Source organism: Onychostruthus taczanowskii, unplaced genomic scaffold, assembly GCF_017590055.1.
Source record: "Onychostruthus taczanowskii isolate IOZ18803 unplaced genomic scaffold, ASM1759005v1 scaffold2, whole genome shotgun sequence".
Taxonomy (NCBI): Eukaryota; Metazoa; Chordata; class Aves; order Passeriformes; family Passeridae; genus Onychostruthus; species Onychostruthus taczanowskii.
In genome coordinates this window covers 2,932,566-3,176,998 of record NW_024499239.1, presented here as the reverse complement: position 1 = coordinate 3,176,998, position 244,433 = coordinate 2,932,566, and the positions used below count along the sequence as shown (strand labels likewise).

Sequence of the window (244,433 nt, the reverse complement as noted above, 5' to 3'; positions counted from 1 at the left end):
ATGCATTGCTGCACATCCTTGCACTGGCCAGAAGGTCCTGTTCTGCTTGCCTGACATCCAGTATCAACCTGGGATTACCAGCTAACATTACAAGCATCTCTAAGGTGCAAACAACATTTTAAATAACACGGGGGGGGAAACATTGCTTAGATTTTATCTAGTTTGCAACAAGATTGTTCCACTTAAAAATTACGAAGAATATTGTGTTAATTGAAAATACTGTATCATATATTATGTATTAAATTTTACTGATTAAAGCCAGTTTAGAACACCAGTTCAGAAGTACCTGAAAATACTTGTATCACTTGAGGTTTCTCAGCCATGTAGGGAACTGTGTATTTGTGGTGGGTGCATCTTACACATTTTACTTTCTAGGTCTTTCATTTGCCAGATACAGGAGTGAGGAGGATTTTGTCTCTAACTGTTACTTACCTATTAATACTGTTTGTAATTAAGTCAGTGGTTCCCACTGATGCTAATTGGTGTTAATTATTCAGGTTGATTTAGTAAGAAGGAGAAAACTCATGTCCTGCTCTTGATGTCTTCAGTGGTGACTTTTAAATATCCTATTTTGTAAATAAACCCTTTTAAATTGGAATTATTTTTTTAAGAGTTAATGTTCCACTTTATTGAAAACAGTGTATTGAAAACAGAGGCTTCCCTGCTGTTCTCACCTTTGGAGGATCAAAAGCAGCCTTGGCTGTTGTGTGTAGTCCTCAGCTGGGGGGAGTTGCAGGGGGAGTGTGGCAGACATGAAATCGTGATAAAATTCCATACACTCAAGTTGTCTATCTTACTGTCTGCAATTGGGAAACGGGGGAAATCAGCTTTAGAGAAATAATAAAGGAGAACAGCAATCACTGGGGCTGTTTTTCTACAAAACAATGTGAGTAGCATCAGAAGCAGGGGAATCTAGAGATAATAAAAGGGCTGGTGTTTTCAGTTTATTAAAACCTGAATTTCTCAATTAAACACCATAATGTGGGTTTGAGAAATTCTTAGATTTAGTTGGTTTTGGGGTTTTCGTGTCTTACATTATGTCCCTAAAATTTAGGTAATTAAGATAAGTAAATAATTCTAGGATTCAGTTGGGAAGCCAAATTTGTACTTTTTTTCTCACCCTCCATATGAGAAACACTGACATTTTCCTGTGTGATGCTAATTAAAAAAAAAAAAAAAAAAAAAAAAAGATTCAGTCTTCCAACTTAAAATATTTTATACAGAAATTGATGTATATATGGCAGCCTGACCTAGGCAAATGCTGTTACTTCTTAATGAAACCTGCAGATTTTGGGGGGGTTTAGATCATTCCTTGGGAGAGAACGTTATACTTCTTTGTCTTTGCTAGCAGTGTAAGAAACGAGGGGTGTGTGGCTTTGGTGCCTTAAGTAAGCCAGAGGTGCAACTTTATATAAAAAGATATTCCAGTTTCATTTCATCCTCTGACCCTTCATAGGCCACACAAAGATTGCAGTAGCTGCAGCAATATTAATTCCTGGACCTAAAGCCTTACCATCCATGCTGCTTTATAAGTGGTGTGGGGAAGAGAAAGCCTTGATGCTGTGCAAGCACTGATCAGCAATAGCTGAATGGTGTCAGGGGCTGCTGAGCTGCCACAGAGGCCAAGAACCAAGCCATCTATCCCCAGCAGGCTGCAGGGTTATCTCTGACCTAGCAGAGCAGCTGAGCTGGCACAGGGGGCTCCAGCAGATCCCTGCACAGTGGCATCTTATTGTAAAAGCTGCCTGTTGTCATCTTATTGTAAAAGCTCCATACCTTGATGCTTTCTCACAGGCAGATCCTTGCAGTACTGATGCCTTGTTCCTCACAGCACAGTCAACAAACTCTAACTAACCTCTTGACCAGCCAACCTACTCTTTTAAAATACCCACCCTAATTGGATCTAACTGTGGCCTGTTAAGGGCAGGCCTGTTCCTAATTCTTGATAATTAGTGCAGCTGTAACTCCTTAGGGGTGAAATTACCTTCATCGTTATCTCTATTCTCCTACATTCCATCCATCCACACCTGCCCACATTTGGGCTGCAAACATGGCTTGCCCAAGGTAACAATTGCCAGCATACAGTCTTCCATAAGGCTCCCAAGACAACATGGACCTGGATGTTCTTGGAAAGTGTGGCAGAGAGCCCAAAGATGATTAAGGGATTGGAGCATATCTCACATGAGGACAGTCTGAGCAAGCTGGGGCTGTTGAGCCTTGCGAAGAGAAGGTTTGGGGGGGAGCATCTCCATGTATAACAGTGGGTGGGAGTAAAACGTCTCCTCTTGGTTCTATCCGGGGGAGGTACAAGACAATGAGCACAAATTGAAATATGAGTAATTCAACTGAAACATATGATTTTATTTTTTTTCCCATGAGGGTGATCAAACAGTGCAACAGGCTGCCCAGGGAAGTTGTGGAGTCTCCTTCAGAGGTATTCAAAACCCATTTAGGAACAGTCCTGGACAGCTGTAGGTGACCCTGTTTTGAGCAAGGGTTGGTTGGACTAGGCAATTTTCAAAGGGGCAACAATCCTAGGGCTGTGGAAACTTTCCTACAAATCCCCACGTGTGATCAAGTAAATGCTTACCCAGCTGTAGTGAAAATGGCACTTATTATCTAAATTATGATCTTTGACATTTTAAAAATTACAAATATAAAAATAATTGCCATTGTTTTGTCTCAGTACTAGTTGTACCTATGTTAGAAGTTGGTGAGTTTCAGAATTTATCATGGTGGTTGCCTCTCCCACCTGTGTGTGCTGCAAGCTCAACATCATCCAAGCAGAGCTGCCCCAGCAGTGTTGTCAGTGTGTCCTTTACCATTTCAAGGTGATAGCGCAGGAATTAAAGTAGAATGGCATGATGGCAAATGGAGGAGAGGGGAGAAATGAAATTATGTTAGCTTCTTCTCAGTTTAAATCCTCCTGAGCAGGGATGGCTGTATTTTCATGAATACAAACACAGAAATGAGTTTCAGCATGGTTACTCAGCTGTGAGTCAGTCAAGGTCTGCAGGAGCAGATACTGCTCTTCGGGGAGATTTTCACTGAGCTTCCAGTGCAAAGGAGCACGTTGACATCTGAACTGTCTTTATGGAAAGACATGTGTGCATTGCTGGACTATAGCTGTGTCTGCAATCTTTGTCTGTACCCGTTTGCTTTGCATAAATACATAAAGATGTCGAATGGAAGGAAAGGCACTCTCGGCTTGCTGCTGGCTCTTACATGGCCTCTTTGTGCCACCTAGTGGATCTGGGTCTTTTCCAGTGATCATCCTGGAAAGATTCGGGTTTCTCCACAGAAATTCTAGATTTTTAGTATTTCTATAATAAGATACACTAAAATCAAAGTGCAAGACTTGCTAATAAAGCTATGCATGCCATGAAGCCTATTCATCATTTTGCTGCTGAGATCTGTGGTTGCATCACTTTCCAGAAATTGTTGGTTCTTAAGGAAAAAAAGAAACAACAACCCATTTTTACTCATTTCCAGCTCCAGGAAAGTGAAAAATTTGACCTTTGCCAACAAAGGTCTGATGTAATTGAGCAATTTGATCAATTTGAAGGAACTGGCAAAATCTCGATTCACCTCTTTCCTGGTGGCTACTTTTGAAATTTTCTCTCTGTACCATCCAATTCTACCTCTTAAAAACATACAAGTGATGCAGAAAGCAGTAAAGCCAAACACAGCAAAACTCCTGAAACTTTTGGAGGATTGCTACAAAATTCAGCTCTGGTAATCAAGGTGCTTTGTATCTGTATATTTTGGATATAAATCCATATATATATTTATATATATATATAAAATACCTAGTGTTAAAAGTAGCAGTCAATATACCTAACAGCCATCTAAATAGACCTGGTGCATGAGCTTAAACTTCTGAATTATTGGTGAATTATGTAGTGTCACCATCCTATTTGTGAAAAATCTCTTTGCCCAGGATTCTTCTCCTGGAAAGCTGAGAAGCCTCAGAGAAAAATGATAATGATATTTTCTGAGTTGCTTCTCCTGTGTTTTGCTGCTTTGGAATGTGGCAGGTGATTGTTTCATTGGTTGCATGTGAGTTGTTTTTACTTATTGGCCAATCACAGCCAGCTGTGTCGGACTCTCTGAGGAGAGTCATGAGTTTCCATTATCATTCTTTTATAGCCTTCTGTCTGTATCCTTTCTGTATTCTTTAGTATAGCATTCTATCATATCATATCAATCATCATAATATAATAAATTAGCCTTCTAAGAACATGGAGTCAGATTCATTCCTTCCTCCTCCATCCAGGGACCCTGGAAACTACCACACTGTAGACTGTGGCTTTAGCTGTGATGGGACTGAACAGGGAACAGACTGTGCCTCCCAGGGCTTGTATGACTAGTCATTACTAGAAGACTGCAGGTGAAAAGGTGATTTCTAGCAATTAGTGTTTATTTCAGTCATAGACTAGTTTTTCTTACAAATATCACTTGGACGCAGGAATTCACTGAGCAACAGCTCACTAAGGAGTGGGAGAATATCAGTCAATGCCCCCCTAAGCTTATATTCTTCCTTTAAAACCTCTGGTATCAGGCACAGTCAGAGACAAAGGGTAAGTTAGCTCTTTGGTCCAACCCAGCATGGATCTTACCTTTTCCTTTTAAGAATGTCAGAAGGACTACTTCTGACTGGACCAAAAAATTAAGGAGCAGACAAAATCTAAAGCTGCAAGGCCTTTTTCTCCAGGGACCACCTGAATCTGGAGCTGGCTGAAAAAACACCTGTGTCAGTGTTGGAGGATCGTGAATCGTGTGACCAATGTTGGTTCAAAAAGTGGAAAAGCCTGGATAGCACTAAGTACAGCATGTGCTTTTACCACGTTCTCCCTGAGAAACTCAGGAAACAGGTGTCCAGCACTGGTGAAGTCTTGCAGTAGAGAGCTGCACTGGAAGAGTGGGGCCCCAGAAGAGCTGATACAAATACCGGAATAAGGCTATGAGAAAGAAGGGAGGCTGATTTCTGTGCTTCTGTGTTGGAGGACAGTTGGCTTTGGTTTTGTTTCTTGCAGTTTTCCTATTTTTCAGTAAATTAAGGGGATAAGTATTTGCCTAGCTACAGCACGGGCTAGGCGCTGGGTTCAGACTGGGTCTTGCTGCGAGAAGAGAACAAACGGGGGTTCAGAGCGCGGTGCACATGGAGCTGCGGACCTCTCCCCCTGGGGCAGTGCAACGGTGCTGGGTCCCGGTGGATGCGGGTAGACCCAGCTTTACCCCTTCCTTGCCAGCAGCAGGGGCCGAGTGCCGCTCGCTGTGGGATGCGGGCAGGGATGGATGCGGGCCGGGACTCGGGCAGGGATGCGGGCGCGGCGCTGCGGGGCGCCCGTGAGCGGCGCGGCCGCGCTGCCATGGGGCGGCCGCCGCGGGGGCGGCATCCGACGGGCTGGGCGGCACCGCGCCCGCAGCAGCCACCGGCGCTTCCTTCTGGCAGCACGGAGAGGGAGCACAGGTAGGACCCTGCGCCCCACCCCTTCTCCCCCGCCAGGGCCGCTGCGGCGCCGGTAGCGGGAGGGAGCCTCGCCGCAGACCGAGCTCCGCAGCCTCCCGCGGGGCTCCGCATCCCGGCCTCGCCGCTCCGTGCGGGGGTGTCCCTGCCGCTTTGTGCTGCCCGCTCGGTGCTACATGTGCCCTTTGGCTCGGCAACGCCAGTGGCCGGCAGCCCAGGGGCAGGAGGCTGCGCCGGGAGGACGGCCAGAAAACCCCCCCGTAAGTAGTGCCCTGCCGCTGTCGGGCTGCCTTTGTTCGGTGGAAGGTGTAAGGAGGTGTGCGGATGATTTTCGGAAGGTGTCACTTCATTGCTGCCGCGGAATTCAGCGACTGGGCTGGTTCTCTCCGATTCCTTCTGCTTCCCCTTTGTTAGCGGTTTCCCGGGGAGTCCTGCATTGTTTCAGCTTCACTGAAAAAAAGCAGGAGCTGTCAAAGAGATGACTTTGTTCCCTGCGATGCTTCTCTAGAGCAGCATCGCTTTGTTCAAGCTCCCGTGAGCCATTTGTCACACGAGCGCTGCCGTAAGGAGCGGGCAGCGCTCCGCTCCGCGCCGGGCGGCCGGCGGGGCCGCGTCCCTCTCCCTTTGCCTTTCCCAACAGCTGGAGCAGGTAAGCCAGAGGTAATATCGCATGGGAAATCCATCTCCTCGGTTACGCCATCTCCTCAGTTAGAAAACGCCTGCTTCAGCGGCAGAAATGTGTGTAACGCGCATCTTTTCTATGTCACTGAGGGATTTTTAATGAATGACGGTTTGGGGGTTTTTAATTAATCTTGATGGTGTTGCCACTAGTCAGTTACAAATCTGGTTCTCCGCAGCTGTGGTATGCAAAACGTTATTACGCCTCTGCTCTTTTATTTTAAGTGTAAAAATGCCCAGTTAAAACACAGTTCAAGGAGTAAATAGAGAACTGGAAACCACAACTGTGCATCCTGAAAATTTAATATGCCTGACAATAATGGCACTGAAAATGATCTGCTGTTGGGGGATGGGACCATAGAGAAAGGGAAGAGTAATTTGCAACCACAGGCCTAATAATAGATATTCTGTCGATCATAGATACATAGATAATATAATTTGTTATCTTCCCAAACACATTTTCCGTACATACCTTAAACAGTTTTGTATGAAAAGAGCTCTTCCTTAGACTCTGGGTTATTTAAGATAGCTGATAGCAGTAACATGGTTTAACAGATTAAAGATGATAAATTAGAGCCAGAACTGACTTTTATTTGGTATTTAGTAATGCATGCTCAGTAAATTCCCATCACTGAAATAAATCTAATTGCACCTTGCATAGACAATTAAGTCTTGTAACTGTACCAAAACTGTACCATTAATCAATAGGCGTAAATGTTATCATGACTTTCTTCAACAAAGCCATTGATACTGCAGTAGCCAGCAGTTCTGTGTATTATTTACTTTGGGTGGTTTGAATCCAGGTCAGGAATTCATCAAATAGACAAATTCAACTCTTCCTTGGCTGCTATCAGTTTATCAGGTTAGACATTGTGTTTGGGGTTGTATATTTCGTTGCAACAATTAGATTGAATTGAACATTGTGAAGTGTATTGAAATTTTATATGAAAGTTGTAAATTTATTTGTGCTCCAGTTGGATAACTCCAAGAATTACTGTGGAAATATTTGTTGGTAAATATGGTACATAGCAAAGAGGTTGATTATGGTTGGTATTGGGTCTACTTTTCTCCAACAGGAAAATTTGTGTTAGTGCACCCTGTTCCAAAATTAAGGGCCATTTTCAAATACCCACTTGGGCAATCCTGTATTTTAGAGAGAATTGCTTCACACTTACATGCAAATATTATTTTTTATTTATATACTGTATAACAGAATTTTTAAAAGTGCACTGGTAGCAAACGCAGTGGTCTGAAGTATGAAAGGCTTGTTAGATCCTGTGCTAAGCCATTGACTTTTTTCTTTCTTTCCTACACCTCCTCCCCCCTCAAAGTTTGTTCCTTATAGGTCTTATTTTGGTCTGTTGTTTTGTGAGGTTACACAGGTAGTAGCATTTGTGAAATGGAAAGGCTTTTTTTTTTTTTTTAACATACAGTTCCTTGAAACCCTAACAAAATATATTAACTACTAAAAATATTGTTTGGCAATAATATTTCACTTTAAATACAGATACTAAAAAGCAGCTGTTTTGGTTTCACACTTCTGATTACAGCAATAAAAATAGCTTTTGCAGTTTCTTCTGCTTAGGCTCTTAGTCACTCTGAATAGTGTTTTGCCAGGTATCTCAGTCAATGAAAATGGATTTGTCTGTTACTAATGTAGTTTAGAGTTATTTCAATATTCCTGTTATAGAAGTGTCAGGTGAGCTCTTTTTAAGTAAGAAACACATGGCATAATAAGTGTTGAGTGAAATGTGATGATGAATTTATGAATATGAATATATTTGGTTGCTGTTTTAGAATGAAATCTAACACAAACAATTTTTATAGACAGTGTTATCTTGAATGACTATGTTTTGACTTTTAGCCCTCACAAGTCAAGAGACAAGACTTTTTTTCCATATTCTGAATTATTCATATTTGAAAATTGCTGAATCTGATTGTTGAGAGGGATTTTTTTAACCTCCCATAAAATCAATGCAGCCTTTATTCCATAAAGGCCCAAATAAGAGAATCATGGCAAAAATGGAAACCTACTATTGGCATGTTGGGAAAGTCAATGTTTTTGGAATCAACACTCAGGGCAATGTAGTTGCATAATAGCTGCCATCAGCATGATATAAATGTTGAGATGCTCTAAACACCTGCATTTTGACACTGAGCCAATGTGTTTGAACAAGATATAATAAAGTTGTATAAAGTGCACTGTAAAATAGAATTAATTGGTGTTAAGTGGTATGATAGAAGGCAAATTAAATTTACAGGGTTAATTTTAATTACATTACTGCTTCTACTGGAGGGGCCAAATTCTTTTATCTGTTATTTAAATTAGTTAGTGATGAATAAAAATTGTGCTTGTTTCCATGGAGACTCCATGAGTTCTGCCTTTAGGGAACAATCAGTTGTTTTGTAGATCTTACACTTATTTTTTCCCATCATTTCCTGAAGGAACTTTCACTCCTTTTGACTCTCTGCATCACACGACTTCTCTGTTTAGGAACTAAAATACATTTTGTCAGAAGCACACAGCATTTACCCTTGCTTCATATTTAGCATTTTCACTTATATTGGTGAAGCCTTACAAAAAAATAAAATTGACTTAGAACAAGTATTTTTTTTAATTAATGCTGTTCAAGACCTGTGCATCACATGAGCCAAATCACAGCGATTTGGTAATTAAGTTTGGTGGGAAGAAAAATGTAGAGATCTTATTATCCTGGGTAAGTGGCTTACAGTGCTGTTTTGCCACACTTTGAGTGAAGCTGATTCAGATGCCACTACAAATGTGTAAAGTACACCAATACATTTTTAAATATAGTTCAGTTTCCTCTTTATATATGTAGGCTGTGTACCAAATTATGGGAGTAAAAGTTTCATGCCTCTGACAAGGCCATTTAAGAAAATACTGTCATATGCAGATGATTTTAGTTCATGTAACCCACATCCCAATGTTGCTTTGAAATGGCTTATGGTTTTAATGCTAACACATGTGAAAGCTTTATTTTCTTCTCCATTATTGCCTTAAGAAAAACAGTAAGAAAATGATCAAAATAAGCAAAAACTTTCCTCACACTTTAGTGTTTGGGAGTGCAAACTGCTGTGCATTTTGCTGGCATGCTTGACCATCTCTTTCATTACTCAGCATGTTTTGGAAGTCAGCTGTTAGACTTGGGCAGCTTCATAAAGCAGCTCAGTCTAGTGATTTGTGGTAAGGCTTCTGCAGGAGGATGCTGCATGTTAAAGATTATGTTTACTGTTAAGCTGAAATGTGGAGGGAGTGTGATGAAAAGAACTGAAGTGAAATGAACCGTACAAAATTCTGACTTTCATGTTGCTCTTCAAAGAAAGTCGATTTTCTTCAAAGTAACATGCTGTCTTTCTCTGTGGCTTTTAAGAAAGCTGCTTTTGAAACTTCAGCACAGAAAAAAAGAGAAAAAGGTACAATTACAGTGATCTGTGGAACAGTTTGGGCCAGATGACAAAAATAGTGGCAGGAAGCCCTGTGAATCTGTATTATCTTTGGGTGTCTATTGGCAAATATGGGACATAGCTGGATTGAGTGGATTGATCTGCTAACCAAACCAAACTGCCTTCCATGTTGTAGAACCTCTTTTCTGTTGCTTATAACTTTGGCAAATTTTTGCCATGTGCTCTGTAGCTCATCACACGTATATGTGACTCATGTTAATTTTTATTGTAATTAATTAATTAGTTGAGAATTAGACTTGTTGTTTTGCCTTGCTAAGAAATCCTAAGACAGTTCAGAAGCACAATACTGTTCTGGTTTTTAGCTAGGCTCCAGATCCTGCTAAGGCACTGTCCTTTTGTCTGATCTTCCTTTTTACTGTCTTCATGAAAGTCTGCCCAAATTTTCTGTGTAAGTCTACAAAATCCTAGTCTACAAATAAAGTTATAATACTAAGTCTAGAAACTATTGTAGTTTTCATACACTTTTAACACTTTATTTTTCACATACCTGTGAACATTTTAGAAAATAAAATGAGAGATTACATGTTAATTCAACACCCAGCGCTACAGAGTATTTTTAACAGTGACCTCAGTGGCACTTGCTATATATGCAGTAGCAATTGAGGTGGGATTGTGACTATGTTGGAGACAGAATTAAAATTAGGGTTTTCAACAGGACAAAGATGTTGTAGTTATGAACTGTATAAGGAAGGGATTGGGCAGTAACACTTTGGAAGAGCTGTGGTTTATGGTAAATTACCCAAGTTGCTGCTGCAATAGAAACAAACATATGGTTTGGGCAACATCTTGGAAGACACGAGAAATCTTACTCAATTGTAACACCATGTACAGGTAGGCTACACACTTCAACAAAAAAGTGTATGAATTGGAGAGTATCCAGAGGAGAGGAATGAAAATAATGAAAATATTTAGAATATATGGATTACGAATGAATGCTGAAAAGTCTGGAGTTGTTTCAGCTCAAAGAACGAAGGCTGTGATGGTTAACAAGACATGATAACTCTCTAATGTCACAAAGCTGTTGTGAAGCAATGTTGTCCATGCCCAACAAGATGATATGTAGTGGACTCAGCAATAATGAGGTTGAAGCAATAGAGTGGATTACTGAGTTTGAATTTTCATGATTTTAGCATCATTAAACACTGTTTGAGTATTAATCAGGAATGACATAAATATAGTTGAATTCTTTCTGGAGCAGTGCTGTGGAATGGATTACTCTTTGAGGTCTCTTCTAGTCTCCTTGGTCTTCAACATCCATGCACCCTGGTGTTGACCAGATTTGATCAGATTGTACCTCATTTCCGCATCAGTGATGCATGTGGCAGAATTGCCTGTATGTGATGTCTCAAAGTGAACGGGGTTCTGAGCAGAGCAGCTCAGAGCTTGTGCTGTCATCTCTTGATTCGGATCAGCTCTGACATCCACCCCTCTCTCCTTCCATAGTGATTCCTCTGCTGGTGCTTGGGCAAGAAGTGTGAGGTAGGAAAGTACCACGGGATCCTGGGAGGAGCCTGAGACTCAGCTGGCATAGGGAAGAGCAGGTTAGGGGAGCACGGGTACAGATTTCACAAGGAATCTGGCTAGTAGGACAGTACATGAGCATGGGACGTGATGGATGTGAAGGGGAGGTAAGACCTGGGGACAGATGACTGGGACTTGAGAAAGAGTAGGATACAGAGTGAACTGGTAGATGGGAACTTGGGTTACTGGCAGGGACTCCAGTGTACCAGAAGTCTTAACAATTGCAAACTGGGATTGACTTAGTAAGAAGACAACAAAGAGCCAAAGGAGATTAAATTAATGACTAATTAAAGCTATGGGAAAGCTGTGTTGGAGACTATGGGACAGAAGTAACTAAAAACTGGAAGAAAATTGCAGTCTTTCTTCCTAAGATTGTCTTCTGAATCTCAGCATTTGTGTTTTAGGAGACCCATCATAAATGATTTCTGGGTCTTTTCAAATGGAGAATGACCACCTGTTACTCCAGAGATCAGTGCTCGGAATGTAGAGACAATTCTGTACCATACTGGTCTTAAGTGGGTGAGCAAAATAAAAAATGTAAAAGAAGCATTTTTAAATTTATTTTGGTTTTCTTGGGTTTTTTGTTTGTTGTGGTTTTTTTGAGATTGACAAGTGAAAGAAAGGAAGTGCCAGAGCTTCACAGAGCTGTCAGAGTTGTAAGTTGCTAAGAAGAAGAAAAAAGTAAGCTGATTTTTTGTCCTTTCCGGATCCTTTTCCAGGCTTGGTAGATATTTTGCAGTAGCCTACGCTGGCCCATCTGGGGGCTATGACGATGAACAGTGCCATACTGCTCTCAGCCCTGAAGCTCTGGCAGTCATTGCTCCATCCACTGCTCATGTTTGGAGGAAGGACAGACTCCCTCAGCTCATACATGTGGGTTTTGATGTTCTTCCCAACCACCCTGCTCCAACATCCCCTGTTGACAGCGCAAGGGTGGGTTGTACTAAAGAGCCCTGCCGTGTTTTTTCTGGCAAGTAGATTAATCTTTCAGCCACCCACACAGCCTGCTGAACACTGTCACGAGCTGCTGGGATCTGGTAGCCTGATACCAACACCTGATATCTGACAAACTCTGTGCTTCGGGTTATTGTGTTTCCTTGGATAGGAGGCCGGAAAAAAAACAATGTAGGCAAGCTATGGAGCACACAGTGGTTACTTCAGCTGTGAAAGCTCCATTTGGCCCAGGGTTACATCCTCTCATGCACCTGCCTGCTGGAACACCCTTTCCATCAATTAAAGGGTAGCTTCCCAATGCCTTAAAGCTCCCTATTCCTGCCACTTTTCAGGAGCCTTTCCGGACAGAGGCTGCATCAGTAAGAGGCAGATGGGCTGTAAGCCAGAAGGGTCACTGAACTAATTCTTTCTCAGCCCAGGTGTTTTTGTGGGACTATTCTACATTGTCAGAGTGAAAGAGAAGCTGAAGACCCATTTGTGACTCTGACAAGATGTCAAATGCTGTAGTTTGTCAAGCAGAACTGTGACAGTGGCATTAGTTGCTAGACTGCATTTTGCCTCATTTTATCTTCACTGTGCTTATTTACAATTTGCAACTTGTCTGTTTGAGAAATCACCTTTGTAATGACCTGGCCCACTCAGCAGGTTTAGCAGAAGGTAATTTAATTCACTCTGGGTGATACATGGGAGAAAGAACAAAATTCTCAGGGAATTCGACAACAAATTTTTACTTGCAAATTTTAGAACTTTTGGGTAGAATAAAGTACTTGGCAAATTTTAAAACAACATCCAGACAAAGTAAGGCACTTCACAAACTTAGTAAACTTTAACTTGGTGAACTCTAACTTGTCCAGACACAACAAGGCACTAAGGTATTGACTGGAATTTTTTAGTCTGGTTTCCAATGTATTTTGAGAAGAAAGAAAGGTGTATAATCACCACCCTAGGATCCAGTGGATTGTGCCAACTCAGCACACATGTTGCTGTCCTTTTTTCTACTCTGGTCTGCTGGGCCCGCCCCCAGGCCTCAGCTTTAGTGTTTCCTGGATGTGGCTGGCATCATTTTGGGGCTCACCACAGGCCATGAGATCAGGCTGGCATTCTAGACCAGAGGCTGACAAAGGCTCAGTGGGGTTGGGGTGTGGAGCATCGCATCGTTCCACATACACAGAACTCACCCTGTGCCCCCAGCACTTCCCACTGCCCTGTTGGTTTGAGCCAGCCAGTTATTCCTCTGGTCTCCAACAACATTTACCACTGCAGTCAAAGGGTTTTTTGTTGTTTTTTTTTTGCTGAAGGGTTTGTTTGCACATCTGGACTTCTGTAAAGCCTTTGACATGATCCCTCTTGATCCCTCACAACATCTAGACTGGGAAGAGATGGAATTGATGGGGGGGAGTGCTAGATGAATAAGGAATGTGTTGGACCATTTCATCCGGAGTCCTGATGGACATCCGTGACCAGTGGTGACCCTCAGTGGTCCATATGGGAACCAGTGTTATTTATTATCTTCATTGATGATACAGACAATAGGATTGAATGCAGTCTCAGCAAATTTGCAGATGACACCAAGCTTAGTGGTGCTGTTAACCTGACACCTGGAGGATAGGATGCTGTCCAAAGGGATTAGGACATTCCAAGGAGGCCCATGGGTGTCTCACACAATTTAACACGCCCAAGTGCAAGGTGCTGCATCTGGGCCAGCACAACCCCTGGGATCAACACAGGATGAACAGATTCAGAGCAGCCCTGCTGGGAGGGACTTTGGGGTGTTGGTGGGTGAGAGGCTGGACATGACCCAGCCATGGGCCCTCCAAGCCCAGAGAGCCAAATGTGTCCTGGGCTGCATCCAGAGCAGTGTGGGCAGCAGGGGAGGGAGGGGATTCTGTCCCTCTGCTCTATTTTGGTGAGACCCCACCTGGAAGACTACATTCAGCTTTGTGGTCCCCAGCCCAGGAAAGATATGGACCAGATAGAGGAGGGCCACCAAGATGAGTAGAGGGAAGGAGCACCTCTCATACAAGGAAGGCTGAGACAATTGGGATTGTTCATCCTGAAGAGGTGGCTTTGGGGAGACCTAATTTTGGCTTTCCAGCACCTGAAGGAAGTCTACAAGAAAGATGGAGAGGGAGTTCTTACAAGAGCATGTAGTGATAGGAAAAAGGGGAATGGCTTCAAACTGCAAGTAGGTTCAAATTAGATATTAGAAAAAAAATCTTTACTGTGAGGGTGGTGAGGCACCAGAACAGGTTGCCCAGAGGAGTTGTGGATGCTCCATCCCTGGAAGTGTTCAAGGTCAGTTTGGATGGGACTCTGAGCAACCTGGTCTAGTGGAAGGTGCCCCTGCCCATGGCAGAGGGGTTGGAACTAGGTGATCTTTAAGGTCCTTTTCTACCCAAGCCATTCTATGAGTCCCTTATATGTACATGGAGTACACAAATGTGCATATAAGGCTATGTACCTTGAAGAAACTCCAGTTGTTGCTGCAGTGACTTTCCATCTCCATGGATTTTCTGTGTGCCTCTGCATCCCTTGAGCTAACCTGTTCACATGGTCCTAAATTCCATATCCTTCACTTTGTATGTGCCTCAGTTAGAAGTTGTAGCTAATTTTAATCAAATCCAATTAATAGAATTGCTGAACATCATAACTGAAAGCAGTTAACAGCTGCATTTTAAATGTGTCAATAACTACATAGCATTAAGTAGTCTCAAAAAAGCAAGTGTAGGTATTTTAAATTGGACACTAAATATTAGTGACCATGTTTTTGCTGTAATCTCATATATTTATTTTATTTCTTTCAGGTGGGTTAAAAAGATCCTCCTTGCCTCCAGTGTGCTCTGCAGTGTTAACCTTTCCCTTGGAGGAAAGGTCCCTTTTGGCCCCATGTCCAATCTGTCCCACTGATGACTTTTGAACTTTGGGAACCTTTGAGTCTCTGAGATTTGCATTCTTTTGTATTGCTTCTCATTTGTGGCATAGGCACAACTCACCACAGGTGTCTAACCCCATTTCTCGCAGGGACCAGACTCAGTTTTGCCCAGGCACACAACTAAACTGCGTATCACATTTGTCATGTGCATTTGTTCATGCAAAACTTTATTGCCCATGGCAAGAAAAGCCGTACTCTGTGATGTGTGACAGAGTCCCAGCTGTCCAGCAGTAAATCCACAAAAGCCCAACTCCCTGTTATGTATATGCAGTCAGTTCTTTACAGATGGTGCTATGGACTCTGCTGTTGGTTATGATTGTGATTAGTGTGTAGCTTTTACAAATTTTCATTCATTACTTTCATTACATTCACATGTAAACCACTAATGCAAGTTCTCCACATCAGTAGCACTGTTGCCTTTTCCTGTTACATAGCTGTTAGAAGATGTTATTCTTAAGTTTGACCCTGCTTTAGTTAGACAGCTACACTAAGTAGAATAATTTAATATTTGTTTTTGATAGAGAGAAAGATATGTTCCATAAAGATGTGTTCCATTGTAAGTGTTTTTATACTGTAGAACTGTGGCTAGATCTGCATGGCTGGAGCCTGCATGTGGCATTCTGGTGATACAATACTGACTGCAGCAGAAAGGTTTGTGAGGAAATGAATCATTTGGTCTGCAGACCAGAGCATGGCTGCTGCGTCGTAAATCAAGCCTTTGTTTCTGAACAAGAAGAAAAAATGTTGTCTAACTGCCCATTAAGTCAGCTTTAGTTTTTCAGTTCTCTAGCCTGTTAATTCTTATATCATTAATAATAACAATTTAAGTAATGTTTTGAGTGCAATATTGTGTATGTATGCCATTGGATACATTTATGGAGTGCTTTGCCTTTTTTGGGCAGAGCACGCCAAGAAGATATCTTATGTTCTTTATAGACCCTGTAATTCACTTTACGCTTCCTCTAATGCATTTGCTTTATTTGGGCCATGGAATCATAGGATTATTAAAGCTGGAAAGGACCTTGAGTCCAATCTTTGACTGAACACCATGGCCAGTTGACTGGCTTGTCAATAGATTGTGCCACTAAGTGTCACATCCAGGGACAGTGACTCCACTGCCTCCCTGGGCTCCAATCCATTCTAATCCTTGATGAGTGCTTGAGAGAGAGAATTCTTCTTGATGTCCAACCTGGCATGTCTTGAGGCTGTGTCTTTTTATGCTGTCAAAAGGCTTCAAACCTCAGAATGAGTTAGCCAAACAATGAATATTCTTACTTTTTTTGAAAAGCAGTTGATGTTCTAAATACCTAAACTGAGCCATTCAGGATTTTTCTTACAACAAATTGTTAAAATAAGGGTTTGTTGTTTATTTATTTTTTTAAATAGATAACTCTAAGTGAATATGAGGGAAATTGGACTGGATTGCTTAAAAAAAGTATTTCTTAAAGCAACCCCCAAATCTCAATCTTGATTTCTAGTAGGGAGAGAAGAAAATCAAACAAACAAACAAAAAAACTATTGACAAATATCTTTTTTCATATTCATTTCAGCTTTGCAGTGCTGTGTGATTTAGGATAAAATATTGAGTTCATAATTTAAAGCTCTAGAATACTGTAAATTCAGCATTTTCAGACAATGAAGTTGCTTGATTCACAATGAAACTGAAGGAAAATGAGGATAATAGGAGAAACACCTTAGGAAATACTTTGACTTGGCTTTGTTTTTTGTAATTTTGTGAATCATCTTAATTCCCTTCAATTCTCTCTTCTAAATGAACAAATAACTCCCACTCCCCAAGAATTCTGCTTTTTTTTTTTTTTTTAATCTTCAAAAAAGATACAGGTGCAGAAAGAATTCTGGCACTAATAGTAGTTTTGTGAAAGTTGGTCCTACACTTGCTGTTGTAATTACGAGATACTGAATTATAGAAGAATATTTATTAAAATATAACACAGTAAAGGTCTGTGTATATAAATTCACAAGTATGTTGTTGAATGTAATGTAATACATAGTAGAATTAATTTTTATCCCAAATAACAAATTAAGGAAACCACTTAATTCATCATAATTTTATAGACCTGCACTAGCCTGCCTAATCTCATTTCTGCAGTCCTTGTGCAAATATCAGCTTTACAGCACCTGCCTAAAGAGCAACCCCACTGCCCTGCCATCCCAAGTGCCAGTGCTGGGAAAAAGGATTTCAGCAGGGAGAAATACATGCCAGCATGGGAGCAGAAGCAGTGCATGCAAGGTTTCACTGCATGCTCACTGGAGCGGGGCCAGGTTTGCTTGAGGAAAGAGGCAAAAGGAGTGTGTGTTTCTATTACACACTTCAGAAGTGAGGTCTGTGAGGACGTGGTGGAGTCAGCTCGGCCCCTGGGGAGCATGAGTTACTCCTCTATGTACATGTTTATTGTTGTGTCTTGAAGAGCATCAGTGGTTTCACATCTGACTTGATCAGTGGGGAAGGTGGCTGCTGCCAGAATTTAAAGGAATAGACAGCAATACCATCAAATAAACCTACAAGTGGTGGCAGGACAAGGCTGCTTGGGGACTGGTGCTGGGAAGGGCTCTGGCTGTGTTTAATCATTCAGACTGCTGTCTGGTGACCTTCACGTGTGCTGCCTGGTGTGTGTTTGCTTTGGTCTCTGTGCTCCGTGCTGGAGCTCATGCTGAATTCTGCCTCCTCTCCTCGCGCCCGCGGGAACCGCGCTGCCAGCTTTGCTCTTCTCGCAATTAATTGCAGTTACTCACTGCTCTCTTGTCACTTACAAGTTTCAACTCTCTCCTGTGACTTTGAGCTCGGAAGTTTTTGCTAATCTATCAGTCTGCAAACAAAGAGGACATTTGGATACCTGTTTTATGCCCTTTCCTGAGTGCAACTGTGATTTTTTAAAATCCTCATTAATTACATTTGGAGGACCTTGCATTCTTGGTCTCAGTCAGCAGAAAAAAGGCAGCTAGGTCCTTTTTTCTAAACTATCTTATAAAGTTGCAGAAAAGCCTCATTGTTATAATGAGTTATCAAATTTCAATAAGCAAGCTATAGAATGTCAACAAGTAAGCCCTAAACTTGCAATAATTTGTCATATTAAAACTAAACCAAAAATACTTAGTGGTGCTGCATGGTAAGTAATAAGATACATTGATTAGAATAATGTAGTGGTTACCACAATATGGGCAAGAAGAAAACTAATGTCAGATTTTCTTAGAGAGGTAAGGAGCTGAAGACATTAATTTCTTCAGGAAACTTTAATTATTTTTTTTTAGTATCTTGGTACATGGGCATGGGAACCAATCTTCTGTTTCAATAAAAAAGGAGAGCAATTAAAACCTCAATAGCTTTTCCCAGGATTTTCATTGGGTGATTTCAATCAGGAAAATACAGACTGTATATGCTATGTGTTGGCACTTTGTAATCTTCTGTGTCTGGTAACCAAAGGATGTGAATTCTTTTCTTCTTTTACTGTTCAAAGATTGCCCTCAAAAACATTCCAGTGATGTTTACCTTTGATATTTCTGTTAAACGCTGCCAGAGATCCCCTGTGAAGTGGGAAGCAGACACAGATGGCTGCAAACAACTGCAGGTGTTTGGTAGTCAGCTCATGACTTCTGATGAAGGCTTTTAGAACAGGAATGAAATGTCACTGATATGCTGAAATGCTTATATGGTGAATCCATAGGTTTAAGTGACTGCATTTTGTGAGGTTTTTGATTTAGTAGTAGAATGAATATCTTACGGCTTTGAACTTCAGGAAAGTATGGTGTTTTATTCTTTGTTAATTTTACATAAATCTTCTACCAGAGCTGTTACTGGTGTGAAGTTCAGCAGCTTCCATTTGTGGATCCTAGATGTGGGTGACGGTGGCATCAACTTTGTCCTTTCCTTTTACTCCTTGTCAAGAGCTTCATGAACTGGTTAGAGAGATTTTGTGCTTGGACAGAGGTCTGGCTCCTAGGTATTTTTTGCTGGGCTTTTTTAACCATTGCCAAGATCTGGAAGGCTGTTTGATCAGTGATATTAGAATAATGTCAGAAGTAAATAAATTAACTTGCAGCTGCTTTGTGGGTTTAAAAAACAGGGAGGACAACCTCACTTGCACAAGGTGATGTACAAGAAAAAGACTATAAATTTTGTGTGGTCTGTTTGGTCCTTCGTCATTCCCACAGATAAAGAAGTAGGCTGGCTTTTCATTCAGTTGATAGTCATGTAATCTGGTGTGTGTGGTCTGACTGGGGAGAAAGCAGCAGGAAAGCACAGAGACTGGGCTTTAAAACAGCAGTTTTCCACTTCAGGGAATTCTCAAAGGAAGCTCTTGGTCTGTGCTGCTGAATCTGGATCCCCCTGATAAATGACATATTTATTTTACGTATGGGCAAAATGCAGAAGTGCACAATAAATGACAAGACAGCTTTCTTACTTAAGTGGCAACGATTCTGACATAAAAGTATGGAACAGCTTTCTGTCCTTGCACAGACCCCCCACAGTCCTGCTGGCCCAGTGGCTCGGTCCCCAGCTGATGACAAGGCAGTGAAGCGCTGCCGGGTGTGAGGGAATGCCACTGCTGGGATGGCTCTGCCAGTCAGTGCCTTTCATCCTCCCCACAAAATGCTCTGGGAACTTTGTAAAAGATAAAAAGGAGAAGCAGCACTATGATGCACATAGATTCGCTTTATTGTCAGCCAAATATGTTGTCTCCACCTGACTGACCGTGGTACTTTTGCTCTTTTTCTGAACTGCTGTTGTTCTGATAACTTGTCCCTAATTTATTCTTTGCCCTTTTTCTGATGAGGGAATGCCTAAGATCTTGCCAATGTGCTATACATACTGCCTCTTTCTTTAAGTTTTCATAAAATTTAGTCATATTTGACATGGACTTTTCTCAAAAAGTAATTGGTATTCTTGTTTTTCTTTTATCTCCTACAAGCTGCACTAATATTTTGCATCTCCCCTGGGATTCCAGTGTCAAAATATTCAATTTTTTTTTTTTAATTTAGGAAAAGACAAGTAAATATCCCTCATTTTACTTGTAAGATATTCCTTATTTTCTAAATATTTAGAGAACTAATGTTCATCAACAGTCATTAATTCTGCCGTGCAAATATATTCATTAGTGTTTTCTATTTTCAATGTGTACATCTGTTCTGTGCCTGGGGAAATGGGTTGGTCTAAACCCAAATTATTTTCTGATGGAGGAAGCCCTGGGACTGACAGTGAAACTCAGGTTCTTCCTAGTGCTTTAGTGTGTAAATAAACACTGTGCCTCACAGCAGACTTCACAGTAAATAGCAAGGCCAATAGAAATACACATCTGTTTACAAAGGGGATATTTTCTCTTTGGTTTTTTATGCAGCACATCTAGAGGATAGAGGAAGAATGCAAAACTGATTCACAGTATGAAATGAAATGTTTTCACTATGTAAGTTATTTGTTCTTTTGCTTCACGTGAAAACACTTGGAAAGAGAGTGTAATAAAGTAGTGCCTAAGGCAAATCTAACTCGTTGATTATCTCTCTACTGCCTGTGGTTTTGCTCAGCTATTGCTTAATGCATTAATACCGTACTTAATACATTGGCTTTTTAATATTCTAACAAAGTATAGGTTAATACGTGCTAGAATGATTTGACACTTCTAACTGTAGTGCATTGTGATCATAGAATGGTTTGGGTTGAAAGAGACCTTAAGGATCATCCAGTGATCATCCATATCATATGACTATTATATCAGATAGAAGATTGGTAAGGAAGAAGATTTTGCTTTAGGAAAAGAAAAATTTCTCTATAAATTCTAATGTCTACTAGGGAGATATTAGAATATAAAAAGTTCTATGTGTAGAGTATATGTAGAAAATAACACAGAATATGGAGAATAATATTTTTTCATTACAAATTCTAATGTATGTGAAAGGACTACTAAATTCACATCTTAAGATTTCATATGCTGTTAAAAATCCATTCATAAAGCCATTTACAATGAGTTCTTTGCAGATTGTTTTCATATCTGAAGGACATAAAGAGCATTCTCAGGTCACATACGCTATGCAGGACACAGGCTTGGCTTTAGTAGTCTTAGATAATTGTCACAATGAGGTATACTAGACCTGTCCACCAAAGGCACTAGTTATCATTGCTTTCTGCAAATAATTTCCTGATCACCTTCATAATTACTGTGTATCGTAAAAGGCATGGGTGTGTATATATAAAAATATATATACACATCTCTTTATGTGCATCTGTTGCTCAAAGCTTTTTTTCTTTTGTAATATATGAAAATCTTTTCTGACAAGATTCATAAACTTCATTAAAAAATCAAGTAGACTGGACCTAATCAGATTTTACCCCCGTTTTCCCAAAAGTAACAGATGGTTTTTTGCTCTCTGCAGCTTCTTACTACATCTGTCTGTGTTTTAATTATGAACAGTTGAATATAGCAATAGTGTCATGACAGTTATTGTCATAATGAAAAATAAGAAACAATATAGAAATATTTTCCCCCACAATATAAAATATGTTTTCACTGCTAGGAAAGGGAACATGATAATTAAAACTTCCAAGTTATTTGCAGTTTCTTGTAATTAAATGTGAACTCTAGCTGGTCTCCAGGTTGGCAGGGAGTAACTGAGGGAGCTGGGGTTGCTCAGCTTGAAGGAAGGGAGGGTCAGAGGAGACCATTTTTCTCTCTACAAGTGCTTAAAAGGAGAGTGTGGCCAGGTGGGGGTTGGCCTCTGCTCCCAAGTGACTAGAGGATGAGTCCAATAGGACAGAGGAAATGGTTTTTAGCTCCACCAGGGGAAGTTCAGGTTGCACATCGGGAAGAGTTTCTTTTCAGAAAGGGTTTTTAAGCATTGGAATGGACTGCACACAGGGAGGTGACGGAGTCACCATCTGGGGAGGTGTTCCAGAAACAGCTGGATGTGGCACTCAGTGCCATGGTCTACTTGAAAAGGTGGTGACCAGTCCAAGGCTGGACTTGAAAATCCCAGAGGTCTTTTGTTGTCTTAATCGTTCTGTGATTTCTACAGCCTCAGGTTGTGGGCACCGTGCTGAGGAGGAAGCACGCACTGCTGGATTCACAGCTGGCTGGGTTGTGCTGTTCCCAGTTATGAGTGACTTATCTCAAAGGCTATGCAGACATTTTTAGGGTAGCACTCTGTTAATCATCAGAAGTGTTGGATCCATTGAGAAACTACCAGCGAAGGAATTCGGACCTGTCATTCACACTGTCCAATTAAAACACTTCTGATTGAAGATCTTTATTCTGGAGAGGAAATACAGCAAACAAAATGGGCTGCCCTTGTTTACCCAAAAAAGAGAACCTTTCTCTCCTTGTCTGATGCCTGGACAGGGCAGATGAGGCAGTGTGAGGGATGCTTTGTGTCCTGTAGCCAGGCTCTCCAACTTCTGGTCTCAATCTCTCCTCATTTGCTGGTCCTCTTTGAGTTACTGGAGTTGGCTTTGATGCTTGTATGCAGGTTCATATTCATTGAAAAATGGCAGCTTTCCTCTTGTGTGAAGTTTAACCCAGCCAGTTACTTTTAGGAGCATAAAGGTGTATGTCCTTTTTGTCCCAAACCTTGTCTGGACTGAAAGGCACGGACACATCATTGGCAGTCGGGTCTGGTCACATTGTGTGCCCAATTGCTGGAAGGCATGCTCCTCTTCTTGCTTACCTTTGTAAGGCAGTGCTTTCTCTCAGCTGGCAGATCTCCCACTGACATGAGCCTGGGATTAAGGTACTGGAGTAAGGAAGAGAAATTGTGGAGGTTGCTGGCATTTGGCATTGACAAAAGATGTTTCCAATGCATTAGAAAATACAGAATGATATAGAACTCTAGGATGTGCCATATACAGAAGGGCTGGATTCTCCTGTGCTTATGTGTGTGTGGGCACAAAGAGCTGTTTTCTAAATATTACCCTTTTTCCCCACATTATTAATATAACCAGGGAGACTATTTTGATTTGGTTTTTCATCAGTGGGATAGTGGTGGGCTTCTTGGAAAAGCCAAATCTTATTTTTAAAAAAAGGAAAAGTGAAATGGTTATCACATGAAATATGTCTGCTCTTTTAGGCAAGTGGTGCATTTTTTTTCTGCACCTACTAATTGCTAAAGAATAATACTCACCCAGATCTATCTTCTCCTGCTTTAGAAAAAAGCTTTCAGAAAAGTGGGTGAGAGTTTGATCTGAGAAGATATGTTAAAGCTGATTAAATTGAAAGGTATCATGAATATTTTTTATTTCTGTTTTCTTTTATACTTGAAGTTGTTTTGTAACATATCTAGGTTGCATAAAATTTAAACTACATACACTGTTTATCCTATTTTTTCCTTTTCTTGCAGACAAATCTTATCCATGTGTACATTCAAGAAAAGCAATACAAGTGATTTAATGCCCAAGAAAAGCAATACAAGTGATTTAACGTCCAGTAGGGGATGGCAAAGGATTCATGACATTAAGTCAACAGATGAGGAATATCAGGCAGGTCATGACCAAACACTGACAAATGCAGAACCAGATTAGAGTGAAAAGACAGTTTTTGTAGTTTTGGCTTTTATGCACATGTAGCTTTCATCCAAGCAGTTAACAATTGTTCTTCTGCTTGATTACCTGTGAAAATATATGCAGCAACATCTGTACTGCTTCATCTCAACAATTTGATTGCATTGTTTAATGCCTTTGCGCTTCTCAGCCTCTCAAAGTTCACCTGTTGGTGGTGTGCAACTGGAGTTAAACTCCTCTTGAAGACATACATAAAAGCAGAGAGGATCCTGGAGATGTTCTTGTGTCCTAGGCTGTGTGTTTGTATGTGCCTGTGCATGCCCATGTTTAACACGCATGACATATTTGTTCTGGTAGTGTCCAGCCTGCCAGCACGGCCACCAATAGCAGTGAGGCTGGAACTGCACTGGGCCAGACCAGCAAAGCAAGAGCCCTCTCTGGGCAGGACAGGAGAGTGCAAGGCTTGACTCAGAAAATAATTCTGGGCTTGTAGATGGAGTGGGATCTGCTCCTTGCTAGGACTTAGAAGAAGTGATGACTTTGTCCAAGCCATATTTTTAATTTATTGTCTAAAACAAAAGAAGAGGTCTCAGTGATATGTCTGGGAGCAAGAAATCATCTGAGCTATGCTGACCTCAAGCTGACTTTGTCTCTGTGAAGAGGAAGCAAAAAAGAAAGCAACTTCCTAGAAAGTGTTCTCTTGTCTTGCTGAAGGATTAATGAGTTGCCTAAACAAATCTAGATTGAGGCAGAAAACTTGGAGCATCAGCTTTAAGCCTTAAACTCAGAAGAGCATCAGAATTTTTGAAAATTAATCCCTAGCATTCTTAGTAATTTCTGTTCAGAAACTGGCATCTCCTCTTCCTATCTTCATGATAAGCCTGGCATATTTTCCTGCCAATACAGTGTCCTGGCATATGTTAAGGGTCAGTGAGTCTTTGCATTGGATTCTTATTGGTAATAACAGTGATTTATTTATTTTTCACTCAAAGATTTCCTGGTATTGAAAGATTCATTCAAACATATGTGTTTAAGCTTGATTTCTGAAGATCTCCTCCTACTCTGGAGAGGTTTGGAATGGTCCCCAGGATTCAATGGATTAGTGATACTACCTTATATAAAGAGTATGTTTTCACAGATCCTATGTATCCAGCACTGCTGGACTACTGAAACACTCTGCTTTTACTTTTTAATGCCCTAGACAACTATCTGATGTAGGCAATGAATAGGACAAAGGTAAAAAAAGAAAATGGTGCAAGATGACAAAGGAGTCACAGAAGCTGCCTGTTGCAATGAAGAGATTTCAAACTGTGGGGAAAACCAGCAGGTTATACCTGGCATAGTAAGTCATTACTGGTTTTATATGACATTTTTTGTGCTTAAGTGATTTGCTATGCACATTACAGATGAAATGTGACACACTACAGAATTTGGAGTGTGTGTGTAACCCAGCTCTCAAGGGAAGGCTTGCTGTCAAGCAGCCCCATTTGTCCCGTGTGCTTTCCATCCACAGCAATCATTTCAAGTTGGCTCTTTGCAAACCGAGTTAACAAAATGTAATGTCAGAAAACAGTTTTGTTGTTGAAAGCAGCCATTGTGCTGTGCTAGAAAACAGACTAAATCAAGCCATTCTGGGGCACGAAACTGTGCTGCATGACAAGCTATAATCGAAATAAATGCATTCTGTCACCCCAAGGACAGAGTCACAATGCTGCTTGTATGGACTGCAGGCTTGGGTAGCATACAAGTACAGGCATCAAAAATGTGCCGTGTAAAAATGATTTTTTTGTTCTTGGTGGGCAACTAGGTTGTTCAAACCTTTTGTTTGCCTGAGTTTTCTAAAAGGTTATCAGCCTTACTCAACAATTTACCAACATTGTCTGTTTTCTATCCAGATAAATAAGAGATGATTTTTGATGGTTTTTGCTTTTGTAAAATGCTACATTTCAAGTGCAGACTAATAGGCTGGTTTTCCACAAAAGAACTTCAGAAAAAGAAAGCATGCTGTCTGTTTTGCAGTGAACATAGGACCTCAGAATTCAGTAGAAAATGCATGCTTATGTGACAGAAAATAGGGAATGTCCTCATGTCCACTTTGCATAATTGTCACCTTGTATGAAACAGAAGTAATTTATCATGAACCAGATATGTGTTTCTGGACTTTTTCTGGCTTGATTTCAGCATGGTAAATGTTTATGAAGACAGCTTTTCTTCTATCAGGGAAAATCCTTCTAGTAAGTCTTTCTGTGTATTTAAAGAAGTAGGACAGAAATTTGTAGCAGGTTCAGAGACACAAATATTTAGTTAGGTTTTTCTATTCATTTCAGATTTTCTTGTGATTTTTTTAAACTCAGAAAGCAGAAGATATGAACCCATTGTGTGGCTACACTTTTGGTTAAATCAGGAGACTCTTCACCGATAGTTATTTAGAACGTTAAGTTCTAAACTTTATTTTATGCATTTTTTCTTTTCTGCATACTGTGATGTAAAATCTAATTCTATAATTTACATTATACGGGTCAAAAAGTTTGTAGTAACTGCTAAAGAGAAGTGATATGTGAAAGTAAAGAAGGAAATGTAGAGTTACTAGAGGAGATGAAAGAGCGAAAGACTTTGCGTGCGAATTTTTAATATCCTATACAGTTCAGCTCAGTTCCTATATGTGAGTCTTTTTGAAAATGTCATCTCAACATGACACTACGTTCTTTTAAATATGTGTTTTAATCCTGTCTCAGCTGCCATTATTCAGTCCTTATGAAGTTGTTGGTTCCTCACACATTTAAACTCTTTCAGTGATTATTTTAGCCATGAGTCTCCTGCAGCACTCACTCAGGAGTGGAATCTTGCAGGTGCAGATGCAAGGGCTGTGTGGGAAAGAAGAGCATTTTGCTCTGGTGTTTGACTGTGGGAAACATCTCCAGCTTTGACTGGGGAAGAGATGCTGGGGCAGCAAAGCGTGGAGGTACCCTCCTAAACCGCTGCAACATTTAAAAAGCAGAGTGCGCATGGCAGCGATGGTCAAGCCCAGCTGGTTTGCTCCATGGCTGCCTCTGCAGATTTGCAGCTGATGGCAAGGCAATATAGGGTGGCAGGATGTTTTCAGTTAGTGTAACAAGGATGTTCCCTCTTCTTTTCACCAAGGTGATGAACCTCCTTCTGCTGTCTGGGTGGGGAACTTCACTGGGCTGCCCCTCTGTGCTCTCTGACCTGTACCAGCCTGTTGTGAAGGTCTGGGTGGTGCCAGAAGCTGGAAAGGCTGCTGCTGCTGCCAGGAGCACAGACAGCACCGACATGGGCAGGAGGAACGCTCTCTGTGTCTGAGGTACAGCTGGCATAGCTTGGTAATAGAGTGAGGTCCTACTTGCACCGAGTGCAGGGTACACCTTCTAATGAGGAGGTAGCTGGCAGTGATTGTTTCCTTTGTAGATTGGGAAAATCTGATATTTTTGTCATTGCTGTCTAGTCTGCACATCATGATTGAGAACACTGTCAAGGCTCCAGTGGTCTATCTACACTAGTGCTTACAGCTGATGCTTCTGTTTCAGGGCATGAGTGGGTCAGCAACAGTAGATGCCTTTAGGGGGAAAACTAGTTCAAAAAAAGAATATATAGTCAGATTTATTGGAATTTTGTCTTCTAAAAGTTTGCATTTTGTAGATTCTTATACCAGTCTGCTAATACATTTCTCCATTTATATTAAGAATTGCTTAGTGTTTGTTGTTTTAGTCAACATGTGTAAACAAGAAGTGTTCAGAGCACTGAAGCAGCTAATGTAAGAAAAAGAGGTTGTAAAACAAATAAATCTGGATAAAGGGAAAAAAAATCAATGGGTGTGTTTGGGGGGGTCCCTTTAGCTACAAATATATACTGTCTTTTATAATAGACTTCTCTTCACATGAAGCACTATTCACATTATGAATAGCCTTTTCAAAAAAAAAAAAAAAGGCTTCCTGGCATGAGCATCAAGAATTGCTATGGCTGTCAGCATCTGCTCTTTTATTCTCAGAATAATTTTTCCCTCTAACATTAGAGTCCAAAAGGATTTTTAACTATGGCGAGCATTACATTGTAATTTTCCTACTGCAGTCAGTCTGGCAGTAAAATTTCTTTCAATGAAAACATGAAGAAAGCAAGGTTGGTTGTATGAATCCAATGCAACAAACTTCTTCCTCCACAACACTGTTAGCAGAGAAAGTATTCATTTTGTAGAATGACACACAGATTTTATGTAAATAGGGGGCAATTCCTTCAAAACAGATGTTTAATACTTAATGAAATTGTTTTCATTAATCACCCAGAAAAATTATATTTCATTCTAAATAATTGCCTGATTGTGACTGACTTAAAATGCAGAAGTCTATGAGCAACATTTAAAAGAAAAAGCCCTCTTTGTGTGAGCTTTTCAAACAACTGCATACATCATTTGTGCTTTGTTTCTAGCACAGTCTCTGCCAGCATCTGTGAGAGCTTCACCAAGGAAGCATCACTGGGGTCTTTGGAAGATATTCTGGCCAGCTCTGATCCTCTGTAAAGGCTTGTGGTGTTTGGTTGTAACACCCCATGCAAGAGGCAGGTTTTCCAGTTGAAGGCAGCACAGCCCTGAGCAATAAGGTCCAGGATCCATTCAGTAGGATGACCAAGAGCAAGGAGGGAAAAAGCCTGCAGGGTGTAACCAGTGCTATTGGCTGAGGTGGGTGTCCAAACTGAGAGGCACTTCTCCTTCCTCCCCAGTGGTGGGAGGCTGGATCTGTTCCTTGTGTTCCTGGTGAGGCAGGTGAGATGCAGAGTCTGAGATGCCAGCAAGTGAATTTGCTCTAGCCCAGGGAGCGCTTTTGCTGCTGCAAGGAATCTCTGCTGGTGAAGTGATTGTTGGCGGGGCCTCCTGCCCTCCTTTTGGTCTGGTGTGGATTACACCTGCCTCCAGCTTTGTCTCCAAATCATAGATATTTCTGGTGTCTGTCGCCAAGGCATCCTAGCAACTGTGACAAAAATAAAGGTGGGTGAGAGCAAAGCTTTTGCTAGAAAGTGGAAGAATTCAGAGAGGTTATAAAGCCTTGTTCACTGTAATGCTTTCTGTCAGCTGAAATTGCTGAAATTCCAGCAAGCCACGGGCACAGAGCTGCCACTGCCCCAGCAGAGAGGAAGGATGTTGAAATAACCACCCGCAACCTGATGGGAGAGGTAAATTTATATTGTTTTATTAAATAAACTGCATTTCCACAGCATAGTATTTAGTGACACCAGTGGCGGTTCAAAAGACCCTAACAGTTTAAATGTTTAATTGATTTATTATTATTGCTATAATTTCAACATTTATTAGCAGAACAAGTAGATTTTCAGCCTTTCATAGAGGCTGCCTTGTGTACTTTCCTTTAGTCCCAGCTTACTCAGTATTGTGTTAAATTGACATAAAGTGGCACTTCAGGCAGAAGGAGCATTTGATCAGTCTGCCTCTAACTGCTGTTGTTCTGCATATACTTTCTGTTTTGAAGAATGGTAATCCTTTGTATTACACAATCCTCTTTTGAAAAAATAATCCTGCTGTTATGTAAGTGATAAGTAATGTGTCCTTAATATATTATTGTGGGTGGGAATATTTCATCACGAATACTTTTATCCGCATAACTATCAGTGAAACTGAGGGAGAATAACATAAAAATAAGTGTCACACAATGTCATTAGGAAGCCAGTGGTTCAATCAGGCTACAAGAGTCCTTTTCCAGACCACAGGTTTCATTTAGTTTCAGATTTCCTTGCTAAATATTGCTGCATATTGCTGTGCCTCCCTTTCCATAAGCACTGATGTTTTCATCAGAGTTCACATCTCTGCTGTGGAAGAATTTTCAATAAAGTGTTCAGTAAGTTTAATTATTAAGATGCAATATCTGCACTTAGATTATGTCTATTTCCAAATCTGGAACTGTTCTTGAAACAACTTTTTGCTTTTTCTTATGCTTGCAGGATGCTAGGATGTACTAACTCTGGATAACACCATCTGTGCATACAGAGAATTTTTGAATGCGTGATAGAACAACCTCAACAAATCCTTAAAGGAGTATTTTGGGGCTTTTTATCTTGTAAATCAAAGTGTCAGAATTATGCTCTTCCAGCATAGTAAGCCACTGAAAATTTATAAAACTTTAAAACCTGCTTAAAGAAAACAAACATGAAGCAGAGGTATTGTATCTTATCTGTGCTAATCATTCTTCTTGATTCTCCTTTGCCTTTAATTATTGCACTATGTTCTTGCACACACAAACAGTCCCAAGTAGGAAATCCTTTCTTTAAACAAATGCTGTATTGTACTTTTGTCTTTTAGATTAGAAAAAGATTATTTTCTTTTCATTAGGGAAATTTGTGTTTGTAAGAATTATGAAGTCATTACCATCTCATAAAAAGCCATCTCACATCTGGTTTTTCACCCAGATGTGAGATGCCTTTACTAGAGCAATGGTTCCACACCAAAAGAATAAATATATACAGGGTATTATGCTGCATGATTGTATCAGGGTGTTAGTTTCAATTAACAACAGCAAGTGGAAAAGCAGGTATCATTTCTGTCTACACTGTGTAGGACACAGAACAGGTCTGGAAGCTCATGGATTAAGTGATTCAGGGGTGTTCTTAGACTGGATGTATGGGAATCTGTTTATACTTTGAAATGCTTTAGAGTTGCAGTGTTGTTTCCCTTTTCTGAAAGCAGATTCTTGGAACAGTAATGGTTATAAGAAGATCATTTAACTGTCCAGAAAACTATTCAGCTTAGAGATATTATGTTTTTGTTTCTAGAAAATAGAGGATATGAACAAACCAACCTATTGGACCATAATAGAAAGTCCAGATTTGAAAGTTGTTTGCATGCTCACAAACAGTTAATAATGCTTTTTTCTTTTTCAAATGTCTGCCTTTGGTTGAAGAATGAGGACTGAAAGGGGAGATACAGTTTATGCAGCTGACCAAGATGTGCAGTTGGCCTATCCAAATGTCTTCTCTAATGTAATTATGCTATGTTGTTGGGAGACTAACTGAAGACCCTGGAAAATCTCATCTGCAAATCCTGCTTGGTACCAGTCCTTGGATGGTGTCACATTCCTGCTTGCATGATCCAGTTGTGCACTTCTCTGGAAAATCATGCCTGTGATGCCATTCTTCCTATGTTCCTCTTGTTTTCTTTTCCATCCCAGAGCAGGAGGAACCCCCGCCTGCTGCTGCCCTCACTGATAGTAGAGAGACAGGTCCAGGCTGGTACAGCAGCTGTAACCCACAAAGTCCTTCACAAATCTGCAAACACAGCTCTGGGGGACAGAGACCCTTACAGCCAGCCAGTTGCCAGGGTGTACTTTGGACATTGGAGAGATTCTGTGGATTTTATTTGGAGTTGGTAGTTCCAACACCTACTGACAGCCCAGTCTTGGAAAAGTCTGCTCTGGTGATGGTAAGATCTCATAGGTCTTAACATTTCTGTAAATATGTGGTTTTACAGTTTCTTTGTAGGTCAGGTGAACAGGCTGTGGTTTTAGAAATTTGTCTCCTTGGAATGATTCATGGAAGGAAAAAGTCTTAAGATCTCACTTGAAAATACACAGGAGAAAGCAATGCTTGCCTTAGTGGTGTCTTGGACAAGGAAAGGGAAATCCTTTGTGGAACAGAATGACCTGGTGTGGTTGCATATACTTGGGTGTCAGGGGCCAGTAAATCCACTCTGAACTTTTCTTTAGCTCTGACATTCCATGCAGATACTGGAATAAGTTTGTTTGGCTCTTTTTGAGTTTACTTTGATAAAATTTTATTATTTTATCAATGCCTTCCCTCCCATCTACTAACCTAGCTTTTATTTTTAATACCTAGAATAGTTTATTTATTATAGTTTGAATAGCTGTCACTTCTAGAAAGCATCTTCCTGTTGGAAGCAGCACAAGGTCTTTACATGCTTTTTGCCATGAGAAAGCTGTGCCTGGTGGGGCCTTCTGTCTCTGAGAGAACTGAAAATATCCCACACCTTGGGATATAATGTCAGGCTTAATGTGACTGTCTTGCTGGTGGCTATCTGTCATACTTAATATGTGAAGGCCTCCTCTTCCTGTCAGCCATTCAGCTACTGAAATACAGGCCAAAGCAATGGATCCACTCTGTATTTGCCCTTGGCTTTGGATGAGGTGAACTGTCAGATGTTCATCCTTGTTGATTTTGACCCACAGCTGGACATTAATAAGAGGCAGCCTACAAAATGTACCACAATATCTGCAGGTGCCCTTTCCAAATCCCTGTATTTCCAGGGCACACTGTGCTGTTCTTGTTCACAGTTTCTCAGCTTGGTGCATTGCCTCATGTTCTGGGACACTGTGTTGGGAGCAGCATGCTGGGAGTACAGGTCCTCGCAAAAAGCTGTGAGGATCATCCAAACTTGTCCTATAAATTGAAACAGATTTTTCCATTCAAGTGCAAGAGGATATTCTGTGTCCCTGCGCCTCCATTGCTTCTCCTTTTATGGGTTGACCCTGGATGGACACTGGACACGGTGCCCACAAAAGCTGCTCTGTAACTCCCCTCCTCATATGGACAGGGGAGGGAAAATATAAGGCTTGTGGGTCAAGATAAAGGCAGAGAGAGATCACTCACCAGTGACTGTCATGGGCAAAACAGACCTCAACTTTGTGAAACTTAGTTTAATTTATTACCAATCAGATCTGAGTAGGATAGTGAGAAAATAAAACCTAAATGTTAAAACACCTTCCCCTCACCCCTCCATTCTCTACCTCCTTCCCTCCAGAGGCACAGGGGGACACGGAGTGGGGGCTCAGGTCAGTTCATCTCTTGCTAACTCTGCCACTCCTTTGTCTTCAGGAACAGGACTCTTGACACTCCTTATCTCAAATTCCTCAAGCCACACGCTGGATGCCAAAAAGGACTGTAGTGTGTTGCCTTTGGCTGGATGCTATGTGCCCACCATATGACTCTATCAGTCCCTTCCCTTGCAGGACAAGGGAAACGAGAAAGTAAGATGGAAAAAATCTCATGGACAGTTTAATAAAGCAAAGGCCATGTGTGGAAGCAAAGGAACACAAGAGACTTATTCCCTACTTCCCATTCACAGGAGATGTTCAGGCACTTCCCAGGAAGCAGGTCTTCAGTACATGTACTGTTGTCCAAAAGACAAACTTTTTTGTAGATAACAAATGCCTCCAGTCCCTTAGCTTTTACACCTGAGCAGACATCATTTTGTATGGACTGTCCCTTGAGTCAGTTTGGGTCAGCTGTGCACCACCATGGCTGGGGAGTCCAGGAGAGCGTGGTGTGCCACGCCAGCCATGTGCTGGGGAGGAATTGTTGGGGATAGGCATTGCTGGATAGGAATTGAGCTGACCAAAACTCTAGGCAGAGAACAACCTCCTCTTGAGAAGTACTACTTTTCTTAGTCTGGATAGGAAACGCTTGAACTTTCACAGCATCTTCTTCTGAGTTGTTGCTATAAATTCTGTTGTTTTAGTTAAGCTGTCAGGCAGTCCCGGGAGTTAAGTAATTAAATTGCAATTAGCTGTTCAGGTAAACTTTAGTGAGCTTAGTGTTCTTTAATAAAGCTTTCTGATTGGGGGACTTTTACAACTGAAAGGCTGGAGTCAAAAGGCTGGGTTCTCTTCTTTTTGGGGAAGATTTCTTATGTTGGAGGATTGCATCCAAGATCTGTTGTACTTCTGAGCATCTTAGGGGAGAATGTGTCTCTCCATCTGCAATGCTGTCATTCTGTGAGGACAATTAAGGACAATTAAGGACCTGCTTTGCAAAGTTCCAAAATTAGTCTTTAGGGTGTTCTTAAGACCATCTCTTTAAATAAAAGTCAGTGTAGGTTTTGAAGAATTCAGCAGTTAAATATTAATTGTCAAAAAAGACACACCTGGATGTGGAAATTAATTTCTGTTCAGGCTCTGTGTGAAGTGTATTAGGACAACAGCAGTTGACGACAACAAGGTACCACTTCTACTGTGCCAGGTAGAATGGTTAGTGAAATTTTGACTTAGAAACAGCTATTGATTTTGTCTTTCAGACCTCAAAAAAGTGGAGTTTTTTTTTTTTTGTTTTGTTTTGTTTTGTTTTTTTGTTTTTGGAAGGAAAAAGCCAGATGAAATGTGGCAAAAAAATACTCAGTTCAAGCCCTCTGAGAGAGCAGCCATGCAGGTAACAGATTTGGCATTAGATGCGTCTGGGAGATGAAAATGAAAGCTGGGAGTCAGCTCTCTATTACTTGCATAGAACTGACAGAGTTTTAGTCTTTTATTTTCAGCAGATAAAATGTATGAAAGCTTGGAACAGGCAAATGGTACCAACTCAAATAGCTAAGAAAGATATTTTTACCTGTAATTTGTAGTAAACATGAGAATGCATCTGATTTCTAGCCAATAAACATGGAGTTATTATTGCATTAAAGATAGAAAGTTTATCTTTTTATGCTGCAGGTTCCTTCTTCAATTACATTTGCTTAACATAATTTAATAGACAACAAGTTAGTATTTGCACATGAAAACATTTAAGATGTAGAAAGCCTTAATTTAATACTTTCCCCCCCATTAAAAGCTTTTCTAAGCTTTTAGGTTCTCAGTATGTTTTAATTTAAACCACTTGTGGAATCCTTCCCACATCTGTTTGTCAGGATATTTTAAACGATTTTACAAACTATTAGAAATACATAATGTGTCTTTCGACAGTTCTCCTGGTCTGCCTGGAGAGCAGAGGTGAGGACAGTGGTGCTCCCACTAGGTGGGGCAGCACCCTGTCACGTTTTTAGGAACTAGCACACTCATGTTTTCTTCTGGGAGAAAGCACAATTTTCCAAAATCCTGGGGGAACCTGCTGAGAGCCAACCATCTGGAGCAGACTAGCTCAGGAGATACCGCCTCTTATGGCTCCCCTTGGATTATCATCCCAGCAGTTGACACAGGAGCCTGTTCTTGGGAAACAGTGACTTTTTTTGCCTTGATGTTGATGGAATCAAGAGATCCTGCAGAGCTGGAAGCAAAGGAGCACCCCTGTGCTATGGCCCAGCCGACTGCTTGCCCTCCATCAACTCTCTGCTGGGAAGGAGGCGGGACGGGAGCCTGGCAGATGAGCAAGAAGTTGAGGACTGCCACTCAAAGACAGGATTTAAGGGGAGTCCAGGCTATGTGTGTTTGGGAATACTTAGTGCTGAAATGCTTAAAAATATTTAGTCTGAAAATAGTTACAAGTGACTTTTGCTTCTGCTTGTATGTGGGACTATTTCCATAATTCTGGAACTGCTTTTGGAGCGGTAACTGTGCCTTTGACCAGGTCTGTTCGTGCCCGAGTGGCAGTGATGTGCTGTGTCCCTTGGCTGCTGAGTTGCCGTCATGCTGTTGATGCAGGGTGCTGTTCTGAACTTGCCTTGCATCCTGGTAGGAGTAATGAACCAGAACCATAGCTCTGGTTTTTGGGTACCCTCCAATCCTAAAAGTGCAGTGGATATAAAGAACACTAGAACGTGCTGCAGGAACGTTCAGACCTGTGTGTCATGTGTCATTTTTCCTTTCTGTTCCTTTCCTCATTTTCTGGATCTTTCTTTAAGATGTCTCCATTGACTGTCAACAGATGTGCATGAAGGAATTTGTTGCCTTTTTCTACAAGAAATGTGATGATTCAACGATGCAAAGGCCTATGCAGATTGTAGTGTAATTGGTTCTGAAGGTTGTCTGAACCTTGCCTTGTCACAATGCTTGCCCAGTTTCTCATCCTTAAGTTGAACTTAAATATTCCTTCAGTGTCAGATTTTTACTCTTCTAAGAGTTCCTGTTTCAAAACAAACTGATTATAATTCAGAGTACTCTGTCAGCACTGCTAGGAATAAATTTGGCTTTTTTTAATAAGCCAGTGACAATATTTTTTCTTTTGCCTTTAAAAGCTATAATTAAATGTTTCACTTAGCCATTTATTCATGATGATTCTAGTTTATTATCTAATGTTTTTGAATGATATAGCCTATGAAGGGCAAGAGAGTGATAAGAACACTGAATTATTTCTAAACAAATCCTTATTAGAAAAATAAATAATGTAGATGATTCTTTATGTAGTACTGGTTCTGCATGTGGTGTTAGAACAAGAGGGAATGGCTTTGAAGTGAGAGTAGGCTTAGATTGGATATGGGGGAGAAATTCTTTACTGTGAGGGTGGTGAGGCACTGGAATAGGTTGCCCAGAGAAGTTGTGGATGCCCCATTCCTATTCAAGGCCAGGTTGAACAGCTTGGTCCAGAGGAAGATGTCCCTGCCCAGAGGAAAAAAAATGGATTTGAAGATGGCAGCATTTCAAAAATACTTAAATCCTTTCCTTTAAAATCATACTTCTGTCTTTAGGGTCTGGACTTTTTGGGTGGGAGGATGATGGGTTATTGACTTCCAATAAATTACTTTTAATAAATGATTATTCACTGTAAATCATTTCATAGACTACTATTAAAAGTGTAATACAATCCCAAATGGTTAACATTTAACAAACTAATGATCTTCAGTTATGAAAAATAGTGACAGTAGATGGAAGAAAACCTAGAAACTGAGATTTAAGTGAAAAACATGATATGGATGGAATACTGTGCAATACTGTAACAAGAAAAACACTAATTGAAATATGTCCTAATTTTCCTTCCACTCTGTCATTTCAGGCTAGAATTATCAGTATCTTTCTATTAACATGACTGGACCATTACTAAAGGTGTCTCTTGCTTTAAAATTCTGGGAGTATAATGTTTTTCTGGGAAGAATCATAAAATGCCTGAGCAGCTCCCCCTCTCCTCTCTCCCTCAAATTGGTTGTATCTAAATAAGATTCAGGTTCCACTAAAGATACTTTTTTTAATTTCAAAGATGGGGAGAGACATTCTTTGTATTTTCCTCTGGCAGGCAATATTTAGATATCAAAGAGAGTGAAGCATTTGAGTCTTTTTAAATTATTCAGGACTGCCATATATTTTGCATGAGAAAATTTTCTTGTATATCTTGATTAAGCATAGGAAACTGGCCTAATACAGTGTGCATTCATTTGTAGAATTCCTGTTCCTAAGAAATTAGTGTGGTGTGTGTGTGTGCATATATATATATATATATATATATATATATACACATACACACACTTATACTTATTGTGGTTATAAATTAATATAAATTTATTAGTCTAATTTTATTTATATGATGTAATTAATTGAGGGGGGACTGGAAGCCATTATTTTCCATTATTGATTGCAGGATGAATTGTCTAGTATCATAAACATCAGGACCAGGAGCTGGACTAGATCATCCCTTCCAACTCAGCATATTCTCTGATTCTGTATGAAAACTGTCTGCAGAGAAATATGATGTTGTTCAAGTGTAAAACCAGCAGGAAAAATAACTGTTGTTTATTTTAATTAAGAAAATTTTACAGAAGTATCTCTGTTTAACTCTGTTTCAAATTTTTTCCTCATGGAAAACATCTTGAATCAAACTTTCTGTCTTGTTGAGGAAAATTCACTCAGTTTTAATCTTTACCAATGAAGTAAAAATTACAATAAGTGTTTAATCCTAGTGCATAAAAGCCCAAATTCAAAGATATAAAATATGATAATAAAAAACTAATATAATTTGTGTGTTTGTTGATGCCATACAGATGTTCCACATATGCACTTGCTAGGCAGCAGTAGCCATATTCATTATGAGACACCTCACTAATGCCTACATCATGACACTGTAGTAAATATGTTTGGAGTTTTTGACCTGTAATAGGAATAGAAATATTTATTTATTAAAAAAAGAGAAAAGTACTGTAAAGAAAGATTGCTACTCAAGAATCAGCTTCTTTCTTTTTCTCCTTTTTAATGTTTGAGAGAAATTCAGTAGCTCTTTAATGTGCAAAGACCTAATATTTATTTTTTTCTTTTTCTGAAAATTCAGATCTGTTTTTTCAGACATTATCAATGTCAAAAAGGTACACTTGTACAAACGAGCTCTTTCACATTGTGCTTCTGCAATAGGTGTGGACTTCTCTGGCTAAGAGTTTTAGCCTCTTCACTTCCCCCAGAACATGGCTGAAGTATCATTACCTGGTAGGCTTACTAAACTCTGTTATTACCACTCATCATGGGTACACTCTAATGTCTGTCTCCAGAATAAAGCAGAATAAAATAGGTGGCATCCCACTGCTATGAAAAAGAAGGGTTTCATTATGAATCATTCTCAAATCACAAAGTTAAATTTAGAGTCTTTGGATTTCATCAATGTCAGAAATTTAATCCTACTGGTAGAGTGGAAAATAGAATTGATTTGCATCTAAAAATATTCAGAGTAACCTTATTTACAAAGCAATCCAACTTGTGTAGTTATACTTCTAAATGTGTGTGTGTGCCTGATTATATACATCTAAGCAGCTGCTACCTTATTTCTAGCATAAGCAGTAAAATAAATAACCTTTAAATAGTTCACATATTTGGGTAATGAACCACAACTGAACATGGAAATCACAGGTTACTGTCTTTGTCTATTTACTGTGATTCCATAAAGTATTTTTGTGCCACCATGTCTGCCTGACTTTGTCCCAGTGCTGTGGAGATTGCTGTGATAAATTCTCTGGAAATGGTGCCACTGCACGTGAAACCACTGCTCACTTAACCTTTTTGCTATCTAGTTGCAGCATTTTCTCTGTAAATAAAGTAAAGCCAGAATTAAATTAAGTGAAACAACTGCAGGTATTATTCCTTAGCAGGGCATTTCTTGTGAAAATATCACTGCCTTACTTCAGAATATATACTTTTCTTTCACAAACTGTGATTGTTTGGGGAGATGTGTACATTTTAGCAGAGGCATATTACCAGAAATGTGGTACAGCGGTTGTCCAGTTCAGGAAACCTGAATTCCACACATTGCTGACAGTCAATAAGATACTGTATTACACCAGGAAAATAGATTTCTCAGTGTTTTGTCAATACTTTGGACTTGACAAAAACGGAGAAATGTGTGTTTCTTTCCGTTTTCCTTCAGGGGAATAATCCACCATCTCCTGCTATTCAGACACCAGCAAGAAAACTTGCTGCTTTGCCAGTGTTTGTTTCTGTCCACCTTGAATATTTCTTCACAAATTGATTTTGTTGTTTCTGTGGAGAGACAAAAAAAAAAAAATCTCACCCAACCAACACTGTTGTAGCCAGTACAAAATCTGTGCATAGTCCAGAAAAGCAAAATGTTCTCACTAGGACATGTTGGAAGAAATCCTGGATTTATATAAATTAGTGGGCGTTGTGCCACTTACTTCAGTTGGAGCAGGCTTTTTCTCAGCATGTGCCATTTAAAGAATACTGAAAGATTCAGACCGATTTTGGTGGACCAGATGGTTGTGTTTCAACCTCTGATGGTACAAAAGTAATTCATTTAACTTTTTGGCACAAGGGCTGCACCTTTTCAAACTCAAAAATAATGTTTGGAATTAAAACCTGAACTATTATGATAAAACAAGAAAACTGGACTAATATAGCCACATAATGATGCTAAATTGGAAATTATCACACACTTCAGAAAACAACAGCAATTCATAGTGACAGTACCATTTTATTTGCAATTGATGGGAAAATCAAATCAGAAAATTGTTTTATGCCATAACTTCTTTAGTATTTCCAACATTCATTTTAAAAAATTTTTTAAAATATGTGGATTGTGAAATGATCCTGGTTGTTTGACCACAGTTGATTTAGAAAATCAAATTTGGTGCTGATGCAACACATAGGGACTTCAGGTCAGTACTGAGGGATGTTCAGAACACACCTAAACACTCTTTAAAACATTTAACAGCTTTTAATTAGATTACCTTTTCAGCATTTATTTTTAATTTCATTGCTGCAGAAGGGCTGGTATTCTAATCTAATATAATGCACAAGGGTTGTTGATTCTAACTGTAATCTTTTTGTGAAAATAAGACACATGTCCAACACTTGTTTTCAGATTCCTTGTCGAGTGCCAGAAATACAACCTTAGGAAATGACTGTGGGGCTGTCATTGAATTGCTCTTTCCCACAGGAAAAAAGAAAAGGAAGTAATTAATTTAATGCAATTAAACTTAATTAAATTAAATATTTAAAAGTTTTATGTAGTGCTGAAGCACAGAGTGGGTTATAAAGGTGATTTCCAGATGCCCAGGGAAAGAGAGCCCCTTCCCACTTCCATAGAGATGTGCTGCTGAGAGTGCTGGGGTGTCAGAAGTCAGTTTTTCTTCAGGGACTCGCTTCAATAAAATACTTAAAAGGGAAATTGGGTAGTTTCATCAAAAAAACTGCACAGGACTATGTAGAAGACTTCCTATTTAGGTTAGATCTCATACCTTTGATGTTGTTTTGTTAAAATGAATGGAAATGTACTTTCTTTGTGCAAGGACAGACTAGCTTGAAAACAATGTAAAATACGTCCTGTGCTCTGCTCAGTAAGTGAAAATCATAAAGGAACTGAGCTGATAGTGATGTAGATCACTTAACTGGGGCATGCTTAATAAGAAAATCTGCTTAATTGGGCTGTCTTCCAGAGAAGATGTTTAGGCTAAGACCAAATGGAAATGACTGCTGCTAAAAGGAACATTATGAACTACAAGAAAAATTTCATCTAAATGAGGGTGTATTTGGCTAGGGACATTGTATAGCAATAATTAACTGGGTATTTAAACAGATATGAAATATAGGTGTTATTTTTTAAATAGAAATAGACCAATAAAGATTATGCCTTCATGTAACTCTGCCCTTAAAATTTGTGGGGTTATATAAAAGGCATCATAAACCAGTAATGGCCAGCAACTAAATGAATCTAAATATTCCCTGTTTCTGTATTCTTTTCCTGGTCTGCATTCATTTGCTCACAAGGCTACACTCACAGATGATTTTAGACAAGTGACAATCATTGCATCTCTAAATGTGATGCTTTGATCCTTGTTATTATGTCCTAGAATGCCTTAGAGCTTTCATCCAGTTCTGCTCTGGTAGAGGCTTAGCGATTTGTTTCAGCAGCAACAAGCATAAAATAATACAAGTGTCACTTCAAGTCTTGTGTTGGGCTTCTGTTCAGATCTGACACTTTTGATTCAAATTGGGTACTTTTAATCTACATAAATCTGTCTCCTGAGATATATTTTATAAATGCATCTTATAAATGCATTTGTCTTGGTGACAGGTTCCTTTCCATCTTCTTGGGGTACTTGTTTTAAACTGTGCTGTATCCTCTGTGTTGGATATTGAGCGTCTTTTGTGTGTTACAATTTTCCCCAAAGCACTGATGTCTCTCAGCAGCAACATATATCTGCATCTCTAATTTGGGAATGTAATTCTGTGGGCCTCATCCTCATGCTGGGACACAGGATTTTGATGTCTTTCTTATTCTTAATATTTGATTTGGTTCTCATCAAATGTAGTACAGACTTTCAAGAATTAGAGGAGGGCCTGTCTATATGTGTTAGCTGGCCTGAGAGATTTCCTTAGGCAGGCAAACAAAGATCTGTGATCTGTGCCACAGCTGCCTTGGGAAATGCAGAACAGAGGTTCAGTGGAAGAGAGGCTGGGCAGCAGCACTGATGTGCTGTGTTGGTATTGCCTAGACTGTGGTCCTGTTTTGCCACAATGAAGAATTCTACCTGTTCCATGATATCCTCTTAGGTCTGGCTGCAGAAGTGGTGAGATTAGAGACTACATGTCCTTCCTTGAAGGAAAGATTGATTTCTTGTATAAAATTTTAGTATGCTTTTTGACTTTAATATTTTCATTTAAATAACAAACCCCATATTTTCTTGATTTACAGAAGGAAATTACAAAGAAGTAGTGTTAGAGCTAAATTCAGATGCTATTGCTTACCGATATGTCTTAGAGCATGTTTTGGGTGCTTGCAGCTGTGGCCAGGGAGAATCTGCAGCTGTTTGCTACTGACCCTACAGAAAGAAAAGAACACATGGACTGGGTCTGTGCACCAAGAGAAAGGAAACACGCTGGAGGATTTAATGCCCTTTTGCTCCTCTGCTACTCAACAGCCAGATGAGCTGCTTCTTGCACTTGCAGGAACCTAAGGCTCTTGGAGGGAGTGGGAAGCAATGAATGGGAGGACACAGACTGCCAGAGACTGTGTGAGTGCTTCCAGGGCTGTGGCCTTTCCAAGTCCTCCCCTGTGGACCTGGCTCCACTGGATAGCATCATTGTGTGAAGGCAGGATAGGAACAGCTGTGCAGGATCATGTGTTTTCCATGGACTGCCTGGAGAACCACATTTTTACTTCTATTTCAAGGTGGTAAATTACCTATCTTTTAAAATGGTATTTAGGCAGGGTGTCTTTCTAAAGTGTCATGGCTTGAAAGAAAGTAGGAAGTTGGACTTGGTAAGTTAGGGCCTGAGAAAAGATGGTCTGACCTTTCACCCAGAGAAAAGGAGAATGGTGGTAGCATCTACTCCTAAGCAACATCTACTTCTACTAAAATTTGCTTGCTACTCAAATGTTACCCACTTCCAAAAATATTAAGGAAGGTGAAGAGCACATGGGATGACAGTTCAGCTTTGTGACAACAGCTGACCTCGTAGTTTATTTGATTATGTTTTAACTGATATTTCTATTTCCAATTCTGGTTTTCTAACCATAAGAAATGTTAAGACCTGCTTCACTTTGTATGTGAAAAACTCTGTTTTACTTGCTCCTGAGCAGTACTTTCAAGTGAACTGGAGACAGCAATCTCCCAAAACAGAGAACAGCTGATATTCTTCCTAATTGAAGTGTAGGGACGTCAATGACGTCGAAGGACTGAGCTCTGTGAAGTGAGAATGCAAAAACTGGTTTGTGCCCATCACCAAATTTCTAGAAAGAAAAGTATTAGTTAAAGGTTATTGCCTCCAGCCAGTAAAGTCAGGGTCTGGTTTCATCTGGGTGATCTGAAATCTCTAAATGTTTCTGTTGGTTTTTATTTTTTAGGCCAGTGTAGCTGTCAGAGAGTTGTGTTTTCCTGCTCCAAATGTAAGTGGGAGTATGGGAATATGTAATGCAATTAATTACCCAGAGTGGATGACATTTCTTTTCTTTACAGGGCTGAAATAGAAGTCAATTATCACTTTAAAATATCTTGCCTTTCTAGCCTTCAAACAAATAGAGAAGAATATAGAAATTACTTGTGATGACTGTACCCTGTGAAATTCTTTCTCCTGTATGCATTTGCTCTCTTTCGTGTTATTACAGCAAATAACAGAGTGTTATAGGGAGTGCTATACTGGCTTGGTATAGAGCCCCAGGAGATGGGAAAAGTCTGCTTTTGCCTGAGCCAGTTCTGCAGGAGGAGTTAAGAATCCTGTTGCTTAGCCTAGATGGTAATAGAAGAACTGAAAAACTGTCTGAATAAATTACTTGGAGGCCCAAAATAAGTGTCAGAACAAGACTAAACCTTAAATGTTCTACAGTGCAGCAAGTACCTGCAGAATATGAATTGTTTTAGTGTTAAGCACTAAATGGTAGAAGAATAAAGACAGAGAGGTCAACTGCCGAGGGGTTTCTCTTCCTGCTCAGAAAGGTGTTTGGTTGCTGCATACAGAGAAAGTTTTAGCCTTTTGCCTTACTAGAATAGTGTCATCATGAGCCACTGCTTTGCCACTCTTGTAGTTTTTGCCAAGAAAACAACATGTGTTTATTCAATGTAGTTGGGATTAATAGTGGGTTGATTTAGAGTGCTACTCAAATTCCAGCTTTACTAAAGAATGTTTATTACTTGTATTTTCTGACTGGTTCATTTGTTTGTTTTTGGTTTGGTTTTTTTTTTTTTTTTTCAATTTTCATATGTTTTCAATACACAACTTCCATGGTGCTACGTAGAAGTAATTCGGTGTTTTGCCTTCCTTAGCCTTCGAGTTGCAGTCCACTCCTGTGATGGGCAATTATGATATGCATTTCTTTCATGAACTCATCTCACTCTAGTTTTGAAACTGGTTACAAATATTTTGCTGCCATATATTGTGCATTTTTTTCCCACATTCTTACAGTTTTATATTTTGGAGGGGTGTGGGTGGAGGGCAGGAAGTTTTGTGGATTTGACTTTTTTCCCATGACCAGTAGATACGTACTAGCTCTCATTCAAGCTGCCCATTATTTTAAATTAACTTTTCTCTCACAGCTTCTACCTCTCTGATGTGTTTCTAGAAGATCTCTGCTCTGTTTGCTTTAGTTTTATCACTTTGCAGAGTCTGGGGTTTTTGTGCTGTTGTCCCACTGTGTGGTGCAGAACAGACACACACACAAAGATTTTGGCTGGCAGGGAGGTATCCTGTTCCAGAAGCCAAAGCAGCAGCTCTGTGCCTCAGCTGACAAGCCTTCCCCAAAACATATGGTCATGCTAATGTATCTCCTTGTAGGATGGGAGCCCTCATGAGAGCCTTCATGAGAGTCTTCATGTAGGAGACACAGCAGCAGCACAAGGATGTGCTCTCCTAAAAATAATTAGGCTGCTAATGTGAGGATTAGATTTGCTTCCTTTCTTGCTGCCTCACCTTTTAAATGCTTAGATACATCATAGCTAGTAATCCTATCCTGCAACTTAAGGATTAGTGGTGTGGCCAGGTTGGAGTTTCGTAACTGACTCTGGACTGCCACTAACCTGGATGACGTGCTCAGCAGATGTGTTTAGAGCTGGGAGAACATGGCAGTTGAAGTGCCACTAAAATCTGAAGATAAATTCTGTATGTTCTTGCTGCTCATGACAACATATGTCAGCAGAACATCTTAGCTACCACAAGATCACTCTGTTCCCTTCCAAAGCAGTGGCTTGTGCCGCTTGTGTGCTGACACCCACTCAACAAGGAATCTGTTCTCTGGCATTTGATTTTTATTCCTTTCTCTTTTAAAACATAGTGTCTGTCACTTGGGAAGCTGTCCTGTCAATGTCTGTTTCAACACAGATTAACAAATAAAACTCTCTCAACAAAAAGGCCCTGCTTAAATGACAGCTGAAGTTTGATCCAGGGTTTTGGTCCATCCCCAATTTCTGGATGCCAGTTTTTCAATTCCCCCCTGCTTCCCCCCCGCCCCCCCCCCCCCCCCCATCCTTGGGGTGTTTAGCCTCTATCCATAGTAGATATAGCTGAAACATTCCTGTAATTTAACCATAGGGACAGCAGAAATACATCAAATATGCTAACCTCATGATGTTAAGAATCCTGAGATTAAATGAAAATGCATTATTCTTTTAAAGGGTTGTTCATGGTACCAGACATGGGTTCAGCTTGGTTTGCTCAGAGACTTTACAGATACCACAGGTAATGTGCAAAGTGTACTTGCTCAAGAGTGCAAATGAGAATGGAATTGGATGCATGAAAAACAAATAGACCTGCATAACCAGCTCACTGCTGGAAAAATTGCACTGCTTTTTTTAATGTAGGGTTCCCTTACTGCTATTTGCCCAGCTGTGGTATAGCAACCTCGCAGACCTCAAAAGGCTTGAGTAGCCCAGAAAAGTCTGACTTGTTTTTCTCTCTGCAGCACAGTAGATTGCTTTATGTGGAAAAGCACAAATCTCTCACTTCAGAGTTACATGCTGTTATATGAAGACTTACTATGGAAATATTTTTTAAAGAATTTTCAAAAGTGACAGAGCTGCAACAGAGTATTTTAAGGTACTGTTATCAAATGCTAAAGTATACTCTCTGTGTCCAGCAGGCTGTGATGAGGCAGCCAATCAGGACAGTAATGGGCATTTCATTTTCCAAATTGTTTGTGCAGGAGAAAATTGGTAATACTGTGAAACAACAACTGTTTCATTGAAAAGTCTGAACTGCTGATACAGACATTAAAAGGGCTGTGGTTCACTGGATCATGAGCAAAGCATCTCAGAATTGCTAAACATGCTTTACATTCCTTTACTTGCTGTCATCAATGTTCTTTGGCCACAGATACCACCAGAAGCCTATTGCTCAGGGACCTCTATTTAGGAACATTGTTCTACCTTAAAAAAGGAGATATTAGTAAATGACTCAAGATGAAGATCGGTGTGTGAGTACTGACATTTGCTAGGTGTTGGTATAGGAACAGAATAATGTATAAAGAAAAATATTTCACCTAAAATGTATTCTTCTCCCTACTGTCGGCAGAAAGTGGTGTGCAAGTTTTCAATTTTAATGAATCAACCCAATTAGTAGTTTACCAAAAAGCAAAAAATCCTTATCATCATCCTAAGGTGTGACAATCCAGGTGTAAAATTTCTTCTGATATCTTCTGGTCAAGCAGTTAAGTTCAATATTCCTAAAAGACCTTGCTGTTTTTTCTTATTTTTCTGATCTTCAAATTGTTTGGTTTTTGGTGTTAGCCATCAGGTACTTAAAAGTCCTCTCTTAGAGTAACAGATAATTGCATTTATTTTCCTAATATCAAACATTATGTAGATGGTTGAAAATATTGGGTGGAACTCTTGGGAAATGCAGTTTTTGTCCCGCTCTCCCTCCAAAATTCATACTGGTGTGAGACAAGGCTTTAGCTGTATGGTTTTGCAACCTAGAGAATAGATGTTATTCTTCTTTTCTGAGAACTTAAACACTTCATAGCATAGAGATAATCAAAACTTCATCACCTTGATTAAATTTTTTTTTCCTGTTATTCACTGAAATTGAGCCATTAAAGATACCTCTTCTGGTTTTATTTGCATGGTGCTCTGGTAGAATTGCAGCTTGCTGACTAATATGAAATATTTGGTTTTACCCAGGAGGACATCCTGAGTCTTTGGTGATAGTTAATATGGCAGAAGAAAATATAGATGTCCCTAGAAATGGTTTATTGTTGAAATGTTCAGGCTTCTTGTGCAAAATAATGTATTTATAGCATTGAAGGCATCTAAGGTGGCATTCTAGTACCCTTTAAATATTTAATGTTAAAGAGTTAAGTTTGTTGGATTCTGTCTCGATAATGGATCCTTCAGACACCAGAGGGTCAGAGGTTTATTTCCCCTCTACACTTCTGAAGTATAAAAGAGAAATAACAGCTGAAGGCTATCCCCATCAGAAGTCTAGCAACTTCACTACAAGGCAGCAAAGCATTTGGTGGAGGCCAATATCTACCTTGTAATTATATCTAAGTTGTAATAAATTTGAAAAATTTTTTGTGATGTTTTAGCTATTGTTTAGGGGGTTTAGTTGTTTAGATAAGCTAATCTGAAACAAATTTCCTCAACTTTTCTGACCTCAGGAGTTTTGGGACAGTACCTTAGTTCCTTTATACTTAGCCAGATGAACAGCCTGCCCAGCCATGGATTCTTACAACTGGGGACCACAAGAATTTTATCCACATGCTTTGCCTTTTGTGCTGCCTTGACTGCTGTCCTGCCTTCCTGCCTCTGTCATGTTACACATCCCGATCCCCCCAGATCCTGCCAGGTCCTGCCCTTACCATCCAGCATCTCACACTAGCAGTGTTATGCCACAGCAATGGACTTCTCATCCAGAGGAGCCACACAGAGGTGCATAAAGTCCCTGTTCTTACAGGCTGGTCCCTGTCCTCACAGGCAGCTTTCCAGGTGATCTTATCACCTATTAAACAGCATTTTGCAGCAGCTGCCAATGTCACGTCTCAGGAGCTGGGGAGAATTCTTGGCCATGATCTTCTTAGGAAAAGCATGCAATTAAAAGTATGCCAGTGCCTAGTAGTGTTGTAGTGTCACAAATCTTGGTTAACCCTCTGCTAGGCTCCATGGAAGCTGAAAGGAACTGGATCCTCCCTACTTCTGGCACAGCACACAAGTCAGCTTGGCACAAAGGTGTTTTTGTGTCACACAGTGTTATCTCAGATGTGATGGAACAAGGAAGGACCCTCTTCTTGTCCAGGCTGTGTAAGGTTACATCAGGAATGAAGACAGTACGACAGTTGCAGGGAGAACTGACTTTATCATAAGAAAGGTTTAGAGGAACCCACAAATACTCTCTCAACCGTTTACATGATATCTTTTCCACTTCAGTAATTCCAATTACAGGACATGGTAATTTGACAAGCATATGACACACAGTTTAAAACACTTTTAAATGTACCAGCCACATAGGGCTCTCCTTATCTGATCTAGCTCAGTCCAAATCCTTTCTGGGAGCAGCACAACCCACACTGCAGTGCAGTAAGAGAGGCAGGCTGGAAGCTGTTGTGAGAGCAGATGGTTCAGTGGGCCGCAACTGATTTGTAGCTCATGGGAGCATGAAGTATTTATTGCACTCAGGAGCTATTCTTGTTTAAATACCCTTACATATTGTCTTTAAATGCTGCTATTCCTATTTTGTTTCCAGTAAAGAAGATGAACGTGCTTGTGCTAAATCCTTCCCATTGTAAATACATTTGGGGATTTCTGCCTGAAGAGCTGTTTCCAGGTACCCCTGTCATGACAGCTAAAATTAATTCAGGGTGAGGTGACAGAAGTATCTTGCTACTGGCCTAAATAAGGAACATTGATAATATCTCCTTCCTGCCAAGATGAGCTTGTAACCTCTGGAGATGAAGGCAAAAGAAACTCTTGGGAAAAGTTTTGAATGAAAAAGTTAATTACTCTTTCTTAAAATTGAAAATAAGTAGAAATTAAAACACTTATGGAAACAGTTGAATCATAGGTATTTTAGCAAGAGTGTTTTGGGAAAATTCAGCTCAGAAAGCAGAGAAGGGTTCATCTATTATGGGCAGATACAAAACCTTTTACCTTTAATGTCATGTTTCTTGCCCTTGACCTTCCCTTCCCCACCAGTTTTCAGGAGTCAGTTTTCAGAATGAAATAAAGGTCTAAGTTGGGGTGTTTAAAAAAAAGCAAACAACAACAAAAAAAAAAAAAAAAAAAAAAAAAAAAAAAAAAAAAAAAAAAAACCAAAAACAAAAAAAAAACCAAAACCACACAGAAAATAAATACCTATCCTAACATTAGCTCTTCTTAATCTCAGAATGAAGAAGGGCCAGTGCAGAATTTGGTTACTGTAACTGAACTGTCTGAACACTGGGTGCAAGTCTCGAACAAGCTTTGTTTTCCCCTGGAAGTCTGGCTGTTTCTGTCCTGATTGGTCTGTGGTTAATTTAGCATGAACTGTCTTGACAAGAAGGTTTTGTACAACTTTTCTTGTCCTGGTTGACCTTTTCACCCAACCTGTTCTGTCCTGAGGATTATTTTGAACTGTTTCAGAAGACACTGGCTTCTCATGGGGAATTAAATCTGGGCAACAGGGAGGGGTTTCTCCTTTTTTTAAATGCTGGAGAAATGGAAAGTCTACTTGGTCTAGAGTCCAGATTTCAAATGTTGTAAGAGGCATGACATGATATTCACGTCTCCGTCTCTTTCTACTGCCTTCACAAAAGAAATAGCTAAAGCCACATTCCCTTTCCATATCTGGAGATCACAGTTTGTGAACATTCATTTAGGATTTATTAATCCTGCATAGTAATTAGGGTACTGTTTGAGATATTCTCCAGAGAGAACATCAACAGTTGCCTCCTCAAGGCTTTTTTTTTAACGTGTAAGTGAATCTGTGCATGGACTACACTGGAGCAGAGAGATCTCAGCAGAGCTTTCTCCCAATATTGCTTTATGCTCTGGCATTAAGATGTGCTTCCTACACCTTCCAGACGTTTTTCAGACTCTAGTTAATATACAAAATATTTTAATGGTGTTTTGCTACCAAGACCATCGTTAAAATGTTATTCTCATGTAACTGTTCAAGAATAATGATTTTTTGTGAGGACAGCTTTGCAGGCAAACAGTCAGAACAAGCAGATCTGGAAAATGTAATAATTCTCTCTAGAGTGGATTCTGTGAATGAGTGATACATGAGTAGCATGCTGAATAATGAGGAAGAAATGAACACTTTTAAAACAAGTACTCTTGATGCTAGAGCCCTACTTTACTTGGGTCACTGGGGATTTGTGTGATGTAGCTCTGGACTGTACTGTTCCCCCACAGAGATTTTCACTGCCTAGATATAAGGCTCCCTTCTGTTCTTTTCAAACCCAACTCCTGACCTGCACATCCTTGTTGTGTTCCCTTTACTGTGTCCATGAAACAGCTCATCTCTTTTCCACACTCTTCTGTTAAACAGCAGCGCAAGTCCATAATTACATCAGGGTTTTTTCATTTGCTTTGTGTGTCTATGGCTCCTGGTTTGGAGGTAAGGCAGGAAAACATTTTGAAAAGTAGAATGTTCTTGGTTTCCTCTTTAGGCTCCACCCTTCTTGTCCTGTGGCTTTTTGCCATCTCTATGCTGAAGGTTTCCCACCCTTTGGATCATACTCCAGTGAAGGGGAGGCATTGAGTCTGCCAGGTTTGAGGTGAGCAGCTGGTGAGGGAGAAGAGAATGGACTCAGTCAGGGAAGGAAAGATTGAACACTGACACTTGTCAAAATAGGCAAAAATTTGCTTACATTATAAGGACTTAGGTTTAGGACTCACAGCTATTTGCTTCTACATTACTACCCTCAATCACAGTTATTTCATTGAACTCCAGATGGCATCTATAATTTGTGTTTTAGCAAGGAAAAACAATAAAAAATGTCTAACAAGACTAGTCTTAGACAAGAGAAGCTGTTTCTTTAGCTTGCTGACATCTGAGATTTGTTCAGGATTTCATGGATTTACAATTCTAAATCCTACTTGCCCATAGGATCCAAATAGCTGCTTCCAAATTAAAATTCTTTGCAAAGCTACAGTAATTTGGTGAGAAAGCATCTATCACAGCCTGTTATTGTTGAATAGAAGTGATAACACCTCCTTTGCAGTTTCACACATTCCCTTTGTTTGTGTGGTGAACTTTCCAAAATTAGGTGGCTAATTCTGGCAAGGAGACAAAACTTTTTTGGCACAAGGAACTTGAGCTAATCTGGCTGCAACTGAATTCTTTGGAAATATGCAGGTTGCATTTGGAGAGTATTTGACTGCTTCCTTAATGCATTTGGTTACTATAATCCCTTGGGACAAGTCTCCAGGGGCAAGAAAGCTTTCTAAAGCACTTCTTTAAAGTTCTGTCTCCATTAATAACTTCATGCCTAGAGAAGATATTCCATACAACCAGGAGGATGCAATTTATAAATTAAAGACACCTAAGGGAACAGTCTCTCATTCCATTAAAAGCTACAACTGTGAACCTTGCTTATGTGAATATTTTGATTGATTTCTCTTTTATAACAATTTCTGGAAGCATTTGAGAGATTGTTTTTTAGGTTCTTTTTAATCAACAAAAGGCTTAAACTAATCACTCATGCTACTAAGGCATAAATATAGCTCTCACAAATTAACTACTACAATGGACTTGCTCAACCCAGCCCCTACCTGGACATTAATACCTGTGTATACATCTTTGCAGTTCTTCCTCTTCCCTTTTGATACAGGTTGAGTTATTAGTGAAAAAGCTTGTAATTTGTGTACAGATCCTGAGCATATCAGAGAGGGATTTTTTGTGCTGTTATAATTAGCTAGGTCAAGCTCTCAGGGCTACAGGGTGGAGGATAGGATTTGTCACCTGAGGATCTGCCTGTCCCTAATACTCATGCTGAATCACCAATTTTCTTCAAATCAGAAGTCTTGATACGCTCCAGGTTCAACATATGTTTGTGACGTTTTACCTTTGTAAGCTATCAATAATCAATACATCAAAATATCAATACCTGTTTCCACAGGTATACTTAAACCATGGCAGGCTCTCTCCCTGTGAGGAATTATCGAGTATTGAAGATGAATTTATAGCAAAGTGGTCATTCAGTGGTGATTGGCTGAAATAAAACACTTGACCTCTGTAGGAAGAAACTTCACTCATAAAGTCACAGAATGGGTCAGGTTGGAAGGAACCATCACAATGTGTCATGAGGTTCAACACCCCTGCTCAGGCAGGGTCATCCCAGAGCACAGGGCATAGGATTGTGTCGAGACCGTTCCTGAGTATCTCCAGTGATGGAGACTCCACAGCCTCTCTGGATAATCTGTTCCTGTGCTTGGTCACCCACACTGTAAAGAAGCTCTTCCTTTCCTGGTGGGACTTCTTGTGCATCAGTTTCTGCCCACTGCCTCTTTCCTATTGCTTGGCACCACTGAGAAAAGCCTGTATCCCTCCTCTGATACCCTCCCTTCAGACACTTAGAGACACTGATGTGTTCCCTTCTCAGTCATCTCCTTTTGAGGGTGAACTGGCCCAGCTCCCTCAGCCTTTCCTCACAAGAGATGCTCCAATCCCTTACTCATCTTTGCTGCCCTCCACTGGACCTGCTCCAGGAGCTCCGTGTCTCTCCTGCCCTGAGGAGCCTAGAGCTGGGCACAGCACTCCTGATGTGGCCTCACCAGGGCTGAGCAGAGGGGCAGGATCACCTCCCTCAGCCTGCTGGCAATGCTCTTCCCAATGCACCCCAGGACACCACTGGCCTTCCCATCTGCACGGGCACACTGCTGGCTCCTGGACAGTTTGCTGGCCACCAGAACCCCCAGCTCCTTCCCTGGACAGCTGCTTTCCAGCAGGTCAATCCCCAGCCTGTGCTGGTGCATGGGGTCACTCCTCCCCATGTGCAGGAGGAGTGTGCTTCCCTGCACTTGCCTTCCCTGAATTTCCTCTCTGCCCATCTCTCCAGCCTGCTGAGGCCCTTCTGAAGGGCTGCACAGCACTCTGCCATACTGGCTGCTCCTCCCAGTTTGGTGCCATAAGCAAACTTGCTGAGGACATCTCTGCCCCTTCATCCAAGTCATTGATGAATAGCTTGGGGAACACCACTAGTGACAAGCCTTCAACTAGACCCTGTGTGACTGATTAGCTGGCAAGAAAGTTTTGTCTTTGTAATAGAATTGAAAACTCAGTCATTTTCTTGATCAAAATGTAATTCAGTAAAGTGTCCGCTTTTTCTAGGAAATTATTAATTTAATAGCATGAAACAGATGTCTATAGAAATGTACTAAGCTTCTGTACCAGTTACTCTGAGAGCTGTAAAATTTAAGTCTGGCACCCTCTTCCAATTCCTTGTATTCTAGATATTTACCTATTAAAGTGCAACAAAAAAGCCTAAGAAGTCTACAAGGAATATGCTGGTACTTACCTGGAAGAGTTCCATCCCAGCATTTTTGATAAAATAATGTCTTCAGTCACTGTGACATGGTTTGTTGGTTATGTTTGGGTCTTGGATGACAAGAGGTGACATATCATAGCTTTTGGAGTACTCATGAGTATGTCCAGAAGGAAGGTCACATAAGAATTGTGAAATGAATTGCTATAATAAATAGAGAAGTCCCAGATGACTTCAGTGTAGGGAAAATCCTGCTGTCGTTACCTGTGTGATGCTCATTTTGTGAAAAAAGAACTTTCAAGCCTTCTAGATGTGTCTTTTTTTATAATATGGGAAAGGCTAAGTTGGGTAGAGGGAATTGTGATGATTTTGCTTTGCTTGAGCAAGCCAGGAGTGCCTTTCCTGCCCATGACTGTCACACTGAAGCAAACCCACTGGCTCCATTCAAACCAAACCAGAGAAATATTTTTATAATTTTACAGAATGTAGCACAATTTAATGTGGAGTATTTTGACTGCAAAGAAAATTTATGCAGTAGACTATGATGAATGAATACAATTCTGAAATCTTTAGTTTCGACGTGACCCAGGCTATAGCATTTGTCAGTTGGAATGTATAAAGCTTCTAATATAAACTAAGAATTTTACTTTTTTCCTGCTTTATTTCCTTCCTTCCCCCCCCCCCCCCCCCCGTTTTTTCCTTTTTCTACAGTATTATCTGGTTTATTGTACAGTAAGCTGTGGACCAATTTTTCGGCTTTTACTTCCAAGTGGTAAATGGACACACTGAGTGATGCAGGAAAAGCATATTTTTGTTAATTGTGACCAAATCTGTTTTTTAGACTGCTTCTGATGCTATTGAAACTTAGAATTTTTCAGATTTGTTAATTTTTTGTTTCAACCAAAATTTTTTGGTTTTTGTCCCACTCAAGCTAACATTTCATGTATTTTCCAACATTCACTCCTAGCACAGGGAATATTTTTTTTAATATCAAGAGCAGATGGACTTATCAAAGATTTGAAGTTGTATTTGCCTTAGGCATGCATGCTAGACTGGTTATTTAGGCTTCTTGAACCTAGACCAAAGATGGAACAAACTGGAAATATTCGCTTCATGCTTTTATGTAAATTTTCATTCTATTCTGAGATCCTGGCAGCAATATTCTGGGACCAAAATTTCTGGTAGTATTTTGGTACTTCTTGGAAACTGAAACAGAGCATGCAAGATCTTGTGAAAGCTTCTTAGACATTTTATTTAAAAATAGCTGTTGAAAAGAGCATTCCCAATTATAGCCAAATGATTCATCTGCTGGCAGTGGGGTATCAGCACTGGTGTTCTCTCTGCTCACCTGCTTTTGTTGCCATAGCAGATCCCCATGTTCCCTGCTGCTGGTATGTACATGCAGCTTCTGTAGCTGGCATTCAGGTCACTTGTTTGTACTTCCTATAGTCTAACTACTCACATCACCTGGATTTCTTAATTCCTGGTGAGCATCATGGTCATTCTAGCACCACTGAGAAATTATTTATTTATCACTGGGCAATATCTGAAATACTGAAGTGAAAGGAAATCACAAATACCACACCTTCTAAACATCTGGAAAAATGATTTGTAACTGGGTCCTTTTTAGTGCTCAAGATCACTTTCATTTGGCCATATTTAGCTAGCTATCAGAGAAGGGGGAAATTAAGAGAAAAAAAATACAGGGTCAGTGCACTGAAAGTCTTATGAGAGCTGGGATCTCTGGGTTTAAAAGGGCACAAGTAAAAGTGAATCTACACTTGGAATAATTCCTTGGTGGTGAAGAACCTTTTGCTTGTCAATAACAAACTGTGGTGGGTTGACCTCGGCCAGCTGCCCACCCAGCTACTCTCTCGCTCCCTCTTGACAGGAAACAGGGAGAAAATACCACTCCCAATCCAGCCCCTTCTTCCCAGGCTCATCTCATACACAGACACCAAATACACATTTCAAAACACTCAAGTTTTTTTTTTGTCTTGGTACCTAATTACACAAAAATCATCCTGATATAACAACGAAATAAGCATTTGTTGCGCAGCATGCTCTGCAGAATGTGCCCCAGCTATGCAATGGTGGAGCCTGCAACTGGGCTGGTGGTGGGCTTTTCCAGGTCCTCTGAGCTCTACCAGGAGAACCTGCTCCTCCAGAGTAGCTGTGGTCTTGGTTTGTTGTGTTGCTGGAAATGCCTGGTAGACCACACATGTCCATGGAAATACCACAGCAGTCTTTTTTTCCATCTCCTTTCCTCTCCCTTCAGGGCATACTACTTGAATGGGTTTGCTTTCAAATTTCTGCCCATTTTCCTACTCTCAACACCTTCTTACCAAGAGAAAGTGAGCAGATTTAAGTGTCTCTGCTACTGGCAGTTGACATATTTACCTTCTACCATCTCATTGATAGAGGTGCCCTTTAAAGGATGTTGATGAAAAGGATGAGAAACATAAAATTGATCCACAGGCTTGTCACAACTTACTGCTGGGATAACAGTTCCAAAAACATGCTGGATGCTTCTCAAACTCAGAGAAAGACTTACTGCTTATCCAGAAGAGTATGCAAACCATATCATTGGAGTAACAGCAGCCTAGGAAATTAAAAGCATAGGAGAGCTTCCTAATCCATACATCTTTTCACATGGATTGAGAAGGTTTCCAGGTAAGCGAAAATATCTGCAGGAGTGAAACCTTATTCAGTGTCCCAAAAATGCAAAAGACAGACAAATGCTCACTGCTGTTGTGTTGTACTTTCACAGCTACCTCTCATTCACTTCATACATGTTCTGTCTGTCACACTGGAGGTGCTGATGCCACAACCAGCTATACCTGGAAAGGGATATCTGAACTGCTTTAAAATGTCACTGACTTGATAGGATGTCTGGTGTTCACAGCAAACTTAATCCAGGAGATAACTGGTGATTAGAAAAAGCATCCAGTTAGAATCCTTTAAATGCTGTGATATAGATCCTATTAATAAGTTCATATTAAAATAAAGAACTCATTTTACAACTGGTTGCTTTTTAAAAGGTCCTTTACATCTAATGTATACTTCTTTTTGTAAGAATAGCTTCTGCAAAAAATGCATTTTTCAATTTGAAAATAAACAGAGTAAAGATATTCATCTCTTGCTTCACTTTGCTGGGAGACAGAACAATTTAAGTGAAGGAACAGCATGACACCGAATAATAAGCAGCACACATCCATCTTTTCCAGAACTGAAATTGCAGCCCACTACAATTACCAAAAGATAACTTTTGGAATAACTATATAAAATTCTACATGCATTTTCTTGAGATTAAAAAAGATGTAGCAGGAAGGCCTTACAGTTTGGGGAGGAGGTAGAAGATTTTAAAATTATTTTTTCTTTATTCTGTTATTTAATTCAACAAAACCACAAATGTCAAACTGACATTTTTCCAATGTGTTCCAAGATATGTCCCTGAATAGGTGATGTGGGAAAAAAAGACAAAATTTCTAGCAGAGCTGTAATTTCTTTTGAGTAAATATTTGATATTTGGATGGATACTAATTAGTTTTAAGCTGTGTAAAAGGTATCTTGCCCTATTAGCTGTTTTATTTAATTCTGCTGACTAAAGCTGGGGAGTTTTTTTATTTATATTCTGGTAAGATCACATTGTGAGATGCAAGTAAAAAATTCTTTGATGTTTGAAGCTTTCTTTAATGTATTGTAAAAACCTGAAGATTGGTTGTGTGTATATGCCTGAGGGGGTGAATAGATGTATTTTTGCATGCATATATGTTTTATGTTTTACTTATCACTAGCAGTAAAAGGTTTAGGAACTTTGCTGCTGATAAAGGGCAGTTCTCCGTGTCAAGTGGAGAGAGATTAATGTGCTTTCTGGAAAAGTTATATATTTTATTCATGGCAGTGTCATGGAATTGAAAGAAATATTGTTCCATGGTATTTGGTGTGGGTCATTTCAAGAGGAGAGTAAACTAGAGAGTAACAATTTCAGTGATTTTTTTTACCTCCTTTGAGCCTTTTGATTTTGTCACAGTTTTACAGAACTGTTTTTCACAAACACCCATGCAATTTCTCTTTCACTGCATGCAGTACTTTATTAAATGAACACAACAAACATTGAAAATCCTAAGTAAAAAATTATATATCCTTGTATTTCATAGAAGACTGTCAGACTTTAGTACAGCAAATTATTTCCTTTCCTTATCCCTTCCTTTCTCTTGATATTTAGTACATCTTATATTTTATATCTTTAGGATAACCAGAAACAATTAGGGAAACTATTGGTCCTCAGCACTTCATTTTCTACCTTCTCTCTTTTTATATGTGAGGGAAAAATATAGAAGGTTGCAAGCTCTTCAGGAATGGAACTATTGATTAATCACTCAGTGATATTAATCTCATCTAGACAACGCAGCTTTCTGCATATAGATTTCCTGCAGGGAAAGAATGCCAAGTGTCTGTGCAATCTCACTTCTTGATTTCCAGGTAACAGGACTACAAGAGAGGAGAGAAGCACAGACCCTTCTGTGCCCAAGCAATGATACAGCAATATCATTGAGAGAAGCAGATGTGAACTTTATGTGACAACAACTGAAACACCTGTCAGGATGAGATACTGGGCTGCCAGTAACCATCAACCACAGTTTCAGAGGCAAATTGGCATATTAGGACAGACTAGCTGGAAGAAGCTGGAAAAATACAATACTTCAGTTGCTTGTACAGCTAGCTGGAAAGCAAGTTATTACGTGTGCAGTAAAGGTAGCTTAGGGCATTTGCCAGGTGAAATCATTGCAAGCAGCTGGAACAATACTCAGCTGAGTTCTTTTGCTTTGCTAGCACGATGAAGATGCCAGTGCAATGCTCCCCCTGTAATTTCTCTCTACATAGAGTTAAAAGTGCAGCATATCAGTCACAGAACAGCTGGCCCCAAAGAATTGTCCAGCATGGTTTCATTTGGCTAACTTTACCAGACACAACATCTTTTCTGCTCTACCAAAAACCCCTAATTTTTTCCCCCCACAGAAACCTTTCCCTTTGGGTTTTTTTTTTTTTTTCCCCTCAGAGATGATTTTTACAACCTCATTGGGAGCTCTTGCAGTCACTGTCCTGTCTCATTTAAATTCTCTTTAATGAGTGCTGTCCTCTTGAGGACATTAAGATGCCTGTAGTTACTGGAAAAGTTTGGAATAACCAAATTTTTTGTTCTAGGCTCTGCAAAAGTCTCTGTCAAATGCCATACCCTTGATCTCACAAGACTTGGATCTGGTACTTTGGATCTGTGATTTTTATCTCATGTAGCAGCAGCTGTACTCCTGTGCAAGAGTCATTTTCCTTGTCTGACTTCATGCCAGCAGCTGCCCTTTTTTCCTGGCTTTTGCCAGCAGCCTTTGCCTCCTGTATCTTCCATGCGAATGGGCCAGGGAGCCTGTTTGGCTGGAGCAGCTGCAGCCGTAGGTGAAAGGTGAGGGATCTGGGCTGAAAAGACAGAGCCCCAAAAAGCTGGCCTCCTCCTGGCATGGTGTGGGCTGCTGGGAGAGCTGGGTGTTTCTGAGCAGTTTCTGTTTTGTGTTTGGCCCCATCTTCCCCAGGATGGTGCTGCACGCCACAGGTTGGACCTTGGTGGTCTGTATTAACAGCCTTGCATCATTTATCAGCTTAGACACAATTACTATTTTTGTGTTCCTAAAGCTAGCAAGATGTTTTTTACATCTGTTAAATATTTCACTTCAGGCAAGCCTTGGATGAAACAAAGAGATCAGGCAGGGTTCCCACTCTTAATTATTGAACTGTGACCTCATTTGTCCCTAGAAGCTTCTGCTTTTTGCCACCCATGACCTGTAGTGGTTGAGACAAAAACACAAAGCCTGTCAAGAGGAATCTGCAGTGACATCAGGATGGATACTCTTGTGTTTACTGCCTACTGGTGCGTGGCACTGCTGACAAGAAGACTTTCTACCTATACAGAATGTTGGGTTCAAGCTTCTCTGGTTACCCAAAGATGAGGTCACTCTGTTCATTAATGATTTATGATTATACAGTGCCTTTCTTCAGAGAGCTTCCAAAGCAGCTGGCAAGTTTATATCTGCATGAGTGAGTGCCTGAAACAAACTGTTAGTGATTTCTCCACAGACTGAGGACCTAAAAGAAAATTAGCTTTTCTCTATACTCTTGGGTACACGGTAGGGTTAGGCATCATTACTCCATGAGGCATTTGCTGCCTGTGCACTTTGTGATATGACATTCCTCAAACAGGGGTTTCTTAGGCTTTTTCATTCCCTTTTTCTTTTAAGTTCATTTGACTGAATTTTGGGGGGGGGTTTTGTTTTTTTGTTTTTTTTTTTACTTTTTAAAAAACTTTTACTATGGTACAGCAGGATCCTATTCCACAAACAATTTTACAGCCTTATTTAAGTCAGCCTGTAGCACAGAATCCAATTTGTATCAAGTAAAGGGAGTGGAAACTGGTCACATAATATTGCAAATAATTTTTCTACCCATGTCTGAAAATAGTGTGGTTATAGACTCAGGAATGACACATAACCATAGAACAGTGTTTTGAATTACACTTTTAGTAAACAAAAAGTAACAGGATTTTGCCGTCATAAGTTAATCTTGGAGTATTTGGTGACCTGTATTATCATTTAAAGTACTGAAATGAAAGAGGCAACGTTTTTTCCCCCTAAGCATTAGAGGTTATACTTGGCACAATAAACAGAGAAGGAAAATCATAGATCTGGCTAGTGAAATAAAGACATAGTAATAGATGAGGTTTTTGTCTTTCAGAGTGTATTAGGAGCATTTCTAATTGAAGATAGTGGTGGTATTGAGAAAGAACATGATATATTTTTTTTTTAAAAGAACATGATCTATTGTGTTTATTGTTTTTTGAAATAAAAAGCTGTATCTTCTTAAGGAAGTGTTGCATATAAAGTGTGTGAAAAAGAAACCAAGGCACAGGGAGAGCCTGGGTTTCCATTTATTCCTTTATGGCAATTTACACCTAAATTCTGCCAGTCCAAGTGTAACTGACACACAATAAAGTGTACTTTGATTCCCACTTGTGCAAGCTCCCCATGGCTAGGGACAGGTTGAGGTTAGCCAAGCATGATCAGAGAGCAGAATGGGATAGTCTGAGAGAGAAGTTCTCTCTAGCACCCTACAACACAGGCAAAGCTTTAATTTGGTTTAGTTCTTTTTCAGCATCAGTGAAGGTAAAACTGCAGCGTGCCCTGGCCGTGCTGCAGGACTGTGGTGCATTGGTCATTGCAGAGATGCACCCACCTCCCTACTGCAGTGCCATGAAGCTCCCCTAAGCCCAAGAGTGTTGGGGAAGGTGAAACAGGAAAGCCTTATAAATATGATTGCCTGGCAAAAGATTTTCAGAATCTGGAAACTATAAGCGAGCTTGAAATGAAAGCAAGCTTTGAGATACCTTAGTTACTGAACAACTGGAAAACAATGGTATGGCTGGCTGAAGGTAATCCCCTTTTGATTAAACAATACCCTCTGCTTGCAGACAGGTCCAAGGGTCAGAGCAGACCCTACTAGCTTGGCACAAGGGGTCCAAACAGTAGTTTTTAAGGTTTAACATGTAACACAGTATGGTAATGTAATGATTCTTATAGGCTGTATGCTATAGGATTTGTATCTTGTACTAGATTGGTTAGTGAAAATTAGAATATTCAGCACAGAAGATTTATTGTATTGTAACGGGAATTTCGCTCTCATTCCTTGCTCTCTCTCACTCTCTCTCACTCACTCTCTTTGGGGCTCCTCTTTGGGGCCTGCCCCGAGCTGTGGCTGGCAGCTCCCAGCAGGGCCCCTGCACCCAGGCCCTTTGCAATAAACCATGAGTTCCAGACCTGGCTTCAGGGATCTCTCATCTCCATCCATCCCGACCGTCCTACCCACTATCGCTCCCACACAAGAGAGTTTCCCCTTCTCCATGCCTTATCGGCAGGAATATCATGCAGGTCAAACAGCTCCATTTACCCATCTGGATGTCTCCCAGTGTCTTTGATGCAGCTTTGAGGCTGTGCTGGAGAAGGTTAATATAATTAACCTTCCCTGCTGGAGAGAAGAGAGGGAGCGCAGAGGTGAACAGGCCATATAGGGGGTGGTCAGCCCCGCAAAATCTGCATTTTTCATATTAAGATCTGACAGGTTTTTCTAAAAAGACTATTTCTACCCTGTAGTTTGGGAGATCAAAGCTTCCTTTTTATCCAGTCTTTTGCTTGCATTTGGATTTTATCTCTATAACCTTGACTGGATAGATGAGTTTTTAATGGTGTCAGCATGACCCAGAGAAATTACAATGTCAACAGCAATTGTTCTGCAGGTCTGTTAATCCAGTTTCATCCTATTTACTCATGTTGCTGTTTGGCTTGTGATAAATAGGGTTATACTTGAAAAAAAAAAAAAACCAGGAAAGTTTTCAATTATTTGTTTCCTAATCATGGGAATTACTTTCCTGTTTTTTTCCCTTCAATTTCCACAGAATCACAGACTGTCTGAGTTTGCAAGGTACCTCTAGAAGCCATCTGGTCCAACCCACCTGCTCGGGCAGGCTCAGCTAGACCTTGCTGTCTAGGACTCCCTGCCTTTGGGTTTTGAATATCTCTAAAGGATGGAGATTGCACAACCTCTCTGGGCATCTTGTGTCAGTGCTTGGTCACTCTGACAGGTAAAAAGTGTTTCCTGATGTTCAGAGGGACCTCCTGTGCTTCAGTTTCTCCCCATTGCCCCTTGTGCTGTCACTGGATATCACTGGGAAGAGCGAGGTCTTCCTTGCATCCTTCACATCATTCTGCCTTGTTGCCCTTGTGTGTATTGTTCAGACATACAGGCTTGCAGAATACTGCTGGTAGTCAGCTCAGATCTTTTTCAGAGGTTTTTGGTCACTTTTTTCCTTCTTTATTTTCCTTCCTGGGTTTGCAGCTCAGAAAAGGATTCCTTGCAATGCATGGCTGAAAATAACAGTGTAAGGAGATCTGGGAGAATTCTCCACTCCCACCTCTGCCTCTCCTACCTCCATTGAAAACTGGGAGCAGAACATTTCTATTGCTTGTTTTTCCATCAAGCAGCTGTATGAATTAAATTACATTTTGTGATACCCTGGAGTTCTAGGACACAATACATATCAATCGTAATAGGTATGCTAAGTTACCAAAGCTTTTTAATCCCAGAATTCATGTGCTCCTTTTGGAGATATTATTTATTAAACATGATTTTTATATTTTGTCTTATTTGCAGTTCTTTTAATTATTAGTTCTGAATGTTTAGCTTCTTACTTACCTCTCATGAAAACATGTGAGTTTAATTTTGGCTGAGAAGTGAGCACACATTTTACCTACCAAAAGTTTAGGAACTTTTGTCTGCATATAGAGTAAAACCATAATTTGCTACTATATTTGGAGGGATAGATAGGAAAGGTACATTTGATGGTGTCCTGGTAGCCCCTTTTGACTCCTGTATATTTTTGGTTAAGAAATGTGTAACTTGCAGAAACCTAAGAAAGGGTAGCTGGCATATTTTTTTCCCTTTAATGAGTTTTGGTATTTGCAGTGAGAGGATTCATTCCCCCTGAACAGTCCAAACCTCTGATTTTGGGAAGAAAGTAATAATGTAAGTAATAAACTTACTCTGTCATTCTAAAGCTCTGTGTGTATATGTGCACATGCGTGTTTGGGAATTGTGCTACTACAGGGGCTGGAGAGTCAAACCCAAGTTTGGCACCATGATAAAGTGTTAATCTGATCTAATATGATCTCTGGAGTTTATTTTCTCAGATTTGAGCAGTTGTGGATACTGGTGATGCATTACCAAAGACAGCAATCCAAAGTAATGGATTTGTACAATGTGTAACACAGAACAAGCTCAGTATCTGGTCCAGAGAAATTAAGGTTTTAGTGGCCACCAAAGAAGTGCATGATTGTTCTTTTGGTTTGGGGTTTAATTTAAAGCTAAACCTTGATATCAAAATATAGTATAACTTGCTAGTAAAACAGCTTGTAGTACGAACTTCTTTCCTAAGCCTGACCATGCTGAAAGTGTTTTACTGAATTTTACTACTTTTCCTACTGCATATGAGCACCTCTGCTGTGGGGACAGGCTGAGGGAGCTGGGGCTGTTAAGCCTGGAAAAGAGGACACTCGAGGGAGACTTCAGAGCACCTTCCAGAACCCAAAGGGGGTCTGCAAGAGAGCTGGAGAGGGACTTCTCATAAGGGCTTGTAGTGACAGGACAAGGGGGAACGGCTTTAAGATGAAAGAGAGGAGGTTTAGATTGAAAATTGGAAAGAGCCTTCACTGTGTAGGTGGTGAGGCATGGAAAGAAGTTGCCAGAAAAGCTGGATGCCCCATCCCTGGGAGTGTTCACATCCAGGCTGGACGGGGCTCTGAACCACCTGGCCTAGTGGAAGGTGTCTCTGCCCATGCCCATGGCATCGAGTTGGAACTCAATGATCTTTAGGTCTCTTCTGACCCAAGCCATAAACCATATGGTTTTAGGATTCATGGCTAACTACTCACTGTAAGCTTTTATCAGAAAGTAGTCTGGAAAATATGTATGTTTTAGCTGATATTCCACATATTTTAACTGTGTACTAAATGCATTAATTTTAGCTGTTATTAAAATTATTTTGAGGATCGAATTTTGAAATGTGCTAGCCCTGTTTCTAGTGCAGAGCGATCTACCATGTTCTAAAGAAACCATTTAAGTCATAGAGGGTTCTTCTTATTCATGATACGAAACACTGAGTCATAGTTTTCAGTATTTTAATGGGCAGGTATTTCTACACTCTTCTGCTTTTTTCAGGAGTCGCTGTTGGTTTTCTCTGTCTAATGATAATTTTTATTCTTTAAATTGCAAACTTTCTTTGCATTTAGGAAAAATATTCTGTGAGTAATGTTGGTTATATTCACCTGTGATATGCTGAACATATTTCCTTTTGGACTGTTACTCAGTTATCCTGAGAAGATGAAATGTGTTTTTAGAAGAATGGGGACTTAATAAGCAGGGAGAAAAGATCTAGTGGGGTCCTTTAGTCAACCAATATCTGATGGTTTGCCATGCTTAATTGTCTAGCAGTCTTGTGCTGTGTGGTACCATGTGGACTTGGTACAAGAACAGTTATTGTCTGAGATACTGAAAAAAGACCACATGATCAATTTACCACTTGTAACTCTAGCCCTACAGTAGGTGTTTCCAGGGACTTGCTTTATAATGGCCTTTCTCTGTTCTTAAGTTTTGTACTATTATTATGTGTTGAGGTAAAGTATAGATTGTGAAAAGATAAAAAGCACAATGGAGAGGTCTGTGTTCTCAAACAAAATCTGAGGCTACTTTTTATTTCCTGATTTCTGTTCTGCTCAGAATTGCATAGGTCTGGCATCATTGCTTCTATCAAACATTTATTACTGTGAGATACAGTAGTTTTCCCTAAATGTATGCAGAACGTGCATTTGCTTAGCTTTCTGTGTTGTAAATATATATTTCTAATTCTGCATTCAATTTTAGGCTCCATTGAAAAAGGAGAGTATAGAATAATTTCCTGAAATAATCTTTCAGGATCCAAATATTCAATGCTGGCCTGTGTTCAAGAGTTTTCTTTTCACTGATAGGTTTTCCAATCCATCTGTCTTCATGTCTTCCCCTGAGAATTAAAAGAGTGTTAGTAAATAGAAGGAAGGCCTTTTGTTTGTCTACTACTGCCAGGGCATCTCCTTGTATGCATCTTGAGCTTAGTGGTTTGCACTGACTGTGCTTTAAATTTCTTTTTCTTGCACCTTGAACAATGAAGGTCTGTTTTATACCCAGGAGTTCGAAGTGCTCTGAATTCTTATTTTTGAGAACAATAAGCTAATTCAGAAGTTGTCCCATTGCTCCCATGCTTCCAAATCTTACCCAGAAGAAAGAAAACTGCTCTCTATAATGGACTGGTAGATTTGCTCGTTCCCTTGGGATGCAGGCAAGGCACCAGACCTGAAGTCTCTCAGTTACAGCAGGCTCCTTATGGCAGGTGCACTGAACTCTGGTTTCTGTGGTGCCATAGCCACTGCCATAGGTCACTGAGGTGCAGAAAGGGCAGGGAAATGTAAAATTAGCACACTGAGAGATGTTCTCTGCTCTGCCTTTAGCAGCACGATGTCTGCAGGGGAGGGACACGAGAGGCTATGTCAAGCATTTTGGGTGCATGCCGGATTTAAAGCTGTGAACTAACAGAGATCTTTGCACTGGCACTTGATTACTGTGGGATGCTTTCTGGTGACAAAGGAGATGTATTCCTACCTGTTTTGGCAGAACCACATTGACCTGATGCACACCACAAACTTTCCATGCTCAGCCAGTTGCACAAATCTGTTGTCAATGCTGCATCTTGTTCCCAGAACAAAGAGGGTAGTGCTGAGTCTGCATGTGAAAATTAGATTAGAAGATGATGTGCATATGAGATTTTAACACCTGATGTTCCCAGTTACACAAAGCACCAGTTTGAGACCTTCAAATTTTGTCATATGTATTAGGAGTACCTTTCTTTTTTTTTTTTTTTTTTTTTTTTTTTTTTTTTTTTTTTTTTTTTTTTTTTAATAATTGGCATGGCAAGCTCAGGTTGTTTTCATATTGCTTTTTAATCTCTTGTTCACACCTTCAAGACATTCTGAATATTATGACTGGTGCAGAGTCAACTGAGTGCTAATTTCTCATTTCTCATCTTAAACAGACTGCTTTGTTCAGTTGCCTTTGCTAGCAAAAGTACAATTCTAGATAATCTGTCTTGGCAGCTTGAGAACCCTCACCAACACTTAGTCCTTGAACTTCAGCAGTAATAATTTAATGCTTGCAAGCAGTTTGATTTGATTACCAAGAACCAAATACACACCCTTGTCTTGTCAAATGGGGCATGATTTAGTCTATACACTAATTGCGTTATTACAACAAAATACTCTTATTTGTTGCTGCCTAAGGATATATGGATGAATGAATATAGCAAATACTATTTAATAACTGATAGAGTCTAGGAATAGGATAGTTGCTACAAATTTCCTGTCTGATCCTTCTAGTTATATGTAAAAGGAAGCATAAACATTCCTGAAAGGAGTCAAAAAATTGGAGGAAATTTTGGAATAATACAACGTCAAAATGGCAAAATTACAGTCAAGTTTTTCAAAGTAAAACTGGAAACTAGTGAAACCAAAAGAAAAAAATCTGTTAAAAAAACTAGCTGCTTTGTTCAATTTTGCAGCTTGTTTTCACCTGTTTACATTTTTTTATGTTTTGCAGTGTATTCAAATAGATTACTTTAAGTTTTTTGCAGTAGATATGTTTTAAATTAAAAAATAGATAAAACATTTCTCCACACTCCAGTAGAGGGAAAACCAAAGATATTGTAAGCTCACATTTTTAGAAGTTTTTAGAAGTTATCAGTTTTCATTTTAAAAGAGTCATATACGGCATTTTTATTTCATCCAAACTACAGTAAAACCAGTGACATATTTTTCTTGAGATATAATTGGTTTAGAACTGCAGGATGTGAGTGGAAGGAAAAATAAAAAAGTGCTGCCATTTCACTAGTTAGAAAGAGGAAAGAAAGACCATTTTGTATGAAAGTCTCAGAGGGAAATCCAAAGCCAATGAAAAATTTCTCAGGTTGCAATATCTTTTCTTCTCTCTTTCTCATTTGTTTTTTCTTTAGACTGCAGACATCTCAAACCGTTTATAAGAGATGTGGCAGGCATGAATTACTCTGCTCATAAGCACCCTTCAAAAGAGGGAAAACACAAACCCCTCACTCTTAGATTTGCCTAGAAAAGTTGAACTAAAGTTATTTCTTTTCCAATTATACCTAGGCAGTCTGGGAGGAGAATGTTAACCACTGGTCCCTAGCAGCATATCCTGACTTCTGATCACTTCTATTAAAGGAAAACACCCATTTCTGAGAAAGTGCAAGACTGCGTGGAAGTAGAAAATACCACACATCACCTTAAAAAAGGTAAGAAAGGTTTTCCAGCTGATCCTTTAACAATGGAAGTGGTGTCTTCATTTAACAATTCATTATGTTAACGACAGAAGTGAAAATTTAGATAACTGATAACCAAAATATTTATTTAACCTGCCTATTCTTACTTAGAAAAAATGATTCTTTTTGTTTTAAAAGGGAGAATGTAATGCATGTATTCCTGAGCTTAAAACTATTTGTTTTGTAGCTTTTGTGTGTATTGTGGGGAAAAAAAAATACTGTGTAAACCAGAAAATATAATCGTTCATGTCAAGCACAGAAGTTTTTCTTAGCCATGCAAAGTGTTATGTAGCTGCCAGCGTACCACACAACTCTCACTTGGCCAGGTCATGCACAGCCTGTTTGTAGAATGCTGCTGCTGGGAATTGGTGCTAAGGAGGAGTTCTGCCATTTGTGCTTTTATCAGAACAAATCTGCACTCTTTCCCTTTCTGCTGGGTTTTGGATTGACTTGTTATTTATAAAATATTTGCAACTCTGCTTTCTTAGATGCTTCAGTTCTAAAAAGTATTGGAAGAAGCTGAAAACAGTTAAAACATACTGTACCCTGCATGTTTCCTCTGAAAGTGGAGTGACAGCAACGGAGGATTTTTTCCATTCGGATTTTCTGTGCACACCCCCACCAACCTTTTATTTCTTTTTTCTGTAGAGAATGTTGAAATTCTGATAATTTCTTTCTATAGCAGCCATTCTGTAACGTGGTTCCAGGACAAATGTGTTCATCACATTGGCAAATGCCCTGCTCTACAGGACATATCTACAAATTTTGATTTGGAGTCTATCTAATGTAGAAATGCTGTCTTTGCTTTTGTACACAGCAGTATGATTCTGCTGTTTGAAGTTGTTGTGGTTTTAGGGAATCTGGCTGTCTAACCCGCATCACCTCGTAAATTCAAAAAACTGTTGGTTACCTAAAAGTCGTGACTTGTGACTGTCTTTCCAAAATGTTTGTTCGGCTGGTGTTTTATGTGGCAAGAGAATGAATGACAAGCAGATGCCTTTAACAACTCTTCTGAAATGATCAGCTGAAATACATTGGCTTGCTGCTGAGAAACAAAGGTTCTGTTTTCTTGAGATAGTTACAGTAATTCTGACATTTGTCTACCATAAAAGCCTTCTACACCTCAGCTGAGGGTACAAATGTGTTTGTGACATACCAGGTATTTGTGAGGTGGGGTCTGTTAATGTACTACAGGCAGAGCATGTTCTTATTTCTTCAAAGCAGAAAGGTAAGAAGTGTGCCACCACCAATGGAAAATGCTCTTTGAGTACAGGTTGCTTCCTACCTGCTCTCTCTAACCTCATATTTACATGCCATTTGTATGTAAGGATCACAGATTCTGAACTACCTTCTGCTTCCTTTGGATGGACTTAATTTTTGCAAGCAATACAGCCTTTTTCAAATGGCATATTTTATATTTTGCCCAGAAAGATACAATACCCACTGGCTTAAAATACAGATGTTCAAAGAACAGTCTGTGAGGGTGGTCAGGTACAATAGCATTAACTAAAATATGCAAGATATATGTTTCTGTATAGAATTTGCATATAATGTTTCTTCCAAGAGAATTAAAGCTACATTTTTTCTGACAGTGTACCCAGTGTTCTTTCATAACCGCCCACATATCCTGTTGTTAGAATATTCTGCTTTTTACTGCAGAAAAAATCCAAACCTTTTTTAGAAAGTAATTTGCACTTAGTAGAGATTTTGCTTAATCCATGAGATTCTCTGTAAATCATTTGTGAATGTAGTGTTAGTCAACTTTTGCACAAGTTTATTGAAGTCTAATATTTTGGGATTTTTCCTAATGCAGACAGGTTTTTTTCCTAGTTTTTCCACCATTTCATGTTTTTTAAGCTAAAATATTCATGGCTTCAGACTCACATTTACTGGTGATCCTACCCAGCTTTTCCAGAGATTTCAGATTTCCTTTAAGATAGTTTCCACTAAAGCATTTTTCTTCCCCCATTCTTCAAAAAAGTGGAAGAACAGGAAATCTTGTTCTTTTATATTCTGTTAAAGTTTTTTATTTCATTTGCGTCATCCAAAGTTTTTCCCCCTTTATTCTGCAATTTCTTGGTTTCCCAATTTTGCTTCTCCTGTTCTTTATGTTTGCCCAATTCAGATTTCTATCTTACAACACCTGATGACTATGGATACATTGGTTGTGTCCTTTTTGTCTCTTCAGAAGAAGTAAAAATAACAAAGATGTTCTGAAATGAGTCACTGTTGAGTAATTAGCTATGCAAAGAATCTACTTCCTATTTTAATGAAGAAGGGGTCCTGCCAGGAAGACAGAGACCTTGGTTTAGTCAACGTTGTGTTGTAGCATTTGTTCATGATTCATTTTCTAGATTTTTAAACTTCTCTTGTGCTATTCTTGCAATGAGTTTTAGTGATAAGCCTCAACAGGAAAAGTCCCTTGATTTGTGAACCCTCTACATATTAATGTGAACAAATTGGTTGTCTTTTCAAATTTAAAATCACAAAACCAGCCAGGAAGTCTCTCGCTGTAAATGGACTCGGACTTCATGCTCTTCTGCAAGTCAGCCTTCGCTTGTTTTTGTGCAGAACAGTGTCATGGCCTTGTTCCAGCCCAGCAAGGGAGTGACCCCACACACCTGAGAAATTTGTTTATTCAGTCCATGGCTTGTTCATCTGGTGCCTCTGGCCATGTAGGACTGGGACCTGGGGTAGAGGAGCTCAGCAGGATAGCTTCATCCTTACACTCTGTGGAAAACTCCTCCAAAAAACTCACCGGTGCTTACCATAGCCACACCTGTCCCCTGTGTTGTACTAAAAAAGAATCAATGCCTTTGTTGCCTCCATGACCTCAGAAGAATAACCAAGAAGATTGACAGTTGCAGCAATCTGAAATTATGTTCACAGATGCAAAGTATTTTCTGATATGCAATTAATTAGGAAGTTAAGCATATCACATCATCTGCAGAACATTGCAGCAGGAGTTGAAAAGTGGGGTGGTTACATCCATCTGTTAATTGTTGTAGGGCAATAATTACAGTAAAAATGCTCAAGATTTTGATGATCTGAAACCTATACTGTAAATATCCATTTACAATGTAATAATTGTTTCTATACCATTTGGGGAATCTGCTGGGGGCATTGGAGGTTATCAGCTTCTGAGTGTAGGCACCAAGTCCTTCTCTTGATAAGAGTTGTGAGATCAATGCCTGATATTTACCAAGCTGGAAACCAGTAAGGTTTTGGAGGTTGAGAGATTTGGCTTTTCTTAACTATTACTGGCAGGAAAGTGGGAGGGCAGTAAGTAGATCTGTTATAATATGGAAGATACACCTGACAATGCTGGGATCTTCCAGAGAGCCTGGAGAGAGTGAAGCAAAAGGCTCAAGCTACTTCTGCAGAAATTTCCTCTGAAAGCTAATGCCATCATGCTGAAGAGCAGAGTTATTGTTGATCAACTCCTTTTGAAATAATGGTATGACAGCTCTAAATAAAACAATCAACACAAAAAGTTGTCATGTCCCATTTTTCATGTTCCTTTATCTTCCCAATATATAACAGAAGTGGTTACCTTTTGCATGTGTTCTGTTCCTCAAGGAAGCTGCCCAGTATGCAAGAACTTGTCTTGATAATTTTGCAGTAGTTTTTTCTGCTTTTACTTCCTTTGGATAAGAGGGATGGTATATTTATGTTAAAATCAGAGGAGTATTTATATTCAGGCTTTAAATGCCTGTATGTTTTTGAATTTTTGTGCTTAATACAGAATAAGAGCTTTAGGAAAATGAATATAATATGTTCTAAGGCAAAGTTAATTCTTGTGAAGTGTTTTGATTGCAGAAGTATAGCTTGATTGTAATTAAATCTGTTTCTTTCTTTTGGTCACCAAGTTATAATTGGAATTGAAATTATTTTTTCCTAATTAGATTGACTAGTTCTAAGCAAGATTTCCATGCTCATCAGAAATATTCTGGAGCAGCTTATATTTTAAAATGGGGTCCAAACTGTGAAACTTGATGATTCTTGAGTTTTTTTCAATGTTTTCAGAATTTCTTTTGACAAGCCAGTATTTTCAGAAGACCAGGAACCATGTTTGCAAAATTAGAATTAGTTTCTGTTTTAGTTGTTATTTTTGTAGTCTTGCTGACAACAATTGACTCAGGTTTAGTAATTCTGTAGACTACATTGTTTTTATTTCTTCTATGCTGAATTCTGAGAGAATATTAATGAAGAGTACTGTAGGAAAAATTATGTGAGGGCAAAAGGTGATTTACCCTTCCTCTACTACTTTTAGAACTGGGTCAATTAAAGGATTCCCTGTGGTAATACTTTTTTCATTTCTGCTCCTATATTACAGTTTCAAAGTTCAAATTTGCATCTTAAGAGTACTTAGGAATTCAGGTTCATAGGGTTAGGACAGGAAAAATCGACACAAATCCTGATTTGACTTTGCTAATGTGATATATATGCTTGTGATGTTCTGCCTCAGGCATTTGACAGTGGTTAAGTCATCTTAGAAAGTCAGGAAAAGACACTCACATGCTTAATTTTAATATGATTGAGTGCTTTCTTGAGCTGAAAGCTCACTGTAACCCTGGGTTTCAGTAGCTGACTAGGATGGACAGAATTAAAATTCTGCAGGAAATTCTAAACAGAAAAGAAACCCGAGTATTTATCAGAGCTAATTATGAAATGTCACATTAAATGCTGTTATGGCGGTGGTCTGATTATCTGGTCTATATTCAAGGACTTGAAATTCCCTGTGACCTTCCTACACTACATCCAAAGGAATCTCTCTGCTGAAATGCAGCTCAGAGGCTTAGGCAGCTTTTAAAAAGCTTCTTGGAGCTCTGTAATGTTGTGAACTGAGAGTAGATAGAGGTGTCTCCAAGACAAGGTCCTTCTTCAGCTCCTTTGTCTTTATCCTCAAGTCAGAAGGGGAGCTGAACTCTCCTGTCATTGTTGGGTAATTCCCACTGAGATGACTGATTTTTATTGATAAAACTCAGGCTAAAACAGTACCCTATAGTGCTGGTTTGTGTCTTATGTAGTTTCTATATTGCATATATTTTTGTCTAAAATGAGGCTTCTTCCCAAAACCAAAGACTGGTCCTGTAGATGAAGCAAGAGTACAAACGATATATAACTCACAGGCAAATTTCCCTAGAAAAGCTCTTCAAGGACTTTCAAACTGTTATTTTAATCAATGTTTTACAGAGGACAAATGTAATTATGAATGTCTGTAGTATTTTCAGATCTGGAAGATACAATGTGACATTATAATGCTCCTATGTAACACAGGTAGTAGAAGTATATTTTATTGAGCCTATTAATGTAGTTGTTTATTCTTTGGTGCAATTTAGAGTATGGGAAACATGCAATTAGACAATGTAGTCTGAAGAAAATAAGCTCTTGTAAATCCTTGTGCTTCTGCAGCATTCAGGTAGCCAATACAGTGCTTATTCTATAATACTGTTCAATACTATTAAGCTATCTAATATAGTGTTCATGTATGGCTCTATTTGTTTTTTGTGTTAAATAGAAATGCTATTTATAATTAAAGTGTTTATCAAATAAACATTTAACGTTATTAGTTTCCATTAATGAACAGAGGAATGAAAAGAAAACAGAGGACAGTAAAAAGAAAAACATGTCCTGTACAATGTGACTTTCTTATTACAGAGTTCTGCAGCTCCTGGGAGGTTTGACTTACAGGTCCTTGTTATGAAGTGCAGCTATAATTTTCACATGTTCAAGACCTCCAATGACTGTCGTACCCTTACAATGCTGCTACTGCATTGTTCCAAATCAGCCTAAAATGTAAGACACTTTAGTGCATGATTTAAAGGTAAGGTAGAATTTACCTTGTGTTTGATTTCAAAATCTCACTGGTGATATAAATGTGTTGTACTATACTTCTTGTTTCAGTAATATTTGAAAAAAAAAAAATAAAAAAAAAAAAACAAACCAAAAACCAAACCCAGAAACCAAACCCAAATCAAAGACACCCAAAAAAACATGGCTGCAGCTGAAAGTGACACTAACCAAAATGTTCAGTCTGAGGTACTGGGTACTGATGATTCACATACTGTAAAAATAAACTTGGTTTTTAATTGTAAATTGAAGAGACAGAACACATTTTCAGTTTATTTACAGAGAAAACCTCTTCCTTGCTCATAAATTGCTGTAAGGGATCTGCTGGTGTCTGAATCTGCTTGTGCCTGAAAAATGTAGATCTGACCAGGCTGGTCTTGCAGTTCTTTCTCACTGCAAGTGGGTCACCCAGTGTCTTACATAATCTGGAGCATATCTGAACACTTGGGATAGCAAGACCCAAGTATTTGTATAGGAATTCTAAGATATGGGCTTCTGCAGCAGGAACAGATTTAGTGTTTTCTTTCTTACTTCCCTTTTCTTTTTTCTTTTCTTTCCCATTATTTTAAGGTGCAGCAATGATCAGCTTAATTCTAGTATTTGAACAAGAGAGTCCTAGAAGCTGTCTCTAAGAAGCAATACAGCATTCAGTTTATCTTGTCTTCCTCTTTTAAGTTAATTTCCTTGCATTTCTGCATTTGTTAAGGTGAATGTATCTGCACTTCACGGATGTGTCCCATTGTTTAGTATACTCTGCTTAGAAACTTTTCCTGATACTGAATCGAAACTTTCTCTGGCAACATTTTGTCTTAGAAAACATTCAGAGACTCCTAAACAACCCTACTCATTTAATTCTTCTGTACTCTCACTTCAAAAATTAAAGTTTAGAACTCAAAGACAAAATAATCTTTAAGGATTCAATATGTAATCTTTTCTATTCCCAGACTTATTAGAATTCCTCTGCTAAGGCATAAAAACAAAGCTGCAATAAGGAAATCTTCAGTGATAGAAATATAGGAAGGAATTACAGAAAACTAGATCATGAACAAAATAACTCTTTTAGATTTCAATTCAGGAAGTTGCTTGAGGGTAAATTAAAATGAATTCTTCAGCTGGGGTTTTGGTGTCTTAGTTTCAGAAATAGTAAATGAAAATAATATCAACTATGTATTTCACCTCTGCTGAAATGATTAAATAGGCCACCCTCATGGATACTTGGACTTTTCCAAGGGAACCGGCCCAACAGCTTTGGAGGTTACAGGCCCAAAAATACATTTTGAAAGACTGTCACATGGAAATGAAAGGCAATCCTCATCCTCAATAGCTTAGTTACTTATCATTTATCTTAAGTACATAAGGGAAATTAATATAGCCTTTGTGATGTCTATGTGAAGTTGTAGATGGAAAAGCCTACAATTCAGTCCATTGAGGGACTGTAAGAATATGTATGAATGAAGAGATACTGCACTTTCTTATGGAAACCTTAATGCTGAAAAGCATAAAACATTTCCTTAGAAGACTGAAATGCCTCTTAATCTGTAAAGAAATCTGACCTGTGTTGAGAATTAGTTACAAAAGCCAAAGTTAATAGTGCTTTCTCTGGCTTTAAAGATTTGTATTTATAGTCAACTAGCCAACAGCTAGATGAACATGATCACCCTAGATCGTTCCAATGATATTTATCACATGAGTGCAACACAAAACACCTGGGCCATTTGCCTTCCTTAGGAGTGCTTGACTGTGTTGGCGTCAGCAGGATGTATACACAGTAGAAAATTGGAAAAGACTTTTTGTTTATACTAAAATAGATAGTTGAGTTAATTATGAAATGGAAGTGATGATTTTTAGATACTTCCAATAAATGCCAGTTTCTCCTTATGTTTTTAAGCAGCTTGGAAGAACTATGCCAATTTCTCCTTATGCTTCTAGAAGCTTGGAAGAACTATGCAATGGTAGCTCTTAAAAGTTTAAATACTGCTGAAAGTTTTCCTCATAAAAGTCATCATACACCGTGAACTGCCAGTTTTCCGCTAATTTCATGGCTGTGACTTCAGAAGTCCCAAAATCCACTAGGCAGTGATTTTAATCTTTATTTAGGATTCACTTTTAGCTAATATTGTTTAAATTCTCTATGCCTCCTTATTTTCCTCCCTCCCTCTTCCTTCTGTCAGCCCTTCATCCATTTGCCTTAAAGGCCTAGGGTGGATGAGTCAGTGATTCCAATCTGTATTTGCTTAGATACCAACTCCCTTTTAGGCATAGCATTATCATGCTTTATCTCAGTAGGTAGTCATGCTTTTTGAACAATTTTGACATCTGGAACTTTCTTTTATTAGATGTAGACTGCTGTATTCCTTTCTATATTAAAAAAAAATCAAAACAAAACAAAAACAAAAAACCAAAAAAACAAAACAAAAAAAAAAACAAACACAAAGCAAAACAAAAAGAAAAAACCAAAAAAACAAAACAAAAAACAAACAAACAAAAAAAAAACAAACAAAAAAAGAAAACCAAAAAACCCCCCCAAAAAACATGATCTCTGGGTATGCTTTTTAAAAAAATCCAAAACACAAACAACCCAGTTCTTGGCTGCACAGATATCACCAATCCAATGAATAGACAAACTGGTTTATGCTTGTGTGGATCCCCCACTTTCTTGTCTACTTCTTGGTTGTTCATTCATCTGTGGTCACTTGAACATGGGTCTCCTTGCCTTCCTGCCTCTCCCTGGTCCTCACCTGCCAGGAAACCCTGAACACTGGCCCTTCCAGACCTTGTGGCTCTGAATTTTACCTTGTGTGACTTGACAGTTTGGAGGGAAGCTAAAAGTGTGTCTCTCCCTTGCTAATAGTATGTCTCTCCTTGTCTCTCCTAAAGAACAAACTGCAGATACCTTGAATAAGAAAGGCTGAAAAGCCAAAATGCCTGGTGAGAAGCAGACCTTTCATGCTGCCACCACAGCAACAGCTGAGTGCTCCAGCAGACACAACATGTTTCTGAAGCACCCTAAATGCCACAATTGCTTGATGCTCAGGAGCTGCAACCATATGCCCAGATTAGGGGTGCCTCACTTGGAGGACATGGGGAGGCAGGGAACATTTTTCACCCTTAATTCTCTCTTCATCTGTCAAGCCAGGAGAAACCTGGAAGGGGAATACATTATGGTATTGTTCTGTGTTAATTGTTTTCTAATTAGCCAGAGCATTGAAAATGCTTCTGTCTCTTTAAAATGGTGTGGTATTTTGTGCTGTGGCTACTACCAGACATGAAGTTATTAGAGTGAACGGAATAACTTCAATGTGTGCTGAGGTGTGAGGTGACCTCATTATTCCTAAATCTGTTCCTGTTTTGTAGCACTCCTTATTCAGCTCTACTCTTTCAGCTGCTCAAGTGTTTTTATTTCTGCTCTGATTGTGTAACAGATTTTTTTGAAATGTCAGAATCACAGCAACATAAGTTGGTTAGTTGAACCAACCTGGCAGAAATTTAGCTGCTCATAGATAAGACAATAATAGAGCAATATTAAACAGGGTTTGTGGCTTAATAAGATAAGAAGTAATACTTAACAGGTTTTACTTTGATGGAAGGCTGTTGATTCATGCAAGACATGCTTCATTCCTACTGAGACTTCTGGTAAAGACATTTTAAAAATTATCATTTTGCCTTTGCTCGCACAAAGTCAGCACTTCAGAGAAGTATTGAGTTGAAGACTGACAAATGGTATTCCTTGTCTGCCTTCAGAAGGGAGTGTCATGGGGAGTGTTAGTATGCACTCTGCAGTCTGTGCTTGCTCCAGGGCAGAGAGGCACATTTCCAGGGAGGTGCTACTCCCTTCAACCCTTTATGCTTTTGCTTTTGCTGAGGATGTGCTGCTGGAACTGTTCATCTGAAAGTGGAGCACCTGTCCACTCTCAAGGAAACAGAAGAAGTCTTTCTCAAAGCTCACTCAGTGGGCCCAAGGCAGCCTTGCTGGTCATACTTAGCAGAGTTTCTTTGAAGAAGGAGATTAGATACCCACATTGCAAATGCCATACATTGACAGGTTTTTTTATGCTAACTTGAAAGTTTTGCCATTTGGACCTCCAGCATCTAAGGGGCATGTGAGAAACAAGATTCCAGCTACGCTGCTTGAGAACTCTCTGTCACCTCCTGAGTAGTTCCTGTGGGACATGTTTCTCTAAATAATGTATCCCACCTTTTGTACAATTAACCACTCATTAGAAACCTCCTGGCTCCAGTGGTTTTTGTCTGCTTCATTCTCTGCCACCCTCTCTTGATTTCTTTTACTAGCTTCAATACTCTCCGCTGACTGCACGTAGCTTTGGAACACTTGAGTGAGTTGGGTTTTTAACAAGCAGGTAAGTTTTCTGACAAAGTGTGCTTCCTGAGGTTTAAAGGTTTAGTGCCTATGCCAAATCTATGCTTGCATTAATAACCTCACATCTACAATTATATATAAAAAGCTTTATAAGTCCCACTGCCTCCATTTCCCATTGTGTTGAAAATAAATCAAGATGAAATTTGAAGTAAACTAAGATGGCAAGAGGATGCAAAAATTTCAGTTTGGCATTGTGCATGGCATTGCTACCAGTTCAGGAAAAACAAAGACCTTTTAAATATCTACTGCATTACACTTTACAGCTATTAAAACCTACTTTCATGTAAGAAAATTGAAGGAAAATACTTTTTCTCTTTAAAATTTGCATTGTTTGATTTTGTCACTTCATCTTTTAATCCTCTTTCATTTAATGTTTTGATGTGTAACAAAAGCTTATGTTTCAATTTTCATCCCTGCTTAAAGAGAGAAAGGCTGTGCCACTGGGAGCAGGCAGTTTGGGTGTGACTGAGACAAAGCTGATATTAGGAAGTTATAGGGAGAGTGGTTCCTGCCTCTTCATTACTAGATTATCCACCACTTATCTTCATGCTTACTGTCTGAGTGATGCTGCTTCCCTGCCGCTGGTACAAGAAGTCCTTTGATAACCTTGTGTGACAATTAAACACTACAAATTGTCCTCAGCTAGGAGGCTGTTCTGTGGTCGTTCATGCACCTCCAGCTTTGATGCTAGATTAGGTAGTCCCTCTAAGAGAGGTACCTCTCGACACCTGTGCTTTTCAGAATTGCAATATTCATCTGCTGGTCTCCAAGGTGAATCTTAGTCATGGGGCTTGAAGTGCAAAGGACATGAATAGCTACAGAATGTGCTCGGGGCAGTGACCACACGTGAGTCCAGAGAGTGTTTGCTCAGGTACCTGTGTAGCCTTTCTGATGGTCCTGAGCCTTATTGTAAGCTCTCATGGACTTAATTAACCCTGACTTGCTGGCTGCTTGGAGGGAGAATAGACCCAGTGTTGTGCTGCAGGAGGAAAGCTGGGTGGAGTGATTTATTTGCTGAAGAGAATCTTGGTCTGTCAGCTGTTGGAGTGAAGAAAGCAGCCCTTAGAGATGGGTCAAAAAGCCATGTATTTTGTCAGACCAGAGCAATTTCATCTTTCCATTCTCTTTTTTTTTTTTTTTTTAGCTCTTTGTAATTAAAAATTAAATTGGGTGAAAGTCATTCTCTTGGTTCCTGAGAATGTATCATTAGTGAAATAAAATGTGTCCCTAAAGAAAGAAGTTGCTGAAGTCATTATTACACATAAATCTTGGCATATGTGCCAAAACAAATCTGTATGCCATACCTCAGAGGAGAAAGCAACAGGGGGATACTACTCTCAAGCTCTTTATTTTATCTTCTCCCATTTCCAGTTCAATCCCATTTGTTTGTGTTCAGGGGGATTATTCTGTGTGTCAGTATTTGCAGTGCTTAAAAAAAGAAGGACTGCTAAGCAGCCTGGGATTCTTCAATGTTTCTCCACATACACTGCTTTGAATTGACACAGAGGGAGATTTGAGAAATGAGATACTATTAAATGCACTATGTACAACAGATAAATTAAAATTCCTCTATGTTGAAGGCTTTATCTTACTTCAAGGGTCTCTGCAATTGATATGAAAATGCCTAGGACCTCTGCTGATACTAGATGAAAACCACAAACTTTGGTTTCACATTGAGGAAGCACAATTTTGTTTAGATCTTAAATTTTATGAGAAAATTTTTCATCTAAACACTTTTAGGATATGAAGGCCTAAGCTTAGCAACTTGTTCCTGGTCTTTGAGTAAAACTTGTAAGATGATTTTGAACAAACCCCAAGCAAGATTCAAAAAGGTGTCACTAAAACATTAATTTCCTGTAGAGGATTTCACTGCATGATAAGCTACCTGGTTCCCAGGAGATTTGAAAATCAGATCTCCCATTTCTCTGCCAAACTGGGAGCCTAGGTTCACTGGGTATCATTTCCCATGAGCCCTGCCTGGTTGCTAAGGTCTGTTTGTGGAAGACTGGCACCATTGTGAAAGGAGCTACTGGAGCCATGGGAAGTTCTACCCTGTACACAGAGAAGTAGGATTTGGCTCAGCCAAAACTGAGAACTGCATAATGAAGTCCTTTTAGGGTTTATTCAAAACTTTATTGCTTTCTAAGAGGAATTTGCATCATTGTTTCTTCTTTCATGAGAAATAATATAGACTGCTTGTGCTTGTCTCCCTTTCATGGTACTATAGGATACTTCAGGAAATACTGGTGTCTAGCATAAATTTTCTTGGAAAATGCAGCCTCCAGATGTCATTGCAGTTACTGACATTAAAATGTTCTTGTCTAGATGAAAACATGGATAATATAATATCGGGATTTTTATTTAAAAAAAAACACTACTGTTATTCATAGCACCTATAAAGGGCTGCCTAGTAGTCCCAGTTTACCATATTGCCCTTCTGGGAAGGTAATGCTATTTTTGGCTTTGTGGTTGGGGAAAACTGAGCAGAAACCAATTGTATAAACTAATGTACCAAATGAAAGATCAGCTGGGAAGTCTTATCTATCAATCTGAAATAATCTTGGCTGTTGCTAGTTGAAATCTCCCTTAGCATTTTCCACAGGGAAAGTGCTAAATAAGAACAGAGTGCTGAAATACATGCCCAGCTTAATTTGTAAGGCTGTTCCTACAAGCTTCCTATGACATTACAATATGTCCTTCAGAATTCTCTCTAAAATCACAACAAAAATAGCCAAACAAGTCCTTCTCTTTGGTGATTTCATGGCTTCTGTTTCTTCCTCAGAGAAGATCAAGTCTGAAGTTTCTCTGACTTCGTCTGAAATTGTAGGCATGATCAATTTATTTAAGAAACCTTGTAAGTACTTGACTGCTGGAGCACATGATGTCCTGTCACTCAAAAGCTCACTGTTAAGTTTCTGTGGCTTAGTCTGGAACACTTCCAGTGGGGAGCTGGCTGAGGGGGGAATGTGCTGTGCTTCTTGTTTTTGAGTAGGAGCTGCTGCTAATGTATGTGCTGCTTTTGTCCATTTTTATGGCAGGTAGAACAAACAGTGTACGTGTGAAGCACAGTCAAATTCAAACCAGAGAGGTTATTCTGGTTAATGTTTTTGCCCTGAGGCATCACCTGGGGGCTTCTGCTCCACTGTGGGAAACTTTACTCCTCCATTTGTGTCATGTCAGATGCTGTGCTTTACCACGCCTTTTGAAATGGTCCTTTTAACTGAAGAAAGTTTAGAATTTATGGATTTAAATTTTTAAGCAAATAGAAAAATACATGCTTTTTTATGGTCATCTGTATTATTTTTCAAAGTTGTCAGAAAGTTTGTTATTTTAAACTTACTACTGTAGTTTTAATTTTGATGGGTTTTGCTATGTCAGTTCTCAAATATCTTTCAGTTGCTCTGATGCTGACTTAATTCCATTTTTAATTTTTGCATTGGATTTGCAGGGATTCTTCAACAAATTCAGAACTTATTTGAGTCAAATGTGAATGGACTGAAGCAGTGTAAAGTTTGTACTTCTGTGTAAATAGCAAGCATGCTGTCAAGCAGTTGTGTTGGATTCATGTAGTGGTGTCCTGTTTGTTTGGGGGGGTTGGGGAGGGGGGACTTTGGGGACAAGGGGCCATCCAAAGTGTTTATAATAAACAAGACTTGCTTTTACTGTGACATGACATGCTTTTACATGGTTAACACTGTAATATGACTAAAGCTTTAGTCTGTTTTCAGATTTCCCCATTATATATCTATTCCAGTTCAGAAGTAAATGGTGTCAGTGTTTCCACCGGACTGCATGGTGTTCTGCATGAGCTTGTGGTACTGAAAAGGCATTAAGGGGGGAAAAGACTCTCACTTGATCACCAAGTGCCCTTCAGAGCAAGGCAGGAAGCCCCCCTGTCACCGACAGTCAGGTCGAATGCTCTCCCAGGGAAAGAAAGGAGAAAGAAAGGAATGTAAAAAAGCCTTTACTTCTCAACAATTTATTTAATCAGCTCCAATTAACGATTTAAATGATGGAAGTAGTAAGAAGACTTACTTTGCATGTACTGTTGAGGAATTCATGTAGGAAGAAGAGACACAAGTGTTTGAAATACCTGGCTAGCTCTCTGTTGTCATCTGTTAATAATTCACATGGCTTTTTCATTTTTATTCTGTTGAGAAAAAGAGAGTAGGCTTGACACAAAGAAGCTCTTAATTTCCTTTGTAAAGAAGTGGGAGTACAGTGTGTCCATTCAGTGCAAAGAAAAGAATTTACTTTTGTGAAGTTTTCAGACTTTTTTAGTTTTCTTTTTGTAGGCAGCTTCACCAGTGGACTGTGGGAAGGAAACTCTGTTTCTCATGTGGCTTTTACACTTGTGTTAGCTATTACTAGTTAAGCCATAACTGAGCTGCCATAACTGAGCTGCAAATTTCAGGTCCAGACTTTCCCAGAATTTGGTGCCTGCTTTTATAGGGAATTATTTGCTTTACAGTTACCACCAAATAAAATGGCGCATTGCTTACTTTGTCTTACCTTATACTGGGTTTGTGGTGGATCTCTGTAGAGTACCACCACAGAGGCTTAAAAAGCCCTGGCAGACAGTTGCAGGGGATGATTCTGATTCAATGTCGTTGAGACACTTCTCTGAAAGCTGCTGTTCTAGGAAACCTTTGCCTATAACCACTGCCTTGTGTAATTGGAAAAGGATTAGCTAAATTACATATGTTTTCTCTGAGGGTACTTGTGTTTCATGGATGGGATTAAAAGCAGAAAGGTAGAGAATATCTACAGTTTGCCAGCATTCCAGCTGAAGTGAGTGATGACATTTCTGCACGCTTTGGTGGTGTTGTTCACAGAACCTGCTTCCCTGCTAGGGCTTTATTTTGTCTTTAAGTCTCTTTTCTATCCTAGTATGTGCAATGGTTTCTGAACTCCCTTCTGCTCAACAAACTTACCCTGGGTAAAGAGAAAGTTTTGAAAATACTATGCAATTAAAATCTTGTTGGTAATATCTTACCTGGAATGTTTGTTTGTTTCTGTTTCCCTAAGAAGGATACATCTTATAAAGAGGTAAGTATGACTTACCTTACTCCTGCATAAGTATTAGCAGAAATCTGGAAGATGAGAATGTGAACACAGCTGATTTATGTATCCAAAATCTCTCTACTTAGGATAATAATGCTTGCTATAGATGGAACATGAAGTTTTAATAGCTAATGGGTGGAGACAGACACTAATTGTCCCACCTGGTCGTTTGTAATGAAGGCATTCATTATTTTTGTCCTTTAATGTTTCTTTCAGAAAAGCTGGAATGCATTGTCTGCCTGCCTGTCCCCATGGGTCAGGACTGAATTGCAAATTACTCCTCTGCTGCTTGAGCAGGCTGGCTGCTGTTGGAAATGTGACACTCAGCTATGTGGAATTCTTGTCTGCAGCAAACTTGCCATGTCTGCATTCATTTTTCCTAAATTACTAAACAACTTACACTTAATGAGTTTCAACTAATTAGTAGCTCTTGCTTTGCTATACTTGTAAAATTATACTTCCAGTAAAATGCTTCATGAACTAATTAGATATCTCAACCCAGCTGACTTTTGTCCTCTTGTTTACTGGTTTCTTACTAGATAGTGAGATTAAAATCTTGTTGTCTTACTTCAAAGATGCAATCTCTTCATGTTCTTCTCCCATTACAGACTACATTTAATTCTTATTCTGGAATGCTGTTTCCCTAAATGAGGCGTCCTCTATCCTGTGGAGCGGAGTGCCTGTCCCATTTCACAACATAGCCCAAAGCAGGGATGACCAGCTGTGGCTGCCCTTGCCCCAGCTGATGACTCGAGTGCTGAGGATAATAAGAGGCTGACACTGCAGAGGGTGCTTGGGGTATCCTGCAGAACAGGTACAGACAAACCTTACCAGTCTGGTGGCATGGTCCAGCAGGGCAGGGCAGGGACACACAGCTGTTCCCAGAGAGGTCAGGTCCTCAGCACTCACAAGCTATGGCATGGAGCCCACTCCAGCAGAGGAGAGCAAAGTCCTGGTTTGGCTAGGCTGCCTTGGGGGCTGTGCCCTTGCCCATGAACACCTTGAGAAGCTTACAGCCATCTTGTTTCTCCCCGCAGTGGACCTTGGAAAAAACCCCTGTTTTCAGTAAAAAAAACAAAGAAAAGTAAGCCTCCTTCCCCCCTCAGTTTAGGTTGGTTCTGGTAGAGACCAAGTACTGCTGGTGATGCCTCTGTGTGTGTTCCCCAGGACAGAGGGCTTCAGAGCTGCTGCTCGGGATCCTGCTGTGCTGTAAGCGCTGTGTTTCCAGCACGGCTGCAAAGGGTGATGTCTTTCAGAGAGTTTGTTTCTTGGGGGCTCTGAGGACTTTTCTATGGGAAGTTTTGTGGCAGACAGTTTAAGTAAACATTTGCTATTACAAGGAAGCCACACAGAATGCTGTATCTTCTGATACTTCCTGGCACCTTGCACACATTTTAACAGCCGTGCTTTCTTCCCCCTTTCTTGGTCCCAGCTAATTTCAAATCCTTTGGTTAAGGGGCTTTTGGACTCCTTTACAGTGATGTGCAGTGCATGTGGTGTCCATGCAGCAGGGCACTGCCTTAAGTGCTGCCAGGCTGAAACACTGGCCTGCTGGCAAGTTCTGCAGCTGGCGATCAGTTGCACGGATGTACAGATCCCCAAGCACCTTGAGGAGGAGCAGATACAGGTAGATAGCCCATTTTACCTTCTATCCCCTTGCACTTTGTTCAGAATATTTTATTTAAATAAAACTGGTGAAAACACTTCCCTCTGCTTTTAGAAGAACTTCATAAAAGTATTACAACATTTTTGAAAGCCATTCAAGTAGGTGTTTATTGCAAAGTAGTGGAGGTGGGGCTCTTCTCCCAGGCAACCAGTGACAGGACAAGAGGACAGTCTTAAGCTATACCAGGGGAGGTTTATCCTGGACATTAGGAAGAAGTTCTTCACAGAAGGGTTGATTGGGGATTAGAATGGGCTGTTCAGGGAGGTGGTGGAGTCACCATCCATGGAGGTGTCAAGGAAAAGACTGAATGCAGCACTTAGTGCCATGGTCTAGTTGACAAGGTGGTGTTAAGCCATAGGCTAGACTTGACGATCTCAAAGGTCCTCTCCCACCTAAATGATTCTGTGATTCTGCAAAATCTCACTGCTCTCTTATTTTCTCCTGTTTGATTAAGTGGCTATCCAGATACTGTCTGGATTGCCTTACCATTAGAGAAGATTTAGGATACAATGTGAGTGATGTCTTACATGAATATGTTTACCAAACTCAAGTACAGATATTTTAACATTTTTTAGTCACACGTTTGACTTTGATTTCTGAAGTGGCACACGAAAAGTAAGAAGCAGCTGCCCTCCTGTTAATGAATACATATAAATATGTATATAATGTCAGATATGCATTCTTCCAGAAGTTTTTTTTTCCAGATACATCAGTGATCTAGTGTATGCAAGTACATGATAAATTTTATGTTCATGTAAGTTTCTGCACTAATTTTAATTCAGCATTTGTTTGAACATCAATAAACCAGTGATTTCTCAAGTGATGCAGCAGATCAGTTGTCATTAGCTAATTTTCAGTTTACAGTCTGAAACACTAAACTCAAACTGTTTGTGCAAGTTCATCAGCCAGAGAGCAGATATGTGTAGTATTAACTGTGACCAAAGCAGAACAAATTGTATTTGTTCAGAGTAATGTTTTCTGCAAACACAGTATGAACAATCCATATCCTGTAAAATATATGTCATCCCTCTAACATCAGATAGAGACATACCTGATAAATCAAGCCCAACTAAAACCCAGAATATTTGGAGAGTGTCCTATTTTTTTCTGATGTGGTGTGGTTGTTAATTTTAGGGTTTGTCTTCAAACAATCTATAATGTAAGAACAGGAATAAGAAAAGGAGGGAATGTGCTTTTTCTTGCAATTGAGACATATCCTCTGGTGGAAAATCCTGAAGGAGATGATATTCTGCATTGGCACTACAATGCACTCCTGCCCTGCAACTGGCATTTTTCTTTCTTCTGTATAAGATGTAGGACTCAGTCTGAAAAAGTCAAAAAGAGGGGTGAAGGGGTGGGAGAAGCCTAAGCTTAACTTGTACACTGTGTAAAGTTACCCTCCTATTGTTGACAGCTCTGTCATTTCATGTACCTAAATTAAATGATTCTTTTCCTCTGACTGTCCTGGGTGGGTGTTACTGCACATATGGCTTTTGGGCTTTAGTCTGCTCTTTAAAAGGATGATCAAGATTAGCATAGTCATTTAGAGCATCAGGATTTTTCTGAAAACGCAGTAGAAAACCTGGTATAAGGATCTGGGGATCTAACAGAGGGCAAACACAGAGCACTGGAATGAATGTTCTCTTTACCCAGGACTTTTAGATGTGTTACTTCTCCTCTTTAAGCCTACAGGAAAAAACAACAGCTATGGTTCTTTCCATACTCATATTTGACAAATCTTTCAGAGACATTCATGTAAGCAAGTTTTCAAAAAGTAGAACTTGGATTTACTTTGAGATGCTTTGCATTATCTCAGTGTCAAAATATGTCACAGGGAGAGATGTGGGCATCTCTTGAGGATATTTGGTCACATAATGGAAACTGATTGAATTTAAAATATTTCATCTTGTTTATTATATTTGTACCATTAGAATTCTTTTCAAACTTGCATGTGTTACTGTAACTCTCAGTGATGCTTTACAGAGATGGAAAAACTGACGCAGCTACCGAGTGCTTGTAATCCAGTAAGTTAAGAGTGGATACAAAGCAAGTAAAAAGGGTTAAAACTCAGTAAGTGTTCACCTCTGGCCCCAGCCCTTTCCCAAATATGCTCTCTGATATTTTTTACAGTGAGTGCTCTTGGACCTTGAGTTTCATGAGTAGAGCAGGGGTATCAGGTGGCAGGGAGTTTATACAGGGTGTAAAGAAGTGTGTGATTCCAGAGAAGCAGTTAAGGAGGGGAGATAAATGCAGTTTGGTCAACATGGGCCTCCTCTGACTCTCATTGTGGACTTCCCTTAACTGGACAGTCAGGGCACCCAGTGCTATACCAAGCTGCTCACAGGGATCCAAAATTTGCTTCAGCAGCTAGGAAACAAATATTCAGAGCTGCTGACATGGACCCCAGCTTCCATCCATGCTAGACAGACAGACCCTGGCACTAGTCAGATCCAGGACAGAATTTCTGTTCCTTGGTCTTGCCACTGGACTGGAGCAGCTGGAAGGTGTCTGGTCTGCCAAAAGACACTGTGTACAAGCAGCATTTTGTGGAGTGATGTTGCATCATGAGACATAGCATTGACTGGTCCCTGGGGCTGTCACAGCTGCTGCAGCCCCTCAGAGAATGGCAGACACAACCTGCACTCCCAGTGTCTTTCCAAGGCTTGCAAACTGCATACTTGAATAATTTTCACTTGAGAGCCCATCTTGATGTCATATCCTGCAATCTACAATGCATTAAATTCCCTTGGCTATAGTTCTGTTTAACCATCCTCACCAGCACATGGGACCTTGTGATTTGCCTGGCCACCTGAGTCCCCTCTGTTCTTTGTTCTGGCACGTAGTAAATGGTAAATAAATTCCAATGTGGGTAAGTGATGTTTCAGAGACAGTGCTGTCTCCTTTCTCAGTGAAGTTTAATCATGTTCACCTTGTGTGGCTAAATTTGATGCATTTCACCACTACAATGAGGATAATGCTTTGTATTCTCAGCACAGTGAGACAACGTGTGATTAGTGTGATCAGTCACATCCTGGTCTGGCAAATCCTCGCCTGGAACCAAAATGGCATGAAAATAGGAAATAGTTTCTTCCCTTTGCTCTTATTACCTAAAAGCAAGATGTTTTAAAAGGAAATATCTGGTTGTCTTAGTTCAGGAATGGAGAGAGTTGTGCTTTTGTGCAAAGGCCATTTTGGATTTGAATAATTTTAGATGGTTTTTTAAATGTTTAGGTTTATAAATGTTTGAGTGTCATCTCTTTGTGGCTGCTTCTCTTCTCCTTTTTAATTTTGTTTCTTCATGAGTAAATTCTAGCCTCATAAAATAGGACAGTGAGGGAGATTTCATTTAGCATCACAGTAGTATGATGCATTTTTTTCTATTTTGATGTTACAGAATTTATAAAGAACCGTTTCTTGATATTTTATTTGGAGTAGAAATCTTACTTGGTTAACATTTGAAATAACACTGCTTCTACTTATTAGTATTATGTGTTATTATACTCAGTGTTAGCCAAATAACTGTGATGGCAAAGTACACCTGAGTGTTCTATGAAGTGAATATTCTAAGTTTTGCAAATATCAGAAAAAAACTGTTCAAGACTTTTTATCTCTTAGATATTTATAGGTAGGTATAAAAGGTAAAATTTAATCAGATTTCTCTCTTTTCCAGTCAGTAAGTGCTTCATGTGATGTCTCACTCCTCTAGTTTTAATTCTGGAAAGCAAAGGCAAACCAATCACCTCAATCTTATTATTCTGTGTATTTTGGTACATTGATGACAAGACGAGGAATTGAGTAAATTATAAGCTCCTTTTCTAAAGCAGACCTAGTGTTTGAGAAAGTTGCCAGAACTTCAACCTGAAGATTTCCAGTCCTTTTTCTATGACAAAAATGTTTTACTTGCATCTTTTGTCTGTGCTTGGCCTGGGTGGTGAAGACAACCCAGGCTGAGGGCTGCAGTGTGGACGTGGAAAAGCAGGTACATGCTCCTGGTCCTGTTTTCAATTTGCTCTTTCTGTGTAAAAGTTGTTTGAGATTTGCCTTTGTGCCTCAGCCTGTTGCCTGCTCACTGTATGGGAACAGGTGATGGATAAGGAGCAGCTAGGTTAGGTGTGTGCAATGCTAGTATAATTAGTGACTAATACTGATGGCTCCATGGTCTGTTTAACTGCTCAAAATCTTGTTTATGAGATTGCTGGTAACAGTGTTGGTTAAGTGTTGGCTCAGGTAGAGCTTTTTTGATAGCATTGCAGTCAATATTAAAACACTAATTATATCCTTCAGCTGATAGTGGTCTATGTTACAAAACCCAGAAATTTCTAAAAAAACTGGAAATGGCCATCTTGCCCTGGTGCTCAAAAGGGTGTCCCAGTGCAGACTGGAATAAGGGAGTGCCAGCAGGAGAGGTGGCAGTGCAGCACTGGGGTGTTCTCTGGGCCATGCCAAGGTGAGGCTGTGATGCTGGGGATGAGAGAGGGACAGCAGGAGTTGCAGGCTATGTGCAAGAAGCTGGCTGACATGCCCAGTAGGCAAACTTTGTCCCTGAACAACATGGAGAATGTCTCAGTGTTCTTCTGCTCTTCCTTGAGGGGGATGATAATTTGGAACTGTGTATGCAGTGAAAGCTGCTCAGACAATGAAAATCCAGACATTTGTTAAATAGGCAATTTCCCAGACTCATGACAGATGCCCCAAATCTTAATCTGGCCACAATTTGTGTCAATATCAGAGGATTTGTTTGTCAGAAGGAGCAAGTGAGCCGGGCAGGGCGGTTGGGAAAGGGAAGCGTGCAGCAGGAAGGCACAGGGGCAGCAGGGAGGAGCCACAGGTGTCCTTCTGCCACAGCTTTGCACAGCTCCAGGGGCAGAGATGGCTCCAGGTGAGAGCACAGTGCTTCCAGGGCTTGGTGTGGAGCACAGAGCAGGTTCTTCAGCCCCTGTGCTGCTGACTGAAGTGATTTCCTGTCATATTTTGGGGATATGCCAGTCTGGGGAATGAGTGCCACGATTCCTTCTGTCTACGTTGCCCAGCAGAATAAGGAAGCTGAGGTTTGGCTTCCTTCAGAAGTTAAAAAAATCTCAAGCACTCAACAAAACAGAACTGTTCCCAGCTCCATGCTTCCCTTCGCTCTGGTTTTCACCATGCAAACATTGATTATGGCCTTTGCTTTTTATCAAAGCTTACTGGAGAATTTGTGATTGCTATGGTTTATACAGCTCTTTTCTCAAGGTATTGTTTATTTTCTTTATTTTGCTCTGCAGCTGCAAACCACAACAACATGATTTAATTCTGTGAAATCAGGGATCAGCACAAGTTGTTTTAGTTTTTTAAGACACATTCAACTGAGGACAGATTTAGCTTGGCTTTCAGGTAGCTCAAATAAGGGGGTCTTGCGATGCATTGCAAAAATTAGAGATGATCCTGAAATTTATTTCTTTAAATCTAGGGAGGGGATGAGGATTTATTCCTTCTGTTCAGGTCTACCCTTATAAAATTTAATTAAGAACTTATTAAATTAATTTGTCTGCTGAAGTAGTTAATAACTTGCTTAGAATAAGACCCCTTTTACTCCTGTGTTTCCCATATCACTTTGTAATTCTCAGAACTTTGAAAGAAAACACACAGGCATAAGGTAATTGTTGGGGTTTCCCCTTCTCCCAATCTCCCTCCCCTTCATTTAGAGCTACATGTAGAGCTATGTTGGAAATTTTTAAAATGTATTTTTACTTCATCCTTGACCTTCCCTAACTCAAAAGGTACATTGATAGTTTCAAGAAAACCCACTAACATCTCTTATGACTGAGGAGTAAGTAAATTCATAAAATGAAAATTTTAGTCTCTCCATTTAATCTGACTTATTTAAAATATTCTAGCAGTTAATCTGAATTGCAAATTTAAAATTAATATATGTTTTTCTTTGTAAAATATATTACACTAAAACTGTGCAAAAGTGAAAAAAATCACTCTGAGTATGTATGTCTGCACTGGTCTCATTTTGTGTTAGGCATTAAAAGCAGAAATAATGCAACTGGTTTTGCACTATGACATGAAATTTGCATCCAATAATATTGTCTTTATGTGACATTTACAAGAGAATTTGTTTTGTGCTATAATGACTCAGTAATGTATTTGTTTATTGTTCCCCTTTTAAAAAAGGAAAAAATCCAAATCCCAATCTAAAATATATTGGATGCACCTGCTTTCTTACAGCCTTGATTTATTAGCCCCTAGTGGTTTATTAGTCAGTGGGCTCTCCAGCCCCCTGCTTGGGCAGTAATCCCTGCCACTCCTGGAGCCCTTTCCAAAGGAGGACATTTATCTTTTGCAGCAGCACCACAGTGCTGGCTTACAATTATCCTGTGATCAGCTGCAGTGGTCACTTTTGTCTTCTCACCCATTTCTAGCTGATCTGGGACATCTCAGCAATGGGCCCTAAAGGAAGGAGTTTGTACATAATACTTCAGCTCATTTCCAGCCCAGTTATCCCACTCCTCCAGCCATCCAGATTTTCTGGCATAGCACTCTGACTATCCTTCGAGGTCAGGATACTTCTCTGCTTTTTCTTATTGATAGAACTCAGCAGCATGCTGGTAGCATTTCTGCCTTACCACTGAAGAGGTTTGGTCTATGCTCTCTTTATGAAAACATCATGAAAACAACATTTTCTGTGGTAGTTTCTGTGATGGTGAAATTCTCCTCTTCTCACCAGTGGAAAACTGGAGGTGGTGTGGATATAAAAATGTTGACCAGTGCAATACAGGATTTATTTAGAGCTGGAGAAGCATAAAAAACTGTTCCTATAACACAATCCCTTGCAAGAATGATCTTGTAAATTGTGATTTGAGTGTAGGATCCTGGTCTGTGAGCCTGTGCCAGCCTTGAGGAGGTATAAATGACCTCTGGCAGCTGGGGAGGGGCAGTGGGAGCTGTTTGTGCAGTGCACGTGGTACTCCTTGGACTTTGGACTGCTCTGACATGGGGCCTCAGAGAGGTAGCTTTGCCTTAGGGAGGTTTGTCTTCTCACATGCAGCATGGCCAGGACTTCTTTCAGTCAGGAGTTTTCCCACATAAGAAATTAACCTGCTGAGGGAATTCCGTGTTTTACCTTTTTTTTCTCTGAGAAAAAAATTATGCTCCAACATCTCTTTATTGCATTGACATCAAGTGCTCAAATTAGCTCTGGAAACCTTAGATAAAACCCAGCACACCAAAAAAGGTGTCCCATAATTAATAGCTTGAGTTAGTAAGCCTTGCACTGGTAAAACAAAGCTTTCTCCCTTCTGTTATGTAATATTTTGTTGGTGAATCAGAAGCTATTGCGGTCTCTTCCTTTCTAAGAGTCTCACATGCACCACTGTGCCCAGAGCTATAATAAGCAGGTTTTATCTTATCAGGTATGTTCTGCAATGCAGCCCAGCATCTTGGGAACATCTATTGTATTTACCTAACCCTTTCTCAAATGTCCATTCTTACTGTCCTCAGATGTGAATTCCAACTTTTTTTTTTACACCCTCTAGCAACTCACTGTGTAGCCTGTAAATGGAGCTTTCCTCTGGAAGAAGGGAACTCCTGGGCCACGCTAGGGTTTGCTCCTGAAGTTTATACTAATTTTCTCATGCTGTCTTCCCTGATGGGAGTCTCTGCTATCCCCAGTCTACTTCACACGTTCCCAAAGTGAGCTATCTGCTCCAAGTCTGGTTGTGTTTTTTGGAGGGCACTGTCCCAAAGGTGCTGCACAAGGATGGCAGTGGGATGGATTTAGAAGGCAGAATGTCAGTGTTAAAACAAAGGGTTGAATGAATGAGGCTTTCTGACCTCTAGGACCAATCATTGTGATGCTTGATGAAAATAGAAGGCACAGAAATACAAAGACTGGTTGTGAAGATTTCGATTAAAAGGTGGGGAAAAGAGAACAGGAGCTCAGAAATGAAAGGAGAGTTTTGCCATAGAAAATGAGACTGATGAAGTGGATATTTACTTAGCTCTAGTTCTTCTTCTTAAGAAGAAATCTTTGTCATCTAAACATTTTGAAAATTTTATTTACGCCTCCTCTTCATTCATATTCCTTTGTTGCTTTTAAAGAGCACTGTGCCAAGGCTCATGCAGTGGAGATTGTGTCTTTTTCCCTTCAAGAGGTATTTCCTTGTTGTATCAAGAGAAGTGTTGAAAGAGCTCTTTCCTTGCTCTGGATGATAAAGCATGTTATATGCTGCTTGAACATTAATAGACTCTATTACGATGATTCATAAGTGTCTCATAACGGGTGACTGTCTCAGCTACATATGGTTTCTGTGGAAAATATGCTTTTTGGGAGGAAGAAAAACCAAAAAATGGGCTATTTTTGTGGAAATGTTTTTGCTTCTGCAGATGGCAAGGGAAAATAGATGTTTCTGGAAGGTAAGATTCGTTCTTGCTGTTATGGATACTTTAGGTAGTATTACTAGTTTATATCAGGTAATCCAAGAATACCCCATCCTCTCTAGGACAAGGTTTGCAAGAAATAGTATCTCTTGTAAGATCACCTGATACTCTTGGAAAAACAGGCAAGCAATGGCCCACTATTTTTCCTTTGCTTTGCCTAGGTGTTTCATTAGACCATTGTGGCTACACCTATTTGATGCCTTTGATACCTCTCAATCTTGCTTTCATTTAATGTTTCTCAGGTATTGATGTTATGTCAGGTGATATTATCTCTGTCAGCATGGGATAATGCACACTGTCAGCTTTATGACTGTTATGTGCTATCACTAAATGTCTCACAGAGGTGAACCCATTTCTGGGAAGTTATGTTATTGAATCTGAGCATCAGCTTTTTTTTTTTTTTTTTTTTTTTTTTTTTTTTTTTTTTTTACATCTGTCTTTATTCCTTGTGTGTTCTTTTAAATGTTTCCTTGGGTTCTTTCGATTGTGCTTGCTTTGTGTATCTGGGCTGTGTTCATCTATCAACCCCAGCTACCTATGGAAGAGAGGGCAATGGAATGAGGGCAGGCCATGAAGGCAGAAAATGTCCAGAAATGAATTTTCACTGTGAAATCAGATGTGCTACCACAGGTACAGGAGCTCACACCTACTTTTAAAATATGGGAACATGGTTAAGCAGAGCAAAGCCTGCTTTCTTCCTCCTTGATCCCAAACAATTTATTCTCCTTTTCTGGAGGAGTGGAAACACTTCTCCAGGGAGTGCTGAAAATTTATCAGCAAAAACGAGCATCTCTGGCATCTCACAGAAATGGATGCACTGAGATGTGGAGTGGGTGGGAAAGCTGGAAGCAAGTGCCAATCCTAGTTTGTCCAGAGAAGCTCTATGCTATTAGAACAGACTGGGCAAGGGGAGAGAAGGCAGCTTTTTTGGTGGGGACCTGAGAAGCAAAGAACTTTCTGCAGATGCCTGGCCAACCCAGGGCTTAACAGGGCAGTGCTTATTGTAGTGGATACATCTGAGTTATTTTAAAAAGAGCATTAATAAGCAAAGCATTAGCTTGAAATTGAGGTATTTTTTTTAATAGTGTGTTTAATAGTTTTTTTTTTAATAGGCAATGTGTACCATAGCAGCCTTCTTCTGTTGTAGAGATGCAATGAGAAATGTCAGTCAACTTACCCTCTTAACAATACCTTTTAGTCTTCTTTCCCAGCTTGGCTGCTGTATTGTGCCTGCAGCCAATAGAGAGGATCCACTTGTCCTCTCTGCCACACAGCTCTTAATGCTACATCTATATGGATTTCCATTCCCATAATTCATTATAGAAATATCTATTCAATTAAATAATTCATATTCTCATTAAACTGGTTTATTACACCATATTTTATAGCCATTAAATTCACTAACAAAAACCGCATAAGTTTGGAGACAGCTCCTGTGCAATATCTCATGCTATGAGAAGTGTCATAGAGAGGTGCTGCATTTCATACAATGAGCAAAAAAAACCCTGTGAAATCTTTACAAATCCCAGTTCAAAAATGGGGCTTGAAAAATCTTGGTAATAATAACTTAAAATTCAAATCAACACTATGAATCCCTCTTCTATTTTTTTTTTCCTTCCTCAACAATCATCTTTCTACCCACCAGCTGATGCATGTGCTTGGTCAGCTCTGCTCAGAGACAACCTGGCCCCAGGTTTCCTCATCCACACTGCTGTGAGTGCCTCCAGCACTGCAGCAAATAGGAAAAGCTGCAAGGAATCAACACCCTGTTAAATATTTAGGTGTCTCTTCTCAGATTATGTGACTCTTTCTGTTTCTCGTGTTAAGTTTGCTTTGCTTGAAAACTGTTTTTCAGATATTTCCAGAGGCATTGACATCTCTTGTATCCCATTCAGTGTCATAACCTCACCCCTGCCTGTTGTCTGGAATACACTGCTCACTCCTTTTCCAAGAGTTTAAATCTCTTCCCTCTATAATCATGGTAGTTAAGTCTTTGTTTGGCCTGTGCTTGTGTTGAGGATTTTGTGCTGTTTTTGAAGCGGTGCACAGCCTGGGAATCCCAATGGAATTGAGCAGTTTAACTACAAGCTATTTTATGGGGAATTTTCAGCTGGCATGGTGATAAGACTTTGCCAGCTGGAGTCCAAAGGCTGTGCTTGATTTCCTGGCAATAAAGGCCATTGCACCCACCTTCATCCTTCTTGGAGAGCACAAAGAGAGACTGCTGGAGGAGAAGCTGCTCCCCTCTGTCATCGGGAGTGGAGGCACCATGTGCTGCCTACGTGATGCCAATTCTCTCTGCTTTAACTGGCTCTGAGTTACATACTGCATATCTTTGTGCATCTGACAAATTATATGACAGGTTACAGATTATTCTAATCTGCGCTGCTACTCTTCTGGTATCTGAGAAGGGAGCGCCTACCATATGTGCTCTGTTATCCTAGCTAGTGTAGCCAACCTTGTTTATCGGCCGCCTTCACACCTTATGTTATTCTGTGATTCAAAACTGGTTTACTGTTAACTGTTTACAGTGATTTGAACAAGACAGACTTGTCAAACAGACAGGAAAAAAGGTTTAATTGCTTATTTCCCCTGGTCTCCTGGGGCTGGATCTGTAGGATTCCATTAAAGTGATTAAGGAGAGAAGCAAATGGCATATGTAAGCTGACTTGTTTCCTGGCTCTCCCAGCAATTGTCCCTGCTGCAAGTTGACACCATTGAATGTCCCAACTTTCATCCTTTCTTATCCCACTTTTTTTCTCTCAGCAGCAGAGATGGACAGAAGGGATGAGTTGTGTTTGAGAATTATAGACTCAAAAGGCTATTGTGCAAAGAATTGTCTGCTGCATTGCTGATGTTTGGAATACTTTTTGTACTTGTTTTACTGTTACAGGAAGCATTTCACCCTGCAATGTCATCCCACATCTTCCTCCATAAGATCTTGTGAAAAATTTACATAAACAGACTTTGTCTTAGCAGTCAGGCATTCCCTCCTTAGAAACCTGGCAGGATGGAGAACAGCATGTGCAGCCTGTGCAGGGCAGGGTGTTCTTTGGCTTTGGAATGAGTCACAAAGCCTGATTTAAAGAATTCATGCTTAGTAATGTGACAGCTGTGATGATGGGTGTGCAGCAAGGAAACAGCTAAGGGACATGTTAAGTCACATGAGGAAAAGCAGATCTTGGCTGCAGATAAGTGTGTTGGTTTTCACCCATTTTGATGAAATGAAAGCTGTGTTGACCTGTTACATTTGTTCAACACTAGACTCATGGTTGGTGAATCAGTACTGTAGATTTAGAGTCAATGAGGCAATTCACAGTTATATATGAAGATCTCAAAAAGAGGAGGGGACAAGAGTAATGTGGATGAATGACGTGGTGAGAACCTTTTCCAAAAAATGCTGTAGTTTCATTGATCTATACAGTAAATTACATTAACCAGCAAAATTGACATAATGCAGCTTTCCCTTTTGAAGAAAGCTGGGGAAACAAGTGAGGTGAGTACTCTGAACAAACAGCTCTTCTACCCAGTCTTGTGTCTGGTACTGATGCTTTCTGTCCTGTATGCTCTACCATTTCATTTTTGGTGTTTTGCAGTCAGTTTCTGAAGTGCATAAAGGACCAGAGCAGCTGTGGCCAAAAGCACTAATTTCACTCTTTCTCTGCATGATTGCCTGCCTGTCTTTTAGGGGTTTAATACAGGGATATATTCTATTACACATAAATACATTCTACGTATATCTAAAGTCAGAATTGGGCAGCAAGCAATTGGTCTGGCTGGAGATGTGAGTTTCTCTGCTTACAGAAAGCAGGGCTGGGAGACAGGTAATCTTCCATATCCCATTTTCTTCTACACTGGTAAAACTGCTGTTCCAGTTGTTGTTTTTCTCATCTGCTTATTGTGAGTCTGTGATTCCAGACTGGAAAGATCTGATGCTGGGCCTGAATTTGAAGTTCATAATTCAGCTTTTTATTTTTATGCTGCTGCATGGATACCCTGGTGTTTTAACAAAGTTGCACAAATGCTGTGTATTCTGACTGCTCAGGAAGAAGAATTATATTTGTGTGAACTTCTTGTGGATCTGTAAAGGAAGCGCAGAATTACTCTCTCTTGTGTCTTTGACTTCGTACTTTCAATGTAGATTTCTTACTTCGTCCATAAGCAGGTGCAGACAGATGAACTGTGCGTAAGTTTGATGCCACGCTGGGTTCAACTCGGGCTCTCTGGTACTATGCTAGTTTGGAAACCACTGGAAGTAGCCAGGTCAAAATATGCTTGGGCACATTTTTTCCCTCCAAAAACCCTGCAGGTACTCCTCCAGTGACTACAAAGTTGTGTTACCCAGATGTGGCTTTACCCTGCTTAGGTATAGCAGAGCGGAGTGCAGAACCCAAGGTGGAACTAAAGAATGCTATTGAACTGCAGAAGATACTCCGGGTTTCCTGGTCAAAAGTTCCTACATGCATGTACTCTGCAACCAAATCAGGGCTTTCTGCTGAGCCCCAGCCCACAGGAAGAGTAGAGCACGCTGAGGCAGTGTGCACACAGCCTGCGAGAAAAGCACATACAGGAATGTAATTAGCTCAGGAAAATATTTGCCACCAGTACAACACGATGCTTCTCAAATTAGATGATGCTGGAAGGCTGAATGCTGGGGTTTAAAAAAAAAATCCCAAACAAAGAAAAAACCCTACTACCTTGTTTTAAGTAGATTTAATGCAAAATTAAGGTAAAGCCTAAGAGAAATATAGTGCTTTAACAGTTATTATGTTGTAATGTATTCTCTGATTCATCCCAGCCCTGAGAAATTAACCCATTCTTGACAGCAGTTAGCAAGAAAGTTATGGTAGTTCTTTTTAATAGATGGGGAGATAGCAGTTTGAAGCTGCCTTTATTTTTTCCAGACATTGGTGGAAGAAAAGAGGTTACTTTTTTTCCTGGTTAACTTTTTTATTTCTTGTTCCTGTCTTCATGCATGTTTTGTGGTTTTGTTGTGCTTTTTTTGGTGTAGCTTTCAAAATTTCAGTGTCGCGAGGAAGAAATGCTTGGCCAAATTCTGTCCTCAGTTACTTGTGGGGAAAAAAGAAGTCAGAGAAATGTATTGACATTGCTGGTATAAAGCTGGATGTTTTTTGAAGTAACCCAGTACAAACCAACAGAAATGTATCCTTTTCTCTTTGTTAATTTGTAAATTGACTTGTATAACTTGTAAATAATTAGTTATGAGGCCACATAACTAAAACACAGCTGTTTGTTTTCTACTGCTTTCAATTCAAGGCAGAGGGTCCAGCCCCTTCCAAAGGGAGGTGACCAAAGCACCGTTTGTCTATTGGCAAAATGGTCAAAACTGCGATATCAAACCTAAAACCACCGCAACGTTACGCTCTGGCTTTGCAAAACTATCCTTTTTGTCGATGCAAATGCTTGGCTGCCGATGCTCAGGGGCAGGAGCAGAGGTTCGGGCGCGGAGCCCGTGCCGTGGCGGTGTGACGCTTGCGGCCCGGCCGCGGCCCGGCATTCCCATGGCAGCGCGGCATTCCCGTGGCGAGCGCCGCGCTGCGCCGGGCGGCGGCCGCGCTCTTTGACCCCGCGGCTGCCCCGAGCCTGCGGCCGGCCGAGCGCTCCCTCAGCCCCGCGCCGCTCTCTCCTGTCGTCTGCAGACAAGAAAAGGGCAGGCAAATTCCAGCCTTTCAAGAAGCTCTTCGGCAAGAGGAAGAAAAGAGAGCCCGCCTCAGAGTGCGAGGAGCCCAAACTGAAGCCCAGCCACTCCTTCGGCAACATCTGCAACGGCGCCTTCTCCTCGGATGACGAGCCGGGCGGGCTGAGGTGAGTGCCCCGCGAATGCTGCCAGCGCCGCGCACACCGCCCCGCGTGTTCCCTGCTCTGTGCAGCCAAACCTGGCTTCTCCCTCTGCAGCAGTTTAGCAGCAATTTGTGCATCGCTTGCTCTGAAGCGTGTGCACCTCTCCTTCCTCGGAACGTGACACCTGCTGCTTTAGACCTCGAAATCTGGCTGCTTGAGGGGCACGTGTGCTGCTCTGCAAATCAGAAATCCCGGGGGGAAGCAGAAATGGATTTGAATCCAGCTCTGTGATTTAACACAGAGCAGAGGTATTAATGGCACCCCTGTTTTTCAAACTGGGAGGAGAGAAACTTGAACTGGCTGTTATAGATACTTTATTGCACACATTTCCCTGTAAGGTGCTATCTTGGAGTTATCCTTTTTCACTCTATCCCAAATAATTTTTGCATTGTAATTGGGGTCAACAAACAGACTGCTTTTATTTTGAACCAATTTGAATGTGGAGTAGGAGAGGGGAGAGAGGCACCTGAAAATCAGATCATATTCCAATGACAAAGGACGATGACAGAAGGACAGCATGAGAATTTTCTGTGGGGATGGTGGCAGTACAAAACTGTACAGAGTAAAAAAGTTAGCAATCTCTAACTAGGAACAGGAAGAAAAAAATCCCAAACCAAACAAACCCGAAAAAAAAAAACCAAACAAAAACCCCCTTACCCCTATAGCAACAAAGCCCCAAGACCAGATGCACAAACTGCTAGAGTCAGTAACACCTATTTCACTTTCCAACTGCACATCTCAGAGAGGTTAGCTGAGTCCTGATCAAAGCCTGCTGTTTTGGAAGCAAAGGAACTGTTTGCACTGGGAAGTGTATGTGGAAGTGTAACAAAAAACTCTGAAAGGGTAAAAAAACTATTCCAAATTCCTCTGCTCGAGAATGAAATGTGTATCAGAAGTGTCACCCTGTGCAGTATTTCTAATGGTGTCTATGAAAACATGATTTTAAAAATTTTTTGGGGGGGTGGATTTTTTAGCTCTGAGTTCTTTACTCCATTCTGTGAAATTCCTTGAGTACCAGATTTCCTTTTGGTTTCTGTGGTGTAGTTCTGTACACCTCTTTTGCTCTTCCCGGCTTTTTCAGAAAATCAGTACTGAGCGAAGCCACGCTGTAGCTGGAGGTGTGACTGAGCACTGTTGTGATGCATTGCCTGAGTGCACGATGCCAGGCCACTGTAGGAGGTTTTAGTTTTAAGATTTTAGTGCCTTTTCCCTCACAAGCAAACTCAACTGCATGATCTCACTATCAGGCATTTCCCACTTGGCATAGCTGAAAATGCAGCGCTGCACCCAGAAACAAACAGTGATATGGGAACTTGTCCTGTTCCTCAGCAGTGACGTGAAGGTGTGGCAGACCTTGTTTGAGACTGTTAAATGTTTGCATTTTTAAACCTATTAATTTTTCTAATTAACAAAAGCATTAAAAGTTAGCTTCTGGTGGAAAAATCAGACTGTACAATTTAAATCAGAGGGGATTGGTAAATGTGAAGGGTCCCATGTCTCATCTCAAGTGGACCATTTCTTTCAGTGATTCCTCAGAGGTTTTAGCTAGAAATACTCACTCAAAGCTCTGTCTTTCCTGTCGGTTTTCATGGTGCAAATATTGGTGGGATTTGATGATAATTTTCAGTTTACAGGTGGTTTTTGCCATATTACTCATTTTACAACAAGCATAAGTGTTCAGTGCAGTGCATTCAGTTGCTTTGATAGCTTAGTTTTGCCACTCCAGTCTGTTTTCAACATCTTCCATCTGTTATTTTTTTTAGCCATTCCTGTAATTTCAAACATTTATGAATTGAGTGCAGAGATAGGCTAACTAAAATAATACACATCATTGTTTACAAGTTATCTAACAGTAAATGCATTGCCATACTTTCCACTATTCATACAGAAACAGACTAGAGCAAATACAAATAACCAGTGGTATATTTACATAAGCAAAATCCTGAGAAGTTTTTTAATACCATTTGCTTCAAATTCTTTAAGATTGTACAACATCCGTATAGTAAAAAAGGCTTAATAAAAGTTCCAATTTTGCAGTAAAAGCTCTGGGATATTCCCATTCCTTTAATAAGCTATATTTCTTCCTCAGCCTGCACATGAATTTGTTATCTACAGATGTGTCCTGTGGACATATAGCTTTGTTTTGGGGAGAGGAGATGGTTGTTTTGAAAATATATTAAGGGAGGAAGCTGCTTCAGGAAGGTAGACACAAGCAAATGAATGAGTGTGGGCTAAAAAAGACGTCTGTATTGCCTCCAAGACCTAAGCTAGTATTTCACCTAGTACTGTATTGGCTTACAAGCCTGCTCACAGCTAACACCTGAATCTCTAATGGGGGCTGTGCCGACTGGCTGGCTGATTCGTGCCCGGAGCAAAGCAATTTAGGTAATCTGCATGTGGTGTAGATTGACTAGCTGAGTTGGAAGCAGCCTGGGAGATCTGCCTGTCCATCCTTTCTTACATCTTGGATTCATCAGATGCAAATAACTTGCTTGGTATCCTGATGTATGCACACTTCAGCCTCTTTATACATCTATGTTATTTTGCAATACACAGGTGGGATGTTTCCTGCTGCAGTTTGTCTGGAATTCCTTTTCCCGTTTCTATATTGCCCTTCTTGAGTTTACAAAGTTAAAACTGTATTCATTAACTTTCTGCCCTAACCATAAGGGCTGGGAGATAGAAGTACTGACTACAAGAAATCGCCACAAGTTTGTGGAGCTTCACTGAAGTCTGCAGGAGCTTCTGTTCTGAGGCTATGATTTGGCACCTTAAAAGACTTTATATTTGTTTTTTGTCACAGTTGACAAATACTCAACTTCTGAGAAAGCATTGTGAAGACAGACCTAGAAGGGTACTTGTGCAGTGCCCTGCTGAAGTTTGTCACTCTGGCTTGATGTGCAGAGGCAGTGGGGAATTAAATTTCTCTTACTGGGGGTACAGTAGAGTACCTCTCCTTAGGCTGAATGCAGTATTTCAAAGGACCTGGAATTAGACCTGTCAGGTGTTTAGGACTCAAGTGTGACATCATTGACCTTCCAGGAAAAAGTCTCTGAGCAAACTTCAGTGTCTTGACAGTGACTGCCACAAAAAAGGACCCCTTTACTTGCAGCATTGGGCAGTTCTGTGTGAAGCAATCGAAATCAACAGTAAAAAACGATCTGTCTACCCACTTGGAGTTTCAAAGACCTCCCAAGAAACTTTCTCTCTGTCACATCCATACATCCATTTTTCATACACTGGGTAAGTTTTTTTGTTGTTGTTGTTTGTTTGGGTTTTTTTTTGTTTGTTTGTTTGTTTTTGTTGTTGTTGGTTTTTTTTTGTTTGTTTGTTTTTTTTGTGTATTAACTGTATTTCTGCAATTGGCATCTGCCAGTCCTAATTTCCTTTCTAAGTGCCTCATTTCGAGTGCCTTCTTGACTCCAGTGGAAGTGCCTTGTTGCTGTGGTGGTCCACCTTCTACTAAAGACTTCACCTTATCAGAGCTCTGATTTAAGCAAGTATCTCTTCAAGCCCAAGCAGAGCAAAGCAACATAGGGCATTGTAAGAAATTTCATTTTAGACAAAAAACAGGCTTGGGTTTTCCTTACTTGTTTCAGCTGACATGCAAACACCTGGAAAAAGTTTCTTATTTCTGGGTTATGAGGTGTGTTGAGGATGTTTCAGAACAGAAAAGCTTATGGCTGTAGTTTTCCATTTGCATGGCTTTTGAAAATAAATTCTATTACAGGTTTTGGTGAAATTAGAGTTGTTTCTCCCTTTTTGTAATTTATATTGCAGCTGAGTAGAGCAAAAATAGGAGTCACAACCACCCTATGAATGGCCATTTCTGATGTGTACTCAGTAGCATGTGCCAGAGCAGAGAAGTAGGGAAAGCCTTCCTGAAGTGGTTCCTGGTGTCTTGAGAGAGCATAAGGCTGACATCACACTCAGGATTTCTGCTGACCTTAGCTTTTCTTGACACCTCAAGTCTTTACTTCCTTCTGTTACGAGCTTGCTGAAGTCTTTGTGCTCCAGCAGCTTTCTTCTCACGTGTGTGATCTGGGACATTTTATTACTTGTTCCAATTTTATCACTTAGTAGAAATTTGCAGTAAATGCCTTTAGCTTGCCTTTTGTTTTTCCAGCTGCTACTTGAGTGCTAAGCTGCCTGTAGTTTGTATGTGATCCTTAGAGCCCTTCAGTAGAGCATGTTTCTGCAAATGCTGACATTGTATATCAGGTGCTGCTCTGTTTCTCCTTTTTAACTGGTCTTTTGTGCTCAGCCTGACTATTTTGTCAGCTTCATTTTCACCTCAGTAATCCCAGAACTGTTTTCACTCTGGTTTTTACTTCTATCCCATAGGCTGTCTTGCTGTATTCTCATGGAAGGTTAGGCTGTCTCACAGCCCACTTGTCCTCTCCCTTGCCTCCCTTTTGGATGTTTTTGTTGCACTCCCCCTCCTAATCATCATGTCTTCATTTCCTTTCAGGATTCTGCATGGCAACTGTAATTTTCAGCAGCTGGTGAGGTCTAGGGCTGGGCTCTGGATAAAACAGATTTGTCACCTGTAATGCAATGTATTGTCTTATTTCCTCTTCCTTGCCTTCCTTATCAGCTAAATGCAGTTTCTATATAACACCTATTCCTGACAAGGCTAATGTAGACTTTTCACTTCCTTTTCTGTACATTTTGCCATGTTTCAGGGCAAATTTTGTGTAAACATAGGCTGCTATTTCACAAAATAGTGTCACATGCAGTAGATTGCCAGGTCAAATGGAAGCTGGACCATTTAGAGAGTCCTGTTCCTTTTACTAGTCTGCATAGTTTTATGCTAACTGGTGAATTATTCACATCCTCAAGCTGCATTAGGAGCCACTTGCAGAATTACTGTAAACCAGGGCCATGCTTTTCTTTGCACATGCTGACACCTCCTGAGATTAGACAATTAACGAATAATTACATAAAATTCGTTTGTTGAGAACTGTATAGTCCCACCCAATTACCTTCTTGTCGGGCAGCAGCAAAGGCAGAGCCACTCCCTCAGGACACCAGGGGGATCCTACAGCAGGAGGGGTGCGTGGTCATGCTGCAGTCCATAGCTGGGAAGGGCAAGCCAGGAAAATGGTCTGCAAACTGAGGTCTGGATCAAAGGTCCCCATGACCAGGCACAGTTTTGTCTGAGCTGCAGACCAGCACTTCTCCAGCATGGCTCAGGCAGGAGCCAAAGCCTCAAGTGTTATCTTAAATAGAACTCCTGGACCCGTGTGTGCAGGTGGAGGCTCCAGATGAGGCTGATCAGGGACACTGGAGCTTGTTAGTGCACTCAGGGCCTTGATACTTCCCATGGTTAATTTTATGCGCCTAATTATAATAATTTTAGTTATATTATTAGCATGATGCATCAGCTGCTTAAAGCTAGGCTTGATCTCTACTTCTAAGAAAAATAAAATTATGGTGAGTTCATAGGTTCCAGGTCCCTTGATGACACCAGACTGGAGCTTTGTATTAAGATAATGCTGTGTGATATCTTTGGAGAGAACAGGGCTACTCTGAGCCTGGCTGCAGAACTCATTGTTGGCATCAGTGGGACTCAGATGGGTCATAACAGGGGGACTGTGCCATTTTCCCAGGGTTAGTGCCCTGAAATTCAGTGGGTCCTGAAGGTGATATGAATATATATTTAGAATGAATGCAGAAATTATCTCTAAGTTTACTTCATGGAAAAGATTCCCTGTTGAAATGTCTGTTCAGACTGTGAGGCCCGTGTTTGTGGGTTTGTTAATGCAATGAATTCATGTGCTGTCTGAGCATAGCTCTAACTCAGAATCATGTTGCAGCATGAACAATATTCCCCATCCAGGCACGAGTTAGAACCAAAACTCTCCTTCCAGCAGATGAAAAAGAGGACACTAAAAATATATCTCAGAATTAAAATCCGTTTTCCTCTATTACAGCATTAATGCATCTCTGGAATGACTAGAAAATGCAATTTATGTTTTTCATCTCTAGCTGCCCTGGAGACATTCATGGGAGATGCAAAATGTTGAATCAGATTTCTTTTTTAAAACAAAACATCAAGTAGAGGCAACCTATCACTGCACTTGTCATTTCCCTCAGGCAATATTCTGGGAAGTGGTTCTCAGTTTCCTTTGAAGAGATTATATGAAGGGTCAATACCTGGCTAAACCAAATTCATTCTTGCTTTGCATGCTTTTTGAATTTTTTATTGTTTAAAAATGGCTTTATGTTAAAAAGTTGACTTTGATCTTCAACAACTACAGAATTGGTTTCTAATGGAAGTCTAAAAGAGTGAAAGTCATGAGACTCTGGGTTTTTTGGACTCAGTCTTTATAAACATAAAAGAACAGAACAACTCATTCTTTCCCTTTATTTTCCAGTTTCTATTTCTGACTCTTTAATATCAGAGTGGGAGGAACATTTATGACACACCAAAGAGGCAACTGGTGGTGTGAGATTTCTGTTCTTCAGTATTGCACCAGCATGGGATTATATAAGAGCCGAGGTCTCAGTATTCCTTTCTGGAAAAGCTTCCCCCTTTTAAAGGATCACAAATTTGTCTTTAAGAGAAGAAACAGCTCTGGAGAAAAAATGGGGTCTAAAAACCTCATAGCCACCAGTGTCAATACAATAATGTTGTATTCTGTGCAAAAGTGTCCCTGCACACGCTCTGATGCAGTTAAGGAGGTTCAGTCCCACAGCAGTAAATGTTGGTTGGTGTCCGACTCTTTCCAACAGCTCTCTAGATATGCAGCTAGAACGTTTCTCTGAATTGTTTCATGTGAACAATGGCCACTAATAAGGCACAGAAGAGGTGATGGGAACACATGGAGAGGAGGATAAAGGGTGTGATACCTCACCCAGTCCTGACTTGAGGTACCTAGAACTGATGGAAGATCACATCCTAAATAGGACTGAAGCAGTGGCCAGCCAAGGGAGGGTCCAAAGAAGGTCTCTGTTGTGTTTCATGGGAAAGAAATAAGACTTTTCCTGCAGGCTCAGGGTGGTCCCATTCTACTGTGAAGATTTCTTAGCACACACAGACACCTCAGCAAGAATGAGGAATGGTTAAAGAGCAAATGGAATTTAACTTTGCTCTCAGTATGAAAAAATTAGTTTTGAAAATTTGTGTATTGCAATTGAAACTGGAACATGATATTTGGGTTGCAACACATCTTCAGAGAGAACATGTTAAAAGTGCTTTGTATTTTGATATAGCACATCCATAATTCATGTAATTTAGTCAGGTTTCTGAAAGTGAGTCAGATGATGATTCAACTATTTTCAGCACAAACAGCCTCTGAAGTGTCATCACTGGAATTATCAACAGAAGTGCTCATAAAGTGGTGCCCCTGTTTTCCCACGTCTCTTGGAAGTGATGTGGAAGTTTGAAACTGTAATACCTTCAGCCATGGCTGTGACTGTAGCCCATATCTCTGTCATGCTGTGAATTTGTTGAAATCCACTCCTGATATTGACATCCTGATATTCCTTTTAACTGAAGGGAGAACAGTCTATAAATGTGGATTGTGAGGATGTTATTGTATAAAGACTTCTGAGAAAAACTTCAGAGATGGGTAGCAGCAAAGGAAGTTCAATTATTCATTCTGTATTATGACTTAAATTCAGTCTTTCCAAAAGTAGAACATGAGCAAAGTGAAAAATGCAGTGGAAAAAGGACCTTTGGGATATAATCTGTCAAATTCACAACTGGGAAAATGTGAAAGGACTGTGGTCTCCAAGGGAGTAAAATAAGAGACCTTTCAGAAAGTACAAGTGGCTTGGAAATCACCTTAACTGCTATTTAAACTTGCCTGTAAAAGAAACTAGGTTACTATGATGTGTGAATATCTTTTTTCCAATGTTCTTTAGCCTACATAGATATTTAAACAAAATTCTTAAACTATTTTTACCAGTTGTTGGACATGTGGCTAGCAGAATTGCTCATTCACCCACTTCTTAAATATTCAGCATATTTGCAAAGCATTTCAAAGGGATAGAGTAGAGAGCAGTCTGGCATTAATTCACTGTGGGGTTTCTTGTGACTGTTTCATGTTCTGACAGTCTGGAGTTATGTTTTATTACAAAGTCAACAAGAAAACAAAAACAGAGACAAAACCTTTCAGATACGTTTGTCCTCCCTTTTGCTATGAAATAAAAATGTGTGTGCATTGTAACAAGGAGGGTGGAAGAGAGAGAGAGCAGCTGGTGTCTGAGAGAAGTTGGAGATGTTGTAAATGCTTATTAGCATGGTCCTAACCTGCCACTGGTGCCATTGTGGGCACTTGTCAAAGACAGGGCTGGATTTTCAGTGGAGATGTACTTATGGTTGCAGGTCACATGGAGCTGCCAAGCTGCTTCACGTGACCTGGTGTCCCCAAAGAAAGTTTTAAATGAAATTTAGGCACGTTTTCAGTCAGGAGGAGAAACTGGATTCCTAAAAGTGTCCTCAGCTCTGCAGCAGAGTGGGGAAGATTTTCACTCACAGCCATGTCCCGGGCAGCCCACCAGAAATGACCTCAGCAGTTGCTCTTTTCTTCCATTTCAGAGATTCAGGTGTTACCAGGAAATTCCTACAGTCAGAGTATTCCTGCTGTTGGTCAACTGCAGTTTTGGCGTTTGAACTGCTGGAAAATTCTCTTCAGTTTCAAAGCTGCAGGTTGGCTGCTCCCAACTTCAATATTAACAATTCATTAGTAAGGTCAAGAACAGCTTCTAGACAAGTCACTGAACTCTTTGGTACCTGAATTGCAACCCTTGCCTACTAATTACTTGTGACACACACAAATATACATGAGGTGTCTGATTTTAAGCATGAGAAGTCCAACCCACTGGACAGCAAAAGGGGTGAATGGTGTTTATGCACAGTGAGTAGCTGTGAGACAAAGGCACAAGTGTCTGAGCCACAGCATAACTGGAAAAATATTTGAGAAAGGATCCTCTCTGGAGAACAATATGACCTGGACTATGCATTCTCAGCAGATCTCTCAGCTCAAAGGTAAATAGCAAACAACCAGTTCCCACTGGCCTTGCCTTCTGCACCTGCAGCAGGCTCACACACTGAGCAGTGCCAGTGCCAGAGGGCTTGCAAGGGCTGGTTTGTCAGTGTTTTTGTCTGTCCTTCCCACCTTGTTGAATGCAATGCTGGAGCTTTCAGTTCAAACAGACCTACACAATTATACGAGGAAAGCCAACTTTCACTCTGTTTCATGTCAAACCCTTCATTTACAGGCCTGCTAGGAATTTGTCTCTGTGTAAGGGATGCTTCTCAAGTTCAAAATATTTGAGAAAGGATCCTCTCTGGAGAACAATATGACCTGGACTATGCATTCTCAGCAGATCTCTCAGCTCAAAGGTAAATAGCAAACAACCAGTTCCCACTGGCCTTGCCTTCTGCACCTGCAGCAGGCTCACACACTGAGCAGTGCCAGTGCCAGAGGGCTTGCAAGGGCTGGTTTGTCAGTGTTTTTGTCTGTCCTTCCCACCTTGTTGAATGCAATGCTGGAGCTTTCAGTTCAAACAGACCTACACAATTATACGAGGAAAGCCAACTTTCACTCTGTTTCATGTCAAACCCTTCATTTACAGGCCTGCTAGGAATTTGTCTCTGTGTAAGGGACGCTTCTCAAGTTGTGGTTCACTGATTGACTCCTGGCTGGCCAAGCAAGGTAGAGGTATTTCAGTGCCATCAGTTTTCCCACAGCTCTGTGAACAGACTGAGTCACAGTGATTCGGTACAGAAACCTTTTTAGAAGCAGGTTTAAAAATATAATTTTATGGTTTCTGTAATAAAAGGTTTCTAAAAGAAACTTTAAAGGTGTACTTTAACAGCCAGAGGCAACCGAGTTGTGGGTTTTATAAAAAAAAAAATCTAACACAGAATATAGCATCAGTTGAATGCTCCTCTTCTTCCATGGCTAAAAGTGTTGTGGAATATTGACCGGCTCTTTGCCTGATTGTTTGTTGGTTTGTTTCAAACTAAGCATGTTACTCAAATGCTAATCTGGATGAAAATAAGTTTTTCAGTTAGTCTGTGATTCTATGGAAGATGGAATGATTCAGAGAACTGTGTGTGTTCTCCCCCCAAAACTGGATTGATTATTTTGTGAGTGCAAAAGTATTTTATATATAAATGAGAGGGAGAGGGAGAGGGTTTGATGGACTTTTTATTGTGTTATTTTCAGGTTCTCTCTAAGAAATTCTGTTATAAAAGTCAAGAATAGTCTATCATCTAATCTGTTTCAACAAGGTTATGTAACCCTATATGACACTCTCCCTTTGTAAGAAAAGATTATTGTTTTTACTTAAAATACCTCAGGGAAAAATGAGATTAAAATGTAATAAATACATTCCTAACTTATTTGTTTCCAAAGTATGAGTAGAAATATCTTGAACACTTCATGAACAATTAGCGCATTTTAAAAGGCAGAAAAGATAATATACTGATCTTAAATGTGTGAAACTTAATTTTTCTTGTTCTTTTACTTACATCTCTTACTGGAAGTATCATCTTCCTTGATTTTGCTGAAATATTTATTTATAATGTTTTTATCATATGTAGAACATTATGTTGGATAGATCTAGATCAAAACTATATATTTTTCCCTCCACATTGTTTCCTGAAACTCTGAGTGGGTTCTGTATGGTTGCCAACAAGTTATTAAAAGTGGAGATTTAGGACCTCATAGTTGTTCTGGTTTTTTTAATTGTGGCTTTATCATGATTATAGATTATTAGCTTTCCACTTACCATGGAATATTCTAGGTAAGACAAAACATAACTTTTAAACAGATACATTTTTCCCTCAGTGTGCCCCCAAAACCACTAGCCTTTTTTAATTTTATTTTTAACTCTTAAGTTTTCTTACAATTAAATTCATTGGAATGATTTCTGGTAAATTAAACCCCGTTTTGTTCCGTGCCTTTGCCTGTGGACTTCAATCAGAGCCATATAACAGGTTCATGCGTGACACACCCTCCTCTTGGCAGCAGTGTTCAGTTTAGCAGCAGCACACGGGCATTTCTTGCTCTTCGTGGCTAATCAAGGACACACACCCTGGTGCAGCTTCTGAGCAGCTGGGGGTTTGGTGATAACCTTTTATTGGCAGTGTGATCATGCTCATGGCCACAGCAAGTGCTGAGCCATCAGCTAAAGGAGGTAGCTGTGTAGAAGAGTCTTCCTGCACTGTAACACCTCTGTTTTTGTGTTACAGAGCTCCCTTTGCTTGGCACCTGCTGTTTTCTTTGACCAGGAGTGACAGTGTGTCACTCCCAAGCAGGGGCACTGAGCATGAATGCACTTTCTTAGATACGCAGTCTGGCAGTATGTGCATCCTCACCATCTAGTCTGTGTCCTCAAACAGATTTGAGGCTTACAAGCAAAATCAGTTGAACTTCTCAACACTCCTGTTAAAAACACCCAACTCTAGGTCCTTCCAAGGAGGGAGACTGTATATAAAGGAATCATGCACCTCCATTAAACTTTTGAAAACAAAAAGTGTTTGGATATCTCTCCTCTGAGAATGTACAAAGGTTTTAATTAGAAGGCAATGGAGGGGGGGGTGGAATCCATACAGCAGGACAACTATGATATGAAGAGTCACTCTCATAAATTAATTGCAGTACTTACTTGTTGACTGTTTGTTTTTTTTTTTTTTAACAGATCCTCCCATTATTCTATGGGCAGTCGAGCTTTTTCCCATGACAGTATTTTCATACCTGATGGGAGAACAGAGAGTGAACAGGCCATTCAAGCAATGTCACAGGAGAACGTTTTAGGAAAAGTCAAAATTCTTCAGGTAAGAAATTGCCAGTGGGAAAAATATTTAAAATGTGGAAAATGTTCTCCAGAACATATTAAATGTGCATAAAGATTGGTTGCTTTTCCTATAGCCTTGGGACAGATTCTCAGCCTTGTTAAGTTCTCTGGCCAAAAGCTATTGCAAGTAATTAAAATAATCTGCAGAAGTTACAGATTTTGGTCTTGGAAAGTACAGCATTGATGCTGTAAACATATCTGCAGAAAAATCTGCACCTGTGGGACTCATCTGAATTGAACTCATGGTTTTGGTGTGTCCTGATCTGTATGCCTAAGTCATACAATTGTGGTAATGAGAGAAAAAAAAGGAAGGCAGTGTTGAGGGCAGGGAATGGCATGCAGAGTGAGACTTCTTTGCAAAGCCAATTTAATTATATGTTTATATGTATTGCATTTTTTTCTCTTTTTTCTCTCTGCAATTTCAGTGGTTTTCATGGAAGGTGGATTTGTTTATCTCTCCAAAGCATAAACAACACATTTGGGTATTTGCTTCTAAAGAGCTTTATATGATCCGCTTTCCCTTCTTTTTCAGGACTCTCCCATTAGTGCTCAAAATAATTTTTTGCTTTACTCCCTGTATATCTGTAAGATTCACAGCTTTATGCCTTTCTAGACCTTGAGAGAGCTGTCCTTCAGAAACATGTTGCACTTTACTGTTCAGGATGCTGACATATCCTGTCAAAATGCTGATGAATTTTTAATGCCGTGCAAGTGCTGTTACCCTGAAGATGACTAGCAAAATACCATTGATTTCTCTTACCTCTGAAGCCTACCCACAATCCATCTTTCCTGGTGAGTGAGAGGTCCTGAAATTAGACATCTGTGACCTTCAGGATGGAATTGTTCTGCCTCCTGCCTGGTGCTGTCAGCAGACGGAGCACCTGCCCAGTGCTGACTGTGGATGGACTCTGGAGTAAAGCCTCACTAGGACATCTCCAATTCATCTGTGCTGGCTTTTCAGTTTAAGTTTCCCTGGGTCAGGTAGATTCAGTGCATGCTGTTTTCCAGTCTGGAAACCACTATATTTCAAATGACTGCTGACTCTGGGGCCAAGACCTGAGGTATGTGGGCTTGTCCTGCAATGTCCCACAAAGCCCACCAGCTCTTTCAGGGAGCTGTGCCCTCGCTGTCTGTTGGATTTGTTTTCTTAGCCTCCGTATACTAGCTTTTCTCTGAGTAACTTTTCACTTCCAGTGTTATTTTCTCTCATATCAAAATTCAGCTTAAAATTCTCAATAGAAATTAGTGCCTTTGCTAAACTAAGCTACCTGAGAAAAAGCATAGTTAATACAATTGGTAACAACCGTGTTCACTAAGCAAATGCTAAATCAAGAAAATTAGAGCAAAATGTCATCTTTGAAAGTCACAAAATAAATAGCCAGTGGTACTCTCTTGCTCATATGAACTTTGCATAAGCCTTTTTTTAGTGTGGTCAATTGCATGTATTTTAAGGGACAATATTGTTTCAGCTGCTTGATGTAAAAAAATGTGCTTGCCTTTTATTTAAAATTGAATGACGGTAGTTCATTTTTCTCATTTTAGTGTAGCTGGAACCCAGCCTGTAACATACCAGATTCATTTTTCAACTCTGATGATGGTGGTGAGAGCCACTTATTCATTCAGAAAGGGAATGCATAAGGAATGCAAATGACACTTTTCAGTATTTACATGTTCACACAGAACAGTCATACATTCATCTAAATGTCCATGGATTTTTTTTTGTAAACCCATGGAAAGCCTCCCTGTTATTAGCCCAAGGACCACTTCTTGTATCTTCAAAAATTGCTGCCCACCATGTAACTTTTCCCATTTCTCTAGGCATGATTTCTGCAACTGTTCCCTGAGTTTTAGGAAAAAGTCATGCCAAAATCCCGTTGCACATTTTAAATTGACCTTAGAGTTGGGTCCCAGGTCTGATGAGTTATTTGGACTATCATTCCTGTTTGAAGGTTTAATGCACTGCATACCCCATGCTTTTTTTCCTGCTATTCTATGAGCCAGTGTTTGCTATGTGATTTTGCAGTCACAGAAAATGTTGATGCTCTGTTTCCTGATACCTGAAGCTTCTACCATCTTTGAAATCTTTCTGCAAGCTAACTCCAGCTGGGAACTTCTGTATTTCTTAAAGCAGTGGATTAAGAGGAGCCAGTTCTCTCTTCTGAAGAGCACTCTGCCCCTTAAGGCAATTCTGTGGCCAGCCATCAGCATTACTGTGGCTTTGCCAGGCTTGTATGTCAGGGTGGGAGCACAGCACTTCCAATTTCCATTTACCTGGCAACGTACTCTTCAGTAAAGAATTGTTGCCAGGATTCCATGCCCTGTGCTGACTCTAAACTTTGTGCATTCCAGATGGAGATCAAAAGCTCTGCAGATTTTAACCCTTTTCAGGAGTTTTGGGGATTTTTTTTGTTCTTTTTTTGGAGGTAGTACAGAAAATGTTCCTGGAAAACTTAAATCTTTTTTTGGAAAAGTCCCCACACTTACAAATCTAAGAGACAGCATGGCAAAAAGGGTTTTGAAGTCAGAATAGCAATGCAAGCCATTTAATACTGATGGTGCTGGATCTCATTCTGGGGATCACCAAAGTGTTTCCTCCTTCTTGTCTTGCCTTTCTGCTGACTTCAGAGTGTTGATGAACCCACAAAATTGTTGTGTAATGGTGCAAACTCCGTAGTAATCAGGGCAGCTGGCCAGCCCGTGCACTGGTTCAATTGCTTATTGTGGGAATTCTCTTTCTAATTAAGCATGAAAGGCAAATTAGTTCTTTCTGGAATTGCTCTCATTTGGTTTTATTGATTTTCAGATTGGCAGTATTCATCTTATCATGCTTTCTGTAAATGGATTTGGTCATGTTCAAGGGTTTTACTGTGTGCTAGAACTCAGGCTGAGAAAAGCCTGACCTCTCATAAACCTCCAGCAGCCCTTTTGTATCCTGCAGTTATTTTGTGTTGGCTGAAGCCATTTGGTGTTGTAAAAGCAGTCTTTTCCTTGTTCTTTGGAACAAGGAAAAGACCTAAGATTTATCATTACATAATGTTTAAGATCCAGGGTAGAAAGCCAGCCTGAACCTGCTCCCAGCAAGAGGTGGTACACAGGCACTGGTACTCTTAATATTGAGCTCTTTTAGTTTCTGGGGATCTGTTGATTTACTTGTCATGCAGGGCTGTGAATGAGACACAAGGAATGCTTAAACTGTAAACCTAGCAGTGTGTCAGAAAAAGCCCCACAACCCAACTCTTGGAGCTTCATTTTTACATCCTTCCCTTCCAGAGGTTACTGGTTGGTTTTCTTCTCCCATCAAAGTGTCTTAAAACAATTTCCTGATGTTTTGTAGCTGTGACTCTTCTTCCTACCTCTGATATTTGCCAGAAATGGTCACCAAATGAGCAGAAGAGGGTTTTTATTTCACACTCACAAAACTGCAGCAGGCAAAATGGAAGCTTGTTTAAAACATTGGTTTCCTGGAGCGTCTACACTACTCTCTGCCACTTGCTGTGATGATGCCATGGTGTGGCACTGCTGCTGCCTTTGTTCTCCACTGCTTGCCTTCACTGAAATTATCGTGGGTCATCTGACATCTGTGCAGCTGCAAGAAATATTAAAGATTGTGACATATGGCTTATGGCCTTTAGGAACTACTGGGTTACATCCTTTTTTGTTTTGTTTTGTTCCTTTGTGGCCATGTAGTTTAAAACAAACCCTCTGCTCTGTAAAGCTAAAAAGCACTTATTTATTATACAGATACGAATTATGAGAAAACATTTTTCATGTAGCACAACTTTTCGGTCAAATGCAAAAGGACCACTTTTAAAGTTCATATTTCCCTGATTTTGTAATGATGAATGACCTGTATGATTTTCTCGTTGTCAGACCTTATGACTCTAGTGTTCTGAATTACATTTCTTTTAGTCATTAGCCTATCTTAGCTAATGACCAAGCCAGTGCTTCCCTCACTGTGCATTGCACATCTCTGTTCTACCAGCCACTCCCAGTGTATCTTCTGCTTCTGACTGCCCAGATCACAACAAAGCTACAAAGCCATTTTTTAAACCTCAAAGCAATTATCTTTTACCATGATGCTCTGAATTTTTCAGAACTGGGAGTGAATTTTCACTTCATTATTGCCTAGCTTTGTATTTCTTACACTTGATTTCTTTCTTGCCATTATTTTCTAGTGCCACTGCAGACAAATTGTTTTCCTCATATTTGAAAATTATTTTTGTTTGATGAACTGAATTTATAATTTTTTTTCTAAACCATTCTAGCGTTTCTTGGGCAGACCTTCTTTTTCCTATGATCATATTAATCTCTGAAAATAAGCTTGCTTTCCAAGGAAGGAAATTTTTCCTTCCTTGCATTTGCTTTGCTTTTGGAGAGACTGATGTGACAAATGCCACAGATGCTGTATCTTCAACCCTCTCCACAAAATTTTCTCTTTACACATGAGCATGTGTAAGTGATCCATCACCACTGTGCACCAAAATCTTCATTCATGTCTGGATTTGTTGCAGATACACATCTCTAGAGGTCCATTTACAGTTTGCTCCTTCACTGTTCTTCTAGTTTGGACCCTCCCAAAAAGTTTCTACAAGTGTATTGCCCCTAACCACATACTGCTCCAGCAATGGAGAGTGGAGTAGTTTCCTCCCTGCATCTTGTATCCAAAAGGTCTGTGCTAATACTTGTTCTTTTCCTAATTTTCTATAGGTTTCTATCTTAATTTTATACCTGGATTATTTTCTAAAGCTATACCAATATTATTTTCTCCTTGATTAAAAAAAAAAAACAGCTCATGTGGGGTATTTAATTTGTCTAGATATGTTGCAGATGTTCCAGTTTGGATTAAGAAGTGGACTCACTTCCACACTTCACCATGAATTCGGTGAACTCTCTTCTGAGCCCCGAAAAGAAATTACAAGAGAGAATATGTTAGAGATGCCTGAAATCATGAATGGAATTGATAACATGAATAGAGAACAATTATTCAGTCTTTCACTGCATAAGAATGCATGAGCAACAGCTGAAACTAGTAACACTTCCAAATCAAAACAAATATTTCTTGTTGGACTGTATAAAAATTCCTCAGATGCCACAAATCATTGGAGCATTTACAAGTATGGGCTCAGCGTTGGCTCACCCTGTTCTTATGTATTCCCAAAGCATTTGATTTTTGGTCGTTCTGAGATACCATACAGGACCAAGTGGAATTTCAACAGTGTGCCTTTTTATAGGACAAGTGTTAATTAAGTAATTATTTTCCATTGATATATAACTAGAAAACTTAATTTCAATTAAGTTTCATTATATTTAGGCATTGCAAGCAGATATGAAGAGTAGATCTTTGAGTTGAAGGAGAAGTATGGCCAGCATTTCTTGTAAGCCTTGTTTGAATGGAATGAGCTGAAATAGTACACTCTGTTTTAATGATTTTTAACTGAAGAGAGCAAGCAGCTCAGTGGATCCAGTTTCGGATTCAGTCCAGGCATGAAGCCCTAAGAATGATGTGGTTTCAGGGGCCTGAACCCAACAGACATGCAAGTAGGCATGTACACAGAAGAGGAGCCAAATGGAAGTGAGAGAGGAGATGTACAGCCTGATCTGGGCTCTTTGCCAATTAATATGGAAAACTTGTTCTGTGGCATTTTCTATGCAAATGCAAAGAGTGCTTTGAAAGTCTGGGCTTTTTTTTTTTATTAGCTGCAGGTGCCAGACAACGCAGAACAATTTTGCTTAGGAGCTTTATTCCTTAAGTTATTAATGGGAAGCTGGTGTCAGCTAAGTAGTATCACATTTTAGCAAATTATTTTGCATGAAATAGAAGTGGGCCTGTGTCATGGTCCAGTTACCAAGAAAGATTTTAAAAACTGAATGAGTATAAACTTAGAATTATCTGAATTCCTAGTATTTATTTATCAGTATTGGATGTGCAGACATCACTATTGCACTGACAGCCACCGAATTGTGTGAGGAGAAAAACTATCAGGAATCTTACAGAAACCTCATGAATCTTCCACAAAAAAAAAAAAAGAAAAAAAAAAAAAAAAAAAAAAAAAAAAAAAATTGGATGAGGTAAACTTGGCTTGGATGTCATCCTAAAGCTCCCTTGTGTGTGGTGTCTCCAGTCCCTGCTTCATGGTATAGGTACTGTGTGGTAGCTGAGTTGTTCCTTGGTGGTGAGAAGGGTTTGTAAGTCCTGTGGAAATGTTTTCCCACTGGCTGCAAACGGAGGGACCAGGAGTGCCCACTGCAGCTGATAAAGCTGGAAGTGGGAGGTGCAGGCACAGAAAATTCATCTGTTTGCTGCTGCTTCCGGTTGCCAGATTTCAGAGCAAGATGGTGGTTTCTGCCTGCTAAATTACAAGTCTTCTTGAACAAACCAAGAGAGACCAAGGTCCTTGACTGAGCCCAATATGTGTCTGTGGAGATTTTCAAAATTCTATTTAGCCACAGCTGTGCAATGGCAGAAGAACAAAATGTGATGCCTGCAACTCCTAATGACTGGCATTGCAAATAATCCTCCTTAGGCAACAATCAGCCACAAACTGTCAGCACAGGGAATTCTTAACTACAGAGGATTTATAGTTATGTGTTCAGAAATATATATCCGACTGAAACTTTTGAGAAATTTAAAGCAGATGCTCCTTTTCAGGGGTTATGGCCTCTTCTCAAAGGTCTTCCATCTTAAACTGGTGTATCTCCATCTCTGGGTGAGATTATTTGAGTGTTCTCCCAAGTAAAATTTGTGGGGTTTTTATTTTCTTTCATGGATGATGCATTTTTAGAATTTTTATGATTGACCAGGTAGAAAATCCATCAGTGTGGAATTTTTCTGAGAGTTACATTGCAGTTATATTATAAGCACATTCTAAAAAAGACCAAGAAGCAGGTTTAGCATTACCCTGTGACGGCAATAAGAATAAATTTGCTCAGTAGTTACAATGAGCTATTTAAGATTTTGACATTTGCTCATTTGGTATTTAGTGTCAGCTTTAGAGATTAGAATGCACCAAAAGAAACTGGCCAGTGGAGAACTACTAGTGGAGCTTTTTGTTTTTTAAGATAATTTTTTTCAAAAAAGGCCAATAAATAAATAATACAGAGAAACACCTTTTGTTCTGGAAGGGTGAGGGTTACTGGAGTTTATTCCTCAATCTTCAAACTAATTTATTTCAGTCTCAGCAAGCAAACTTTTAAAGCTTTGAAACAATTAGAAAACCCCCAAAACCAAAAACCAGTCACAACTGTGTACAGTCCGTTAATATTGAGGAAAGTATATTTCTTGGAAATATCAGGAAAATAACATTTTAAACTTTTATATACAGAAAAAGACACTGTTGCTGCAGGGCCCTCAAGCACCCTTGATGGTAATTAAAAAGACCATTCTTTTTCAAGCATAGACCTTTCTCCACAGCTCCACCACCGAACTCCCAGCAAGCACTGCACACCCACACTTACATCAAGAACTTGTCAGAAGATCAGAAGGGTAACACCCCATCCCTTCATCCAAAACACACTGCAAGCAATATGTTAACGTGTGCGTGTTCCCACCATGAGCAGATGCACAGATCTGTAGTTTCCTAGCTGGTTGCTCAGCAATGCTGATAGTTCCAGTTTTCTGCCCAGGAGAATTATTTGTCTAGGAATATGACTTTGGGAGGAAGAAAAGAGCAGTCTCAACTTTGAAAACACATCATCAAATTAATACTTTTTTCTGAAATAATTTTATTCTGATTCTAATATTGAGAAGGCCTGCAGGAATAGAGCAGAATTAAAGGTCTCACACGATCTCATACAGACCATTTTGCCCCTTCCAGCTCCCATGTACACAATGGAATCATGTGAGATTTCAAGTCAGAGAGCTGCACTGCTAACACAAAAGCCTGCAAGGACTTGGTGAAACCCTTGCCTTGAGATTATGCCAGTAATCCAGGTAGAAATAAAAGTTTGCCATTCAGAACTGTTCACTATGCTAAAATGCTTTACGATACAAATTTCACTACTTTCTGCCAAAATTCAAATGGGCATAAATTGCTAACACAGTGACGAGACTGAAAAAGCTATTCTAGTTTAATAACCTGATTATGAGGAATTTCTGCATGTAATTTTTGTTTTAATGGTTCCATATACAAATCTCTTAATGTTTTTGGGATAATATGGATAAACTTGATATGAGTCTAGCCCACTGGGAACTATGGCAAGAAAGACTAATCTGAACTGAATTCCTTTAGAGGATATCTTTCCTTAACAACTCCTCATGTGTGCATTGTGTTACTGATTCAATGTGCTATAGGGGAAAAAAAAAAATTTGTTTTACCTACTATCTACTTCAATCTTCCACAACTCTCAGCAGCAAACTTCTCTTAGGGTCCTGTGTAAGTATCTGACATGACCCCTGAATAGAAGCTGCACAGTTGAATTACTTGTTCATAGTATCACAAGACAAAAATGGGAGATCCTCTTTGGAGAATTCTCTGTCCTTGAAAAACAGCAAAGCAGGAAAGTAACTCCATGGTCCCTTCCTTCCTACTTGAGAATGATTCCCTGAAATTTTTCGGGAAAAGAATATATTCATAAATGTTTGTTGCTCCATTTGCTCCTTCTAGAGAATTTCTTCTCTCCTTTGCAAAAAGTTCACATTCAAAGTCTGTATGGTGCATGTCTCTGCAGTAGCCAGGGCTGCAATTTCTTTAACTCACCCTGCTAGAGGACACATAGTACACGCTTCTTATTTTATTCATCTTATGCTTGATGCAATTTAAGAGTACTTCCTTGTAACCCGTGACAGAATATTGCTTCAACATGGAAAATAAACGGTGGGAAAGCTTTCTTATCCATCCATCTCTTGCATGTCCCCTGCCTAAACTCCTTTGTGCAACAGCAGTGAGTGGCAGTGCTCATGAGCATTAGCAGACCTGAGTTTGTATATTCTTCCTATGAGATCAAGCATTTAAAAGAGCTGGGTTTCCCCTGCTTTGAGAATTTGCTTCTCTAAGGCAGGGTTGTGCCAAACCCTTAACATTTAAAACTCATGATTAAACATTACAATAAAGATACCTTTTAGAAATACAGTTTCATGAGGTGCAGGGTTTGGGGGCTAGAAAATAAAAAGGTTGCCTTTTGGGGTAGTTTTAATTTCTCACAGTACACTTTTCTCATAAGCTTAAACGTCACAACTAAAAGGCTTCATAATTAGCTTTTGTAAACAAAGTCTTAAGCTAGAACATAGATATAAAAAAGAGATTGACTGTTTCAAAACTCACAGCAAATTTTCAAAAGTTGGCAACACCGTCAAGAACTAAAATCAGAAATCATGTAGTAAATTCCTCACTTTAGTCACCTTGTGGGGAGAAAGAAGAGATGGTGCCCACCACATTGCAACAACGTGAGCCTCAGGATGGCTTTTGATTGTTTGTTTTTGTTTGTTGTTGTTGTTGTTTTTTTTTGTCCAGAGTAAGAAGTTGCCCAGAATATTTCTGTGCAGCTTTCAGGCAGAGAAGGGGCACTTGCTGGGATTGGCTTGTTTTGCTTGTAATATAAATACCTGTTTTGTTTGTTTGTTTTACTTTTCTTGTTTTTCAGCAACAGTTGGCCAAAAATATAAAATTTGGGCAGCCTCCACAAATGACAATTTCTGCAAGGACGATGGGGGAAGCAAACGCCAGTGCAGAAGATGATGCACTGCTCAGCAGCCCCATGGAGACTGAGACCCAGCAGGACACAGTGATCTCAGACTGCAGTAATAAAGTAAGCACTTAAATTGACGTGTCCATGGCACTAGAGCAGTGCTAAAGCAGCAAGTTCACTGAGGTGTAGCAGATGTTTCCAGTGAGGCGTAGCAGAGCTCAGTGGGCTGTTTTACGTGGGAGGGATCTCTCAGCTTGTGCTTCTTGGCCTGGTGGGAAGCGTGCTCCTGGCATCCTGAGCCAGGTCACACAGAATTACTGGTTTGAGTGTTTGCACTGAGCTTCCAGCAGTGCAGACATTACTTCCAGTGTTGCTAAAACTCAGGAATTTTTTCTAATACAGAAAACATTTTAAAATATGGACTTCCCAGCAAGGATAGTTGTTCGCAGCATCAAATACCAAAAAGGAAAATAATTTCAAAATGAGAGGTGTGTGAAGGCTAAGCCTATAAAATCCTAGGTCTTAGAGTAAGTACGCATATTTCTCAAGGTCAGGAACCAGAGGTGAAGAAGGGAGAGAAGCATTTTGAATGCTTCCTAAAAGAAAACTTCCAGTATAATTCAAATTCATGGAGATTCAATTCATGGAGATTTTGATGCTGTGGGCATTTAGGTGTCCAGAAGGGTCCTGTTCAGACAGTGAAGAAACATGGTGAGGAATGGTCTCTGGAAAGTTTCTAAAGCAAGACTGGTTGAGTTTGTTGCTGTAATGGCAGAAGGGAGTATAGTGACAACCTTCTATGCCAGGAGGCTGGCTTTGTGCCTGGGAACCCTTGGGGAAGCCATCCATGGCCCTTAGGATCCTTAGGCTTAAAGGGCTGGCTTTGTGCCTGGGAACCCTTGGGGAAGCCATCCATGGCCCTTAGGATCCTGGGACACCGGGGCACGAGCCTGTGCTCATGTTCACTCACACTAGTGCTGGCTGTGTGAAAGGCCAAGGTAGCAAGGGTCTGTGCAATCCATGCCTGTGTTCAGCCAAACACCCTGAAGGCAGGTTTATGGCTGAGCTGGCCCAAATTCTTCATCGGTCTTTAAGGGACAACATAACTCCTCTGTGACCACTTCTTTTGTGGTGGCATGCTGTGGCTCAAGCTGCCAGGGAGTCAGGCATTTGGGTAGGACCTGCACACTCACACATCTCCCTTGGCCATCTGGAAAGATAAAAATTAAAGTATATATTTTTACCTAGCAAGTTCTCCTTCTGATGTGATCGGGTAAGGTGAATCAAGAGCATTCCATGTGCCTCAGAGCACAAAGTGTGCAGTGGGACTGTGGGCAGGCTTTGGCGATGCCCTGTCTCTACCCTGGTGCTAGGTGAGTCTGTGTTTGAGATAAACACAGATTCTCTGCAGACAGCCTTCTTCCTGGGTCCTGCAGGACCCCCTAGTGTCACCTGGTGACTTCCAGCTCAAAGGACACAATAGTTCAAGCACTAAAACCCACTGGAGCGGGTTTGAGTGACTACTAGAGTATTTTTGTGTAACACAGAGGGAGAAATTCAGTTCTTACCAGCTGCTCTTTAAAATATTATGTTTTGAAAACAAAATTAACACCCCTTTGCACAATTCTTTTTCCAAATACTGAAGGAGCAACCATCCCTACTCAGAGGCAGTTGTAGACACAAACAAACCAATTTTACATGGATAGTGTCAGCCACAGCACTTGGTACTTTCATTTGTTTCTGCACACTACTAATTACCTGTGTTCTCAGAGAATTCTGGTGCGTGACAGCTTCCCTGGTTTTTGCTCTTGTCTGATCTGCTGGTCTTGTAACTCCTTGGCGTGTCTATCTGTATATGTCTTGGGGGATGGGGTGACTTCTGTCAAAAAATGGTGGCTAGGCCCACATAGATCTGCTCTACTTTGTACAGGTTTCCTGTGATGCTCTGTGACTTCTCATTTTTCTAACTGAGTAACACAGATTGGTGGCAAGAGCTCTGGGTTTAATTTATCCTGTAGTTGTGAAGCTGAGTTTTTAGCCTTGATATTAACAATCATGTGGTGTAATGGGATCCCAACACGCATGAGGTTGTGAAGTAATACTGTGATAGAATGATTAAAACCAATGTTTCTAGGTGTGGTGAATGCTGCTTCAAGCCCTCTGCCTTGAAAATTCCTCACCATGATGGCTTGGACAGGGACAGTAGCTAAAGAGTCCTACTAGTTCTCCAGGCTTCCATGGCTCTGGGGGACTGTTGGCTCTCTAGAAAGAGTCATCAAGAACATGGAGTTGAAATTCCTTGCAGCACAGGTAATGCCTGAACAGTGTAGTATCTTTTTTCCTTTTGTGTTTTTCAAGAGAAAATAAAATCATTAAGACCTGATCAAAATCCTCCAAAGCTGTGCTCTTTCTTTTGTTTTGGAAACTGATTATCTTGTTAAGGAAGCCTGAGTGTTTTGCCTTTTGTAGCGCTGTGTGGAGCACAGTGATTCAAGGACCAGTGAAGACAAGCTCAGAGCATGTAGGGACAAAAATTGCTTATCCATCAGTCCTGAAGAGATAGGAAAGAGGGAAAAATCCTATCCTAATGTACATGACTTCACAAGTCCTTTGAATCATAATTAATTATTCCTTTCCATTTTAACACTTGTTTGTGGCAATCTTTTCTAGTCCACTGACACTCCAGATTTCTTGAGAAAAATGAATTTTCTTGGAACAGGACATGAAATGGAAGAAAAGGTAAAAAAAGTTTGTACTTGCTTTGCACTGAGTTACATTCTAATTTCAGATATTAGAAGCCTGACAGTTTTTGTTTTCGTACATTGTTTCATTGATCATCCAATATTTTGTGAATGCTGTGCAGTTTTGGAGCTAGCAATAACGAAGATTGAGAAATCTTAAGAGGTGATTGCAGGAAACAGCAGAAGCCAGTCTCTGCCAGTCTCGCAGCATTCCTCTATTTGATGTATTATTAATCACAGAGTCATAATTTTCATAAGTACTTCTAATACTTTGTTATGCCTGCATGTAATTCAATAAGCATATGCAAAACGTTCCCTCAGCTTTTAAGTAATTGGTTCCCTGATTAGCATATGTTTAACCTCAGAAGATTACAGAGCTGTCTTGAAAACAATGTATGTGATTTCTTTCCTTACAGAAGATGTTTTCCCCCCTTTTTTTTCTCTGTCTTCCTTTTCCATTTGTGTTATGCCAAATGCAAGTCTTGGGATGCTGATGACTTATGGAAGAGACAGATGACAGGCTCATTCTTATATGCCTAGACATACAGTTCCACTGTTTATTCACAGAAAGAGTCTCACTGAACCACTTTGCTTATATTTGCACTTTCTGAACTTTCTGAAGGTATTTGGAGGGCATGAGAAGTAAAGCACCCATCAAAGCCAGTGTTGTCTTACTTTAGTATTTTGCTGTTTGGAGCTGTCTTGGACAATTTCACATGACTCTGGAGGGAAGGTTTTCCACAGGCACCGTGCCAGTCAGAGATCCAATGCTGCAGTCATCTCCCATGCAGAGAGAACAGCTCTATAGCTTTCTGTTATGAAGCTTAGATAAGTCAATCTGATTTGCTTCTGCCTAAAGTGTATAATCTAAATTATTTAAAGATGTAGATCTTTTTTCACAGTAAGCAAACTTTAAAATGTCCCAGTGTTTGATGTTGCTTAAAACTCTGCCTCTGCCTTTCCCATTCCCAACAAGTTCATAGTGGAGCTAAACTGAAAAAACTTCAATAGAATGGTCCAAGTAATTTTTATGTGAAAACTATAAAAATGTGTAGTACTGAAAATGGGAGAATATTAGAACTGCAGCTTTCATGTCCGAAGTTTCTAATTTGTATAATGGAAAGCCAGGGTTTCTAATTTTTTCTGCTAATAATTCCTTTGAATTCAAATCTGCAAAGATATGTGTGTGTGTGTGTGTGTGTGTGTGTGTGTGTGATTTATTTATTTATTTATTTACTTACTTACTTACTTAATGGAACAAATAGCTTAATAATGGTTTCTTGTGTTTATGATACAAACAGGTCACTCCAATGAAGTCAGCTCGGCCAAAAAGACAGTTTTCCTGTTCTGGCACAATTGAAACAATCAATTTGGATTCAGTTCCTCAGGCTCTTGCTCGTCTAGACAACAGTGCAGCTAAGCACAAACTGTCAGTGAAGCCAAAAAAGCAGAGGATGTCAAGACAGCACAAGAGATTGACAAAGGTATTAAATGACTGGCTAAACAGCGAGAGGAGGGAGATTACTTTTGAAACTGGGTACAAAATAGCCATAAAGGAGTGTACCAGGATCTTATAGGCAGGGGATCTGATTAACACCGTTATCTGAAACTCTAGCTGGAGAGCAGATGCAAAGAAGTTTTAATATTGCCAGCTGAGACAACTACTGCTTAAACCTGAAGTACTTCCACTAGGATTTTACATTAAGAGTTTTCTGATTCTAGCTTTTCTAGTAAAAACTTTAGGTCATAAAGGCCTGAAGATATGTGCTGCTGTTAATGCTGCTCTGATATAGACAATGAGATGGTACAAAATTTGGTTGGGAAAAAAAATCAGATTCTCTAAATTGGGCATGGATTCTGACAGGGGTAATATCTTTGCCTTATGAGAAGGAATAAGACTTAAGCAATGTAGCTCTTGCAACAGCTATAGAGAGAAATATAAAGTTGTAGCTTTGTACACTTACTGCATATCTGTTTTGATTTTTATCCTGACATCTTATTAGTTCTTGTAAATGGGACAAGAGTATTCAACTACTTGGGGCTCAGGAGAGGCCACTTCCTTTCTTCTGCACCACTGTACTTGCATTTATCACTCTTGTAATGAAGAAATTAAATTTAAACCTCTTGTTTATACAGTGGTTAACTGGAGCCAAACAACGGCTCAAAAAATGATAGCTAGACAGGACATTAACTGAGCTGTTTTCCTAAAGGGAAACACTCTTCAGGTATGGAACGGAGCAGTATTCCTGGCTGTGCTGTCCATACATGTTCCCACAGTTCCTACAATAGTGCTGGAGTCTCAGCACAGCTAATGAGGAAGATATCCTGGCTCAGGATTTGTGAAAAGAAAGCAAATTGTGTTTCCCTGAGGAGTGTTCTTTCCTGGCTAGCACTGCAGAGCTTTTTTCTGCAGGCAACAGCTCTGTCTCTGCAAGTATCAGATTTGCCATGGAAGAACTGGCAAAACAATGCCCCTAAGCAGGCATTAATTATTTCAGGCTTAAAGGATGGAGTTCTAAGCAGCAGAAGAAGAATGAGCGTGTGAAACTCATGCTCTGTTCCTTGGGCTTCTGCAAATTTAAAATGGCAGGTCTCAATGTACATCAAAAGGTGATTCAATATTTGGCATTATACTGCTGTCACTCTTGGGATGTTTTCTTTCTTTTAAAGGCTATCATCCAAATAGGGGAGAGACATGGGATCTATGATGATGTAATCCATAATTGGGGTGGGGTATGTTGGCTCATCTAAATCACTGTTTAATTTATTTATTTTTTTTTGCATTTTCAACTCTTGGTTCATTGTGAAGGATAACAAGCCAACAGGCAATGTTCAGTAACTCCAAACTTGTCTCCAATTTTAGGGATCACAAAGTTTAACAATAACAGAATTTGAGCCAGAGGACCTAGAAACTCAGCTGTATGAGGACATATACCCAGGATATAATGGACGCTTCACAGCAGACAAGCTAATCCACGACAGAGATGAGCAGAAGCAGCTTCAGCTGACAAAGCAAAAAAGAATTGAAGATCACTGGGGTATCCTTGAAGCTGAAAGGATAAGACAGATTGTAGAAATGGAAGAACAAAGAGAAATTGAAGAAAAAAGGTGCCAAGAACTTGAGGAGATACGGAAAGAACAGGAAAAAAGACGCTGTGAAGAAGAGAGGAGGCAATACCTCCTTGATGAGGAGAAATTGAAAATAGAAGAGCAAACATGCCATAAAGATGAAAGAAGACTGATGAAGGCTGAAAAAAGGCAAGAGCTGGAACAGCAGATGCAGAAGGAGTTGGAGGAACAACATAGACAAAACCTGGAGGAGAAGAGGCACTGGCAAGTGGAGGAACAACAGAGACGAGAGCTAGAGGAGCAGAAGCTCAAGGAACAGGAAGAACAACAGAGACGAGAGCTGGAGGAGCAGAAGCTCAAGGAACAGGAGGAACAGAGACAAGAACTGGAGGTGCAGAAGCTCAAGGAACAGGAGGAACAACAGAGACGAGAGCTGGAGGAGCAGAAGCTCAAGGAACAGGAGGAACAGCAGAGACGAGAGGTGGAGGAGCAGAAGCTCAAGGAACAGGAACAACAGAGACGAGAGCTGGAGGAGCAGAAGCTCAAGGAACAGGAGGAACATCAGAGACGAGAGCTGGAGGAGCAGAAGTTCAAGGAACAGGAGGAACAACAGAGACGAGAGGTGGAGGAGCAGAAGCTCAAGGAACAGGAGGAGCATCAGAGACGAGAGGTGGAGGTGCAGAAGCTCAAGGAACAGGAAGAGCAACAGAGACAAGAGCTGGAAGTCCAAAAGCTCAAGGAACAAGAAGAACTGGGGTATCCTTGAAGCTGAAAGGATAAGACAGATTGTAGAAATGGAAGAACAAAGAGAAATTGAAGAAAAAAGGTGCCAAGAACTTGAGGAGATACGGAAAGAACAGGAAAAAAGACGCTGTGAAGAAGAGAGGAGGCAATACCTCCTTGATGAGGAGAAATTGAAAGTAGAAGAGCAAACATGCCATAAAGATGAAAGAAGACTGATGAAGGCTGAAAAAAGGCAAGAGCTGGAACAGCAGATGCAGAAGGAGTTGGAGGAACAACATAGACAAAACCTGGAGGAGAAGAGGCACTGGCAAGTGGAGGAACAACAGAGACGAGAGCTAGAGGAGCAGAAGCTCAAGGAACAGGAGGAACAACAGAGACGAGAGCTGGAGGAGCAGAAGCTCAAGGAACAGGAGGAACAGAGACAAGAACTGGAGGTGCAGAAGCTCAAGGAACAGGAGGAACAACAGAGACGAGAGCTGGAGGAGCAGAAGCTCAAGGAACAGGAGGAACATCAGAGACGAGAGCTGGAGGAGCAGAAGTTCAAGGAACAGGAGGAACAACAGAGACGAGAGGTGGAGGAGCAGAAGCTCAAGGAACAGGAGGAGCATCAGAGACGAGAGGTGGAGGTGCAGAAGCTCAAGGAACAGGAAGAGCAACAGAGACAAGAGCTGGAAGTCCAAAAGCTCAAGGAACAAGAAGAACATCAGAGACGAGAGTTGGACGGGCAGCGACACCAGCAAAGGGAGGAACAGCAGAGACTAAAGCAGGAGGAAGAGAAGAACCAGGACCAGAAAGAGCATCAGAGACGAGAGCTGGAGGAGCAGAAGCACCAGGAACAGGAAGAGCAGAGATGTCAGGAATTGGAGGAGGAGAAGCATCAGGAATGGGAAGAGCAGAAGCACAAATATCTGGAGGAGAAACAGAGACAAGAGCTGGAGGAGCAGAAGAGGTTAGCACTGAAAGAATTAAAGCAAGATAGGACTGCAAAAGACAGTCGAAAGGAAGAAGAAAGAAACTGGCTGGAGGAACAAACAGAGCTCAAGAAAGAAAATAAGGAAGAAACACAGCAACAAGAACTAGAAGAGAAAGACCTTGAAGAAGTTGAAATAAAACTAAAGCAGGAGAAAGAGCCTGAGAGCCTCAAACAAGAGAAGGAACAGGAGGAACAAAGACAGCATTTGAAGGAGAAAGTAAAGACAGAGAAAGAACAACCCCAGCAAGTGACAGATAAGAAAAAGAAACGGGAAGAGCAGAGGAAACACAAACTCACAAAACAAATGCACATGGAAAGTTCAGACTGTGTTCTACAAGATGAACTGAAGCAGCAAAAGGAACAAAACGGACATGAATGGAGCAAGCTGAAAGAGCAGAAGGTAGACACAGAAGGACAAAATCTTCAGCCAAAACAAGAAAAATCCTTGGAACAGCCACAGGAAAAAGATCAGTTGTGTTCTGCTGGAGGGGCTGCTAGGCATCCAGCAGAGGAGAGGCTCCAAGAAGGATCAAGTTTCCAAAAAGTCAAACAGCCAGAAAAAGGGACTAAAACAGCAGAAGAAATACTAGCCCAGAAACTGAAAAAAGAAGTTGAGGCTCAGGAGCAGAAACGCATAGGGGAAGAACTTCGGTGGCAAGAGGTAGATGAAAGACAAATGGCATCCAGACCCTTCACATTCCAAGTGTCTTCTGGAGATAAACAGATCATATTTCAGAAAGTAAATCTGAGTCCTGTTATGCCCATCAAAGGAGCAGGACTCTCTTCTCCATCTGTCAAAGACTGCAAGGTGCACACTACCAGTAAGGGCTCTCATTCCCTCCCGTCATCAGTGTGTGTACCCCACACAGCTATTTTGGTTACTGGAGCGCAGCTGTGTGGCACAGCAGTGAACTTGAACCAGATTAAGGACACGGCTTGCAAATCATTACTTGGCTTAACAGAAGAGAGGAAAAATGTGGATGTTCCCTCTCCAGAGAAGTCTGAGAGAAAAAAGCAGGATCCCAAACCCAGCAGCAGTAAAATGAAACATGCACAAGAGGCATTGAACAACCAGGCGGTGCTGGCTGAGTGGGCCTCTATCCGCTCCAGAATCCTAAAGAATGCAGAAAACAACAAATATAATGAGAGAGACCGAGTGACTGCCTGCAGGCACAGTGATGACTGGACACCCCGAGGACGTGGTGCTCCCCACGGCAACTTGAGAAAAACCCTCTCTGCAAATGCAAAGTTCTCAATAACACCAGCATGGCAGAAATTTTCAGACGTTTCAAAAGCCAATTCAGATGCTGAGAATGTAAATGTGGCAAAAGGCAATGAAACAGTGGCTGTGGGGAGAACCACTGGCTCATCTGCTGATTCAAAGGAGGATGTGGTTCCCACTTTTAAGGATAACTTAGCTGAAAAGCCTAAAGAGAAAATGGAAACCCATAGGGAAGTGACAGACAACACTGAAGGCTGTAAATTTGCAAAAGATCTTCCATCATTCCTTGTTCCAAGTTTTCCACATTCTATGGGGAAGGAATTACCCCAGCCAGAACTTCCCAGTGCTCTGGAAAATCAGCAGAGTAACAGCACAAAAAAAGCAGATAAACCACCATCAAATGGAGAAGAAAATGTTTCTCCTTTTGGGATTAAGTTACGAAGGACAAACTACTCTTTACGTTTTCATTATGATCAACAGGCAGAGCAAAAGAAAAAGAAAAGATACAGTGCAGGAGACAGTTTTGATGGTGTGCCTGACCCACTCACCTCAACAGAAGGTGAGAAAGAATCCTCTGTTTTCACTTCACAAGAAAGTACCTCTCCTGGCACTGGGAGAGCAAACATCCCTGGCAATTTAAAAGACTCTTCAGTTACTGTGGTGGAGTTTTCAACACCTGTGGGCACACCAGTGGTCCCACCAGCCACGGGCCAGAGTGCTCTACCTGCTCATGAGAAACCAGCATGCAAGTCACTGGTCCCACAGAAACCTGCTTTAGCTCCAAAGCCAACCAGCCAGACCCCACCATCATCTCCTCTCTCTAAAATGAACAGATCAAACCTGTCTGAAATGCTGGGGCAAAGGGTGGCTAAAGCTGAATCAGATGGTGGCTGGAGAAAAGAAGACAGAGCAAATGCAGCCCAACCCACACCATCCAATGACTACAAAAATGAAGAGGAAGAAATCAAAGAAAAGAAGTCATTTTTCCCATCTCTAAGTATTCCATGGAGAGAAAAAAATGACAAAAAGCCTGAGCCATTGAAGAAAGGTATGTATTTCTCAAAGCAAATTTAGCTATTGTCTACCTTTCCAAAATGAGATACTGGAGGTCCAGAGGAAGACATTTGGTCTTAAGTTATAGTTTTTACCTGGCATGTTACTTGTGGAGGACTGTCACTTTGCTTAGGGTTGTCTGAATGAGTGTGAATTCCCATGCCCACAGTTTAATTCAGAAGCCCATAAATTCAGTGTGACCAGTGCAAACTACTTAAGAAAGTTAATTTCAAGGAGGTAACAGTAGTGTGTGTGTGTTTTTCCTTGGCAGGGATATTACCTCTGCCTCTAGTGAGTCAGGTGATGGACTCTGTGGTCCATGGATAATGGTGTCATCAGAGCAGATAGTGTAATTTTTAAAATCTACATGCTGTTGCTTCTCTTTTTAAGGAAATACTATGTAGCTTAAAAAAATACTAATATGTAGATCCCTGTATCGTGGGCAAATTCTTTATTTAAGCAATACAGCTGGGCACAAGAGTCTGTGCTTCAAAGGCAGTCTTCAGTGATGAAAACAATTAGAGTAGCCATAATGTCTTCTCAGAAGAGAGTTGAAAGCCCCTGTGTCCTGAAATGGTATTCTGTACAAGAGGGAAAATTACCCTTTCAGAGTAAGGGCACTCAAAAAACCAAGGCAGGAATTCAGCATTTCATCGGGAAATCCCAATTTTTTTCATTCTTGAATTTTTTAAATATCAGGACACTTCTAAAACAGGATCTCAGTGGAACTGCTGTTTTTTTATTTCTTTTTTTCACACACACACAAAAAAGGGATAGATTTGGACAGCTGGGTGAGTGTGTCGAATTAGGTCTTATTCCTGAGGCATAAAATCTGTTTCAGGATTTGTTGTGCAGTCTGCAAAGGTCTGTGACTGACATGGCATTCAATGGGCTTAGCTCCAGCATTTTCTCAAGGCAGTTGTAGAGGTTTTCTCAAGACAAGAGATGTGCATTACTCAATCAATTCTTGTCATGTTTTCTTTCAGAAAAGCCTGTCCTTCAGAGCAGGCACTCTGTAGATGGCTCTAAATTGTTGGAAAAAGTGGAAACTTCGCAACCACTTTGGATTACATTAGCACTGCAAAAGCAAAAGGGATTTCGTGAGCAGCAAGCTACGAGGGAAGAGAGAAGACAAGCCAGAGAGGCAAAGCAAGCAGAGAAACTGGCTAAAGAAAATGTAAGCAATCTTCAGAAACCTGCCCATTAGAAATGCTGACACCATAATTATAACTGTTAGCTAACTTTGTTATGTGGGAATATTTTATTTTAATGTTTGGTAAGACTTCATAAAAGCTAAAATGACAGCGAGTAAAAAGTATTCTGAGTCTGGAGTTCCCTCTTGCAAAACTGAGACTTCCAGGAGAAACTGTGGTGCAATAGTTTGGCAATTTTAGTGTAAACTCTGATGATATCAGGTGGTAGTTAATGACAGTCATAAGCAGAACTATTGTGCAGGGGATGGAACTGAAAAATTGTGTGCAATATGGTTCTTTCACAGCTTACGTCAGATGTTAACCTTTAATGCTTAGGGAATAACAGCTGGAATATGCAGTTACAGGTGAATATTAGTAAGTCAGAATTTATTTTTATTGTAGCATGTACTATTTGGGTAAAATACAGATGAACAAAAGAAATGAACAGTCATGATACATCCAAATGCCTAAAGCAGGCACTGAATTCAATCACTTCTTTCCTGTTCTCCAAATAGCTTTTTACTCTCCATGGCTTTCTGTTAGTAAGGGGAGCATTTCTGCTTGCTGTACCAAAGTGACACTGCACAAACAGTGATGTTGTATATAAATATCAAAGATGGCAAAAAGGCAGAGCATGTGGATAACTAAATATATTTTGCTGTTTGTTATGAGAACCAAATTTTTGATGGATACGTGCATAACCTGAGACACAGACAACTGATGGAAGAAAACAGCAGTGGGTGTGAAGTCGCCCACAGATGCACACCTATACTTCAATGCTGTATTTAACAGGGAGGGCTGGCTCAAACTCTTCAGTATTTTGACTGAAATGACAACATGACTAATTCAACCTTGTGGTGGGTTTTTATAGTCTTTAATAACTGTTGGTTTTAGAAGTATCAGTGTTGTGACTCTTTGCTAAAAAGGAAGGTTAATGAAATGACAGGTGATGAATGAAAGCACCAAGTGTGTCATCTCTAACTTGTAGCCATTACATGACAGACTTTCTCATTTAGCAGTTTTCCTTCTCTGTTCTAGGCTGCTGTAAGTAATCAGTCAGATAACAAAAGCAGCAGCAGCAAAACAAGCACACTGCAGAAATCTACAACTCAAGAAGGAGAGAAGAAAATTGAGACTGCTGTGTCAAGACTAGAAAGAAGGGAGCATCTAAAAAAGTCGAACACCCTTCCAACTTCTGTGACAGGTACAGTTGAGAGATTCAGATTCACTCTAGGAATAATGCACTTCAGAAATGGTATTGCATGTTTTTGATAAAGTGAATGAGGGGGTTTCCTTTCCCTCATATACTACTGCTAGAATTACAAATGCATTCCATAGAATAACACAACTATTCCCATCTCAGGTGCTGGCCGTTTTGATGGAAATACATAATTTTAACAGACTTTTACCAGTCTTTACCAGGTTATTAAGGCTGCACTGCTGCAATTCCTTAGAATTGCCCCAGTTCAAGTTAACTAAATTAGGCTGTCTCCCCAAGCCATATCCAGCAGTATTTTTGGAACATGACTAATGCACATTAGAGGGATCTGATTTACCCTAAATTGCAACTGCAGTACTGTTTTGCCTTTAGGCTGGGGGATAGCACAGACAGGGGATGATATTTAACTTCCACAAAGTATATTTGTGCAGGAAGTGAAGCAAGTTCTCACACCTCCCAGTTTGTCAAGGACAAATATTCACCCCCCAATATTAGAAAGAAGTATCCTCATTTGAAAAATGCAAAAGATAATCAATTCAGTTGAAGGTAGTCTGTTACTTTGCATCTAGGATTTCTCCCTCCCAGTTAAATATTTGGCATGGTAGGTTGGAACCAGAACCTACTGCTTTATCTGTCACTTCAGTTAAGCTGAAACTATTTCATATTCAAAAGGCAGGCAAATTAAAATAAATACTTCCCCAAAGGGCATAATATTTGTGGTGGCATGAGGTGATTGCTGAAATACAGACTTGCATATATTTCTCCATCTAACAGTATTCCTAGGGAAAAGGTCTTGGAGTAGACAGGTGTTGAAGAAACCTTTTTAAAAGCCGTGCAAGTAAAAAGTATTTTTGAAAGTAAATACACGTATCAGCTGCATCTATTCAGTATCACTCTAAGCAAGAACGGTGAAATGCACCTATTGAAAGCAATGAGGTGACTCAACTGGTTTGTTAAAGGCTAAATCAGTGCTACTCCTGCATTGCAGAATGTCCCAAACTGAAAAACCCCTACGCCTGCCTATGTGCAGTTGATTCAGCAGCTGGATCTTCACATTGCAGCTGCACACCAGAGCAGATGTCCCTGAGAACTTCACTTGGAACATCCTGGGTTGGTCAAATGACCTTTAAAGGTCCTTTCCAACCCAAACCATTCTAAGATTTTACATAAATTGGCCAAAGTATTAATGCATTGCAGAATTCCTGTCAAACTCTAAAGGGGCTCTATTGCAGCCCTACCCCCAAAGACTCAGCATGGTTTTGTTATGCTGTACATGGTCAGTTCTAGCAGAAATCAAACTCCATCACAATAGATGATGCCAAATTAGATCAAAGGGCCAAACCCCAATTAAGCAAGGTCATTCTGTCTGCACTAGAGTGACAGTTCAGAAGGGAATTGAGGTGGAATTACCAATCTTGAAATATCTGAAGTGAAAGCACAGAACTCTATTGGCCCTTAAGAAATAGTGACTGGATTTCCCTGTGATTGCTGACTATGTTTGGAGCCAGGCAGCCTTTAGCAACTACACATATATACAAGTATTTGTGGGTAATAAGAACGATTTGGGCTTCCCGCAGTTAGAAGAGCATTTAAGACAAAAGACCAGCCTAGGTTATGTTTAGAATGGAAGTCTGCTGAGTCCTCCTCTAAGGACATTAAAAACTACCCAATTTGGAGGTGGTGTATTTCAAAATTGCAGCTGTGTCATATACAACAGGAAGTGATAAGAGTGTGGGACCTTTAAAATAGCATAAATTACCATAGTATTTAAAATAATTACCTTTTCAAAGTGCCCATCTACAGAAATTGCTGCTGCTACTGTTAATTTACTTGCAGATAAAGATATATGATTAAAGATGCACTAAAAAGAGAACTTTTTTTGCATCCATGCAATTTTAAAGCTTCTACACAACTTTAAAGCTTTTATACACATTCAAAACCTCAAAATAAAATGCAACTAAAAGTAATTGGGAATCTGAACATTTAACAAAAAAAAATTGTCTCCTAAAAAAGAAAATGTGTAAGTGAAGGTGGGGGGAGGAGCGGGGAGGAGGTAATGACTGAGAAGTTATTTTGTAACTAAGATTTTTAGAGTTACTCCATATGTTTCAGATAGGACTTCTATTCAGATTACCTTCAAGGGCATTCACTGTCTCAGAATTTATGTTTCTATTTGACCTCTACAATACTTCCATGGTTTTGCTCTGTGAAGTTGCTTCTTAGAAATAATTTGTTTATTAAACACATTTTCTTATGAAGACAGCTGTTTGTCTTATACTACTTGGAAGAACATGTGCCAAAGAGCCAGTGGGAAAGCAGATTTCTTTTTCAGGACAGTCTTTTGGGCAGGGTTCATTGAGGCAGGAAGCTATAGGATCACCTTCTTCTCTGAAGAGGGAATCTAAATACTACTGAATACATTTGGTTTACACGCGTGCAGCAGCTGCATTACCACAGAGATTAAAAACCCCTAGCTTTGTTTCCCATTGTTTGCTATGGTGCAGATGTAATTAAAATAGTTTATTTAAAGAGGATGACTAGCAAATTGGAAATGTTTCCTTCAGATGTCACAAGGACTGAAAATTTTGTCCCTGTTTTTGTGTTAGATTACTCGGCATCACCTCTGAAAAAGGAAACTCAGCTCTTCCTAACTTGATTATTTTGCAAATACAGCTGAAAATGTTGGAAATAAATACCTAGTGTTAGAATATCTTCAGATAAAAGTGAAATCTCTAGAATCCTGCAACAAAGCACAGGATTCAACTAATGTTTTTTTTTTTTTTCCCTTTCCCTATCCCATAAAAAAGTGGAAATTTCAGATTCTGTTCCATCAACCCCAGTGACAAAGGAGGTGGCCAAGAGATTCTCTACACCTGATGCTAACCCAGTGTCAACAGAACCAGCCTGGCTTGCACTAGCCAAGAGGAAAGCAAAAGCCTGGAGTGACTGTCCACAGATCATCAAGTAAACTGTAAAGTTACATCTCTATTGCTGACTATTAATTGCTGTCTTTTATTTATTCTGCTTTTTACACATGACAAAACTGAAAATGCATGTATTGGAAGGACTGAAAGCTGAACTGATTACCATTTTGCTCTAGCTTACTGTCAAGTCTACTCAAGTCATATATTCATTGCTTTGACAAATAGCTAAAGGAGATCATGGCAAAAATCTCACAGCCGGACTCTCTCAAAAACTTAAGAGTGCTCAGATAGTGGATGTAAATTTTAGCAGGTATCATAATAAGGGTCAGAAGAGAATAAGAGTTCGGATGCTTCTTAAATTCTATTGGTTTCAGTTCTGGAATTTTAGATCTCTGTGTTTGAGATCTCATTCAGAACTTCATTGTTGAAATTAAGGAAAGATGCATGTTTCCTTCTCTTAAGTCATAATTTATTTAAACATGTTAAACTGTATGAACTGCCAGTTCTGCCTGCTATTTTAAAGCTTTTTCCCTAAGGAAGAGCTTCAGGATACACTGTTCCACATGCAAATGATAAGTGATGGTACCATCCAAATGCTGAGGTAATTCTTTCATCAGAGGATTAATACACTACATCTATATGCCCTCAGCTTCTAAGAAGAAAACAATTAATCCTTCTTAAAAAGCCACAATTTTTAAACAAATGTCATTAAGTTCTCAGAAAGAAGTCAGGGATTCACTGTTTCTTCTAGTCATTTAAGTGCATCACTGTTTGTGCTTGGCCATATTTATGCTGCATAGAGACAGTGATTGTGGATTACAACTTGAAATCAATTGACTGGAATTAAACAGTTCCTGTGCAAATGCGAATTCCTGTAGAATTTGTATCAGGAAGTTCCCACAGGAATAGGACTGGCAGAACTGAAGTTAACTGAGAACTGAGAGGTAAGTCAGTGAGAGTTTTAGGAGTTTTAACTCTGCTTTCTTCCTGATTTTACTCCACATGCAACTTCAGGCAGTTCAGATAACTTCCTGTACTTTGACCAATATAGCCAGAACACTTCAAAAAGAAGTTTACTTACCCCATCTCAGGTATCTGGTGTGGCAATCGAACTCTTTATTACTTCACATAACTAAAACAGAAATGTCCACCCCCTCCCTCTTAAAAAAAAAAGGATAAAGTCCATAAGTGGAATAAAAATGTCACTATTCTCAACATCCCACAGAAATCTCTAGGCCTGCATTTTAAAATGTCATCCTATTAAATAAATAAATTTTGAAATATTGAAAGCCTCCTTCTTACAACCATAAGGCTCAAAGGAACTTTTAAGCCTTCAACATCATAAAGGGAGACATTTTCATGAAAAGAAATTCGATCATTATAGAATGATACAACATATGCTTCATGGAAGTGTTTTAGCCAAACTGCTGTAAGCAGCATGAGAAACAGCATTTTAAACTATGCAGGAAACAGAATGCAACCTGTTGTACACTCTGTTCTTAGAATCAAAAAGAAGTTTCAGCAAAAATCATTAGCAAGTACAGCCTTTCCCACCAAACAGAAAACAGGGGCTCAGTATCATGGTTACAGTAGCACAAACACAACGGATGTGTTAGATTGAGTACATGTGCAGCAGCAAGATGGGCTTTCTTGGGTGTCTTAAGCCATCAGTTTTGCTCAGTTTCATATTTAAAACCAAAACCTCTGAAGCAACCTTTACCAGTAATATAAGTAACATGTTTTAAGCAGAAATGAGACAATGCTGCTCTCAAATGCTTGGGAAAACCACCCAACTTATTGCCTTCAATATCTGAAGAAAGAATTGGCCCTGTAATTCCTTTTGCTCTGCTAGCACCTGGAATTAGTGAATCTTAAATTTAAATTTATATTTTTCCAAGTTTGTTTACTTGCAGTATGGATATGTAATAACTAAACTGCCTGAAATCCATCTTTACAATTATTTTTTGGGAGGGGGAGCCAGGTAGAAATACAGAGAAGGTGAAGTAAATCAGGATTAAAGATACTGGTATTCTGAAAAGCATAGCAAAATTAGGTGCTATTGTGCATGACATAAGGATGCAATTTTCCAATACAATCCATTTATAGCACATAGAATAGAGATTTCATTAAGAATGGTCCTAAGCTAAAGCTTCAAAGCAGAGTTTTTTTCCAACCATAAAGGTATCTAGTGTAACAATGGAAACTGTATTATGTACAGTACTTGACAGAAACATTTCCAGAGTGTACATGTGCAACAGTAACATTTCATGTTAAATTAACAAAGATTTGCACTAAATACCAATGAAGTGAAGTTTTACTTTGCTTTAGCTTTGTTGCAGCCATTTCTGATAAAGTATTGGAAATCTGTAAAAATAAATCCAAAACACTACTACCCAGTTTAAAACAGCAAAAATGTTTTAAGAACCGAATAAACCACTATGTAGTATATTGTCTCAATTTTTTGTAACTTATACAAACACAAAATACCATTTCTTTTGACAAGGTTATATATGATTAACCTCTATGTTCATATAGTAATGTATAAAAACTACAAGATGTATAATTGTGGGGTATTTGTTGTGTACTTTTTTTAATTTTTCAAATGTTTTAAAGTGCAATTGTTTATTATACTGTCATTTTAAATCTTATTAAACTATAACCTGGTCAAAATTATCTAATCATTGATATATGTCCTTTGTCTCATTTTGCTGATCATGTAGTTCAGGTTGGCCTTACAAATAGAACTTGTTACAGTGCTACAACTGTACTACACACTACACAGGATTCAAAGTAGATGGCTCATGAGAACAAGTAAGATAAGAGTTTCTACTACACTTCTTTTAGAAGACTCTTAGGAAGTGCTCTCAGTGAAGTGTACTTTTGCCACTGCAAGTACTTGATTTGCATTACCAAAACCACTGGTACTTATTGCTAAGGTGTTAAAGAACACAAAACCCAATTTACACAACCTTTTATTAATAGTTCTTTTGAAGACAATGTAAACAGCATTCATTCAAATATCTTTAAAAAATTCTTTTACAGCGGTTAATTTGAGCAGTGCACACTTCATCTTGGAACTCATACTGTTCCTGTCATTGAAATATAATAAATATTTATAGTGTTATTTCTACTTTAGAATACAAGAGGCAACTCCTACTGACTTCAATGAAGTCTAAGTGTATGCTAGATTAATTAATCCATGATAGGCTGAGGTCCACAAAAGATGAACTATTCTGTTTGTACAAACTGTAGTAAACAGGTGGCTCCTTCCAGGTATATGAAATTCAGGCTATGTCTCCAGAAATCAAGTTAAAAGTTACATTCAAAAAAGGACCTGGGTTAGCTTGCCGGGCACAGAAATCTTGACAGACAGACAAACACTAGTCTGGTGCAAGGAAGAGCCAGGCACAGGCGAGGAGGGTCTCAGAGAAAGCAGCACATTCCTCCCTCGGAGATAAGCCTGCTATCCAAGCTGTGGAATACGGCACCTTACACGCTTTGTCCCCTCCCTGGCACGGTGCTGAGCAGCCATTCTCCCTCCATACTGGACACTGCCTGATGCAAAATGCCACCTGATAAGCCTGCAAGGAGCATCTCTTGCCTGCAGCAAAATAGGCAGAGGGGTAGAGAGCACCTGTGAGCTCCTAGTTTTACAAATGTAAACAATAACAAGGAAGCAGCCTAACATCTTAGCTGTTACTTTTTCCTGCTATATACAGATCCAGACAATAAACATAATCATTTCTACAGCCAACAACAAGCTTTGTTCCCCATACTACAGGCGAAGAGAAAACCTCCCCTGGAAGCTTATCTACTCCTTCTGCTGTTCCGCTCTTGGCATTCAGGATCCACACTTTGCCATCTGTAGATACTGCTGCCAAGAGAATTTTGTTATTTAAGTCATCACTTTGGAAAATGAATGGTGTTCCATATACACTTGAAGTGGCTTCAAATTTCCACAGTAAATTACCCTCCATGTTACAGCAGTAGATAAAGCAGTCATGAGAGCCAAAAAATATTTCTTGCTTAGTTAAACTTGAGAGGCATGGAGATGAAAACACTGGTCCATTAGTGGAAAATTGCCAAACCTACAGAAAGAACATAACCACCCATTACCAAAGGTTTTTTACATTATCAGTTTTACAGCAACCGTAATTTTTTAATAGACTCATTGTTGATAGGAGAGCATTTCATTTCAAAAGCATACTAGATTTCAGTGAGGGCAGGTAAATCTTTGTCAAATTATAAATAAGGTTTTACACAGAGAGTAAGCAATAAAAGTCTCATAAAATAGATGTGGAAGAGGGAAGAGTTACTACCTTTGGTGACGCCCACATAAAAATGGCCAATCTGGGAAAATAATATTTTTGGGCTGTTGTACAATTATGAACATCAAGAATCCTGTTAATATGTCATTCTTTGCCAGAAAGGCATATATTCATTTTGTAATACAGATTTCCTCTGCTTATGCTAACAATGTGCAGATCCCTCCTCAAGAGAGTACCAGGTCTGCAACACTGCTGCAAGCAGAGAGCAGTGCACGGATGGACTAACATGTATTTTATAATCAGAAAAAGACTCAGGAATTGCCATGTATAATGCATCTCAGGCCAACAAATGAACAGTGTCAGTTGTTTTAACACCAGATACAAACTACATTTATCTCTTAGGAACCAAAAAAATACTTTCACTTAATTCAATGTGAAGGCTTACACATATCTTAGCAGAATTATGATTTGGCAGTTTTTTGACAAATGCATAAAAATTCTAAGAAACCTTTACTTCTGAATAACTACCATCTTACAGAAGAGATGCCTTAAACCTCCTTGGAAAGCTCCAAATGAAATAATTTCATTTGCTGGCACTAAACTTGACAATTTACTTTGGGTATAAGGTCTGAACGAGACTTTCTCTTACTGCATCTTGAGTTTGTGATTTTGCCATGGACTATCCTAGGCAGTTTTTCTACTTTCTCATCTCTAACAACAGGCACTTCTGTTTGGTTCACAAAAAGGTATGTGTCAATCATTAAGCCTCAGAAAACAGTCCTAATAAAGTATCTTATTTAGGGTTTTGTGATGGACATAAAAATCCCACAACACTTTTACCTTTTCGCCAGAATGAGTGTAACAATATAAGTTTCCATCCACACACCCAACACAGACGTAGTTCTCATTGCAGTGAGGAGAGGAGAAGAGTGGTTTTCCAAGGTTGCTTTTCCAAATCTTACTCCCTGTCACCTGTAAGTGGCAGCATGGAATATGTGATGCTTAACACAACTATCAGAAACAGCACAAAAAACCCTTCCATCACTGCCTGACCCAGCCCTTATGTAGTGTGGAATAAAAAGCCAAACCCCCAAACCAAAACAACAACACCTACACAAAACAAAAATGTAATCAAAACCTAATTTTCTTCCTCACTGTAGGCAAAGTAACAATTAATAGTGTATTAGCAAGAGTTCTAATAAATGCCAGATTCAGTTTTTTATTTCATTCCCAGCTGCTCAGTATATGACAAGGACCAATGAAGCAGAGATACTTTGGAATCAAGTTATATTGATACTCTAGGACATGTTGCAACTCACTATCTATGACTGTCACAATGCATTCCTACTGTATCCTGCACATTCCGCAGGAATTAGGATTATTCACAAAAATAGGAAGGCGCAGACTCACTTGTGGGTGGGTTTCTCAACTACCTCTTATTGTGGATTACAGAATAAAAAAAATACCTTTTCTTAAGCACAGCCCACTCTTGCTGCAAAACCACACACTAGTTTTCTAATGGTAGACTGGTTACTGCTGAGGACAGTTGTAGTGGGAGGAAGGTAAAGGTGATTAGGATTGATGCTCTGTGTTGTGTGAGTATAGAAACATTACCAGCTGCTTCTAGTCCCTTTTATCAGGCAGGACCAGCTGTAAGCCAACAATGCCTCAGAAAACCATGAAATTGCTCCACATCTATCAAGAATGCCATTTCTCCAGTGCAAAGAACAGAGCTGCACACTGAGATTAAAAGGACAGCTATTAAATATCGGGAGGGAAGCAGTACGAAGAATGAAGGGGCTTCTTCCTGCATTCTGTTCTGACTTCTGTATATTTTTTTTTTCCAGTCCTACTGTCAAAGGAGGAGGGGGCAGGAAATAAATCTACAGACTTGCTCTATCCCTGGTTACAGATACAGGAATGACAAGAAACTGACTGCAATTTTGGCCTATGGTCAGCATGTGAATTCACCCAAGTAATTTCAGTCCTCCTTATCACCAGGTAGATTTCTGAAGTATGGGAAGTATTATGGTAACCTTGTATATCATTATAATGCCTGCAAGTGAAAAATATTTCATGGCAACATATGATCATCTTCCCCTTCATCAGAATAGCAATCTTAACTTCAGAAATACATTTGGCTGAAAGATACATAAGCAAAGGTACGTACTGGGTTAACAGCCAGTAACAGTCCTCCTAGTGTAGCAACATAGAGATGATGTGGAAATGAACTGAGGCAAGGAGATGAAAACACCGCTCCACCTTCGCAGTGTAACTTCCATATACACACCTTTTTCTGTAAGTACATGAAAAAAGAATAATAAACAATTTTTCAATTGTAGTTAGAGCTCCTCATGTTTACAAAGACCTTTGAATGTCAAACATTACCAAGTACTGTGTTTACTCAGCAAATACTAGCTAAGAAGTGAAGACAATCTACACACCATGACAGCAACACATGTGCCACTGGTTTTCTCTTCCAGTGAATAAAATAAATTGAGCTGATGAAAAGGCAGTATATGCCCCTTCTATTTCCCATCTGCCTCCATCTTCTCATTTACAATGTAAGATTGAAAACCACAGTTCTATTTCTAGCTAGGCACCCTATTATGAAACACCTATGGAGAATTTAATAACTAAGAAACTCAAGATTTGGTTTCAACCAGGACTAATAGCACAAGAACCACAACTGAGAATACCACTAAGTCTGCTTACTGTCATACAATCCTAACTCCACCTACAGCAGGCCTAACTTTCAGAAGTGTGATTGTGGATTCCTAAGAAAACTAACACCAGTGGAACTTCTTCTGGTGCACTACAAATAGTGTCCAAATTGGATATTTATTGTTCTACAAATAAAAGTAAGTCAGTTTTCTTACATAAATATCCAAAGCATACACGTGTTGGTCATGTGATCCAATGTAGACCAGTCCACTGGAAGGGTCCACAACTGCAGAGCTTTTCACAGTGTCTTCTGTGACAAAAGTCCAGTGTACTTCTCCATCACTCCTTTGAAGCACATACACTAAGCCATCATAACAACCTATGTGGAATAAAACATGATGGGGGAAAAAAGAATATTGATTATTTGCATTTATGGTGTGACTTATGCTGCTAGTTGCATCACTGCTGGAAAGAAGTAAGATTATTCATAAGGTAGAGTTTCAAAATATTTTTGAAAGCTCCTCCTGTGTTTTTAGCTCAAAGGTTTTGCTGATACAGTCAAAGATGATTGTTCTGTGTAATTTTTTTAAGTTACATTTAGAATATATTTATTTCACTACCTTTCTATCAAATTTTTCAGTAGCAATATTAGAAAACACAGCCAGTTGCCAAAAAGGGAGAATACAATTTTTTTAATTACCTCTTTGTCTAGGTTTTGTCTCTGAAAAAAAAATGTGTTAAAAGAATAAAATTTTTAAGTTTTCTATTGAAAACTGAACTGTCATCATAGAAACTCCTTCAGGTTAATGAAATATTCAATTTTATTATCAAGAGGGAACAGTAATCAAAATACAAACAAAAAGATGGCAACATTAGAGTTGCATTAAAAACCTCAGCACTGTGCTAACCAGTGACATAAATGTATTAGCTAAAAAGATGACACCATGATAAATAATGGCAACTCTGCTGACAACAGATACAACAAAACCAAAAAAATTATCCAAACACATTCTTTACATTTCCAAAAAGAAGAGTCTAATGAGATAATTAAACTCTGTGGAAAACAGTATGAGGTACCATGTACTAATTTCTAACTCTTATCAATTTACAAAGATATTTTAAGACTGCATTACCTTTCCATACTTTAAAAAAAAAAACAACCCAAAACCAACAGTTTAAATGTCACACCTTAATCTACCACTTAAAAAGAAACTGTAGCCATTCCTTATTAATAAACTGGGATATAATAAACCACAAGTGTTTATGTTAGATAAGCTCCATCACTAGTTATCATGAAACTTAAATTACTTCTTCCTTCTGTTTCTATTTAACAATAAATTAGTTCTGAGGCAGATATGGAAGTTGATGGATGGAGGACAACCAGAGATAAGAAATGTGATTCTCTGTCATTCATCTTGTATTTAGTAGAAAGAATAATTGAAAATAAAGACTGAAACAAGACGTACCAACAACAATGAAATTTCCACACTTGGATACACAGGCAGAAGACTCAATACGATCTCCAAGGGTCTTCTCCCATTTTATTTCTCCCAAATCTAGATCAATTGCCTGCATTGCATGGGAGTGAGAGCCAATATACACAGATGCAGATACTTCTTCTTTAGCTGGTATTATAACCAGTGGTGATGCATCAACACACTTTCTTGTGTTTGACTTCCACCTCACGCACAATGCCAGCTCTGCCACTGATGAATGGCTACATTCTGCATGGATTTGCTGAACAGAAGAATGGTCATTTTCATTTGCCTTGTTTTCAAGTGTTAAAATTCTGTTCTTCAGTTCAGACCCTTGCACATGGCTTTTCATTACACCTGGGATCGTGGAATGCAGAGAGGATGGCTGCTGTAGTGGTTCCATTCCTACCTGTACTGTATTTTTGGGCTGCATAGAAGACTTGGTGAAATTCATAGAGAAAAAATGATTTCCTCTGTTCAGTGCAACAAATGGAATTAATCCTGAAGCAATCTCAAGACCTCTTTCAGATGTCAGTTTAATGTATTTTCCATGGAATTCCTCTCCATTGTTCCCTCTTAATTTTCTTTTCACAGCATTGTCAGGATTCATTAATTGTTCTTCATCTGGAAACAGCATTTTAAGAATATGTCTGTAAATCTCTTCAATTGAGTGGCTGAGAATAACTTCAAGGAGTCCAGGCACAGCTTTGCCTACTAACATCTCAATTTCTTCATGAAATCGTAGTGCCTTTAGGGAGTCTCCACCACTGTACAGAAATACTGCATCTTTAGAAATTCCAGTGGAATCACATGGAAGACCAAGGACAGACTAGAGAAAAAAAGAGGGAAAGAGGTATCAGTCCACAGGTGTTATACCATGTCACACACAAAACCTCAGGTGGAGTAGAATTCACCTGAACACCTGGAAGTTGTGCTAAAAATGAGCAACTGAGAAAATTCACTACTTTGCAGAAAATCATTGAAAAATATTAATGCCAACAGAGGGACTGACAGAACAAGAATTGGGAAAGAACAAGGAAATAGGGACATACTAATTCTGTACTACAAAATGTCTTGCTCAACTCCAATTCTGCAGTCTAAGGAATTAAAGGGAATTCATTGGCCATTTTCAATACCATTTATCAATGACAACTTTGCAGATAAAACATAGATGTCTTCTGATAAAATCAGTTCAGGTGTTTTATTTTAATAACAAAACTTATATAAACTGTTATTTTTTACTTCTAAATTATTTAAGTAACCTACTTACCTACCTACTTTTGAAGTTATAAGCCCTTCAGTTCATGAAAGATTTTGCATATGGCATTGTTACTACAACAAACAGCAATAACTGAGTTGCCTCTTACCACACTCCCTTGTTATTAAGTCTGGATGTCAAATCCAAACCCTTTGGTTTTGGAAGCCACCTTCTGCTGTCCATAATGGGTCTAGGACACAACTAATCCCCTGGGATATCACTTCATTAATGTGAAAAGGATCAGCACAGACAAATAAAATACACTACATTTACTTGTTCGAGTGCTAGGCCACAGCTAATCCCACTTTCAGGTGAAACTTGTAAGTCCACCTTTGAAAAACAAAGTAATATTGTTTGCCATCATATTTCAATACCTTGCAAAACAAGTCTTTAGCACAGAAATTTAGAAACAATCCAGACAGGCAGTTCAAGAGACAGTTGTGCAACTGTGCCTTCTATTTAAAAAAAGAACTCTTCAATTTATAATTACCTTGAGAAATAAGAAACTCTAACAAAACAGCAGCTAATTTTTTACAAAGTTCCATGTCCCAGTTCCTTGTTTTCTTTAGTGACACGTTCTTTTGGCATGTGAAGCAGCATTCAAGCTATTGACATTACATTCTTTCTATGCTAACTGCTTACACCTCACAGCCTGCAGTTTTATCTGATAGAGAAATAAAAATTACTCCCTCTTTGCCACTGCAGAGCAACTATATTTAAATATTAACTGAACAGAATAGAGCTGTACTGCTTAAATCTATAGGCAGCTAGAATGTTCTGGTTGCATTAGTCATACTTCTTAAAACTGTTTAATTCCTGACACATGTATAATGATCCACTTGCAAAGATAAAAAGGCAGCTCAAAATACTACCTTCCATAAATACTGCAATCTTTCCCACAATTCCTCTGCGTCACTCAGCATACTGTCACGCCTTCTGGAGTTTAGATGGTTCTGGTAAATCTTGTTCAGTTCAGATATATCAACTTTGCCTTTGCAGAAAATAAAGGATGATTTTTTTCACTGCTCTTTTAGTATTAGCACTTTCAAAACCTGCTCTCCCCAAATAGTCACTATATTCTTGTATGTATTTCCTTATTCATACTCTACTGCATCTGCATTTTTTTACACAGTTGATCAACTACCTGAAACCCAGTAAGGTTTTTGAAAATGTACCCCTCCCACAGAATCCCACCTTCAAGGCCTGCTTTCTCCTCAGCACAAGTGAGGGTTGTGTTGCAGACTGCAACAGGAGCAACTGAGGTAAGAAATGTGCAGTGTTAAAACTAAATTGATTTTTCCACTACTCTTTGACTCTCAAATGAATCATCATCAAGAAAACATAATAATACATGGCCACTATTTCCTACTAGGCATTACTTATCTAATGTACATATTCTAAAAGCATGAATCAGATACTGGACTTTGGTCAATAAAAATTTTTAAAACAAAACAATGGATACCATTAAAACAAGTGGCAAGGGTTCTTAATGGCTTCATTTACCATGAGATGTTAAAGGCAAAGCTTCAATCACTACAATCTCATCAGGGACTGCATAAGCTGGTAGACGCTTCTGGAGTTCCTTAAATGTTTCTCTCTCTTCAAAATCATTTTTGGGTAAAACAAACAGGATAAGTTTTTGTTCATGATACCAGGTAACTGCACAAGCTTCTACCTGGCAAAGATCTTCAGCAACCTGTAATTAAAAAACATTCGTCTTGTTTTGAAATGCATTTCATCAATAGAGTAAAAGAAGCAGAAAACGATGAAAAAACCACACACCTTTAAAAATTGTATTTTTCTCACATTCCTACATAACATCCTATGAAATAGTTTCTTTTATAGCTGAAACTTGTATTTCACATAAAAACGAACTCAGAGATACATGTATTATTTGCCAAAATGCCATGAAGGAGATATAATCCAGGAGTCTAACACTCAGTCTTGTAGAACAATCACTACACTCAGTACTTTTCAGATCTTTATACATTTCTCAATTCTCCTGGAAGAAAACATACAATAAAACAGATTCCCAAGAACTCAGAACAAACTCCTCCCTAAATTATGTGACTAGATTTTTTATAATACACCCACCAAATTCCTTTAGACTCCCAGAAGTCATCTGAAAACAAGCAAATACCCATTTCTGATGATAAAAATGTGTTTCTTACAGCTGCCTTTTTATAGTGGCATACTCTACTCTGTGGATGTGAGCACTCACCTGCTGAAGATATTCAATATTAAAACGTTTGCTGTGACGTTTAATCTGATTGTCCTTCCGACCCAAGAAGAACAACTCTGCATTCTTCACTCTTACAAAGTCCCCTGTTGCTCTCATTGTACCCTGAGGCACAGCTACTTCATCATCAAGAAAACAGATTCGTTCTTCACCACCTAGACAAAAAAAGATTGTGGTCATATATATTAAATAGCTAACTGTAAATGAAAATTATAAAGAATGTTTTATCAAATTCTCTTAAATTTTACCATGAATTATAAGAAATATTGAAATATTATTACCAACATCCAAGCTTCTGCAATGTGCAATTTTGGCTATGCAGTTAATTCAGTTAATACACAGAAATTACTTCAGCTGAGAATGTCAAAATGCAAGAAGGGAAAAAGAAATCAATACAATGAAGGCATAGTCTGCAGATAAAATGAGGGTAATTTCCTGTTCACGATTCCAATAATCTAAAATACTATCAGAAGGTTCCCAGCCCAATCAGAGCTTAAAATGTTATTGCAATCTGTATATCACAGGCAAATATCAAGTAAAATAATCAATATATTAAACATCAGTCAATTAAGAACAGCATCTTAGAAGAATTAGAAACATAAAATAACCTATAAATATTTGTCCCTCGCCTTCAAGAACTGCAGATCCATTGGCATCTCTGACCTCAAGCTTTGTTCCAAGGAGCGGTGACCCCAAAGGTACAGGAAAATCTGTTCTGAATATATTAGAGAGAAACAGTAAAAGTCTTTCTCTTCTGAACACAAAACAACTGCCCCAGAAATCAGCATCATGTAGTTTTTTAAAAGACTGGCACTGGAGCAAAGGTACATGCTTGGGACTTCTTTCCACAAATGCTTCTTCTTCAAAAAGGTATCAATTTATTAAAAATTAAAAAAGCCTTATCAGTGTGCATAGGTGTCACTAATATATACCAGAACACCCCACAGAACTATATAAAATAAGGCCTGAATAGACCCTGAAATACCCTGAGAGAACCCCAATCATTTTAGTCAACTTTTAAGTCTCCCAGATTGAAACACCCATCAAGTCAACCAATTTAAACATCGGTAACTGCTTTCTAACTCATTCTTCCCTGCTTAATTTTTTATTCCATTTTAATAAGTACAGTTAAGAAAAGTTCAGAAAAAGATTTAGAAAATGTCCAGTTCAGAAAAGACTGAAATACAAGAAATTGTCATTTTAATGTCGTGTATCTATTATAGACTTCTCTTGAACTACTGACCAACTCCTTCCTTTCCCTTCATTCTCCAGCCTCTTCAAGCAGTTGCAGGACCCCATTTATCGAATATAGAAGCTATTTCTGAGTGGGAGTATAGAATAATATATTTTCTTCAGTAAAGCAAAACTTAAAGCAACTTTAAATAACTTTGGAATGAATTCCAGTTCAATTTCTATTTTAAAGTATTACATTTTTTGTTTGAACTCAGAGAAAATTAGTTTTACATGAGAATGTAATAACACTTCATGACAATCCACCATTTTTAGTCTTCAAGGGTTTAAGCACCAGGTTAATATATCACAGCATTTGTGCAAACCATCCCATTTTGTAGGACACATTTAACTCAAACTGTATGTATAATTATTATGGCATGGAATAATCGCACATTTCAGAGAGAAAATTAAACAGTGAGATAATGGGAAGTACCTTTCACAACTCTATAAAATAACATGAAGAAAAAATGCCAAACAACCAAACAAGTCAGAAACTGAGTGAAATATGACAGAGTGATAAATGATAAAAATAAAGTATTTCTTGAAGTTTAAATTACTATGAAACCTTGGGTGAGCCACTTTGGACAAATTTCTGTCACCCGCACTACTAAAATAGGGGAGAGGGGGCTGTAGTGGCTCATGAGACAATGGATTAGTTTGTTTCTACATAAAACCCAAATGTAACTTCACCAGTATAAACACTCATGAGGACTCAGTAGCCCTGGTAACAGCAGACTGAGGTTCTATTTCTGGTGATTTTCATCATTCACATGCCAAGCAATTGAGAACAGTGAATTTTCCTACCTAAAATCAGCACTAAAAACCTCCTCAGGAATCTTGTAGCAAGTGGCCCAGCTTGACACTTCAGTAATACCATAGAGATTAAAAATGCTTGTTTTGTTCTCCTTGTGCTTCCAACTTTTCAAGAGACTCAGTACAGGAAATGCTTCACCACCAAGGGCTAAGACACGAAGTGAAGTATTTGCAGACAACACTCTTGATTTAATAATGTGAGCTCCAAACCTCCTGAGAAGTGTTGGTGTTGCCTGAATGATACATATTAAAAGAGAGAAATTACATTTACATTTTACTGTTACATTTTATCAGTGTATGTGTACCTCTCTTCTGTTCTCATTACTGTAAAAATGACAAACATTTTACCACCCTATTAGCACTGGTTTAGTTGTACTATTAGCATAAAAACTAACATTAAAACTTAAAACTTGTTTATGACTAAATAAAGATCAAGCCCATTAAAAAGTAATTAAAATGTCTGTAACAGTTTACTCTATTACCAGATTCTTCAGAACAAAAAGCTTAATTAACAGAATTATTCATTTAATTCTTAATAAGTAAAGTTTTCTTAAAATAGTCTTCAGCTCAGTATTTTCTATCACAAAATGTTTGAGGTTTTGATCAAATGATAATTTTCTAGACAGCTAACAGTCTACAACAAAAAGGATAGCTATTGCCTTTGAGCAAGAACACTCCTGTCCTATTAACACTAGATTCTAGGCTGACAAAAAAGTAGTACACATTAGCAAAAGTGAGAAGCAAGACACTGGAGACACTTAGATTTTGCCTACCTGCAACACTGTCACGTGGTGGTGGTGAAACAGAGCAGCAGAGAGCTCCACAGGCATCATTTTAATGGTGTTTGGTACGATAAGAATAGAGGCTCCACTTGTCAGAGCCACGAACAGTTCAACCACAGATGGGTCAAATGTGAGAGGAGATGCCAGGAACAGCACATCATCCTGTGTGATCTCAAATATAGATCTAAAATAAGAAAGCTAGGAATTACGAATCTGTTGCATGCAGTCAAAAAAACCTTCCCAACTAAAAGAATGAAAATCATGAAAGAAATGCATTAGCAAAGCTCAAATCTTAAAGGTCTTATGAAGATACCCACCATATTACACACCAACAGAGTTCACTGAAAGGCATATTTCAACTAACAGATGCTCATTAAAAAAGGATAAATATAAAGAAAGAAAAAGCAAAGAAGAAGAAAGGAAAAAGACAAGACAGGAAGAATATTGTATTTTCCATAATTTTTTTTTAATGTGAAATGAAACAGAAGATACCTGGCTAGCCTAAAAAAGAATTATGAATTAAGAACTACAGAACACAGCTAATATAGCTGTGAACAAATGATTAATTTTTTTGTCTGTTTCTTTTAAACCACAAGCCAGATGATGGTACAAAACTTAGAGCAACAGTGCACTATTTGAAGCACAGCCCCCAAAAATGGAGGCAAAGCACCATTTAAGTATAATACTGATAGAGAAACAAACTGTTATACAATTCTACTTGGAAATAAAAGCAAAAAAACCACAAAGGTGGATAAGAAGGAAGAAGTGAAGCTGTGTCAGCAAAAACCCTACACTGCTCTGAAGTATTACAAAAAAATCCTAAAAGCATCAAGTTCGTAAAAGCATTTGAAAGGAAAACTGAAAACCACACTTACTTAAGATGCTGAATATTAGGCACTATACATTTATGAGGCACTCTGACTATTTTGGGGATCCCTGTAGTTCCTGATGTATGCAAGACATATGCTAAAGTGTCTTTCTGGCCAGCATCCATGTATCCTTCTTCTGATGATTTTACTTCGGTTTGATCTGGGCAAACAGTATATTCTGGCTGTGAGTTACCCACAGCTTTGAAAGGTTCACATTTACTTTTCATATTGTCTACTTCAGAACTGAAATCAGTGTTGCTTGAGCTCATTTGGAAGAGAGTTAAACCAATATGTTCTATGGCAGAAGAATTGTGGTAAAAACAGCCAGCATGGGACATCTGGAATTTCTGCAATAGAAAATGAACAATTCAAAAAGTGGAACTCGGGAGGTACTGCTGTTGTTCTACTGCATGCAATGAAATAGAAAACAGCATTTCATACAAACAAGCTGTGATTTTTCATACCTCTACTTTTGGAGGACACACATCAGACAGTTATAAGCTCGTGTATTTCTATAAATTAATTGTAAGTCAATGCAGACTTCATAAATGCAAAATAAACAGCTATCTGAGCAAATGGAAAAAAGAAATGGAAAATATACAAAAAAACCCACTGCAGAAGACCAAGGAATCTGAATTGTAACTTGTCCATTCCCTTTGCAATGAGTGAGGGTATAAAATTTGGGATGAGTTAGACAAAGAGAAACCCAAGTATTAAATGCAGGAGCTTTTTTAACTACTGCAGATTTCCAACTCTTAGCACTGACATATAAAGAAACAAGTCTGAAAAGGTCTTCCAATATCAGTGCCCAACAAGGTTGCCTGAACAACATTGTAAAAGGAAAGAAGGCATTTGTTTTGAAGAAGAGAGAAACATTTAGTACTTCTGATTTTAAACATGTTCCTTTCTGAATAAGAAAGAGAACCTTTTGCCATGAAAAAACAAAAGCATTCTATCCCAGCCTATTAAAACAGAATTCAATTTGCATATCTACCGCCTAAATTGTCCTTTAATGCTTCCTATAGAAGCCTGAACACTTACATTTATTTTGTCATTCTCAACAAGAATATACTGAAGGTTGCTTTTCTTCATGAAGTAAGTGGATATGGTTGGTGGTGCATCTGGATCAATAGGTGAATAGGCAGCTGGAACTTGAAGGATTCTAATAAAAGACAAATGTTTTAAAACAATTAAAAAAATAAGAAAATCCTCTTAGATTTTGCTAAAATTTCTTTTATACCTTTACAGTTGCCTGAGCTATAAAATGTAGTCATAATATGACTTCTAAAGATCTTGTTGGTAACGAAGTAGGATGAAAATCAGTTTTACAGCAAGGGAAAAGACTAAAGCTAGATGAAAACATTCAATATTTTTTCAGGCCAAGCAAGTCAGTGATGAAAAAGGGTATCACTGACACCAACAGCATCACATTTTAAAACCTTCTGATATTGACTAGAAATAGAAATATAACCTTTTCATTTACCCACATACAACACGTATAAACATATTCTAGAAAGCAACAGAAGCCTGCATGCTGAAAACACTTTCCTACGAGTGCAAAGAACGCAGCGTGAGAAAATCTGAGCAGGCCCTGGGATGTCTTTCCTACAAGGCAGGTGGAGGAGCTCCAAGTGCCCGTGCTCCCGGTCCCTGCCCCACAGCAGCACTCCCGGACAGCCACAAGCGCTGAACTCACCGCTGCCCCGAGAACCAAAGCGACTAAGCGGTGGCTGAAGCATGAACTGTCCCCAAAACTCCTAACATCTGCTCTGCTGTTGGGTTCTGTACTGTAGGTAAAAATTTATTTATTGTACTTCCTCTCTGTGCAAGTGCTTGTCACTGCAGTAGTGCCGAGGTCCCGAACGGAGACGTGGGAAGGGCAGCATCCCGCAGGCTCCTACAGCCACCTGTGCCAGCAAGCACTTAAACCTGCCCTGCATCACACGGCCGCCAGCTACTCGCTATGACAGCTGCAAGAATCAAAGAACCCCAGCAGATCCCCCTCAGACAGCAAAAGAAAACTGTTACACTCAGTTCACTGGGATACAGGACAAATCAGACAGCAAGGAACATCAGTATGCTGAGTTCGACCTCCTGCTCAGGCAGAGCCAGCTGTGACACCACACCAGGCTGTTCAGGTCTTTGTCCAGTCAGGTTCTGAACACCTCCAGGGATGGTGCCTGCACAACATCTCAGAGCAACCTGCTGTGCTGGGGCAGAAGCATTTCTCTGACTGGTGAGAAAGTTCCTCAGTGCTTGCGGAAGGTTTATGATTACACTGCTTTCTCACTCCACTGAAATCCTTACACTCCACTGTGGTACCTCTTCTGGTGCCATTCTGTATTTTACATGAGGTGTGAACAACAGGAAGACACCGACACAGAGCACGCCCCCAGGAAGCACAACTGCTGCTGTATTCATCAGCTGAAAAAAATAGGCTTGTGATCCTGTGACTGTCTATTCCAACATAAATGCTAGGAATACAAAAGATACCTATATAAAGGATACAAACATTAGAATCCCCCAGCAGAAGCAGGATTTTAAAAATTCATGGATTAACACTCTTGAGTGTTGAGATCACAAGCATTTCAATTTCCTAGCCATCAGTTAATCAACACCACTTTAGTGTTACAAAGCTCATTACTTCTTTCCGTAATATTATAATGGAACATTAAACATATGTTCATTTAGCTTAAAACATGGATTTTGCATTCAGAACATCTTTTTTTTTTTTTTTTTATAGCCAGCAAGACCATTCATTAAAAAAAAACCTGCACAGTCCTTTTCTCAATAGATGTTTTCTGTCAGATCACTTCCGGTTTTAAACAACCAGAATAAATTTACAAGTCTGTTGGAATGTTGGGGAACACAAGACAGATGATGGACTTTAGACCTGGTTAACATAAGAGATTTGATAACAGGATGCCTTGGCAAAAGCAAACAGAACTTTGAAAATTAGACCTAGATTGCAAGAAGATTAAATCAAATGGGTTTACCAGAAAAAGGAAATCCCATTAAACTCTGCAAGCAAGAGATGTTGTTATATGCATAAGTTTGTGTACGTGATTTTAACCTAATAATTGTAGTATACATTACTAGTCTCCCTGAAATAGCATATAAGCACTTGTATCCCACAATAAAATCAGATTCTGATCACCAAGTCAGTCTCCCTGTCTCTCCACTGCCGAAACAAGTCATTAATTTTTTTGTATTTCTGTAAACATGCTGAATCACTTCTAAAGAAGGGATGCAGTTACAGACAGTTTACAACTTTAAGGCTTATGATTCAGAAATATTGTAGCAATGGCTCTTCAAATGACTGTCATATTGCCATCTTTTCTCCTGAGTGATGCAAGCCTCCAGCGCCGGGACGGCGCTACTATGCTATTACTGCATTTTTGTTGTTGTTAAAAACACAAACTGTAAAATTTGCTTTAACAGAGACAACCCCTAAAAAAACAACACATAGTGCAAGCATTCAGACCATTACCCTAAGATCCAAGACGGCAGGTTTATTCCCGGGTAGCAGTAAAGGCCTATTTCACATCTGCCTCGGCGGTCGCAGTGCTTTTGAAGGAAAGCTGTCAGCTCCACGGCAAGCTGGAGCACCGTGGCGTAGGAGTAGGAGGCTGGGGGCTCCCCGCGGCACGCATGGAAGCACACCGCGGGCCTGCGCGGGTGCTCGCCGGCCGCCCGGGCCACCAGCTCCTGCAGCATCGCCGCGCCCTGCAGGAACCACAGCTCTCACACCGCCCCACCTCTAACACGTCAGCCCGACTACAAAGGCACACAAAACACTACCAGAAAGGAGGGGGAAAAGTCAGGTCAATGGCACAGAATACACAGCTCTACCACGCCTTAGACTGCAAAAGGTGCAAAGCTGGATTCGTGACTTCTACTGAGGTAGTTTGTTCCTCACCGTTACAATTTTATTTTTAAAGCTGGGCATCACTGAATTAATAACTTAACACAGCTTAATTAATTAGTAACTCTTTCAATGGAATTGTGAAAAACGAATCTTTCCTTCGCAAGCAGAAACCCCCAACACGTGAACTTTTGAGGCACTGCTCGTGCTTGTGCCTGTTTCTGCCCCGCGAGCCCTCCCGCCAAAGCCGGACCGGTGACCGGACGAATCCAGGCTACGGCCCCCGCTCTCCTCTTTCAGGTTACTCCGTTTCCACATGGGACAGAGACGGGGACGGACACAAACCGGCGGCCCCCGGCGCTCCTCGAGATCCCCGTGCGCGGCACTTCCGGGTGCCCTCCTGGCCCCGCCCCAGCCCGCCAGCGGCGGCGCCTCCGATTGGCGGGGGGGGGAGATGTGCGGTAATACCGCGCTCTCATTGGCCAGCGGCCGCCGCGCCGTCTGGGTACCCACAAGCAGCGCCAGCTCCGCTAGAGCCTTGCGCCATTGCTTCCTGAGGGAAGGAGCGAGGGAGAGAGGAACAGCGAGTGCGCCAAAGCCTTCCCCGCTGTCCCCGGCAGACGTGGGAAAGGGGCTAAAAACTAATGCAGATGGCTTGGGCGAAGAGCAAGATTCCCCCCTCTCGGTCCCCGTGTGTCCGTCCCCCTCCGGCACAGAAGGTGGTACGGGCCTTCCTGCCGGCCGTACCGCCGTGGGCGGGCGGGCTGGGATGTCACGTCCGGGCTGCGGGGCGGGAGCTCCGCCCTTGCCGGTGCTGGCAGTGGGAGGACCCTGGGGTTGCAGGGAGCGGTCCCTGCAGCATCCCTGGACTGTGCTCTGGGGCGGGCCCTGCAGCCAGCCCTCCCGGCGGGGCGAACGGCGGCGGCCGGGGCTGGGCTTCGCCCCGGATACGGCTCCGAGGAGTGAGGGTGAGGGTAGCGGGAGCCGTGCTCGGGGAAGGGGGCACCGGTACTGCCTGGGGGCCGCGTGCGTGACTTAATGACACAAAGTCACAGAACCGTGGAATAATAAGGACTGGAAGGGACCTTTAAAATCCTCTAATTCCCAACACCCTGTTGTGAGCAGGGACACCTTTCACTAGACCAGGCTGCTCAATAGCCCATCCAGCCTGGCTTTGAGCACTTCCCAGGGACAGAGCATCCACGGCTTCTTTGGGCAGCCTGTGCCTCACCACCCTCACAGTAAAGGACTTGCTTTGGCTCCGAGGCGCATTCAAGGTGTCCTTATTAAATAAGCCTCTGCTCCTGGTGCCGGTGATGCCTCAGGGAGAGAACGAGAAGACACACAGCCATTTTAATGTTTGCATGGGAGAAGTTAGACATCAGCTTTCTGCTGTTTGTCACGTTGCCTTAGTGATAGTTTGGCACAGTTGCACATTGGTAATACAGCAGAAACGGTTTCACAGTAAAATATTAATGCAAATAGCGACACCTAAAGCCAGAGTTTTCTTCTTCAGCACACTCACTGGTGTGTATGTTGGCTGTATGTGATAGTGTCTGGTAACCTGAAGCATAAATCCAGCTGTCAGAATAGAATGACACTTAAAAGTATCTCCTCTTTACTTAAGATTTTGAAAAATACATAATAAAGATTCAGCATTGCAGTGCATTAAAAAATTAGTGTTGACAGTAGCAGACAGAATTTCATTTGCATAATGTGGAGGGGGGAAAAGACAATGGGACTAATTTTTTTTTAAATGAGAATTATGCGATCCAATGCTCAAATCACATTAATTAGTGATAAAGCAATTATTAGGAGACTTCAAAAATAGCATTTTGTTGAAAGCACATTTAAAAGAGAATTTGCACAAGTTTCATTTCCAGTCCTGTGGACTACTTCAGACAGACTGGTTACACTGTGCATCTAAATGTTTATCTCACATATAAAGGGCTCCTTTTTTTATTTGTATTTGATGTATTTGTAATCTAAGAGCTCAACTTAGCCCTTCTAAAAATTACTTTCTTTTGATTGTAGGAAAGAAGAACAGTGAAAAATGTTCACAATAGTTTTTTCTGTTTTTTTTCATACTCCTTCCTAGTTAACCAGGAAGAGGGGCTGTTCTAGTTTTGTTCAATTTACTGTCCAGATGGACTGTTACGGTTCTTTTTAACAAACCAAACTTCCTAATTAGAAGAGATCCACATACATCCCCCAATATGCAGATCTGGGTACTGATGAAACCCCGTGCTCATCACATCCAGGTTCTCCCACAGGTTTGGCTGCAAGTGGGTTCTGATTTCACTGCACAAGTCACAGTCCTGACTTCATTAAAGCATGTGTATTTACATGCTTTTTCAAACTAGGACTTTTGTGTTGCGATTGTCAATGAGGCACAAATGCTACAAATCCCACATAAAACTCCCTTTTGAATTTAATCAGCAATCTTGTAATTCTCAACTATATGGAAAATGATGGGGAAGGAAGAAGCTCTTAAACTTTTCTATTTATTTTTTAACAGTGTCACAAACAATTATAAGGCCAAAATACACAATATTCAATAGAAAATCTAAAATTAAGTAGCTGGTATTCGGTGAGAAAGACTGAGGTATATAAACTATTTTTAAAATTGTGCGGAAATTTGCATTAGTTATGAAAAGGTGCTTTTCCATTTTCAGCTAGTGGTTCATTGTCCAAGTGATCTTCCTGTATACCAGTAACTGTAATTGTGGCCAGCTGAACACAATGCTTTCAACAGCTAATGGTTCTTCAGAACACTTGCATTTTTTAAAACATTCTGTTTATTCTAACAGCAGTAATGTAGTAAAGTAAGACTATAACCAAAATAACCCATGATCTTCTTTTGATGTATCATTTTTACTGTTAAGTATGGAAAGTTCGGATTTTTTAGCTTACTTTAGATGTTGACAAATGAAAAGTACACTTCAGAAATTGTCAGACTTATCCCAGAGAAAACAAGGCTTAAAACAAAAAAGAAGAATGGCAATGCCAAGTATTTTTTTAGTTCTTCCACACTATATTGGCAATTGATAGAAGCACACAAAGATAATGTAATTACATGACTTTAAAACAGAATTTTAAAGTTACAAAACTAGAGAGCTTTTTGGCTGAGCATTTCCCTGAGTCTTCATTTTTAAAAATCATGTTAGACATCATATGCATAGGATCTGTTACAAAGGCCTCAATTAAAAAAGGCTGTAAGGAGAAGTTTGATACTTCTATTCTTAAAAAACCTAAGCAACAACTGCTGGGGAAGCAATTTCAGTCTTCAGAATCTGGTATTTTTCCTAAGGAGAAAAGCAAACTTCAGATACTTTTGCACTAAGACTTTGATAATTTGAAGTTACATCATCACACAATTTGTGCTTTGTGAACAAGTCTAATGGGGGAGCTTTTAGGGCAAGACCAAAAAAACAAACTTTGGGACTTCTACATAATTAAAAAACCTTTGGCTTTTATAGCATTTTGTGAGAAAATAGAAGGCACAAATGTGCATCAAAACTATATGATTTTATATTTTAATCTACTTACATTGTTTTCATCAGCATATTGGACTTTCTGTAAGTCTTTACTTAAAGATGTGTTTTAGTAACAGTAATTAGTTAACTGTCATAAGGCTTCTGTTTGACCTAAATGCAAGAAGGCTAGCAAGAAGGCATCATTGAAAAAGATACATTCAACAACATATGAATGATGTCCATCCACTAAAAGTTCACCATTCTAGCTCAACGGGATAGTCTCCAGTGAGACACGCTGTGCAATGACCAAGCTTTCCAATAAATGACTTGTGGGTTTTGGGGTTGTTGTCTTGTCTTGCTTTGATGCTTTCTTGCACAGATGATACCAACCCTTCCACAGAAAGATAGACAACACTGTCTGCTCCTAGAGGAAATAAAGGATCATCAGTTAAAGCTGCAATATTGTACCAAATGCAATGCTCTTTGGAAATGCAGTCACATTATCATACTTTATGGAAAAGAATGACTGAAAAATTTTAAGATTGTTGTATGTGTTGCCCTTCTCAAATGCTTTGTGTGCAGGGAGAAGACTCACTGAAATCTAGACAGAAGGTTCTGTTGGGAACAAATACATGACATATAACTGCAAACACAGAACCAAAGTCCAGAGTGTGTACTAAAACTCCCTGAGCTCCCTGTGGTCTCCCAGAGTTAACCTTAGTTCAGGTGTGGAAGTAGATGTGTGTGTGGCTAGTGCTTCCCAAATCTGAGCACCAAGGACTACCAAGCCTTTCTAGGACCTGGATGAGGGGAAGACCATCATATTAAAAAAAATCCTTATGCAATTCATGCAAATTTTCTAGCAGTAAGAATGTTTGATAGCCTTTTCATATTAGTTTTCTATCCTTTACACTCATGTGGTGAATAATACTTAAAAACAAGATCCTACAAACTTGAAATATTTCCATACACCTTCACAATAATTTGGGGAAAAAGATTCCATCACAGTATTAGACACTGAAAGTAAGTATTTAACGCAGGAAATCGGAGTTTACAGTGGAACATAAATTGTCAATCTTTCTTTTGTTCTGCTGCAAACACAACTCAAAATTTCAGAAGGTTTTTAACATTCTTTGATTGGTTTCAAAGTAATTTCTTTCAAAGTGAAAAATATACTGCAGTTAAAATTATTTACATAAACGTCAATTTGTAGAAAATTCAGTGGGTGTTTACATATTCTAAATGTATTTTTATGAATATCACTTCAATGCAAGTGAAACTACATCCACTTTTCAATATAGAACACATTTTCACTGCTTATTTTCTTCCTGGTATTTTGACTGCAATATCTTCTTTTTGTCAAGTTTCTCAGAAGGAGCTTTAAGTATTGGAAAGCTTTGTTGTCATACTTTATTTGCAACTTATGCTTATGCAATTATTCTAATACTTCTATTGTTTTGACCAATACAGATCCCTAACTATGTTTAAAAAAAAGTATGTAGCTGAATTGGTTTGATCCATAGAGTATTCACAATGCAGAAACCTAGCTTACCAACCTTACCATTATTTTGAAATATTATACAATACAGTTGACAACTCTTACAAGAGGGAAAAAAAAAGAAAGTAGCATTTACCTATATAGTTTGCAAGATCACGAAATTCAGGTCTGTTAGCAATGAGTTCTTCTTTAGTTGGAATGTTTATTCCCATGTAACAAGGAAATTTTATAGGAGGTGAAGCTACACGGATGTGCACCTGAATAAAAATAGTTTCAAAACAGGCAGATATAAGTTGATGGTCAGCAGATAATAGCAAAGTCTCAGTTCTACACAGTGATACTGAACAGAACACAGCACGGCACAGAAATCACTGAAGGGTTAAAAGATAACGTTTTTATCAGATGCCAACACAGCAGGAGAAGGTAAGACAGTTTTAGAACTTTTTTTTTTACAGTATTTCCTAATGTTCTTAGAAGGTTCCATCCTGATTTTACTCCTCTTCTGTGGTGCTTTGTAAGCAGAGACCTGTTCCTGTCACCCCAATCACTGAAAAGTCACACTCATAGAAAAGAACCTTCTTGACCTATCTTCACACTAAACACACACTAGCCATTGTTTTTTTCCACATTTGCCCTTTTAAATGAAGAAACAATGTATGGTAAAATGAAGTCAACCCCTGTGCTTTAACCTCCCATCAACTTCCATTTACATCTGTATTGTACTGACTTAAAATTTACTTACCTCTTTGGCTCCTGATTCTCTCAGTAGTTTTATTATGGGTGAAATGGTATTGCCTCTCACAATTGAATCATCAATGATAACAACTCGTTTGCCTTTAAAATTATCAGACAGAACACCAAACTTCTTTGCAACACCAAGTTGCCGTAACCTCATGTTTGGCTGGATAAATGTTCTCCCTACGTATCGATTTTTACAGAGTACTTCCACATACGGTAGTCCACACTGCAAACAGGACACAGTTAAACAGAATTAATATAGAAGGACTTGTTAGTCTCAGATACTGTTTTTTAAAGTGACCTTAGGACTTAGTAGGACTTCACAGTAACCAAAAAATGTTTTCACACCTTAATATAGAGGAATAATGACAGAAAAAACAAGGCAGGGGACTCAGTAAGAGTAGCCTACATACTGAAGATATAGATCTTTATCAATATGCAACTTTAAAGCCAACATCACTATAGTCCATTACATAAAGAGATGTGTATAAAAATGCTTGGGGGGAAAAAAGGAACAAGGTAACATTTACCTTTTGAGCATAACCAAGAGCTGCTGGGGTTGCAGACTCTGGAACAGTGCTGACCAGGTCTGCTTCCACAGGTGCTTCAATAGCAAGCTGCTGCCCACATCTTTTGCGGACTGAATATACCATCTGACCTACGAACAGAAAGAAGTGTTTTTCTTGGTATGCATGATTCACACTTCCTCTCAGTTTTCTGTATGAATTTCTCTGTCAAGTTGCAGGCATAGATGTCAGTCAGAAAAGTTCCAGAACTAATAAGCAATCACTTGCATAAGGTCATTTTTTATTTCCTTCCATAATGTCACATTCTAACATTCACATTTGTGTCACTATATGGAGAACTAAAATCCAATTTGCCCTAACTGGGTAACTAACTAAATGTGCTGTGGATGTTGCAAAATCTATCTGCAGGAAGAAATATAAATTATTTTGCCTGTCCATAACATGCACATTCTATTTTTAGACTGCTTTTTCCAACAGACAAAATTTATGCAATCCTTCTGTCTGTTTCTGTCCACTTACTGACTGTGAATCAGTTGGCAAAATCCGCCCTGAATTTAGTAAGGGGATAAGGGGACTCAAGCTTTTAAGGTCCTAAAAAAACTTGCAACGTGGGAAGGAACTGGAAGTATTGTGATGAGATGAGGCATAGCAAAAGCTACAGCAGCAGTACCACAGAATGTGAGAAGTAAGGATACTGAAGGGTAAGGCGATCATGAAAGAAAAGGAATTTGGGGTGAAACTGGCTTTATAAGGGTGGGGAATTGTACTGGATCAATGGATAGCATGTCCCTAGAAAGCAATGAAGAAGTTGTTTGCCAGATATGAGAATCCTGGCTAGTATTTTGAGAGCTTCTATTGAAATAATAATAAAAGCATTACACTGACAATGCCAAGTACTTAGATAATGTATAGATTTACGAGTTAAATTATAAGCATCTTCCTGAAATGACACTTATTGCAAAGAAAAATATCAAAATCAAGTTATTTTCTAAATCCTATTTTACCAGTCTAATTTTTAAAATGTTTCCTCAGAATCAATACAGTTCCTTTCTTCAGTCTCTCACTTTTAAAAGACATTTCATCTACCTTAATCATGTTTGTGGCCCTTTTCATCCCTCCCATAGGAGTATGCAGGCAGCCTATCTGAGGCTGAATCCACATCCAGAAACAGGAGGGTGATGTTACATGCTCCTCCTATTGAGTTTTATCTCAAAACATTTGCCAGCCCATTCTGTCCCAGCTGTGCTCTGTAAGCTTATATGCAGTGATTCTCTACTATGATCACACAGTCACTGTGCTCCAGGATAACTTCTTACACTATTTAGGGAAGAGCTCTGTATGTAACATTTTTTACCTTCAAAAATACTGTCTGGTCTTGCAAAATAAACGTATTCAAAGATGCAGAATGCTGATGGATCTCCTTCAGATCTTCGTACAACATCCAGTGTCTGGACATCATGCCTGGATATTTTCACAATCTCCCCAGGAAGGACCTCCCGATAGTACCTTGAAAAATAAATACAGAGAAGTTAGAAATGTCCTCAAGCTGGATGATAATTCTGAAGTACAAACAAGAGTCAACTGACAGGGAAAAATGTTTTTGAACATCCTAACATGAAAACTTGCTTTTATCTTAGGATTTGACCTGAAGCAGTTTAAGATCAACATGCTAAGACAACTGACCCTTACTAAAGCTAAAGTCTGAATTAATATCCAAAATCAATAAACTAAGTAAAAATACCAAACTTGGTATCAGAGAACTATGGTACTTGTCCTATGTGTAAGACATACTGCACAGGCTTAATTGAGATTGAATACATTTTAATAATATAGTCCTGTATCAATACTAGAGAACTTTTCTATGAAAGCTAATAAATCTTACAGTGCAATATAAGAAATATGGTCAAGAATAGAGGTGGTACCCAAAATAATCCTGCCTCACAAGCCAAATCTAGAGAAATATCTGTCTAGAGATGACAGATAGCTACCCCCAAATGACATAAAGCTGACTAGAAATATACCTTCTATTTCTCAAATCTGCAGAAGTATGGAATAGTTAGGTTTTACAAATTTGAGGTGAGCAAATCTGTGTTTATTCACTGGTCAGAAACTAGCAGTAGCAAGCAGTACTAGCTACTGAAGAAGTGTAGACAAAATTGCTTTATTGAAAACACACAGGATTCAGCTGATTTGTCTACATAGTGAGCTTTTCCAGCTGATTGTGTACATAGTGAGCTTTTCTTAACAGAAATTTCTGAAATTTCAGAATTTCTGAAAAGAAGTTTCAGAAAACAGTTGATTTTTTTCTAACAAGGAGGCCAGCTTACCAAACAGCATATGCTACAACTCAGGTTATTTCAGCCTGTGAACTACCAGTGTAACTTTTCTGTAGGTGAAGAATTATTTTGAAATGCAACTAGGCTGCTGAAAATGAGGGCAAAATGAATAAATTATATGGGTAATCACGTATAATGCAACAAGTAAGAGGCACTTGCTTTGTGATAGTAGTTGTCTTTACTGTTACTTTCTGCACACATAATTCTTTTTTTACAATCATCTGTTTGAGAAAATAAACTGGCAAAAACCAGGACTGGCAAAAACATCCTCCACAGCAAACTAAACCTTCATGTTGTTGTAACTGTGGTGTCTTCATGTTGTTATAATTGCGAAATTTGGCAACTTGGGATTTAATGTTTAATCAATGTCTAAGGAAGAGTTTTCAGATAAAGTAAGAATCAGGCCACTTACTCAGCACCAATAGATAAAAAGCTGCAGGATTCAGAAGAAACAACCCATCCTTCTGTTTCAGTGTTATCTTTTCCTGAAGTAAAAGATTTCAGTTAGAGTCGCCAGTTTTTGCTACCATGACCCCCCACAATCACATTTTTGCTGCAATATCTGGCTTGCTATGGTTTCCAAGTGTGCAATAGAAGACTATAGTAATTTCTAACTAAAATGTATAGCATTCCACTGTTTCCACCTTTCCATTACTTAAAAAAAACTCGCAAACACATCCACAAAATAAACATCATAAACCTGTTCTAGGCAGAAGTGGAGTAACAGCATCATAGTTACAAGCTCATGAAGAGAAACAGTTCAAGTAACTACCTTTGCTATCCTTGCACTATTTCAAACTTTTCAAATTCTAGTTCAGTGACTTTAGATAGACATAATTACTTTTGTTGACACAAGAAACTCCTTACTTACTCCTATGCTAAATAGGTTGATAGAGAGATGATTTTGATTACAATGGATGCTGGACTGAATTCCAGTGAGAGTTTTGAGAGTCAACCATAGGAAAGATATAATTGTGTCACATAGGGTAGGAATGTCTATATGCTTAAAAAATCTTGGTAATTTATCTTGTGGTTAAAATTACTCAGTTTTCTAAAGATATGGAAGAATTTATTGATTTGCCTTTGAATTATTTTAGTTTGCAACAAGTGAAGAAAATAGTTATTTGCAGGCTGAACAGGAACACAAGGAATTTTTTCCATAAACTGCTTGTGTAATGGTCCAGTTACCACATGTGACTGGGCTGCTTGGAATTCAGAGATACACTGCAAGTAATCCAGCACTTTTGCCCACCTTACTACAGGAGAAAAAAGGAAGAAACCAGGCTTGTTTCTAGACATTGTCCTGAGCAACTGGTTTTAAGTGGCCTGGCTTGAGCAGGGATTTGGACCCACGGCCTTCAGAGCTCCCTTCCAATCTCAATCCCTTTGTGATTCTATTCATCAGTGCTTTCTTGTTTAAGCAATGACAATTATTTAAATTGTACTACAGTTGGGATGCTCAATTGTGGCTATCATTAGGCCACTAAGATTCCCTATATCTGTGAATGGAATTTTGCACACTTCCTATAGATGATTTTTTTTCTTACCAACTTTATTTTTCAAAACTGATTTTTGCATCACATATACCTACTTACACCGCAGTAAGTGTAGCTTTAATTACTTATATCAGTGATTTCAAGCACACACTATGCATATGGAGATTCACACACACACACACACACACACACACACACACACACATATATATATATATATATATATATAGATAGATAGTTTACCTTTTCCATTCATGTCCCCTACTGGAATAAGGCGACCAATGCAGAGTGGGCGATTCCCATACGGATCACGTACTGCATAGATTATGTCTTTATGCATAATTAGCAATGAATATGACGTTGGAGTTTCCTTCATTAGGTTTTTTATTCTGGAATGAGACATAGGTGAACATAACTGTGAGCCACACGAACAGCTGTGTGCATTTACAGCTGCACATCATGCCGAGGTGCAGTGGCTGGGGTTGAGTGTGAAGCCCGTGCTCCTCACCTTGCCACCCAGTCGGCCGTATCGTCGTTTTCCAGCGGAGGTGTGAAAGCCAGCAGCTGGGTGATCAGTTCACTGTCAGAACTGGTCGACAGTCCCACCCCGTGCCGCATAAGCTTTTAAAACACAAGCAAAAAGTGTTACCAGCATTAAAAAAAGAAAATCTCACATCACACTGCTCAGATTTGAACTTAACAACACCTTGGTGCAAAGAACAAGTGTTTTACAGTGCTTCAGGTGATCACAGCATAATAATGCCAAGTTTCTTCCAACAAACCAACTATGTAAAATCTTCTATGCTAACACTACATTTTTCCTTTTTCATCTCATTCCTTTGCTCCACATGCAACCAAAAGCAATGGCACCAACATTCAGGGCATAAATTCATGTTTGGGTGATTTAATTAGCTTTTTGCATGCTCTAGGAAGAGAGTTAAACTATAGAAGAGAAAATATGAAATTGCCTGTAATAGATCCAGAAAGAGATGTCAAGGCAGAATCCACTTCACAGGATTTCCCGCCCCCCCCAAATGATTTATTTTGATTAGGGAGCTCTTTCATAACCCAAAACAGTCTGGTACTAAGCAAAAGTCACAGCAGCCATATTGCTCATTTCTGCCTCACACTCAGAAAGAAACAATGCCAGAGCCCCCAAAGGAGGTACTAACCTTCCTTCTGAGTCGTGCAGCATTTGTTAGCTCCCCATTGTGTGCCACAGCGATCTTCCCATGAAGAGTCTCTACAACAAAAGGCTGGCAGTTCTGAAGCTCAGAAATTCCTGAGGTGGAGTACCTTGTGTGCCCAATACCAAGGTTTGAAGGGTACAGCTTCTTCAGGCTGTCTGCACTGAAGACATGGTTTATAAGACCCATTCCCTTTGGGAGAAAAAAAAAGAAAAAAAATGTTCTGTTGGTTTTATTTTCCTGGTGACTTTGTAAGTTCTTCTTCTGCTTAATGCTGATACAGTAGTATTAATGGAACTTTAAGAAAAAGGCAAATAACCTGAAAGATATGGGAAAGAAAGAGGCTGAGTAGGTCAGAGTGCTGTATCACATCCCTTTAGTCCTGTTTTTAAATAAAGCAATCTACATTTCTGTGCTGAAGATTTCATGGAACAATCTATTCTCTGACTAAAAATAGATACTTTTAAGGCTGTGGTCATTATGCGTCTTGTAACAACCCCCATGATTCTCTCAGCTTGAGAAAGTGTGTGTGACCTTCTCGGGCCTCCATTCTCTCTTAGATTCTGTTTATTGCTACCTCTGGGTAAAGTAATTGCCACTTCCTCAAGTCTCACTAGTGTAAGAGTTACTCATCCATCTCCTTGTGCATAGTCTGTAACAGTATTTTCTTTCGTTTTAAGATCAACAAGAGCATCAATGCTCTTCCAAATCTGCAGAGTTAACACCTGAGGTGCAGGGTGACTCTGGTAAAAAGTTTTTGTGACATCATTAGCATATTCTGGGTAATTTCTGTGTGTTTGCCACTGTATGCACAGAAACACCTATCAGGACAACAGTTGGCAAGTTTGTTTTAAGCATATACTCAAGACAGGTAACAAAACCAGATACTCTGACAAAATCAGAACAGCCTATCAAGCATGTTACTTTTTCTCTAACTGCACTGTTTCTTACCAGAAACTAACTTACATGCATCTCACTTAAGAATACAAACCATTTATTTGAATTTTACCTTGTGCACTTTGAATGCCTGGGATGACTCGCCATCACTTGTCACAATTCCAGCGCTCTCCTGGCCCCTATGGACAAAATAAAATTAACATAAAGCACTGACATGATTATGAAACACTAACATTTAAAAAATGCAATGGATATGCATTTTTAAATGGCATTTTAATTTGTTGTTTGTTGTTTTATTTTACAGACTTATAATTGCTGTGTTAATTGCAGGTTTCTTGCCTGTGTTATGCTTTATTTTAAGACAGTCACATAAGGTTTGTGCCTACAAAGTCCACTAAATTCAGTGGGAATCTTCTCACCAGTAAGTACTGGCTCAGACTCTTAATGGACTTCAATTTCAGTACGAGCATAAAGTAAAAACAGCTGCTTAACTGGAAAAGCCATTTTTAGAGGCATAATGGTCTATGCAATAGTACCAGGTCCTATAATGCTACTAGGTCCTATTTCTGCTTAGGATTGTCAGATGTCATTAAAAACTGATGGTGTTACTTAGGGGAATGGATTGTCTTTTCCATTGATCACCTATGCAGAAGCTTTTGCATTTTTGCACTTAGGCAGATAAGCTAGCATTTACACCTCTAATGATGATGAAAGCGTCTGAGTGCATAAGCTAATGTTGGGCATCTCAGCTTCTGAACTCAGGCAAAACAAGTCTGATGTCCAAGTGTCACTGCGAATAGAAATACTTCTCTTAAGTACACCAGCCTTGGGCTGGCAGCTGTGCTTTGTTGAGCAGAAGAGCTGATTCAGCTGAAATACGTGTGTTTTCCCTGTCCTGCTGCCTGTCTTCCCCAGCCCTTCCCACTGCTGGGTCCCCTGGGTGTACCCCAGATCCCCTGATGCTGCCCTGCCCAAGGCAAGCAGAACACTGTACACTTGTCCACAGTTTGTAATCCAGTCCTTATCCATTGAAAAGGTCTGCTTTGCAGACTGGATTTTTTTTTTCTGAATAACCGCGCAGGCTGCTCCATCTCCTTTTAAAAGACTTCCTGAAATAAGGCACTGTTGCCTACAACAAAACTGCTGCTATGTGCCTGCCTGTGCCTGCAATACTCATCAGGACTGGTGGATGCGTGAGCTCCTGCCCACTCTCATACACAAAAATGTCTGAATAGGAAAGATATTTTTCTTAAAAAGGGAAAGACAATTAATGTCCTGTTGGTCACTGGACTGGTTTAACTGAGTTGAAGTCACTGGAATTATTTATTACAAGCGACAAGAGAACTGGGCACAAAAATCAATAGAATGAATGCTAATCTACAACTGACATGCTCATTACCAATTTTCTCCAGTTCATAAAATCCCTTTATTTGTTACTAGTCTCAGTTGGATGTAAAGCAAAAATTTTGAAGAATGCTTGCTTACAGAAAGCAAAACAAACCAAACTTCCCACCTATCTGAACAAATTTACCCTGTTAGTGACACAGTTCTTCAAAGAAAATAATCAGAGATGAAGACGCTCTTAAAGCCATTTACTTTCTCTAAACACAAAGACTGGTAGTAAGACTTAAGGGTTGATGCACTGCATTCAGCAACTTTTAATTGCAATGTTAATATTACAGGACGTTTCCATTTTAATACTGTCATGGTCTCTTTAAATAGTAACTAAATCACTAGGAAGAGAGAAGCAGATACCCCAAGGAAAGCCCTGGTCAAGGCATTGGATTACATCTTTCATTCAGCACTGACAAAAGGCATGGGATCTCAGTGTCACTACAACAATGCTTGCACCACTTTACCAGACTTGAAGCATGCCAGCTTTTATTAAAACATCACCAATATATAAAACGTGTCTCTACGGCCCGCAGCTCAGAGGGAAACCGCGCAGAGATGTGAAGATGTAGGGCAGCACGATCCTAAACGCGACCCTTGTGGGGAAGGCTCGGTCCCGCGGCCGTGGCCCCTCGGGAGCAGGGGCTGCCCGGGGCCTCCCGGCAGACCCCAGGCCACAAGGGGTGCGTGTGTGACGTTGCTTTGTTTTGCTGGGTTTGAGATTTTTTTTTAAAGGAACGAAACATACTCCTTTTTGCCTCGCTTCTCACACCCTGGTGCCCCCACTGACTCCCGAAATAGAGTCACAGCAGTCAGCCCCGGCCCGGCCTCCCCTCCCCGCCGGCGGAGCCGCTTCCCTCGCGCGGCTCCAGCGCCGAGCCTGCTTATTAGGCAGCGTCTCAAGTTACTCCCCTCAGGCAGCTTGAGCCAGTAAAACTAGATCCTTTCATCTCGGCGGAGCTTACTGACAACCAGCCGTCTGGTTTCCTAGGAAACAAAATCTTGGCTAGAAATAGTGAATCATTTCCAGGTCACTTTCAACATGGAGAGTGGAGCAGGGAAGCATTGGACTGAGGAGGAGGTTAAAGCCTTGTTAAGCGTCTGGTCAGAAAAAAATATCAGAAAGCAACTGCACGGCACCCTGAGGAATAAAGGAATATTTATCTACATTGCTAAAAGGTTGCAGGAGTTGGGAGTGTGCAGGGACTGGAAACAGTGCCGTGCAAAGTACAAAAACCTGAAGTACGAATACAGAACGGTTAAATATGCCCACAACTCTGGGGATGTCACTAAAACCATGAAGTTTTTCCATGATCTGGATGCCATATTGCGATATGAGCCTGTCACACAATTAGCAGCAGAAGAAAACGGCAGGTGTTCTGCGACTGAGACGCAGCTGAACACAAGCCCCACAACAGACAGCACGCAAGGTAAAAAAAAATATTTTTGCTTCTATTTTTCTCTCTTTGCTTAAAACCCAAAGGGAACAGAACCAAAGCCTGACTTGGCTGGCGCTGGAGTGGAGGCTGCTCAGCCCCGGCAGCGCTCAGCGCTGTTAGAAGTGACTGGATGCACGCCTCGCGCAGGGGAATAAAATGTTAGCACCCACCAGTGTCGAAGTCTGTAAATACAGTGTAATTCCAGCAAAATTACGCTAACTGCCTGTATTGCAGCCTCGGTGAGTACTTGCTAGTGTCCAGGCTCCTGCACGGGGTGGAAATGCTGAACTAAAATAAGCTGCTTTCTTTCTCTTTGCCTGTCATTCATAGTACTTTGGAAGCAGATTTTCTAGAGCTCCAATTCAGATGTAAACGTAATGAAAAAGAAAATAAAAGGTTGAAACTGTCAGGGTGTTGTAAAAATCGTTATTTGTTGTGATACAAGTGAAATTTAGGATTTTTATTCTTATTTCTCATATATATATATCAGCTTGATATTTAGGTGTGATGACTTAAGGTCTAAGCAGTTTTACTTTAACATTCAAGAAACACATGTGTAATAATCTCTCATTAAAAACTCTAGCAGTGAAAGTAAAAATTATCATATTTATCAGACTGTTTTATGGCAGACCAAGTGAATACAGCTGCCTTTATTCTGAGGAGGGTTTTACTAAATTATTTGCATCTCTTGTTTTATTCAACCTTCTCTGCATATGCATTTAAGCTCTGATTAACATTTCATTAGGGTCAATCTGCTGTTTGACATCACTCAAATCTCCTTGTCACATCCTAAATGTCACTGAAGCACAAGCCCTAATGATAGTTATAAGTACCAAAATAAGATGACTAAAAAGAGAAATTAAAAGCTTAATTTGTTCCCATGGTATGTAGCAATTTACATTACTTTTGTGAATATTTTTTAAGAAAACAAGAAACTCAACGTTATTGCCAGGAGTCATTGTCAAAGGTATAAAAAAGAGCTGGACATTGAGTTTGTCCTTGTACCATTCCATGTTTCCCTCTACAATGCTGTTTTACAGATCTGAGGAAAAGAAATTGCCATTTTTCTTTGTCATTGTTTACCTTAACAAAAAGCTTGACCTTAATTTGTCATCACTATCAGAAAGCCTGTAATCTGTCAAAGTCACTTCAAATTAAAATGGAAATTTTATAATATTGTAATGTGCTCTCTGCACTGTGAATTGCAATCCATTTTTAAATTTAAAGTTACAGAACTGATGCAAGCTAATACAAGCTGATACACTTTGAAGACTACATGAAATCAGGATAGTGTCCTACATCTGAGGATCTGCCATTATATTATCCTCTGTGTTTTGATGTAGCTTGCACCTGGTAATCCTGATTCTCATCTGCTTTAGACCTCTAGCAAATTTGTATCAGCAAAAGTTAATTTCAATTTGGAATCCCAAACTGTAGTATCTATAAAAACAATTACCTGCGTGAGACATGCCTTGTTTTGAAGCACTAGGACAGTCAGGTTTTAAAGCTGGTCTAATTAAATATATCCCTCGATTGCACAAGCACTTCTGTTACTACCTCCAGCAAAAATAAAATGCAGCTAACTGTAATAATGCAACACTAATCCAAAAATTCAAATGCAAGATTTTTGCAACAACCGCAACTGAGCCGCAACTAAAGCACACTAAGGTAGAAATGTGTCCTGCAGCTATGCAGAATGCATGCATACATCCACCACAAGGGGCTGAGGGAACAGCCGTGAGATCATCAACTTTCTTATTTAAGAATGCAAGTCAAGCTACTAACACAGTACTACAGGCCCAGTCCTATTCCACCTGCAGCCAGAGTCCGATGCCTGCCCAGGCCAGTTCTTTGAAGAGCACTTGTAAGGCAAAACTGGCATCAGTGGCTCTGCAGCTGATGCTCTCAAGTCCTTCTGCAGGGACAGAGCTGCCAGTGTCGCTCCCGCAGAGGGAAAGGCAATTGCTGGCACCGGCCAAGGCAGCCCCCCATTCCTGCCCCAGCAGCAACTGCAGGACCCCTCCTGGGCTTCTCCCTTTCAACCACAGTGTGTTACAGGGGAGGAGAGAAAAATGGTCCCTCACTTCTTTTAAAACAGATAAAGACATCTCATTTTGAGGGAGCTGGAGGAATCAAGGATGTCTTGGCTTATGGCTTGGGTAGCAAGAACAAAGTGCTATCAGCAAACTAAAACCTGTGACTAATAATACATGTCCACCATGAACATCTCATTTTGTTTTAAGAAATTGGTTGCTATACTGATTTGTCTTTTTAAAAAGCATGACAGGGGACAGGGCATGTTCCCAAATAATTCACCATATATTTATCATTCTGCTTAGCCTCAGTCTCAATATTCTTATGCATGCTTAATGTAAAGATGCAAAGCATGTCTTTACATTATCTCAGCTACTGGGAGATTGCTGGGAAGCGGGAGCAACAGGAAGGGAAGAAAAGAGACTACTTTTTTTTATAGGACTATATGGTATTTCAGTAGTGTTCCCCTGAGGGTTTTCAAACGTGGTAGAATCAATTTTCTTTTGAAAGTGTATTCGAAGAAATTATTGCTGAAAATCTTAGTAAAATCTGAGAGGGGTGTCTCAGGACAAACCTAGTAGCAACACATACCAGTTCCCAGCTTGTTCATGAAAAGATAAGCATAAGCACATACAGAAATGTAAGCAGAGATGTTCATTCTGCCCTCCCAAAACACATTTCAGAGGCAGAGTTGTAACTTACAAGTCAAAACATTCACTTCTCTTCAAGTATAGTTTGCGTATTATTGCACTAATCAACAACCAAAAAAATCTATGTGAAGTGATGGTGTGCTATGAAAAATGGTATCTTCCATTACAGTTCAAATGAATGACCTTCCCATTTTGTTAATCATGTTAAATACAAAGATTAATAAACTAAATACATTATTTAAAAAATACTTGCCTAGTAATTTAAGTTGTTTACACTTTTTATATTTATTTCTTTATGTTTAAATATTAAGACAGTGGTCACCTTGCTTGACCTTCAGTTTACCTCAGCAAATGCAGAAAGATTATCGCTGAGCAGAAATGCATCAGCAATGACTGGCAGAAAACTCAGCTACTAAAATGCAGGAAGATCTTTCAGGAATGCTGACAATAAAGTGCCACTTACATATTGTTTTCCATGTCTGCACTTTTCAACGTGTCATTGGCAGTATTTTATATCTTTTTTTTTTTTTAACAAGTGTGCAATAATTTTATTGAGTAGCTTTTCTGGTATAGTAATATCTTTTTGTGGTAACTGTTCTCACTAAAAATAAAAGAAGTTTCTCTTTTAATATAACAATGTAATTAACCTTGCACATGCTAGTGCCTATGGCACACACTCAGAAGCCTTCCAGCAGATAATTTATTCTCCTCTCCCTGTTTGCTTTGCTGCTCTTAAGCAGTTGAAATGCCAGTCCTGTCGCTGGAGGTGGAAGCATGAGCAGCATCTCCTGCCAGGGAAGCCAGGCAGTCAGAGATCAGGCCACTGCATCTATGAGTCACAGGAGCTGAAAGCCAGGAGGATTTAAGATAATGGTTTCAAACGCAGTTTTCAGACGTCAGGGGTAGGAGATTGCATCCTAACTGCACCTCATTACTGCTCCCCGTGACGAACCACCGCAGAGCTGTGAGCTTTGATCTGGGTGCCCTGCCTGGCTGGAGCTCACAGAAGCTCAGCTCCCATACAAGGAAGCAACATTTCAAACCTCCTGTCAACATGGTATGTAGAAAACAGCACACTACCACAAAAAAACTGACAAGTCTGCACTCTGAAAATCTAGCTGGTTCTGAACCTGACGTACATATGCTGCTTTTTATACTTACACAGCAATTGCTATAATGTTAATGTTATAATTTTAAACAAATGTAGAAAAGCTATGCTGGAAAAAGCTAGACTTAATCCTGTCAGCTACAAATATGCCTGTTGTCAAGTCACAATGAATATGGGTTCTCTCCCCATACTGTTAATGAATTCCATTGATTTCCAGAGCTCTTTGTAGAACATCCTGATTCTCTTCATACTCTTCTAGGAATTTATTTTGTTACATAAATGGATTTGTGATTTTATGAATCTGTGTGAAAAGTTTGCCTTTATTTGTATGTCTCTTACTTTACATTATTATTTACACTGAATACTGAGTCACAAGAGCATACAAGTCACTAGAATCAAGTCAGTTTCAACCAGAATTTTTAAAAGCATTTCAAACAGGCTTCATGTACAAGACATAAAATTATTTGCCTCCTATAACTCATGTCCCCCTTATAGGGACAGCTAAATTAATTTAAAATTTAATTTAACTACAAATTGAGTGTCGAGATTCCCAAGTTAAAGATCTTCTCATAGTGTATGGACATTTAAATTTAAAGTGTTAATTTAGTCCATACCTATTTTTCATCTAAAATCTCTTTCCTTCCCAGGTGAAATACCAATTTCTTTAGAAGATGATGAGGATGCTGCAGGAGATCCACTACTTTTTATCTCTCATGCCAGACCAGTTCAACTAGGTATAGTATGATGGTACATAGAGATTATAAACTAAAAAGCAGCATGAGTGTCAGAGCACTTCCTGACAGCTTGAAAACACTGTCATTCTGTTTCTGATCAGTAGAGCTTTAATGCAGCCAGCCTCTGGCACCATCTCCTTTCCAGAGCTAGCACTCAGCAGTGTCATGCATCACTAGACACTGACCACTGTATATGATGTAAGACCTGCATCAGCCCCATCTGCATGCCAAACACATCCCATGCTATAGCTCAATCATGTTAAACTGCATTAACCACAGTAATTTTGTTAAATGCCAGTGGAAAATACGCCAAATGCTAGAGAGGATACCCATGTCAGCTCGTGGCTTTTCCCTAGCTCATTTTCTTAAGACATGGATGCTTAAAGTAGCATGAGTGAGTGGCCTGAGCCAGGAGAGAGATGCAGAGCAATTCAGACTTGCAGTGGTCTTCAGCATAACTTCAAAATCACCTCTCCAACCAAGGAGTGGTCAGCAGAGCTTTAGTCCAACCAATCATAGAACTCATTTGGAAAACATCCTACTCTAGTAGTTTTGCTCAGCAAAGTTACAAAGCAAGGTATAAATCTGGCAAGACAGAAGGAGGAAGAGCATCCTAGGTGTGAGCCCCTTCAAGGGGAAGCTACAAGAAATGGAGAAACAAACACATTTTAGGCAGATTTAAGCAAGTGATGTGCTGATTCGTTGCCCAGATGAACAGCAGCTGTCCTGAATTTCCTACATGCTCTTTCTATTTTTTTATATACCCTCTATGCCTTAGTGTACATTCCAGTCCAGTTACAACAACTTCCATTACAAAATCTGCAAGGTGCCATATTTAGGAAGAAAACAAGGCACAGGCTAAGCCTATGGCTATTATGTTACACATTACACCCCTCTTGCCTGGCATAGAAAGAAATTAAGGAAGAGACCAGAATGTCACATGGAATTTATGCACACATAAAATACTTCATGCATATAAACAAAACACGCAGAAAGTGTCTGAATCAAATTTTACAGGAACATGTTTTTATTTCTCAGTGCTCAACACACTGCCAAAGAGAAAAATCTTCAGTTCTGAAGAAACTGCTTTCTACAAAGTCAGCAAAATAACTTCAATTGCATGGGCTCTCAAGTATGTACTAGTACTAAAATGCCCTCCCCTAGTACCTCTTCTAGTCTGTTAAGTTTCAGGCACTATCTCAGAAACCACTGAAAGAAAAATGTTGACCCCTTTGTATCTATAATGCCTAATATTTTGTTTTTATTTCAGCAGATTTCTCAGGTTTTAGGAAATTTAGAAGAAGATTAAATATAGCATAAATGCATCTCTCAGATTTAAAAAAAAATTGTATATCCTGCTTAAACATTTTTTAAAAGCAAATTAGGACTAAAATGCTTTTAAGATATTAGGAAAATTTTTGCACTGACCATAACAACTTTGTTTCAAAGCAGTACTTGTAGGCAGGATATTTTGAATAAGCATGTTTTTTAAATGGAATGAGAAACAAACAAATCCACCACTTTCCACTCTGCATACAGCAGAATAAGTGAGCAATATACTAAGTCACCAGAACTCATTTGAACTAATATCCACAACCAAAAGTGAGCTCAGTTGGAAATGAACTGACTAGTGAGAAATACTGGTCTATGCAAAGAGTAAAGAAGCTTTATTTCTCCCAGATGCCCCCGTGCTCTATGGCTTTGACTGGGAAGTGTAGAGAGCGCCTCCTTGCATTCTTCATCCTCTCTTCTTGCCATCTTCCTAGGCCTTTCCTCTCTGGCCTATCTGATGTTGGCAGTTATCATCTATGACAGTTCCTATGGTTTGATTCACCAGTAAGTCAGCATTTGCTTTCACTGCCTCAGGAAGAAATGGAGAAAGCATAACTGATGTGCCACCTGAAAATTACCATTCTCAACTACTCCGCCTATGAGCTGGCTGCTGCAGTCTTGATTAACCCAGGACTATAAGGAAAAAAAATGGTATCTGTTAGAACAACTTACTGACAACTAGAATGAATTATGGAGACTAGAAAAGAACAGCTTTATCTAGGACAAGTTTGTCCCCAGACAGGTTATTATAAATATGCTCCACTGAAGCTCTGTGCACAATCAAGGGTCTGATACTGTGGCCACCACAGGTACCTCAGTGGCTATAAAGGATCAAATCCCCATAATCTGGTTTGCTGTTCCAGAAAAAGACACTGACAAAGGCATTGATCACTGCAGTATGATAAAACTGTAAAAACCTGTCAGTTACTGTGCATTTTCATGCTGCTTTATTTGATCATGCCCTGGAACTGGTTTTGAGTTTGTTTATTTGGGTTTAGTTATTTTTGCAAGGCTTTAGAAAATGCGTGAGAAATTCCTTTCCAAACTAGTCTTATAACCAAAACAAAATCTTAAAGCAAATTCATAAAGAGAAACAAGGAAACATTAAAAAACTAAAATATATAATATTTCAGTGTTTTAAATTATTGCATGAGGAGGCAACCTTTACCTCATAATGTTAAAAAATAAAGTTGTAGACCAGAGAAAATGCAAAAATATCTTAGTTTTGTAGAGTAAGACAACTCACAGATTTTCACTAAAAAAAACCAAATATTTTTGACTGCTCTCAGAAAGGTGCAGGTTCTGTGCCATGAGAACTGGGTTCTAGCACACAAATGTTTTACTTACGCAAAAGTCTCCATTCCTCTGCTCCCCACAGCTGGGGTGCTTTGTTAAGAAAGAAGGATCAGATTCATTAGATCCTTACCCAGGTTAAATCTCTCCATGTGTGTAAAAACGAAAGTATGGCATGAATGCAGAAAGTTAAGTCTTGATGCTAGTGTTAGTGACTTGGGGCCAATTTATTATTGTGCTCATGCAGCACATCCCATCTTCCCAACAGCTCTCTTCTCCTCTCTAATGTCTGAAGGACAAAGCAGCTCATCAGTTGTACCCAAAGGTCTTACAGGTAAAAATTCAGTGTATTAAGACACAGAAGAAAGAAATGTTCCTCTTAGATTAATTAAATGTACATGTGCTATCTTAAGATCTGTCTTCAAGTGAAAGCAAAAATTATATCAGAATTAACAAAAATGCTGACAAATTAATAACCAATCGCTTGATTTTAATGTCACCCTGCTCCATCTTCTAACAGTGTCCTTCATTCCCATTCTCTCTGTCCTTTCCCCACCCAACCACCCAATGCAGATAACAAGTATCTGTGTCTCTTCCCTCCCCGACACAATGCAGGTAATCCAGCATCAGCAGTAGAGGCTTCCAAACCACCGGCTCTCATTCCTACAGTAGCAAATGAAGGAGGAAAACACTGGACTGTTAATGAAGTCAGAGCTTTGATACGCATATGGTCAGACAAGAATATCCAGCAACAACTGGAGGGGACAGTGAGAAATAAAAGAATATTTGAACAGGTTGCTGCTAGACTGCAAAAGTTTGGAATTGACAGGGACTGGAAGCAGTGCAGGACAAAATATAAAAATCTGAAACATGAATACAAGAGTGTAAAAAGTGCCCAAGACTCAGGGAGTACGACTAAAAGTATGAAATTTTTTAATGAACTGGATGCTATTCTGGGGCACTGCACAATGGAACAAGCAAGTAAATCAGATAATGATGAAAGTGAGAGGCCTCCAGAATGGACAGAAGCAAAATCAGAAAAGGATTCCGTAGGTAAGTACTTCAACTACCAACATGTAATTTAAAATTTTTAGTTTTCCAGCACTAGAGAGACCTTAAAAAAACTCAAAAAGCACAAACAGAGAGATTAACTGATTGGCTGGTGTGGAAATACACAGAATAGAAATCTACTATTTTGTCCAGTAGTTTTGTATTTTGTTAAAGGTTCAGGTTATAGAGTTTCAGATTGAGTGATTTCCTTGTACTTATTTAAGAGAACTGAGAAGCAAAAAGAGAAAAAAAGATGAAGACATAGGATAAAATGATACAGAGAGACAATTCCAGTCAGAGTCATGTCAGGAGAGACTGTTTCCAGTTTAGATAACAGAAATGGATCAGAGAGATAGGCTACGTTACTGGAAAAATTAAGACATTGAGCAAAAGAAATCTATAGTAACAGATATTGGTTAAACAAATTAACATCTAAATTGTCTTTCTCTTATGGTCCCAAATAGCTCAGTTTGATTGGCCTTTGGAGCAAGACTCCCATACTAGTAAGATAGCAAAAGGAAAGGTGAAAATAGCAAAAGGAACAGCACTAAGAATGCTGGCAGAGCCTGCCTTTGGTTGTGGGTGGTTATTGACAATGGTAATGGATGATCAATGCAGAATTAGAGTAGACTGATGAACCTACACTACTCAAGAGTTAAAACATTTTTATTGGTATGCACAACCAGAAACATGCTTGTTGTTTTAAGAACAGAATTAAACATTAAACTTTTTGTTGAAGTGAGAGGGTGATAACTATGTTGGCCAAATGTAAGACTAGAAGTTAGTAAAGTAATGGGAGAAGTCAAGAAAAATATTACACAAGACAGTCTGGCTGAAAACTGTGAGAACATTTTGTGGGAAGATTCACTCTTCAGTTGCCGTTTCTAGATATTTTGCTAATACATCTACTTTGCCTGCTGAAGTAAAGAGCATCTGTGGCTGGATGGACTTTTTAATTTGACACACCACAGCTGTTCTTACAAAGTATAGAAATTTGGTGCCATAATTAACTGAGCATTATTTACACAGAAATGCCTGGAGACACAGGTGAAGAGGACTCTGTTAGTAATACATCAGAAGATCTACAGGTTGCAGATATAAAGAAAGTTTCTGATTCAGGTAATCTGAAAAGTCTTCTATTTTATATAAATACCTAAATTTAGTAAATTAAAATTAATTTCTAAAGTAAGCCCAAATTGTAATTACAAGTAGAAAATTCAGAGACCTAAAAAACCTAAAAGCAAGAGATAATGTCATAGAGATAACAATCACGTACTTATGTACACATTTACAATGTCCTGCTAAATTAGATAAAATCAGTCCAGTAAGTAATCATTTCAAAGACTTGTGACGCAGAATATAGAGAAGAAACTACTGGTTTAAGCAAGTTGAGTACAATGTCCTACTGCATGTACATTTACATATGTTGTTCCCAAGGATTAGAATTGTTCAGTCTCCTGGGCATGAACTAATAGAGCATCTCTTTCACAATACGTGATCAGGATATAATGGTGTAAATGCTCAGGTCAGGGGATGAAAACTTCATTAAGGAGTCTCACTGAACATGAAGGTCATATGCTCTGCTCTTTACAAAGAAATATTATGGTTTACATCTGAAAACAAATTTCATGGGAAGCAGAAGTTTCAGCTGGAGAAAAATGAAAGCCTCTCAGGCTGACAGGTTTTATTGTCCACAACAGAGCACCTCATGTTCTCTTTCAGTAGTGTGAGGCAGAACATGGTCTAAATTAAGCATTAAGGAGTAGTCTTACAGAATTTTAAATGGTATAATGTGAACTGGAAAGATTTTAATATCAAATTAAATTAGATTAAATCTGTTTTTTATATTCAATAGCAATTACATTATTAAATTTAAATTTACTAACAAATTAAAAAGAAAAGTGACCTTTTACCCGCTCACCATGGGCACTTGACACATTCCATGGAGAAAAACAGGTTGTCATGACAAGTGCATTGCCTATAGATACCTCATTTTCAGAGAGACAAATATGAAAGAAATAAACAGTATTTCGTGGAATCCAGTTAAGACTGCTTAAAAAATGTATTAAATTCAATTTCTTCCCACTGACAAGTAAAATTACTACATACACATGGACAGTGGTAAGACACTGTAGTAATGCAATGATTCAGCAGTGCTCCTTAACTGTCATCTGGCAGTTTTCAACCACCTGGTGCTACATAATATTGTAACTTCTTGGACTGCAGCCTTCCAAACAAGCTATTTAAAATTACGTTAAATGAATATTTCTAGTGAAGTTCTGAGTACAAATTTCTGTTATTTAAGATAAGTGTAGGTGTGAAGATATCTGTGGTTTACCTTGGTTACCATCTCCCTTTTCAAATATGTGTATTTTAATTTCATAGTGTCTTTGTTTCTGGGTAATTGTAAATGCAGTATGATTTTGTGGGGAAAAATTAAAATAGCGAGTGGTTCAAACGTGTCTGTGGCTCAGCCTATCCACTCTTAAGACTATTTTACAAACATCTGTGGGGAAAAAATCAAAACCACACTCCAAGGCAAAACCAACAAACAAGTTCAGTTTGCAAAATTCTTTCTCTCATTCCAAAACAAATAATACACACTCAAATAATTTTTTTGCAGGTGGTAAAATACACCTAGTGTTTAATTTTACTCATGGTGACATAAATAGGTATTGCATAAAGCAGAGAAAAGATGCACACTTTTTACATTACAGTATCATAGACACCCTTTTTTCTCTAATTGTGGTACATGCCTTTCCTAGACAGTCCAAGTAATTTTGAAGTGAGAAACTGGTAAGTAAAGAGATTGTATGTGGCTCTGTACTCATAAATACACACGCTGATAAATAGTGAAAAGGCACTGATACATTACATTGGTTGTTTGATATGAGTAATGTATCACAATCATTGGCATTTAGGATGTGACTTATTTTAAAAGCTCCTGCATATTCAACAGAACTTTTGTAGAAAAGTATTTCAGGCATGGAATTATTAAATTTATAGGTATTTGTGTGCCTTGAAAAAAGATCTGTAGAAAATCCCAATTTGGCATAAATGAGAATTTAGAAATTCTGTTAAACTCATATCTGGGTATCTTCCTTATCAGTATATGCAGTTAATCTACTCTGCAGCCAGAGCTGTATATGCACTTGCTCATATTCATACACATATGTATGAGTTAGCTGGGCAGGCATTGCTTTCTAGCAACTGCAGTTGCGTAAATGCACAGAAGATGCACGAGCTGCTTCAGACTGCATGTGCTTCTCATGTTCTTACACATGAATCTGAGTTAGGAGCCACAGTAACACGCACCACTGCCAGTCTTTATAAACAGCCTATCTGGGTTTGCCATACCTTTGTAAGAAAAATACTAAGGTGGTGTTAGTCAAAAGACAAATACACCAGTTTCAGAAGAACAACTAGTTATTTGATGTGCCATGGTATTGTTTTTCTCCTCTGCCCATATGAATTTGCTATTCAAAGAGCAGCAGATGCCCACCTGAGAAGGAGAAGACAAAGGTAAATAAACCCTCACAGCTCCTTGCACAGCCTGTCCTAGTTCCTGACATGTTGCTGTCAGCACTGCCCAGCTGGGGGAGCAGAAGGACCACAACAGTCCCCAGCCCGTGGTTTTTCAGCTAAAGCATCCTGTGATAGGCTGGGGACACTGCGGGTGGCTCTCTTTTGGCAAAACATACCCCCACACTGAATCGATCTGCAAATAAAACCTTATTTAGTCATTTTCACTGATGTTTTCAGTTTCGTGGGATCACTTTTAGTTGTTACTAAAAGTAACAAATCTGTTCAGAAGAGCCAATTACTTCAATCTATGCAATCTGTCAGTCCAAACTCCATGTACATTTCACTTGTGTCAGAATTAGCAGTACGACCACAAAGTGTATGTATAGTGTTTGATTAAAATTGAAGTGCTAGGGAACAACAGTGGAGATGAAAACAGGTTTCTAAGAAATACCAGTAGGCTGATGTTCTTAAAAATACCTACAGCAAGTACTTTATGTAAAACAAATTCCTTTCCTTGTCTTTATTAGGAGTTTTGATACTCCATACAATTTACTATATGTCCCTCTCAGAACAAATGTGGAGTAAGTAGTGACACTTCCAAGATACATTCCTCAGCAAGGGCTTTTTAAAAACCTGTTGTTTAAAGCTAAGATCTTAAGTAGGTACATACTCAGGCACTTAACACTGGCTTGAGCACTTGCTGCTGTGTGCAAGGAATTTTAAAATGTATAGGTATAAAGTCAAAAGATAATGTTTACATGCATATGCCCCAGGCTAGTGGTAAGCAGTGTTTCAGAGAAGTGCAAACCCAAAGTTCTTGATTATTCACTGCCTTAGCCTAGGCATATTTGGGCTGCAGACATAAAGTCTTAACTGAGCACCCACAGTTTTCTGTATCCACTCTCATAGTATGTATGACAGAGCAGCAACTTTGCAAATTGTTGGAGTGTAAACATAAGCCACACACTGAATATTTTCCCTAGTTTTAACATATCCCAATTCCCTTTTACACTATTCAAGACACACATGAGAGTAAGGATTAGGAGACAAATTACTAATCTTGCCTTGTGAGCCAGAAAACAAGATAATTAAGATGCTGACAGAGTGCCAAAAGAGAACAGAGCTTGTATCAGTCTGAGTGGGTGAAAGGAAAGACTGTGACAGCATTGCTCGGGTGGCCTTGTGAGCAGTGTTTCAAACACAAAGTAGAGATTAAGCATATTTGCTGGCAACTGTCTATAGCTTCACTAACAATTCAGATGGAGTCACTGTGTTTTATCCATGCCAGAAACTGTCGATGGCTTGTTCTGTTTGGCTCAGTCCTACTGTTCTTGTGCCCTCCCTCCAAAACTCTGAAAAGTGCCTTAGAAAAAAAGCCAGACTCCCTACCCACATTCCTGGCTCACAAAAAAAAAAAAAAAAAAAAAAAAAAAACCACCACGTGATGCTAGTGACATCATACAGAAAAAAAAAAAAAAAAAAAAAAAACACAACCACGTGATGCTAGTGACATCATAAAGAACACCTGATGCAAACAAAGCTGTATTGATCTGGGGGTAATTTTTAATAAAATGGCTCTAGATTAAACTTTATTGCTCAATGTTTAGGGGCAATATTCTTGAATGGACTGAGAACAGGCTGGGAGCCAGAAAACTGCTGGCATTGATGCAGAATGTGGCCTTCACCATTTAATCTCTGTAGAGCAGTGTCCTCACCGGGAAGCAAGGATCAGCAAGACCACTTGCATCATCCACCTGCCCATACCTCTGTCCTAGGGCAGAGGGGTGGAATTTTCCCTTAACACCAGCGGGCCAATGGCAGAGGAGTGGAGATCTCCTCCCTATGGAAGGGAGCCCAGGGACACCTCTGTCACCCAGCTGTGTGATGTAAACCCTTGCAAACTGCAGCAGCAGAGATGATCTCGGGACAGACTTTAGTACATTCTCTCCATTAGGCAAGCAGCCTTACAGATCAATTGTCTAATCACAGCACTCTGATGTGTCAGGGTCCCTTGCTCCTTTTTGGGGCTAATTCAAACACTCTTAGCATCAGTCACTTGGGAGTCTTTCAATAATTTCAGTATACATTACACCCTTGATGCAAGTCACTGTCTTGCCTGTTCTGCTGCACGAACATTTGTCAGTAACTAGATACCTTACACCCACCATCAGTGAACCATTCTACAAATTCTGATCCAGGTTAAAATAACTTAAGAGTTTGCACACGTAACCCATAAACTTATGTACTGCAGCTGTTATGTGATGTTCTGGATTTACTTCATAAGCATGTACACTCTGTTCTTAAGCCTATTACTGCAGATAAATGGCAGCTTTAATGTATTAAGAGAGGAAATCTTTAACAGTAGTTATCAGCAGCATTCTGAGTAGGTGGTTCTCAAGACATCACTCAAGACGTGTTTAGTTAATAAGAACTCTGTAAATTATTGTTTTTTACAGAAATCCTAGAAGATGAGGGGGACTTAGCCAACTCCACACCAGCAGCTCTGGAAGCTACACAAATAAAGAAGGAGACAATTGATATAGGTAGGTCAGGACTTTGTCATGATAGTTTTAACAGGACATTCTACTTTACTGGGCATTGCAGATTCGAAAGGCTCATGTGTTATTGCAGCAAATTATACTTGTTCTACTTCTAGGTTATGATAAATTATGGGTTTTGTTTGATTTCATAGTGCAGAAATGTATGAACACTTATTTATCCTTCCCATAATTATAAAAAAATCTTATTTTCCCAGACAACATGCTCCTTTTTATGATGAGTATGGTTAGTCTGCAATTGATTGTGACACAAATATGGTTTTTCTTACACAGTTGCTAGAGAGGATAAAATGGAAAGGTAAATAGCTGTCTCAGAAACTCAGAACATTTTATACATCATCTGTATTTTCAAACTATTCATGACCACATTAAGTATTAGGTGATTTACTATCAAGCAATTTTCATATATATATTCTGAACTGTTTTAAATATAAAACTGAAATCAGCACCTCAGCAATATGCAGATATCATATATTCGATGATAAGTGATCAGGAGAAGATTTGTTTTGTTTAAAATGTTAAAATTTAACATTAGAACACAGCAGGGATACTAATATTCTGGAATAAATGAGCATAAAACCATAGATTATAATGAAAAAAAGACATCAGAGGAAATCATGATGGCATTGAAATACAGTGACCTGACACCCTGGATCAAAATATTCATTACAGTAATGCTGTTTGTATGCAGAAGTTAATAGAAAAAAAAAAATCAATTTCAGTCATTGTCTGAACAGAAATTCTTTGGCCTTTGAAAGTTTCTACCATAAGAATATTTCTATTGTATGCATCAGGCATATTCCAGGCAAGAGCTTCCTTTGCAGCAATTATGTTATCTGTAGTTTGGATGTTGAGACATCCTATGCTAGACACCCTTTACAACTGCTTGCATTGGCTGATCTTGATCGTGAAAGACAACTGCAGGGACACTGAGGACATCAGAGCAATGCCATCATAACAATGACACACAAGAACACAAGTGACACTGAGGATAAAGTAAATCTGTGACCCTGAAAGCTGAGACATAGCAAGGTCACACGAATGCAAAGTGAAGAATAAAATGTTATGCAGCTCAGCTGACTGCCTCATAAACACAAACTCCCTATCATATAATATCCAACTGAACACAGTAATCATGCAAGTCAGCACTACACAAGTGCCACTGCCAAAGACAGGAAGAGATCAGAGAGCCAGTATGATTGAGAGAATGAGCACAGAAATGGAAGCCATGGGGAGGCTGGTTAATGGTTTGAAAAAGAAAGGAATCTCTCAAGAACCTAGGAGTAGACCTACAGCTCTGTTTTGGCCCATTTCCATCCAACAGCTGCTGGTGTTAAGGAAAACGCAAGAATTTTCTCAAGAGTTATAGGGTGCCTGTTAATGAGAAAACCCATTTTTTTTCTAGTATCCCAAGTAAATCACATACACATGCTGATGAGAGTATGATGTCCAAGTTTTCCACAGGTACAAAATATATTCTTGCACACAGCTTATGAAAAACAAGTGTTTGCCAAATGACTGAAGAGACAACAAGTTATAGAACAAATATGAATTCCAAGCACTAGTTTGTGCATATATTGGCAAGTACCATTATAGAAAGCACATCAAATGAATATGCTATTTACAAAGAATCTTTATTTCTGACAGAGCCTAAGTAAGCACTCAGCTTTTCATAACATAAAAGGAATATTTATTTCTACCCTTTACCAAAACCAGTATTGAAGATAATTAGTCTACGACATCGCCCACTGTGGGATGGAGTGGGATGGCTATAAACTTTGCAGAAGGGACAGGGAAGGAAGGAGAGACTGTGGGGTACCCTGCATGTTAGAGAGTGTTTCATTGTCTAGAGCTCATGATGGTGACAATAGTGTTGAGGATGTATGGGTAAGAATCAGGAGAAGGCAACAAGGCAGGTGTCCTGGTGGGAGTCTGTGTTTGACCTCCCAACCAGGGCAAAGAGGCAGCTGAAATATTTCATAAGCAGCTGGGACAAGTCTCACAGTCACTGGCCCTTGGGGGGGACTTCAGGTGACCAGATATCTGCTGGAAATACAACACAGCAGAGGACACAGCCCATGAAGGTTCTTGGAGTGTGTAGCTGACAACTGCCTGACACAGCTGATGAAGGAGCCAACTAGGGAAGGTACCCACTGGACCTGGTGTTTGTGTACAGTGAAGGACTGGTGGTGGCTGGAGCCTCTTGGCAACCACAGTCACAAAATGGCAGTGTTTTCAGTTCTTGGTGAAGTAAGGAGGGAACACAGCAGAACTGTCACCTTGGACTTGAGCAGTGGAGTCACTGTCCCTGCAGGGATTTAAATGTAGATGTCGCACTTAGGGATGTGGTTTACTGGTGGACTTGGCAATGTTAAGTCCATCCCAAATGATTAGTGCTTCCATCCTAAATGATTCCATGATTCTGTGATTCTTCAACTCTATAACTAATGGGTTAGACTGAGGGCTTAGGACACTTTAAGGTGGAAATAGGTGTTTCCTACAGAGGATGACAATAATACTAGCAATTTGGTTGTCCAAATCCAAATCTATTTAAAACTGTGTGTTTCTGTAGATGATGATTCTATAAGCACTACCTCAGAAGACAGATCTTGTACACCAGTAGCAAAACAGATGGTTGGGACAGGTGAGTATGAATTTCCATGCATTTATTATGAAATAAATCACATTTTATTTTCAGTACCAAAGCTGGAGCAATCAGATCTCTACTGTATAAACACAGCTCTACTTTTCTGCTCCTGATTCCATTCTAGCTTTATTAGTAAACTTAAAAATTAGTTTCATAGCTCTTTTCCTTTCATGAGCAAAGCCTGTATTCACACTGTAGTTCAACTTTGCCTTCTACACAATCTAATGAGCAACATCTGCCTACTTCTGACTATTTTCGAGTCTGAAGATTTTTTTTCTTCTGTTGAATCCCAAGTAGCCTTTTCATTTGCACATTGCCATTTTAATTTGTAAAGCTTAATGATTACTGCTTTTCTACATAACACTTGGATACATCTGTCTTTAATTTCACAACAACAGTGGCACAATTATAATCACAAAATGTTGAATTTTAGATGCCTTGGAGAAACAAGAGATTCCACTTGCTACATATTTTGCATACTTAAGAGAAAACAATTGTGTACAGATACTAAAATTAGAAAATATTAAAAATATAAATATATAAAATATATAAAAGATTAGAATATATAAAACATTAATCATTAACTGATTATCAGTTGCAATTATGCTTTCATATATGTATCTTTAGCATGCATTTATAGCATTTACAGTTAGTTGTTTTTTTATTTATATTTTCAGACAATCACATTCCCTTAGAAGAAGCACAAAATCACTTTAAAGTTATTACAGTTAACGATACTGGAGCAGGAAAACACTGGAGTGATAATGAAGTTAGGGCTCTGATAAACATATGGTCAGATGAAAAGATACAACAAATGCTTGAAGGGGCCACAAGAAATAAAGAAATATTTGAGGAAATTGCCAGAAGATTAATGAAACGTGGTATAGACAGAGACTGGAAACAATGTCGCACAAAGTACAAGAACCTAAAATATGAATACCGTGCACTGCAGAAAGAAAATGAGCATCTTGGAAATCCCAGGAGAAAAATGAGATTTTATGATGAAGTTGACTGTATCTTAAGAAGACAGCCTCTGGGAACCTCAGGCTGGGGATGTGAAAGCTCAAGTCTCCTATCAGGTACTAAAAACTTCAGCGATGTGAAAAAGTGCCTCAAGTGAACTTTCTAAAGTCACATGTTTGAGCCATGTGAAATGTGTGGCCAGGAATGGGGAGGGAAAATAACTGGGGAAGCTGTATTTGCATGGTCACATAGGGAAAACTCAGGAAACTCAAGTGGTCTAAACAGATGTGTAGAAGTGAGAATATTAGCAAAAAGTGAAAGCACTGAAGCATTCAGTGTTACTGGAGAATCTGCTTTTGAAAGCCTAAGTGACCTACATTGAAATCGTGCTAGAACACATGGCAGGTTTTAGAGGTCATACAGCAGGCATGTGAAGTCTGATGGATAGAGTGCTGCAAGCTCATGCTGTTTGGAACTGTAGAAGTCAGTAGCAATCAAGCCAAGTGCCTGGACTCCAAAAACCCCAAAGTATACTATTGCAATACACACCGCAGTCGAGAGAGAGAAATCCAGGACAGTGATGGTTATTTGAGCACTTGTAATAATTTTATTAATTTTGCTAAAGCACATTCAATTTTCAATATAGAGTTTGCTTCTATCTTTGTATCAAAAACCTTCTGATCTAGGAACCACAAAGCTAATCTTGTGTCTGGTGTTCTTGTGACTGGCCAACTGCTTCAGACCTCAGGGCACCTGCCCCTGATCCAGGCAGATTAAGTGCACTCATAGAAGTAACTGAACCTCTGCAATTTAAGGTTCAGTGACTTAAGGTAAAGCAGAACTAGTTGTGATTGTTCTCAATATGTTAAATAGTTATCAACAGCACAAATGTTAGTTGAGGACTTGCACCATTTCTGCAGCAAAGGCCAGGTGAACGGCTTGAGCAGAAACCAGCCTTAAGCCAGCTGTCCTCAGTCAAGAATCAGAGCCCTAATGTGGTATCCAAGGGCATCAACCAGTAGTGCATTAGTTGCAGCTGGAATGACAGCCATAGAGCTGTGGGATGATAGTTCTCCCCTGCCTCAGTCTTATGCTCAATCACATTCTCAAGACATGCATTTTCTTCCAAATACAGAAACTGAATATATTACTGCTTGTTTCTACTCTCCATGAGTGGGATATGTCAACACCAAGAATGTTGGCAACACCAACAACCAACCTGGCTGTTTTATGTTTTAGCATGCTGGGAAAGGACTGTGTAATCTGTGAATGCTGATGCAGTGGCCAGTAAAACAATAACCTTTCAGAAAAGAAGTTTCAGTTATTAATCTGTTTGAGGCATCTGCCAAATAAATGTGTCTTGTCCTAGGGTATTTGCTTTTGTAGTATAAAACCTTTTGGTGTGTGACTGACTGTGCCATGAGAATCTCGACAAAAGCCTTAGTCACCTTGTTCTTCCCTTCTAAGTTTCAGTGGGAGATGCTACAGCAAACACAGGATCTTTGAGTACCAAGAGAAAAACATGGAATGATGGTAAGAGCCCCTGACTTTTAAAAGCATCTATACACTGCTGTTGAATTGGATGCCAGATTCTTATATCCAGTATTCAAACAGTTAAAAAAACCATAATCCTAGAACTTAACACCAAGCTCCAAACCACCATTCTCCTCTCACCAACAACAACCAGCAAAAAGAAGAGTTCTGATAAAAATGTAGGCCTAAGGAAAATTGCAATTTATTTATTTCAGTCCTCATCCCTGGTATAAATGAGGTAAACATCAGGAAAAAACTTACTTGATTTATAAGAATCATATGAAAAGAAAACATAGTATTTAAAAAACAAAATGTCTCAATTGTGTTGCTTAAGGGAAAGTAGGGACAGGCAGTCATGGATGTGATTTCCTCATATTACACTACACTGTAAACACGTCTAACGTGTTGTACACAAGAAAACAGGTTAAGACAGGTGTGTCAAAGACAAGATAGAATAGAGAACCATGAAGAGAGAAAAATGATGAGAAGGATAGGAATATGTGGCATGTGATCTGATATGGGGAAGGTCAGCAGCTGATTTTTCTTCCTGCAAAACTGACAGGCCCTAAATAAAATCAAACAATGAGGAACAAAAAACTTAGTTTTAAGGAGCTCACCACTATTTTTAATACTAAAATGATATCTACAGACAGAGGAAGAGATCTGAACATTACATTTTTTATTTCAACCTGTTTAGTTCACCACCACAAACTGTACTAACTTTGTATTTAATCCCTCTGTGTGATTAAATTGCCTATTATGAAAGTACCTTTTGGAGAGAGCTGTAGCTAGGCAAAACTGAAAGTTTGAGATATAAGTGATTTTTACAGGGTCTGCTGCATTCCTACTCTCCATTATACAATGATCCCTTATACAACAGCAGGCAATGCCTGCCAAAAGAGCAGATCAGAAGAACAGCTTTAGGAAAATCCAGCATGTGCTAAACTTCAGTGTCAGCAGTTCATTGACTTGTGCACTCTAACCACATACTTTGCTTTTGTCCACAGAGGTGTCACCTGTTCCACTTAAGAAAAGTGCATCTGAAAACACCATACTCCACTTCCAAAAACTATTAACAGAGAGAGTGCACACAGTAACAGAAGGCAAAAAGTTACTGTTTGAAAGGCTTTGTAAGCAGGAAGAAATGCAAGACCTCAACAGAACACAGCTGTATACTGATCCATCAGCCATACAACAGGTTGGTTTCATGAACTTTCTATGAAATTAACATGCAAATAGATTCTGTCAGGTAGCATGAAATGAAATACTTAAGCATATAGGTTACCCACATGAGTACATGCTTGCTTCCCTTTAATATAATCACCTTCAGTGATTTACACTAAAACAAGGTGTCAGTTTCCATCATAATCTTTTACTATGAGCTTTGATTGTCAGTTAGTCAATATATGACCTCTACCTTGGTCACCTACATGCCACAATTAACAGCCATAATTGAAAGAAAATAATACTTTAACTCATCAAAGAAAACATGTGCAGTTGAAATTTCATCCCATCATTTCCAGTTACCATCTCCATGGTCTTCCTAACAAGTTAGTCCTCTGCAATTAACCAAACAGTTGAAGCCATAGGAGAATTTTGGTTAGGCAGGGCTGGTGGGGAAAATACAACTCTTAACTCCTTAACCAGCATTTACCCTGGGTCAAGGTACTGGGCAATTTACTCAGCAAGGGGTCTGTTATGTCCAGTAACCCACAGAAAACACAGAAAGAGAGCAGGGAACAATGACATGCATGACATGCTACGAGACAAATGCCATACCATAACTTATTCTGCAAAATCCTACTAGCCACTATTTCATTTTGTGGTTGTCTAAGTACTTTATGTTCTATTACATTTGCAGGGTTTTTTTTTCAGTGTATTCCAGCAAAACAACTTTCTGTGTTGTCAAACAGTCAAGTCCTTATTGCAGCAGCAAGAGCCACCAGGTTACTTACACACAGAGGCCTAAATTCCATCCAAGTCCCTCTTCATAAAACTTTACATAAAAATATTACTGGATATAATGCATTATTTCCTGCTCTATGCCTAATTATTTCCTAGTCAGTTCTTTCATGAGAGACATTATGAAGGCAAATACTTTCCACCAAGGCGGATTTAATCTGCCATTTGACTAGCATTTTTAAAACAATTCTAAGAAGTTAGGAGAGAGATCCCTGGAAAATAATAGTTTTTTGATCACGATAATTTATACAGTGACATGGATATACAATTTTCTCAGTGTATGCTTATCTACCACTTTTCACATTTTACACTGATTTCTCAGTATAAACCTTCTTTGGTTTGTAATACTGTCACCGAAACTATCATTTCCAACAATACTAGTATCATCACTGGTTTATGAATCTTTCTTCTCTCTCTCTTTACAATGGATTGGTTCAAAGGTACATCCTTGAACTTGCATTGTATTCCTTGCATTCAGAAGTGTTGTCTTTGGAAGGCGTACAAGGTTTGCCCCTGCTATCACAGCAGTCAGGTATCCCTATAGAACATGCTGAATCAGCTGAAGACCTCACCATTTCCACACCACTAAAATCACAGGTTTCTCCTTCCACATGTGAAGCAGAAAAACATGTGACCCAAGCCTAATTCACACCAGTACATTTAAAAGTTTAGTTCAATTATGATTTAATTTTTTTGCAGTAACTGTACTGAAATAATTTGGGTAATTTATATGTTTTGCTCTACCTTCTCTGTTTCATGAATGCAAGGCTGAAATTGACTTGATAACTCATTCCAACTGGAAGATTCCCCTTTTCTCCATGCTACTCTGAGTAATCCAGTTCTTGCTGGATGCCCTATAAACCAGTTCATCTCATTAACACAAGACTAGTTCATCTAGTAAGAAAAAACCCAAAATGTGTTTTCTGTGCAAGTTGAAGTAACTCAGCAAGTTCCCAGATGTGCCAGGACTAACTCTGAACAGCTGAAAAGTATTTTTTGTTGCAGTGTGCCTCTCCTTTTAGAAGAAATACTAGCTTGAGGAAAGCAGTTAGCACTGCAGAGATGACAAACTTCACTTTAAATTCTGCATGATGCACAATACAAATCTTTCCAAATCTTGCTGTCACTCAGTACAATGACCCAAAAAAAATCCTTTATCTCCTTCCAGAAAGTAAAAAATAAAGACTTTTAATTCATTAAAATCAGCAGACCTTTCAAGGATATGTATCTGTTTTTAAATGCTGATATTCAGGTGAGAACAACACAAGAGCACTGAGGCAAACAACTTGCTGAATTCTTAGCAGGTCAGAGAAGAGAATTGCAGAGCACACTTGCAGTCTACTTGGAAATGGTTCATGTCAACACTAGGTGGTAGACATGAAGCAAGAACTGACAGAAAAAAAAAAAAGAACACAAGAACACAAGTGTGTTTACTTTCCAAGTAAAGGGTTTTTTCCCCTCAGAAAACTTTTCAGAGAGCAGGATTTATCTGACAAACAAATGTCCAAAGAAGGTGGACTTCCCTTTGTGTGGAATTTCTCTTCTATTCTGCTTTGTGACTGCAAAGCATAGTTGCTTTTTGTAAATGTTTTGTCAGAAAGCTGTCTTCTGCCCTGCTGCTCATTTATTGTTGACCAAAGATGGTAAGAGATGTCAGATGCAAGATGGCACATTTGGCATCATCTGATATTTGTGCCCTACTCCCATTTATACAATATTATTAATTAATTTACTTGAGACAGATAAAGTGATATCAAGACAACATTTCTTCACTGTGGTTATAGTTACAATTCCACATAACTTTTTGCTTAGAGACAAAACTACCAGGAATGTTGATGTTTAGAATTCTGGTTGTCTAGAGGTATGATCTGTCTCCTTGGGACAGCATCCCCAGGGGTAGTGACAGAATGTTGCTAGGACAAAGGATTTCTCAAAACAGTCCCTTCAGAAATAGTTAATCCAACTCATCCTTCCAGTGTATTTTTATACCCACTTAAGTTTTTACTGTGGCTCTTCTATCTGTGATCACAGCTTTACCTTTAATACAGTCACACAGTATTTAGTCCAGACACACTTATGGACCAGTGACGTGGAACGTGGGGCACCATCTGACACAAGCTAAATGGCTATGTGTAGGGAACTACCACAGGACTGCAGTGGTTTGGGAGGAGAGCCTTTTTTTAGACATAGATCCTCAACAGAAAGGCCAAACCAAGTCAACATGTCCCTGTAACTGATCCTGGGAATCTTAATATAAATTAGATTATGAAAATGTTCCAGTTTAATAATCAAAAGCAAGTAATGATGGCAAAAGCATCAATCCTATAAATAACAGAAACTTTTGGTCTTCTCCCTCCTCAAATATCTGCATTACTGTCAGAGAGCCATTAAGATTAGTGTGAGGGCAAATCTGTCTCCTCCCCAGTTTGCAAACGGCAGTACTGAGATTTTTCAGTTGTAGCAGATAAATGGAACTATTACCACTCTGACTTACGTTAAAAAGCTTCATTCTTTAAAACACACTCATTCACTAAGATGAATGGGTCACTTTATACATGTTTGATAGGACTGTTGGAAAGTCCTCTGCATGCCCTTTTACATTTTTTGAGAAACTGTTTGGGCCAAAGGCTTTGAGAATGAGCTTTAGGAAGCAGAAATGCTTGCACTGATGGTGAATCCACAAGCACTATCTGCATCATTGGCTTTAAAGACTCTGCCTTCAGTCATCCTCTTGTTTCTTACACAGTTAGGTCTCCTCTGTGTTGGCACAAGCATCCATGTGGCCAAGTGGCTACCCAACTGACAGAACTGATTTAAATTAAAACTAACCTAATAAAAAGCCCCTCCAAAAAACTCTGCCTTTTTTTTTTTTTTTTTTTAATGGGAATGGTAATTTTAGACATGGCAGATAGTGAAGCCAGGAGAGTTTATATGAACTGAACTACCCACTGATAGGACAGGTTGCTGCATACAACCTTCCCTCCATGCATGAGGCTCACATTTAAGGTATGGGCAGACAAAGCAACCAAGCAATCCTGTGAAAATTACTGGAGAGATGTATAATGCCTATATGGATGACTTATCTACAGTCAAAGTACAGAAGAATGAACAGTCTCACTCCAGCCCTCTAGCTAGGTTAATGCAATGGGAAGTCTGTTGGCCACAATAAACGTAACGGCTGCCTCAGAAATGTCCTCTTGTATCTCACGTTTTGCACCATTTCCCTCCTGTTTTTTCCACTCCTTATAACATTATCTTGTTCCAGCTGCTTACTCCAGAGAGTAAGAGATAAAAGCTTAGACTGAACTACATTTTGTGACATGTACATTGAAGAGACTTCAACTTGATTAGAATGAAATCTGGCTTCTCTTCACTTTCCCAAAAATGGGTGTGCAGGAACCTGAGCCCTGCAGGATGTTATCTAAAACAACCTAGCAGATGGAAGAGCCCACCACAGCAAAAAGGCCTTTCTCCTCCTCTCTTGCAGGAGCAAGCTTTGCAGAATGTAATTAAGCCAGGCTGTCATCACCTGCATCACACAATGGCCTAAAACTTGAACCAAGACAGAACTAAAAGAAGGGTTTTTACATCTACATTCTGTGTCTGGAAGTACTCAGGAATGTTTTACCAGCACACAGAGCACAAATGTTATCGTAAAATAGCATAGGCTCAATAACTAGCTAGGCAAACCTTGTACCCTGTATATCCCATAGGAGATTTACAAAGAAATATGATTAATTACAAAATTTGGTATTTAGATAGTTAGGACATTTGACACTGCACTTCTTGCACCTGAGAATGAGGGATATGTTGGACTCATAATGTGTTCTTGAGATGAAATTAAAAGATAAATACCTTACATACCAAATTATCAGGATCATTATCTGCAGTATATCTGAGTTCCTCTGAAAATTTCCATCCAAATACCATTGCAATTTTAAGCTTTTTGATTGTAAGATTCACAGTGTAAGTTACAATACCAATGGCTTGCTAAATAGACTTTAAAAAACCCCCCATCTTGTAGCCAAAATGTTGTATATAAAATGTAGATGAACACTTTGATTATGCTATATTGAATGTAGGTATTTGGAAGGATGGCTAATGAGAAGCAACCAGTGACTTTACTAGATTGAAAGAGAAGTGTCTTAACTTACATTGGTGATTATCTGGGTTCTTTTATATGAGTTTTTAAAAGGGACAGTAACAGGAAAGGTACCAAAAAACGCACTAGCCAAGCCTCCACTGATAACAAGTTCCATACACAGGCCCAGCAGAGACAAGGAATATTTCCTGACTTAATGGGACTTCCACCTTCACAGAAGACGGCTTTTAAAGACTTCTTCTAAAAATGAGTACAAAGCTGGTACACTCAGGTTTCAGTATTACTGCCAAAAATATTTTCCACAGAATTTTGCAAAAAGTTAACAGAAATCACACTTCCTCGAAGATTAACTTTGCAAATTTGTCCTGGTCAAGGACTCAAATGACGTCTAATAGATTTGTAATTCAGAGTAACTCCTCCTCCCTCCTGCACCACCCCCAAGAAAATCCTCTCCTTACCAACATCCTCTGATTTTATTTTGGCATGCTCTCAGTGGATTTTGCAGTGACTGTTCCCTGGCTTACAAAATGCAGAGATGATTTAGACCATCCACTTTTAAGCCTTGTTAATGTTGATGCCAGAGTAACATGATTTGCTTGAGCAGAATTAAGTTAATGAGCATGGACTGCTAACATAGCTGTAAAATGTTACTATTGTGTCAAGTTAAATTGATAAAATGTTCTAAGTGCGTTGAAGGCCTTGATTAGACTGTGAGTAAGAATATTCTGTTGCTTTTTTTTTTTAATTCAATTCACCATTATAAAGTTAAAGCCAATAAAATGCTGTGTTCTAACTTTGGCTACAAAGGAGTGAGAATTTAAGCCTCCACAACTAGCAGCTGCTTTTTAATTATTTAAAAAAAATGCAACCCCAAACAACTTTTAGAGTTGTTTATGCTAATATCACAATACTGAAACAACATGTTTATCTTTTGTCTTTGATTATGAGCCTACTTGTGGGCTCCCAAACTTTGTTTACATATACACATCAATTTTTCATGCAGAACAGTTTCAGTGAGTGAAGGAGCAAGCACTGCTCATACATATCACTGAACACATGCTTAAATATTTTGGTTGCTTGATGCAGCATACAGTTTCAAGTTTTCAGCTGCAAACACCCACGCTGAAAAAAATCTCTTCAATGCCATAGTAATACAAATGATCAGCTCATTCTTGGCCATTTATCAGGAACAGCCAAGTCCTTCACTTTAATGCAACCAGCTGTATCAGAACACAAAGCACAAGAATTTATGCTGCATGTTTTTGTGGCATCTAACAATATTCTGGATTTTTACACATACAGGTAAGATTTCAAAGATTAGAAATTATAACATGCTCTCCTCTTTGTGGCCCAAAGAGGAGAAATGCAGCTTGATACAATACCATACTTTAATATTCTGAATTTTAAAATCTAAGACAAATTAAGGGCCAAATTCTGTCATTTGATTTATTGCACAGGACTAATTTGAATGTAGAAGAACATGCTTATATCAAAGGGCAGTAATCATTACATAAATACCCTTACTAATTTGAAGGTGATGTCTAGGGACTGTATTTTCTAGTTGCCACTCAAATTTCTGTTAGTCACTCAGGCCTGACTTGGATAGCCCATTAATATTTACTATAATCTTCTTTCATATTGATTTATTTTTAAAGGCCTATGGTTAAGAGACATGTCTTCATTTTTAACTTTAAAACCATGGGCCTAATGCAGTTCATTGATTCAGTTAATGCTAAACTTTAACTCTGGTTTTCAAGAGACATTCCAAAAAGTAAAAAGAAAAATAGCTGTTATCCTATTACTTCCTGATCAGGATGCCAGCTCCTCTACCCATCATAATAGGAAAAATTCAAAGAGAGAAAGATTAGCAAAGAAAATAGGAACATTAACATCTCAGCTATTGAACAGAATTTTATTGAGTGCTTGCAAATGTATACCTAATGGAACAGACTGTTTCACTTTTGCAGGTGTAATGTTTATGCCTTTAGGAAAGCATTCCTTAAAATTTTTGACCATTACTGAGTTAGATCAGAGTCAGAGGTAGTGCATATATGCCTCTAGGTGTGTAGCTTCCTGTAGAATTTGTGAATGAATGATACCAATCATGGTATAAATATTGGTGTGTACAGTTGTGTCCTCCACGGGGATATCTGATATGAAAAAGGTCAAGCAAATTAAATATATTTGTCAAGTGCCCATCAAAGAAATTTTTAAAAAAAAACAAAGCATATTGAAAAGTTGAAATAAGGCTGCAATGAAAATTGAGATAATATGATGCAAAATAATGAAAATACATCAATCATTTTATTTCCACCTAAAATACTCCAGGTCTACCAGTGTAACTGTAAGCACAAATAAGGTGAGATTATTTCCAACCTCTTCAGAAAAAATTACTGCAAGCTAAAATGAGACTATTGTTTCATTTTACATGAAAACCATGGCTTTATTCCTGGGACTTTGTCTGTATCACTCCCATTAAAAAAATTTTTGGTGGACACTGGCAAAATATATATACCTGCAGTTGAAAGAGAATTATTAGCATATGAGAGTCAGTAGGAATGCAGCATTTTACCAGGAAAAGTATATGAAACTCTACTGTAATAAACAGAAAATCTCCATGTAAACGATTTCCTATTGTTGGTCCAAGACCAATTTCAGAGCAACATTTGCATGTCTGTGACCTCAGAAATGCAAAGAATGTATTTTATCTATTCAGTGCATGTGTACTTACCCATGCCTAGGTTACCTAGGTAGCCCACCTACCTAGACTGTCAGGAGTGGGTATACTTAGCACACTTTTTCCAGCTGTGAAATCAAGCACAGCAAACAGGCTCAGCATGTACTACTAAGTGATGTTGTGCTTGCCTGGCTGTGCATGTGTTCCCACCAGGACGATATACCTTTCTGGCATCACTGAAAAAATGATTGGTATAGGTCAGTCCATAACATTATTGTTTTGAATACCAACCAAATGAAAGTAAAACCCAAACTTAATTCTGTAGCCCTGCATCCACACGGATGACGGTGAATCAGGTCTGTTGTACATCGCTGTAGACACACGTCAGGTAGAAGTTTTATTGTATTACGACGATGAATCTAAACCACTACCGCTAGTAGGAGTCTAAAAACGCTTAAGAACTGCTCAGTTTCGGTAGCCTCGGATTGTGTGACTTACACTCTAAGGTGAGCATCTCGAGAGTGACGGCCGGGCCTCGCCGCGACTCCGGCAGGAGGCAGGAGGTCACCGCTCGGCGTGCCTGGGACGGGGCCGCCGGCGCATCCCGCCGCCCGGGGCTCATCCCCGCTGCCTGGGGCTCATCCCCGCTGCCCGGGGCTCATCCTTGCTGCCCGGGACGCGGCCACGCCGCGGGCCCCGCGCAGGGACGTGCCAACGCCCGGGCCGGTGGCGCGGGCCCGGCAGCGAGACCGGATGCGACTCAGGCGCGATGCAGCCGAGGTCCAAAGGCGTTCGACAGCTCTCCTTTGCACGGACCGGCTCGGAAGGCAGGAGGCAGGAGGGGTGTTCCTTGCGCTTCGCCTCCGTGATGCTGCCGGGGCTCTCCGCCGGGGCGGAGCGGAAGGGACCGGTCGGGGCGCTCCGCTCCCCTCCCCTCTCGCCGCCGGAGACCCGAGGCCCTCCAGGCTGCACGTGCCGCCGCACGGCCCCGAGCAGCCGGCGCGGCCCGCTCCGACACCGAGCCGCGTCCGGGCACACCTCGCCCCCGCGCCCCTCTTACCTGTGCTGCAGCCCCACCAGCCCCAGCGTGATTACATGGGGCACGTCCAGCTCCGTGGGCCACGCGCCGGAGGCGATGCAGCCGAACACGCCGCACTCCTCCCGGATGCCCAGCTCCTCCAGCTCCATGGCGCGGGCAGCACGTGGTGGCGCGGCGGCCCCGCTCCAGCTCCCGCTCCCAGTCCCGGTGCCGCTCCCGCTCCAGCGGCTCCCGCGCGCTGCTGCCGCGGCACGCTCAGTCCACAACGCCGCTCCGCCTGGGGATCCCGGTGGCCCGCCGGGCGGCTCCCGCCCTCATTTACATACGGGGGGGCGACACCGCACCCCCGGCCCGCTCCACCGCCTCGCCCGGCCCCGCCTCTCCTAGACTCCACTCCCCCCGCCACTCCGCCGGGCGCACCAGGCTGAGGGGATGTTTGCCCGCGGGGTGAGGGTGCGGGCGGCCGGGGCCCGAGCACGGCGTGGCGTCGGCATTGGCCGGGCAGAAGGCCGGGGCTCTGTTTGCACGGGACGGGGCGGGGGGATAATGCTGCCGTCCGGGGTTCGCTCGGGGGGCTCGGCGGGGCCGCCCCGCGGCGTAGGGCGGCGATTGGCGGGCAACGTCGCGGCCCGCTGCCCGGGCTGCCCGCCCCTTCCGCCGGCCCCTTCTTACCCCGGCGGCCGAGCCCTGCGGCGTGCGCTCAGGCTCTCTCCTGTGCCCTAGGTGCCCGCGCCCGCTCCCGCCGCAGCCATGGCCCCCGCAGCATCAGGTAACCGGGCGGCCGTCGGGGGTGGGTCGGTCGGTCGGTCGGTCCGAGGGTGCTTGCTCAGCGGCTTGGGGTGTAGGTGCTTGAACACCAACTTTTTCCCTGAGTGATGTTAAATTTTTTTGGGTTTTTAAATTTTTTGTTTTTCCATGGGTAGTTGCTCGTACGCGAGGGTGGGCACGGCTGCAGGAGAGATGGCGGGGGCAGCTCCAGGTGCAGGATGCTGAGGGCGGCAGCCGCCCCGCGCCGCTCGTAGGTCGGAGCTCCGGGATTTCCCCAAAGTTTGAAGAAAAAAACAAAAGCAGCGGAGCTCTTGGCCGCCGCGCTCAGGCGGCAGCTCCCGGCTGCGTGGGGCGGTGGGGCGGCTGGGCACCGCCGGGGCGGCCCGGCCGCGGCTGGCGCGGCCCCCGTGACGCCGGGCGGGAGCCGGGAGCCGGGAGCCGTGCGCTCGGCCGCGCTGCTGGGGAACGTGGCCAGACCGCCCCGGGGGTCGGGGCTCAGGGAGCTCCTCGTGGTCGGGGACCGCAGCGCGGGGCCCTGCTGGATCCCCATGGACTCGAAGGTGGTGGCTCTGCGTGCGGAAGTAAACAAGTCTGCGATGTAAAAATGACCTTTTTTTTTTTTGTTTTTTTTTTGTTCCTCTAGACCTAAAACTTGGCAAAAAAGTTAATGAAGGTAAAACGAAAGAAGTGTACGAGCTGCCAGATATCCCGGGATGTGTTCTCATGCAGTCAAAAGACCAAATAACGGCGGGAAATGCAGCCAGGAAAGACCGAATGGAAGGGAAGGCTGCCATTTCCAACACAACGACAAGCTGTGTGTTTCAGCTGCTTCAGGAAGCTGGTTAGTATTTTAAAGGCACACTGTGTATGCTTGTATGTTACAGACGTTATTCCAAAACAGTATTGTTTTGTAAAAGAGTTTAACCTGCCTTGAGGCTCTCGTGGTTTTCTTAGTCTCTTTTTTATTAGCTTTTAATTATACTTTTCTCTCTGTTACTTTAGAGCTGGGTGAGTGTTCATTTGGAACAGCTTAGCTTTTAATTATACTTTTCTCTCTGTTACTTTAGAGCTGTTCCAAATGAACACTAGAGTATCAGCAGTAATCTGGTGTTGCAGATAACTGCAATAGTTTCTCCTGCTTGTTTGGACGCGCCTCTAATCCCCTCCCCTCTGCTTTTGTCAGTTCTTCCATAACCTACACCTCCTTACCTGTAACTCTGGGCTGGATGCATCTGCCTTGCTTTGCTACATCTGCATGCATAGAGCACACTTCTAGCTAGTGGTACTACCACAGTGTGTCTAGGCATTGTGAAATCTGTGTATGTAAGCTGAAACATAAAATTAGAGTGTCTTCCCCCCCCCCATTTGTGTCTTATAGCAGCATAAACTTCCTGTAAGCTTTGCAGATAACACTTGCGAGGACCACATTGTAAAATACATTTATCAGTCTGTATTGAATGTGTCATGAGCTTAATCTTTAAAAGATTCAAACTGTTTCTGATGCTAGCAGTGAGTTTCATGGAATACATAACTTAAGTCACTCAAGTAAGTTTAGCACCACACTTCCAAAAATGGAGCCAGTAGCTTTGCTTTGAGAAAGCATTTTACAGTGTCTTTGAGTAGTTGGCAAGTTGCAAAGAGGAATTCATGCTGGTGGTGTCTGCTAACTACTAGAATACAGGCACTAGTAAGCTTAGCTAAGGTTCCTTATAACTGTGTGCTCCATGTGCTTTGAAACATTCAAACAAAGGCACCAGCTGAGTTACCCTAGAATTTGTAGTATCTGTTCCAAGGTGTGGTGATAGCTAACTATGAAGTCCTAGCATGCTTCATATGGGGAAGAGAAAGATGGTTTCTCTTCAAGAACTGCTTGCACAGAAATACATGCCAAGTAATTCAGTAATTCACAAGCCTGTTGTGCATACACTACTAAGAAGCCTCCTAGGTATTTGATCATTTTTGCAGTTGATTAAAACTTCTGACTTTCGTTTCAGAACAGTTAGTGAGATATTTTGCCTGATTCTTGAATGCCAGTAGTTAAGATAACAATCAAAATACTTAATATCCTATAGATGTGCAGTTTTAACATGAAGAAGCCATTCTGTTGACCTCTCAAAAATCCATGAGTGGCTTGTACTCATAACTTTCACAGGTGCCATGGAAAAACATACAGAGTAAGCTGCAGCTGCATTTTAAAACAACAAAAGAACTTTTGAGGGTTCTTCTCCAGTTTCCTTATGTCAGTGGTGTAAGTGCAGATAGTGGGAATGCCTTGTTGTAGAGGGTGTTTTGTTTGTTCGCCTTGCGCAACTCCTCTTTACCCACTCTTTCAGAGGTGATGATTTACAAAGTCCTGTTAAAGTTTCTCTCCCTTTTAGGATAAAGCTAATGTCAGCCTAGCAAAAGCACACATCTGCACTGATGAAAAATGTAGTAGTGAACCAGACAGGGGCCTTAAAGTGCATTTGATTTATTTAAACTATTCTGCCTTTGAAGGAAATGCACCAAACCTGGAAGAGTCAGTGTTCATATTTTAAGACTGTTTCTTCCCTTATGGTTCTGGAAGTGGAATGGAATAGAACTGTTTGGTCTGACTGAGCGTGGCTCCTCTGCCTTCCGTTTCTGGCAGATGCCGACTGGGCTTGGCAGTTGTCTTGCCCTGGTCAGGTATGCGACGCAGAGTCCCCAGGCAGGTGCAGAGAGCTGCTTTATTGCCAAAACCAGGCCTTCTTAAGCAGTTAGCCCTTTATCAGCTACATAGTTTTAAATCATAACAAACATTATTCAACCAACCACTGTAGCCCACGATGTGAACACACGATAGTTATATGACTTGTTTTTCTACCTCTTAAGTCACCTGAGTCACACTCCCATAGTCCTTTTCTACTTAGCCAAGTAACAGGCCTGAGCCATGATATTACAAGGCCTTCCTTTTGTAAGGTTTTACTTATCTGCAGCAGTCAGGGAGAAAGGTGGGACTTTCCTCCAGAGTGAAATTGAAAAAAGAGCCATTTTGCACTTAGAGTGCTGATCTGCATGTTGGCTGTCCCTGTTTAATATGGGGACCATCATCTTATAATTATTAAGAAGGTTGACTTGTTGCAGCAGGTTTGAGTGCACATGCTTCTGTATCTGTCTTTTGCCTAAAAAATAATCACGATCTAGTGTCCTAAATAACTTAGTTTGTGTGAAAGGGAGGACAAAGCCATTCTCTCTGTCCCATCTGCTTTTATTAAGCAAAGTAGTAAAGACTGCTGTGCTCTGTTACTCTTTGAAAGGCTCCAATTAGTCTTTGATCTATAAGGAATCTTTCACCAGAGAACATGGTTGGGTACTTGGTTGCTGCTAATTATTTTTTTTTAACAAACAAAAACACTGTGAGGGATAGAGTAATTTAAGGTTCTGTGAACAAAATTACAAAAATAGGATTTCTGAGTTACAAGTTTTGTTTGATAAAATGGGCAAAACTAATGACATGTGGAAGATACTTGGCAAGGCTGGAGTGGGCTTAAAATACCCTGAAAAGATTGTGTGTTCTTTAAGTCCATGGAAGAGCAAGATTCAGGTGTACTTAAGATATTTGTGACTACTGTTTTAACTGGAGTGTGCTTACTAATGGAACTAAGCTGCCATCTTTTTGTTTAGGAATCAAAACAGCTTTTGTCAGGAAACAGAGTGACACAGCATTCATAGCAGCTCACTGTGAAATGATCCCAATTGAATGGGTGTGCAGAAGAATTGCTACTGGCTCCTTCCTCAAGAGAAACCCTGGTGTCAAAGAAGGATATAGGTTTTACCCACCCAAAATTGAGATGTTTTACAAGGTAAGTTTCCTTTCCTGTGATGTTAATCAAACTTAAACAGATAGAGCTATAATTCTGTATTATCTCCTTTAAAATGCTGACAGATAAAGCAAGTAGTGCTATTGGCTGACCAATCCTCTCACTATCTGTAGTTTTGCTATTCTAATGTTTTCTTGCATTCTTGTCCAAAGCTGTTTTGTTCCAAGTCCATACAGTAGTGGCTTACAGTGCAATCGAAGAATAACAAGCCAAGCTGTACTTAAAACTAGAAAAATATAGATATAAGGGCTTTCTAGGTATAAGCTTAATGCATCAGTTGAAACAGATGTGTTGACATATTTGAAGAAATTAAAATAAACAGTGGTTGCCTGGTGAGGGTAAGTAGCTAGCTAGTCATTTAGGATTCTGAACTCCTTTGGGAATGTGTGCTGAAAGATGTATCTGGTGAACTGTAAAACTGTGTTTGTGGTGTGTACCCTGTTACTCTTAAAGATGGTCAGGTGTTACAGCAAGTGTTCTCAATGTTACTGTCATTTTTTAAATGCTAATCATAAAATACTAGTTTGAAGCCTGTATTTGTTTTTTGGAAAAAAAAGCCACACAAAACCATGTATCTTTTAATGGTAATTTTCCTCTTATAGCAAGCTTAAATTACATCATGTATTTGTTCTTGTTTTCTTAACAGGATGATGCTAATAATGATCCACAGTGGTCTGAAGAGCAAATAATTGAAGCAAAATTCTGTTTTGCTGGACTTACTATTGGCCAGACTGAAGTGGATATTATGTCTCGTTCTACTCAAGCCATTTTTGAGATCCTGGAAAAAGCATGGCAGCCCCAAAACTGCACTCTTGTGGATCTGAAGGTCTAAGAATCTAATTTCTCATGATCCTGATTTTGACAGGAAAGATATCACTGTATAGTTCCTAAAATAGGATTCTTACTGTCTTTTTAGATTGAATTTGGTGTTAACGTGCTGACAAAAGAAATTGTTCTTGCTGATGTTATTGACAACGATTCTTGGAGACTGTGGCCAGCAGGAGACAGAAGCCAGCAAAAGGACAAACAGGTGGTGCTTTAATCTTTACTTCTATGTGAGCAGGGGAGAAGAATGAAGAAAGGAAAGCCTACAGTTTACCATCTGCTTTCAGAGTGGCTTTTTCTAGGTGGTCATACCTTGTTAAAAAGTACTTTGTAGGGTCCTTTATGTCCAAGCCTGTTCTCACTAAATAGTTTATCTGGTTTATGGTAGGAAAAAAAATCCTCTGTCTATATATCTTCAGCTGGAATACCCAACAGCACTGTTGACTGGAGCTGTCATAATGAAGTGTGGGATTTCCAGGAATGATAAGGATTTCTGACTTGCACAGATAATAAAATAGTTGATAACAGATGGGTGGGAAGAATAGAAGCTTTGGTTCCCAGGTCTGCCTCAAAGTTTCTCAGTTTATTCAGAGATTAATTGTTATTATCCTCTCCTAGTAGAGATCTGGTGATACTTAAGAGGGAATTGCAGTGAGGATGCTTTTCTCTGTTATTTATTTTGGTTAACCTTGAATTCAATAATGTTGCTTCCAAAAGTGTTGCTAATAGACTGTGCCCACCCACACATGAGGCCTGCAAACAAGTTTGAAAGAGAACTTGTCCTATATTTAAACTTAAAGCATTTATACTTCACAAATATCTCTGAATTTCCAGATGACTAGTTATGAAGGAACTGGTTTGGGAATGGTGTTGTCAGGAGTTTGTCATGGTTGTTGAGAGTACTGACAGACTCTGTGAAAGTGTTGCAGGCCACAGGGGAAGATTTCAAAGTGTTCCTGGGAGGAAGGGTATTAATTTTAAATTGGGAAGAAAAACTGCTCTGTTGTTTACTTGACCTGAATTATGTAGTAGCATGCTTGAGTTATTTGCTCTTACAGTCCCCTAAAATAAGGTACATGATATTATCATGTAGAACCTAGGCTGGTACAGTGCTACTGCAGGCAATCATGTCATTACAAATCCAATTTTAAAGAAGTTGTGTGTTTTTCCTTAAATTTTCTCAGTGGAAAGCTTCCAAAACCTTAATACCCCTGTGGCTGAAAGTGTTTTTGTGTTGTAAATGGGCATAAATTGCAATGTAGAAGGCTGTTTATGCCTGGAATTGCTAGAAACTGTGCAAATATTTCATTTGGGGTATAATAATAATTCTTACCAATTATGGTAGCAAAATAAGTCTTCTGTGTACTCAAATCACATTAACTTTGTCTGCTGGTTTTGGCTGGGGTAGGGTTATTTTTCCTGACAGTGGCTAATATGGGGCTGTGCTTTGGATTTGTGCTGAACACAAGGTTGATAATAAAAAGATGTTTTTGTTATTGCTGAGCAGGGCTTACACAGACCCCAAGGCCTTTTGTGCTTTTGGTACTGCCACACTGGTGAGGAAGTTGGGGGTGCCTGGGAGACTGGGAGGAGACACAGCTGGGACAGGTGACCCCAGCTGACTAAAGGGATATTGCAGACCCTGATATGTGGCATCATGTCAGCATATAAAGTGTGGGGGAAGGAGGAAGTGGTTATGGAGTTGATGGCATTTTGTCCTTCCCAAGTCACAGTTATGTGTGATGGGCCCTGCTCTCCTGGAGATGGCTGGACACCTGCCTGCCCATGGGAAGCAGGGAATGAATTCCTTCTTTTGTTTTGTGTGTACAGCTTTTGCTCTGCCTGTTAAAATGCCTTTACTGCAACCCATGAGTTTTCTCAATTCCACCTTTCAGATTCTCCCTGATCTCTGGTGGGGGAGTGAGTGAGAGGCTGTGTGGGGCTTGGCTGCTGGCTGGGGTTAAACCACAACACTTCAATGCTTTTATTTTCCTTTCTCCAGTCCTATCGGGACCTGAAAGAAGTGACTCCTGAAGCACTGCAAATGGTTAAGAGAAACTTTGAATGGGTTTCAGAAAGAGTGGAGGTACCTGTTTTTATGAACAACACATCTAGATTTTGATAACTGTGAGCCTTCAATCCTGTTAACTGCTTTTATTCCTCCCCTCCCTCTCCACTCTTTTCTCTAGTTGCTTCTGAAAACAAAGAGCCAAGGTAGAGTTGTGGTGTTGATGGGATCTTCTTCTGACCTCAGCCACTGTGAAAAAATAAAAAAGGCATGTGCAACTTTTGGAATTCCTTGTGAATTAAGAGTGACTTCTGCTCACAAAGGGCCAGATGAAACCCTGCGGATCAAAGCAGAGTATGAAGGTAAATGCCAAGTACTGGTTTGGATTGATACAGCATCATGTTTCAGAATGACCTGGCAACTTAAAAGATTGATGTTGGGTTTTTCCATTTTTTGTTAAACAGAACACCAAGCTGTGTTACAATTGTGTTTCACACTTGCTAGTAGCATGACTGCTCTAAGTAATTTTGGAGCAATGTATTGTCCTACTGTGCTGCCACACCTTCCATTACTCAAAGTCTAACCTCTGTTTTTATCCAGTGTCAGAACTGCTTTGCCCAAGCCCTGATCACGTTACTAGATTTATTGTAGTACCTTGGTGGCAATGCCAGCGTTTCTGAAACAAGGCAGGGCAACATTTTCTCTAGCTGACTGACTATTCTCATGTGTTATATTAGGCAGATGTTGCTCCCACCATGTTTTTCTGTTTGAGTAAAACATTCTTGCCTATTTAGATGCCATGAGAAAAAGATGCTCGCTTTAAATTACTCTCTTTGCCAACAAGACTTAACATCTCTTCAAAAGTGTTTATAGCCTAGCAGAGGAGATACAGGCATTATTTATTTCTGTGGGAGTATACATTCTATGCATACCATTCTACTTGGTGAAACTACAAATGTGGTAACCATAGTTAAAACACTTACTTTGAGGTGAACTCTTTCAGATTTAACTCTTTCCAGATGCTAGAGGTTTAATGGCTATGTTCTCTATAAAGCTAAGCAGCACCTCTTCCTCTGATAGAGACTTCCCCTCAGAGGCAGAATAAGAAATGCTAATTTCAACTGTGTGTGGTAAACATAGCTGGGATTTAAGGATGTAAGATTTCTTAGAAGATATTTCTCTAAAGGAGGAAGTTGGACACAAAATATTAGTGCCATGTAATGGAATTGAAAAAGTCACTGCAAACACAGTTGTGAACTCAGCCCCACAGCTCCCATGAAAGCAAGTGGTAGAGACCAAGGTGGATTGCTTATCTCTGAATGTCTTCCTCCCCACAGGAGATGGAATCCCAACAGTGTTTGTTGCAGTAGCTGGCAGAAGCAATGGCTTGGGGCCAGTCATGTCTGGTAACACTGCTTACCCAGTTGTCAACTGCCCTCCACTCTCAGCTGACTGGGGTACTCAGGATGTGTGGTCTTCTCTCAGACTACCCAGTGGTAAGATGATCTTCAATTTATGCTCTTGATCTGATCTAGCTCTATTTTTCTGTTGTTGTTCTATTGTACACACAAGGGGCAAAACATTGGAAAAGCAGCTGGATCAGTACCAAGCAAAGTTTGTGGAAATATGTCACATGCAGGCTTTGACTTCTTAATAGCAAAAAGCCCAACAGACACAGCAAAGATTACATAGGAATAATCCTTATAAAAAGTAAACCTTGGCTTATCCTTGCTAAACATTTTATTTTGAAATTGAAAATAATATTCATGGTAACTTAAGTAATTGAATTTTGATGTATTTTCCTTATGATCAAAGATAAATAGTATCTTTCTCAATAATCAGTGTAGGTAAACCTCAACACTTTAACTACTAATTCAGTGCATTTTTACCTGCATTATTTTTAACTGTTAGTAACTTGAGTGGAGGCCCAGAAATCTGTTACCTCTGTGTAAGGGAGTAATTTGCACGATGGCTTTTGGTGTGAAGTGCCACAAAGCAGTCGTATTAAAAGTAATGGAACACGTGACACTTCACTGGCTTTAAAACTGGATCATGTGGCTCCTGGAGGCTGAAACAAGCCTTGTCTTAAATTGTTCTTCAGTGAAAATGTTTTGTTTGATTATCAACTATGCTTTAGTAAGTGGCATTCTCTTCTCTGCAGGTCTTAGCTGTCCTACTACTCTGTCACCTGAAGGAGCTGCCCAGTTTGCTGCCCAGATATTTGGGTTAAACAATCATTTAGTGTGGGCCAAACTGCGATCAAACATGTTAAACACCTGGATCTCCCTGAAGCAGGCTGACAAAAAACTTAGAGAGTGCTCCTTGTAAGTCACACTGACAAGTAACTGTTATTAGTTACACAATGATAATGGAGTGTGCATATTCATTCATATTAGGATTTACCCCTGGATGAGCTCAAAGGTCCTGCATCATTTCTTGCAGAAGAAAGCATTGTTAGAGCAGAATAGGAAGTCTGTTGTGTCATCATCCTTCCCTTGTGTATTTTTTAATATAACAACCAAGTAGAGATGGGGGAAGTAGTATTTTAGGTACTCTTAGGTACTCTTTCTGTTGCTCCAGAATGGTGCTGTTCTGCTTTTTTGTCTATACTGTTAACTACAGACCATGTCAAGAGAATGACTTGGTGCAATCTAAATAGAATTCAGCTAGTCTTCTGCATTTTTCTGTAACAGTAACATTCTTCCACAGTATTCATGTATGTCTTGAACCTTATTAACTGAACTGGACTTCTGACAAAAGCCAGTGGTGACGCTGTTCTGCTTGCAATGATGGTATGCTTTCTTTAGCAATAAAATGGCAACATATGCTCTATTAATAGGAAAAGTGTGGAAAAATGTTTTAAGAGCCTGAAATAAATACATGCCTTATTTTAAAAATGTATATACATACATGTATCTTTTTAAAAAAATATGTATGTGTATATTTACCCCATTGATATCTTTTGGATTGATGTGATGAAGTTGACACCAATTTGCTTGTCCATAACAAGCCATAAATACAAATGGCTTGAGTGACCTGTAACTTGGCTTGTTGCTCATTTGCTCTAACCCTTGCCTAGTCCAGGCTTTGTCCTTTTAAATACTAGGCAGATCTACCTTCAGTAGTTCTGTAGGGGCTACATAATGATGTTGGATTGTCTTCATACACTTCAATAACTATAGCTATTCTGTGTCTATATTTCCTCACTGTTTCTGTGGAAGTTTTACTGAACAGGGGAACAAATACTAAAGCAACAAACTTCTGAGGGGAAATCTAAGCATGACTTTATTGTCTTTGCACACACCAGTCTTCTGAGTAGGTAAGATTCTAACAAATATGCAATTACTCAAAAGTATGTAACACCTATGCTTTTACAATTATAAATAAACTGTTGAATGCAAATCTGCTTCATGGAGATTTATTGAATAAGTATACTCAAAAGTAGCTATCAGTTGTGGTATGTAACTTCAGGACTGCAAATTAGGTAATAATCTTGTAAGAAGCTTATGTAATAAAACCTGCATGGAACAGTGTTAGGTGACAGCCTTCAGAAAGATACTCTGCTACTTGATTGTTTCAGGAGTGTTGCTTTGTTTATGAAGTACTCCTCTGTGATGGTGTGGTAGGTCAGGCTTGCTCTGTAGTGTGAGTAACTGGATTAAATTTTGCTGCTGGCCTTCTTCACAGGCACTGACTACATATTATGTGTATCTGTATTGAAGAGCTCTAAGCAGTTTTCCCTTGAATGCAAGGGTTTAAAATTGGTCAAAGCTTATCCTAAACTAAAAGAACAATAACTTTTCTTAAGCATTAGGGCAGTTGCTTTTCTAATGAATCTCTAATTGAAATATCAATAATAGTGAGGATTAGTAAAGAACAAAGATGTTAAATTTCTTTGTGGCATGATCTGAATGAGGGCATTTAGTCTATTACTAGCAGATTTGCACATAACATCAAGTTGGGTTGGCATGTTGATCTGCTGGAGGGTAGGAGGGTTCTGCAGAGGGGCTGAATTGATGGGCTAGGGCCAGTGGTATGAGGTTCAGCAGGACCCAAGTGCTGGGTCCTTTACTTTGGCCTCACTAACCTGATGCAGGACTACAGGCTGGGGATAGAGTGGCTGCAAAGCTGTCAGAAAAGGAGCTGGGGGTGCTGGTCAACAGCAGCTGAACATGAACCAGCGTGTGCCCAGGTGGCCAAGAAGGGCAGTGGCATCCTGGCCTGTTTCAGCACTCATGCAACCAGTAAGACTGGGGAAGCAATGATCCTCCTGCACTGGTGTGGCTGCAGCTCGACTGCTGTGTCCAGTTCTGGGCCCTCACTTTAAAAAGGACAAGGAGATACTGGCACATGTCCAGGCAGGGGCAGCAAGGCTCACGAGTGCTCCAGGAAACGTGTCCTGTGAGGAACAGCTGAGGGAGCTGGGATTGTTTAGCCTGGAGAGGGCTCAGGAGGGCCCTCCCCACCCTCTGCAGCTCCCTGAAAGGAGCTCTAGTGAGGAGGGGTTCAGGAGATGGCCTAAAGCTCAGATGGGAGATTCAGATTAGATACTGGAATTTATTTTTCATTGCTAGTGTTGTCAGGCACTGGAATAGGTTACTGGGGGGGGGTGGTGGAGTCACCACCCTGGAGGTGGTCAAAAGGTGTCTGGATCTGGTACTGGGTGATAAGGTCTGATGGTTTAGGGGTTGCAGTGATAGTGCTGGGTGGATCGTTGGACTTGATGATCTTAGAGGTCTCTTCCAACCTTGCTGACTCTATGATTCTGTGCTGTATTTGTGGAAGCATTGACTTCCAAGTAAAGATCCTCAGGACTGTGGGTTGTTTTTAGCAAGCAAACTATTTACCAAGTTAGTACTTGCCTGCATACTTGCTGAGGCATATCTGAAAGCATGCCAACAGCTCTCCTGACAAGACACTGATGCTAGCTTCAACTAGCAGGAGAATTAATGGGTGAAGAGTCCATGCTCTTTTGTTGGCTTGGGTGAGTGAATTGGATCATCTTCTCTTGTAATCAGACAAGCACCAGGGCCAACAACTGTAAAGGAGATTGTAGCATTTCTTCCTCCTGGAGGCAGCAGTCTGCTCACTCAGCTGCATAACAATACACAACCTGAGGGTGAAGTTACACAACTGGTGAAGGTGTGATTTCCTATTCTGCTCTACCCAGCACTACATTGGGTGTTGGCTCTGATGGGTAATCAACCTGACAAGCTTACCAGCCACTGGACTACCCTAGCACCATGCTGGGATACACAACTAGAGCCAGCCACTGGCGTCTCTTCAGCCCATAGTGCTGTGCTGTCTGTAGTCTTCTATGCAATAACAATTAGTAATAGATGATGATTAGAGTCCTAGCACCTGAAATACTCTGTTTGATCTCTAGATACTTTACTCACATTACTTTAACCTGGATTATACTAACTTCATTTGTAAAAGTGTGCCAATTTACGTGAGGCATGAGCATGCTAAGTGCTTTAGTTGCCATAGCGATGGTCATTCTTCAGCTTTTGGATGGGGTGGGTTGTTTGGGGGGTTTTTGTGCAGTCTGTATTGAACTTTCTAGTTACAAATGCTTGCTTGAGCAGTTGCCTTGCAAAGAAGCACCAGGACACAGCAGCTGACATTAACAGTGTGCTGCTGTGATCAGCAGACAAAACCTGCAAAGTCTGTCATATCTGCAAGGATTTTCTATAGCTGCCCTAAAGGTCAGCTGTTTAGTTTAGCTGAAACTTCTTCACAAAGCTTTTGCTGTGGAATGAAAATACTTCCCTTTGATTTGGCATTCCAACTATTACATTGATGCAATAAACTGAAAATTGCTGCAGTCAGAAATTGCTCTTGTAGCACTTGTGCTTTTTTGGTCCAATTTTAAAAACAATCCTAACAAATTCTTGAATAAAAAAGTGCTTTTATCTTCACAGAAATTACTGTGTAGAGCAGTTAATGAAGTTCATTCGTATTTGGTAAATTGAGTTGAAATACCTATAAAGAAGGTCTTTTAAGCACCTGCTGTGGAATTAGGACCCTGAATTAGATCATGTGCTAGTTAGCAGTTACCTGCTTAACAGTAAATGTTCTTTAAAGATATCAGCAAAGACCTGTTAGAACTTAGCAGAGGGAAGTGCTGATGGCAGAACTTCTTTTACATCCTACATTGCTAAAAGGTACAGGTGAGTGGCAGCTGATCCTCAGCCTTGCTAATGTCATTTCGTTTCCACAAAAAAAGCCATACCCAAAGAATCCCTATTTTGTAAAAGTGAGGAAAAAATCAGTAATGGCTCCCACAGGTTTGTTGTCCATCCACAGCTCAAAGGTTAAAGCTTCTATCCAGAACACTGAAGGTATGTTTTTAACATCTGCTGCTGTATAAGTGTATTGAAGGCATAGGAGAGAATGCTTTAGACTTCTTGGGGATGGCATTAAGGCAGTCCCTGTTTTAAAGGAATTCACACCCAAAGAAAAATCATGATTGTTCCTCCACTGGAGTCCACATTTGGACCTTTTCTTGCAGCCTCTGATTTTTTTAGACCTGCAACTTATTTGTGAAATAGTGGTAGAAATTCTGAGCCATGTTTTAAAATAAAATCAGAGGTGCCAGTTGCACTGTAATTGGATTGTGTTGCAGTTGGCATTTTCATCTGTGTATTTTCAGATGACACTTCCTGTTCAAAACTTCCAAAAGCTTACATGTTTGCTTTTTGGGCTGAGGTAAAAATAAAGTGTAAATGTTGGAACACTTAAGACTTGCTTCAAAGTATGTACTAGAGGAGAAAGCTATAAAAGTTTCATCAGGGGTTAGTAAAAAAACCCCAACAAAAACAACAAAAAAATCCCCAATACAAACTCGGAATTTCCTGCAGAGCTGAAATACCTCTAGAATTGTATTGCATTCCCAGTTCCCAGATCTCTGTTCCACTTGAGATCTAAATGTGTGCATTCAAAACTCCTCACTCTTGCTGCTCACTGGCTACCTGGGTGAGAGGGACCTAAAACCACTTAGGCATCTCCTTGTGCACTTTTGCAGAAGCATTTTAGATCTTACAGGGTAAACCAGCTTCTTAGTAATCATCCTTATCAGGATACACAAAGTTAGTGTTCCAGTCGGGACCTCAAAGCACATCTATCCACACAAAACCTAACGTGCACTGTACATGTTAGAACATCCACCCTGATTGTAAGCAATTTGATCCCCTTGCTACTGGGGGAAAGAACAAAACATAACCTTTCCCTCAATTCTTAGAAGTGCTTTAACCACCACAGGCATGCAGAAATCTGTGGGAAGGGAAGATCACCACCTCCTCTTTTCCCCCACACTGTCTCAGTTTGTTTCCTTAAGCGAGCTTGCCTCTAGAGCTTTGGGTTTCTGCCTTGGGAGTCGCACAGCAGGCCTCAGACAGGTCCCGTTATCCTTCTTCTGTAGGATGACTATGAAATGTCAGTTCAGCTTTCTGCTCCCCAGAAAGGGATCTGAATACCTGAATGGTATTACCTGAGTGCAAAGGTGATCTTAGACAGACTTGTTGTTTCCTGTGGGAGGTAAAATTCAAAACTTCTTTAGGAAGGAATCAAGATGCATTTGCACAGAAGTTGGTAAAAGAATGAACTGTAACAGCTTTTCTCTCTCTCTCCCCCCTCCTGATGACAGATGTCATCACCAGTAGGAGGATATCTTCACAGAAAAGTAGTACAGCAAACAAGCTGCCAGAAGCTCAACAGATGCTTGTGAATATCAAGCATTAAGTTCAAGTCTTTTTCAATGACAGAGCTTTTCACAGAAAAGAATGGGCTGTCGTTCACTTGGTGTTTGCCAGACCCCAGGATTTCATCTGACAGGCAGCTGAAGCATCTGGTGAACAGGTCTGATATGCTGGCAGAGGAAAGAGAAAGGGCTCAAGGAACCCTCAGTCAGAATCAAGTGAGTGCTGATGCAAGAGGGGGAAAAAAAGGGAAGAAAACAACAACAACAACAAAATTAAAAAAAGAAACATTGCCCCTCACAGCACTGTCGGGAGAAGCTAGTAGACCACTTTGCCCCTCCTATAGCTCTTTATGCTGATAAAAATACTCTGACAGACCAGAAAGCTCTTGAGCACAAGGAACCAACACTCACTCTCACAGACAGTATAATTAAGATACCAAGCTCTAGTGAACTTGTTTGGATTGGAAAGTGACTGTATTTATCTTAGTACGGCACAGCCTTTGGTTTCCCATTACCATAATTTCCCTTTTCTAACACTAAACATCAACTAAATGGCCAGTTTCATAGCTAGTACAGGTTCGTATTCAGTATGCTTTAAAAGTTATTTCCAATATAGGACATCCTTCCAACTTACCAAACAAAACTAAACCCCTCAACTGGAATTGTGAAGATTTCCTTACCAACTACTTCCTCTCTAACACTCGGACATTTTGTCCAAGAGCCTGCCATATGCTCATAAGCATTTCTGACTCAAATTTAACTACAACACTTCTACAATCAAGAGCGGATTTTTTTTAAATTCATGATGAAATCCTGCTACTTGTCTTTGCTCGTAAAAGCAGTGGCAGTCATGAGCAGACAGGAAAGCATAACTTCACAAAAAACAAGGGTCAATGGACTCTATTTTGTTTTGTTTTGTTAAAGGCCTTAGAATATCTTAAATCCTATGATTAAGCATTGTACAGCTTTAGGGTTTTTGGGTTTTTTAATCGTAGAAAAGTACATAAATGAAAGGATAATGGACGGACTGCAGCATGATACCATGGATATTTCATCTACTAAGTGGAAACCCTTCCTATTATAAATCCAGTTGTAGATAGCCAGGTATTGAAAAAAACATCACAGCCTTGGTGAGGTGCAGGCCAGGCCGATGTGGTTTGGCTACTGCTCCTGACAGTGCTCAAAGGCAACCATTCTCTCTGGGAACTGTCCCTGCCCCAGTGCCAGCTGAGCAGAGCCTGGTACTGTGGGGCTCCCTCCTGCTGCTCCCCAGGACTCAGCTGTGCAGGTAATTCTACCCTACTGTACTGTCTCATTTGTAATTAATGCAAGTGAGTCTAAAGCACAATTTGAGTATCTAGCAGATATTTACCTCACCCCACATGTACTGATGCAGAGCTCTATGGAATGGAGCTAAAAAACCAAAAAGGTGACCAAATTTTGTAAAGCATATAGCAATGTTTGAATCTGGCCTCATCTTTCATGGGGCTCAGAGCAAACATCTTTCTAATAATGTTCTAACATCGTTTCAAGTTTCACTCCCATCAACGTCTTACAGTCATCTTTGCACATTGTCATTAAAGAAACTTAGGGCCAGTAAAAGGCCCACAAAGAAATAATTTGTTCAAATTAATGTGACAAATGCTTGCCAATTGCCAAAATAAAAAATAAATTAGATGGAGAAATATGAAGTTGCTATTTCATACCAAGAAATGGAAGTTTCTAACCTGAATGTTCCTCAGTCCTCATCCAGGGCAGCAAGCTGCTACAAGAAACGACATTTGGTAAAAGGCTGGAGGTAAATATTAATCATAAATTAGGAATTTCAGTGAGCTCTCTGGCCATAATTAAAAAAAAAAAACCTCTGAAGAAGTCCTTGCCAAAATACACGTCACTTCCAGGCAGGTATTTCTGAGTATGGCGACTTCACCCCATCACACTGAAGTTTATGAGCTCTCTCCTATTAACATACATGCACATCCAATTCACTGTATAGTTATTTATGGATTGCCAGTCTTTTGAGACACACTGAATTTTGTTCTTATGCTTACACAAAGAACATTTCTACATCAACTTGTCAATCTTATAACTGAGCAAAGAAGGCACAATTTCATAAATAAGGTGTTCCAACAGTAATTTATGGCAACTCCTGTTGGCTGGCCCAGGGGTGCTGCCCAGCAAAGGAGACTCCCTTAAGTCCTGAGGCTGACTCTTGAGAGGTTGACTCTTTTGTTTACTGTTGCTCATCATCAGGTAAGACTAATCATTAATGGTGTTGTACCTTGCCTACATAGGAAGTCAGCCTTCCCCTTTTCCCCAAGTCTAGATCACCTGCATTCCATTCAGGCTTAATTACATTGATTTTGAACCTTACTATAACAATATAAGGTGATCAAACTTTGTCCTTAGCCAGCTGTTGTTTTATTGTTTGATAGCTAAAGAACCCATGCTGTGTGATGGGGGAGGGAAAGAACATTTTAAAATATCTGTAAGAAAGTACTCCCCAAATTCAAAATACAGTGTACAAAGTCCGCATGGTACTCTCTCCAACCTATTTACTGAAGGGGCTTTGCAAACATTGAGTTTGTTGTTCTGCCCCACTAACTGCACAAAATTATACACAAAATATCCACTTAAAAGTTCCTATTTGAGAAACCTCTTAAAAATCTTTCCTTTCCAATCTCAGTTTTCTATCAATCCCAAAAGCACCTATAATAATCACAACTGTGGAATGGTTACTGAAGAGTGCTACTTTAATGCAGCATTTGTTAAACACAGGAAATTTGCTTTTTATATTGTTGCTGTTTTTCTTCAGTAAGTTCTTGCCTTACACAGTTTATACAATTCCAGAATAAACTTTATGCACAGGGCAGTGCAACACAATTGACACTTGAATTTTTACTGTATTAAGAAGTCATGGGAGCTTATAAAGATGTTTAAAAGCCACATCTTTCAGCAGACTAGGGAATACTCAATTTCAAACTCCAGCTCTTGGCAAGAATGAAAAAAAAATTACCATTAGTTTATTTGGGTATTTCAAGCCTCGCTACAGGGACTTTTCACTGCCAAGGAAAAAAACAAAATCCTGCCACCTGCATTCTTAAGATCATGTTGACACAAAGATTACATTTCCAAGGGTATAGCATACAGAAATGGAAAAAACAGAGGATTCCTTTTTTTTTATTATGCAAATAAAGCTTTCCAAATATTCACCCAGGACTTCAGTCATATCCTAAAGGGGAAATTTATCCTAGATAGAAAATGATATTGGAAGGTGACCCTGTAACTTCTCCAGCCTTGCACTCCAGGAGAGAACAAGGGTAGAGTATCTGACTAGCAAATCAGTGAAATACCTCACTGCTTTGCAGGGACAGTTTCCTACAACTTTTAAGTTTTGCAAAATGCAGACTTCATACCTGATTTAAATAAAGTAGAAATAAAAGCAGGACGCAAGGAAAAACTTGTCTGACCAATAATCAGTCTGAGACAGGTTATGAACATACCAGTTTATGTCATGAAGTGCTCACAACCCTAACATAGGTTAAACAGCAGCTTCTGGATTTACTTAAGATCCCAGAATAGAAGCATATGGAAAAGGAAAGTGATTTTAAGTTTCTGACAAAGTTAAAAATATTACAAATTTTTAGCTTTTATTGAAAATTAAATATATTAGCAAAAGCAAGATTTAAGAAATATTTTACAAATGATTTACATACAAGAAAGCCAGTATCAGACATATTCACAAATATGCAAACCTTTAATTACAAAAAGTACCTATTGGCAGCATGATGCTAACCTTGCCACTGCAGTGTGCTCTACTATTTATATGAATAAGGCATAGAACTCACATTTGCACCAACTTAAAAAGTTCAAATAAAACTTTAAGCTTTTGAATCCTGGATGCACAATCCCCGATAGACACACGCACGCGCACACTTAACATTTCTTCTTCTAAGCTCTACAAACTAAGTGTGTGCTCTGGAAGATCAGCCTGAAAAGCCCAGTAGAAATGTAACTGGTACTAGCATTTAGATTTCAGTTTCCTCTTTAAAATATACAGGCCTAGGTATGTAAACCATATTCACAGTTTTAAGTATTTTTAGACAGAAGTACCTTTTTTTTCTGCATTTGTTCCTTAAAGTTGGCTCTCAGTTCAGCATACAGTTCATGTCACCTGTTTTGTAATGCATACATTTACAAGATAACTTAAAAAAATCTGTGCCATATTCATGGTCAAGTTAGTTAAACAAGAGTAATATCCAACTGTGACATTCAATACTATATTTCAAATATTTGTGCAAACAGCAAAAAAACAGTTGTTTGAGGCAAACATTTGCAAAACTTTTATTACCTCCTCAATGTTGTAAACTTGGACTGTCAGCCTTAAGTCCTGCACTTCCACAGCTTAGGAAAGTCAATTCCTAAAACAATCAAGTCTCAAAAAGGTTATTTTCTACATAGTGCAAATTTTAATGTAGATAATGTGAAAACGTATCTAGCTGGATTGACTTTGTGCAATAGTCAGTGGTCTTCTCTCATAGTTGAAGAAAGTGTGCATCCAATGAACCAGGGGTTCAGGAAGCCAGGAGGGTGGAGAGAAAAAACAGTTCCATCACACTTCTCAAACCAGTGCTAGATGTGCAAAGGCAGCAAAAATTCCAGCTGCTACTACAACCAGAACAGAGTAACTTTTCAGGAAGACCCAGGCGGTTAGTCACTTGGACTGGTCTCTAGAAAAATAGGTGAGTATATGTTGGATTTTTATCAGTCGGTCTTTTAAAGACATCATGGAGAGAACTGAGAGCTGGTATCTGGGGTCTACGGGGAGAACAGCTAGAAGCCACCAACACCAAGCAGGACCATTGGGCATTGCCTAGAAATAAAACATAAGCTGGTTACCAATAACCAATGTCACATAGTTGACTACCATGAAGACATCAAAATACAAAGTCATCAGTGACCAAGACTACTTTAAAGTTTGATACTAACTAGAGAATTCCAGATCTATGAGATCAGAAGAGTGCTGAAAGGATCTCTTCTCTTTAACTGAGAAGTCAAGCAAAGTACACTTAAACTAACCTTTATAAAGCAATTATTTGCTGTATAAAGCAATTATTTTTAAGACAACATAGGAAGCTCAGATTCCTTGGGAAAAGGGCTAAGTAGAGGACAGCCACCCAGTGACAAACCTCTAAAAAAAAATTAAATCTAATACTTATCATGCTGTTCTTAAGGCTCAAATATTCTTGAAGCCTAATGTTTTCATTATAATTACCTTTATTTGATGGACTTCTCTGTCACCTCCCAATTCCACTCCCTTTCTCACTACCTTCTAGACAGAGCAGGACTACTTTATTTAGTTTCTTCTAAGCAGTTAAAACTCTAACTTTTTCCTGTACTTTAATTACCAACAACAACCATTAGATGTCAGGCCTTGAACTGGACTTAATACTCCTCAGTAGAGGTCCTACTACTGCAGAGAATATTAAGCACCTCAAATGATTTGAGAAATTGTTACTGGTAGTGGTACACTCCACGATAACATTTCCTCGCCTGCAGCCATTACCACACAGCTGACACATTTCTGTCCCATTATAAATCTCAGGCACATATGCATAGTATTGCTACCCTGCTGATTATTCTGGTTTTGCACAAATATTCCTCTTTCCTAGTATGCTGTTTTAAATCTATTTTTATTAAATTGTTCTAGAAATCCCCTCTGACTTCATGCACTGGCCTCTACAGCACCTACAGCCCCCCCCCTCGATAGGTTAATGTGGTGAGACCCCATAGAATAGGGTGGCCAAAGCCCTGTATACTTTAAACCATCTAACAATATTGCAAAACTCCCAAAACCCTATCATGTGAAATAATTTCTTATCATTACAGTCCTTTAATGATGTCCAAGTTACCTAAACCTAAGGTGTTGGTATGGGACCTCATCACTAACACAGGAGAAAGCCCTTAAAACCTTGAGTACCCGTGCCTCCAAGTGACAAGTACTTCCACAGATGCCAGAATTGGATGGGTCTTGCTCAGTGTCTGACCTGCTCTGCGCTCTGCTTGGGACTGCAACCAACAGCTCCTCCCTGATGGCCCCACAGCAGACACCGCAGAACAGCAACCAGAACAACCCACTGCACCAGCCAGATAAAAATCTAAAACCTTTGGAATGACAATTCACCTGTGACCTCAAGAGTCGGACACTTTAAGGACACTACTACCAAAAGGAAATGCTACCTCTGATAGTTTTCAAGTTGGTTTGTCACTCGTTCAAGTGGAAGTTATAAATAATTAGCCTGCAGCATGACACCCAGTGAAATTGTGCCTTTGAAAACTACTAGACATGATCATAAAAATTTTGATAAGGCACACCAATAGCTAGAAAGATGAGGTGGGCCAAGTTTAGTGAAGAATTAATTCTCCTTGTACCATGTTTGCTGTCCTTTCTGCAAAGGTCCCCACAGAGGGATAATAAACATGGCTTTTATATTTTAAACACAGAAAGGGGGAACTATGATGGCAAACAGCTGGACTGTGAGCCTCATAGGCTCCTGACTTTAACCTGGTAAGCCTAGAGAGGACACTGAGAGGAAGAGGGATCTGGCTGCAGAGAGCGGGTGCCAGACACTCCCTGATGAGAACGTAAGCAGGCAGCTATTGGCCAGTGGCTGGGGAACCAAACCTGAGCCAATCAAGTTCCAACATGGAGAGTTTTGAATAACCTATACAAGAGCTGTGCATGCCATTAAAGCTCCCTTTGGCACACCAGCTTCCATGTGGTGTTGTCTCTCTGTCTCCCCCAACCACAAGTAAATACAGTTTCATAGTAGTATGTAGCAGATGGGTGAGGGACAAGCTCCCCTAAGATCCCAGTTCACATAAAACTCCGCTCTGAAAAGCAAATCTTACGTATTTTTGAATGTTTATTTTCTACAGCCTCCACTCCCTCTGGATCTCACCTTCATTAACTGTTTATAATAACTATCAAGATAGATTGCTGCAGCTAGTTTCTTAAGAAATATGTGTCAAATGCTAGCAGCTGCAGCAGTTTACGGCATTAACCCAGAAAGGAGGAAAATGTTATTTGCAATTGCCTCTTTGACAAAGGTAACTGCCTGCACGTGGCAGATTTAGTTTCTTTACCTTCACAGGGAGAAAATAGAGAGCTTTTTCCCTTTGAATTCTAACAGCTTTACACAAACTACAAGTTTAAATGGTACTGGAACTTAAAATTTTCAGTTTACTGGTTTTATTTCCACATCAGCATATCATCCTTTTCTGGAGAAAGTGCTGACCAGTGACAGAATTGCTTTTTATTGCTCATTGTAAGAAAAACAAGGTCCAAGCCTTATTGTCTTTGAAGCTTGAGGAAAAAGTGTGAGGGTTTTTTTTTTAATACTTAGCAGTTGGTTATAGGGCTTTTATTTTTAGAAATAAGCATCTAATAATGAATATTAAATGATGTCTCACCTGTATATTTTCCTCCCTGTCAGGCATTGGTCCAAAGTGCTGAAGAATTTGAGTGCGAAATTTGTTTCTTAAGTTTTGGAACCAACTGCAGGCCTGATTGTAAACGAAATTATGAAGCTCTCTCAATTTCTTTAGTTCTTCATCAGCAACCTGAAGGAGGAAAGTTATGAAAATATGATTAGTGGTAAAGAAACAATTAAGGGGTTTAAGTTAAAATCAAAAAACCCTCAATTTCAACTCTGTTTAGATACATTTCTGGTGTTCTTTGTAACCCTGACTGCTATTGACTGAATGGTAAAGAAGTATTGTGATATTTTTAACGTTACAGCTTCAAACTATTATTGAAACAAAAATGATGGTTTTCTTATTTCTTTTACAGTAATAAAAAAAATGAAGCTAGTTTCTAGGGATCTAAAAATCTGAAAGAGAGCTTTCAAGAACAAATCAAGCAAAAATCTTGATCTATTAATACTAGTAAGTATTTAGACATCATTCTGGATACCTTAACATCTTCCAAATATTCAATGTCTGCAGTGCAGTAACCATCTTTCATCCCTCTCCGTAAAACTCTAAATCTCTTTCCGCCAATTGTATCAACAACAGAGCGTCCATCAGGCAGAAAATGAACATTCCTAATTTGCAGCATGCAACCATAATCTGCAAAACTAAAAAGAGACCTTGTCAGTAATGCAATTACACACTTCTGAAAAGACGTTTTTTGTAATTAAAATGGCAAAAGAGATGGAAGCTTAGGACATGAACTTACCCATTCTGAGAATCACTTATGCACATCCCAAACTGTTTCGTTCCAGTTTCCATACTCCTGCGAATCATGAGTCGGTATCTTGGCTCAAATACATGTAGAGGACAAGGCACAGTAGGATATGCCATAGTGCAAACAAACATTGGAACATTCTTGGTCAAACTTTAAGAGAACATAAAAAGAAACGTATGCCTTCAAAATCTGAACATTGAGCTATGGCAAGACAATGATTTTTTTCCAGTATATCTGCTATGTTTGAGGTCATAAAGCACTCTTTTCAAAGTCAAAATATGTTGTAGAAACTTTAATGAATGATAAAATCACACATCAGTAACAGTGGCTGAATACCTATGTAATTGTTTGCATACATACTGGACAGTAAGACTCACTGTTATCTAGGTAGTGAGTACCTAGTCAGTGAATGAAGGGCTCTGTCTTGGGGTGGGGATGTCAGCTGCTTTTTAATTTTTGCTTTATTTTGAGCTATAAAAGCAATTCAACCCTCAGAGACACAGTTTTCCTGGAAGTAAAAAGATGTACTAGTAACTACATAGTAGCTAGGACACCATTTAGTTTATTTTCAAGGAGTGACTTCAGATCACAAGATGCAACCCAGTGTAGAATTTGAACCTTGCAATATGCCTCAGCAGGCATAACTGAAAACCATAGTATTTTAAAATCCTATTTTATCAAGTATGTATAGCTGATAGTAGATACAATCAAGTTATCATGAAAACATTACCGGGTATTTAATTTTAATCCCTTTCAGACTATAAAATGTAATTCTACTGGATGGATTCTGTTAAATAAGTTGCATGAGCTGTAGTGTTAAACAGTCTACCAACATTCACATCTACAATACATGATGCTCTGTTGAACAACTCTCTGTGAGATAAACGTGTTTACAAAAAAATCCCAACTTTTTTTTTTTTATTACGTCTATCTGTATAAGATAAATGTTTATCATTAATTGCTTTGCAAGAAATTAAAGTCTCTGAGACTCTGCAGTCAATTGAAGACAATTTCATTAACAGCAGCAAAGCTAAAGCCAAAGTTCCCTGACAGTGCACGCAGAAAGAGGAAAGGGAGGGAAAACATGTTTCATGGAATCATAGAACAGCCTAGGTTGGAAGAAACCTTAAAGATCATCTAGTTCCAACCTCTCTGCCGTGGGCAGGGATACCTTCCACTAGATCAGGTTACTCAGAGCCTCATCCAACCCGGCCTGACCAACCTAGTGACTTTCTATGATGGAGTTACAAGGGAAGGGCTACAGATGTCATTTTATCTGCAATTCTGTAAAGAGCTCCCCCCTCAGTGTCCTCTCCAAATTGGAGAGAGATGAATTTGATGGGTGGGCTGTTAAATGGATAATAAAGGGTTGGATGGTTGCACCCAGAGGGTAGAGGTCCATGGGTCAGAGTCCCAGTGACCAGCAGTGTCCCTCAGGGGTCCATACTGGGACCAGCACTGTTTCATGTCTTCACTAATGACACAGACAAAGGAATCCACTGCACCCTCAGCAAATTTGCTGATGACCCCAAGATGAGTGCTGTGGTTGACAACTGAAGGATGGGACGATATCCAGAGGGACCTGGACAAGCTTCATACTCCTTGCACCCATAATATACCACAATTAATGACTATAAAAATAATAAAACATTTAAAAAATTATTTCCATACTAATTTCTCATGTTTTTCAAGACAAGAAGCTTACTTGGAGTGTTCTGCAGTTTCTTCAGCATGAATTCTTTTTCTCTCAAATAATTCATCAGACAAGTATTTCATTATTAATTCTTCCAGCAGTTCTGTGATACTGTATTTTCTGCTTGCAAGGTACTGTAAACAATTAAAAAAAAATCTTTTCATGTATCTTAACAAAAGGACTGAGAAAATGCAGCTTTTTAAAATAAAAACATCATCTATGAAATGTGACAAAACTAATGAAACTTATACTCTGAAGTTTTTATACCTCATTAATTAAAACCTAATTATACTCTAGTATTTGAAAATTAGATCTGCTGTGTAAGTTCTTAGTGTCTGACAGTTTGAATGTCTAACTCAGTTTGTATCTCTATGCTTACCAGAGACAGAACTGATTTTCCAGGATATACAGCAATACCAATAAGAGAATTGTATAGAAATCACAGAGAAGTTTAACTGAATAGATACCAAAGTTTACAAATATGTAGGATTGAATTACACCACTGAAGTAAATGGTCACAGAAACATAAAACTTATAAGACCCTGAGACCCTTTTCCATTCCAGCAGTAACCCATAGTCCAGGCAAATCCAGGTTGTTGGGTTCAAGTGAAACAGCATTTAAAACTATCCAGTATTTGTGTTTGTGAGCTTTACTGAGAAACAATACCTCTTTCAAGCTCTCCTTACAGAGTGGACACTGCGGAGCATGATCTAAACACCGTTCCAAACAACCTTTGCAAAAAGTATGTCCACAAGGGGTTGTTACCGGCTCAAAGAATAGCCTGAAACAAAATTATCAGAAGTTAGATGTCATGGCCAGTGCGTGTTTTTCTAAAAATGTGATTAATCTCTTGAATTTTTAAGAGTAGTTATACTATAACAAAGTAAAGAAACAATTAGTCCCAAGTTCTCCTTATTCTACTTTTTCCTCTATAGTGCAGTTTGTTTCCATTTACTGCAACACTCACTGTTTTGTTTTCTGATGAAGTTGGACACATTCCAAAACTCTAGGTAACTAAATATTTAGCCCAAAATACAAAGATTTTGGTCTCCCTACACAGAGATTCAGAACGTGATTCTTTGAGAAACTGGGTTGTTTTAACAGCAGTATTACATATTAATAACATAACTATGAATAGTTTCGTATGCACAACAAGTTTTATGGTATTTATTCTGAAAATCAAGGTTATTCAATGAGAGTTTTCAAATACAACATCAGCTACATTTAAGTAGACTAACATTCAGAAGCATCTATGTCTCCCAGACAAATACAGGTTCACAATACAAGGCTATGCTTCTAAACACTAACCTTCCCAAAATAAGTTTTATTGACTGAAGAACCCCTAACATTTAACCACCGAAGATCCTGTCCTTTGATGGTGACCAGTTAACACTGCCAAGTTTAACTAAAAGGGCAGCTTGATTAAAATAGTCCTACAGTATATAGTGTTGTAGTAAGTGACATTTAAATACACATTTAAGCACAGGGATAGTGAAAAGCTGCATATTATTGACTGATATCAGAACTCGTAACAACTTACAAGTACCTCAGTTTGTACATGCAACAGATATGCAGCCAAGCATCTGTAACTAATATTGAAGCAAGGAGAAAAAATTACCTCATACATAGAGAGCACTCAAAATCTGATACATCAATCAAATCCCCTGGGATTGTTCCAAAAGCCATTGTCATGTCCCTTTTTGTACTTTCTAAGGAAAAGCAGAACAAGATACTTCTTCAAACAAAGGCAAAAGGCAGTAAATACTTTAAATTTCACAGTAAGTGCAGTAAGTGACTATTTACCTCCTTGCTTTTTGTGTTTGTTTCTTCCATCTTCACATATTACTGTATCCTGTTCTGAAAAGGAAAGCTTTCTTTTTAACAAAGCACCCTTTCCTTGACCAGAGAGAAGGGGTTCAGAAGACACTCTCTTTAAGCCATCTTCCTTGGCAAGGTCTTTTGTTGAGTTAAGAGCATGGGCAGACTGTGCACGACTTAAGCCTCCACTCACAGGCTCCAGTACATCTGATCCTCCTAAACTCTGTAACAATAAGATGAACCAAACTATATCATAAGAGTAACACAAATCTAAGTATGTGAGATGTGACTGCAAAGATCTATAAGCCAAACTGATACTCACAGTTAGTGGGACCTATTAGTTAACTAGAAAAGTTTCTAAGTCAACACACTGCTCAAATTTGCTTAGCATTAACAATTCAGAAATATTCACCCACTTCAAACAAAACAAAAATTGTATTTCATCTGCTTAAAAAAATTGAAAAATTGCATTTCTCCTTTTTTTTTTGAAGTCCCTATTACCAAACTTCTAATACTGTATTTATTACTCATTCTAGTGAAGTAGAATGCGGAGTTTTAACACTACAAATGAAAACAAATTACTCCCAAACCACGCTTCATTTCCTTCAATTTAGCCAATTACATAAAATCAGTATTTACGCTGGAAAGTGTGACAAATCAGGGTATCAGTACATCTGATGTATACACATTAGTCAAAGACAGAAGTTACTGTAGAATTTTTATTACCTGTGGAGGACAAAGCTGTAAATTGCAGTAAGATGCAGTCACTTCAGAACCAAGTATAAAAGGTTTATTTCTAATATGGGGTGAATTCCAAGCAGATTCCTTCAGACTTTCACCTAACTTCTCTGGTGACAAAACATCACATAATATCTAGGAAAAACAGCTCAATGTTAATAATGATGAAAAAGAATCCAGACATACCTTTGTTATAAATTTACATATCAAAAACTAAGAAGGTAATCTACATGAAGTTATTCTCATGAACAGATCTTTATTCAAGCAGTAACTATGAAGGCAGAGTTGTAAACAAACAGAAACCTACATACCTACATTGCTAAAAAACAAATTTATCTAGAAGTCTTTTCTACTACAAGTCAAACAGAGTTAGATGTTATCAATTCAGTATTATGCAGCTTTTTCAATGTAAATTTTTATTATCACTGAAAAAAACCTGTTGTGCTCTGGGCACAGAGGGCTTCAACTTGGAAAATTTCACTTGTTGCCTGCTTTCCAATTTTCTACATATTCACTTAGTAACTTCAAATGCACATGTACTTTTCAAGATGTATGTAAAATGTGTACGTTGGGATTAACCCTTCAATATAGTATGATTTAAGAAATATCTTAAAAGGAATCTGCCACCTCAATATTTTCTGTATGTAGTGAAGATTTTAGATGGCCAAAGACTGTCACAATGGAAGTTTCATAAAGGAGACAAGTCAGAGATGGGAATCCAGTATCATAAATAAAATTACCTTTTCTACTTCTAGCTTGGCTGGAAGAAAGTCCTCGTCAAGGGCTAAGCACTGTAGAAACAGTTGTAAGGCATCTCCTACAAAGCCAGAGTCTTGCAGAACTTTTCCTTTCTGAAAGTAGACCTGAGAAACAGATACCACTAAGACATTTGTAGAGAATAGGGAGAACTGCAGTATTGATCTTACAGGCATTGCAACAGTGTCAAAGTTAGAACCTGCCATGACAGAAAGAATGCAGCTTTAACAAATTTGAACAGCGCACAGTGTGTGTGATCCATAACCTTTGTCAAACTCACATCCATTACAGTGTTTGAAAAGAGTCATGGGATAGGCTGGTGTGAGTCTTCTTCCAGTTAACTTGTTTTGTCTTGTATAAAGGGTTAAAAACCTCACTAGTGCTGAATTCATATCTCTAAATTTCCCTATTCTGTGAGCCTTTGGAGAGGAAGAAGAGGGACAGCAAATGCAAATTACTACATACCCTCATACAACAGCTTACAGGATATTTTTTTGCCCTCTCTTTCATTAAAAGCCTTATGGTTCCAGCCTTCAGAACGGTGAATACAAGTAAAACAATCCACACAACTGTTCACTCCTTACATACATCTCAACCTATATTCTTAAAACAAACAAGGCACTCTCAGAATTAATTGCTTCTTTCTTTCAACTATATGTTATGCTTGAACACTGGACACCAGGTAGGAAAAAAAAAAAAAAATCTGTGTACTGATTTCTTCAAAGAAAAAAAAGAGGGAAGAAAGACTGCTGGATTTTGCTGAGCCTACTCAAAAGTAGATGACATTGGAACTGAGAACTTAACTCTTAGAAGTTGCACTGACAGTAATAGAAAAAGTTAGATAAAACCAACAGGTATCAAAAAAAGGTTAAAACAATATCTATTTGCACATAGGAATTTGGATAATGGGCCAGAAACTAAACTTAAGAAACAAAACAAAAACAAACCAAACAAACAAACCAAACAAACTAAACGAAAAATTACTCTACCAAAGCCCTGAATAGTTTCTACGAATGACTGACAGTATGAACAGCAACATCTGTTCAACAAGACTGCCAGATGAGGACACACATCCTCTTTGATGGATTTGGGCAGCTTCCTTTAAGATGAATTCTGAAGAAAGGAAGCTTGCTAGTCCTCTTACAGATAGTTTACTTTCCTACAGAGGTAAGGATTGTTACAGGAATCCATCCATCAAACCAAGCTCACTGAAGTGAAGTGATGCTTCTTTCCAAACATACAGAAAAAAGTAGACAGTACTGTCAACACAGAGCTCAAAAGCAGGAGGCTTTATGAATTTGCAGTAGCCACAGAATTGCTGAACACAGGAGAAACCAAGACAACTGCAGTTATCTCCCCTTGTGTGGCAAGATCTTGCTGCTCCTGCTGAGTTCAGAGTTTAGACAGTGCAGCAACATGCACTCTGAAGACCACAGACTCCCCAGCTGCCCGTATTACTTGCAAAGCTCAGTTCCCACTGAGTTTATTTAGGCTTTTTGAAGAAAAACTTTTCAAGCTAAAACAGCAAAGTGTCTCTCAGTTAACAAAAATTAACAACTCAACAAAACAAGCCCCAAACCCCAGCTGCTACAGGTTACATCACCATGAACTATTCCAACTCTCACTGTATTTCTCAAACAGCCCTAACCTGCCATGCTCATCAGGAGCCTGTCTCATAGGAGTTAACTATTTTAAACATGACTTTTAGCATTTTGCATGTCTTAAGAGACAACATTTAAAGTAGCTGGCTTAGGTTTTTAAATGGATGCAATTATCATTTGGAAGTTATTAATTTTACAAACACAATATTGAAAAATTATGAATTTATACCAACTTACCTCTGGCCAATTTGGCATTTTGGAAATAACAAAATTTAGATCTTCTATGGCTGTTTTATATTCTTGGAGGCCAACATATGACTCAGCTCTGTAAATTCTTAGCATCAAGTCACTGGAATCTGCAGACAGAAATTAGGTAAAATCTTTTAAAAATCAGAATTTTGTAATTTTTAATTAAATTTACTTTCATAGGGATATGTCATAATTACAATTTTTTGTACAATACTTCCAAAATTAGTGGAGTACCTTCTCCTTCACTCCCTAGTGTTTGGCTAACAAAAGTGGCAGTGATTCCCAGTTCATGTCTTGTAAGGGAAGGAAGACATTTTGGATCCTGACATATCTTGCAGCATCAAGAAAATTTATTTTGAAATATTGAACACAGAGGCTCACAAAACACTGCTCAGTACTGCTGGGACAACAAAAGTTGAGGACTAAGTAAACTTTACCTTTACAGTATATCCAATTAAAACCACAGAAACCTGAGAATTCACCACACTTGCATTATAAACCTAAGTATTTCAAAGTTTGCTTTCGAATACCCAAGTTTTTCTGCAGACTGCAATTTGTTTTTATAGTGCCCGACCCCTTCTGACTGTGGCTGGAGATGCCACTTTCACAGTGGCATCCATCTGGGAGGTACCAGAACCAGCCTTATCACTATGTGATAAAAACAGCCAATTCCAGAAAGCCTTTAGCACCAGCTGGCAGTCCTGTTGTAAGGAGCTGTAGTAGCGCAACTTCTAGAGTGGGGAAAAAAGCAGAATGTGTCAAGTAAGGACAAGTTCCCATGTCCAACATCTAGTATTTTGTACTTTCAGTACAGCAACCTCTAAATGGGAAGAGCATCCATCTCCTTGCCACTAAAATTACGGTGTTGTAACACAACTAATTGCAGTTGCTGCTTGGAAAAAATGCCAGAACGCTGTTTTGATCTTGTTTTTCAGAACAGACCTGGTTTTCGTTTAATGAGATAAACTAGGCAAAGGCTGGTCTACTGTAAACAATACTAAAATCAAATAGTTTTTTAAGTTTGTTTCAAAAAAGGCTTTCTTGGAGGCTATAATTTCCATTTAATATTCTTATTTTATTCTAGATGTCCAGTATAACTTCCCATAAATTTCCAACATTAGCCGGCTCTACAGTTAGAACGTATACTGGCCAATGTTCCCATAGACTGCAACACACTGCTTTGTATTTAGGTTCACAATGCTACATGTAAAAATACCTTATGTAAAAGAAAGGGTTAAGAAAATCAGAGAAGAATTCATTTAGCCAAAACTAGAGTGTCTTCCTCATTTGTCTTTCTTTTGAGTTGATGGTTCCCCCTCAAACATAAATATTGCCAAAGCTGGTTTGTTTCATTTTCTCATTCCACATAATAAAATGGTTGCTTTAACTGAAGTCTGGGAAACTCTCTTTGTCTGAGTAAAACACTAATGCTGCAAGCAGAACAACTCTGAAGCCTGGTTTCCTGTGGCTATGTTTTGTGACTGCTATAGTCTAGCAAGGTGAGAGCCCAGATTAAACTCTTCAGATAGTTTTTTGTGCTGTATTTGACTCTTTGGTGTCCAACCGAGCTAGAAGCAAATCAAACTCCTTTGTTCAGAGGCAGCAGTAAGTGCAGGTCTTTGTTCTCTGATAAGCTGCCTATTCGCAGGGAATCAGAGGAAGCTCATCTATTTCAGACTTTCAAGTGCAGAACATGACCTGAGGAACTCCAAGCCTTTTTTCCTAGGGGGAAAATTGAGGACTAGTTCAAAGATTAAAATGTGAGTTCAAGTCTACAGCAGGTGGGCATTTTACCCACTTTTTTTCCCCCAAGAGAAAAGCACGATTCCAACTGAACTAGTACAAAACAAAGTTTAGCCGAGATCCCAACTCTACTGCTGAACATACAAACAGTCATTCAATGATCAATAAATATGACAAACTGGGTCTGAATATTCAGAAGACCAAAGGTAGATGATTTCTAGTAACGTTCCTCAAGGCTTAGTATTGGGGCCAGTCCTTTATGTATCTTCATCCACCATCTAGACAAGGGGATCGAGTGCACCAAAAGTTCACAAATGACACAAGACGGGCGGGAGGGAGTGTTGACCTGCTGGAGGGCAGGAAGCCCCTGCAGGGGGATCTGCACAGACTCAATCAATGGGTCAAGGCTATTGGTATGAGGTTCAGCAACGCCAAGTGACAGGTCCTGCAGGCTGGGCTAGAAGTGGCTAAAAAGCTGCTCAGTGGCAAAAGACCTGGGAATGCTGTTTGACAGCAGCCAAATACAAGCCAGCATGTGCTCAGGTGGCAAAGAAAGCCAAAGACAGACTGTCCTGTACAAGGATTAGCGTGGCCAGCAGGATCAGGACAGTGATTGTCCCCCTGTACTCAGCACTGGTGAGGTCACACCTTCAATCCTGTGCCCAGTTCTGGGCCCATCACTACAAGAAGGACATTAAGGTGCTGGAGTGAGTCCAGGGAAGGGCAATGGAGATGGTAAAGGGTCTAGAGCACAAGCTGATGAAGAAAGGTTGAGTTTAGCTTGGAGAAAAGAAGTCTCAGGTGGGACCTTATCACTCTTTACAACTACCTGAAAGGAGGTTGTAGACAGTTATGGGGGGGTTGGCTGTCTCTTCTCCCAGGTAACAAGCAATATAATGAGAGGAAATGGTGTCAAGGGAGATTTTGTAGGGGTATCAGGGAATATTTTTTCACTGAGAGGATTGTAAAGCATGGGAACAGACTGCCCACAGCAGTGGTGGAGACACCATCCCTCGTGGGATTTAAAAGATATATAGATATGGCACTTAGGGACATGGTCTAGCGATAGACTCAGCAGTGCTGGACTAGTGGTTGGACTTAATAATCTGAGAGGTTTTTTCCAACCTAAACAATTCTCGGTTTTAATCTAAATTTATATATCAAATTTTTTAACCACAATTTAATTTCTAGGCTTTGTTACAATGAAAAAACAATTTTGCAATGTTTCAGCATATATTTTAATGTTTTTCAGCTAAAGAGAGGATGCAAGCTAATTTTCAATCTTTGGCTCAAAGATAGCAGAAACATAACTAGTTCTTGAACTTCCAATTGCAGTGACCAAATATATTGCAAATACAGAAATCACTCACTTCTAGCATCCCAAAGACAAATTATTTTAACAAAAAAAAGCCAATTTTTTTTGCCAATAATACGCCAAATTCTTCAAAATAAAAGATATGAACATCAAAAACACTATGTAGAAATACTTTAGTACACAGTATTTATTAACACAGTACTACAGGGCCACCCTAATAATCAGAGCTGGACAACCCTTAAGAAAGATTCAAAAGAACTGGGCTCATTTAGCAGAAAGTAACTACTGAAAGCGTTGGGAGAGCACAACAGCTTTTCAGAATCCAAAAGTGGGTTACCTAGAAGACTCTACTGAAGTATGCAGTGAAAAAACAAAAGAGACAATGGTTATAAATGAAAACAATGGCAGTTAAGACTCGAAATAAGGAAAAGATTTTTCACTATGAGGATAATTAACCTCTGAGCAGGTCACCCAGAGAGGCTGTGAAATTGTCAGCCTGTAGGTTTTCATGATCCAGCTGTACAAAACCTTAAGCAAATTGCTCTGATCACACTATTTGTTCTGCTTAAACAGGAGACTGATTGCTCAACAGATCTCCTGATGTCCACTCCAGAAGGAACGAGTGAGAGTCAGACCAAGATCAACCCATTAGTGGTGTGTTTCAGGACACTTGATCAAAGGCAAGCCGCACTTGTATTTTAATTCAAGAGATCTCCTTTAACTAAGCTATTTCATTTCAACTCCTGCAAGGAATATACTAACTATGTGAATGTTAACATTCCTTATGGTTTCTTAAAGTCACTTTTGAACAATGGCAAATACGACTCTTTCAGATGTTTCAGAAACAGAAGAATGTTATGAAAAGATGCCATTTGAGTAGAGGTTTAGCATCAATGCCTTACTTAGGACATCAGATTTATGTTTATCACAACTTTTTAACTATGTGCATTAAAATGAAACAGATGAAGCAGCAGTAAGGAAATGCTGAAACGGAACATGAATGATTTTAAACATTAACACAATTCCTATGCTACATCTTTTCCATGTCTAAGAGTCCCCAAAATTCATGGTCTGAAGGAAGATGGAAAGTATACCAGCAGTATTAATTTATCTATTGGCCTGGAATCATCTTCAGTTTGTAGTTGTGAATCCACAGTTCTAAATTCACATTTAACATACGTCTGCACTCTGACTCCCAAAGTTCTTCAGTATCTTTTCCAGAATACTGATAATTCTCAGGACTGGAGACACAGGAAATAACTGCACAATGGACCTTAAACTGAGCTTGTAGCACTTAATTCTAGCACATATACTGAATTTGAATAATAAAATTTTGAATAAGCATCACAGCTTGTAAGTATAATCAAATTTTAAACCCATTTTGAAGCCAAAATGAAAAATGTAGATTCACATAAAGAATAATCAAAATTTTTTCCCCCAAAAAATCTAAATAATATTCCTAAATCCATAAAAGAAAAATTAACAAAAACTGTGTAATTATTTTACTATTTTATTCTTTCGAAGCAGTTTTAAAACATGAAACAGGAGCCCTGCAAACTTATGATTGAACATATGACTGGAATAAGTTTTACCCTGAAAACTACTGAGATTTCTTTGTGACCTGTATGAGTCAAAGCTGCACTTCAGGAAGAAGTCTGTATCTTACAGTTTCAAGATTTAAAATCCATCCTCTATCCTACACTTTGGAAACACCCTGGCAAATAAAGTAGAATCAATAGCCAAAACTGAACCCCTTAAAATTAGGTTGCTGAAAAGCATATAAAACAGATCTCCGACTTAATCCCACCTACATTGAGAACAGTTTATTCTGGAACTAGACCCAATGTATCTCCCCAGAACAGATTGGAAGGATTAGACTTATGCAAGCTTTTGTTTTTTTTCCTTCACTGCAGACAACTGTATAAACGTAATACACTTCATCTGTAAAAATATAATTTCTAAATTACTGAACAGAAAAAAAATCCTGGTATAATTCATAACAGAACCTCCCATGTCACCAGGTGTTAAAATCCATAGTCATATTAAACAATGAAGGAATCTCTCACTGGATCCTTCTAGGTGTATCAATCATAAAAAAATGTGACTCTCTCTACAAAGAGTAAACTTTGAAAATTTGAGTGTATCTTAAGAGTCCATGGTACCAGCCAGACACATATACTGCGACAGATACAGGATAGCCCAAAAGCGTGCCTCTACCTCCCCTCTTTGGACCCTCTTCAACACTATATAAAACTCCAACCACACCCACCTATGATGTCACTGCCATTACACAACCTGTCCCCCTCCGTGCCTGTCTGCTTATGCAACTCAGCCCGGCCTGCTGGGAATTGTCTTGGTGACACTTAAGACTGAAAATAGGTCTCTCTCTCAGGAAACAAGGTTAAATACAACAACGGAATTTCTCTTTGCCCGCGCACAGCGATTACCCAACACAAAACGAAGCAGAGCCCACGGACTCCTCTGTAAACAAGTCCAACAGCAGCGTGCGGGGGGAGACAGGACGGAGCCCACGCGGGACGCTCCCCCGCACCTCTGGAGCGAGCAGAAGCAGGTGTACCCCACCACCAGGCTGGGCGCTCAACCAAGGGCCGGGCAGCCGCACGTCCCCTCCACTCCGCTCTCCCAGTGGAGAGGTTCCTCGAATCCCTTCAAACTCGAGAAAACTTCGGGCGCTCTTCACCGGCCCGTGTCGATCTCTCACGGTCCCGCTCTCAGGGAAAAGGGCACATCCACCTACTCCACCACACCCCCAGCCCCCCGAGCCTGCCGCCCCGGGCTACTAGCCCGTCCCGGTCCCGCCGGGACACGGGCGGCAGCGGCGGGCGGCATGGGCGGAGAAAGGGAGCGCTCCCCCCAGCCTTACCTGCTCGCAGAGCCTGGTTGACGGCGCCCAGCGCCTCTCGGAAGCGGCTCTGGGTCAGCAGCTCCTCCAGGCGAGTCCCGGCCCTCGCCCTCTCGCACTCGCCCGGGAACCACTTCTCCGCCAGCCGGTTGAGGACGACGCTGGTGCGCAGCGGGGCCGCGGCCGTGCTGGTGCCCCCCGCCGGCAGCAGCCAGTCCCGGCAGCGGCGGCAGCGGGCCCGCAGCTCCCTGCGGAGGCAGCGGCGGCAATAGGTGTGCCCGCACGGGACGGTCACCGGCTCGCCCAGGAACCTCCCGCAGCCGCAGCAGCGCAGCGGCCCCTCGGCCCCGCGCTCCCGGCCCCGGCCCGGCCCCTGCCGCAGGCGGTAGTTCAGCACCAGGCAGTCCACGAGGGTCCCGAGGCGCTGGGCTCCGCCGAAGGGGCCGAGGCACAGCGACGCCAGAGACGCGCCCACCGCTTCCTTCAGGCGGCTCGCGGGCACCAGCCGCGCCAGCAGCAGCTCCCGCTCTTCGTCCGCTCCCTCGCCAGGGCCCCCGCTGCCGCCCGGCTCCGGCGGCAGCTCCGAGCCCACGGTGGCGGCAGGAGACGACGCTGCCATCGGCTGCGCGGCTGCGGCGAAGGGGGTGTGGCGCTCCCGCTCCGGACGCCGGGACGGGCTCCGGGCTCGGCGCGGGCGGGGGGCGGGAGGAGGCGGGGGGAGGTTACAAAACACCGCTCCACGCGCGCGCCGCCAACGGCGCGGGGTCACGTGGGGGGGGACGGGGCGGGCCCGTCCGGGAACGCCCGTGCACAGGGGCGGCGGCGCCCCGGAACCCCCTCAGCCCGCCCGGTGACGGGGAGGGGGGAGCGCCCCGGCCGGGCCGGGGGTGGCTGGCGGGGCAAGAGGGACAGCCCCACGGGTTGACTCCTGGGAGCGGCTGCCGTGGTGAGGGTCGGGCGTTAGCAGGGCTGTGGGGGAGGCAGGGATAGAGGGACAGAGCCGCCGGGGCGGGGAGAGGGTTCTGCAGCGGGGAACGGGGTCTGTGGCTGCCGTGGTCCCGGAGGCATCACCCGGTGGGTGCCCGCCGCCCTCCCTGCGCCTGATACTCGCGCTCGTGTCGGGCCGCTTGGGCTGGCCCCTCTTCCTTCTTTGTTAGTCTTTTAATGGAGGACACGATAAGATAAAAGTTACAAGGTTTAGGAAAAGCTCTTTGTCCTCAGGTTTTGTTTCCCCCCTCTCTCGCCGAGCGTTGCCAGCCTCGCAGGACGGGTGGGACGAGCCCGCTGTGCCGCCACAGCCCGGCTCTCTCCCGTGGGCAACTGAGGCGGGCAGCGCCTGATCCGTGTCGCCTAAAGCAGTCACAGGGGAAACGCTGAGGCTTTCCAGGTGTATGCCAGCCTCTAATGGAAGCTTGAAGCCTATTGCATAAGTGCTATGTATTTATAATTGTTACAGTGCCTTTTTGTTTTTAAACGTTAGAAGGCTGTCATAAATCCAGACGTTTCAGATAAATATAGCAGCGCCTTTAAAACCTTCCAAGCAAAGCTTGCACATCAGGAAAATTAATATGGCCTTACGAAGGGAGCAAACTATATTTATCTCCAGCTGTATTCCACGTATGGCAGGCTGGAAGATGATGCTAAAGGTTGTTAAGAGAGCTGTAGGCAAAGATGGCATGATTGGAAATAACCAGACACATCTGGATTTACATCCAGGTGTTTTGTCTGACCTCAACTATTCTAAGCTTCATCCTTTGCCTCTACAGTGGCTTTCAAGTTCCTAAAGTCAAAGAAAAAGGAGGTTATGGTAATTGAAGCATGAGGGGGCCATGGGTATATTTTAAACATCAATAGGAAAGATGGTCTCTCACAGTAATTAATTAAAAAATGTAGTAAGTTAGGAAATTACAGTCTAAGGATCAAAGTAAAATAGATATCTGTAGTGTGAACTTGAGTTGTGGTGGGAAGTTGTGAATTGCTTTGAATTATTGTGAGTGGTTTTAATGGATTACGGATTCTAGTGTGGACATGTCAAGTGTGAGTTGACCCCTCACAAAGTACTTGACTTGGCCAGTTTGGACAAAAGTAAAACTCTGAAAGAAGTACTGTTAAACAGTAGTTTATTTTTCATTTCAGATTAGATTACTCATGGAAATACGGAAGAAAAATAAAACAGGACAAACCCCCAAGGGCTTGCGGGATTGGAATTAGGATAGTAAGGCTGTCCTCTGATGGATCAATTTAAAACAGTAGAAATGAAAACATGTTTCCACCATTGCCACTTTCAATGATTCTGATAAAAGTTCATACATTAGTGATTCAAGCAATCATGACTGCAATCAATGCAATCAGCTATTTTACATAATTTCTAGTGTACAGGCACAAAATACTCATGTCTTTACCAGCATTAGTGTCTTGGAGCAGAAGAATTGAGGTTTTTCCTATCATCTTTCTCTTCAAAACTGAAACAGTGAAGCAAGAGATTTGAAGTAGGATGGATGAATAGATGGGTAGGGAGCCTGACATTTTTACGTGCTCTCACCAGTTGTAGAAATGTCTGGTATCTGGGAGACTATTTACAAGAAAGCTAGACTATATATTCACTTTGTCCTTATTCTCTAGATGTTATTTTTTATCCCTTTTGGAAATGATACTGGGCCCAGTTGGACTGTGATATTACCCAATGTTGACAGTCTTATATCTTTGAACTACAGTTGATTTTTTGAGCTTTGGTTTTGGTGTATTATTCCACCTTTGGCATATTTAACTAAACAAGAAAAAACCCTCAAATTTCAAGTTTTTCACTGTGTTACCATCAGGATGTGACAGTTATGTAAGAGAGGAAAAAAAGACATTTTCAAGATTAGATAACACGCAGCTCCACCACCACTCCGTTAAAATAGCACACTCAAAAATCCTTTCCCCCCCGGCTTGTAGGGTCAGATAAATGATATTTTAAAACAACAAAACCTTGCCATTGCAGTTCATGTGGGCTGTTCTAAGAAAGCCTTCAGGGACTGTCCTCTCCCTTCCTGCTCTATGGCAGTATTGTACTGCTGGTTATGGAAGTTGGTGGTTCTCATTCAGAAAGGTACCTGCAAAGCACTGTGCCTCCAGTACAGTGAGGTTGAAGTAATTCCCTTCTTATGCTTTGTTAGGTATTGGTTGGATGTTTTTCCAAGCAATTCCTTGTATGAGTAGTGTGTGCAACCCAATTAGACAATAAAACAGTGGTTTAAGTTGTATTTGACCCCACTTCAGGTAAATTAAGCACAATGATTCTGATTCAAGGTCTTCAGAAATCAACAGCAGTATAAGCAAAGTAAAGCAAGACCAACCAGATTAGGGAACAGGCAGTGGACCTGATAGATGCTAGTTACCCAGCTATTGTAACTTTTTGCAAAGATATGTGTAGCAAAGGCAAAATAAAATTAATTGGAGAAAGATTAGATTAGGCAAATAAGAGTAATACTTAAGAAAATCGTAATATTCCTGAAAACTTTTTGTTCTACCAAGAAACACTTAAATATAATTTTTTCTAGGGGAAAAAAAACCCCAACAAAAAAAACCCTGAAATATCAAGCCGCATTTGAAATACTTGAATGGCTTTTGAAGACCTTAGCTGATAATGTTTGAGTTCTTTCAGCTCTGGTTAAGAAATAATGCTCAGAACTGACTATGATTTGTTTTGTTTCAGGTTTTCATTGTTGTTAAGTAGAATTTTGGGGCTCTAGTGAGATAGTTCTGGCAGAGGAATTTTTAAATGGAAAAATCCTCAACATCACTGCAGTAAAACAGACACTAATCCTTGTTTGTGCAACGCAGTGGTGGAAAAAAAGTTGGTTTTGAATATTTTTTTCAGTTATGAGTGGCCACAAAGCTGCATTTGCAGCTTGGTCTCAAAAGTTAGTTATGGTGAGCTGAACAGGGCTAAACTGTCAGCAGTAGTGTGGCCAGGAGGACCAGGGCAGTGATTGTCCCCCTGTGCTCAGCACTGGGGAGTGCACACCTCGAGTGTTGTGTCCTGTTCTGGGGCCCTCACTACAAGGACATTGAGGTGCTGGCACAAGTCCAGAGTAGGGCAACAGGGCTGGTGAAGGGTCTGGAACATAAGTTCTACGAAGAGCAGCTGAGGGTACTAGAGTTCATCCCAGAGACTAGTCTTTGCAAAAATAAAAGAATTTTAAATGAACAAATTTATTTTAGATTCTTTCTTTTGGCAAAGGCAAGAATTCTAGCATTTTTATGAAATGTGTTAAATGCAGTGACTTCTGCTGCACGAAACCAGTTTTTAGCTGTCTAAATAAACTGCTAATTAACAGTCAAGTGCTCATTGGGATTTCCCTTCAGTTCAGCATGATATCTGAATTCTGCTTCATAGCATAATAGTATGGCAATTGCTGGTGGAGAAGGGAAAGACTGTGGATGTGATCTGCCTAGACTTCAGTAAAGCCTTTGACACTGTTTCCCACGGCCTTCTGGAGAGCTGGCTGCTGGTGGCTTGGACAGGTGCACTGTTCCTGGCTGAAAAGCTGTCTGCATGGCCAGGCCCAGAGGATGGGGTGAACAGAGTGACATCCACTTGGCAGCCAGTCCCTAGAGGGGTTCCCCAGGGCTCAGTACTGGGACAAGTTTGGTTTCGTATATTGATCAGTGCTCTGGGGGTAGGGGTCGATCTCTTCTCCAAGAAACAAGCAATAGAATGAGAAAATGGCCTCAAGTGGCCCAAAGGGAGGTATGAATTTGCCACAGGGAAAACTTTCCTTATTGAAAGGATGGTCAAGCATTGGAACAGGCTGCCCCGAGCGGTGGTGGACTCACCATCTATGGAGGGGTCTAAACCACAGGTAGATGTGCCAGTTAGGGACATGGTTTAGTGGTAGCCTTGGCAGTACTGGATTAACAGTTGGACTTGATCTCAGAAGTCTTTTCCAACGAAAATGATTCTCTGGTTCTATGTCCTCATTTTCAGTTCAGTTACGGTTTTGGAGGTGTCTGCCCACTTTGTCAAGAGAGCCCTGAGGAGCTCGCTCCTGCTGGGTGATGTTGGATTTGGGGCGGTGACACCCAGAACCCAGGAGATGCTGGTCCCCATTCCTCTTTCCCAGTTACCAGAATGCTAGTTTGTCTGGGGTGCTGAGAAGTCTCTTCTCATCTCCAAAAACAGCTGTTTTGAGTCTTGACCAGAGACTACTTGTTTTCAGTAGATCCAATGACACTTTTGAGATTTGTCTGTATGAAATTTTTCTCACTTTGATGATGATGATGATGGCAGCAATACTTGTCTTTAAAATACAAATGACAAAGGTTGACCCCAGGGGTTAAAGGTAGAGTGTATAAAAGGAATGAAAGTTTAGAGCAGATTTTATCTAAAGGGATAAAATTTCAGCTAGGGGAGGCTGAGCTAAGTTTCCAAATGTGACAGAACTGACAGCCATGACCGTCAGATGATCTGGGAAAAAAATCTGGGACACTGGCTGTAGATCAGCAGGCACAGTATTGCTTACAAGAAGGAAGAAAAAGGCATTCACCAAGTACAGAAAATTAAGCTACCTCAATATTACATTAGGGATGTAGAACACATTTTCGAGTGAAAAACTAATGAGAGAGGTGCAAGTAACATGAATACCTTCATGCATAACCCTTGAATTTACCTAACATAGACTAAAGTCAACCTAACTAAGTCTGCTTTTGTTCTTGTAATGGAAATTATATTCTGCAGACAGACAGTGCTCAGGCTCTCATCTCTTTGGACTCGAGTAAAACAGATGATATAATGAGCCACATGGAAAATTTTGGCTAAAACAGAGTAAGATGGAATTACTAAAAAAGTTGTCAGGTCCAAAAGATCCTGTTCAAAGCCTGTGGAAATGGATCATGAGATAGGAAGAGCTTTCTGACTGGAAACACACTTCATATGCATTTTCTGAGGATCAGCTTTAGTACTAATTTTACTTGATATTTTCATCAGTGACCCTGGCACAAAAAGACAGGAAATTGATCTTTTGGTTTGGCAGCAAGTAAGAAAGTGATGTCAATAAACTGAGGAGAAAAATGTCAGACAGAAAGAAACTGACCTGTGTGACTGCTGGGATAGTAGAAATGGAAGAATTGTAGTCATGCAAGTGTCAAACCATGTACATCTATTAAGAAAAAATGTTGCTAGATCCTGAGAGTTTATTAATGGGAAGTGATAGAAGATGAGAAAAAACAGGAAGTTATTTAAAAAAAAGATATAAGCCTAGACTTTTTTTTTTTTTTTTTTTCTTGTTGAGATAAGGAATTACTCATTGTGCTCTACGTGACTGGTGAACAGAGTCACACAACAGACAGGTCTGGTCAGGCTATTTGTAAAAAAAGAGGAAGTATAACTAACTAAAGGAAGAAAAGGATAATTTGGAACAGATTTACCATACAACAAGAATTGGAGAAATGCTTGCTCCCCCACTGTGTTGCAAAATGAGGATAGAGAGGGGACATGATTGCCCTATGTAAGTGACTTATGAGAACAGATAGTAAGTGACACATGAGAAAAATTATGAAGTAAATGGCTAAAAGAAATTTAGATTAGGAGAATACTTCTGAGAATCTGAAGTGACATTATGGGATGGTTTCTGAGAAAGAGTAGGAGGATTTACACACTGTCAAACAGTGCTTGTTAATGCCATGACAGGGATTACCTGGCATGCTAAGCTGTTATAGCAAGGGACTGGATTCAGTCTGAAGAACAAACAGTTAATCAGTAGGAAACATGTTAGTAAACAGAAGAATAATTGACAAACTGCTACCTAAACTTTTCAACTGTGGAGTCCACCCCTTAGGCTCAGTCATTGTTACACAGTGAATGTTTCAGTGTCTCTCATCTCAGTAGGGCAATGAAGAAATGGTTGCAAAGTCACGAGGACCACAATTGAAATATCCCCCAGGTTCTTGGAAAAAATGCAAACACACTTAGGGAAGAAGACTTTGGAGAAGTGTGAGAAAGAGAGGGAACAGCTTCCTTTGAAAGACAGCGGGAATAAGGCATCCTAACCCTATGCTCAGATTAGAATACTCAACACACTGGCAGGACTGACAGAGAAAGTAGCTGCTGTCAGTGCAGGAAAATATCCATCCTCGCCTTGTGGAGCCATAGAGAGGCGTTTTAGCCACTACCTCCATGGTTGCCAAAATTGGGTAGGGAGAGAAAGCAGCAAAATCCGAGTTTAGCCACCCTGAGCTTCCTCTAGTAGCGCTCCAGAGAGGAAGTGCTCGTGGCTGCTGCCCTGCCTCTGCAAATCATGCATGGCACTGGGGACTTCCCAGAGATTGTGATTATTTAAACCATTGCCTTTTGCTTTTCACTCCTAAATGGCTGTTCTGCCATTCTCACTGCTTTAGCTGAGTTGGACACGTTCCACTTCAGGTGGATCCAGTAAAGGACAGAACAGTCCATGCTTATACCTTTGGTGATTGCTCTAAGTGGGAAAAGACCAGTTGAGCTGAAGTTGAATCCTCTCATGGGAATAAGTTTATTACTACTGATAAAATTTTTATTGAATACCATTTTATAATTTTTTTTAAAATCCATACTCAAGAAACCGGCAAAACCCCATTATAAACAGTCCTGTGAAAATGGCCATGTCAAATACTTCTCTGAGACATTTGACATCTCTCTAATAATATTTTTGTAATTGTTTCAGAAGGAAAGTGTGCAACAACCTGCTGACAGTTCATACATAGTCATGCCTTCCATGTGTTAACTGCTGGGGAACAGCTTCAGGTTGCTTCACATTATAAATTGTTACTTATTTACCATGCCAGTTGGTGACCAATGTAGCATATGTGAAATTAATTTGCAGTTTCTATTACTGTTAGTTGAAATTTTCCAGTGAAACATTTTCTCAAATCAAAAGGAAAAAAAGAAAAAAAAGTTACCCTTACCCATCAATCAGGAAGGCAATGCTTTGTAGAAGAGTATTTATTCAGATAATTTGACAAAACATGGGTAAGTTTTTATGAGAAGCATTTTCCAAATATATATGAAGATAGCACTGGTGGTTTCTCTATATTTCCAGAATAGCTCTACCATGGGACTAGTCCCCACATGCCTCTGATCTGGTAAAATCCCTGTTGTGGAACAGAGGAAACTGATTTTGGGAAATCCATTTCTTGTCAAAGGTCAGCTCCTGGCTCCATAGCAATAGCCTTCTGCCATGTGTCTGTGGCTGCACTTAAAAACTTCCTACTGAATCAGCAACCAGGACCTTGCAGTTCTGGCTTCCAGCCCTCCTCACATAAAAATATGATATGCAAAATTAGTAATGATATATACATATTAGAGAAAATCAAGTTTTTCTTGGGAATCTGCAGTAATTTCCAACTTCTAAAAGCAGCTCTGTTTAGGAAAACTTTTTTACTTTTTCATCCATGAATAAAAATATTTTGCCTCAGCTTTATGGTATTTAATTTTTCCTAAAGTAGTTAAAAGTCATTAAAATTGATGCTTGATGTTTGAGTCACTTTAGCCCTGGCTAAGAAATAATGCTCAAAACCAACTTGGTTTTGTTTTGTTTCAGTTTGTTCTGTGTTGCTTAGTAGACTTTTGGGGCTTTAGTGAGATAGTTCCAGCAGAGAGTTTTTTAAATGGAAAAATGCTCAGCATCACTGCAGTTAAACAAACACTAACCCTTGTTTGTGCAACACAGTGGTAGGCAGAAGTTGGCTTTGAATAATTTTTAGTTATAAGTGGCCACAAAGCTGCATTTGCAGCTTGGTCTCAAAAGTTAATTAGAGCTGAGCAAAACAAGACTGTTACCACTGTCTCTAGCATTACTGTACAACACTGCAGTGTGAATTTTCCAAGGGATCTTAATTCCCTCTGAGAAAATTTGAACCATCAGTTCTCAGTACTTTTGAAAGAAAACCAGCTCAATAGTGTTATTTAGTTACAGGGTAATTATGTATGCACTACTATGAGAAAAAATGACCACACATAAGATAAATAGTTAACTACATGTTAGAAAGATAAAGATCTCATTAAAAATAAAAAGGGAGGCAAAACATAATAGGATCTGAAATACTTAGGTAAAGACAGAGACGGAGTTTATCGTCTTGATCCAATAAGGGACTTAAATACCTAAGGCAAGGTTTATGGAGAATTCAGGATCCTAAGTCAAAAAATGAGATTGCAGCTCATGCAGCAACCCAGGAGTGCCTAAATTCACGAGGCTCTTCCTTGATTGTAATCTGTATCCTTCGAGTGTCTCGGGTTTTACTTTTGTGCAGTCAGTGTGTGCACAAAAGTGCAGCCACTAGAGCAGTTTAGGCACTTATTTCACATTCAGCCATTTGCAGTCCTTGGCTGAAAAGTTCAAGGATGATATTGTGTCAGTGTATGCAGGCCACACCAGGCACAGATTCACATTCTGAAATTCTTAGTTTGTTGTAGTTGCTTGCTTTTAACATGAAACACAGAGGGGTGGAATAACCTTTTATTTAACAATCTCTCTGTTAGATTATTGATACAAGGATAATTCTTGAACATAATTTCTGTTCCTACAGACAACAGAATTCTTTGCTTCATTGTGGCATGACTTTTAACAGGAACAGGGCAGGATCATCTTTGTTTTCAATAGCCCTGTCTCTTGCTGGGTAGGATCACTTTTCTGCCCGGTGTTGATTTGCATCCTTTGTGTTTAATGGAGAAACACAAGCAATGGCTTGCTGTATAGGAGACACTTGTTTTCTCATTTCCTTCTGTTATCCTGGCTGTGATTTAGCAGAATACTGCAAGCCCTGCTCCTCATTCCTTTTTTTTTTTTTTTTTTTTAAACAGAATGGTAGTTGGATCCTGCAGTTAGGAGAACTCTAAGCTGTGAATTTTAAGCATGCTGTGTTATCTGTGTTGTGGCCTGACTTAAGTTTCTAAGGAACTGCAATAATGCTGCTGCATTTCTGAGGCTTGGTAAGTCTGGTAATTATACTTTGAAACTGTGGAACTGACTGTCCTGGAAACACTAATAAGTGGAGTCTCTCATTTCCCTGTTTTCACGTTCATCGTATTTTTTCTTTTTTCCATACGTGATAATATGTGGTTGTGGATTCTAAAGTACAGCTGAATACGTCTACATGTGCAAGGCAACAAACTTAAAAATGTGATCAAGAAGGTCTTATTTTAAATTATTCCAGCTTTAAAAAGTAACTTAGCTCCACATATGACATGAATCATATTTGTCTTTCCTTCAGGAAG

General features: G+C 39.9%; 6 protein-coding genes across 15 annotated transcripts in view; 3 read left to right on the top strand and 3 right to left on the bottom strand.

Annotated features, from left to right (window-relative positions):
- Positions 1 to 97,561: 97,561 nt before the first annotated feature.
- On the top strand, positions 97,562 to 134,417 carry CRACD (capping protein inhibiting regulator of actin dynamics). The gene is made up of 11 exons (XM_041402759.1): positions 97,562 to 97,758; positions 109,456 to 109,591; positions 119,191 to 119,355; positions 121,906 to 121,974; positions 123,278 to 123,460; positions 124,840 to 125,436; positions 126,059 to 126,223; positions 126,608 to 129,032; positions 130,024 to 130,214; positions 131,269 to 131,434; positions 134,257 to 134,417. Exons 2-11 carry the CDS (start codon positions 109,472 to 109,474, stop codon positions 134,415 to 134,417), a joined length of 4,242 nt encoding a protein of 1,413 aa, XP_041258693.1. The 5' UTR covers positions 97,562 to 97,758; positions 109,456 to 109,471.
- Positions 134,418 to 137,211: 2,794 nt separating this feature from the next.
- Positions 137,212 to 154,532, bottom strand: AASDH (aminoadipate-semialdehyde dehydrogenase). 6 transcript variants are annotated; one of them, XM_041402934.1, is made up of 15 exons: positions 154,145 to 154,532; positions 153,465 to 153,700; positions 151,016 to 151,136; positions 149,981 to 150,321; positions 149,097 to 149,289; positions 148,315 to 148,556; positions 146,886 to 146,992; positions 146,260 to 146,432; positions 145,542 to 145,734; positions 144,911 to 145,029; positions 142,772 to 143,609; positions 141,521 to 141,684; positions 140,812 to 140,937; positions 139,482 to 139,613; positions 137,212 to 138,461 (listed from the first exon to the last, which is right to left on the bottom strand). In XM_041402934.1, the coding sequence occupies exons 1-15, from the start codon at positions 154,316 to 154,318 to the stop codon at positions 138,063 to 138,065; spliced, it is 3,558 nt and encodes a 1,185-aa protein (XP_041258868.1). In that variant the 5' UTR covers positions 154,319 to 154,532; the 3' UTR covers positions 137,212 to 138,062. The 6 variants fall into 6 exon arrangements, with proteins under 6 accessions (XP_041258868.1, XP_041258870.1, XP_041258869.1 ...); XM_041402936.1 differs by having other exon boundaries at positions 154,185 to 154,236; XM_041402935.1 differs by having other exon boundaries at positions 153,465 to 153,771; positions 154,185 to 154,235.
- Positions 154,533 to 156,324: 1,792 nt separating this feature from the next.
- On the bottom strand, positions 156,325 to 198,420 carry PPAT (phosphoribosyl pyrophosphate amidotransferase). Its single transcript, XM_041402966.1, has 11 exons — positions 198,054 to 198,420; positions 166,107 to 166,173; positions 165,083 to 165,289; positions 164,419 to 164,531; positions 164,154 to 164,299; positions 162,827 to 162,899; positions 161,433 to 161,584; positions 160,082 to 160,209; positions 159,556 to 159,777; positions 158,950 to 159,070; positions 156,325 to 157,739 (listed from the first exon to the last, which is right to left on the bottom strand). Exons 1-11 carry the CDS (start codon positions 198,179 to 198,181, stop codon positions 157,570 to 157,572), a joined length of 1,527 nt encoding a protein of 508 aa, XP_041258900.1. The 5' UTR covers positions 198,182 to 198,420; the 3' UTR covers positions 156,325 to 157,569.
- PAICS (phosphoribosylaminoimidazole carboxylase and phosphoribosylaminoimidazolesuccinocarboxamide synthase) lies at positions 168,429 to 208,877 on the top strand. Of its 2 annotated transcripts, XM_041402968.1 has the most exons (17): positions 168,429 to 168,816; positions 176,592 to 177,029; positions 178,056 to 178,145; positions 183,008 to 183,094; positions 185,682 to 185,753; positions 186,434 to 186,835; positions 188,187 to 188,252; positions 189,260 to 189,450; positions 198,756 to 198,801; positions 199,444 to 199,641; positions 202,446 to 202,624; positions 203,289 to 203,468; positions 203,559 to 203,672; positions 205,470 to 205,553; positions 205,657 to 205,837; positions 206,813 to 206,971; positions 207,637 to 208,877. In XM_041402968.1, the coding sequence occupies exons 1-17, from the start codon at positions 168,429 to 168,431 to the stop codon at positions 207,801 to 207,803; spliced, it is 3,042 nt and encodes a 1,013-aa protein (XP_041258902.1). In that variant the 3' UTR covers positions 207,804 to 208,877. The 2 variants fall into 2 exon arrangements, with proteins under 2 accessions (XP_041258902.1, XP_041258901.1); XM_041402967.1 differs by lacking the exons at positions 168,429 to 168,816; positions 176,592 to 177,029; positions 178,056 to 178,145; ... (3 more) ...; positions 188,187 to 188,252; positions 189,260 to 189,450 and adding an exon at positions 198,461 to 198,479.
- Positions 208,878 to 216,668: 7,791 nt separating this feature from the next.
- Positions 216,669 to 234,956, bottom strand: LONRF1 (LON peptidase N-terminal domain and ring finger 1). The gene is made up of 12 exons (XM_041402530.1): positions 234,224 to 234,956; positions 228,270 to 228,388; positions 226,416 to 226,538; positions 225,664 to 225,810; positions 224,923 to 225,160; positions 224,738 to 224,828; positions 223,786 to 223,900; positions 223,131 to 223,252; positions 221,417 to 221,575; positions 221,153 to 221,315; positions 220,651 to 220,800; positions 216,669 to 218,050 (listed from the first exon to the last, which is right to left on the bottom strand). Exons 1-12 carry the CDS (start codon positions 234,819 to 234,821, stop codon positions 217,892 to 217,894), a joined length of 2,184 nt encoding a protein of 727 aa, XP_041258464.1. The 5' UTR covers positions 234,822 to 234,956; the 3' UTR covers positions 216,669 to 217,891.
- Positions 234,957 to 235,010: 54 nt separating this feature from the next.
- The window catches only part of TRMT9B (tRNA methyltransferase 9B (putative)), a 113,725-nt gene continuing 104,302 nt past the window's right edge, over positions 235,011 to 244,433 (top strand). For all 4 annotated transcript variants that reach the window (XM_041402535.1, XM_041402532.1, XM_041402533.1 and 1 more), the window contains exons 1-2: positions 235,011 to 235,148; positions 244,020 to 244,148. The gene's annotated coding sequence lies outside the window, so the exon portion shown is untranslated. The remainder of the gene's footprint in view (positions 235,149 to 244,019; positions 244,149 to 244,433) is intronic.

Bases quoted from the DNA above. Each gene is read 5' to 3' on its own strand.
- LONRF1 (XM_041402530.1), bottom strand. From the start codon at position 234,821: ATGGCAGCGTCGTCTCCTGCCGCCACCGTGGGCTCGGAGCTGCCGCCG. The intron at 221,316-221,416 runs GTAAGTTCATGT...GTCTCTTTTTAG, and splicing joins ATAAGTGATTCTCAGAATGG to TTTTGCAGATTATGGTTGCA. The intron at 220,801-221,152 runs GTATCCAGAATG...TTCCTCCTTCAG, and splicing joins AATATTTGGAAGATGTTAAG to GTTGCTGATGAAGAACTAAA.
- AASDH (XM_041402934.1), bottom strand. From the start codon at position 154,318: ATGAGAGCGCGGTATTACCGCACATCTCCCCCCCCCGCCAATCGGAGG. The intron at 151,137-153,464 runs GTAATGGTCTGA...GTCTTTTATTAG, and splicing joins CTGCCGTCTTGGATCTTAGG to AATCCTTCAAGTTCCAGCTG. The intron at 146,433-146,885 runs GTTATTTTATGT...TTTTTTGTCTAG, and splicing joins CGAGGGACAAATATTTATAG to GTGGTGAAGAACGAATCTGT.
- PAICS (XM_041402968.1), top strand. From the start codon at position 168,429: ATGGAGAGTGGAGCAGGGAAGCATTGGACTGAGGAGGAGGTTAAAGCC. The intron at 177,030-178,055 runs GTAAGTACTTCA...TTATTTACACAG, and splicing joins ATCAGAAAAGGATTCCGTAG to AAATGCCTGGAGACACAGGT. The intron at 185,754-186,433 runs GTGAGTATGAAT...TTATATTTTCAG, and splicing joins AAAACAGATGGTTGGGACAG to ACAATCACATTCCCTTAGAA.
- CRACD (XM_041402759.1), top strand. From the start codon at position 109,472: ATGGGCAGTCGAGCTTTTTCCCATGACAGTATTTTCATACCTGATGGG. The intron at 109,592-119,190 runs GTAAGAAATTGC...CTTGTTTTTCAG, and splicing joins GAAAAGTCAAAATTCTTCAG to CAACAGTTGGCCAAAAATAT. The intron at 119,356-121,905 runs GTAAGCACTTAA...AATCTTTTCTAG, and splicing joins TCTCAGACTGCAGTAATAAA to TCCACTGACACTCCAGATTT.
- PPAT (XM_041402966.1), bottom strand. From the start codon at position 198,181: ATGGAGCTGGAGGAGCTGGGCATCCGGGAGGAGTGCGGCGTGTTCGGC. The intron at 165,290-166,106 runs GTAAAATTCAAA...TTTCTCCCAAAG, and splicing joins AGGCATTCAAAGTGCACAAG to GGAATGGGTCTTATAAACCA. The intron at 159,778-160,081 runs GTAAATGTTACC...TCCTGTTTGCAG, and splicing joins CTCTTGGTTATGCTCAAAAG to TGTGGACTACCGTATGTGGA.